General features: G+C 45.2%; 12 protein-coding genes across 31 annotated transcripts; 5 read left to right on the forward strand and 7 right to left on the reverse strand.

Moving 5' to 3' along the window:
• Positions 1-67,239: 67,239 nt before the first annotated feature.
• PTS (6-pyruvoyltetrahydropterin synthase) lies at positions 67,240-71,319 on the reverse strand. Its single transcript, XM_054223259.1, has 6 exons — positions 71,199-71,319; positions 70,303-70,382; positions 69,627-69,649; positions 68,553-68,609; positions 68,162-68,232; positions 67,240-67,652 (listed from the first exon to the last, which is right to left on the reverse strand). Exons 1-6 carry the CDS (start codon positions 71,270-71,272, stop codon positions 67,511-67,513), a joined length of 447 nt encoding a protein of 148 aa, XP_054079234.1. The 5' UTR covers positions 71,273-71,319; the 3' UTR covers positions 67,240-67,510.
• Positions 71,320-74,129: 2,810 nt separating this feature from the next.
• Positions 74,130-127,366, reverse strand: LOC128918682 (succinate dehydrogenase [ubiquinone] cytochrome b small subunit, mitochondrial-like). Of its 3 annotated transcripts, XM_054223207.1 has the most exons (13): positions 127,229-127,366; positions 127,048-127,152; positions 86,860-87,064; positions 85,563-85,774; positions 83,951-84,066; positions 81,932-82,034; positions 80,604-80,732; positions 80,320-80,480; positions 79,604-79,771; positions 77,205-77,342; positions 76,306-76,488; positions 75,175-75,285; positions 74,130-74,826 (listed from the first exon to the last, which is right to left on the reverse strand). In XM_054223207.1, exons 1-13 carry the CDS (start codon positions 127,284-127,286, stop codon positions 74,713-74,715), a joined length of 1,803 nt encoding a protein of 600 aa, XP_054079182.1. In that variant the 5' UTR covers positions 127,287-127,366; the 3' UTR covers positions 74,130-74,712. The 3 variants fall into 3 exon arrangements, with proteins under 3 accessions (XP_054079182.1, XP_054079183.1, XP_054079184.1); XM_054223208.1 differs by lacking the exons at positions 127,048-127,152; positions 127,229-127,366 and adding an exon at positions 96,144-96,272; XM_054223209.1 differs by lacking the exons at positions 74,130-74,826; positions 75,175-75,285; positions 76,306-76,488; ... (6 more) ...; positions 85,563-85,774; positions 86,860-87,064 and adding exons at positions 121,006-121,691; positions 124,665-124,809.
• TEX12 (testis expressed 12) lies at positions 103,431-104,703 on the reverse strand. Its single transcript, XM_054223219.1, has 4 exons — positions 104,644-104,703; positions 103,994-104,105; positions 103,839-103,890; positions 103,431-103,575 (listed from the first exon to the last, which is right to left on the reverse strand). Exons 1-4 carry the CDS (start codon positions 104,701-104,703, stop codon positions 103,431-103,433), a joined length of 369 nt encoding a protein of 122 aa, XP_054079194.1.
• Positions 109,003-114,700, forward strand: LOC128918685 (interleukin-18-like). 2 transcript variants are annotated; one of them, XM_054223217.1, is made up of 6 exons: positions 109,003-109,178; positions 110,277-110,350; positions 111,344-111,352; positions 111,878-112,015; positions 112,824-112,969; positions 113,102-114,700. In XM_054223217.1, exons 1-6 carry the CDS (start codon positions 109,018-109,020, stop codon positions 113,315-113,317), a joined length of 744 nt encoding a protein of 247 aa, XP_054079192.1. In that variant the 5' UTR covers positions 109,003-109,017; the 3' UTR covers positions 113,318-114,700. The 2 variants fall into 2 exon arrangements, with proteins under 2 accessions (XP_054079192.1, XP_054079193.1); XM_054223218.1 differs by having other exon boundaries at positions 109,055-109,311.
• A 694-nt stretch (positions 127,367-128,060) lies between the features above and the next one.
• NKAPD1 (NKAP domain containing 1) lies at positions 128,061-133,771 on the reverse strand. 5 transcript variants are annotated; one of them, XM_054223212.1, is made up of 6 exons: positions 133,362-133,771; positions 132,187-132,287; positions 130,869-131,024; positions 130,252-130,305; positions 128,896-129,447; positions 128,061-128,435 (listed from the first exon to the last, which is right to left on the reverse strand). In XM_054223212.1, the coding sequence occupies exons 1-5, from the start codon at positions 133,428-133,430 to the stop codon at positions 128,925-128,927; spliced, it is 903 nt and encodes a 300-aa protein (XP_054079187.1). In that variant the 5' UTR covers positions 133,431-133,771; the 3' UTR covers positions 128,061-128,435; positions 128,896-128,924. The 5 variants fall into 5 exon arrangements, with proteins under 5 accessions (XP_054079187.1, XP_054079188.1, XP_054079186.1 ...); XM_054223213.1 differs by lacking the exon at positions 128,061-128,435 and adding an exon at positions 132,594-132,661 and having other exon boundaries at positions 128,775-129,447; positions 133,362-133,766; XM_054223211.1 differs by lacking the exon at positions 128,061-128,435 and having other exon boundaries at positions 128,775-129,447; positions 133,362-133,769.
• On the forward strand, positions 133,769-136,150 carry PIH1D2 (PIH1 domain containing 2). Its single transcript, XM_054223210.1, has 5 exons — positions 133,769-133,976; positions 134,065-134,188; positions 134,453-134,698; positions 135,251-135,516; positions 135,633-136,150. Exons 1-5 carry the CDS (start codon positions 133,809-133,811, stop codon positions 135,777-135,779), a joined length of 951 nt encoding a protein of 316 aa, XP_054079185.1. The 5' UTR covers positions 133,769-133,808; the 3' UTR covers positions 135,780-136,150.
• Positions 136,151-137,389: 1,239 nt separating this feature from the next.
• DLAT (dihydrolipoamide S-acetyltransferase) lies at positions 137,390-146,638 on the reverse strand. Its single transcript, XM_054223205.1, has 14 exons — positions 146,310-146,638; positions 145,684-145,785; positions 145,227-145,351; positions 144,952-145,108; positions 143,665-143,791; positions 143,094-143,290; positions 142,400-142,562; positions 142,101-142,168; positions 141,261-141,353; positions 141,060-141,167; positions 140,375-140,490; positions 139,926-140,088; positions 139,636-139,772; positions 137,390-138,842 (listed from the first exon to the last, which is right to left on the reverse strand). Exons 1-14 carry the CDS (start codon positions 146,541-146,543, stop codon positions 138,713-138,715), a joined length of 1,920 nt encoding a protein of 639 aa, XP_054079180.1. The 5' UTR covers positions 146,544-146,638; the 3' UTR covers positions 137,390-138,712.
• An 84-nt stretch (positions 146,639-146,722) lies between these two features.
• On the reverse strand, positions 146,723-197,790 carry DIXDC1 (DIX domain containing 1). 8 transcript variants are annotated; one of them, XM_054223197.1, is made up of 25 exons: positions 197,699-197,743; positions 193,619-193,659; positions 192,782-192,828; positions 187,924-188,044; positions 184,786-184,917; positions 182,813-182,878; positions 172,986-173,115; positions 172,379-172,504; positions 170,366-170,615; positions 169,045-169,152; positions 163,188-163,300; positions 161,481-161,629; positions 158,309-158,398; positions 158,148-158,201; positions 157,466-157,516; positions 156,243-156,347; positions 155,676-155,729; positions 154,990-155,082; positions 154,848-154,919; positions 154,048-154,134; positions 153,717-153,878; positions 153,524-153,590; positions 151,844-151,991; positions 151,196-151,304; positions 146,723-150,292 (listed from the first exon to the last, which is right to left on the reverse strand). In XM_054223197.1, the coding sequence occupies exons 5-25, from the start codon at positions 184,843-184,845 to the stop codon at positions 150,212-150,214; spliced, it is 2,175 nt and encodes a 724-aa protein (XP_054079172.1). In that variant the 5' UTR covers positions 184,846-184,917; positions 187,924-188,044; positions 192,782-192,828; positions 193,619-193,659; positions 197,699-197,743; the 3' UTR covers positions 146,723-150,211. The 8 variants fall into 8 exon arrangements, with proteins under 8 accessions (XP_054079172.1, XP_054079178.1, XP_054079173.1 ...); XM_054223203.1 differs by lacking the exon at positions 182,813-182,878 and having other exon boundaries at positions 151,844-151,952; XM_054223198.1 differs by lacking the exon at positions 182,813-182,878.
• A 4,352-nt stretch (positions 197,791-202,142) lies between these two features.
• On the reverse strand, positions 202,143-203,836 carry HSPB2 (heat shock protein family B (small) member 2). The gene is made up of 2 exons (XM_054223080.1): positions 203,694-203,836; positions 202,143-202,805 (listed from the first exon to the last, which is right to left on the reverse strand). The coding sequence occupies exons 1-2, from the start codon at positions 203,785-203,787 to the stop codon at positions 202,354-202,356; spliced, it is 546 nt and encodes a 181-aa protein (XP_054079055.1). The 5' UTR covers positions 203,788-203,836; the 3' UTR covers positions 202,143-202,353.
• A 1,855-nt stretch (positions 203,837-205,691) lies between these two features.
• Positions 205,692-208,879, forward strand: CRYAB (crystallin alpha B). Its single transcript, XM_054223061.1, has 3 exons — positions 205,692-206,154; positions 207,307-207,429; positions 208,546-208,879. The coding sequence occupies exons 1-3, from the start codon at positions 205,957-205,959 to the stop codon at positions 208,747-208,749; spliced, it is 525 nt and encodes a 174-aa protein (XP_054079036.1). The 5' UTR covers positions 205,692-205,956; the 3' UTR covers positions 208,750-208,879.
• A 2,237-nt stretch (positions 208,880-211,116) lies between these two features.
• Positions 211,117-215,872, forward strand: FDXACB1 (ferredoxin-fold anticodon binding domain containing 1). Its single transcript, XM_054223194.1, has 5 exons — positions 211,117-211,324; positions 212,287-212,443; positions 212,583-212,786; positions 213,427-213,585; positions 214,255-215,872. Exons 1-5 carry the CDS (start codon positions 211,156-211,158, stop codon positions 215,432-215,434), a joined length of 1,869 nt encoding a protein of 622 aa, XP_054079169.1. The 5' UTR covers positions 211,117-211,155; the 3' UTR covers positions 215,435-215,872.
• Positions 215,873-219,368: 3,496 nt separating this feature from the next.
• ALG9 (ALG9 alpha-1,2-mannosyltransferase) lies at positions 219,369-264,800 on the forward strand. Of its 6 annotated transcripts, none has more exons than XR_008469666.1 (17): positions 219,369-221,124; positions 221,303-221,492; positions 222,990-223,128; positions 223,324-223,458; positions 224,802-224,872; positions 225,796-225,884; positions 226,501-226,636; positions 226,998-227,085; positions 227,228-227,333; positions 232,474-232,596; positions 234,505-234,659; positions 236,281-236,410; positions 237,144-237,291; positions 237,614-237,743; positions 245,310-245,440; positions 255,768-256,114; positions 263,573-264,800. XR_008469666.1 is itself a non-coding variant. In XM_054223262.1 (16 exons), exons 1-16 carry the CDS (start codon positions 221,025-221,027, stop codon positions 255,889-255,891), a joined length of 1,995 nt encoding a protein of 664 aa, XP_054079237.1. In that variant the 5' UTR covers positions 219,369-221,024; the 3' UTR covers positions 255,892-256,231. The 6 variants fall into 6 exon arrangements, 4 of the variants coding, with proteins under 4 accessions (XP_054079237.1, XP_054079238.1, XP_054079239.1 ...); XR_008469665.1 differs by lacking the exon at positions 263,573-264,800 and adding an exon at positions 262,525-263,472; XM_054223262.1 differs by lacking the exon at positions 263,573-264,800 and having other exon boundaries at positions 255,768-256,231.
• Positions 264,801-283,283: the final 18,483 nt, after the last annotated feature.

Genomic DNA, 283,283 nt, shown 5'->3' on the forward strand with positions numbered 1-283,283 from the left:
CTGTCATTAGTCATTGTCATTCTGTGCCATTTAAAGCAATATTTATGCTATAAGTTATTTTGCACCTACTTGTTGAGAATTGGTTTTACAGGGATCCTTGCACTTTGGCAATGAGTAGATTTGCTATACTTATTACTTTAATAGTTAGAAAAATGAACTTTATAACAAAGAGTGTGTTGGCACTCCATTCTGACTTGCCATGTGCTTTCACTCACAGTCATTAGAGAGAACTGTGTGTTTAACGGTGGAACCATTTAGCTCCAGAAGCCGTGTTAAGGAACACACTGTGTTCTCTAAATTGCTGGAGTTCACCTGTTGCCAGCTGATGTTTTGTCTATTCATTCCTCAATTCTGTGTTTGTAAAATATGTATTTTTTTTTCTTCTCTCTATCTTGTCTACGTGGGTTTTAAAGTTTGCAGGGCTGGGGCTGTTTCTGCATTTTGCCCATGAAGGAGGGAGATGTCTTTCCCAGAGCTCAGGACTGCTAAGCATAATTGTAATATGTTAATACAATAACAAATAACATTTATTTTGCAGTGATTTCAAGAGCACCTGACTTATAATTTAGGTGTATGGAACGGTAAGGCTGATGTATTCCACTTTTTTTTTCTGATTTAGTGGGGAATTCTCTAAAATTCCATCGTTACAACCCATGAGTGAACTCCTGCCACCTTGTCTGCAGTGGGGTTTCTATGTTGGCATGCTATTAAGAGAAATGGTCTTCCAAGCTTTTTTACTGACTCCTGGTGATCCTTTCTTACAGTCGTCGTTCTCCAGACCTGCCTGCAATTTTGATCTGAAAAATAATGGAATTGCATTGGCTTCAATTAGGGGAAAAAAATCTACCCATCTGGGGCCTTATGTATTTTTCACACCTGAAAATACTTGGTAAATGGCAGTAAGCAAATGCAAGGGACATAGAAGCTAAGAGGAAGCCTCTGTAATTGAGGAGCAGTATAATGGGAAGAGGCTGAATAATAACAGCCATTAATAATGAGACTGTAATTAGAGGTCAGTTGGAGAAAGGCTCAGTGTGTTCCACTGACTGGCTTCAAGGCATGCAGAAAAACAACCCTGGAGGTTTACCACGGAGTAATATGAGTTGTAAATACCTTGTTTATCCAAAACACCATGCTGCTACACTATTAATACCAACGGCACTGCTGGCAGACAGTAGGTTTCAAAAAGTGGCATTGCTAATGCTCCACTGGGATATTGGCCCTGGCAATGGGGCTGATCTAAACAGATCATCTATCAGCAAAGGATATATATGGGTCTCCGTGGTATTGCTGATTTGCCAGAGGTTATATAAAAAGGAGACTTGCTGAGCCCTTTCAGAGCAGGAACTGGACTGTTTTCTGTCCGCGGTTGGAGCAATGGAGCTGCATCCCCGTGCCCACAGTAATGTTGGACACATGTTGAGACACACAGGAGGCTGCACTTACCCAGTTATCCAGAACAACATCCAGAGTGTAATTTGGGTTTGGAATGAGTGCAGCCCCATCCTCTCCGGAGTGATGCATGGATAGGACTTACCTCTCCAGTTATTATTGTGCACTTATTAAGCTACCCTGCTTGCTGTTCTGCCATCAGCTCAGATTTACAAAAGGGAATGGTCCCCTGCCAGATTCCTTGCAGAGAAATAATGGACTAGTAAGAAACAAAGTAAGAAAGTCCAACAATGTCTTTTACATCAGTACCAAAGAAGAATATCCCGGATGAATTTTTGATGAACTGCCCCCTTCTTGCACTGTCACTCCTCCTTAGGAAACAGCTTGTTTTATGCATATATAGATAGTTAACATACAACACTAAAGATTTCAGCCAGCTATTCAAGTAGAGGAGCACACTAATTTATTAATTTAACTGTGGTTCATAATGAAAAATATTGCCTTGTTTCTGCCTGTTTTGGAAGACTGTGAGGTTCTCTGTTACAAGAAACAACTCGGAGATGAGGTGGAACTTTACCCAACACAGAGTATGAACAAGTGTACTGGGGCATATCAAGGTTTTATTGCCATCTATGATGGGGATTTGCAGATTGGAACAGTGAAAATGAGCCAGTTAAATATTGGTGTACCACACTCATACCAGTTCTACTGGAGTGTGCAGAAATAAAGTGTTTAACACCCTTCCTGAGGGCTCTGCTGCATTGTTCCCTTTTTCTCTCATCAATAATAGAAGACTTGGTCACCCTTTCCTGCTGAGCTCAGAATGGGCAGATGATTTTTTTAGTGATAGCTTCTTCAAGGTTTTTTTTTTTTTTTCCAGAGCCATTACAAAACACACAACCAACACCACCAAATCTCATTGCAAGGTGAACTCACCACCCTGAAATCAAATTCTCACGGAAACTAAATGGCTGACCCAAAATCTCCAGAACATTGGATGAGCTTGCATGATAAACAACTTTTAATGGCTCTGCTGGCACCACTGAGCCTGTTAAATGTCACTGCTTTCCTAAATACCTTTGGGAGATGACTGCTTTATCTGTATACTTTGTTTTCCCCTTATTATTAGTGTCTGCAAAGTTGCCATCCTGGAAGCCATTGTGTAGGGACTGCAGATTGCTTCACGCTCATTTTCCTTTCTGTTCACATCAGCTATTCCTCATTATCCCATAGAATTTTTGCTTGGGACAATTGTAAACCAAGCTGCCTGTTGCATGGCAGGCTGAGCTGGCACAGATACCGCATTCCTCCTCTGGAAGGGCAGGGCACATCCTCATGGAGATGCATCTGCTGATCCCTGCTGACAAGCCTGATTAATGTCAACCCTAATCCAGGTTTGTTTTATAGTAAAATCCAAGTCACCAGCATCAACAACCTCTCCCTGCTCCCCTTTTGGGACTACCTCTTGCTTTGTTTTAAGCCAACAGAATATTTGCCCTATCCTCATGCTTTTATTACACAGCTCCATATTTGAGGTGGTGAGAACAACTTGCATTGTTAGTAAGAGCAAATAAAAGTAATGCCAGACTCATTGCTTTGTTAAACCACATGAGTAGCACTAAGCAGATAACCCAGCCCAGCAGTATATTCACTGTGACATAGCAAACCCCACATTGTTCTCTCTAAATATCACTGAAGTCTGTGGAAACAGGTCTAAACATAATTAGGAAGCATTGAAAGTGAAATGATTGGGACGCTTGCATCCAGCTATTAGCCTGAAGCACAGGCTGTTGTGCACAGAACTCAAGGGTTCAAGCATTGACCAAAATAGTAGTAATACAGCGTTTCACTGGGTTTTGCTTTGTGGGTGACTGCTTTCCATAGTTAGAAATTGTGGCTCATTACATTAACTGTACTTTCCTGGATTCTTTCATGGGGTGAACGGATGGCAAGAAATGGCTTGCAGAACAAAAAGCAGCATTGGAGCACATTATGTTTTAACTTTCACTCACGTTAGAAAATACTTGTATTTCCTATGAGTTTCTTTAGTTTAATCATCTAGACCACATTTCCAGGATTTACAAGAAAGCTGGATGCCTGGAATGGGAAATGGTGAAAAGTTAGAAATTCTTGCACATTTGAAAAGGCAATGTGTATCCCTAGATTCTGTTCTCCTAAGCAGTGACCAGATAGCCAATGCCATGAATGTCTCAGTTTTGTCTTTGATTGCATTAGACTTTGACAGGTGCAAAAGGATTTTAATTAGGGTGTAAAAGCAACGTATAAAAGGTAGGAAACTCTGTCAGCGTAGATAAAACAAGTGGCCAGTGGCGACTTATTCCTTTTGGTTCCACAATGCAGTTTTAGCTTCGGCCTCATGCTGCTTTTCTCTGCAAGGAAAATATCACTCTTAAGATACAGGCAGTCAAGAGTACGCCAAGATCCCAAGGAGATTTGGGGTTGCACAGAAAGCTGGTATTGCCAGGGCCCAGAGGCTTCCCATACTCTTCCTCCCTGCAGCAGCCCCCTCCCTGCTCCTCATGAACGCCCAACATCCTTTGCAATCTCTCACAGGAGCTGATTGAACACTTTGCCAGCATTAATTCCTTGCCAGCACCTGCCTTTGCAGGGGTGGACCACGTGCTGTGCGGGCTCCTGTAGCCCCATAGCACACGCGCTGTTCTCTCTTATCAGCAGGTATTGCAGCTTAAATTCCCTCTCTGTGATGCCTTTGTTGTCGCTTTGATGTTGCAAGTTTACATTGTGTCCTTGTCACAGATAATATAGTTTCTTCTGTTTCTTTCTCTGTCACTGTCTCCCCCTCTGGCTCTTTTTTTCCTTCAGTTTTCTTTCTGCTCTCTATTGTGTAGATACAATAGCCCCTCTCAGTTCTCCGCAGACTCATTGTCCTGTAATTGCTCTCCTATCTCTAAGGAAAGGAAAATTCATTCTGATTTGATCACCTTATTTTTCTCCGTATAAATGATAAATGCTTCCATTAATCCATCTGTTTTCAGTGGTGTATCTGGGTGAAGCGTGAACAAAACCTCTTACATAACAGCATGTCAAATTACAAATTTCCCTGTAACCCATTCTCTTGGATACTGTCACTGTTAACACACCTACTTCCTTTATCTACTTAAACTAATGCTGACACTAAGCCTTTGAGACATCTTCCAGAGCAGGTCCCTCGGCTGCTAACAGGAACAGAAAATGTAGAAGCAGCTGCTGAGCAGGCCATTCTCTCCTAGGTGAAAGCCTTCTTCGAAGCCAGGGGGAAAATTTTCCTAATGCTTTCTGAGAACGAGTTTTCAGCACAGGTGAAGACAGTGTGACAGCAGGGGAAGAACCCTATTCCTGAATGCCACAGCATCATCTGTCAGGTGCGGGTCTCTGGTCTGACCGCAATGGGGTGGTCACAAAACTGAGCAGCAGCAGACGGCTCTGTTGTCTCATCCTGCTGCATCACTTTGTGGACTATTATTCAGTGTTTCCCCAGATACAATCCAGTCACAGTAAATTTCATAAAAACAGTATTTTTGCAGTAGAAATTGTACTACAATAGAATCACTGTCATTAGAGCTGTTATTATCCCACGATCACTCCATGATAAAGCTGTGCTCATTACACAAGCAGTAAACTCAGTCTGGGGAGAGCCAGGACTAAATCTGCCCTGTGGGGATTGGAATTTCAGGTTCTTTCTCTCCCACTTGTTTTTCTTCTTTTTATTAACAAGTAGAAAGAAACCACTGTTGCTGCTTGTCACATCTTAGCTGGTATGAAAACCTTGCAGAGCTTCATCAAGCTGTGTAGTCAAGTGGATGAATGTAAGCATATAAACTAGGCCATATCAGTACAAAGCAACAGTCCATGTAGCTGAATGCCTGCCTCTGTAGAAAGGGTCTCAGACTAGGGCAAATACAGAGTGAGACTTTGCCCAGGGCCCAGCATCTCACCTCCTTTACTTCCTGCCTTCCAGGCGATATACTTGTGTTGGACAGGTGAAGGGATTTTTGATGAGTCAGAAAATGATCAGACCTTGATGAGTTTTCCCTCCATTAATTTGTCTAGGCACTCTTCACACCCACATAAGCAGCCCTCAAATACAACAAGTGTTGTTCAGATAAAACAGCACATGCCAAGGGATGGTTTGAGATCCTGGGGAGAGAGGCTGCAGAACAGGCACCTGTGTGCAATGCAGACCCACTGAGCCAGGCCTCCCCTCCACTCTGGTGCCTGCCGACACCACTTCCCATAAAAAGCTAAAAGGGCAGCAAAATTTCAGCATCACAGATAAAACACTCTCGAGTTTTACAAGCAGAGAAAATATTTTATTGGCACAGACTCTTTTTTACTAACCTGGCATAAAAGCTATCAAACTGTATAAATAAACCTGGGGAATGATCTCCTCCCTCAGCCAGGACTCTCACTGGGACCTGAATGGATTCATTTAATGCGAGTTATAAATTTCTGATAAAGGATATTTCAACTCCAAATTGCGTATTTAATGATGCTTTTGCTGCAGTGCTCCTCCACCTCTACAGAGCAAGACTGCATGCTCAACGGGGCTATATCAGTTGGACTCTGACCTGGGCTCTGCCGTGTTAACCACCCTGCACCTCCGCTGTCCCTCTCCGCACCTCAGCACTCTGCTAGAGCTGTACAGGGCTCGCTCACCATTCCTGCCCTGGTGGCAGAAGCACACTGCAGTATGTGTTCCTCACCTGCCCCGTGCTGGGTCTGCCCTGTTGATTTGAACTGCGAGGTGTTTGGGACCAGAACTCACCCAGACTCACTTTTGCAAACTGCTCAGATAGGCTTAAATGCTGATGAATGATGCTGTCCCCCAGGGAACACAGCAGTGACAACTGTGCAGTGTGTGCATCTTGCACCGGAGCAGCGTCTAGGCTGCCTCTGGCCTGTGATCTTAGACAGAATGCATACCAAGGCATGGGCTGCTACTGTGCTGGACACAGTTCCAGTTCCCACCTGTACCTTCCCACTTCATTTAAATGCAAATTCAGAAATGGAACACCATGAGGAGAAAGGAGGGAGAGGGAGGGAAGGAGGGGGAGACAGACAGAAAAGTCCTTGCTGGTGCCTATGCCTAGCAAATGAGAACACAAGGGTACCAAATAAATATAGGTCACTTTGGCAAGAAGGCGTCTAGGGAAGCTTTCAAAGCAAGATAAGTATCGGTGATGTAGGCAGCACAACTGATTGATGCGATTACGCCTCTCTCCAGCTCCGGATCTATCCCTTTTTTCCTTTATGCAAAAGCTCTATTAAATGCTACAGAAAAGTAAAACTGGAACATGGACAGAGGCGACATACAGGAAAGTAACAACATTTGCCTGAATTCTCAGTTCAGCTAAAAGGAAGATGGTGGTAGAGGGAGAAGTAATAAACATGCTGCTGTTCAGAAGAATCGAGCCCTAAGCTGTGTGCTTCTTCTCAGGCAAAATAGGGGCAAGGCAACAGCAGCGCATCCTTTCTACCTTTGGGATGCTCCCAGCAGGAGAAACAGCCTTAAATTCATAGTGGGGAGATTCCCATCATCCTCATGCATCCCCTCAGCCTGGGCAAAGGCAAGATGGCTGAGCTCCCAGCGCACAGGGGCTACTCAGGTCTACACTCAGCCATGGAACAGCAAGGACTGCCTGCCCCCCTGGAGCCAATTAATTTTCCAGTTCTGTGTGTGTCTCTAGCATTCCCAGGCTGTCTTTCACCAAAAGGCATTCAGCTCTCCGAACACATCAAGTGTAACAGACCTGGGAGCACCCAGCCTTTAGAAAATGGTCTTCAAATGCTCCCTTGCTCCCATTCAACAGTCCTTTCCCCAGAGGCCATCCTGGGTCTCCCTTTCTCCTTAGCCACCAAAAGCAGCCCTGCCCTGCCTAGGAAAGCAAAATCAAAAGAGCTGTTCATTTGACAGAGCGCTTGCTTGAAACCAAGCAGGATTTTGCATTTAGGAATTAATGTTTTGGAACACAATATTATGGGATTGATTTTAAATAGATGTTTCCCTTCTCATTCGTAATAAAGTGAACGATGGTAAGAAAGCCAGAGGAAATGATATAAACCCAGCCTGCCTATTGCTTTGGAAATGTCTTTAAATATTTCCCTCCCACAGTCAGTGCTGGATCACGAGTAGCAAATGACAGACAGAATAGAGCAGATGAATATCTATTTATGCAGGAAAATTAAATGTATGAAGAGTTATTTTCAGAACAAATGTATTTTGACAGGTATCTAATTTCATTCTGTTGATAAAATGTACTTTGTCAAGTACTTTCTTGCATTCTGGAGTTGATGGCTGGTTTGGTTTTTTTTGTTTGCAGTCTTTCTCTATGGTTAAAAAAACAAACCTGAAAAATTACATTTGTCAAACATAACAAAGCAATTTAATTTTTTGTCATCACAAACGTGTTTAAAAGAAAAAAAGAAATCAAATACCCAGGCACTATTTATTCAGCACAAAACCCCAAACTAGCAGGGAGTTGTGGTAAGACAAACATATAGGGAAGGACCCAATTGTAACCAGACAATGAACAAGACCCCACAAATCTCTTCACAACTTTGCAGTCAAAACAAAAGGGAGAAGAAATATGGATGTTGAGCGCTACTGCCAACCTCAAATAGCAGTAAAGCTAGAATCAGCATTCAGCTCTGCTGTCAACCTAGTATAGAGACTGGTATATGCCTGCATCACTGTTTTCCCTCCCCTTCTCTGCCTGTTGGGACTGCAGAGTCTTGGATGCACCGACTGCATCTTTTCATGCTAACGTGCATCACTCCGCAGCATGGCATGCTCCACTAATGCAAATGATTCCATAATGCAAATAACAGGGGCAGCTCAACTATTATCATAATTGCTTTTATTATTGTTGTGCTTAAAGTGAGAAAATGGTATTCTCACTGCATAGAATATTTTCTGTGTCTACTTTCCTTTGAGATTTTTCTTTTAAGAATATCATAATCCCACAAACATACCTATATTTGGAGGACATGCACTGTTTCTCATCACTAGCTAATTATAAAGTCCAAGAAACACCAACACCTTTCAGCAAGAGAAGAAAAAGCACAGTTTCTGACCTCACTTTTATTTGTAAACAACAGTGAACAGAACAGTTGAGCAAACACACCGCAGTCTTCTCCCCTGTGGGAAATGAAGATAGGAAGAGGGGACAATTATTCTGTTGTTCAATGCAATGCTGGTGGGCACTCAGATATTCTGCTAATAGGTCTCAAGTAGAGACAACATTCAGCAGATCGGGCCACAAGCAGAGTCCCTGGGTGCTGCCATCCTCTACAGTTAGGCCTGGAGCACTGGTGAAGAGGAGATTATTTTCTGCCATTCTCCTCTCCCTGAGCTTGGAAGAAACTCAGGAATGTTATAGATAGTGGACAAATACCAAAGAAAAAAGAAACCTGCTTCTTTTCTAACTTGTTCTCTGTTAAGACTTAAGCTAGCAGCTGTTCACTGAATGTTGCAAATCTCTTACTATCAATAACTGATTATCTTGATCCTAGCAACACTAATGTCTCAGACTGAATTTCAGTCTGTGTTTAATATGTCTCTTTACTGTGGTTATTTCACTGACGATACATGAGAATTTCATGGCTTTTCAGAAGCAGGGCAAGGTAGCATGGGTGGATTTACTGCCAGTGAAATATTGGCATAAGGAAGTTCAATTTTGTGAGTGAGGCTGTGGACTGCTGGTCTGGAACTTTGTGGAAGAATGATCACCTGGAAAACAGTCTTCCCTCAAAGTTCATAAAAAAATTATTATTGTAATAAAAGTTAATGACTAAATATCATCTGCCATAAAAAATGGCAGAAGTAGTGGTGGAAAACTGTGGTTTGGGGAAGGAAACTCAGAACTCACATCTACCACAACAGCACTTCAAAGGAGAGACAACATTTTGTCCTGTATCAACAGGAGACTGAGCTCTTGAACCTGGGCACCCCAAGCAATTTGTTTTGGTTGGCACTTCTACCCTGAGTCTTCAGATGGAAGAACAAGGCATGGAAAGATAAAGCACCTCATTAGAGGTTGCCTAACAGGTGAAACATAGGGTCTGGCTGGGGGCGAAGGCATCCACATCTGCAAGACCTACCCAGCAGCACAGCTTCTCCTCACATGCAGGACACAGGGCATGAACCTCACCATTTTTCCTGAAGCAAGGAGAGTGGGAGCCTGTCCTCTACGTAGTGGGATAAACATGAGCACTCCCTGTTACAGGTGTTATCTAAGAGTACGATCTTCGGTCAGAATTGATCCATGGCCTATGACTTCAGAGGACTGCCTGAAGAAGCTTAAATTCCTCGACTTCAAGGAAATATTGGGTTAACTGTGAATAGGCCTAATATTCAGAGCCAGTCCTGAGCAAATAAGCTGGCAGAAAAGGAAGTGGGGGGATGCAGAAGAGAATTTGCTTGCAGGCAGGTAGCAGAACCAGCAGTAGCAGCGGTACTCTGACTGTCAGTCCTGCCACATAACCTCACAGCTGTCCTAAGCTGCCTTTTGTCTTGAGCTCCATTCTTGTGACATAAAAGAGGTTGGATTTTTTGCTGAAGTCCATCCTTTGCAACCTGGGGCATTGGGGGCAGAGGATAACACCTCTCCCACGCCCTTCTTCAGGGCTACCTTAGAGCTAACTCCACAAGCGCTCACAACAGCAATGCAACTGACTGGCTTGCTCCTGCTCAGAGGCTGGGAAGCTTTATTCCAGGCCTGTCAGTGCTGGGGCTTTCACTGAGCAGAAAGCCACCAAAGGGAATTAGTGTGTTGCTGCTGACTCAACCCTTCCATGGGACAAAGTGAAGGATGCCATAGGAGGACGATACCTCGGTAATGCTACAGGGCAGTGCATTTGGGGCACACATCTCACTATACCCCCATCCCAGGGGCCCTTCAGAGAGCCTGCTACTCAGCCGGGGCTGCCCTGTAATGCCTGGTGATGAACTGCAAGTGTGCTACTAACAGGTTTTATAGATTAGAAGGCATTTAATGAACTATGAGTGCAGTGCATTGAGAAAGACAAAGGGGACTGCTCTCCAGATGCTGTCTGAATTTGTTCTAGCCTTTGCCCAGGAAAATCAATGGGTGCATTTCCCAGGCTCACCTCTAGCCAACATCTTGCACCCAAGCTCACATTCATAGTGGCTCTCCTGTTGTACCTCAGCAGCTTTTGCTTATTTCCCAGCCCAATGCTGTGCTTGCCTGCTTGGTTCTTAAGCACCTGCAAACTACCCTAGTCAAAGAGCAGTTTCCCTGCTTGGGGTTTCTCAAGGAAACTGAAGCTAACAGGGTTCAACTGGACATACGCAAGCAATAGCCCCTGCCTCGAACCTGCCCCTGCAGATTTTCCTATGTCAACCAGGAGGGAACTTTGCCTGGGGAGAGAGGGAAGGCAGCTCCAGCAGGTGAGAGCATGGGATGGCTGCTGCATGATAATGGCGTTGCTTAGCAACATCTGCACCTGCAGTTCATTTAATTAGGATGTTTCTGAGCATCTGATGAGGCTGAGCTTGAAAGGACTCCTGCCAGCAGGGAGTGACCATGCTGTGGTCCTGGTCAGGCATCTGCTCTACGCCATCAGCTTCAGCCTCCACAGTTTGAGGTGAAGCAACAGGGGACCAGCATACAGCTCCGCTGCCCAAATCTGGGCTCACGCAAAGCGCCATGCCCCTATGGCTAGATAGCAGCCAAGGCTGCTCATCACTGCCTCCTGTTCAGCTCTGCATCTGGAGAACCACTTCAGGCTTTTTCTTTTCCCTGGAGGGTAATTACTGCTCTCCACTACAGAGCTAACTTCCCAATATAATTTTTAAAGCAAAGGAGAATAAAATCCATGAGCTAGTATAAACCTAGCCAGCAAATCTGGCTGGTTAAACTAGCCCTATCAACCACAGTTCTTATCTTTCAACAGGTTTTGGGATCCCCTTAGAGGCTATGGCTGAAGGATACACATCCTTATTTTAGCATGCTATCAGCACATCCGCACTACCAACAGAAACATGCTCACTTCATCCACGTGCCCATGAAACACTCCAGATGGATAGTCAGTCACTCCTACTCCTCAGGAATGATCCAGATTACTCTCCCCTTCTGGGTTTAATGCTTAATCCCAAACATTTATCATATTCTGCTCCAAGCCTCCTACTTCTGTCCATGTTCGTTCTTCCTGAAAACTGCTTTTTCTTTAAAATCTCTTTAATTATCTCTTCTGCAGTAGCGCATCCAGCTGGTACCTTCTGTTATGTTATCCTGTGGATTGTGCATCCCTCCAACTAAAAGCATTAGACCTCTGGAGCAAGAACTCTCCCCTTCCTTGTGCAGTGAGAAAGCATAATTATGACATCTTTTAAAACACAATGTGCCTTGAGCTGCATTCTGGCAGGTACCTCATTTCAGAAAGATGCAAAGGAGACTTCTCTATTCTGAGTATCATGGGAGAGAGCTATCATGTGAAGAGCTGACCTAACTACCCACCTTCCGCCCCAGCCAAGTTTGCAGACTGGAGACCAGGAAAAGGAAGATCTGCAGGGTTTCACGTTTTGTGCTTTTTCAGGAAGACCTTATTTTTAACTCATTCCCATCTCTGATTTTCCACAGGTTTTTTTGTTTTCATTTGGAGTTTGCCTTTGGGGACATTTCCCCCAGGGGAAGCGATAAGAGTCTGATAGTGGTAAGACTAGATGGTATTTATTTCTGACAGTTTCAATTGCTCTGACCCTGCAGGAACAGCTACAGTCTTAGGCAACGGCATGCTTCTCTCTCCTTTACCAGGACTAGTAACATAGATCAAATTTGCTATTCTGCTGACAGGACAACGTAGCTCCATGTAGCTACTGTCCGGTGGGGTTCCCAGCAGTTTTATTGCTGTTCTGTCCAGATCCCCTTAATGCAAATCCTTCCAGTCTAGAAAGCAGTGAAACCCAACCCTTTTGTGAAACAATAACTGCAGAAAATAACCAGTCTTCGGAACACAAGCTGCAAAAGTGAACCCACAGCATACTGGAAGAGATTTGGGCTATTGATCCCATGCTTGCCCGAATGTGGAGAGGCACCCAGCATTTCTATTGCATTTTCTTTCCAGCCTGTATCAGAAGAAAAGGTCTGTACAAGGTGCTTCTCTGGGAGTTGCTATGGTTACAGCACAATGTTGCATAGCAACAAGCTAAGCTGAACATCACCGAGGCATTTTTCCTTTCTAAATTCTTTTCCCTTGTGTATTTGTCCAAATGAGTTAGATTTATCTTCAGCCCCAGCATAAACACACAGCAGGGAACATCTACCTATTGATTTTGTAGTAAGACCATCTCTATGAGTAGTGTGACAGAATCAGGTGCGTGCTCCAGGCACCAGGAAAAGCACCGGGGCTGCCCTGCTGCCTCTGCCTAGGTACAGCACATGAGGGCAGGGCGGGTGGGAGACGCTGGCACAGCCTCAGGGTAATTTCGTGGGGATGGCCACGCTTCTGCAAATACAGATTGGAGATCCTGCATGCCACACTGGGCTGTAACAGCCAGGTCCCAGCTGAAGAACCACATTTACACCTCCAAGTAAATATTTAGGAGCCAGTTCTTGCTGCACTCCGTGAGGCTTGCTCGACTTCAGCAGCCTGCTGACACCAGGGGCCATGGAGGGGGCACCCTGTGCAGAGCCAGGGAAGCAATGCTAATAGCCCCAGCACAAAAAGGCATCCAACACCTCCAAAGCACTTTCTTTCAAACCCAGAAATTTTTCCCTTATGCCTTTCAGGCTTTTCAGCATTACCATTTCTGGCAAAGAAAATATCTGTTCTCCTTCTGGTCTGAGAGGTAACTGGCAAGTGTGGCTGACATTCAGGAATGCAGTTCAGACCTCACTGTGCCAAGGGAGAAATTTGTTTTCTCACTAAGGCTTGTACCCACACTGTTGCTTGCTCTGACATTGATACACGTCCGCACAGTGAGCCACACATGTTCAAGCCCCCCTCCCACCTGTGTACCACCCAGTACCGTGCTTCTTGCTACTTCATGTGCCCTCAAACACTCCCAGTACATCCATCAGTGTAATGGTATGCACATTTGCACTCCTGCAATCAGACGCACAAGTATGTATGTATTCCTGCCTGCATTTATTCATCTGTATACACACCTCTTGTAGCCTTTCACTGCAAGGCTGCTGTCAACTACAACTCCCTGCCATTTCCAGGGTGACATAAACACTTTGGAAGCATGCTACAGAGGCACATCCCAGCTCAGTCGCTTGTTATCTTAGTCAAGAAGCTACTGTGGGAGGAATTTTTATTCCATTCTCCTCTTATTACTACTTCTGTGAGGGGCTGTCTAACCAAATATAACTCGAGAGTAATGGTGAGCCTGGCATTTACAGAGATTATTTCCTTTCCCATCCAAGACCTCACCTCTGTTGACCCCCAGCCCTCTACCCTCAGTCAGTGTTACGCTCCAGTTTCCCCATATTGTCTGTTTACTGTACTGGCTCTTTCCATCTGCTTTCTGTTCTCTGAAAAAAAAGGAGGATAAGGCTTTCTTCTGGAAGCCCTGACAGGGAGAATCGGATGTTTTTCTTCATGTGCTGTTGGTGTGAGGGGCCACGTAAGGGCTGAAGTTCTGGGGTCCGGTTCTTTATTCTTTATGATTCATGTCCAGCTAGAAACCATACCCTTCCAGAGAGGCACATGGCTGCCACTGCACACATCTGTGCAGGCGTACTGGCTGTGCAGGGTACTGAAAGACTGCCAGCACAAATCTGCCTGACTTTACAAGGTCCCTGAACAGTCAGGCATGGGGAAAAAAAACCGAACAAAACAATCACAAACAAACAACAACAACAACAACAAAAAACCACCCCACAGAGTCACAAAAGAAAAGTCCCTTCGCAGATTTACCTTCAGCTGCACAGCAGAAATATTTTTTCCTCTTTCTTTTCTTACCAAACACAGAACTAAGGCACAAAACAGTCTGGCTAGCACTCCCTAAAGGAGCTTGTGAACTTTGGATAACTCACACTCCTCTCTGGGTCTCCAAAGGATGTTCATAGATTAAGACTTGAGTTTTCAGGGCACTCAGCACACTGGGCCAAGACTCCTGGTCTGCGCTGCAAAGACAAACACTAGAAAGGCTGCTGCATAAGACCTTGGGTTCAGCTGATCAAAAATGGCAAGAGAGGCTTTGCAAGAGGGAAAGCATCAAAAAGGAATGAGGTAAAACAGGCTGGAGCTGGAGGGCTGAGGGATCCCACTGAGACTGGGTAAAAGTTAGATGTTTGGGTTTGGTAAGCACTCCTTGCTTTGGAAGTGAAAGATTCAGGTCTTGTGTGAGGTCAGGTCTTTCACTTACCCTGACTTCACAACCAAATGCAGGATAACACACCAAGCACCACCAAAGAGTCAATTGCATTTCAGCAATGGTGAACAATCGCACTGACGCCTTTCTCCATCCACTACTGCAAATCCAGGCAGGCTGCTCACAAGCCAACAAACACCAGTGACAGTCGCTATCATCAGTTTCTCTGGGCCCAGAATTATTCAAATACTCAGATGAGCTGTGTTATTTCTCATTATTCCTCTGCCACTCTGACTACAGTGTGCCTCAGAGATCAGAATCTCTGTGCAAGATGCTGTACAAACCCACAGTCAAACAACAATCCCTGTGGAAGGGATAAGCAGAGTAAGGGCATCCTAGGTGACACTAAAGCAATTACAAACAGCAGAATAAGCTATGACCGCAAGCCTATGTATGTATTTCACCAGCAGTTCTGCAATGGGGGTCAGGCAATTTGGGAAATGCAGCGTGATTTTCTTTGCAAAGCCCAAGGGGATCCTTGGTAGCATAACCTGCTGTCTGAGCAGTGGATACAATTATTACAATATGAGCTGTGCTAATGCAGCAGCCACGACTGTGTTGGACCCAACATTAATTGATTCCAGTGTTATTTTTAATATGTATTCATCATGCTTGCCTTTGTTGTGTGGCAGCTCCTGACAGACCTGGTTTCTGTTGCAGTGACCTAGCAGGCAGGAAAGGAATTGCATCTCGCTGGAAGTAAGGACAGCTTAATGAATACAGTCACCAGGATTTGACTCAGCTAGGTGGTGAGCCAGCGCCAGTCGCAGCATGTGCTCCCCCCTCTGTTTTAGTGCAGTGTCGCTCGCATGTTTGAATGCTTTCCATAGAGAAAAGGAAGATGTCAGGAGAGTTTAATAACGTAGGGCTGCATCAATGTCAGCTATGTCTGCGCAGTGCACTTCCCATGTCTGCAGCTGGCACTCAAGTTGTTCCAGCATCAGAAACTTGGAGATCTTTTTGTTACCATCTGGGGTCTGTTGTAATAGACTTGGCACTTAACTTGCTTCTTGCAAGTAAGGTCAGCTACCTGCTGGCCCCTAGGACTTGAGGAGCCCAATGGCTTTTTTTGTGGCCCTGACGTCTGGCACAAGATCAGGCTCTTGGCCATGAGATGGGCAAAGAAGAATGTCATACCTGTGCCATGTCCTGTGTCATACCATCTCCTTGCATGCTCCTTCCCGTGACTTTCTCCATTGCTGAAGCTGGATGAAGACTCCAGGAAATCCCTTATTATACTAGCTGAGAAGCTGTGACCACTGAGGCTAGAAACTAGTATGTTTCTAATTACTGGAGCTGAGAATTTCTCAGGAACCTCTGTTTTGGTATCACAAATCTGTGTGAGCAAGGACTGGGCTATGTGACTCCCAGCTGCCCCATCCCAACCCTCTCAGTGGAGATGTTACCTGGTTTTGAATGCTGCTATTCATTTTTAAGCAGTGAAAGGACACAGGAACTAATCAAGGGTGGAAGGAAAACACCTGAACATTTAGCGAGCAGTGACCTTGCTTGGAGGTTTATTTAAACAGTAGCAAAGATTTACCAAGTAATAACAATTCTGACATGTTCAAAACAACATGGATAAAAATACTTGGAGCTGACCATCCCCTTGTCAGGTGAGTCTTTGATATCCTAAATTCCCTTCTTACTGAGACAATTCAGTTGCTTGACAGCCCTGGGGCTCTGAGCGAGGATCATCCAAGACACCAGCCTCTTTGCTATGCCAATGACACCTCCATTGCTTCCTCTGACAGATCATTTTCCATATTTAAAAAACAAAACAACAAGACAAACAAATTGCTCCAATCCAACAAACCGGTGGCAAGGAAACAGTTTGCATTAAATACTTATTTGTAACTAAGTAAATCTCCTGGGATTAGGGGCTATTCTTGCCAATATGAGAAGTTTATTTGTAATTTTCCATCCTCACAGGGAGTGAGCTGCATTAAGACTGAACTACAGCTATTGTTTAGTGCTTCCAGTCCCCCATCTTCACATTAAATCACAGCCTCTAGAAATCAGTAGTGCCTATATCTCACAATGACACAGAGTAGCTGAGATTTTGAGCAATGCACAAAGCTCTGTGATATTATTAGAGCCCTCCGATGTACTTGGATTCAGTGGGCTACAACGAAGCTCCAGCCAAGCAGAGTCACTTGGGTGGAGCAAACAAACCACCATGCCATTCAGTTATAGCAGATTGCACAAAGCAGCAGAAAAGGGCAAGCAAAAAAAGAGCAAACACCAAGCTGTCTTTTTCTGAGGGCTGTGGTAAAACTCCAGTCTGAGTAGCCGTGCACAATCATTGCTTAAGTAACAATTAGTGGGACTTTTGGGAGAGTTCAGAGAGTTCATTTCTAAGGGACTGATGTGGATGATTACAGCCAGGGGACCACGTCTCCAGCTTGAAGAGTAAGATACGGCTACTTGCAGAGTGAGCTTTCCCTAGGGAAATGACTCTCAGTTTGGGAGCTGTCACCTTCCTGAAAAGAAGAGGCTGGGAAGGAGGGAAAGGGAGGAGGAAGCAAGAATCATCCTTATCTGCTTCCCTCCTCTTCAGTGAATGTCCAGCAACAACCACTTTCCCTGCAAAAGCTGTCTACCTTCTCTTTTGATAAGATCTACGGTCAGACCAAAGGAAGCAGGCCTGGTGCCAAGAAGTCAAACAAATCCCCTGCAAGCCCCACATACCGGCGTTGACATTTCAAATGAGAATGTGAGGGCAGAAGCATCCAGGAAGAAGATTATTTCCTCAGGTAGTACAGCTCTCTACTTTGATCTCTAATAATAAGCCTGTGCTCTTTAGTGTTTGTCTCCAAAATGGACTAATTCAGGAGCGGTAAATATGTCAACTAAATTACTAAACATGTTAAATATCCATTGTCTTTTTAAGTTCAGGTTTCATAACCAATAGAAAGCGTGATGCATAATCCCAAGAGCTGAGCAGGATTTGTGAGACTGCAGAATGCCACATTAAACTCAAAGCTCCTGGGCCAATGATTGCAAGTCCATTTTGCAGTAATGAATTGTTTGTTATAGAACACATCATAGAGCAGATGTCTTATCAGTCGTTGCACCAGAGACTACAGTACTCTGAGAGGCTCAAAAATCATTCCTAGATTATGGTACAAAATTACGAGGAGTGAGATGCGAGTGTTCAATCTCAATAAGAGCAACGTTTCTGCTCAGTTCCACACATTAATAGACAGTGTTATCGAGAAATCAATTGGCACAGCTTTCACTGCCTTGTGTATCAGACTATAAACACTTTATACAAAGGCTTGGCTAAGTTAGAGCTCAGAGAACCAGCCCCAGGGCTCAGAGAGAGGAGAGAAGGGCATTTGTCTTCAGCAAACAGAGTGCTTGCTGGAGACCATGCTCTCCTGGCCTTGTTTGTATCATCTCTCAGGGCTCCCACTGTGCAACAAGGAGGGACTGATAACAGGTAGCAAGTGACAAAGCATTCACTTAGGAGCTGAGAGTCAAGATGCAATGAAGTAAACAGATGCAAAAGAGCTGCTGACATTTTCTTGCAAATTCACATGCTCCAGCTCCTTAATAATGCACACAGCTGCACACAAAGTATACCTTTAATTTACACACTAGAACAAACTAACAGTAACTGATACATGACAATGAGTCATTAGTAAACCCTCCCTAAACAATTTTCTCATGGATTGGGTGTCTTTTGCTTTATGATTTCCCCACCTCCATGGGGAGTCCTGGAGGACTCCTGTTGTGCAGACCTTCCCAAGAGCGTACTTGGCTGCTCTGAGTTCCCAGTACCACCTCCCCACAGACAAACCCAGACTCTTCGCTTCGCTTCTCCCCCTGCAGACTGAAATTCAGCTCCCTTCCTCTGCCTCTGTTCTTAGAGGAAGGGTGAGTGCAGCTTCACACAAGCGCTCAGACCACAGTAGGTGCAACAATGCTCAAGCGCACACTTATGCCCACCACAAAGAGATCTAATACCTGAGTGGGGAGCACAGCACTGGATTCACTTCCTACCTCTGCCACGGGCCTCCCGCATGACCTAAAGACAGCCATGTACATACTAACACCCCCAGCCCGCTGCCCCTTCCAGCCCTACCCTGTCTGGTGGGCTCAGCCAGCACTTACTCCACTGAGATCATGCATTCATATGCATATTTACACTGCCTCACATAGGGATGACCCACAGGTCAGCCGTGGTTTCTGAGCAATCCTGTCCTGGTTTTAAAAAAAAAAAATTAAAAAGTAAATCAGCTCACAGCAGCCTTCTCCCAGTAGCGGAGCATTGGAGAGCAGTCATCTCTAGGGGCCAGGGGGAGGAAGACATTTGGCCCTCTGTCTGATTTCTGGCGCACATGTGGCTCTGGTATTAAGATATAACCACACCTTACAGCTTCAGGAGCACCAGGGGCTTTGGAGAGGGGGGAAAAAACATGGTCCCCATTTGCCTTGCAGAAGTCCAGCAATGCGGAAAGAAATTAGGTTTTTGGGCCAGCTTAGCTTTTATTGACTGAGTATTGATCTTCCTTACCTCTGTTGCCCTTCCACACCCACCTCTAGAGACCCTCTTGGGGAGCCAGGCCAGATTGGTACTTCTTCCAAGATGCAGCTGCCACAGAAGGGGCACGTTTCTGCTGCACACACTGCAGGAGGTAGGCAGGCAGGCCTGGGCTGCATCCCAGGACTGCTGTGCAAACACCAAGCCATTTTGTTCTATAACAAGTTGGAAACCCTGGAGACTTTCACCAGAAGTGGCACTAATACGACATTCATGCTTTGTATTCTTATTATTTACACAGAGATATCACTCAAGCACATTCTATCATATTTCTGTTTCAAATCCTTTCCTGCTCCTCAGACCCAGGGGAGCTGGGCTTCATTCACGTTTAGCAGGGACAAGATAGAAAACACACCCACTGTGTTTGCTTGATTTGGTCCTGTCTTGTGTTCCCAGCCTCGCATTCCCAAGCCCAACGAGCACCACATTAGACAGAGAGGAGAGCAAAGGAGATGTTTTTCATTCCAGAATTCCCAAAATCCCCACTTGGTGACTGCAGCATCCCAGAGCAGCTCACCATCCCAGGTGCTGTGGATACAGCACCCTACAGTGCTAACTCCCCCATGCAATTAACTCTTCCCTTGCACCACTGCAGAGCTCATCTCCTTGCTCTGCTACAGCTATTTGCTTTCCTTCGGCTAAGTCAGAAGCAGGATAGCAGCATGAGCCCTCCACCCCTTGATCTATTTTGGGTGTTTCTGTCGCATCTAATGCTGTTGCACAACAGCTGCTCTATTGCAAGTATCAACCTGGGCTATTTTTAGCTGTGTTACAGTGAAAGGAAGATTAAAGGAGGCAACTGTTTTCATTACAGTCTCAAGAGCAATTCCCAGACATTAGCCATTGTCTACATCAATTCTTTTATTAATTTGAGTGTAATATTCAGAGCAGGAAATATTTATACATCCACTCTTAGGCTTCATGCTATCCTCAGCTTAGTTAGATCCATTTAATTACCTCCATTAATAAGCAATAAGGCTCTTAAGAGTAACAATTTCCTTCTGCTGATCATTTCTCAGGCTCCAAGACAGAAAATGCTTTTAACTGGTAGGACTGGGGGGGGTAAAAAAGCTTTCCAAAGCTGTGGATCATGGAGGAAATTGCAAGCAACTTTAATGACCAGGATATTTTTAATGCAAATTCTGATACACTTTGCTGGTTTATTTGCACTGGCTACTTACAAGAAATTTACATAATCAAACTCACAGCCTATTACTGTAGGTAAATTGTAATGAAGGCTGACCAACATCACCAGAGCATGTGCATTAACAACAGGAGTCCATCTCAACTATTGACAAAGAAGAAAAGGTACAAAGATGCAGTCTGTGGGACTGACTGTCTCCCCTAAGCACAGGTCAGTCCTGGCATCAGTTTCTTTCTGAGCTGATTTAAAGGACAAGTAGCTCTAAAAAGCCCTGTGAAACGTGTCTCAAACAGCAAGGCAAAAGTAGCTTTACAGAGATGCAGCCAAGTACTTTTTATCTCTTAGATGTGCTCATTTTTGAGCTTTTTGATTCTGTGATTTTATTTTTCTTTGCCTATTTTTCAGATATGCTGATAAAAAGAACTAACCCGTTCAATTTCCTGACTGATGAGTGAAGCCTTGCAGACAGCATAAAAACCCTAAACCATCCACTTACCAGCCATGTCTGTGCTGCATACAAGGGCTGATCCAGGCACTCTTAGATGCAACAGTCAGGTTTCCTAAGCAAAGCCAGGGCAGTGGCTCCCTAGCAATAAATGCAGATGCTGATCACTTCCAGCTGAACCAAGGGTTGCATTTGATGATATTGTGTTTCAGCTGTTTTGAGGTCATTTTAGACACTAATTTAAAAAAAAAGGGGGGGGGGGGAAGAGGAAGAAAAAAAAAAAAAGAAAAACCTTCCCATACTTGTTTCACCAGGAAGAAAAAAAGGAAGGTTTGGGGTTTTTTCAGATCATGCTAAGTGAGCTATCAGGAGGCCAAGCGTATTTTGAAATGCACATGTATTGAGGAGAGAGCTTTGCATGCTGCTGAGCTGGAGAAATGCACATCCAGTGGTGGAGCAGGTGACTTGATAGGGTTGACCTTCCTCCCAGATGCTGAAATGTGTTGTTACTCCTAAGGATCTAAAGTCATATCTGCTGCAGAATCACTGACAGCATTGTAGATTTCCTACTTTTCCCTTTTTGCTACTACTGGTTCCTTCTGTAGACACTTGCCTGACCCCTCTTCTTCCAGACTACTTGAATGAGAGCTTAATGCCTTTGCTATTCTTCTGCCACCTGTTAAAAAGGTCCCACTTCTTCAACTCTTCCAGGCAGAGTGATCAAAGTCTGACTCAAACGTCTGGCACACAAGTCATAATAATACCCCGGGAGATTTTATCCACAGTACTAAAACCAGAAGGACCAAGATAAAAAATGCTACTGAAAATGTTTTGTAAGAGAAATCTGTCAGAAGTAGAATCCCATCCTGCTAGTCCAAACCTGGACAGACAAGCCTTTAGAGGGTTCTTGTCAGAAGCAAGTTACCTAAGACATTTGCTGTTATACAATACCTACTTGTTTTTAAATTATAATGGTACCAGAAATGGTTGATCTACAGCCTGTACATTCTCTGGAAAATGTTTTTAATGTAATGAGACAAGAAATGTTTCAAGATGTTGGTGTAAAATTCATGAATATTTTTGAGGCACAGGCTGAGCAAAAATAAGAGAGCCCAATCGCTTTCAAGTCAATTTAAAAATATACTGCTTTTCATAGCAAGAAAAGAGTTCCTGGCATGGAATCTGCAGCAAAGACTCACTCTCTGTGTTGGAGGCCATTTTAAACAGGACCATAGAAACCCAGAACTGAAAATTCTCATAGAAGAAAAGGGCACAATTCATCCCTCTTCTGAAGCTAAGAAAACACAAAATATTGGACTCAATTAGATTTCTAGGCCATGTTCCTGCCCGTACAAATGCTGCTTAAAAATGTAGTTAGTGCTGTTTCTCTTGTACCTGAATGGTAACCTCCAGCAATCTCAAACTCCTGCCAAGCGCACAGGCACACACCACCAATACAAAATTTTTTTGAAGAAACTGGAATCTCCTCTGTGCTCCTGAAAGAGCATCAGAGCTCTTGGGCGAGTGAGCTTCCCTAGCAGAAAAGCTGCAGAGTCTGCCTTTGCCGATACATTCATGAGGAGTAATGGCAGAGACAATGCCCTGGCGATATTCTGGCTAGCCCTGAAATACCAAAGATGTGGGGGGGGGTAGCTGGGCTCCCAGGCTCACATGTGTGTCAGCAAATTCAGAGTGGCTGTCAGGAGAAGGAAAACCCACCCTGCTTCAGGTAAGATTTTCAGAGACAAAATAATTGCAAGACTTAAGACTTTGTACCTCTTGCAACAAATGTCATGGGAAAAATGCATGTGCTTGCTAGTCATTGGAAAAATTCACGCTCAGCTGCAAAGAGTTCATCAAAAGCCGCTGAAGCAATTGTTCCTTGATTTGTTGCCCTATGTTTTCATTTAGTTTTCCCAACAACAGCAGCACTGAATATCAGAGTCACTGGCCCATGAAGAAATACCAAATAGTAAGGAAGAGGAGAATATATTCCCCCAGCTAGTGGAGCTACTGAATTGAGAAACCCACGCTGTGGAAGGTAAATGCAGGACAGTATAAGAACCAGTACAGTCTAATCACTAACGTGACTCAGCAGCCCCATCGTTGCCTCTTTGTATCCCACATAAGCTGCCCACTTAAAAAGCACTCCTGCTCTGGGCCACAGTTGCTGTTCATGTGGAACCCACAGCCGACTCAGGCAGCACTCCTTAGCACAGTGCCCTCCAAGCAGGCAGGGGCTGTGCCTCTGCCGCACAGGCAGAAAACGGAGGCAGACCAAGGCTAAGGGATTCGACCAAGTTCATGCAGGATATCCGTGTCAGAGCAAGGAACTGAAGTAACGGTCCCAAATTGCCCGTTCCCCATCACACTAGCAAAGCCCTCTTTCTTGACCGCCTATACCTTTCCCCTGGCTGTTCCTTTCCCTAATGGTGAATTGTACGCTGAAAGTTTGTTCAAACATCTGCAGACAACCTGTCGCTTTATTTTCCTTCTTTCCAATTTATTAATCTCAATTCTGTCCCTTTAAGGCTCCTGCCCAAAGCATACGAGAAGAGCAAAAAATAACAGCCTTTCTTCCCTTCATATTAAAGTTTCAAAGCCGGCTGCAGAATTGCTGCAGCAAAGCTGTAAATTATGCATGAGAGACAACCCTTGCAGCCCACCCCCATCAGAGCAGGAGGAGGCGGGGGAGCATGGCTTTGCCGCTGCTGTTCAGTGGTCCTGCCTGCTTGCTGCTGCAAGGTACAGTCGCACAAAAAACCATGCCATGCATCTCTGAGAGCCCCCGCTTTCCAGTCTTCTCCGTGCTACTTGGGACCCACCAAATCCCTCGCTTAGGAGCTACTAGAAACTCCGGCCATTGGATGTGGGTTGTCACAGCCTGGAGGGGGCCGATTTACACAAGCAGTGGGAGGAACACCTCTCTCATCCTCATGAGCTCCACAGCCCTGTAGACAGGGAAGAGGGTGGAAGGGAGAAGGGCTGCCTTCCCCTTGACATCGGTAAGAAAGTGCGACGTAGGTTTTCCTCCGATCAATACCCCAAAATGGAGCGAGAACGGGGCTTGCTTCAGCCGTCACTGAGAGGATGCTCAAACTCCCGGCCCAGCAGCTGGCAAAGCGCGCCGCTCCCTGGGCTGAGCCAGGTGCAAGGCTGAGCAGGGTCCCGATGTGGGCTGCCACGAAGCCGCGCTCGCCCCCCTCCCTTCCCCGCCCCCGGGGACCGCCGGCTCCCTGCCCCTCCGCCCCGGCTCGCGGCCCGGCCGCGCACTGCCTGGTCAAGGATTGCCATCTGCTGGCACGGAGGGGAAAGCCCGCCACCGCCCTCCGCTTGGGCCGCCTGGAGAAGGCAGCTTGCCCTGGAAGCAGAGCTGTGGACAGGGAGAGATCATAGAGTCATCGAATGGTTTGAGTTGGAAGTCACCTTCAAAGATCGCCTGGTCCGACCCCCAAAGATGGAGGCCTCCGCAAAGTGCTGGAGTGGCAGTGGCCCCCAGTTCTGCCAGCTCCACAAGCCCTCAGATGGCGCTCCCAGGCACCCAGCCCACCGCCAGCCTGCCCTCGCATCCCGGCACCTGGCCTATATTTACCTGGTGCTAGCCATTTGCCAGGTCTCCCTAGGGCAATCGGTGCAGGCAGTAATTAACAGCGCACGCTCCAAAGAGAAAAAATCAAAGAGTGTGTGCAGGTGTAATTTAAGCGGAAACAGAGCAGATGATTGCAAGTCAAGGAGCAAATGTGCACTGCAAAGCCTTTCAGCCACAGTCCAGGTTTAGGTTTCTTTGATGCAGCATGCCTAAGAAATGTAAATGCTGTAGCTGTTCATTACTTTCCCCCAGGTCCAGGTGGGATGCTTTTGTCTTCAACTGAAGTCTGTGTAGCTTCATCCCCAGCCTGCACACCCCAGCCCCCCTCTCCTCCCTCAGGGTTCAAGAGAGACCAGGCACACAGCCTTCTCCCTCCTTTGCTTTAGCAACTTCCTCTTGCTTTCTGCCCTCCAGCATCTTTGCTGCACTTTCCTGGCCATGCAATACCAACCAGAAGCCCAAGGCCTCTGTGCATGACAGCCTTTGCCGATATAAGCAAACTCTTAGGACCTGGGATGTCTGTGCTTCCTTTGGTAGGAAAATTGGAGGGCCCTGAGCTCATACAGAATCAATCCCATCCACAGAAGCAGAGGGAGAGAAGTAAACCAATTTTTCTTTCCATCAGTGGATCCCAAAGCATTTGAGATGCCTGAGGGATCTGGGTTCACCTCTATTTTACAAAAGGGGAAACTGAGGCCCGGAGTGAGGCAGGGTGGACCTGGGGGCTGCTCCCAGCTCATACTGGAACACCAAGACTCCCTCATCCCCCACTGCTCTGAGCCCCTCTGGGCTCCTCACCCTGCAAACCATTAGCCAAGAGAGCAGAGAACAGCCTGTCCTGTCTCTGGGCCCAGAGCTGTCTGTGAACCATCAGGCCCAAGGAAATACTGAATGCGCCTGTTCACCCTGGTGAGCAAGTTGCCATGGTGATTCTTCTGCAGCATAGATACAGAGGGGCAGTGAAAACGACTGTAATTAATTTAAGGCATTAAGAACAACTAGCATTTATTAAACAAAGTTTATTGGAAGAAGCACAAAGCAAACAAATCAGATTCTTAACCCATAAAATAATGAAATCTGTTCTTTCTAACGCCGATAATGCTCAGTGGACAAAATAGTCCACAGGAAGGTTAAACTGTATTACCAACCATATACAAACAGCAAATCTCATTCCTCAGCATAACAATTTATCACCTGTTCATCTGAAACGAAAACTATGGCCTATTAATCCATTTTATCCAGAACATGCATTTCTGAAGATTAAGAGGTCGAGAGGAGTAAGTTAGTCGTGGATAAAATGCCTTCGTTCATGGCCACTGTGGTCAGGACTGATAAAGAGCTACCGGAGAGCAGGAAATCTGTCTGTTGTTCTATCAGTCATCAGTAACTATTAAAGGCGATGGTCTAGAGGTGCCCTCCAGCACAGAAGTCCTTAAGACGCTAACAGTCTGGCAGCAGCACTATGTATACTCTAAGCTTTTGCATTCATCTCTAAATATTCACTACCGCCGTTGCCAAAAGCAGGGCGTGGGACCCAGTGCAGTAATTCTAAGCATTGCCTATCCATCCCCCTGTCTTTATGCTGGGTTTAAAAGCATCATTTCCTTGCATAAGCTGTGATAATGAAGTGTGTGTCATGCTCACTTTTAGTGGGTCACCTCAAAGAGATTAACAGCCTCCTCATGCTGCAAGCACTTGGAATGGCTCCTGCTTAAACACGCTATTGATCTGTGCAAAGAGAAGTTCCAGAAGTCAGGCCTGCTCTGCAGGGATCATTACATGACCATCAAACCTAACACAGTGCTTCAACCCAAAACCAGAGCTGGAATGGCTCATCTTCACTGCACTACACAAATGTGGTGGCTCTACAACCCACAGCCCCTGACGAGCCAGAGGGATAGATATTTCACAGGAAAGGGCTGCACTTTACACTGCAGTACAGGATGTGCTCAGCTGAACAGCAGCTCTTCTTTGGAGCACTTTCCAGTGGACGTGTTTTTGCAGCTGTGCCTAGCAAGCAAAGCACCTTGAGTGTACAGCAGGCAGCAAACAACCTTAGCAACACTGTTGAAAAGATTTGTCCTGCTTTATTCCCCAAATCCTCTTCTTAGGGTGTCTCTGGGTTTCACAAATGTCACTGACAAGCGTGGGGAAATTTCCCCATTACTATGATGCCACAAAAGCAGAAATTCAAGTGTCCGGTCCCATCATGGGACGGTGTAAAATGGAATTTAATTAGGTCACTCCTGGGATACATTTAACACAGATGTCCAGATTCAGGAGATTACAGATTTATTGGGCATTGATTAAATGAAAAATCAAATAAGAGCTAGGAGAGTCACAGATGACTGCTGCAGCCGTTTGCCAGCTCTCCCTGAGGGCATCTGAGGCAGGCTATAATTAATATTACACAGTCCTGACAGGCAAAATGAAAGTTCTGGCCAGGCCAGGATGTAATTTAGCATCTATTTATTCTCCGGCATAATTTATTAACTTGAACAAACATAGTGCAGGCAGATTCGTAGCTAATACGTTATGATTTCTCTGTAAAGGGCGTCAGGAGCACGCTACGCATGCCACTGTTCTCTCTCCCCAGACATGGCAGAACGCTCCACCACAAACAAACAGAGACTCCAGCTGAAAATCCAAGTCTGAGGAGAACTTCACAAACAGATCTGCCAACTGTCCTCTGGGGGCAGGGAACACTGGCTCACGCCACCACCATCCCATCAGTCCCTGGGAAGATACACCAGCACCAAGTGCGCTCCTGCAGCAGCAAACCTGGGCCCTGCTGCTAAAATAAATGCTTTAGCAAACCCCTGCATTCATGCCCTTGGATTAGTGCCTGCTTTTAACACTGTTAGCGGCAGGAAATTCTGGCTCCAATTAAACCAATGGCAAAAGTCCCATCGACTCCAGTGAGCCAGAATTTCAGCCTGGTTCCCATAACTTTGTGCTGCAGCATATATAGCTCTGTCCAAAACCAGTTCTGTTGATCTCAGTACAGCCTTTGTGGAGCACCATCCATAATGAATATGGGCTTCAGAGACTGACCTTCCAGAAAGCTGGTATAACTAACTAGAAATACCTAGGCATAGATGTACAGGAAGAAGGCAGCAATTTCTAGTCAGCTTTCAGGTTCCAGCACTCAGCTGTCCTGTACATTTGGGACAGATGCTATTTCTTCTATGATGTTTGATCAGCCTGTAGCATTACAGAGGCATGAACTAGTCTGAGTCCTGCACTATCAAGTACTTTTAAAAAATGAGAAGTTAGTGATGCACCTCCCTTGGAATTCATAGCTGCACGCTTCCTTTTGGTCGATATTTTCTCCTGAAGGAAGATAGGTGAGGCTTTACCAGAGGGCATGGAGTTTTTTCCATTTAAAGCAGGTCTAGTTACTTCTCCTCACTCCAAAGACATTACCAAAAATGGAGAGAGCTGTAAGGAGGAGATGAAAATAGTAAAAAGTGTGAAAAAATGAGGACTGGCATTGCCTGCGCCTGTGATGGCCCCATGCTTTGTCTCCGACAGCCAAGTATTTCAGTAGCAGCATTCACTGTAAAGCAGGGCCATACTAATGTGGTTAAAGGAGATGAAACACCTTGAGACTAGCAAGAGGCCAAGGAGCTACGTTTCTGACTGATTGGAGCCATGAGTCACAGGGCACTGAAAGCCTGTGGTTGGCAGCAGCTGTCTTGTCCCAGATGAAGCAGATTGAAAAATCCTAAATTAGTTCTACCAAAAAAGGGGAGGACAGTTTCTCAAGGGAGCTTGAGGGGTGGAAAATGTCCACTGGAAAGTAGAAAGAAATAACCTGAGATTTGGTTGTTATTTCTGAAAACCAGACTCTCCTCTTTCTTTACAGCAGAAAGGTCAGTCACAAAAATCAAATTCTTCTGGCAAGAGGCATACAGTTAGCTGGCAAAAGAAAACAACCAACCCCAAACAAACAAACAAAAACCCCCACCCACTAACGTCTGCTTTGCTTTTACTTTCTTAAAACAATTCTTTATCCCTTCCTCCAGCTCTACAAAAAATATCCCCTCCTTTCAGAGTCTCGACTGAGGCCCAGATTGCAGGCAGCCCCTACCCTGGGTTTATCAGGTGGCTTGTTCCCATTGTCATTGACAAGGCTGTTTATAATCCTATTAATCAGGCTGTGGGCCATGCCAGGAGACACAGCGACTCTATTTGTTACTGTGTCTGCGGAAAGGTAATACCAGCAACACACAGAATACTGATTCTGAACAGCTTCTAATCTCTGAGTTGAAATGATTGCTTAAAGTTAAGCCTGTCTGTTGAGTGTAGTGACACCAAACTTCAGAGCACTGGGCAGTGCCCTAGCGATGGCTAGTCTGACAGTTTAGCTTCCAGAACTTCTGGATCAGCTACTAAACCTAGAGTCTGAAACTTAACGTGTTTTGTATAAGAGAATGAGCAGCAAGAAAAGGAGAAAATACATGTGGCCACATCCATCCCCCAGTGATCTCTCTCAGTCTGAAATCAGGCATTCTGGAAAGAGTTGGGGAGTCAGGAGGTGGAAGGTTTAATCACATGGAGTTTATGCAAGGCTGCCTGTCTCTTCCAGGTTGAAGGCAGGAGCAGCCATAGAGTCAGAAAACATTGGTCTCTTTTTCCAAGATGAAACCTTGACTCCTGTAGTTTAGGGCTGTCTTGAAAATTTACATCAGACTTGGGCTGACAACCCAACCCAGGTCCTGTCTCCAGGAATGAACACCCAATAAAATTGTCAGGGTGTTTACCATGCAGCTCTGAGGAAACCTAACTTTGTCAAAAGCTTTTTCTGCATTGTATAATTTCCATCAGAAAACAGTTTGAACTAAGAGGAAGGTGCATCAGCGTAGGCGCTGTCAGGAAAAGGCTGCCACTGTGGCAGCCTGCCGACCTGTGACTGGTGCACAAGACAGAGCGGACCCACTCTCATCCATCCATCACAGACAGCAGATATCAGAATTTGTTTCTCCCCTAATATTTAAGACTGCTGCTTAAAAAATTACCCCTCTTTTTTCAAACACCCTGGATTTTGTGTTGGTTATTTCCTTTAACAATAGAAGTTGGCAGCCAGGGAAGAGTAAGGAGTTTTGTCCTGTCTTCCTTCTGGCCGTGAAGCCCAGGAGAGCATGCTGGGAAGAACAAATTGGGATGTTCACAGGGGATACTCAGTGGGTCTGGAGAAGAGATCAGCCCAGGAGACTTCCATCAGCTTGGGACTCTGCACATCCCAGCTTTGCTGGTAGCTCCCCCCCACAGACAATTCCTGATGTCTGTTAGTCTCCACACTGCAATTCCTTCTCCTCCACAGCTTAAAAGAAGTAAAAGAAAACTTCCTTTGGCTAGAAGATTCTGAGGGAAAGTTTCATGTGATGTCATCTCATCTGCCCATATATCAGTTGTATCTCTCCTGTCTCCTCATCATAGCAAACAGGCATTCAGAGGCATTTTGTTCAACAAGAACTGACCCCAAGCTGCAATAGACTTTGCTGCTCCATTATGAGACTATGCAGATGGAAAAGAGAACCACAAAAGAACTTCTTATCATGCTCCATTTAGGAAAGTGATTTCCCCTCCATTATCAAAAATAATTGCTTGCCATCCGAGTCAAACAGTGCGGTTTCAGCTGCATCTTGCACAGAGGGCTTGAAAGGCAAGCTCATATGTGACACTCAGCCATCAATCATTTCTGAAGGACATGCTTTTCTGCACCAAAGGTGCATGCAAACCAGTGCAGATGTATCCTCTCATTTGTGCGGTCTTCTCTTTATATTTCCCCTTCCCCTGTTTCTGCACCAAACATGCTTTCCATGAGGTGGATGTGAAACTGCCCTTAAAGAAACCCTGTCCCGTGTCTTAAAAAAATCTAATTTGTGTATCTCAGTGTCAGTCTCTCGGGTCAATCAGCTGCAGACGAAGACCCCTCTAGCACCCAGGGGACTGCAGCACAGTATCGCCTCATAGAAGTCCTTGGGTTTGCTATTAGACACAGAGCTGTATATCACAGCTGGACAGTTATTGGCTTTGCACTTCCTGCTGTTGTTGTTTATCCAGTTCATTAACCATTTTCCTGAAAATACAATTATCTCTGGCAAAACTTTAATTGCTTTAAGGTTAAAAAAAAAAGCCACAAACCCTTACGGCGGAAAAAGTTCTGGGATTTTTCTTCCTTTGTTTGCTTGATTTCACTAAGTACGTGTCTATTCCCACACCCCAGGAGTTTTGTGATGCCTGAAATCTGGGTCAGTTGCTTGCAGGTTTTTCCTGGTGATGTGTAAAGTCTTTGGAACTGGTTTTATATTTGCATTGAATCCTTCCTCCAGTTTCTCTTTGATCTCATCTGTTGTTTTATCTTCAGTGTTGTCAGCAAGATCATCTGTATCCTTCACCGTCAACTCACTCCAGACTGTAGTTTCTTACTCACTGGGGCTTAATTCCTCCATTGATTGCAGTGAGATAAAACAAAAAGATCTGGAGTAACAGAATCTGTGGCGGTTGCACTGACTCTGCCCACTGGTCACAGGAGAACATTCTTTGTGCCAAAAACTTCCTTAGGAAAGTAACTTTCTATTAAAAAAAAAAATAAAAATAAGGTTCACATAGGTCATCACAAACTTCAGCTATTTTGACTCATTTGTCCTCTTAATGTTCTGCAATTAGCCATTTGTCCTCTTTATATTCTGTAATTACAAAAAAAAAAACCACCATTGACTTTGTAATACTTAACCTACATTAAAATGACATCTTCTTCCCTCTGCTCATTACTCTAGCCTGAAATAATAACCAGTGTGCTAAAATGGGAAAATCCATGTGTGATGAGCAGAGCTCTGAAAGGAGCTAATTAACAGTCTTCAAAAGTGCAGAAATACAACTAAAAACTATGACGACAGCAGAGGAAAACAGAAAAAATTCTTGTGACCTTTGAGTATAGGCCATTAGCAGGGACAGGAGGGAGCTGTTCTCATTTCTGCTAAAGGCTCTCAGGATGACCTTGGTCATGTTACCTAATCCATTTCTCCTACTAACTTTAGACTCCTAACCAAGGCAAGCAGGATAGGCCTGGTCAATATATTTCCATGAGGGTAACTAACTTCACTGAAGATACAAAAAATCATCTCTCTCCATTCTCCATTTATTTAATATGGAGGACAAAACAGTGCTCTTTAGAGAAGTGGAGAAGAGCCTCAGATTCCTCTTTGTAAAATGAGGATAAAAAGATCTCCTTCCCAGGTTTTGATTTAGCATGTTCCTTCAGTACCATCTTTGTTTCCAAGCTGCAACTTCTAAGGCAGCTTGTGACCACAATCATTAGCCTAAGACCATTGCTGGATTTAGGGGTAAACAGAGAAGAGGGAGCCAAGAGACAAATGAACAAGATAAGGAACAAAGGACAGAGATCCTGAAGTAGCCAGTCCTTAAGAGGTTAAACTGAATGACGTATTCACCGTGTTGTACAGAGGAACAATTTTCCTCCAGCTGAATGCATTAAAAGGACAAACCACACAGCAAGGAAGTTGAGCTGCCCCAGGGAAGTATGCAGGAAAAAAAAAAAAAGTACCTTTCTGAGTTGTGAGAAAAATCTGTAAGTGGTCACTGGTGAAGGCAGGTCAGAAATCTCCTAATCCTGGTGGGGCACCCATAAAAGATAAATGGAAGCTGCTGATGTTCACATAACCAACAGACATAGGGAAGAGGAGACCGGTTATGGCACTGCTACTGGTGTCCTCTGCAGTTCATCTGTCCTTTTTCAAGTGCAGAGTCAGCGCTCTGCACTCACAGTCAGGCTTCAGATAGCCTAGTGCCCAGAGCCTCTGTAGAGACAGATGTGCCTATATTTTTTTTAAAGTTGCACAAGGATTTTAGTGCCTAAATAGGACCCCAAACTGTTTGCAAAACTCTTTAACGACTAGAGGAACTCAAAGCCTTTCTCCTGTTCCTTCAGAGTACAACAGCAGCAATGATGCTCTATTCCTTCCATTACTGTACATCACACACGCACACTGTAGGGACAGCAACTAATACAGCATGCCTTTAATCTCAGTAACAGCCTTAGGCAAACAACAAGTGTCCAAGTAAGAGTGTTTAACAATCATGGTGAAGCCAGGTTATATTTTTACTGCTGAAATGTGATAGGCTTCATTATCACACCAGGATTTCGCACATCTCCAATAACTACTTTGTCTGAAACAACTGCTGAATAGCCAAACGTGGGTTATAATAGCCAAGCTATGAGGGGATCTCAACATTATTCCTTTGAAGCACTAAGTTCACCTCTGTTAATTTCACCAGGTGTTTTGTTCTCAGAGCTGCCATCAGCCAGGCAGGAGACAGCCTGTCTTGCATGTTTGCTGTACTTTTTTTTTTTTTTTTCTTCCTTACTGTGCTATTCCCTTACCCAAAGATAAATATCAACTGCCTGAAAATTCCTGTTTGTTCCTGGAAACATCCTTAATCCCAGGAGTTCACACACCATAAGTCACACCAGGAGATTTAAGAAAAAAAAAAACCACACGCACAAACAAACTTGATCAGTTTAAGTTAATTGTATTTGTTTTTTGGTTTCCAGTCCTGAAAGTTGCATTCTCTGCTCTTCTCTATTGTCATAAGGGTTAGAAACCTTTTAAACCCCTGTATTTTCAGCAATGACTTGCAAAGCAAGAGATGCAACGCACAAATATTGCAAGGCTTCAAAGAAATTCACAAGGTGTTGGTAAGCCACCTGCCCGTGTGTGGAATACTGAAACAGCTCTGACAACAGCCAAAATCTATATATACACCTTTTCCACATTTGAAAAAGGAAGGGACATCTCTCCGCCAGAAAGTAACATAAGCCTTTTTCAAATTATTATCTGGGAGTTTACTGAAAATTGCCAAATGATTTTGCATTTCTTTTCTCCTCAGTGAGAGCTGGGGGATCAGACACCACTAAGGCAGGCAAATAACACCTATCCCAGAACATTACCGGCACAGACATGCTGGGGAACAGAAATGGCTCCTGCCTTGCTCAGGGTTCCACGCTGCCCAGAGGAACAACCTGGAAGCTGTACAGTGGCTCATCCCCAGGGCCTGGCTGAAGCGTACCAGCCTCTGCCACTTGCTGGAATGACAACAGCCAGCAAAGCCGGGTTACCCCTTCCTCCCCTGGAAAAGTACCTCTAATAAAGAAGCACCATTTTATTATGTAATTAAATATGTGCAAGTGGATAGAGAGCTGAAAAGACAGTCTGTTATCTGCAGAATTATCTGCTTAGCCACAGACAGTGACAGCCCCTGTTCCAAGGCACTCATGTGCGAATTAGGCAGCCCAGCAATGGGAAATCACCTTCATGGGGTAACAGTCCTTTTGCTGAGCTGGTTTGCGCTCACAGCCACTCACTCCAGAAGCCAGGCGGTCTCCTCCTCCATACCTCTTCCCCATCTTGTCTCTGATACTGCATCCAGCTCTGCAACAAGAGTCAGCTCCACGCAATGCAAATTATGGAGGCAGAAAAACTGCATCCCTTCACACCTGGGCCTCTGACAACAGAATTGGACATTTGCTCACTTGTACTCATTTTGTATTTTCTTTCTCCTTTGCAGAAGGGGCAACGCTGTTAGGTGTACTGTGATTAAATGCAGCCGAGCTGGCTGTTACATGACACGTACCATAATTAGGAATAAGCAAAGCTACGATTGTTAAATCAGGCTGATGCAAAAGCTGGAGAACTCGCCTGGCAACTGGCAGGCAGATCCCATGGCAGGGATTCTCCCACCTGTTTCTGTAGCAGGTCGTCTTCAGCAGCAGAGTGGTCCTTTCTGGCACTAACTCTGTCTATGCGGTCTGAAAAAAGAAATCAGGGGGTGGGCTTAAATACATATTTACCCTGGTAGGAATGCAACCTGCTGTGCTTCATGCCAGACCAAAAATCTTTACCATTCTCTATCACATTTTCAGACCATTTACCTCAAATTCCAGATCTAAGAAGCTTGAAAAGGTTTGGTGAGACAGAATGGAGCTAGCTAAGGTATAAAATGATATAGATGTTAATTTAAGGGCCTTATCGCCTGTAAAGATAGGCTAAATGCTGCAAGAAACCAGATAGCTCCATTATGTGCTACTAAGGAGAGAAATACCCCGATTTAGTCTTCCAGGTCTGAACATGCTCTTGCCTGGTGAGTGAACCTTTACTCTCTCATGTCAAAATCAGACGTAGGTGCAAGCAGGAGCGGAGAGGGCAGAGGGGAAGATATAGCCCTCTGCTGGCATCAGACTGCTTTATGGACCAGTTATGAAGAATAATCTGATTCCATGCAGCAGTTCTTATTAGAATGGGGAAAGGAAAAAGGAGCAAATTTTAAAATAAAGACAGCGCTGATATTTTCTCACTTCCCTCAAAGAAGGGAAGGCTGTTATCATCCTGACTTCAGCTGGAGGAGGCAGGGGGTCTCCCAAGTCATGGCTGTCAAACTGTGAAATTACCTCCTGCTGCCCATTTTGTGCAGATGTTTTTTCTCAAGGCAAGGTGAAAGAGGTTAAAGGCTAGTAATTGCTTAATGGCCTTTCATGCCAAGGCAGGAGGAGTATGATTGGGGTAGGTGGCACCTGTTGCATACACCCGATGTTGCTGATGGAAAAGCATCAATCTGCCTTTGGGCCATGTTGGCACTAAAATAGCAAACCTTTCCTTCACATCACTCCACCTGTCCCCTCCCCAAACTGAATGGCTGCAGGGGGAAACACTTCAGAGCTTGGTTTAATATTTTAAGAACTTGCTGATCGAAATCAATGATTACTTTTCCTAAGTAAAGGCTCAAGGAAAGGAGGCTCATGCCCATCCCTCAGGCTGTGCTCAGAGGTTACCAGCAGCACAGCTCTGAGCAGCCTCTTATATTTATTGGCCTCTTTCAGGGAGAGCTGAAAACTTCCAGGTTTCAGCAGCACGTGGCTCCCCTTTCACATTCCCATGGTGCACCCAGGCTAAGGCTATCTTACCTTTGTACACCTAGCTAGGTTTTGGGAAGGTGGCAGGGACAATCCCCTGTCAGTGAAGAGCAGCATCCCACAACATGCCACCACTCATACCACTGCTGGTCTAGGGTAGAAGACACCGCAATGCATATGCTCGAGAGTAAGCCCAACACAAATGGAGCATGACACAGCCCAGCTCCTGAGCTCGGACGTGTATACACAACCATTTGCTCATTTTCCTTGGGGGACTTGAGAAATCCTCGCGATGGAAGTGATTACAATAGATGTATTTCCAGGAAAATCTTCTAGCATATCAAATTGATCTTTACCAATGAAAAAGCCAATTAGGGCTGAAATATCTCCAAATCCTTCTGGCTCCCCTCTGCTCTTTTTAAGCACAGGTCTTCCTGCCTCCCTGATTTCTCGACGAAGTTACCATATAAAGTTACCACAGAGAAGACTTGGTTGAAGAAGGGGCAGGTTTTTTTGTATTTAGAACAAAAAAAGGTATGTTTGACAGGTGTGATGAAAACATTTATCAGCAACCTACTTACCTGAGAACAAGGTAAATGTGTCCTCATATCATAGTAATATGTGATCACACAGACCGTACCCTGCATTTGGCAGCATTACAAGGCACACAATTAGTCAGCACAGCCAAAGATTGTTCAACATGCCAGTAAGTCTTTTGTGGGCAGATAAGAAAGAAATGCATGCCAAGGAGCAACACAAAAGCTTCTTGAGACAGGACCAAATATGATGTCTCTAATGAAATGGGCTTTTGCCAACTTCCACCCCCTCGGGTTCTCATTCAGATATACACTGCTTCAAGCTGCATCTGGGCAGATGAATCAGGCTGCACAGTTCGATAGGAACAGTGGTTACCAGCAATGTACTCATTTTTAAATGATGTAATTTATTTCAATGACAAATGCCTGATAATTTTCAGCAGCTGAAGCAAATTCTACAATCCCCTACAACAGAAGCAGCCAACCATCCCTGCACTGGGGCAATAGCACTCAACGGGCATGAAGGGAAACTCACCACAGCAGCCCAGGCAAAAAATGCAGTTAGGCTTGTTAATAGATGTATGGACAGCTGACTTAAGATGAATTTTTTTGGACAGTCCAAAAGCGTCCACTGGACTCACACAGGATGTTTGCTCCTGACTTTGTCACTAGGAGGCTATGTTCTTCGTTATCGGATGCGAGTCCTCTTCCACTCATCTTTTCCAGTGAGACTGCAAGGTCTCCAGGGCAAAAAGTTCCTCCTACGATGAGTTTGTGCATGAGTAAAAAAAAAAATCAGTCTGATGCTTTTCTTGACCTGGTACATAAAAGGAGGTATCTCAACTAACAAAAACAAAATTAGTGTTCCTGAAGAAAGAAGGTGGTGCCACACAAGAGCACGAGGTCTGGCCCCAGGTACCAAAGGGACCACAAGCTGAGCTGAACTGATCCTGATTATACCCACTTAGTGGTAGGAGAGTGCTGTGCCTTTGCATTAGTCTGCATCTGGGGAGCTTCGCCACCAATTGTATGTGCTTCATTGCTGCAGACCTGATAACAACAACAATAATAATTATAATTTATAAGGGTCTTCGCATTTTCAGAGCTCTTTGCAACCATTTAGAGCATCTTTAGATGGAGGCTATTCCTCCAGCACACAACTGCCAACATGAGATGTGTCTGCAAGCAGCTCTTTAATTTCATCTATATGAATGTGTTCCCACCTTCTTATTTCGTAAGAGTGAGAAAGAAGAAAGGTGGCAAACAGGTTCCGATACAGCTGAGATGAGACCATACATTGCTTTTTAATGTTTTTCTGTGGGCTCCTCTCTAGTGTTCCGTGCTCACTGACTAACCATTAAGGTTCTTTTAGAGTAAATCAATGCCCTTGCAATGTATTTAGCTGAAGAAATCTCCTGAACGATTCCTCTCGAAGCTGTTGCAAGAAACAGGAGCTAAGCCAGGCTATTTTATGGGAACGGGGGTTGGCTCACATCTCAGTACAAGTGCAGAAAAATGCTGATTTCAGCCCTTTCCTGCATTAGGAAAGAGTCTTGAACCAATCAAAAAATATCTACATTCAAGCAGCATCTTCCTCTGTGCACATGCGCTGCTCTGCACACAAGCTCTCCTCATACTCCTCCTCTTCTACACTTGCCACAGAGGCTATTGACTATTTTATGCTTCCATTATGGCCTCCTGCGTACATGAAAAGCCACACTTCTCTCCTCTGGTACCTCCTGAGAGTACCCGGCTTGGCACTGAATCTGCAGTGGCATCTCATAGCCAGAGCACCTGGCAGGAGCCTGCCTGGATGTGCAGAAATTGAGAAGGAAGGAGTCACAGGATTTGCAAAGGACTTGACAGCAGAAAGCTTGCCACTTTGACTCCATGCCTTGTTTTCCTCCCGGTCAGGCATCACGCCAGCTATTCCCTTCCACAAACATTCTCCCCTTTCTCTGTCCTGCATGATTTATATGGCATTTAAATAATAAATTGCATGGACGTTGTGGAATTTATAGCACTCAAAGTAGGTCATTAAATCAATCACTATGTAATTCATATAAATGAACTTGGATCTTGGTGGTGGGAGGATTTCATTGCAAAAATCAATCCGCAGAGTTTATAAAATTGAAGGATTGGCAGAGATTTGCAATATTTAAGTATTGTGTATATTTAGAGTAAGACTAGGAGAGTGATTTATGTAGGATGACACCTTGGTTACCATTCGTGCAGCTGGTTGTCTCTGACTCTGTCCCCCAGCCTTGCCTCTGAAGGATTCTCATCTGGGGATATCATTGCCCCCTGAGGGAAACAAAACCTTCCTCCCTAAATCCTCCAGCAGGAATCTTACAGTAGCCCTTCTTAGAGCTCTACAGAAACAGCAAGGCACAGTAATTTAGTATTTTGTCAGAGTGCTAAGCCCGGGGCGTGACCCCACTGTGAGCCCATAGGGTGATAAGCTCCACCAGACAGCACTGAAAAGTCTTAATGCAAACAAACCCACTATCCTCAGAAATGGGTCAGTGCAAGTGCCAGGGTAGGCAGTAGAGACAAGATGCCTGTAAGGACAGAGAAAACAAAGTCACAGTATCTTCAGGACAGAAGTTGCACTTAAACAAAACTTCCAAGAAGCAAGCTTGCATCTAGCAGCAGCTTAGTAATGATTACAGAAACATGAAGAAATGGCAAGAGTTAAAACTTAAATAAACATGTCTATGAGAAAGAGCTGATTTACCTGCAAATCCCTGGGCCAAAGCAAACAGAAAAGAAAACCTGGGACAAGGCAAGCTCTTTACTTTCCACTAGGACATGACAGCAAGTCAGACAGATTTGCATCCCAGAGAACTAACAGCATCCAGTACTTGCGCACTGAACAACCAGGCTGTGAGAGGCTTAACTAAAGCCCGTTATGTTATATTAATATAATTCTTGGTATATAATTAACTCTGGTCCCTCTTCACCTTTGATAAATTGAGCACTGGTGCTCACATGTGGTCTCCAAATAGTACTGTTTATTAGTTTGTCATTCCTGGATGCTGCTATTTCAGAGGAGATGCTAAATCTTACCCACAGGCAGAAGGATCAGCCACAGCCAGCTCTGACTGGCCAGAGCTGCTGAACTGGAGCAAATAGACTGATCACAGTGTGCCAGCCAAAAAGCAGGAGAGAGACCAGGTCAAGTCTTTCAGCTAGGGAATCCCACAACCCCCAAAATCAGTGAAAGACAGGAGTCCCTTCTCTAATTATTCACCAGGTTTCAAAGTGGCAAAAGTGTCCTTCTCATGTGAAGTCAGCTCAGGTCCTTCTCTTGTGCAAAATGTGGAGGTATTTTATTTTTTTTAATTGGCTTTAGGCTCTGTGGTGTTCTTCCTGAGCCAGATCTCCTTTTTATTCATGGTTGTTACTGTTGAGGTTAACTGCCAACTGTCTTTGCTGTGCTTAAAGATGCTCAGAGCTTAGCTGAAAGTTGGCTGTGCACTTAAAGTATAGGACTGGCAATTGGGAAACAATTCTTGGCTCTGCTATATACCCCCTTTATGGCCATGGCACATCAATTAATCCATCTACCCCGTGCTTCCACCTCTGCAAAAGAAGGTGAGAATAGAAGTCTTCTCTGCCTTTGTATCTCTTTTACTCAGATGGAAATACTTAAAGGAAAAGACAAGCCTTACTTCTCTCAGGACAGCAACTAACACAATGACTTCAGGAGAAACTTTTCGTGTTTACCATAATAATACAAGTAGGTGATGATAAAGGGCAAACTGAATAACTTCACTTCCTCTGATCGGGACAAGGCAGCTGTGTTCTGTTTATTTCCTCAATTTGTATGCTGGCACTGGCACAACTCCGGGCATCTGCAGAGCTCACAGAGCAGAATACATTGATCTGGTGGGGGTTCTTGAATAAAAACATTTAAGAAAAAGTTTCTCCATGACAGAGTAGACATTCACAGAATCCACAAAGCCTGCTTATCAGAGCACATGCCATTTTCAGGAACACTAAATTTAAGAGTTAAAACTAAACATGTTAGGCTCCTTTGAAGTGCTGCACTCTTGAAGTACAAAACTGCAAAACACCTCATAAGTGATTCGCTGAATCAGGGTCAGTTTCACACGGTGCATTGGTTGCTAATAGAGCCAGGAAATTTTAGGACTTCTGATCTCCATAAAGGCCTAGGATCCTGTCCTCACTGTTATCCAGGTCAACCCAGAAGGAAGTATGCAAACAGATACAATTCTTGTTCCCGATAGGAAGCTGAAATGTGAATCAAGCAAGATGTCCGCTGTGTTCTCCTGTCATGTGGTGAAAAGCAAGCTCTATGCACCCCTCCTTACATCCTCCACTCCAAGTAAATCTCATCACTACAATTTATGTCTGGATTTGCCCAGCCGAGTCTGTTGTGCTGGAGCCCTCCTCCATCAGAGACTTGACAGGCTCCATGCTTCTTAAGAGCCCTGGCTTTCTCTCTGAAGATAGCAAAACTACTGTTCTGTGGATATAAACCTCCTCTCTACCTGCTGTACATGCTGGTTAGATCTAGGGGGCTCCGAGACCAGGGGTTCACCTGCTGTAGCACATCACCGGCCTCTCACTGCTCATTGAGTATCAAGAAAGGCTTTGGGATTAATTCTCAGTTTCCCATGTTACTTCTTTTCAACAGCATGGGACTGTGCTGATGGATGGAGAGAGGGAAAGAAGAGGGAGAAGGAATAAATGAAAGTGAATAAATGAATGCAGAGTAAGGTGTTTGCCAAAGTACCGGCCCAGGCACAGAATACAAGGATTAATACTGACAAGAGGTTTGTACTGTACCAACAGCCAACAAAACTGCTCCTCACCCCCACGGGTGTCCAATTTAAGTAAACACAGCAAGCGAAATAACAGGAGAGGGACAATAAGTGTTTTAGCCTGCCCTTACTGCATTTGTGTAACTTTGAAAGTATCACTGGAACACAGCATCTTTCTCAAATGAGCCTTCAAACATCATTGTTTAAAGCCAGTGAATACAGAGCATCTTACTGCTATTCACAGGGCGGTACAGTATTTTTGTACCTTTTTTTAATGTTAGCACCTATGAAATAGCAGGTAATTTACATGCAATTTATCAACAATGAGCAGAGGTGTTCTCTGGTTGGAAAAGGGAGCACACGTTGTTCTGCTCCAGCAATTTACTCAATCATTGTTGTCAGGCTCTGCAGTGCCCAAGCAGAAAACAGAAGAGACTCACAGAAGACAGGAGAGCTGAGAAATACTGCAGTGATATTGGTCCCCCATGCTGGACTTCCCATTATTGAAGATTGATTTGCTACTCATGGTTAAACTACAATTTAAAGAAATGACTGTGCTTTCATCAGCTGCAATGTGTTTAGCCAAACCATAAAAGAAGACACATCGTTGCAACTCATATTCCATCTTGCACTGCATTCAACCCAGAGACAGGCTATGGGTTTTTGGGAAGGTAAACTAGGTGTTGCTAACACTGCCAGGGATTGGGCTAATCAGGTTACAGCTAACTCTTGTATATCCTGAGGGGTTTATGCTGTTGTATACTATGAAAAAAAAGTACCCAAATTATGAAGATATGGATGGGTTCCCTTTTAATACATTGAGTAACCAGAGTGGTTGTTTTGAGACTCTCTAGCCCTGTACCAGAGCCACCCTAGAAGGCCAAACACGAGCAGAGATGGAGTGGCTAGTCCATGCAGCACTTACCTTTGCTCAGTTGGCTATGTCCTGCCTTTCCTCCCTGGCCCCAAATCTGACCCAGGGCTCCTCTCAATGCTTCACATCCCTCAGAGCTCCTGGTTCTGGCAGCAAAGAGAAGAGGTTTTTCTCTGTGTGGTACCACTGGGGGTATTTTTGTGATGAGCCAGCTGCCCCCAGTGCCAGGACCTCTCCAGGTTGCCCTGCAGCAGATGGGCAGCCGTGGAGGGTTAAGCTTGCCCATGTGCCTACCCCCTGCAGAAATCCAATTATTCATCCTTTCCATGCACCAATAAGAACTTGTCGCATGGTAAGAGGAACATGCTAGCATTCCTCCAAAACACCACCAAGTACTGTAATCTGCACTGTGCATCCTGCTGCCCTAGTAGAAAATTACCCTTTTTTCAATCTGAAGAAGGGATGTGTTTCACATAGTCTGAGATGCTGGGAAATCCTGTGACAGAGGGGGGCAGAAGCAAGCAAGGATATGAATGTGCTACATTTTTTCTGAAGAGAGTAAACACATCTCTCTGAATCAGAGCCCAAAAGATTGCTGGAAGAGCAGCTGTGGGAAGACACACATCCCTGGGGGGAGATGTCTCATATTGCACAGTCTGGTATTGGTCAATAGAGATTTACTGAAGACAAGAGCAGCTCTCTGATTTCCCCCTGCTGAGGGATTTCTTCCCATGGTGTCTCTCCCACCCTAGGCCTGCATCCATCACTGACAGCTCAGCTGATCTGCTCATACTATTAGCCTGTTCCGCAGTCATCCACATCATTCATGCGTGCTCCAGGCACTTGGACTCTGGTGAGGAAGAGCCCGTCCCAGACCTTAGTACAATCAGACTGGCTGAGATGACAAAGGCTGACCAGGCTGCATGCAGTCAACCCACCTCAGCCCTCCCTCTGCTACAGCCATAAGCACAGCACCCTTGGGAAATGCCCTGTGCTACATTTCACTGCAGCTGCTGCAGCCTTCTGAGTTTCTCCATGCTACTGTTGCACAAGGCAGTCATCATCAGACAGGGACCACTCTCCAGTCCTGGCACTCGTGTTTTTCCATCCCCACAGACTAAAAATACTCTTTAAACTCTGCAGGTGGCAGAGTAAATGAGAAGTGTGCGTCCAAACCCGGCACAAGGCAAATAATCTAGTACCCTCTTGATGAAAGAACAGTTCCTTGTTCTCTACTTATTTTTTTTTCTCCCCCCACTCTTCTCCATCCTAACACAGTTTAAACTTCATCTGAATGATACTTAACCACAACTGATGGAAATCCCAGCTCATGTAGGGGCAAGGAACTGAAACAGTAATTGTGCCTTGGAGGCACTGGAGGTATTTGGGTAACACTTCATATTGCACCATGCAAACATAATGCTGCAGCCTTACCTTAGAAGTGTCACTGCCACTGGCTGTTCAAGTCTCATCTGCATGAGACCATTTGTGAATGGACACTTGTTATGAAACAGGCTCTGTTTTCTAAATAATTGGGTCATGTGCAAGGTGTTTATTCAGAACGATTGAAGAGAGCGAGGCATAGTTTCCCACAAAGTCTTTGATCAGCCTCCCGACTAGCCCCAGAGCACTGTCCTTTTCCTATGAGGCTCCCGCTTCCCGCAGATCTGTCCAGTTCGGCCTACACCAATGCCACTGGGGTCCTGCTAGCAAATTGCCTGTAGCCCCTCATTTCGCTGACTTAGCTGTTCCTTGCCTCCCATTGCCTCTGCCAGCATCAGGGACGTTCAAACCACCTGGCACAGAAAGTAGGTAGGGCTGTAAATGCTGATGCCTCCTACTCTGTGAGCGAAACAGTACCCCAGGAAATCTGTTTTGTCTATGGCTTCATCCTTTCTGTTTTCTATTTTTATATCAGTGTGAGCAATTCCTCCTCTGGTTTGACTTTGGGTGTAGTGACATTTTCATTAATACCTGTCACATGTTACTAGACCCAGTCTTGCACAGACTTCGGGTCTTGTCTAAGACTTTTGTATCTATGCATCTATAAATCCTCATCCTGGCATTGTTTCTTCTTACATCTTTTTGAATATAAACACAGGCAAGACTCTAAGTCCAGGCCTGTCTATAAATTGATGAGCCTCAGTCATTTAAAAATCCATCTGGTTACATTGGAATAAATCACCAATACCTATGTGATCATATGGACCAATGAATAATACACACCTCATAGAGATTTCTGCTGTCTCGAGTGCTGGCTGTCTCTCTGCCTCTGCTTCACTAGCTGCAGAAAAGGAAGACTCATGCTCACTGTTTTGTAAAGCACCTCAAACTCTACAGATTAAAAGTATCACTGCAGTGCTGGACAATTTTGTTACACCATTCAAGCAAATTAGATGAGTATTAAGCTTATTTACATGTTCCTAACAAAGACCAGCACTGATGTAAGTGCTGCATCCTTTGCAGCTGAAGCAGCATCCCCACATTTCTGTTCCCTCAGCTTGATTGCCCATGCTGTGGGGTCAGCTGAGACATCCACCTCACTGAGCCCCAGCTCCTCATCATCTTTGAGAGTCTCAAAGTCAGGGCACCTGTGGGACAGGTAACTCCTCAAACAAGGGAGCATCGTTGAGACCCACCAGAGCCCATCCCACTGCACACAGAGAACCAGGCTGCTTGTGGCAGTCTGCACAGACTGCTGCCAATAAGTGTTTTGCCACCCTTGTTAAAATAGTTTGGCAGGGATTGTGCTTCCCGTTACAGCCAGCCCTGACCTTGCTGTTCTCCAGTACCTGGGCAGATGTATGTATGTATGTGTATCAGTACATGCATGTAAACATAATTTGCATCCAAATATGCTCTCCCCCACCTCTGGATCAGTTCTATTGCTGGAGATATACACAAATAGCTCCATGCCCAGGCAGTCTGCAGGACTGTGGGTAGGAGGGCTGTAGGAGAAGGAGTAGCTAAGACTAAATAGTAATCTTTTAAGTGGATTTTTGATGTATATTCTCACGTTGAGCAGCATGGTAAGCCTGGGAGTCCAGGAACCCCAGTGTGCTGCAGAGATCTGGGTGCCTTTATTCCACCCATTTTAGAAAACATTTTATTTGCAATGCCAGCTTGCTTTCATGGCTGTGCTGCCTTCTCTGGGACCGAGGTCCTTGTCACTTTGAAGATCCTAGCTATTTGACTGCTTTGAATTCATTTGTTTAACGAACCTCAGGGGGCCACTGCACTAACGCATTCCCAAACATGTTCAGAGCTTTGCAGTTTCTCCACTAATTAGGGACTCCTTTGGAGCTAAACACAAGAGGCTCTGCTGCTGTGTTTGAAGCTGGCAGTAAGCCAAGACAGTGCTGAATCCCCAAATCAAGTGAAGCATTTTTAATAGTTTTCCTCCTCTATTTTTTCTTCTCCCCAGTCAGTGCAAAGTTGGCAGCCACAAACACAAATGGATCAGGTCAATGTACACTGAGACAGAGGGAAGCATTTTATCAAAGCATGAATAAAAGAGCCAAGTTCTGCGTTGCACTTTTTTGCACGCATGCACTTTTCTCAGTAGACATTACGCAGCCCTCTCTCTTCCACAAGCTCAGTGCCTGTTAACCTACTTACTTTTAAGGGCTCCTAGCAGCTAAAACTGCAGAATAGATTGCTCACTAGTCACTAACCAGGAATACATCAACCTCAGCACTTGCAAGATCAGAGCATGGCCCAGGTGGCCAACCTCATGCAGCCAGGCACAGGCCACACATTGCATTACTTACAGAGGCTTAGGGTGGGGAAACAGGGATAAGATCTCCTCCTGAAGTGCCTCAAGGATGTGGGAGTGTCATGGCCTAGAGATGCAAGACAAAATCCACTTGTAGCAGCTTTTCTTAATGCAAGAGCTTTCTCTTTCCCTTCCTTCCTTTGCAGTGCCTGGCCCTTCACAGCTTGCCTACCAAAAAGTGAAATGCACATGTCCTGTTTTAAAAAATAAGGATTCATACTTGTGGTGAGAGGGAACCAGGAAAGAAATTGGCGTCTTTTGCAATTCATTACAGCAACTTTGTTACCCCTCAGAATTTCCCAAAAGTAAGAAAGGTCTGCTCAGAATCCACTCTGCAGTGCTCAGGGCACCAACAGTCCTGCAGAATTAATTGCCAGGCACATTAATTAATGATTAAATAGGAAATCCCCAAATACCATTAGAAAGTGATGATTAAACATGTACCACTGGTTGGACACATCCTCTCACACTGTAAGTCATCTTCCTGTTGATAAAGTTCAGAAGGACAAATGTATAATAGGATGCAGCAGCCATAAATAAATGTAATCTCACCAGAAAGCTAGAAACCACCCTCCTGGGATAAAGTTGCAGATACCTTATCCAGGACCCCACATACCAGATGGAGTTGATCTGAAGCCAGGAAAATTGCTCATTGCCCACCTTCAATTTTGCAGCTGTATCAGTAGCATCAGGCATTCTTCCAGGTGCTGTCTCTTGTCTCAGATATCAGTTTTTGATATGACCCATCTGCCCTATCAAGCGCTGCCAGCAAAGGTAACAAGGCAGAAAAACCCTACAGGTTTTTAAAATGTCTGTGTCCACAGAGGGCAAATCTGGAGCTGTGAATGAGCTCAGAGTTAAGGCTTGTGTTTGGGAGGACAATTCCTGCCCTGAGAGCTCACAGTTAGAAGGCAAAGCAGAGCACAACCAAGCCAGGGACTTGCGCTTGCTCACACAGCTCTTCCTACAGGCAGATACAAACAGGATCAACAGTTTGTACCCAAGCTATTTAACTTGCTCCTCTCCTAAGCAGAGGATCAGGACTTCAGCACATGTTTTACACCCAAAAGGTTGAGCAATGCTCTCTGCAGCAGAGCTTCCTCAGGCCCAGACGCTGCCCCCAGGCCCCTGCAGTCCTCCCCATCTCCCCAGACTAGCAATCCTGTCACTTCTATAGCCTGCAGCCTGCTGTCCAGCCTGGCAAAGCCTTTGCCAGCTGGCAGCCAAGGAGCACCAGCCTCTGGAGGAAGGCTCACGATCCAGCCACCACCTCCCGGGCTGGAAAGAGCAAGCCTAGGAAGCTGCCAGGGTGGCTTGTAATCCTCACAGCTCTCACAAGAGGTCACTGCTGTCTAGTTAAAGCCATCAGTGCAACCGTGCTACGAAATCCAAGACTCGAAGCAGCCTCCCAGGCAGAGCTGGCAAGTCCTTGGACTAATCTTCGGTCCTGCCAACTCGTGGGACCTATAACATCTCCACAACTGGCCGCTGTGGCCTCAGCTATCTCCAGCACATTCTGGCACTTCTTTACCACCTCCAGAAATAGCCTTTCAACAGAAAAATGCCAGATGAACACAGCTTCCCACACCACCTTGCCTCCCTATGCGTACCCCACTTTGCTCCCTCCACCTAAAGTTTGAGCATCAGGGAAGTTAATAAACTTAGGGATGCACCCCTGGGAGGCAGGAAGGGACCACAGTGACTAGTAAAGGTACTCTCCTCCCCAGCCCTTGAAGGCAAAGCTGGTCATGGCAAGAGCAGAGGAGCAAGACAGCCAAATTCCAGCTCGAGACTACAATGCCCAGACCACTGCAGCCATATCCTCTCATTTAAAGCCCCTCTTGCTTCCTCCCATCATACCATGTTTCCCCCCCACTTTTACCATGACAACACAGGAACCAGTACTTCTAGCTCTCCCACTGCCACAGAGGTAGAAACTACACCGCCCTGCCCCAGCCCCACTTATGCTCTCAGTAGCACTCACACCTGCGAAGTTCAGCCTCAGCCCTCTTAACCCTTTCAGCCCCTAACCCAACCACAGCACCCTTCAAAGCCTGCAATGAATACAAAATAGGAATCCCCCTTCCCAACTCCACCCTGCACCCTACTCAACACCTCAGGGATTTGGTCATTGTTGGAAATGTGGATATGGATGACATGAGGTCTATGGACTGCCCACACGAGGAGAGCACAAGAAGCAGAACTGGCTGAAGAGACATCCTTTCTTTTTCCTTTGCTCCTTCCCGAGGGTTGTTTGTGTGCAGTCATGGCTGGGCTTGTCAGATTCCCTGCCTCCTCCAGCCCGATGCTGCCTGCTCCTGCCACTGCATGACAGGGTGTGTGTAAGATGCAAATCAGGCCACAGGTGAAAATGGCTTTCTGGTGGGGCCAGATCAGAGCCATGGTGCAACCTGGCACCCAGGTTCCCTGCAGCTTGCCCTGCTCCCCACTCTGTGCCAGCACCTCAACTCCCCCTGCCACAGGACAGAGAGGGAGCAGCCAGCATGTGGGGGCAAATGTGCGGGCTGTGTGTTTCTCCACACCTCCTCTCACTGAGCTGCGTCAGAGACTCACTGTTGGGGTTAACATTTAATTTAACAAATTGTGTAGGCTTCCACACAGCCACCAGGAATGGAAGACAGTTTCTAGGGACAGCACCCATCTACAGTGTGGCCACATTCCCAGGTGTGCTGGGCCTAGCTGGAGTGGTTGCCAAGCCCCTCTGCAGTGGGGCAGGCAGAGGGAGGGCAGGTTTTTACCCATCCCTCTTCTTTGCCCTGTGCCAGCACACACCAGAACCAGGACAGCAAACCCAGGCACAGCTGGTGGAAAGCTGCTGCCATCTCCTGGGCAGCCTGTCTCCATCTGGCACCCTTTTCCCATCAGCTGCTTTTCCCAAGGGCTAATGTCCCAAATCCCTACCCTTGGGGCTGCAGACCCCCTGCAACGCGGGAGCCTCTCACAGCTGCCTGTGCCTGTGCCTGCAAAAAGGGGTGTACCCTCTGCATTGCATGATAATGCTTCTATACAAACACACTTCCTTCCGAAGGCAAATAAGCCATGTGACACGGGGGCATGTTGCCAGCTGAGCTCCTGCTGTGCTCTGGATGTGCAGGGCTCGGATCCCACCTAAGCAAACTCTGTTCCCCAAGAAGGTGCCTCAAGTACTTGCACCCCAAACCAGGTCTGTCCTCAGACCAAACCTGGCTAGAGACAGCACTGGAACACCTGCACTGTTCTGGACAGATTTCTCTCCCTTTCCCATGCACAGGTTTGGAGACAGAAGGGACTGCAGTGTAAACCCCAGGGAAGCATCCAAATGCTGAAACAGGAAGGACTGCAGTAGTGGCGTCGGGACAGCCAACAAGGCTTTCCTTCCAGAAAGGCTCAGCAGACATAAACAGAGGACAGGAATTACTATGGTCGGGGTGGGCTGCAGGAGAGAGCAGAGACCTCATCTCCATTTTGGGGAGAGAGGAAGTAGAGGAGGCAAGTAAACCTAGTCACTGTTCTATAGACCTTCAAGTCCCAGAGAGAACAAACTCCTGGATGCTATTTCTCCTATCTCTTGTGATCAAGGATCATTTGGGGAACAAACTTCTTGGGCTGTCCACAGTGCAAAACAAGAGATTTGCAGCGACCCCTCCATACCCGCCAGGAAAGCTCCTGCACCTGGTCTGTCTCACCTTTCTGCCTTAGGCAGGTTTGCATGAGCAAGCAGTGCCCATTTGCATAAGGATGTGTCAAGCCTATTGCTCCAGAATGACCAGGCTCCATTTACCCAAGTGCTACACATACCCTTCAGCAACAGGCCTTGCATGATGAGATGTAACTTCATGCATGTTTTGTCTCATAGGTCAAAACATACTAAGGTCTGCCTACCCTTCCCTGCCTCCCCAGGCAATCCCACCCTGCATTGCCTCCCACCCTCTCAAAGGAAGCATCTTGTGAGTTCAGGGCAGGAGGATAGGGAGCTGCCTGAAGAAGGGGCCAGGCTGCCAGAAGGTCAACAGGATGGGAAGCTCTACCTGTAAAATCCACTGGAGGAGAGAACAGGTGGCTAGAAGTTCACACGAGGAAATACAAAGAAGCAATGGAGGCCAAGCAGGAAAATTCCCTTGTTAAACTGCTCACTTTAGGGAAGTGCCCTTTTGCAAAATGTTTTTGTTTCAAAGCAGATGCCTCCCTTGCAAACTGCTAGAGCAAACCTGCCCTCTCTCTCCCTGCAGCCAGACAGCCCTTTTGATGTAGATAACAAGGAGGCTTTTAGGACCTTATCCCTCAGAGGCAAATGCAGAGAACAATACACCTTTTCTTATTCAAGCCAGGATAAAGCCCCTTCAGGGCTAACAGATTAGGATAAAGTGCCTTAAAACTGAAGGTTCCTTCTGCTGTTTGTCTGTGGGAAGTCCCATGCCAGGGACACCCTGAGAGCCTAGCTGGCAGAGGACCAGGACTGAGGTGTTTCCTTGCAGCAAACCTGGGACACGTGGGGGGACTGGCAGCTTCCCAGCTCCTTCCTGATGCAAAGTGCATTCCTCATCCAACCTGCAACTCCATTGAGCCACAAGGCCCTACCTGCCCTACTCCCTTCCCTCTCTCTTTTTCTCTCCTCTCCTGTATGGAGGCAGGAGGTGGTGTGTGACACAGGGCCCTCCATCTGCTTCCTGGAAGCTGCAGAGAACTGCTCTGACACTGGTGGCTCCAAAGCCCGTGGACAGACCAGAGGTGCAGAGCCTATCCCAGCAGTGGTAAGTCACCCCACACTGGCGTGTGCAGGAGAAGGAATCTTTTAAGTCCAGCTCAGCAGTCTAAGCAGTAAAAAATGTCCTACATTTACGAAACAGTTTGCAAAACAGACCAGTAAATCTCAACTGACTTGAGTCCTTCACCCAGAGCAAATAAACCCATGTAGATGAGCTCAGAGGAAACATACCTGTCCTTGCCCTGACCTGGGGAGATTCCCCTTCTGCCATGCAGGGACAGCAGCCAGGTGGAGAGGATGCCCGAGTCATGGGAGGGAGTGTTGTGCTGGGGCAAAGGCTGCACTGCCCTGTTGTAATTGCAGAGTAATTGCAGCACAGACCAAACTGTCCCATCCACCAGCAGGACAGGGAATATACAGAACTCTCTGTGTTTGCTGCCTCTGCTCCTTTCTTTCCTCAGCACCCTGCCCTGCCCCTTGCTTAGCCTATGCTTGACCCAAACAGTTTTGCTTGCTGCAACCACAGTGTCAGAGAGACAGCCTGATCCAGTTGAGCCATTTACACGCTCTGAACCAGGTGGCTGCATGCAGTTGTTTATTGTCTGCAAGACTGCTGCAGTTTGCCAAAAAGACACCCCCTCACTTGCCGTTTTCTCCTCCTGGGTTGCATGTGGGAGGAAAAGGTTTCACTTTCCTGGCATCTGGTCTCCCCCAGACCGTTAACTCTCAGCCAATACACTGAAGGGTTTCACCTCCATTCCTGAAGCAGAGCCCTGAATTCAAAGTGCTGCTGTTTGCCTGGGGACTCCAGTCCTCCACCCACAAAAAGGAAGATTCATTTAACTCTGGGGAAGACAAAAAGGGAAAGGGAGCCTGGACCAGACACAGTCTGCACCAGTCAGTACAGCTGAGCTGAGCCAGGCTGCCTCCATTCCCATTCCTAGTGATGCTCAGCACCACGAGGCCCCGCTGATAGAATGAGATAGCATCGGTCTTCCAGGAGCTCCTGGTCTGTAGAGATGGAGACTTTTGAGAGGCTCAAAGAGCTGTGTTGACATCTCCCAGGGACGAGCAGACCCAGAAGTCTGGTTGTATACAGCAAGAGAGCTGCTGAGACACCTCCCTCCCAACTCCTAGGTGCCAGATCGTCATCTCAGGCCTTCAGAAACCACTGGAAGACATGAGTCATGGGGGCTGCAGCTTCTAAAGTACTTAATGGGTCACTCCCCCGGGGAATACAGAGAAATACAATGTGGAGTCTGAGTCTTCCGTGCTCATACTTGCTCCCTCAGCACGTGAGTGGTGGTGGTGAGTACTGTAGTCTGAGGTCTCCTTGCTCCTGCCCACCTCCACCCAGCATGGCATCGACAGGAACACACAGTTTAAGTTTTGCCCACAAATACACAACAAGACAGAATAGTGAAGGAACCACACCGCTTGTGCTAGCAAGGAGAAAGACAGACAAGAGAAAAACTTCTGTCTGCTTGCCAAGCGGGAATAAACCCCAAGTCATTCCATACGGCATAACACCTGTAGTGCGGGTGGGAGACAGGGAAACACCCCTAAATGATTTCCAAACCATCCTTGAGTTTACTGATGAACTGCAGATTAGAACTGTGGCTGGGGAGCCCAGTGGTTGCTTGTCACCCAGAGGTTGTATTTCTTTTGGCATTTGAAAATCAGACTTCTCAGCTGCCAGCCTGGAAGGGGCCAGCTCCTGCTTTCCCCACCCTGGCTCTGTTTCTGTTAGAGCCAGAGGGGCCATGAGGTGTGCTAGGCTCCCGCTGGCCCTGGTCAGGGTCCTGCAGCTCCTTGGGAGTGTTTTTCGATGCTACTCTGAGCACAGCTGAGCAGTCTAGGCCCTGCCAGATTCTGCTCCATCTGTCCTACTGCTCTGCCCAAATATTTTGGGTACTTTGGAAGCTCAGATTCCTTATCAGTCCTCTGATTCAAATGCCTCTTTGTAACACACATGTGAGTCTCCCTGAGTAATTTCTACTCCCTGCCCTTGCTCCATTGCACTTCACACCCATTTGAGTTGCTTCATTACGTTGGCTTATCCCTGGCTAAATTAATGACTATGAAGTCACCGTTTGGGCTAAAAATATTTTATTGCTTCAGAGAGATCCCCTCCTGATAGAGCTTTTTGGCTATATCCCCTCCCAAAGGCAGGCCTCAGCTCCTGCTTTCCCATGGCAAGTCCAACCTCTTCAAGAACCAATAAGGAATAAAACTGAAAAATTCCACTGAGTGCACATCACGTAATAAAAATTGTCACTTGCATCATCGTTTACAAAGATCTCTTTTGCGCTGGATAAGTCTTTGTAGCAGAGTCTTCCTTGTTGTGTATGTGAAACAATCCCATCCTGCCTTTTCTTTTCCAAAAGTAATTCTCTCTGAGAGGCAAACATACCTATTTTCAACTCTGTTCCAGTGATGTGATATTGAGTCATCCTCACCAACTGAAAGATGACACGAGCTTTTGCAAGGAGAATTCAGATGAAACTGCCACGGGCAAATAGCATCAGAAGTGAAGCTGTGCTTGCAAAATCCTCTGCTTCCATTTTTATTTGCTTTTTCCCTGTTTCATTTGCTCTCATTTTGCTGACTTACTTTCCGTGTTCCTTAAGGTAGTTGCAGAAAAGGTTGTGCAAGAAGTGGAGGAGAACAGTTCCTATTTCCTGGGGACTTGCAGCCCTGCGGTCCCTTTAGAGCGTTCTCTTCTGCTTCTCTGCATTGGGGGAAACATGCAGAGAATTTCTGAACTCAGCACTGTGTTGCCCACTGATGCTGGGCATCAGTGGAGCCACAGACACTGTCCAGAGAAGCTCACAGTAGGGCAGAAGGCAAGGAAGAAAACCACAAGGAAATGAGGCCCTGCAGGAGTATTTGTTTATGTGAACTTAACAAGCCAGAAAAGCTCAGTTTCTCCACACCCTCTGCTTTAGGGTCAAATTTACCTCCAACCAATGTTACCATCACTAAACACGTATCAGCTCTCTTTCTCTAGCCTCTTTCCTGCTGCTCTCCTTTTACTGTTTGTCCTGAACTCACCTATTCTTTTCTTTGCATTTGCCCTTTTTCTCCCACTTCTGTTCAACTTTTTTATTTGAAACATTTAACACAACAACCTCTTTCTAAACCTGCAGGCCACTGGCAGGGTGGTGAGGCCTGCCTGGGTGAGGTGCTTTGGGGCTGGAAAAAGGGAAGATGAGCACAGGGAGGGAAATCCAGACCTCCCACTCACCCAGCCACACAGGTGACTCAGCAGAGTCTGGGATGAAGCAGAGCAGGTGGGTTTGACAAAAGCATGAGGGCATCAAAAATGCCTCCAGGAGCTTCCTGTGGACTGCCAATGGTATGCCTGCAAGTGTAAAGCAGACAGGGGGAAAGAAAGGCCATACCCTTCTCCTTTTTGAGGATCCAGCTCATCTGGAGTGATCTCTGTTTCAGGGGAACTGATTCAGGATCATCACCATCTCTAATTACTGGGTATCACACACCCTAGGTTTTGCTCTGGACTGTACCCACTGCTCCTTTCCCAACAAGGCAGAAAGCGTGTGGGAGGAACCCTTCCTGCTCACAGAAATGGGGCAGTTCTCCCTTTCTCACGAGCACTGATATAACTCATTCCACATCAGCAGCACCCCAGAGACTCAAAGAGCACTTGCAAAATCAGCTTCTGAAACCCCAGCCAATGGCTTGCAGGGGAGAATAGGGAAATCCAGGCAAGAGGAAGGAGTGAAAAGAGAAACTCAATCTTTTTTTCATATAATATTATTTGAGGGGTACAGCCAAAATGACTTGTCATGATGCCGCTTGAGAAGAATCACATAAATGATCTGCCCCCTAAAAAGAACATGCTGTGTTCATCAGTGAAGTGCTATGAAAGGGAGTTATGGTCCAGGGTCCTTTCACAGGCTCTTGGCCCTTCACTACCCAGCTTTCTCCAAGCGGGAGTGGAGGCTATATTTGAACATCTCTGCAAGGATGAACTCCTGCTGGGTTTTCCCCACTTTGTGGAGTTGCTTTGCCTTTAAGGAAAGCCTGGCCCATGGCGGGAAACAGGACTACAAATGCTCCTCCACATTTCCAGAACGTGGGCTTCTGCAAGACATTACAGGAACTATGAGCATGCAAGGACAGAACATGGTGTTCACCATGCAAAGACAGCTCAAGAAATGTAGGCATGCAGAAACTTGATTTCCAGACCATTGGGTCCTGAGTGACATGCACACTGTCCATTTTAATCCCTCAGCTGGTCACCCCTTTATTTTATTGAGTTCACTCAGAGGCTAAGCAGGTAGAAGGAAGTAATCTCTAAAAGCATGAGTGAAACTTCCCATTGGGGGTGTGTACATGTGAGCTGGATGGGGAGGATGCAATATTTGCATTTACCTCATCAAAAACAGAGTATAAATAGGCTGGAAAGTGTGAGGCTTTCTCAGTTCCCAGGTGTGGGTGCATGAAGCAGAGACATCAAAGTGGATCATGGCAACTTTCCTCTTTTCGGTGCAACTCGTCTTCATTGGGACTCTAATCATCCCAGCATATACACAGACAGACAGATGTAATTTGCTCCACAATGCATCTGCAAGCAATTTTACTGTGATCATAACTCCTGAGGCATACAAGGCAAACACAACGTACCTAGGTAAGCCATCTCTGTCTAGATCTCAGTTTTCACACTGCACAGGCATATGTCTCCTCTGCTCCTAACCCAGCTGGCTCCTCAAGTCTTGTTTTGTTCTCAGCTGTGTTTAAAATGTGTGAGGTCTAACACTTTTTTTTTATTATTATTATTTTTATTTCAAGCAGGAGATAGTTAAATGGCACTACTTGTTACTTCTTTGTTCCTATTTCATGTTCATGTCTACAGGGTTGGTCCCAAATTCTCTTTTCCTTAGGGGCTTTTTTCTCCCCTAATCTTTTTGCCTAAACTTGCATAGAAGGACTTGAATGCTCTTGAAAACAGAATTTGGGGGAAAGTTGTTTTGCGGTTTTGTTCCCTTTCCTTCTTCCTGAGAATTTGCCCTTCTCAGTAGTAATGGCTGTAAAGACAAGGTTACTTTGGTGACAGATCCTCAGCATCAATCATAGACAATGGCTTTTAATACTGCAAAGGACGTAGCCACAGAGTAAATGGCAGCCTGACCCCGCTTCCCAGACCTGACAACTAATCTCCCTTTGCCCTGAGGTTCAACAAAACCTAAATGCTGAGAAAATAGTGGAGGAGAGACATCCTGATCCCTCCCTGCAATGGAGGATGTAGTCTGCTGGTGTAAAATTGGCACAGATTCCTTCAGATCTCACCCAAGGTGCATCCACTGAAGTTGGGTGTTTTTTTAATAGAGGGGTGTTTTGTTCACTGCTGTTATTTCATTGTTTGAGCACATAATTCAAGTTTGTCGCACTCGCATCAGCCTGTAGCTTCTGACAGTCTTGGCAGCTTTTATTTGAAATAGTCCTGACCTGAAGGGTGCTAAGGGCCAAGAGGGCCATGGCAGTACAGCACACACAGCAACCTGGGCTGGCTGGGAGACACAGCCAGGGAGTCGCTTGCTCCTGGCAAGCAGATCCTCTTGCTTCATTTGCTTATTGTCCAACTTCTGCTTGCAACAGAAGTATGATATGCAGCAACACTGTGCAGACTAGTCACAGCTGTGAAACAGCAACCCGGAGCAGAGATGTGGTGAAGAAAGGGTGGGGTCTGGCACACTCAGCTAAGGGAAGATGGGAGGAACTGACTGCCCAAAAGCTTGTCCCCTTTAGCTTCTCCACCTCTGCCATCTGCACGGAATCCAGAAGAGATTAACTCACAAGGACCTCTGGTTTGGCTTACAGATATGGTACCCACCATAGCAGGGGCTGAATCTGCTGACTGAGGAGTTCCTCCTAGTCTATCCCCTAACTAAGGAGGGGGCCGATAAGGGGGTTCTTCTTCCTGTGGTTGGGGGAGGACTATAGTACATCACCTTCTCTTTGCAGGCTTCCAGTGCACTTGTGTCACAGAGAGAGCACTGCGAGCAAATACTTCCTCGGCTGAAAAACTCTGAAGGCATGGAGTCTGGAGAGGGCTGTCTTAAGGAACAGGCAACTTATTTTGTCTAACTTGCTCTGTTTCCAGTTACAATAAGGGACAACAGAAACCACACTGACAGCAAGACTGCGACCAAATATTTACTGCAAGCCTTATCCCCACAAAACGACTCCATTGGAGAATGGAAGGTGGAATACAAGGACAACTGCAATGCTATTGACACAGCAATATTAAATGCCACTCAGAAGGCAACAAACTGGACATCTCCAAACAGTAACGTATCTTCCACGGAAATAAGGTAAGACTATACCACACCTTTAAGTGTTCAGCTGGGACAGTATTTGCCTGTGTAAGCTCTAGGCAGTACCCAGAACCAAGAGCCCACCTCTAAAGCAGGTGTTGAAATAAACCTCTTGAGCCTTCTCCGGATTTTCTCTTGAAAATACCATGGAAACATTTTCTGCAAAGCTATATCTAGAGGTCACCCCAGGGATGGTCTCGTAGTTTAAAGACTTGCTCACATTAGTAGCGATGTACATTAGTTCCATGGAAATGAATGCATTGGTCACCCCTCTTGTTTCCACTAACAGTAATGGAGTTGCATCAGTGGGAAATATTTGTCAAAGGCAACCATAGCCATTAGCCTGATTGGCCTTATCTGCGGGAATGAAGAATGCAATAGATCATGACAATAGTGATTCTAATTATGAGGAGCAGATGGTCACAATATATGGCCAGCCTGTTACAAGGCATTTCTATCCCATCCAGAGAAGGGCAGAAAAGCAGCCAAAGCGTAACTAAGAAGCAGTGTTTCAGATGTTACCAGAAAAAAAATAAATAAAGTGCAATATGGCTGAAGGGCAATATAAGTGAGCTCAGGCTGACTTCATAGTTTCTGTCTCTATCTGCTCTTAATGCCCCCTTTGTATCCTTTCCCTTCCCTCCTTCCACAGGGTGTATATTGTCTTCACTGATAACTCCACCGAGTTCAAGACTGCGACTCTGAACAAAGGTAAATAAGCTTCAGTTGGGCAGTTCAAACAGCAGGGTGAAAACAGACATCAAGCAAGGGCTTCATTTGTGCTCTGGTGTTTTGGGGGAGGGGAAAGATGGACTCGGTGTACCTAAAGCTGAAGAATACCTCATCTCTCCAACAGGCAGGAGACGAGGCGAAGACACTAGAGTGCTAGAGCGAGCTAGAGGTTTTTCAGGTTATAACATTGAACTTAAAACCTTTTCAAGCTTCCTTTTTCCTTTAAGGAACAATAAACAGCTACAAACGAGAGGACAGGCTTATTTATTTCTGCAGGTACTTGCACAGGCTTCATCCCCCTATTCAGTCTGTCATGCAAATACAAAGTGGAAATTGTGGCTTTGCCATCACAGATAATGTTTCTGGTACTCCAGAGAATCCTCTACCACTGAGGAGCCTTGAGCCTATGCTGATGATGCTCCATTGATGTCAGTGGATGTATTCAGACATCCCATTCCCCTACCATGGGTTTGACCCCTCATTTCTGAGAAATCAGAGTTAAATGCAGCCTCTTGGAGTAGGTCTGTAGCTCAGCTGGTCCTCTGGACTTCTAATAAACCCTGGAGGTTTCCTTCCATTTCAGAATTAGAAACAACCACAGCACCACCAACCACCACCCCCAACTCCGTCTCCGTGGTTCAGAGCAGCTCCTTCTTCATTGCTGTCATTCAGTTGCCGCTGCTCCTTGTCACAAGTAAACTGCTCTCCTAGAAGTCAGGAAGAGAAGATGACCCAGCTGTGCTGCACCTCTCCTCCTTCCCTTCAGAATGCATAGAAGGGCAGGCAGCTGATCTACTCAGGAAAACTGTTCACTTCTTCTGTGTATTAGGATGGTAATTGCACTTCTACATTAAATTATAAAGGTCTATTTGATCACAGAGCTGATCCTCCCCTTACTCCCCTCGCCCAGGGCCAGCAATCTCAGCAACATGAAATGTTTCAAAGCAAGTCAGAGATCACTCTGTTCTAGCTTTTCAGCTAGAAAAGCGTAACACGGTGAAGAGCAGATCCCATCTAACAAAGGAATGCTGCGTGAATTAATTCCTTCCTCATCGCCTGGGGTTCTATGAAGCGCAAAAAAAGCATGAAAATGCTGAGAGGGAAAAAGCCCTCCTCTCACCAGGGTACCAGGGTCTGCTGAGAAGCTCAAGGAGAGGTCTGCTTTTGGCTGTGCAGGTTGGGACCTGCACTCACAGCATGCGTTTGTGTGTGTCTGTGTTGCACATATGTGCCTCAGTGACAGGCTGGCACAGTCGCCCACAGTATATTCACCAAAACTGTTGGAAGCAGAACTGAGACCGGGAGGAGAAATTATGGGTTTAGGATTCACACGCCTCAGCCAGTATAAAACCTCCAGTGCAAGCACAGACCAAATAAGTGCACCCACTTAGGTGCAAGGAGACCCCCTCGCCAGGACAAGCTGGAGATCCTACTGGCAGGGTATCCTCCATAAAGGCCCAGGACTTGGGAATTTGTGCTCCATATTGTTATTAGGTCCGGCATCCCCTAAATTTTGTTATTTCGGTGGATGTCTTATAAACTTTCTCTGGTTTTCTTCTGGCTTTCTAGAATGGCGGGGTGGGTATTTTTTATTCTCATTTTTTAATCAACAGCTGATCGTGCTGTAGGGCAAGATTGTGTGGGCCACTGAATGTCTTGATTTTATTATTATTGTTTGTATTTTTATATGCATAGTGTTTACTTGGGAATTTTCAAACTTCTGGAAAGTAATTCTTTTCTTAAACTAATCTAAATAAATTAAGGAATGAAACTTGGCTCTTGCACCTAACATTATTTCCTGGCTTCATTGTGATGTGGCAAAGGGGTTGAAATGATTCTAAATAGTGTGAAATATCTGGCTTTGACCCCACAGATGAGCACATAAAGACACGAATAAAGGTGAGGCTTGTACACTGCAATCCTGTACAGGGTGAAGGGCAGGGTCAGAAAGGCATCTCCCTGCCCCACTAATCCTCTTGCTGTTTACCCTTCAGAAGACTGAGCTCCAGATTGTAACAGTATTTTGATGTTTGTGGATGAGAGAGCTAGCTTTAACCTGGCCTTACTAGCCCAGAGTTTGTGATGTGCCTACAATTAGCCCTTATTTCTGCTGAATGAGTTCTAACTACCAAGTGATGAAAGGTTCACTCCAGAGCATTGAGAGCCTGACAGTAGAGGAGCCTTCATATTCCTGAGAACTAACAGAGGACCTGGGCACAACAGGATGAAATTGTCCCTGACCATCTGTATTTCTCAGGCATTCAGACATCAGGTGTGGTTCAAGGGGGATTTTTTTCTTCCTACACAATTGTCTGAAAAATTAATAGCTAAAACTGGACAGTTGTGAAAATACCTGGCTCTTATTTGTTATAAACGATGCAAATAAGCCTGTCTTGCTTCACAGATCTGCTTTTGTTACCCAGATTTTTCAGCAGATGTTCCATTATCCTCCTCTGCCAGCATCAGACGCGCCCTCCAGGGCCAAAGGGTGAGCGGGTGCAACGTGCCTGTATGCCCTGCTCTGGACTGTGCTTTAGCTGGGCAGCCCTTGACCATAGCAGACAGCAATGAGGGCAAAGGAAGGACAGTGGTGGTCCTGCCAGAGCCTTTCCAGGGCCTCAGCTCCAAGCCAAGGGATTATCTGCCCTTAAACGTTTATGGGAATGACAGCAAGCTTTAAAACAAAAGCTCCTGCTTTATCACCGTGTGCAAACTCTCTGGGCCCAGTTAAGCGTATGTACCCAGCAGGGATGACAGCAACCAACCCAGCATATAAACAAGCCCGCAGGGTTTTCATTCAGAGTCCTCCTCCTCCAAAGAGTATTTGCCCACATAAAATTCAAAGGGAGGAAGGAGAAAGGACTCAAAGCTGTGTTATCTTTCATGCTTATCAAGAGTCATTAGGTTCTTCAGACACTGGAACAGGCTCTGTTTCCCATTGGGTATTGGTGTAAAGCCAACTCAGGACACCCGAGATGCAGCTCCAGTGCTCAGGGTCAGGCTGCCCCAATAGACTCTGGTCCCAGCATCACACGCAGACACGGATACACATAAACACAGATGCTTGCTCTTTCCTCCTGAACCTCTGCACCCTCTCAGCCAGGAAGGAAAATAATAAACTGAGAGGTGCAGTTTATTTGGAAATACTAAATACAACCACTGCATTACCTAATTTCTCCACCTGGTTTGGGCATCTGATCCATTCTTCAGCACTGTCCCATTTTCTCAGCCCTTTGCAGGCAGCTACCGGGACAGGGACTGGCTGCCCGTACTCAGCCCTATGCGGAGGCAGCGGGTACCCTGGTCTGCCCCCTCAGCCTCTCCCAAAAGGTGGGCATGGTATCAGGTACTCCTGTCTTCACCCCACCCACCTTCTCTAGACCATTTTGGTTTCTGCAGCTGTTCAGAGCTGACGCCACCCATCAGCCTGAGTTGGTTGGCACTCACCAGTTTGGCAACTCAGAGGCATGGGTGCAAACCAAGACGGGCACAATTTGCAATAGCTGTGCTCAGCTTTATACCAAGGAGGGAGAAGTATGCAGTGGCAAATTTGCTGACACCTATCCTTGGACCCAACACGAGGTGATTCAACAGTGGTCTGTAACTGCTGACTCCAGAGATCAGTCCCCTTCTCCCCCGAGCCCTTTTTCTCCCTGCTAAGGTTGGTTTTGCTTTAAAGTGGGAGCACCTTACTCAACTCTGTTGCTTGTTCAAATCTAATCTATCTCAAAAAGCCATGGTTCGCATCAAAGAAAAGATATTCCTCCCTCTCATACTGTTAGGCTTCTCAGTGCAAGTGTAAACTTTCACTTCTTTCATACTAATCTCCACTGATTTTCCTGTTTCCTGGTGGGTTGTACAGTGATTGGTTTGTAAAGTCAGAAGTCCCAAGGACAATTTCAGATATAAAATTTTAACCACCTAGTGCCTGGAGTGATGTCCTAAGGGAATGTTTCTACAGAATTTAGTAGAAATGAATTTTTAGGATCCAGCTATTAAAATTGGCATCTGTTTCGCAGACAGGGTAATTAGCAGAGATCTGAATATGTTGTACCTTCTGCTACTGCAGTACACAACACACAATAAAATTCTAATTAGTGCTGTAAACTACTGTTCAATTTTAATCTCACTGCTGATACATCTGTCTCATAAGATTACAGCTCTTTGCCCTGGATAATACGTATGAAATTCCTTTAAATATCCTTGTGGGAACTCCCATTTACAATACTATGCATCAGTGCAGGGCATTCAGAGCAGTGCAGTTCATCTCCAGAGAGGTGAACTCCTGCGGGCTTTGTCCCATTGACAAGCTGCAGCAGCAGCATTCTCATTAACTTTTACACTATTCAGCAGAAAATACTAGCATTTCCTTTTACATCCCTGTCTAATTTCCCTGGTAAAACTTATTTCATAAACATAACCAGGAAAAGGAGTGCAAAGAGTACTGCATCGTAACTGGGAATATGAACCCCAAATATGGAAACTCCCTTGCTTTAGCACGAAGGGAAATAACGGGTGAGGCCTGCAACACCCAAAAGCTCACATCAGTGGGTAAAAGACATTACTGAGACTAAAACACGAGAAACTGCTGGAGATAATAAAAAAAAAAAAAAGCCAAACATAGTAGCTGTCAATAACATTAAAAAAAAGAACTAGCACCCGGAAGTGCAAGCAAAGCAAGACCCTCCTTTGACTCAGAGCTAACTGTCCCAAGAGACAAAAACATGCCATATTATCTGGCCCTGCCACCAGGACACCTGCCCAGGTCTGCCTTTTTTGCCCCAAAGGCAACCACAGAGCCACTCCACCACAGAATCTGGGTCAGGATGTAAAGTATTTTGCTGAACTTGTGAGCTCTGCATCAGAAACATATGGCAGAGAGCAACGAGGTCCTACAGCTGTGTGGATGCATGCAGAGGACAAATGAGTCATCACATAGAAGACAACCCTTTCTCCTAGAAAATGCCCCCTTGGCAGCTCTCTCTCTAGCTCTTCAGCCTGTCTTCACTTCTGAGAAAGCCACAATGCTTTCATGCATGGCCAGATAGGCTGACATGAGGAAGGTCCATGCAAATGAGACAGTTTGTGTCCCCCACCCACTTCCAGCACTTGCCAGAGAGCCGCCCATAAGAGCAGCCAGCATTAAAGTGCACTGCTGTGGTGCAGGAGGTCAAGGCTCACCGTTGCCAGTCAGCCAGGTCCGCTGGATCCAGGGGCTCTGTGGTCTCTCAGTCCTGGACTCCCTTCTGCTAGCTACAACTCACCCAGGACCCAAAATCTTGTGACTTAGTTCAACCTTTGTTCCTGTGACAGTCTCTGGGTCTCACACTGGGTAAATGTTGGGTCATTGTTTGAAAGACTCCATAGCTGGTGGCAAACAGGGACTGACAGTCTGATCCACGGCCTGAAATAGCCTAAGACAAACACACTTCTTTCCTTTGGTCTTGTAAATCACTCAGTTCCTTCTCCAGCACAGCATAGAACCTTGCTCTGCACATTTGGAACAACCTCTGAGAGGGCCTGCCAGGTGGAAGGTGGTATGAAGTCAATGACATGGCATCTGACAGGGACTTCACTGTCTACAGAGAAAAAGTGGCTCTGAGGGTCTATCAGATGAGCCCTGAAGCCGTCCTTCAGGACACATCTATGAAATCTTGAGCTAACCATGAGTAGAAATCTGTTACTAGAAGTATTTAGCTTTAAAACATTGACTAATAATTAACAGAGTGATTACAGCAAGTTGATAAATCTCCATTAAAAATCTTCCCACCCTTCCACTGACTTCCTGTAGTTCCTGATCTTTTAATAGCTGTTGTGCTATCCCAGATGATGCACACTGTCTCAAAAATATCAGCAGAACCACCCCAACTTCTTGGACTACAGATTTCAGTTCTAATAAATATATCTTACCGTAGATAGAGCAGGACAAAGTGTATCACTCATTCTGGGAGTAACACAACAATCATTATTAAGCATTATTTTCTTAATTTACATCACTCCAAAATCTCACTGTGCAGAACAAGATGTAGTTTTTAGCCCTGTGTCTCTTGTTGGCTGCACCTGTCCCTCTCTGGTGGAAATATGGCAATGTTTAATCTTTCAGCAGCCCATTGGGGAGGGATAGGAATAGCAAGGGAGAGTCAGATGATACCTACAAATCTGAAGCAGGACCGTTTGGCTCAGAGGTCCCTTGTCTTGGGACAGCATTGTTTAGTCCTTTGCCACGTCCACAGACATTTCTACATAACTTTTAGACCAGCAGTCAAGTTTTCCAAACCAGTGCTTCATCAGTGTCTGAATAAACGAGTCCTACTCCTGGTACAGTAAAAGCCTGCTTTCCTAATGACCCTATTGTACTTATGGACACCCACACCAATAAAAAGAACATTGGAGTGGGCAAAGCACGCAAACATCTAAAATGGCCCAAACCATGTCTTTGCCATAAAACAGCTCCCCTTGTACGTATGTGGTATGACCATACCCTCTTTCCCCAAGGCCCTGGCGTCACTGAGTACACAGGACAAATAATGCTCATTGCAGGGTGAGCGCCACAAAATGCCCTTTAACTTGTTCTTGCCCCACTTGTTCTTTTCACTAGCACCACTCTCCCTGTGGCCTTATGCTCTACTTTCAATTGGCCTCCCAATCACAAATTACTGCTGGTAATTAGAGCCAGGGATGCAGCAAACATCCTAATGAGCTCTAAAAGTACAGTTTGACACGTTACTGGACAGCCTAAACAATGACTGCCTGCAGGAGGAGGGAATTGTGCTTTGAGGGCCCCGGGGCTTCCTCCCATCCTGGGCCTGTGTCTCTGCAGACACCCACCCCAGGCAGGGCCCCTGGGAAACGAGGAACGTGCAGTGAGCAGCTAGGAAAATGTTAGCCAGCAAGTCAGTCCTCCAGCTCTCGGCTGGGAGCTCTGGGGCAGAGACAGGGATGGGCCATGTTACAGGGGCAAACTTCAATTTGGTAATCATAAGATACTGACGATTGTCTGCTTGGAGGAACGGCTCCTGAGGGGGGCTCCACACATAGTCCCACATCAGAAGCGATGCTTGGATTATTTATGAACTCTATCATTGTTGGGGCTACAATGAACTATATACACGCCTAGGGAGTGGCGTGTAAGACTGAGTGGCAGAACTTGGCTTAGTCCTAGCTGCTGTTTTTCGCTTTGCTGATCTTTTTGTAATGGAGTCCCTTTTGCTCTGCGCCGTTTCATCATTTCAGACATCATGGGAAAATGATCAATTCCCACTCCCCACACCGCAAAAGCTGGGGCTGAACCCACAGTCCTCCTGTGGTCGCTGTGTTTCAAGCGCAGAAAGGAGAAGATGACTTTTTCTCCTTGCACTGAGGCAGAATGGGAAAATGCTCCCTAGAAACAATTAATAAAAAAGAAGAGCTGCTGCTAAACAGCTTTCCTTTGAAACTGAGCAGCCTCAAACTTTGCTTTGCTTCTAGCTGGCAGAACTAAATGGTCGTGTTAGCTGAAGCACAACACGAACATAAACGCAGTGCAAAGAACTGACATGGTCAGCTTCTTGCACAGGCTCCCCATTCACTCAGTCCCTGCCCTGGCACTCCTCCTTTTCTATATAACCTGATGATTTATTTTTACATGTGACAGGTAGGCAGAACTGGGTCCTCCCCCTCACTCCCTACTAAACACAACACAACATGACACTTTTCTGGTCTTGGCATCATTATACTGCTATTTACATTTATGTGCACTAAAGCTGGAAGTCTTGCTCCTACACTAGCTCTCCTTGGGACCAGCTTTGTCCTTTTAATTGCTGTCTTGGACCCTGAACAGTTATCCTTCAAACAATTTCATCACTCGGTAACTAAGTTACAGCACAGAGATGCTTAATGTTTAATTATGTTAGTAAATTCCTTCCTCCCTAACTTGTGAATTTGGAGGCTGATTCCAACAGAGACTTCTCTGCATGGAGTTCATGTGTACCTATGAAGATCAAGACCCCACTAAGCAGGAGAAGGGACAGAATACACTATAATTTCTTGGGATGTAGTCAATTACAATTCCAGCTCTGATACTGACAACCCCCTTCACCCAAGCGACTACCCAGTCAACCAATTTATTTCCATCTCCTCAGATCTGCTGCCATTTAAACCGAAGAGATCAAAATAAAGAATATGGATACATCTCCAACATGCAACACAGCAATATAAATGCCCAAGCTATTGCGGGACTTTGTCTGGGATATGTTGCACTGCACTAAAAGATCAGGAATGTGGGCTATTTTTTTCTAGCCTAGCACCTGACTTCATGCCAACAATAGCAAAGGGCTGTGCTATATAGATGTAACCATTTGTTTGCATGTTTTTGTGTCAACAAAGTCAAGAGATAATTACCCTTCTGATAAAGACACCACATGATCTATTTTAGTCTCCATGACTCACTGAAGACACCAAATGCTTTGTGAATCATCATCATCAGCTACCACCCAGTATGATTTACACCATTTTAGCAAATCGGAATGACATATCACACTAGTGAACTACAGAACAGCAGGAGCCTTCAGAAGAGCTTCAAAACCGCCCTGGCCAGAGCCCACACTGAAAAAAGCTGACTGGTTCCACATCTGGGGGACAAAAGGAGGGAGAAGGGGCAACAGTGCATCCCCTTTATCTGATGCATGGAGCACTCTCTACTTGTGTGACACTGGAATGAACCTTCAGCCAATTATTCACCAAAGCACTATCTCTAAGAGGGAAACAAAACCCCAATGCTGGAGATCCCATGGCAGAGGTTTTGCCTCTGCCAGAGGGAAGGTCGGAATATCCCTCATCTCCATCCTTTTCTTACCATTCGCTTTTAGAAGCTCATCCAGAAAGTTTGAAAAAAGATGGATCAATGCAGGAGACAGCACAGAATTGTCCTCATATAAAACAGTCACGATTTAAAAGAAAGAGTCAAAGTATTTTTTGGAAGAGTAAAAACTACTTTCTAGCAGAACTGGTAGCTACAGAAGGATACTTCACCCTCAGCCTGTAGTAGACTGTGGCCAAGGTTAACTATTAGGCAAGCTTCATTAAACCTTTCTGAATGATGCTGTTTGCTACCATTATTCACATGCATAACTTCCTTGTAAAGCAAGGGAATTATTACCCTGGATATCACTTTTTAATGATATGCATTAAGTTATTCTTCATGGGCATACCTACTTACTCTTCAGGACATTGCTCATGTGATAATCATGCACAGTACTATCACTTGATCTTATGGCTCTTAACCACAGGCATTATACAGCAACTGTTCCCTAACTGGTTTTACATGCACTCCCCTTCCAGCACTTAGCTTTCACAGTATGCCTACAATTTCAGGAATCTTCAGAATAACCTGGTTAGTGTTCATTTAAACTCATCACACAGCCTCATCCTTTTGTAACAACCTATGCCAAACACTGTTGCATCTCCTAATCTGCAAGTGACAGCAGAAACCTGCAGCCCTGATGACTGATGCATACCAAGCGCTTCCTTTCTCTGCAAGGCCTTCCCAATGTGGCATTCTGATGATGAAAATACCAAGTAACTGATGATCATCACAGCACAAACCTGAGCAGACTGCTTTCTCCAGAAAGATGAAAGGACAGAGTTTGATCCTGTTCCTATGGAACTCAAAACTTCCCTAAGAAAACCACACTTGATCTGGCTACTTGTGCCAACAAGCTTTCAGGGGGCTTCAAGTGGATATAGACTCAAGGTACCACAGGTTCTCCCCTATTTCAGCTGTCCACGATCAGATGCAGAATGGAAAGTCTCCTGTAGCAAGAGATATTGCTTAGTATACCATTTCCTTACACGGAGAAATACCAGCTAGCCGCAAAAAGAAATGAGCCTGTAGCACAGGAATAAGAAAAAAAAAGAAAAATGAAAAAAGCGAATTGTGTAGTCCTCATTCTCCAGAATGTTTCTCTATTTGATCAAGAAGCAAAACAACACCAAAGCCCAAGCTATTAAAAATCATAAATGAATCCAACGTCTAATTAGAGAAAAATCAAAGCCTTTTGTGACTGGACAGGATATACACTTTGCCAGGCTGTCTCCTCTCTAGAAAGCTGCTTTATTTAACATGGCAGAATTGTAAATTTCACATCAGCTTGGCAGTTAGGGTTGGCAAAGCAGGAATGTCTTGAGAAAAAGCAAACAAATCAACAAATTCTGAGAACCCAAACTGCTAGATTGCTGCAAGAATTCTTGTCCTTATGTAATAATAACCAATAGCCAGATGTAGGAAATACAGCGAGCAGGGTTGAAGTAATCCACTGATCTGATTACGCAGCAGAGTTTCTGACCAGTTGGGCTGAAGCCCATTTCACTTCTCAGAGATTGTTTCTTCTCCTTTGTAAACGACAATGTTCTGGTCTGTTTCATACACTTTGACTTTATAAAGAGTTCCCACAGGCAGGAGCTTCTTGAGGTTTTCCCAGATGAATACTGCAACGTTCTCGGTGGTGCTAAGAGTGAAACATGAGCAGATTCAGAACTGACAGTAATGATATTTGAGACTGTACCCAGAGCAGGCGAGGGGGGATGCTAAAGGCCACAGGGAGCCACGCGGGCAGCTTTCACATGATGACCCTGAATGTAAGCGGGGCTTGAACTGTTGCCATCAAACATGGATTAAACGAGGTCTAATTAAGAAGTCCTATCTGTCTCCCCAAGCTGCTCGCGTGACAAGTGGCAGTCCACAAAGGGCTCCTCGCGTGTGAGCAAGTGGTGCCTTCCTGTGTATGTGGGATGGCAGGTGCCCCGGCAGACCTGCATCGGCCTGGCACAGCAAGGCAGGCTGCATAGCAGCAGGGCTGGAAGGCAGGCAGGCATCCAGCACCTGACATGCACCACTATGTGTCACGGGTGTGTTACACACAAAGGTATCAAAGCTGCTCTCTCAGAGGTAGCACTAAGCCTTGAAGACTGTTCTTTGACCCTGCAGTCAATGCCCCGAGGAGTCTCCATCACCCACCTCACAACCTCAGCAAAGTATGGCACATCCTTATCCAGGTTTTTGTGGTCAAGCGGTTCCATGATTGCCTCCTGCAGAAAGAAAACAGTGACAATCTTGGGCCAGTTGGTCAGTGGAGTCAGCGTTCAAATTACCATGCAAATGGGACTGGAGCAAGGCAACAGTATGTAAAAAAAGAATAAGAGCCCTACACCCACGTGTTAACTTTCTAGCTGGAGACATGGTACTGCCTCCCATCACAGTGCCAATGCCTTTTAGTCTTAAATCATTCCTTAATTTCTTCTTTATTTCCCACCATCATCAACTCACCGTGTCTCCACCCTCGTACTAGACAAATTGCTAAGCTCTAACCAATTCTCCCAGGAGATGTGTAGGAAAATAGTGCTATTACCTGCATATATTCTTTCAGGTCTGTCAGGTTTATAACCATTCCTGAGACTGGGTCAATCTGCAGGGAAAACAATAGTGAGCTTAGTAGTCTAGCTACACATCCTTATTACCAAGGTTGCCGTGAGCCTGTACAAATCTGACTGAGAGTATCTGTGCGCTCACGACATCTGAGCCATAAGAAGAATATCTTTCCACCTTCACACGCTGAGTTCCAACTCTACTCCTGTTATGTTCCCAAAGGCTAGGTACAGCATACAAACAACTCCAGTGGTTCCACTCTCTCCTAAAAGCTGACACCAGGGACGAAAATCTCACTGAAACACTCAGTCTTCAAGCAACAATCTAGCATGACCATAAGCAGGAAAACAGGCATAAACTGCTGGGCTGAACAACCAGGGACAAAACAGAGACCAGCCTGAGCTCAGGGCATCCTCCCGTCTGGAGAAGGAACAGCTCCAGGAACAAAATCAGGTGGTGTAGCTCACAGCCTATTTGGCGAATGTAGAGAAAGAAGAGGCTTTAAAATTTTAGTTTCAGATCTGAATAGAACCCCCCTTTCCTATGAAATGGAAATCTTCAAAAAGTTGTTCGGAAAACATCAAAACCAAAGTCTGAACAACTCACTCTGCAGAATACACAGACCAATGACAGGATGAAGGGTGAAAAACAACTGCAAAAGCAGAATTTCCTTTTATATTTGCCGCAAAATACCTCGATAAAACAGCAGAGAGAATCAATTACTGGAAGTGCTAAGCCTCCCTTAGCTCAATAGTGATCCAAAGGTGCCCCACAGGTCTGACCAGAGCCTATACATTCTGCAGTGAGACTAAGTTATGTGCCCAGGGGATGATTACAAACCTTGGATTAAATACAGTTACCTGCAAATCCTCATCAGAGGCAAGGTGAATACAACACTGATTACAGAAAACCTTCTTCTCCAGTTATGTGTACAGAGTTTCCACAAACACCCTGGGAAACCTAGCAATTGAGCTAGAACTTCAGTACTGTGGAAAACAGGGACCCATCTATCCTGACACCCTAAGGAATGGAAAAAAAAGAAGTTGATCTAACTTACCTCTCCACGCACAGTGACTATAACTGAAAAAAAGAAAAAGTCAGGTCACAATGACACCATGAACATAGCAATAAAATACACTACTGATTGGGATTCATCGCTAATCCACAAGGACTGGTGCAGGCTTCCCAGCACTTAAAAATGGGACCGTTTTTATAAAACGGATATCCACTCCATAAAGAATAATCACTCGGAGCGCTCGTTGAAGAAGTCATTCTCCAAGGTCTGATGCCCAGAGACACACCACTATCCCTGAAGTGCCCCTTGCAGGCAGAGGTGAGTTCTCAAGTCCCTACTCCCTACGAGAGCTTGTGCCCTGCAACTTAAGATCAAAGTCTCTTGATCAGCAAAGTCTTCTGGACAACGCAGACACCCTATGTGCCCATGATCACCAGACCCCCGAGATCATAAGATGTGAGGTCAGCTTATAAGTCTTCTGACATTACAGAATACCAGAGAAGGAAAGAAAGGGATGAAGTGGCTGCCAACTAGAATTACTGCAAGGTGTCATTTCAACCCAGGATTCCTTCCAATCCTAGAAAAAAACCAAACCAGCCACTAAAAGCTGTAGCAGACTGCTGAGATACATGACTGGCCCCGCTCTCCCATGGCTTATTCCGCATTCAAACCTGAGAGCAGCCTCTGTCTGTGACTACATGTGTAAGCAACTCCTTACCTTTATAGTTGTGTCCATGGCCATTTGGATTGTTGCATTTTCCAAACAGCTTCTGGTTTTCTTCATCACTCAGTGATTTACTGTGAGTAATACAGACATGGCATTTCAGGATCCATTACAGACGTTTATGGCTTCACTTCAACTGTTATTGCTTTCTAGCTTTTCCAACTATTTACTCTCCCAATTTACTCTCCTTTCCTATCCAGAAGGCACAAACAGAACCAGAGAAGTATTGGGCCCATGAAAAGATGCTGACAACAGCTTTGGGGGTTTTTTTCTGTGGTTTTGTATTTATATATGCAGGTTTCATAACAACTGCCTAATACCGCTGCTGTATAAACACTAACAGCTATTCACATATGAATAAGGCAAAATTACTTGGGCTCCTAGGAAGAAGTGCCTGGAGCAAACTGTGCATATTATTATTTATTATTAACTAACAAAGCTTACGGGGCTTCTCCAAGAAGCATAAAGGCCTACTTCCCCCTCTGAAGCTTTTCTTTGAAAAAATTCAAGTGCCTACTCTCAGCAGTATTTCAGGTCAAGGTGCTCTTTAGGAATATGTAAGTTTTGAGGAAAAAGGCAACAGATTAGGGGCACAGTGAGTTGCTTACAAACCACAAGCATAATTCGTCCTGTTTAAAAACAAACCTTCGGTTCTCGGTCAGCCTAGTCAAGCACTGCTGCCTACAGTCAGGACCGGCCGCTGGAGGCTGCAGAAAACGGACCAAACCAAGGAGAACCGGGAAGCGCTCGACAGCAGGCAGGCACCCGGGCCTCCCCGCGGCCGGCTGCGGAAAGGGGACCCGCACCGCACAAATCCCGCGCAGCTCTGCCTTCCCGCCGCGGAGGGCCGCCGTGCCCGCGTCCCGGGGCGGCGAGGCCGGGCCGCTCACCTGTGCAGGCGGTGGCAGGCGCTGAAGGAGACGGTGCGGGAGAGCCGGGCCAGCCGGGCGGCGGGCGGCGCCATGGCCGGGCCGCGGCGGGCGGTGCTTGCGCGCTGGCGCGGCCGGCTCCATCCGGGCCCCGCGGCGGAGCGCGGCTCGGCAGCGCCGCCCGCGGGAGCCGGCGGCCGGGGCCGGGGCCGCAGCGGGGGAGCGGTCCCCGCGGTGCCGGCCCGGGCGGTTGGAATTGCACCGGAACAGGCTGCCCGGGGAAGCGGTGGAGTCGCCATCCCTGGAAGCGTTTGAAAGACGGGGAGGCGTGGTGCTGGCGGACATGGTTTAGTGGTGGGCTCGGCAGCGTTAGGGTGACGGTTGGACTCGATGATCTTAAAGGTCTCTTCCAACCAAACCAATTCTATGATTCTGTAAAATGCCTGCTTTGTCCATTGTCGCAGTTCGGCTGCTCCTCCTTGTCCCCAGCACGCATCCTGGGATCTTGTATGAGCCAGTGGTACAGAGGGAAAATAAAAAAGGCTGTTAAGAACCACTGTGTTAGCCCTACCAAATGCAGAGGTATGACAACAGCTCCAATGGACTATCGGTACCATCTGCTGCAGCAAATGCCTTCCTACACCAGCTGTTTGCTAGCTCACTTTTCGCTAAATCACTGAGTGATGCTGAAAACTGGAAGCTCTCTGAGAACAGCAATCAAAATCATGGGAATCACTGTGATGATAAGAAGCAGCTGTTAAAACATTTCTACATGGGCTTCCAGGGAAGAGAAGGATCAGTTCTGAAGGATGGAATGTGAGACTGAAAAAACATGCATTGCATTTTCCAGTTCAAATTGCTGTTGTTCATCTGTATTCAAGTGGACTTGGTATGATGGTACAGAGAGAAGTCGTGGTGTTGAGTACCGATGAGCTAACTTTTCAGCTTAGTTCAAATTTTGCTTTAGGGAACATACATAGAAACTATCTTGGCCTACGTCAAAGTTCCTCATTTGCATTATCTAGGCTGCTGGGCTGGTGGATGTGAGGCCCGGGAACAGCACGAGTTGAGGTGTGCACCAAAAAAATTGCATCAGTGAAACAACACAAGCTCAAATATCAGAGGAGTTTTCTACAGGGCAGGACTGGGGTTTGTTGCAGAACCAGATCAGAGACCTGAAATTTGTGCAGCCTGCCTTTTGTCTTTTCATTGACTTCCTCTTTCAAAGTGTTTCATCCTCTCATTTAGCCTGTAGAGGTAACATTAGCAATGATTTGGCCTGCGGACCAACAGTTTGACGTGCTTGTGTTTTGTTATGTTATGACAATTGCAATAAGTGTGTTTATAAATGCATCAGTGCACAGGGGTGGGTCTGCAAAGGACAGTTGGCAGGCTCTGAATGCCCTTGTTAGGTGTTTATGCAGCAATCCAAGAGAAGTAGTTCACAAAGCAATCCTCACCTGAAGGGACTGAGGTACCTAAAATAATTGAGCTCTGTTCACTCCACAGTACTGTGGTATCGGAGGAGCTATTGTTAAACTTTGAGAATGCCCCACTCCCTGGTCATGTGCCTAATTTGAGATGATTTAGATAAAGTAAGTGCACACAGCAGTCCTTCCCTGCACCAGTCACAGGAAGAGGCTGCCAGGCCTGTTGATTCCCTTTCTAACCTGGCAAACTAATTTGACCTCTAGGATGATTATGAATCTGACAGATTGGCAGCAGTGCACTCTGGTAATAACATTCATGGAGTTCAAGCAAGGTGCAGTGATTTCCAGAAAGCTTTGGGAGAGGGGGTGGAACCTGGATTTCTCAGTGCTGCAAGGGTTTGAATGGAGGTAACTGCATCGAGCATGTTCCTGGCAATTCTTGGTGCCCCAGGGATAACAGAGTGCACCTGCCAGCTTGTCAGAGAGGGAAAACTCCAAGCCTCAGGGCAGGATCTCTGAGTTCTGTATAACAGGAACAGGAGAAAAAACAGATCTTAAGGTAGTGGAGTATAGCTTCTGTGCACACACAACACAGGCAGGGGCTAGGATTGCATGCTGTTGAAGTACAGCTTTATAAACACTTCTGCACTGCACAGTGTCTTTCTTGCTCTGAATTATTGATTACAGCCCTGCCTTGGGTACTCTGGATGGTTGCAATTAACACTGGGTTGCATGTGAGCCTCAGACACTGCCTTTCTCCTTCTCACCTCACAAGAAAAGAAGTTTAAAGAGCAGCAACGGTGACAGAACTCTACCCGCCGTAATTAAGCACTTCCTTAGAATCATTCAGCTTCCAGTTCTGGGGATGTGACCTCGCTGGGGGTTGTTTCCTCCCCCTGTGGACGACAGGCTACAGGAGGGCAATTTCCCTGACTGAGATGGCAAGGTAGCAACAGGGGGCCGGCTGCGGAGAGGAGGCAGCCGGTTGGCAGGGCTGGAGAACCAGCAACGGGAGTTGTTTGCCATCTAGTGGCTTTGTGAGATCAGCTTTGGCATGAGCCTCTCCATCTGCCTTCACACAGTGCTGCAGCCCTGGTGTACAATCCTTATTTCTCTCTCTTGTCTTTTCCCAAGGCCTATAAGGAAGGTGAAGAAAGGTCAGAGAGTAGATAAAGCTGGGTTGTTAGGATAGAGTGAGACTGCTCCCGTTTGCTTCTGTTCTGTCTGGGCTGGCCTCCAGAACATCAGGGTGTTTTTGAGTTTGATCTGCTCAACTTGGGAGCAAAAGGATATCAAGGCCACAATATTTCGTATTGATTGAATTTGGAGGAAGGGCAGGAAATGTTAGCCATCAGAGCTGTATCCAGCTATGCTGCTTAAGCGGGAGCATGCTAGAGATGTGTCACACGTGTCTACAAGACCATGGAACACAATAAGGTGTGTGCCAGGGTTGCAGCTGTTACCAAGAGTGGCACAGCACAAAGTTGATCATGGGTCTCGTGAGGGCAGGAAAAGGAAGAAAGAAACTTCACAAGCTTTTATTTGACACACCACTAGCGTACAGAGAAAAGCACTACAAGAACAGCTTCTGTAAGTGTTTACATCTACTTTCTGGGGTTCACTGAAAGCAGTCTTTATGCAATGGGGGTGAAACTACATCCCTTCATTGGGCCTACATATTATTAGTTGGTTTTACTCCTCTCTTCTGCTTTACATATTTCAGCCAAAGTCACTGCCCTAAGCACTGATACTCCCTTCCCTTCAGAGTACATTGCTACCAAGGGAAGGTAATGGTCATCATAGTTTCCATTTTCTCCCTTTCAAGCCTTAAGCATGGCAACCTTTATGAACTGCTGCTAACTGGTCTATCAGGATAGTCAGAAAATTAAGATAAAGCAGTGGGCTGTTTGAGCGAAGGGGCTTCTGCCTTCCTCAGACCCTTTGCTGTGTATTGTTAGGAATACAGCAGTAACTCAAAGCTCATGATAGAGAAAAAGCACTTCTTTCATCCAGGGCATAATGCAAAGGTGGGAGGTAAAAGAAAGCAGAGGTTTCTTTCTGAGCTCGACCTGGCCCTCAGTTACAGGAGATGACAAGGTCTTCAGTCAGTGGGAAGTAAAGATGCCGTGGAATCCATAAGGCATTTGCACTGCAACTTCCGCTCGCCCCAATTCTCTGAAAGTCTCTGCGTCCAAGACAAGAAGGAACGCACTTTGGTTCTGCAGGATGAAAAGAAAGCCAAAATGAATGCCCAGGCTGAACTTCATTCCACTGTCCAACCCACTGTAACTGTTGCCCACAGAGGAGTCCAAACGTATAACCAGACCATACAGACTAAACCTGTAAGAAAATGGGCTAGGAGCACTGATAGTTACAGATGCCACCCAAGAAACACTGACATTCCAAGGTGCACTCCTACTTGAAGTTTGCCTGGCTGTGCTTGGCAGTTGCAGAGGCACACACCATGGTGCTAGAACTATCTGACAAAGTGCCTCAAATGCAGTTTTGTGGTTTAGAAAGTATAGCTAATACTATGTGACTTTGACAAACTAGTAGCAGTAAGTTACCTCAGTGGGGGAGACCACAACAGACAAGATGACTCCACTGTCTTCTGCCGTGGCATTAGGCACTGGCACAAACACAGGCTCTGATGGGTAGGATCCATCCTCCTGCCAAATCTAGCAAACACAGTAACATAAGGATGTGTTTCATTCCATTAATACTTTTCTGCTACTGTTAGCAATGTTGCAAGTTGGAGTGCTCCCCACAAAGATACCCAGGCATACTCTGTGCTCCAAGAAACCTATAGTTCAACCTTTTATTTAATTCTTTTGATTCCAGTAGTGTGATGGTGCCAGTGTTGTGACAGCATGCCCATTGTGGCAGGCATCATGCAAACAGGCAGTGAAAAGGGGTTCCTATTACTCATTTCATCCAACCGTTTGCACCAGCACAGGTATAAGCTACAAGCTCAGAAAACACCACCATCCTAGCTGGCACACCACCCTAAAGCAGACCATGTTGTGCCTAGGCACTGTGGAGAGAGAGGTGCCATGCCAGTAGAGAGGATATCTATCACCATCACCACCTGAGAGCATAGCTGCTGCTCTTACTGCAGGCAAAGCGATAGCATCCCAAAGCTGTGCTGAAGGATGGTACTGTTACTGCATCTGGAGCAGAACAATTAAAATGGGTGTCTCTTTCTGAGGATTACTAACTCTTTCTAACCTCCAGTCTCTAAATAAGCATTTAAAACTTTGGAGATCATTACTCCCTGCTTAAGGGAGACACATGAAAAATCCCAGCTTGTGTTTGCAGTTGGAAATATCCTAAACCTTGTTTCTTGCCTGAGTCATAAATACTGTGGCAGTTTATCTCCAACTGCCTGTGCTACTTGGGTATTTTCTGTACTGTCTGGTACGAGATGACTCTTCTTTGGCCTAGAAGAGACATGCACAATTTATCCAACCCTTTCTGTTCCATCGTCTATCTAGGAACCTAGAATCCTATCCTGTTTAGTAAGTGTGCCATGTTCATAAGGTGCTAGGCGAGAGATGAAAGTAGGAATCTCACCTCAGACCCATTTGAACAAAGAAAGACCCCTAAAGAGTAAAGTGCATAGTAAATGACGTATCTTCAAGGTCAATTCAGTGGAATGACTCCCATTGCTGAAAAAAGATAATCTCACTTCACCTCACCTTGAAATTCTTGGTCTCCACATCAACCTTGATCAAGGAATCACCAACCAAATGCCGAAAACCGCATCCATAGAAGTAACGGTACCTCCTACCATTGTACCGAGAGTAGTTGATCTGGGGGAACTCCAAGCCCCCAACCTTTTCAAAGCCCTCAGGGTGCAGATTTTCATGTGTGCACCAGACCTAGAAGTATGCATTACATAAGTGTCAGTTTAGCTTTGACTGGGCAGAAGACCTGACTGTCCCACCAACCCACTGCACAACCATTGTGGAGAAGAAATGTTTAAAGATGAGCTTGACATTGCACTGAGGCAGGTGGAAGTACCAATTCCATCTCCCTTATCTGTTTCACCCAAAGAACTGACTCGTCATCGTAGACCTTGTAAACTTCCCGGATCAGTCTAATGTGAAAAACAGGAGCAAGTCCACATATAACTGCACTCTTAGCTCAGAAAATCACAGGTCCAGTGCTCATCAATCTGATATACACAGTACACACAGAGATGACTCCGCTCATAGTGGACAACTTGTGTTCTATACCACTGAATGCTACTCAGTAGGGCTGTTCAGAGCTGGAAGCAAAGAGCGTTTCTGTACCCAAGTGAAAGCATGGAGAATTTTGAGATTGAAGAAGCTGAAGTTTGGCCAAATATTGTAAAGGCTCATAATCCACTTGAACATCTTTGGTAAATCACAATCTGCCTTTGCCCTCTCATTTAAGGTAATGTGGTAGTCTTTGTACTAAAACACTAAGTCCCATCTTAGTAATGGCCAAACCTTGCTTGCATGCGTGCTTGCTTGGTGGGCAAGATCTGAGAAGATAATAGCACAGGATGGTAACTGTTGCAGGCAATCTCACCACACCCATAAATGCAGTTACATAAGTCTTTAATACATACCTTGCCATCTGCATCTTTCACAGCCCTTGCCAATGTATAAGACAGTGGGTTCAGATTCTTCCCCACAGGTGTGTCTGAATTCACGTTCAGTGGGAGAACAAAGCGACGAGGGAAAGCTCGGGATGTTGAGTCATAAATCTATTGTAGAGACAGAAAGTTATGGTGATGGAGAGACAAGAATGGCACTTCAGGCTAAAGGCGCTTTTGAGGGACAATTCTGAAGTTTTAGAAATTCCTCCCACCCCTGAAATCTTCTTTTTCATTCTATTATGAGTTCTACCAAGTTCTGGTAAGGGCTCTGCTTGTTCCAATACTTTACAGTAGAAAACAAAAAGATAACGAATTAAATGGGTCAGCATTGCTTTCACAGTAATTAATGGTGAGCTGAGCATGCAAATCATTGTTATCCTCCAAACCCAGCCCTGGGACATACGCTGCACTATATTTTATTCAGTTAGAACAGACTTACATCGATCCTTTTTACAGCCTCCCCACATATGCTCCACTGACTGTGTGACTTAAGCCCTTCTTCCCCAACCAAGATCATGAGCTTATAGGGGAATTACAGAAAATGGGACCTCTGTAGCAAGCAGAAGGGGATGACAGAATGATACAGATACTGACCATACCGCTTGCTGTTAATCTCAGACCATAAATGTTGTCTCTCTGTGAAATCAATGGAAGGAGGGGCTTGTCCAGAGGATGACTGGAAATATCTGACTAAATGCTCTACATCAGTCTCTGAAGGAGTCTTCCTCTCCCCTGGGTGATAAGGCAAGCAGGAGGAGACTACTGTGCCTCAGTTCAATGCCTGAAGTTAGCTTATGTGATTTAGCCTGCATGATCTTCCTCTTCCGTTCTCAGGTACACAGGGACTTCATGTTTGGAAAGTCTAGGGTAGTGGTGGATTTACTTGGGGAGCTAAGGGGAGAGCGAACTAGCAGTCCCCAGTGCGGCAGACATTCAGGGGGAGGAATAGTTCCACCACTGCCACTAAAGTTCTGTTCAAGCCAAGGCTAGAACCCATAATACTTCCAAATACTAAGCCTTCTAAATAAAAATCAGTGACAAGGACCCTGTTTTGGTGTTTTTCAGTTACTTCAATCTGTAACTCACCAGTTCAATGTGAAACTTCACCTTAATCATGTGTTAATCTTGAAACCCTCTTTTCAAAGCTTTTACTGTGGCTATGTAAAACAAACTGATTGGTTGAGGAACTCTGCCAGACAAAACATGGTTTGGTCAGCAAGCAAAAGTACTAAGCATGCTTCAGGGAAAACAGACAAATCATGCTCAGGCATGCCTTAGTCTGTCGATGCAGTGTAAATTTAAGATTCTGTTCTGAAATGACTTGCACTCGTGCATGTATACAGTTTAATGACTATGCTACTTGCCAGTTAAAGAATGTGGGTGTTGCAAACACATGCCTAAGGTTGACACAAGGATACCTTCAGACAGATCAAATTATAGTTCTCTTGTGCTCAGAGAAGGCTGAACAAAAGCTGGAATCAGTTTGCAAAGCAAATGGTCCTATTAACACTATGCTGTATTTGAATTAATGTTCAGCACTTCTTTGCAAAAAAACAACAGAGGAAAGCAGAACAAAATGACTCTATGGGGACACAACTATACATTTTTCAGATCCCAACTGACCTACTTCTAGACAGAACATAGACAGAGGAAGTTCGGATTTGTCTGAGCATGCTGTAGAAATGCCTGCCCTTCACCCACAATAGGGTGGGTTTCCAATAAACACACCTGCAGTACAAGAAACTGAAAGCACCCCTACTTTTCCAATGTATCACCAATGCAAAATGATGCCTCTTACATGGCTTTAAATGGTGCTTTTGACAGAGTTGGACATAAGTGATATCTGAATACATGTTGTGACATGAATGTGAGGAACAACATATGGTTTTCTGTAATATTTGTGTTTCTGTGATTTACATAGTAAAGGCTGGTGTTCTGAAGTAAACAGGGTTTCTTTTTCTTCTGCCCTTTAAAAGTCATGCAAAAACTTATTTTGCATACTTTCTTGGGGGAAAAATTTTATTACACAGGGATATGGAAAATGAGTGTCATTAAAAATGAGATTTTAAAACAGAAGTACATTCTCCCAGGCTGATGGAGATCTGTGTCACACACCAGTTTTAAAAGTTTCAACGCTCCATGGAGATTATCTGCTAAAAGATTAAAAAGTAAGAAAAATGCCAACATAACAACAGATCATAATTTTAGTTTTTCCATACAGTTGTGGTTCCTTTCCCCAGTTCAAATCCTCTGCCTTGTAGTCCCCATAGTGTTCTCCATTCTACTAACCTGAACCTTGCTTCAGAAAAGTAACTCAACCACCATGAGGCCCCATCAGATCCTATGCAACACAAATGCAGAGATCTTACCTGATCTAGACCTTCCCCACTCCTCCGCAGATTCTGAAGTTTGTAAATAGCCAAAGTTGTTCCATCATCCTGGCAGCACAGATCAAGGACCACACAGCCATTATCTTCAAAGGCATTGATTTGGTGGAAAGTAGCAAAGGGCTTACTGTACCACTGCCCTGGCAGCACCTAGAGTGACCATAAGAGAGGCTAAATTTCCTCTCTAAAGATCCGAGCCACACCTCAGTTTTCTCTTCTCTCCCCCATTTCACTCCCCACTCATTCCTTTGTCTTGTGCCTTTGTGTTACTACAGAATGGCTGCTGTAAGCCAGTAAGTAGGCAAAAACAGATGAAGAAAAGCCAAAATGTAAAGCAGCCCAGGATAGGCCCCTTGCTGTCATGACTCCACCCCTGTAGCAACATTCCCAGACTATGACTGACCATTTTATATTCTGTACTACTTGGGAACTGCATTTCAGTCCCTGTGCTGCAGTCCCAGCAACCCCAAACTGCTTATTTCTGTCTGTTCTTTTAGGGCTGGCAAATAAATAAATCACTAGAGGAAAATGCACGGAGTAATCTCATTTCTAATAAACCTACACCCATGCTTATAAAGCCTATATTGCAGTAATTTATGGATTGACTCATACAGCTATCTGTGGCTGCTACCCAGCACTCTTCTCTTGGGATCTAAGATTCCAGCTACAGCTGCTGGAAAGGCCAAACATTCACATACCTCCCCTGTGTGCTTATTCACCACATGGAAGCAAGTGTTGTACTGAGGCTCCCAGCTTATCCCTTCAGAAATGGCTTTCCCACGGAGTTTGGAAGTGATAATCTGCAAGAGATTCAGCTTGATGGGTTGCTCAATGAAAATGATGTAGTTTTCACTCATTCCTGAAGAGAAAAGTATTCGGAAAATGAGATCATAAAAAATCTTGGGGGCACAGGGCAGTGAACAGCCCTTTCTGCCTCACAGTAGGCTAAATCCACAGAGTTTGAGATAGAAAGCATTCTTACCAAAGCTGTGATAGTAGGAGGGTCTCATCTTATCCATTGGAGTAAGGGAGCACAGCACTTTCGCTCCCTCTAACGTGTCATTACAGTTTGATTTTTGTGGAGGGACCTGAATGATATTATACCTAGACCCTGGAAAGGAGAAAGGGTGTTCAACACCACTGAGACATGAGACTGTCCACATTCATGAAACCAAAGTCAGGCTCTGTTCCTTTCTGTTTCCCTAGAATATTAGGAACCATGGTCACAGCTAAACTGAGCAGAAAACAAAAAGCCAGTTATGAAGTCAATAAAACAATCAACAGAGGATTAGTTAGGAAAAAAAGAAGCTTGAAAGTAAGTAGAAGGATCTTCTCAGTCTAGTAGACTGCTGTCTAATTTTACTGTCTGCAATGCATTCCTTATGTTAACTTAAGAGTATCCTATAATAACAGGCTCAGGAAGAAAACCAAGTTCATAGCTTGTGTATCAAAGGAAATGAAAACTTTGAGCCTTGGTGTTGACTGCCACTCATTTAATAAATCTGAGCATATGGGCAGGAAAGAATGGCACATTTGAATAATAATTTGTAGTTTGCTCTCTCTAGCTGAAAATGGCATGTGCTGCAGAGCTAGATATTGCTAAAGCCAAAAGGAAATGAAAACAGCAAGAATGAAAAATGATCAAAACTGGGCAACTGTTCAGTGAACCGTAACCAGCCTGAGGTATCATAATAAAGGGCAGTGGCTGTTTTCAAAGGCTCAGGCACCTGAAAAAGAAGGCTTTCATGTAACTAACAATGAATGCTAGCCCCGAGCAGCCATGTCGATGTAACTAGACGTAATGATCGTAGTTTTGGGAAGAAGAAAAATATCCCAGAAAATTCAGCTTCACTGTAAGACAGCCAGATCACTGTAATAAATTCCACCTTCTCTCCTGTATAAATCATTAACGTCCTTATCAAAAGCCAATTATTGTAAGTGGAAAATGTGTGGCTAATTGTCAAAATTCTTTGGATGAGGCTTCAATGCTGGATGGGACTTTAAAAAAAAAAAATCATTCTCCTGTTTTCCATCAAAGCTTGGGAGAGGAAGAGAATATCCTGTTGGATATTCAAAGGCCAGAGTCAGAAACATCTGAAAATAATTGCTGAGAGAAGTCATTTTTACAGGACAGATTGACACCCTGAAATTAGAACTAAGATGGGGGTTTGCCATCATTTTGACACAAAGAGCAATTTCAAAGCAATTTCAAGGTCTCTTTAGACACCGAAGTTTCTTTAACAACTGTTCCTTGAAGAAGCAGTCTGCTCACCCTGCCCACAAGCCAGGTCTGGTCATGCCCAGTCTTACCATGTTTCCCATAGGAATTGCCCATATTGTATGTTGTCCCATCAGACGCATAATGAGGATGAGCAGTGGCCCCATTCACTGCAACAAATTTGCTCCAGTCGACCTGCAAATGCCAAAGATTTTCAGTCAGTATAGAAATTTCCTGTTGTTCTGTAGCAAGCCACAGTCTTTCTAAATGTCATTTTCATGAAAGTCAGAGGAAAAATAGCTTGATGATCACGGCCCTAATGTGGGATCTGGACTTAAGCCTTCATTTTCAGCAATCTTCCTGAAATCCTTGAAAATTAATGTTTCTCTCTGTGTTAGTCCTACTAGTAAAATGGGACTAATAACAGTAATCATTTCTCTGTGAGACATGAACATTACTAATAGCAGGAAGTGCTGACACAGAGGAATGTTGCCCATATGAACATTTTAGCTAGGACCTTGTGTAATAACCACAGACAGATGTGCATGAAGACGCAGTCACTGCTCAAAAAAGTCACCAAGTTTTTTGAAAGCACCCATAGCTAGTTGACAGTCAGCGTTCACTCTCCTCACAGAGAAAACAGCTTAGATCCACTGTCTACAGCTAGAAGGAATAGCTAGGGCAAAGTTACAATTGTGAGTACTATTAACATGTATTCGTAGTTCCTGGGTTAGGATGTGGTTTGTGCTCAGACAATGGAGGGGATGTGTTGGGAAGAAAGTCTGAAGGAAAAAGTTGGAGGAAGATCAATCCATGCATTGAAACATTAAAGCACGGAAGACATGCTTGTTTTCCAAAAGTTTAAAAAAATGGCTTTCACATATCCAACCTGATACAACCTTTGGAAAACCCCACTAGAAAAGAGTGCCACACCACTGGAAGCTTAGAAAACCATGTCCTTTTAAGGCATCTCAAATTGGAAAGTTTCCTCACTTAGCAAAAAAAATAACTGTCTACATCTAAAAAGCAGCTTAAGGGGAATTATTTTTTTTAATGACAAGATGGGTCAGCAGAGGTGAACATTCAAGCTAAAAATACCCATGCATCTTTTCATCACTGCATTATGGTTTAAAAAACAGATAAAATTGCAAATCGTCAAACTCTCCATTTCAATATGCAAGTAGCATCCTATACTTCATAAACAGAGTTTCTTCATGACTCACAACTGATCCTGTAGGGAGGGAGGGACTCCTGGAATACATCCGTCAAGATCTGAGGTTATGCTGAGCCTGGTATTTTGTGGTATTAAATAATTCATGGTAACATACAGGCACAGTACTTAATACTGACTCAGGAATAGCAGAATCCTTCCTCAGTCCTTCTCACAGTTGTCCAGCCCAGAAAATATCCAAATCCCCTCTAAGGGTGCAGGCAGGGGGACATATAGCTTATGCTGTCATTTCACAAGTCATATTCTTCCCTTGAATATAGGCACACTCCTGTGAACAGGAAGAGTTCTACTCTGACTTTTTTTATTCATTTGCTAGCATGGGAGAAAATAAAGCTGCAGCTGAATTTTGATGTGACTTTACATTGACTTCACCATCCATTTGCAATAGAGGCTTTAGTCAAGACTTTGAAGGGCCATTTTGGATTATTTCAAGCTGGGGCTGTAAGAAAGAGATAAAGGGAACAGATAGCAAGAACAAAGAAACAGGCAATAATACAGATCTGAGATCAGTGATGTTAACTTCTTCCTGTTATTAATGCACTTTTATTCTTCACACACTGGTAGGTAGAGACAAGCCCAGACAAGTAGCGAGTGGACTGGAAGAACGCCAGCTGTACCCAAACGGAAATGAGTCTATATGTGTCTCTCCCCTTGCTTGCTAGAGTGGGCAGTGACTGAATCTTCACTCACAAGAGCTGCCTTATTGCTAAGTAGATTTTTCAGGGACTCAAGTGCACCATGAAGAGATGCTTATGGCTGCGGGCCAGAGCTGCACTGATCATTTCTTTTGGACTCTGGGTTTCCCCTTGCTGCTCTTAGAAACAGCGAGGAGTGACTCTCCTGTACCATAAGCTAGCTCCCTTGCCCCATCTGCCCATACCTTTTCCTTCGTTTCAAGCGTTTCTGGGTCCACTTTGTACATGAAGATGTTCTCATTACTGACATAATAGTCTCCTTTATACACAACGTAGTTCACACTGGCATTGTCACTTGGTTCTGAAACGAAATCCCGGAGTTGTACACAGCTCTGTTTAAGCTCACGTCATGTTATAGCAAGTTAGACATGTTTAAACAAATAAACCCATTTGCAATGACACTAATCCCTCTGCGATTGATTAGAAATATCTCGCTAATCTACAAAGGCACTCAGGAAACTGTCTGCACAGGTCAGGATAAAAGGACAAGGACTGGCTTTTGTGGAAATCATGGCAGCAAAGCCAAAATAACCTTCATACTTCCATATGCCCTTTGTTTCTGACCTCTTATTTCTTGATACCCTTCTCCCTTTCCTCCCTAGCCAAAGTCCTCTCCTCTGACAGCCATATGAAGAGTGCCACGTTTGATTTACAGCATTGGAAACAAGAGAGGTAGGACTTGGGCTGGGGGGAGGGCAGGGACGCTATTTGTGTGACAGGTCTCAAGACACGGAATGCTGCTTCTTCCCTTATTCTCTTTCTCTTTAAAAATTAATCAGGCAGATGCCTTTCGAGAGCTACTTGCACAACAGCCAGACCTGTTCTTACTACTCCTAGGGGAGCTGAGGCTCACTAGCCAGGTGGCTGAGAAGAGCTGAGGAAAAACAGATTTCCCAAACTGAACATTTTGTGTGTGGTGGACACAGAGCCTGAGGTTGGTACAGGAAAAGTCCAGAGAACAGACCTTCTTGTAGTGAGGAATAGTCTACATGTGTGTAAAGAAGCAGATAGGCAAAGGCACGCAGGAACAACCTGCTGGAGCTTGGAAAAGATGATGAGGGATGTTGACAGTTCTGAAATTTATTGAGAGCACTGGGGTGAGGCGGGGAGTTGGGGAGCTAGGCAGAACAACAAGGGAAGGTATGAGCACCTTTGAAGAGAACAGATGACACAACAGGGCAGGATCTATCTCCTCAGGGAAGACAAGCAGAAGATGGTCACACACTTGAGTAACAAGTTGCAAACTTTATGGCTGTTCTGGTTTTAGTGGAAAGTACTTTGCTTACATTTAAGCTTACTTCTTTCCTGACATACACAGAACACTATAGGTAATGGTACTTCCATTCCTGTGCAATACCGTCTCTCACCCTACTCATATCATCTCCTGCATCTTAGTACAGGAAGGGAAGGATTAGCCCACTTACCCTACAAGCTTAGCAAGGCAAGGTGTTTTAAGGGCAAAGCTGTGTCTCAGGTAGAATGGCAGATTGTAATACTCATTATCAGGATGGCACAGGATGTTCTTTGGGGAAAGACTTCTGTTGGAAATTTGCAACTCTGAAATTGAGTGAGCTGAAGTGGTACTAAAACATTAAACTGAATGTGCCTCTCCCAGCTAAGTCTGACACCAACTTGCATTATTTTGTTGTTGCTGTTCATCTTCTAAGGTGCCATCTTCTAAAGAAAACATGGGCTCAGAATAGGCCTACCAGGCTTCCTCACATCTCCCTTTAAACCCAACCACAAGTTCCCCAAGAAAACGTCAGAACACTTCTTATTTCTTAGAAACCCTCTTACGTGGCATCTCAAAGCGTGACATGAAGCGCCCAAAGACACTCTTGCATGGGTCTGGCATTGCCAGCGTCCCAAATTCTGAGACCACAATGCGGTTGTGCTGGCTGTTGGTCAGGTAGGAACTGCTCTGCAGAAACTTGCTCCGATATGTCACTGTGCCATTCTCCAACTGGAATTGATGCAACAGGGCCATGCCATCAAACCAATGGTTATATCTTCAAGAAGACATAAATAAGAGAACAAAAGTTGGGCACTATATCACATTCTCCTGTACTGTTCCCTCTTGCCTTTAGGTTTATTATTGTTTGTAAAAAGCTAATTCCCAGACCGCATGAACGCTGAAATATGCGTAGCCTTGTGATAAGTCTAGGAAAACATTTGAATTAAGTGAAACAAATTGAGTGTATTTCTAACTGTGGGACCTGAAGTTAGAGGCTGACTTTCAGTGAGACTTAGGCCCCCTATTTCACTTTTGAAAGTGGGCCTAAAGTACTTCTGAAAATGCTGTGTATAAGCTTTTAGGGGAAGTTATCTATGCTGGTAAACCAATTACTCTTCAGACTTCTGCATAGGGAAAAGAAATTGTGCCTTACTGTACAACAAGAATAGAAATTAATACTGAAAGCCCAACCACACAAGAAGGAGCCTTTAGCTCTCAGCTGTTTGCAGGATGCTATTCTTTATGAAATGAGAAATCTCTGAGACTTTGAGAAAACATTATGGTCTGTCTCTGAAAAGACCATAAGATGATCACCTTTGGCCAGTTGCTGCCATCAGCTTTGTTGGAGGAAGAGCTATGTTTGTCAATTAGCTAGAATGGCAGATTCTAAGCCAAAGGCAGTAGTTGCCTTCTTGAAATATTTTAATGTATTATTTTTAAAGTGAAATGTATTTGCTTCTAAAGCAACTCACACAATTTAGTGCAATCAACTTTATAAATCCTGCCCGAGATCTCAGAGCGTCGTGGGATGGACTGACAAAGTACTAGGAGTGTGGATGTTTTAATCCCTGGCTCTGTTCCCTCATTATATCATTCTGAGTAGGTCACAGCCTCTCTGTGACACAGCTTCTCCAACCTTAATAAGTTAGCCATGCTCCTATTTTCAGAGCCCACTGGGAGTTTCCAGATGAGAGAGCAACTGTTCTTAAAAGAATGGTAACATAAGCATTTCTTCCTTGTCTTACTTAAAAAGAAACTACAAAGTGCTCCAAACTGTGAGACTTTTGGGGGCATCCCCCTTTAGGTTTAGGCAGAGGTCAGGCCAGAATCATTTGACAAACTCACCAAACCTGGACTTACTTCTCCTCGCCAAACTCAAACTTCCCAGGACCATTCCTCAGAAGATTGCCATTAAGCCATTTGGGAATATGTCCTTTGATCTTTGCTGGGATGGGCTGAGGCGTCTCCTCTACGGTCTGGATTAAGGGCGAAATGCATTGCAAACCCTTGGGGCTGTGGAAGGTGATTTGCTCTTTTGGTGGGGTGGGCAGGAAGTTCTTTAAACCTGCAAAGAAAGCAGTGAGAACAAAAAGCAGGTAACTGAGACTTTCACTTGAATAAACAGACAATTGCTAGAGCTTGAGTTTGGATGTCTAGGAGAATAGCATTCAGCATTCTGCAAACAGCCAAACTGTAGTGGATATTGAAACTAAAGCTGTGTTCCCATAATACCACACACATCCACAGGGAGCAGAAAATCCAGTGGATTTAACTCTAGTGTAGCTAATCTGTTAAAGTCACCTGTTCTGCAGTCCAAAGGAGGTAGTAAAATATACGATGATAGGAAAGAAGAGAATTTTTCTTTTAATTAAAGAAGCTTATAGCTGGAATTTATTTCAATAAGTAACTGAGAGCAAGTAACTTATGGATATTTATTATAAGAACTGATGAGGTTGCAAAAAACCCCAAAAAACTTCTGTTCCAAGGTGGGATGATGCACAGAGTAATGTTGAGGCGGAGCCCTAAAAATGATCTCCCAGTGATTTCTGACAAGCAGTCTGCTGATGAAAGTGACAGAAAGAAGCTAATCTGACTGTTGCAGAAGGAAGCCACAAACAGAAACATGTCATCAGGCATCCTGTAAAGCACTGCATGTTGCCTATATACAACAATGTTGCCAAAAGCCAGGCAGAGCTGTACACAGCTCAGATAGAGGGTGGTTTAGAATGCAGTTTTTCTAACTCCACCTTGGTATCACAACCATGGGTGAGTTAGAGAGACAGAGGAGACTGTACGTACTGGGAGATTTTCCCAGGACTTGTAATCTAATCAGCCACCACCCAAGGAGTTTCCAAATACAAAGCAGAGTGCAGAAAAATAACACAGAACACATCAGAAAGATCATAATACTTAAGCAGGATATGCTGTTGACTTTTTTACTTTTGCTGCATTTGAAATCTTGCTAAGGTCTTTCTACTGTTCCATCACTAGTGTTTCGCCTTTAATCTGCATAGTCATATTCATTATTGATTCTTCTGTAGACACAGATTTTCTCCCTGTTTGTTTGCAAAGCAAGAAAAATTTTTTTGTGAAGTCCTTGGCTGCAAAAGCTTTTGCAGTTCAAGCACACACAGGAAAGAAAAATCAATACAGCATAGAGCAAGCTCAACACAGAAGACAGGGACAAGCACTATCCATTGTGTGGAGCATTGCAATTAGAGGTATGGTTCATTTAAACTCTGTGCTATCAGATTGGATGAAAGGATTGCTGTGTATGGCCTCCAGCCCGCACTATGCCGTCACAACCCTTACTGTGCTTATGCTCACTGCTGCTTATGGATGAAGTCGCTAATGCAGCAACATACAATTTAACAAGCAGTATCCAGATTAAATCATGGTCAATGCTGCCTCAGACACCTCTGGCTAGGACTTAATCTGAGCTGGTTTTAGCCAAGGGTTTCTGAAACGGTGTTGAAAAATTGTGCTATAGTGTTGCTCACAGTAAGAAGCACTGTTTTTTGCAGCTAAAGTTAATGCATGGTTTTCCTAATGCTGACCGTTTCACAGTGAAGAAATGTTATGCTACCAGTAGTCCTTCTAATTTGAATAGTCAGCGAAAATTCAGGATCTCCCACCTTGGGAGTTTAAGGAAGGGGATGTATTGTGGCATTAGGTTCCTTCAAAGCAATGTGCTATTTTTAACAAAACTGTACAGCATCCTCTACTGAAAAAAAAAAAAAAAAAAAACAACACCAAAACAAAAAACACCACCAAAACCAACCAACAACAAAACACCAAAAAACTCCACCAACCCAGTTTTTCTGCCCATGGTACAAAGGCTCTCCAAGAAAAAGGTAAAAAAAAAAAGCAACTCACTAAGAAGAACATCCCACAGAACAACCCAGAGCAGTTCCAGGGGACCACCCTAAATCCAGGCAAGCCATAGCTTGTTACACAACAAATGTTACAAACATGATATTAAAGAATGCAAACTCTTGGAATATAGGTTGTTGGATATAGAATCATAGAATTGTTAGAGTTGGAAGGAACCTTAAAGATCATCTAGTTCCAACCCCCCTGCCATGGGCAGGGACACCTCTCACTAGATCAGGTTGCTCAGAGCCCCGTCCAGCCTGGCCTTAAAAAATTCCAGGGACGGGGCATCCACCATCTCTCTGGGCAACCCGTTCCAGTGTCTCACCACCCTCGTGGTGAAGAACTTCTTCCTAACGCCCAGTCTGAATCAATCCATCTCTAGTTTTAATCCATTCCCTCTAGTCCTACCATTGCCCGACATCCTAAAAAGTCCCTCCCCAGCTTTCTTGTAGGCCCCCTTAAGATACTGGTAGGCCACTATAAGGTCTCCTCGGAGCCTTCTTTTCTCCAGAGCGAGCAACCCCAACTCTCTCAGTCTGTCCTCATAGGAGAGGTGCTCCAGCCCTCTGATCATCCTCGTGGCCCTTCTCTGGACACGTTCCAGCACATCCATATCTCTCTTGTAGTAGGGGCTCCAGAATTGGACGCAGTACTCCAGGTGGGGTCTCACGAGAGTGGAGTAGAAGGGGAGAATCACCTCCCTCGACCTGCTGGCCACGCTTCTCCTGATGCAGTCCAGGATACGATTGGCTTTCCGGGCTGCCAGTGCACACTGATGGCTCATGTTGAGCCTCTCGTCCACCAGCACCCCCAAATCCTTTTCTTCAGGGCTGCTTTCAAGCCAGTCACTGCCCAGCCCATATCGGTGCTTGGGATTGCTCCGACCCAGATGGAGGACCTTGCACTTGGTCTTGTTGAACTTCATGATGTTGGCATGGGCCCACCTCTCCAGCCTGTCACGGTCCCTCTGGATGGCATCCCTTCCCTCCAGCTTGTCAGCCGCCCCACACAGCTTGGTGTTGTCGGTAAGCTTGCTGAGGGTGCACTCTATGCCACTGTCCATGTCGCTGATGAAGGTGTTAAACAAGACTGGTCCCGGTACTGATCCTTGAGGGACTCCACTTGTCACTGGCCTCCACTTGGACGTGGACCCATTGACAGACACTCTTTGGGTGCGGCCATCAAGCCAGTTCTTTATCCACTGAGTTGTCAGTCCATCAAACCCATATTTTATCAGCTTGGAGACCAGGATGTTACGCGGGACAGTGTCAAAGGCTTTGCTCAGGTCCAGGTAAATGACGTCAGTTGCTCTCCCCTTGTCTATTGATGTTCTGACCTTGTCATAGGAGGCCACCAGGTTTGTCAGGCATGATTTGCCCTTGGTGAAGCCGTATTGATTGTACCCAATCACCTCTTCGTTATTCTTCTGCCTCAGCAGTGCCTCCAGGAGGATCTGCTCCATAATCTTACCAGGCACAGAGGTGAGACTGACGGGCCTATAGTTCCCTGGTTCATCCTTCTTTCCCTTTTTGAAAATGGGGATTATGTTTCCCCTTTTCCAGTCAGTGGGGACCTCACCAGACTGCCATGACTTTTGGAATGTAATAGAGAGCGGTTTAGCAACCTCATCTGCCAGTTCCTTCAGTAATCCCATCGGGTCCCATGAACTTGTTCACTTTCAGGTTCATCAGATGGTAACGAACCTGATCTTCACTTACAATGGGCAGTTCTGTCCAACCCCTGCCATTGTCTTCTGTGAGTCCGGGAGTGTGGCTGGAGCCCTTGCCAGTGAAGACTGAGGAAAAGAAGTCGCTGAGAACCTCAGCCTTCTCCATATCACTTGTCACCAGTTCTCCTGTTTCCTTTCTGCAGGGGCCCACACCCTCCCTAGTCGTCTTCTTACCATTAATATACCTGTAGAAATTTTTGCTGTTCCCCTTGATCTCCTTGGCTAGATTTAATTCTAACTGAGCTTTAGCTTTTCTCACCAGGTCTCTTGCTGCTCAGACAGCTTCCTTATATGCCACTCATTCCAGCTGTTCTTTCTTCCACTCCTTATAAAGTTTCTTTTTGTGTGACAGTGTGTCCAGGAGCTACCTGTTCATCCAGGCAGGTCTCCTAGCATTCTTTCCTGCCTTCCTCTTTGTCAGTATAGTTTGCTCCTGGACACGGAGAAGGTGATCCTTGAATACTGACCAGCTGTCCTGGGCTCCCCTTCCCTCTAGAGCTTTGTCCCACGGCACTTTGGCCAGAGATCCCTGAAGCGATCAAAGTCTGCATGCCTAAAGTCCAGGGTCGTAAGCTTAGAATACATCCTCCTAGTTGCCCTGAGGATCTTAAATTCTATCACTTCGTGGTCACTGCAGCCAAGGTTATCCCTGAGCCTCATGTTGGTCACCAGCCTTTCCCTGTTGGTGAGAATGAGGTCCAGCATAGCACCTTTTCTTGTTGTTTCCTCTACCATTTGGAGGAGGAAGTTGTCATCAATGCATTCCAGGAACATCCTGGATTGCTGGTGCCTTACTGTGTTGTCCCTCCAGCAGATGTCAGGGTGGTTGAAATCGCCCACGAGGACCAGCGCCTGTGAACGTGAAGCCACTTCTATGGAGGGCCTCATCTGCTTGGCTCTGCTGGTCAGGTGGCCTGTAGCAGACCCCTACTGTAACATCGCCTTCCCTTATCTTCCCTTTAATCTTAACCCATACACTCTCAACCAGCTCTTCATCCTTCCCCATATGGAGCTCCATTGACTCTAGCTGGTCACTGATGTAGAGGGCAACACCTCCTTCCCTCCTAGCCTGCCTGTCCTTCTTAAAGAGCTTGTATCCGTCTATCCCTACATTCCAGTCATGGGAATCATCCCACCAAGTTTCAGTAATAGCCACTATGTCATGGCTTTCCAGCAGCATGGTGGCCCTTAACTCATCCTGTTTATTGCCCAAGCTGCATGCATTCGCGTAGAGGCACTTCAGCTGGGCTGGCTGTGTCACCCTCTTGTGCGAATCCCCCTTGGGGGGGGATTCCCTTGGGGTGTCCCGGTGCATCATCTCTGGCTTGCCTCGGGGCAACAATTTGAGAGCCCTTGCTAGGACTCCATCCCTCTGCCCCTGATGTGCTGCCCCACTGTTTGTCACAGGCAAGCATGAAATTATTGACCCCTTCCCCCTTCAAATCTAGTTTAAAGCCCTATCAACAAGCTCTGCCAACTCCTGCCCCAGAATCTTTTTCCCCCTCTAGGATAAGTGTATCCCATTAGCTGCTCGCAGCTCTGGTGCCTCATATACCAAGACATAGGTTGTCATGATTTCTTTCCCCTGCACACAAAGGACTCTGCTAAGTTGGCATTATGTGAAATGCAGTAGACCAGAAGCTCATAGGCTGTTGAAAGGTGTACAGCTCAGTTCTCAAACTCACCAGTACTATCTGATTTCAGAAGCTCAAAAAGGCCATTGCTGGCACACCCCCAAAAAAAATGGAAGTCAGGAAGAACACCAATGAAACTGAGCTAAAATACATTTACAGGACAGCATAAAACAGATTGAACAGATTTACCTGGTAAGTAAATACACAATAGCAGAAAAGGATCATTTCTGATGGAGACTCTTGTTTGAATGCGATACCCCCCTTATTAAGCATAGTTATAGAACAAAAGCATCAAGAAAGCGTGAATTGATTGGAATGCTGTGTGCTACCAGCACACAGTTATTGGCTCTGGTAGCCTGGCTTGCAAAGTCTCTTCAACACAAGGATTGTTTTAGCAATCCATTTAGCTGCAGAGGTGGATTTACCTAGACAGTACACAGGCTGTTGCCCTCCTTGCCAGTGCTATCACCTCCTCATCTAACACAGGCTTCACATCCACAGGTCAGTGGAGTTGCTTTGCTACACTGCTCCATCCTCACCATAAGACCATTGAGCCCTGAATAAACCAGAACTGATGAAGATTTAGGTGCAAGTGGAACACTGATATAAAAGGACATCGTGGCATACAGAAATCTATTCCTGAACTAGATCTAGTACGGACAAGACTACACAATAAACACAGTCCAGACTGATACTGAACTTCATTCTGATTTTTTGAGGTAGCAATTTATTCTGATTATACTAGTCACTTTCACCACTAGCCTCAGTTTTTTAATCCAAGTGATTAAGTGAAACTGCTGCACAATTTACCTGTGAGGCTCTGAAACCGTGTGTTGACACCTACAAAGAAAATTTCCTATTTTAGGCAGGAGAATATCTGCAAAAGAATTGAGGTGGCAGGCAGCATTTTTCTAAGCTTGTTTCTGTAGAACAGCTACAGAAAGTATTGGTGTTAGGCATGCAGGAAGGTAAATTGCAAGATCCTTTCTATGTAGTTCTCTGGCTTGCCAATCCTCAAATCCTTCTTTAGATCTCTAATATCGTAAGTCAGCTAGATAAAGAATTCGGACTGCAGGGCTAAAGCAATTAACCTCAAACCACCAACATCCTCTCCCTGTTAAAATTCAATTAAGTTCTGATTAAATCCTATATGAAGCACTCAATCTGATCCCAACACTAGTGCTTCAGAGTATTTCCTTAGACATAAGGAAGTAGAAGCTTTTCATATCAACCAATACCTGGCAGATTTAGTGACTGCCATCAGTATTTGCAGAAATGCAGCTTTAGTAGGCCAAGCTAAAGTTTGTAAAGATGTAAAATACGCAGAAAAAATGAGAGCAATGTGTCCCTAGGGAGACATTTTTGCATCCAAGCAGAAACAAAGATGGCACAACCAAGGATGGCACTACACAGAAACTTCCTGGAAAGCAGCGTAATTACATCCAGGTATTTAGAAAGATAAAATTCACAAAAGAGACTGAACAGGACTGGAAGAGACCTTGTGGGTCATCTCCTTCCAATTGCTGTCCCAGAAAGTCATATATGTGACCTCTATCTTAAAAGTTACTATGTTTCCTGGCAATTATCCCCTCTTTGGAAGACTGCTCATTGCCCAGATGCTTAGAAAAATCCTTAGAATTTACAGAAGGACTTCATTCATAGGACAGCTTGTCCCCTTTGTTCTTCTGTCAGCACTGTTATGTGGCTTTGGTAGTTCTCACTCTCTTGTGTTTACCACACATTGTATTTAGAGCAATCACATCACTTCCTGAGCTAAGCAAGCCTCGTTCTTTTCATTTTCCTTCTCCTCTGCCGTTCACATGATCATCTTACTAACCTGAAATCTGATCTAGTTAGAATTCATTTCAAGAGATAGTCAAGAATGTGTAAATTAATACCCTGTCCTATCAGACCAGAGAGAAAGAAACGAGCATAGCAAGATAAAGTAAAGATTGCTCTGATTAGTTTGTTTTGAAGAGATTCAGGACAATAAACAGAAGACAAAAATAAGCAATGACCTCCTCTAAATTCAGCACAACACAAAAAAACGTGTCTTATACTTGCATCATGTAAACTGCCTCAGCACTGCAGATCACTGGTCTGACCTGGATGTGGTCAGGAGTTCCCTTAGGGACCATCATCTACAAAGCAATGCAGCATTTGAGAAATGCAAGGGTGGATGGGTGTGTCAGACAGGTTCTTTATGCAACCTGATTTTTTTTTTTTTTTTTTTTTTTTTTTTTTTTTTTTTTAAGGAATCAGTATCTCTGCAAGGTACTGAGATTTCATCAGTAGCAGCAGCAGCTGCACATGGATCTAAGACCGGAAGTGCAACTCTAGTGCAACTCATCCCCCCACCCCTGTCAGTGTAGGATAGGCTTTCATTCGTTCCAAAAAAATCAAGCTGCTGCAATACATACGCAGGACAGTACAATACAGAATAAACACATCAAAGGAAATAGTTTTGTTGCTATTCTGTGAGTGACTGTAGCTGTGTTTAAAATAAAATAATAAAAAACCACCATAGCTGCACATCCTACACTTCTCTATTAAAAAATTAATAATAAATGTGAATAAAGTCTACCCTCCAAACGTAATCACAGTTTCACACTAAAAACCATTACATTTATCTGCACCTACTCTGAAATGCACTGAGTAAATGGAACACAAACACTTCCTACTTGAATGCACTGTTCATGAGCAACTGTAATAAAGGTGTATCACCTTCAGATAAGAGATCAGTCATAAAGTTTACTTATTGCAACATCTAGCTACCCAAAAAGATACCAATCTCCGCAAAAGACAGAAGACAGACTGGTTTTTAATGTTAAGCAACATGTAAATAAATACCGACTCTGCTCTACCTGTCCTGCTACGCTCCAAGACAGAAAAACTTGAGTAAGCAATAAATCAAAGGCACTACAGTCCCAATGGGGCTTACTGTATTTGCTTGAATATAATACCGAAAATCAGCACAAGATTACAACCTGCCATCTCAAAAATCTCATTTCTGGGCTATAATTTCCATTTTACCTCAAACCTTCAAGAACAGGCTTAAGAGCTAAACTTCTTTGTCACATCAGAGCAGAGGCTGTGCCAAATACAGCATTGTAATTTTTCCCCTAATCTTTTCTAAAATTGTAATCAACTACTACAGAATTATCATAGTCTAGCATTGTTTGTTCATGTACTGTTTCCATTCAAAGAGCAGTGTGCCGTGATTTCTCTGCCTGTCACAAACTGACATCCTAGCATTGATTGTTTATACCCAGAAGCAGTGGAACCAAGAACAAGGATCTTAAAAAAGTTTCTGTACAGAAGAAGCTACCCTATCTGCTTTGGGTAGGATAGCAATAAATCAGACATTAAATTGTACTTAAACAGCAATGGGTGGGACAGAAAATCTTAACAGTAGACAGAGGAAATGGAAGACATTTACTAGCCATGAAATTGAAATCACATTGGATATAGCAAATCCACTCTGATTTTAACCTACATATTCAAATCCAAGGCAGAGGGACCACCAATATTTGTCTCCATATGCAACTGCACAGACTAATTGCTTAACTCAGAAGGACATCCAGGACCAGACTTAAGGGCAGACTTTAGTAAACAGAAGGCTCACAGTTGGTATTCTTCAAGCAGGAAGACTGAAGCAAGAATTCTTTTTTCCCTAAGGATCCTTGCAAATTCAGAATAACCATACAGCCGATTTGGAAATCCTCTGCTACAAGATATGGGCCACATTACAGTCCCTGTAAGTCACAGATTGGAACAACAGGGCAAGCAAACCAGCTTCCCCCACTCCCCCACTGCGAACTGAAGTTGCTGTAGCTATTGATTTCTGCCATCCAGACTCTATCCGTCACCCTCCGCCTTCACCACGGTTGAACCCCTCAGCTCACCTGGGTGTCCCCCACTGACATCTGAACTGAGGTAGTTGCGCTTGCCTTGGGTCTGCTGGGAAGTCCCCGTACTTGTCTCCTTGTTCCATCTAGCTTGTTGATTTCCCATTGTGAGGGGCTCAGACACCCACTTCCTTGCTAACAGGCAGAGAAGCAAAGAACAACAGAAAAGAAGTGACAGAAAACTCAGGGGAAAAAGAAAAGGAGAAAAGGAGTGGAGAAAGGCTTGACAAAAGGGAGGTAAGGGAGAAAAGCAACTGTGAACTGTGCATACTCTTGCATATGAAATATCTGTTGATTTCCCAAAGACACCTTTAGAAATAGATTCTATACTTCAGGGGTGGGTTGGTTTTTTTCTGACATGAACAAAGTGTAATTTCTTTGTTAAATATTGATTTACACAATTGAGTCCTTGGAACACTTATCCTAGAAAGGCACTATGAACAACAAGTAAGCTAGGAAAATTTTGCCTGTGTCACAGGAAACATATCAAATTGAATAAATTTTATTCACACTTTTTTTCCTTTTTGTTATCACTGTTTCATTCAAATGTTTGAGCAAATAATAGAGGGGTTTCTTTTTCGTGTTTCAACATTCTCATCTTTTAGCTAAATTGAGGCAATTCTATATCAGCAAGTTTTTTTTCTCAAGATCACCTTAGTAAAAGTCAGGGAAAATCCAGAATTTTCAAAAAGATACAGAAAATGAGGCAAGAAAATTTGCAGGCTTTTCATGTCACTCAGGTAATCAAGACAAGAAACACAGCTCTTTATGTTCTTATAAAATTCAGCTTCAAAGCATCATGAAATAGGTAGAGTGCAAGAGGAATTAATTTTAGAAGAGAGCCCCAGTTTAAACAAGATTATACAGTTGTTGTAATCTGCTAGCACATCATATGCATATAGGATTTTCTCCCAGCAGGAAAGTACTTTATGACACCCTGACATGCCAATACCATAGGTTGTTTTAGATAACATTCACAATGCTAGACTTAAATATTTGGTCATTTAGTTTGCATTAATTACTCTGCCTCTGAATTTTCTGTCTTTCGTGTCACTGATATACTCAATAACACATGCCTTACATCAACTTAGTAACAGCTGCAGTGAAAAAGAAACCTCTTGGACTGTTCCTAAATTTCTCTCTGTGGATGTGTTCTGGTGGCACAACAAGGCAGGTTTGAGAACGTTTCACATTTTTGGGTAGCCCAGAAGCAATACTTCTGTTCTAGAAGGGAGGAAAACACCACCACCATCAAAAAGCAGAGATTACAGTGAATCACAGTCTTGACTGGTTCCTATTTTGTGATAATAGATCTCACTCTCTTAGACAAAAAAACGATGGCACAAATTGCAAGGTTCAGTTCCGATACAAAATCCCTTGGGGTAGTTTCCCACTTGTACGTTCAGATCAAAGCTTCAGTAATGACGCTGCTCTGAACAATCCTCTCCCTTTCACAGCCCGCTTCCACGTCTCACAGCAGGCTCCCTTGCAGAGAGAACCTGCTGCCTACTGCTTTTCCAGCTCTAAACCATCTGTATCTGCTAGTAATCCCAGGGAATCTGTGCAATACACTTGCGTCTCCTGTTTATCTTTTCAAATATAGAATAAATAACAGAATTTCTGGCTTCTAACAAACACTTCAGATTGATCAGAAATCAGGAACTAAGCAATAGAAATGAAATTGCTCTACAGACCTGTGTCAGCAGCAGCGCTTAACAGCAACAGAAAACCCCTTTCCGAGATGATGGGATAGGAGGATTTGTTTGTTTATGCATTTTACCTGGAATGAATGGCATCAAATAGCAGAGGAAATACCGCAAATTAGCAAGCAGGAGGCTGATGACAGACAAAAGGATTTCAGAAAACATATTCCGCTCGGAAGAAGGCATCAGGTAGGAGAGATGGTCAGGGAAGGTACCGGAGCCAGGATGACGGTGTGCAGCCAGCACTGCTGGATCGGCTGGAGAGGGCTGCCTGACATCATCATTTCAGAATAAGAGCCGGGAAGGTCTGCCCTCGCGGGGCAGGAGGAACGAGCCAGCCTGCCTGCGCTCCGCTGCTGGGGCCGGGCCGGGCACCCACCGGGCAGGGGGGGACCTGCCTGCAGCCCCAGCGGCTCAGCAGCCCTCACAACCTCTCGGCAGCTGGGCCAGGTGTGTTGCCGGAGTACCAAGACAGCTAAAGTGTACGTTACCACTGGTGGAAAAAGTGCTTTATCCCAGTTCGCCAGTTGGAGCTGGAGAAAATGGAAGAAAGGGGAGATGTATCCATGTACTGAGGTAGTCAGGCTTCAAGGCAATTCTTTTAAAAATTCTTGTCATGCTCTTTTTTCTTTTTCACCTGTCAAAAATACTTTTGATTTGTTTTGTTTCAAAATCTGAGTAACCTTTTTGCACCTCAAAGAATCTCAAGGCTTTAGGAATATTGGTTGCCACAGCAGATTAGACCATCAAATCAGATAGGGAAGGGCCACTGACCGTCTGTGCTCTGCTGTTTCAAACTAAGATGGACCTTAGGTGGACCCTTTCCTTCAGGATGCTGAGAGGAAGCTGCTACCACTTTGCAAATGCACTGTGATGGCTATGTTTGTTGCATGTTACTAAGCAGCTCTTAAAAACTGCCCTGTCCCTTGAGAGAGAGCAAGGCAGCATACACAGCACTCCAGGTAGCCCATTACACTGTCCTTAACATGAGACAGATTATTATTCATCCTAAGTCTTCTGCTGCAAATTAAGCTGATTTCTTCTTGTCCTTTCTACAAGACACAGTGAGCACTTAACTACTGTCCTTTCTTTAACTGACCTGTTATCGTGCCTTCCCTTGATTTGTGCTTTCTCTAAACAAGCTCAACTGCTTTAACCTTTCCTCACAGATCATGTTGTCTTCACCCTTTATTATTCCTGTTTCCCACCCTGCCCACTTTTTTTTTTTTTAATAAACAGACCCATCCTCCAGCTAAGAACAAACTAGCGCAGAGAAAAGGAGAACAACTATGTTTTTATGTCTTATCTGCTATCCTACAACTAACACATCTCAGCTGTATTTTTTTTCACCACCCAATAACATCATGACAACTCTAGCTATTGCTCTGGTTTGTAAGTAACATACATGACTACCCTTGCTAAGCATAGTACTTTTCCCTTGTCTTTTTTTGAATTTTATCTTGATGTCAGATCGTCCCTTCATCTTATTGACATTATAGTGAATTTTCAACATATGTTATTGATAGCATTTGTGACCCTTCCCAGCTTGCTGCCATTTGAGAAATGAACTGTATTCTCTAGTGTCCTCCTTCTAAATCATTCAGGATAACATGGAATAAGTGAGGCTTGAAACAGATCGCTATAGGATGCTATCTAGGCTGACCTTTTGGAAAAAAATAGTATTCCTTTCATTGGCTTTTTAACTCATTCATGTAGCCCCTACTTCCTGATTGCTCCTATTTTTATATAGCATCATACAGGACAGTGTCAATTATGTTACATCAGGCTACACCCCATCTACCATTTTTCACAGTAAGTCATTTATTTTGATAAAGGATTTTTTATTTTTTTTATTTATTGTTCCCCAGATGCTTATGAAGTCATTGTTAAGAAATTTACTTCAGACTCTCTACAGGATGGGAGATAGGCTGATTGATCTATGATTCTTTGCCCTCCTTTTTTCGGGCTACTCACCCTGATGACGCAAAACACCCACTCTGCTCTTTTCCCGTGCTGCCTTCATCATTAGGTTTTCAAAGACAATTCAAAGATGAAACATAAAGACGCTACAATTAGCAAAATTGAATTCTGATGACTTCTAGACAGAATGTCATGAGCCTTAAACACATCTATTACCTACTCAATTTGGTCTTTTTCTATTATGAGCCACATTCCTACAGCTATGCTAAAAGGCAGTTTCATTTTAAGTAAACAGTCAGAACTAGCCTTTTCTCAGGGAAGAAGTCTCTTCGCTGAATACCTAAGCTGTCTCTGCATTATCTGTTATTTTCCATTTTTAGCTTTTAGATAATAGAAGAGCAATGAGAGGAACTGAGTATGGGTTTTTCACTGCTTACTTTCCAGACTGTGGAGGTTACCCACAGTGAACTCAGAAATGCAGAAGATTCACTGTCAAAAATCCCCTTGACTTCAAGAGGGTTGGAGCTTTGTCTAACATGTTTCCACATTTTTAAAAAAATCCATTTATATTCTGTTACTGATCTGTCACCTTAGACGTTCTTGTTAATTTACTAAGGCACTGCAGCTTAAACAACAGGAGGAGAAGCTTAAAGAAAACATAGTTACCAGCTGAGCTTTGCTGATCAGATTTGTCAGCTTTAAAGCCAATTAATTTTCTGTTCAAACCTCCTTTAGTAAAACTGGCAAGCAGATAGTGATGGGATAAGTGCCATTTAGCTTTCATGTGTAGCTCATTCCTCAGAGACTGAATGAATGAGCTTTTTGTTTCACATCAGAAGAGGAGAGTAAAAGATTTGGTTTGTTTCTCCCCAATAATACTGAAATACACGATAGAGGCAAGCAGTGCAGAAACACTAGCAGGATAGACAAATGGGAAACCAGTAAAATTTTATTTTCTAATGGTTTAGAAGAAAAACAGTGTATAATGGGTAGTCCCATATATATATAGATATTAAGTGGAACACTTAAGGGGCAGCCAACAGAAAAATGCTCAGTATTTTTAAACTATGGAAGGCTCCCTTTTAAACAGGAAGAGATTTATGGATGAAAGCAACCAGTGAGTAGGTATTTCCATTGCTTAAGTATTTTTTAACTTCAAAATAGAAGTGACTAGTTTATTTTCAATCAATATTTTAAAGTTTCTGAACTTACCATTTCAAGCTGCAACTTTATAAAACTACGTATTTTATTCCTTTTACTTGGTCAGTGGCTTGTTTTTTTTATATATCCTCACAAATTCGTGCAGCAAAAACAGAAGCTTTGTTGCTCTTAGTAGTTTAAAAACTATTTTTAAAATGCCTATTTCAAAATCTTACAAAGCTTTGAATGTCTTCCCTTTAATAAGCATAACTACACTGTTCATAATCTCAGCTAGGTTACTATGGTCATACTTACTGACTTTACTTTCAATGTCTTTTCAAATTCTAAAATCCCCTTACTACCACAGAGATCTCACTCTAAATTATAACATGTAATGACAACCAGCTGCATAAGAAATCACTGTAGAAAAAGAGATTCATTTAGAGAGGTATGTATGTCTTGATTTTAACTGTATTTGAAAGCCAGAGTAAGCAGTTCTTCAGCCTTGTAAGTATAGTTTTACTAATTTTTATTGCATTTTATGAAGTTTTTGAATGGAGCAAGCTGCTGCAATGGTAACACTGTGGGTCTGTGCCCTCTTGATCCCCTCAGGGAAGAAACTTACATTATGTGATCCAATAGTTTTCTAAGTTCTGCTTCTTAGTAATGCTTAATACTAGAGCCAAAGGTTTGCAACTTGGCTATGTTAGCCACATAAACTAGATCCAGATGATCTAAAAAGGATGCATAATTTTCCTAAGCACAAACAGATAAAATGCAGCAAGCTTCTGACTCCAATAACAGGCAGGTATTTAACAGTAATGAAAGCTGTGTAATTTTTCTTTAAGGGCTTACATAAATAGGTAAATTTCTAAATTCAGACACTTCATAGATGATAATTTAAAACTGATTTTTGTCATCATTATAGATGACCATAGATTTTTGAAACACTTAGCACAATATTCTAGAAAATTTAACTTCCAAAATCATCTTCTCTTTTTCTCCCACTTTCTTCTGTTTAAACAGCATTACCAAGACTGATTACCAAACGAGATACGATTATTAGGAAAGAGGGACAGACTGCTAAAATACGATGTAAACTAGTGGCAAGATTTTTTAAAGTCTTTAGATGCTAAAGATGCAGATAGGCACCTTATGGGATTTTCAAAAATTCCTAAGCATGTAAGGCGCTTACATGCTTAGGCACTTTCAAAATCCTACTAAGTACATATCTGCATCTTTAGGTATCTAAATACCTTGGGAAATCTCACCCTAGATGTCCAGTTTCTCTCATTATTTGTTTTAATTAGTACCAGTTTGACAGGTAGCACATTTGCTATGACCTTTATCTAATAAAAGGGTGAAACGAGGATTGATTAAGTCTGAAAGGATTTAAAGAGAAAATTGATATACAGTACTGGGGTAAAGATATATCTTATGCTAGCAACAGGACTATCTAGCACTTTTCTTTATTACATTAGCCTCACAATTTGCACAAATGATGCTTTGTACATTTTATGTTTCAATTTTTTTAACAGAGTCAAATGACAAGAAAGAAAAAGTGCTCAAAAACTCCATAAGGATCCTCAAATAAACAGCAAACAATATTGATGTATCTAAATAACAGAATAAGAGAGGAGTGTAATTCTAGATTATGTTAACATTATCTAGTTTTTTATTGACATTACCAGCAAAGTTTTGATGATGTGCTTTTAAGTTTATATCAAAATGGCCTTGGTTTAATTTGAAAAGCTGTAGAAGTATTAAAATATATTTTCTAATTAAGACTTTATACCTCTTTATACATTCTCCAAAGTAGTAATCTTAATAGAACTCTCCTATTTCTAAACTGATCTTTTTAGTCTATTTAAATTCTGAGACAAAATGGAAATAAGATAGCAAGTACATTCTACTAAGATTTTAGCACCAAAACATTTTCTAAAGTAGAAAGAAAAAAATCAGAAAATTATTAATATGAAATAATCTGATGTCCTTTTCCACTTACACTGCAAAATTCTCTGTTTCACAGAAATGTCTCTATACTGTATTCTAGAGTGAAAGATTGGTTGTGACAATAAAAGAAAAAAACATCCTGAGCAGTGACATTAGCAATACCGTGGCTGCTTCTGAATTCAGTTGTACTGAACATCCATAGCCTTAAAGCCATGCAATGCAAGATTCATCCTACTTTCTTTTTCAAATGCTTCCAATATTTTCTAGGGATGGAAGCATAGGGACAGCCTAAGTGATGGGTCAACAACTAAAAAAAGATGTTTCAATGTGTAGAATCCCTTGGAGTCAAAGGATTTAAAACTGATATTTAGTATTGTTTTTACTAACTACTACTACCCTATTTATTTAAAAAATAAATTGCTGCTTAAGTTGTTGAAAGTTTCCTGAACTGCTAGAAATATTTACATAAGACATTTATGAAACAGTCATCATAGAACTCATAGTTTATATTTTAACACATAAGATATACAAGTTTTGCTCTGCATTTCTGCCATCTAACAAACTCCATTTAGCTTTGCAGAGTATTTGCGATCACAGTGAATCTCTGTTTCAGACTTTCCCTTTTCTGTTTTAAGTGGTTTTCTATGGTCCTCGCTTCTTTTAAGATTCCATCAAGTTCTTGGACATAAGAAGCATCCATCGCAGCTCTCTCACTTAATTGAAAAAATCTGTAGTTAAAATCAATACTGACACCATGAAATTTCTCACTGCTTTAATGCTTTTCTTAAAAATGTGTTGTCTATCAATACTCGATTTCCGACCTAATTAGTTTTCTGCTGTAACAGAAAACAGCAGTTATTTCAAGATCTGTGTTCGATAGTTTTCAGCACTAATTTCTATAAACTGCAGGCACAGTAATTCATCTTTTCTAGAGAGGTTAGAAAAGTGCTGTACAAATAGAACAAAGTTAACTTGCCTTAAAATGTGAGCATATTTTGATAACAAATTCATAATTTCTTTGTTCATCTCTGTTAAAAGAAAAAAGTAATTATTTAAACATTTGAATGAACTTTCATCTCAACATCAAATTAGGTAATTATATAATTACTTTCAGTATATTTAATACATCACCGTTTAAAGCTTTTTCCAGTGGTTCAGGTTTGTAAGGGGACTGCGAGCCCTCAGAAAAAGCCAAATCTGTTTTGTCAAGGGAGGACAACTGAGGATTTTCTGAAGCTTCATTCTAATAACAGAGCACATAAAATAAATACAGGTTCTAGGACTTAAAACAAGCTTAGCACAGACACAGTTTAACTGGAGAAAAAAAAAAGTTTAAAAAAAGATCTTTAAAAAGAAAGACTATTTTCAGAAAAAGTGCAAGTGTTGTTGGTTTCACAGCATCACCATTCATTGTGAACACGCACAGCATCTCAGTACTAGGGGAGTGGGTGGGAAGTACCAGTTGAGATCTTTGTTTATATCACTAAAAGCTTGTGTACTTCAGAAGCTCACTCTCGAGAAGTCCTACATAACCATGTTGCAGCACATACACAATTTTGCTGGGCTTCAAACACTAACAGAAATTTTACAGTCCCCTTATAAAAGAAAGTCATATGTGTTTCCCCTAACCTACATGAACAGACATGGAGCGCTCTGCCCTCTCTCTGTGACAGGAACCCATAGCAATGCCAGAGAAGGACATGGGGGTGGGGAGTTGCATTGCTCCCATGGGTCCAGAAGGGTCCGGGTTCTCCCTCTCTTCCTCATACAGTACTGCTCACCTCCACCTCTTTTTTACGTTTACTTCTATTTTCATCAGCTTTTTGTGTGTTGCTTGTCATCATTGCCTGATAAAAAGTACAATGCCATATTTGGTAAGTGGTTATCTCGTGCGACTGGAAAATATATCTATACAAAAATGTGTAAAACCTGTAGCCTGTACCTCTGTATGCTCCTCTGCAAAGGAGCTGCCCTCCTCACTGGAGAGGGGCAGAGCCCCAAAGCACGGTGAGAGCACCGATCGGGGCTGGAGAGAGAGGGTCTAAGGCCTGGGGTGGCCCGGGGCCACCCTGGGCAGTGCTGAGGCTCACAGCCCAGGCGCTCTCAGAGGTGCCAAAGGCGTGTAAGGTCGGCCTCGGGCTGCTGAGGCCGATTCCGCCTCGTCCAAAAGGGATCTGTGCCCCCCCAGCTCTACCTATGCTGCCACAGGACCTCCCACCCTTACGGGCACCGGGGCACCCCTCTGCCCTGGAGGTTTCCCCGCCCCCCGGACCTCCCTCCTCAGGCAGCGCCGGCCCCGGACGGTTAACGGTCCTGGCGGCCGTTAACGGCCGGCGCGCGAGAGCGCCACAGCCGCTCCTCAGAGGCCCGGCACCGCCGCCGCGGCCCGCGGCCAGGGCAGGCCGGAGCCGCCCTGGAGCCGTGCCCCGAAGCGGCTGGCGGAGGGCCGGCTGCCGGGCCCAGCTCTAGAAGGATGGCTGAGGAGAAGGTCCGCAAAGCTCGTCGCTGAAACGACTCCCGGTCCAGCGATCCCAGGGAGAAGCGTTTCATCCCAATTACACGTCTGAGTTAAAGCGCGATGAGGCTGCCTGTAGCTACTTAAAGTGTTGCGCTGCCCGCTCAAACGATTCCGGTCATATTTTGTCTTCTAAGCATCTGTGATGGTTTCAGTCACGGTTTGAATCACTGGAACGTTTTGGGATGACAGTGAAATGCCAGACGAGGCTAGATGGATCCATTTCAAAAGACAAGCCATGAATGAGTAAAACCTGACAGATTACTGCCACTAAAAATGAATAACGCCATTAGACAACTAAAAAGACCAACTTTTTTTCTAATCAATGGAAAACAAGATTGCATTTTCCTGATGATGTGCTTCACTTCTGTAGGTAAGCTATATTTGGTTTCATCAAGAAATGACTGAGTCAGGTTACGTGATGAGATGGCTTGCTTACAACAGGAAGGAACTAGACACAATGATTCAGCAGAGCTCTTTCAGTATTATACTTCACGTTGTTAGCCAAAAATCATAAACGCTGTATCGAGTCACTACTTTCCTAAATCCTGGCTTCATTAGCTACAGTGATGAAAATCATTACTCCAACATAACTTCAAACCTTGCAAAGGCAATTGTTCCTCTGGGGGTTTTTTTTCCCATCTTTAATTTATGTTTTTAAGAGAAGAAAGGATCTTAACCTTACATATGTTAACCAAATAGGCTCTCAAAGTCAAAACTCAGGAGAAGAAATGAAACCACTGAAAGGACAAGAACTAAATACTTCCCCAAAGTAGAAACAATAACCAATATACAGCCATGGCCCACTTCATTAAATTCTCAAAAATTAATAGTTTTTGATGTTATTAGCAATACTATTGAAACATTAAGAAACAGATATGAAGAATAAGCTAGGAAAACATCCTTAAAGTGTTTACCTAATTGAGCTACTGTTACCATGTTAAGATATTTTTATTATCACCAGCCAGAATTAAAATAAACGAAACATCTGAATTGTTTTACCACTTCCACTACCTTATGGATACAATAGTCTATGGAGAAAGTTCAGACTAAAGAAAAATAAAATTATCTAAGTCATTACTCTAAAATTAGTTCCAGTTCCTTTAAAATTGGAAATATTACAATGCCAGGAGAAACAAAACCTTAAAACTTACAATAGAAGCTATTGTTATGAGTTAGACTCTGATCCTTATAGATGCAAATATGTACAGATGAAGAGAAGAAAACTCCTTGTATTAAATGTGTTAAACGACCTAATTGAATTTTATTATCTCAAAGGTCAGCAGGAAAGACCAAGTCCTCCTTCTTGATAGTTTCATATAGAATGTCAAATAGGCAAAAAATATTCGTGCCAGCAGTTAATACAAAATAAATAATGTTGGCTGACTAGTATTGTTTTGGTGCTTTCACACAAATTTTGGTACCAAGTACAATATTACTTAATGTTTCACAAGTGATCTGAATGTAAATTTAATCTTAATAAGAAAAAATGGCTAAAGGATAAATCAGTATTACAACATCAATTTTAATTTTTTTTTTTTGATGGTATGAAAATTTAGGTGTCTGGGAACAAGAAATGCAAGCAGTATCACCCAAATGGGGAACTCTCCTGAATAAAGCTCTGGTGCCCAAATTTTCAAAAAAACGTTAAAAGTAAATTGGAGTGAAGAAGAGAGACATGAATATTACTTTGAAGCTGAAGAAATTTATTCAGAGGTAGAAACTTAAAGGGCTGAAGCTGTTTATTTTAGTTGAAAAAGACCAAGAGGCAATTTGATCGTACTACACAGGAAGGAACTACTGTTACGAAAGGGCTATCGGGAAATTGTACAGAAACGGGTGACCAGAACCAGAAGCCAGTTAAATTTAGAAAGATTTTTTTTCTTCTGCAAGAACCAACCATTCAAATAAAGTACCAAGAGGAACAACAGAATCACAGTTGTTGTATATAGAAATCAGCTACATCTAGGTTTTTAAATTTGGATCTCTCTCTAGTATACAGGTTTAGATAAACACAACTCCACACATGTACCGAATGCCATGTAACAAAACAGGAATTTGAAAGGGGATGATATAATATTGCTGTCTGGTTGCAATACAGACAGTGTAAGTGTATACCTGTAAACAGGGATATATGCTTCTTATTTGAAAGCAGTAATTGCAAAAAGGCACTTTTCTTTGACTGTCAGACACAGGAGGGTTTACTATGTTGCTGAATTCTGCTCTTTTAAATTCTTCTGAATCAGTTTCATAAGTTTCTTTCAACAACTTTAAAGAAAGAAGATACATTTTTGTAGCACATGTACTTGTTGTTTGTTTTAATGTGTCAGTGAAATACACTGCTCCCTGTGGGTAGAACAGTCAAAATCCACGGTTATTAGTAAAATGAACAATATTTTTAGGATTATTATTTCAGACGAGGTTGAAAGATGCACCTTTGACCTCAAAATTAAAGCATTCCCCACAAACATGTATTGTGCTCTTTTTTTGTTAAGTTTTGTTTTCCTCCCAAAGCAGTAACAGGTATGCAGACAGGTAAGAGAACATCTTAGGGTCTTAGCCTTAGTTATGGTTGGGGATTTGGGGTTCTTTTTGTGGTTTTGGTGTGGGGTTCCCCCCCCCCCGTCCAGTGCTAAGACTTGAACCTCTTCAATTTACCCACTGAGCTACGCAGCTGAATGCCCTAATGAAGGCATTCAACGTTATACTATTACTAGTCAGCATTATATTATTACTAGTCAGCATTATAAACAGAAAATCAAGGCAGGAAGATACCAGTTAACACTGCCAAGTTCTACAAACTATACAAAATATTGGTTAATTATTCATTCCCAAGTTCACTTTTCTGTTTTGGTTTTTTTTTTTTTTTTATTGCCTTAGCTGCTTAGTTGTCCTATCACTACACAATGTTTGCCATTGCAGTTACAGCAACCTTTGTTACATTAAGCACTCCACAGCCACCAAAAGCAGCACTTACCTTCTGAAAAAACATCACACTTTGGGGCTGCAGCAGTTAGTTACAAGTAATGGCCATCACCGTTTTATTTATTTGCAATTAATACGTGCCTGGGAAACGATTTACAGCTGCTAAATTAGGAACTGTCTATTAATCTGGCTTCGAGTACTAAGCCAGTTTCTGCCTGGCTGTTTCCCTGAGAGATGCCTAAATTCCTCCCCTGAAGCTACTTACATACAAAGGGAGGGAAGACAATTTGAAGATTTCCCCCCAGACACCAGCGATATGTTTCTTGGTATTGTTGTTATAAAGAACCAGATGCACACAATGCCTTTTCAATCCTAAACTGGCTTCCCCGAAGGCGGACACAATGTTTACCGGCAACTTGCAAGTGTGCGAAGGGGAAGTCTACATGCTGATGGCTACTACCTGTTTCAAAACTGCTGCTTGAGACTTTATGGACTAAGCAAACTAACCGAAACGCGCTGGTGTTAGAAACAAGACCTGTCCTCTGTCGGCATCTGTGTGAGACAAAGGGAGTCGCAAAAGGCTTCCTTCGTAACCTCAGCTTTGCATGATCGGCTTTCTCTACCGAGGAGGGGAAGTGCCGCAAAATAAATGCAGACGTAGACAGATATCTTGGGAAAGAGTCCTAGTTTCCTCTGCAGTTTGTTCAGGCGGTGTATGCGGTCGTACAGCAATGCAAGCCGCTATAAAGCCCCCTCCCTAGATAAGAGACGGCTCTCCTCCCGGTCCGCAGGAGCGCATGAAGGTGACACGGCGGTGACTCCCCCCTCGGGACAGCCCCCGCGCTCCGACCAGCCGGCACTCCGCCGCCGCCCGAGGTACGCCTGCCCGTGGGGAGCGGGACGGGTCGGCTCCGGCAGCGGGTGTCGGCCGTCCCGTGCCGCCCGCCTCCGGGGGCAGCGCTCGCCCTTCCGTCTCGCATCGCTCCGCTGCAGCCCGCCGAAGAGCGAGGTAGGGTCGCCGCCGCCTCTCCGCCCTGGGGCCGCAGCGCAGGGCGGCCCGGTGGGGTCCGGCCCCTCGGCTGGAAGGTGCGGGAGCAGCCCGGCGGGGAGCGGGCGGGTGGAGCGCGTTGGGCGCAGGGCGCCGAGCGGGGCGCGGCCGGGCTCTTCTGCCCTCCATCCCCGAGTCTCCACGACCTCGCACCGTCAGCTAAAACCTCTTAGCTTCTGCCGTGCCTTTCAAACGTGCTTGGGAAAAGATCGAACCGTCTTTTGCTATGCATCGTTCTATCTGTTTTACCCATTAAATGAAGGGGCACGTTTTCCTTTAATCCTCTACCAGTAAGTCCTGCCTATGCCTTCCCCTCTGCTTTAGAGTAGTCCTTGCCTTCTGGGTTTACTTCACTACACGAGGCATGCACTGTTTGGTGGTGTAGTATTTCATTTCAAAGGTTTGGGTATGCATGTTTGGAAACAAAAATGCAGTCCTCTGCTATGAACCTGGATGCCTCTTCTGCACAGAGCAGCTAGAACTATAGACCATATAATAAATGCGCTAGTGCAAGGGGAAAGAATGCCTTGAGAGAGGAGTTGGTAGGTTTGAATGAAGCACTTCATATTCTAGACTACTTACAAAAAGTCACTTCAGTGTTTTTACGATCACTGTTGTTGGCTTTGTTTATAGAGAAAATTCTAATAGAGTTATTATTTATTTCCACGTAGCATCATGTAAGTCAATGAAAAGTTTTGTAAAATAACAGAACTTGAAGGATGCTCTATGTTATTCTAAATAATGATAAAAGACAATAGAGGAGGAGACCAATTATTTTAAAAAGCAATTTTTCAACAGGTAGTTAAATATGCCAACCCTATTACAGTATTGTGCACTAGCAGAGAACTAGCCCCAAGAACTCCCTTGCCTCATAGAGTAAGAAGCATTGTTCTGAACTCTGAATCCTCTCCGTGTGTTTTTGGCAGAGTAAAGATGAGTTGTGAAGAGATTCTTGTGTGTCCGGTACAACTTGGAGAAAATTTCTGCCTCTATTTTGCAGGTAATTACTACCCACTGCTGAAAGAGACACACTGTGTCTTCTTTCTGCATAGACGATCAAAAGCTGATATACAATTCGGTCTTTTGCTGGTGCTGGCATCCCTGGTTCTGTAGAATCCTGGGTTTTTTCCCCTCCATGTTACCTGAACAATCCTCAAAGCAGTTACAATCCCCACCTGCTTAGAAGAATGATAGTTCTTAGATTACAGAGCCAGGCTCTTCACTGCAAAAAGAATGCGAGTTTGACAGCTGTCCCAGTGTGTTATCAGGTCAGCACCATGTTATTGCTGAACACCTTAAGCATTTAATAACTTTTTCTGTTTGAATACTGATTAAAAACAATTCCTTTCTCAGTCTGATTCCATCTAGTTCTTCCATAAGCTTAAGTCTGAAGTATCGTTAACCAAGTATCTGATTCAGCAGAATATTTGTTGCTTCATGCAATACATTCCCGTAAAGGATACTCAGAAGGATTTTAATACTGGGGGGTGGAGTTGGAATAAGTGGATAACTTCCAGTATTACAGGATGAAGTTAGTTAGAAAACTCTCTTCTTTACAAGCAGCCTGACTTTGGAAGCAAATCACCGTTTCTCATCCTTTTGCTTACTTAGAATAAGGGTGCTCATGAAAGAAAAAATGTGCATGCCATTTATCCCTTGGTTATAGGCTTAAACTGATCAGAGCTGCTCACCCTTAAGTAACCCTAAAACATTTTGCATGCCTCTTGGTTTGGTGGTAACTCTAGTTCTCAAATGAGTGGTGGTTTCATCATTCTCTTGAGTTTGTTATGCTCACAAAACACACCCTGTAGTTCGAACAGCCCAGCTGGGTGAGATAGTGATACTGGCAAGTACAACTGGAAACGCGTAGGTGGCTGGCTGGCTGGCTTCCAATCTTGCAGAACAAAACTGGGTAGAAAGTGGTGTCTTTTGTGAGGGCAGAGCTTAATGTTGTTTTCTCTTTCCTTTTTTTCACTGCTCACTTGGAATCAAGACGACGATGGTAAGCTGAAAGCTCATAATTTATTAACTTCATTACCAATTTTACCTGAACTAGCCTGCTCACGCTTACTAACCCACAAATGCTTTGTGTGCCTTAAAGACCAAGTTTTCAAAGCGATAATAGCTACTATAAAAAGAAAGCTACAGCTTGCCTTCTCCTTCTGAAGCCGATGGTGCTTTATTTCCTCCTAAGGTACAGGGTAGTGGCTTTCGTAACAGAAAGACCTTTTAATGCAATTCTAATTGTTGGGCATGAGAGAGAACTGTCGCTTCTGAAGTCTCATTAACAGATACAGTAGTTTATCTTGCTTATATGTACAGAATGCTGTATTCTGGGAAAACCTTCTGTCTTGCCTGGATTGCTACAAGCCAGAGGTAGAAAGAATGACGTGGCCTCCATTTTGTTTGAAATTGCCATTCTAAGAACTTAATTCCTTAATGACAAGATTAAGCCTGTAGCAAACTGTTAAGATCTGAGGCAATTATAGATAAAATATTAGACCCTCTTTGCTTAATATTTCTACAGGGCTCGAATGCGATGCCTTTTGTAAGGAAAAAATTCTCCACCGAGTCCTTCGAAATGTAGATAGCCAGTTGCTTGTGGTTCGACCAGATTTAAACATGGCAGCTTTTGAGGATGTGACAGATCAGGAGATGAAATCTGGTACAGCATTTTCTAAATACATACTATAACCATTGTACTGTTTCATTATTCTAGATGCGCTTTTGTTCTTTGTAATCCCTGACTCTAAATGATGAGACTGAGAGTAAAGACTTCAAACTTAATTTGTAAGAATAAAGCTGAGAGAGCTGAAATTTTGTGTCTTAGTAATAGATTAGATTAGGTTAGACTGAGGCCTGCAGGATGTCCCACGCAGAAAAGGTCTGCTAGATTTAGTTAGCTTTGATCACAAACTAAATTCTTAATCTGTTTGTTTGGTTGGTTGGTTTTTTTTTGTGTTGGATTACAAAAAAAAATTGGTTTAGGCTTAAACAGACAATGTATTTAGCACTAAAAGCTCTTGCTTTCTTCTAGCAGCAGTAGTAGTTAACAATATACTTATGGTTTTGGCTTTAATTTTTTGGGGGCCCTCAGCAATTCATTCAGAACTATATTCGTTGAATATATTTATCTACAATCCCATATATACAGATATAATATGATTTGCAGATGACTGTTCACAAATCCAGTTGTCACTTTATGCATGCATGTGAAATGATTTCAACATCCTACCCACAATAACTGGTAACTTCACATGCTTTCTTGCAAATCCAAAATCTTGGTTATTGAATGATTGCAGAAAGTCAAATATGTGCTACCAGCAGTCATAAAAATTCATGTCCTGGCTCTCCTGTCAGAACAAGTATCCTGGGAAGACAGCAGTTGCCAATGGAATAGTAAGACATAATACAGCTAAGTCATTGCAGCCCTCTCCTGAGCAGACCATTAATTATAAACAATTTATATTTAGGCAACGGAATGCACTTCAACATTCACTACTACAAAACTACCACACCATCAGCAGGGATGCCTGTTGCATTCAGTATCCAGGTAGAAGATAGAAGTTATTACATGTGTTGTGAGAAAGAATGTGGAAAAGTGATAGTTCGATTTAGGGTAAGTATCTGCTTTCTATACCTTATGTATATATAAGTAGTAGGCAAAATTAAGAATTCAAACCTGTGTGAGCTGAAACAAACCTGCTCAGCTCTTGTGCTGGGACTAACCCATTCCCTTTTTCTTCCTCAGGAAGGAGAAGTTCCCAAAGAAATTCCTGGTGAAAGTAACATAATCTTTTTCAAAAAGACATTTACATCTTGTAGCTCCAGAGCATTTAAGTTTGAATACTCACTGGAACGAGGAATGTTTTTGGCCTTTGAGGAAGAAGGCTCCTTAAGAAAATTAATTCTAAAGAAACTGTCAAGAGAAGATGAAGTGGATGAAACCATGAAGATAAGTTTCTAACTTAAGTCAGAATGAAAGTCACAACAACCTATGACGTACTTCAACAGTCTTAAAATAGATTTTGGGCTTTTATGAAAGAAATCTCATTCCGAGGCAAGCCAGTTTTATATTTTTAGCTACCATAGGTCAGTACAAAAATTAGCATCTTATAAAGGAAAATAAATGCAAATTCTTGCCAAAAAGCATCACAGGCCTGTTTTCCAGTCAGATGAAAGAGAATTACACAATGAAGAAACAAGAATATGCATGCATACATAGTCTTGTATAGTCTTGTATAGTTTGATCTCTAAAATCTTTACTGCCTCTTGAATTTGAATACTTCTAAATTGGATGTCTCAGATGAAGTTGACCGATTTTTGGGGAGGGTGAGAAAACAGCTTAAAATAACAGACTTCATAAGCAGACCATCCACCTGGCCAATGAAGACTTTGAGATTACTTTTTTGCATCAAGATTATTTCCTGAGCATCTTTCATCAGTGATACTCTTACCTTCAACTGAAGTAGAAACAACAGACGATTTTTAACTTACTGGAAGTCTTTGAGAAAACCGCTAACTTACCTGAACAATCAAAGTTCTAATAAAGCTGTTTGTCCTCAGAGGGCCCAAGAAAAAAAAAAAATTATGCTTTTATGTAAAGGTTTTTTAAGAGTTAAACAGTAAATTGTAGGTTAGCAATGAAATGAAACGATGTTTGTCCTTCTAACAATTTGAAACAAACGTAGACGTCGCTGGCTCTCATAAGGGCCCCTTCTTATTCTGTGTAGGTGACTGGCGTGGTTTGGCCTCAGACGGCAACAAAGAACCACGTGCCACTTGCACAGCCCTCCCAGTACGGGAAGAATTGGAAGAAAAAGGCAAAACTCTTGGGTTGAGACAAAGGCAGTTTAACAGAACAACAAAGGGAACAAGAAAACAACAACAACAATAACACGGACAGAGGACTATACAAACACAATTACGGCCCCACTGCTCCCCACCCGGACCCAGGATGCCCCAACGCAGGATGCCCCAGCCGGCTCCAAGCTGCGACTTCCTGCCCCCTTCCCCAGCAGCTCAGGGTGGTCATGGCTCACGTTGCATGTGGTCAGGCTCAGGGTGGTCATGGCTCACGTTGCTCACGTCCCTGTGTCCTGGGGAGAATTAACTCTGTCCCCGCGGGAACCAGGACATTATCCACCCTTTTTTCCATACCATCTATGCCATGCCCAGATCTTACAGGTTCCAATGAATTGCCACCACTTTCCCCTGTCATGTATATATATATATACACACACATATATATTCATGCAGATATAATGCCCTTAGTTTATGGGCCATCCCTCTAACTCGAAAGTGTCCATTGAGTTCATTTAATCCATGGCTCTGGGCTCCATCTGTTAGAGCAGTCTCTCAGGGCAGGTGAGATGCTGGGTGGTGCTGGTCTGTTGCATGCTGTATTTTCAGAGCTTGTGACTGGTGCACCCGGTGTGGCCCATGCCCACAGTCCGTGGGCTGAAGATGTAGATCTTGAGGAAGTTGCTGGGCGCCAGCTGCTGAGGTCAGTTCTGATCCCATCACCCCTGTGCCTTACTCGTAGTACAACTGATAGCAATTATAGTAATGAGGACATACAGTGACAGTGTTACTTAGCAATTAACATCACACAATTTGATTCATTGGCTATTCTCACCCAAAATCAGATCCCCGTGACGTACACATCAGACTTCCCCATCCTTCCGCATCACCCACCAAGTGCACCCAGGTCCTTGGGCAAAAGCAATCCCACGAATGGGTTTGCCTTTGCCTGGGGCAGGACTGACCCAGACTGTCTTCCCTGGCATATTCTTCATGTGCACTACGGGGACTTCATCCCCTTCTACGGTACGTGGGAGTTTTGATTGGGCAGGGCCAGCCCGATTGGTAGATCCCCTGGTGTTAACTAGCCAGGTAGCCTTTGCTAAATGTGCATCCCAATGTTTTAAAGTCCCACCACCCATTGCTCTCAGTGTAGTTTTTAACAGTCCATTGTATCGTTCTATCTTCCCAGAGGCTGGTGCGTGACAGGGGATGTGATAACACCCACTCGATACCATGCTCTGTGGCCCAGGTGTCTATGAGGCTGTTTCGGAAATGAGTCCCGTTGTCCGACTCAATTCTCTCTGGGATACCACGTCGCCACAGGACTTGTTTTTCAAGGCCCAGGAGAGCGTTACGGGCAGTGGCATGGGGCACAGGGTATGTTTCCAGCCATCCAGTGGTTGCTTCCACCATTGTGAGCACATAGCGCTTGCCTTGACGGGTTTGTGGCAGCGTGATATAATCAATCTGCCAGGCCTCCCCATATTTGTATTTCAGCCAAATATGTGCTTCACCCTGCACATGTGCTTCACCCTGTTCCAGTGCAGTCTGGACCAGTCCATGGCAAACGGTGGGGCTGTGTTTCCACCCCTGGGGCAGTCGATTCCAGGTGTACTGGACGCCCCTCCAAGTGAAAGCAAACTGTGGCCTGCACTCTGCTGCCAAAGGGATTGAGAAGAATGCATTCGCTATATCAATCGTGGCATACCACTTGGCTGCCTTGGACTCCAGTTCGTACTGGAGTTCTAGCATGTCCAGCATGGCAGCGCTCAGCGGTGGCGTGACTTCTTTCAGGCCACGATAGTCCACAGTTAGCCTCCACTCTCCATTAGATTTTCGCACCGGCCATATGGGACTGTTAAAGGGTGAGCGAGTCTTGCTGATCACTCCTTGACCCTCTAGTTGACGGATCAGCTTATGGATGGGAATCAGAGAGTCTCGGTTAGTGCGATACTGCCGCCGATGCACCATTGTGGTAGCAATTGGCACCTGTTGTTCTTCGACCCTCAACAACCCCACAACAGAAGAATCCTCCGAGAGACCAGGCAAGGTAGACAACTGTTTAACTTCCTCCATCTCCAAGGCAGCTATGCCAAAGGCCCAACGGTACCCTTTTGGGTCCTTAAAATACCCTCTCCTGAGGTAATCTATACCAAGGATGCATGGAGCCTCTGGGACAGTCACAATGGGATGCTTTCGCCACTCATTCCCAGTTAGGCTCACTTCTGCCTCCAGTACAGTCAACTCTTGGGATCCCCCTGTCACCCCAGAAATACAAATGGGTTCTGCCCCTCTATAGCTTGATGGTATTAAAGTACACTGTGCACCTGTGTCCACTAGAGCCTTATACTCCTGTGGGTCTGATGTGCCAGGCCATCGAATCCACACCATCCGATAAACCCAGTTGTCCCTTTCCTCCACCTGGCCGGAGGCAGGGCCCCTCTAATACTGGTCATAGTATCCGTTACTCACTTCTTGCAGAAATGACTTGGGAAGTTCCTCCAAGAGGATCAGAAGCAAGATCAGGCCTTCTGCTCTGTGTGGGGAACTGCCCGCTGGAAACTGGAGCAGCACTTTTCCTGGAGGGATCCCCTTTTGTGGTTGTCCTTCCTTGCAAATCCTGCACCCGTGTTCACAGGATCGAAGTAGGTTGTCCATCCCACTTCCTCATGTTCTCTCCGTGGTCACACAGGTAGAACCACAGGGTGCCTCGTGGTGTGTACCCTCTGTACTCTCTGAGTGGGGAAACGCCTGCTCCTAATAGCTGAGATGCTGGCCCATACAGATGGGGAGTAGAATATATTCTCTTCAAGTTGCTGGACCTTCCACAACAGTTTCTCCACAGCTGAGACAAGGTGGGAAGAGAGACTTTCTTCATATTGCTGGAGCCAGCCAGCTACCTCATCCACCATTGGTCCCTCTTCACCTTTCCATTCCGTTACTGGCAGTGAGTTGGCATATGATGATGGTGCGCTCCGTACAAACTTCCGCCACATGGGCCTTGTGCATCACACCTCATCAGGGTCTGTGGGTAAGTCTGCATTGACCAAGTCATAATAAATCATCTCCCGCACGGCTAATTCTCTCAGGTACTGGATACCTCTTTCCATGGTAGACCACTCGATTGGGTGACATACAACATCCTCACTGAAGGGGTATCTCTCCCTCACGCCTAACAGGAGTCGTTTACAGAGGCTGAGGGCTTGGGTCTTCTTCCCAATTGCCTTCTCAATGCTGCCTTCCCTCGACAGGGATCCCAGCTGCCTGGCTTCCCTACCCTCTAATTCCAGGCTACTGGCCCCGTTATCCCAGCACCGGAGCAGCCAGGTGACAATGTGCTCACCTGAAAGTCGGCTAAAATCTTTTCGCATATCCCGCAGCTCACTCAAGGATATGGATCGGGTAATTATCTCTGGTTCTGCCTCTTCCTCCTGCTCTTGTGATGACCCTGGTTCATCATCATCTCTTACTAAGCGAACTGATTTCTTCGTGTACTTCTTCTGTACCGGGGGCAACTGATACTGGCACGGGTTGGCTCTCTGGTTCAGTGGCAGTGGCTGCCGCAGGGGTTGGAGTAGTCGCAATGGCTGCCGCCAGTGGTTGGAGTAGCTGCAGTGGCTGCCGCAGGGGTTGGAGTAGTCGCAATGGCTGCCGCCAGTGGTTGGAGTAGCTGCAGTGGCTGCCGCAGGGGTTGCAGTAGCCGCAGTGGCTGCTGGGCTGGTTTCCATCTCTTCCCCCTAAGGGTGCTTCATAATACTGAGCAGTGCCTGGTAGATACTGGCCAGGGCCCAGCACAGCGCGGTGAGTTGTGCCTCTCTAGAATAGCCACAGCATTTTCCCTTCAAATATTCTACCACTTTATCAGGGTCCTGTAATTGTTCAGGGGTGAAGTCCCAGACCATTGGAGGCAAGAAGTTCTCTAGGTACCTGCCCACGTTCTCCCACATGCCATGCCACCCCTGACTGTCCAGCCTCAGAGCAGATCTCTGGGTGGTAGTCTTAAATAGCTGTTTAATCCTGAACAGGACCTGGAACACATTCAGCAGACGTAACAATAGGACCAGGCTGGTTTGAGTATCCCAAGGATATTCAAAATTCTCAAAAGCTGTCATACCTGACCAGAAGGAGAAAAGGGAGGCAAAAGAGCTGGGGAAAGTGTCCCCCCCTGTTTCCCCCACAGACTGGGTGTAATTATTAATAAATTCTGAGAGACGGTGCCCAATGTACGGGCAGGACAGCAATACCACATAAACGCCCCAAAGTAGCTGTCTAACAAGTGATGTTATCATATCATAAGCCGATATTGCACAGGACAGCAAAATGATAATCCTCATCCCTCTCCCAGAAGTAACAAAAATCATCGCAGGGAGTACATAAGCCATATAGGAATTCACATAACACAGCCATGAGAACAAACCAAGCAACATGATGACCAGTGACTATTTATCTAATACAATAAATGCATACAATAAATTCGTTTTTACAAGCTCTAGTTGGATTCTGTCGTTATCTCAACCCTCCAAGCCCCACGTTGGGTGCCAAAAAGGACTGTCGTGGTTTAACCTCAGACGGCAACAAAGAACCACCTGCCGTTCGCTCCGGCTTTCCCAATACAGGAAGAATCGGAAGAAAAAGACAAAACTCTTGGGTTGAGACAAAGGCAGTTTAACAGAACAACAAAGGGAACAAGAAAACAACAACAACAATAACACGGACAGAGGACTATACAAACACAATTACGGCCCCACTGCTCCCCACCCGGACCCAGGATGCCCAAGCCGGCTCCAAGCTGCGACTTCCTGCCCCCTTCCCCAGCAGCTCAGGGTGGTCATGGCTCACATTGCATGGAACACCTGTGTCCTGTGGAGAATTAACCCTATCCCCGCCGGCACCAGGACAGTGACAATGCAGCATACATTGGGGGCAAGCTGTGAACTCCATTTCACTTTCAGAGCTGAGCAAGCACTGGATTTCACCAAAACCAAAATTAATGTAATACATTCTGAACACGTAATCTTGAAGAAATTGATGTGGCATATAAGTGTCAATCTTCCTCTTCTGTTCCAACTCCAGGTAGTTATAACCTGGACATTGTTTGCAGCTGGGGTCCTGGGTCTTCAACTTGCCATGTTGGACAGCTGGTACAGTTGTCATACCCCATACAGGCACAAGTAATCAGAGAAAACAGGAAGGCTTCTCGCTGATGTGAAAGTCTCAAGACTTGTTTTGGTAAAAATCAAAACAAAAGTGTAATTTCAGCAACTTTAAAAAAAAGCACAGATACATGAAACTGCTGTGATAGCCCTGAGTGTCTCAGCTTTTCATGTCATGTTACCCCTGCCATTCCTCCTGTCAGCTGCTACAGGAGCACCTAGAGGCAGTAAGAAACCAATTATTTAGAATCAGGTACAGCCACCACTGAGCACACTATCCTTAGGAAGAATTTACTGGAGGGGCTTACCCTCAAGAATTTATTTAACACATCCAGATACCCTGTAGGACTGAGTCTCAGTTTTATATGTCTGATGAATGTTCAAAAATGGGATTAGACCAAATGGTTACAGCCATCACAATAATTAAGAACAAAAGTTAATGGTAATCACAGGGAACTGATTCAATTTCAACAGGTATTGTGTGACTGAGGAACACATGCGATTCATAGAGAAAGCTGTGGTCATTACCTTTAATTCTTGCCTCAGAACCACAGTGAATTGGTCTCAGAGTTGCTAGCCCCTAATATTGTAGGTCTGGGCTACTATATTCCCAGAGCTCTCATATAACTCATTTCTCACACAAGGTATCTTAAACAAGTACCACATAGAGATGCATCTTGTGTTTTGTCTCAAAAGAGGAAAAGTCAAATGCTTTCTATGATACATGCTCAGATTGCGCGGAGGTACTTAGCAATGACTCATACACATGCATCTTCCTCACTATGACAAAATAACAAATGTTACATTGATAATCTGAATCAGACCACATCAGACAGAAGCAACCATCTCAATTCTGGCCACAAGATTAGCAAAACAGAAGCGGCTAGGTACGTGGTTACATGAATAAGTAAGTAAATAAATAAAAATTCCATTCCAGATTTTTAAAAAAATGAAATCAAATCAGGAAGTCTTCTAGAATTCAAACAGCAACTCAGCAACTTATTCATTCTGTTTATTGCATAATCAGACTGATGGTAACACACAATTCTCTTCCTCCTCCTATTAATGGTACCACAGAATTACCATTAGAACATGGAAACAGTTAACCACTCCTTACTACTATGAAAGGCAGAAAAGATAAAGCAGAGAAGAAAGTTAAAAACCAGAATCTCGTTTCTCCTGTAAAATGCCCTAAAATCTAAAGACATAGGAGAGAATGCTGCCTCAGTCTCATGTCAAGCTGTGACAGACAGGGTATGTTTGTTGTATTTTCAGTCACACAGGAAAATGTGTACCAGTGTTTATTTAGAAAACAACCCCCGCCCCCAAGAATGCTGCAGATGAACATACAGGTTCCAGGGAAAATATGAAAGCCGTATGCTATTTACAGCTCCTAAAATTAATCTGCAAAAGTATTTTTCCTGTTAAGTCAATTATTGCTGTATTTTCTAACGGACATTACTCTTGTATTAAGTCAAGTGTAAGCCACCTCTCTTTATGTATTGTCTTTAATACTTATTCATAAAATATTTTTTAACATCTAAATGAAGCAATGCAGAGTAACAGTATGACCAGTAACATAACAGTATTTGAACTTGATTCTAGAAAAAAAAACAAACCCAAACCAAAATCTGCAGAGAAAACGTTTTAAGTAACCCAAAAGTAGTAAAAATCGTTCAGAGGCGCACACACACAATTTCTGTAAATTCTTTATTGTATGGATTAAGAAAAAAGTATTCTCTTTTCTACATCAACTCTCAGGGCCCAAAGAGTTACAGAGCGTGCTTTACATACAGTTCAGCTGTTGTGATGTCAGAAATAACAGTTCAATTTTCTACAATTCAAGTTTGTTTTACAAAATAGGAAACTAAACAACAGTTATTTTAGAAAAACACTCATTAAAGCTGCCATTACAAGGAACATTGCCTTCAGCTATATAAGTGTGTCATTGATGTAATTAATTCCTCCCAATTTACAGTGCACCTTAAATCAACTCAGTCACCTGGACATTATCCACTTAAATCTACTTTTTGTTTTCTAACATTTTTACTGTTGTTGGATATTTATTTCTAAAAGAAGACCTCTGAACTTGCTGCAGCATGTACCTACTATAGACCCTTGGTTATTAATTTGTTTTGCATTAAACATGTTGGTAAAAATATGATGAAGCAGAGGCAGCAGTGAACAATCATGTTTGTCAGAGACTTGGTTGCATCTTAGAGGCTCCACAGCATGGCAACAGCCTTGCAGATACCAACATCATAATAGTTAAAGTAGCAGAGGCCAGCGAAGGTAACGGCCGACAGTACATACAGACCTGTATTGGCCAGCTTAATGGGTATATCTCCATGGACGTAGTCAGTTATAACCTGTCCAAGCCCCCTACAGAATAAGAGGGGAAAAAAAAAAGCTGAAATCAGGAAAGAGCATCCCTCACTAAAATACACCCAGTTTACATAAGCATTCTACTAAGATGCCTCAAACACATTATTTTTTTCACCTGCTATCATCAACCTTTCCCAAAGAATGCCCAGTTCCCACTCAAAAAGATGATGTATCCATTTAAAACAAAACAAAACAACTATCCACATACTCTATTCTACACATATTGGCTCAGATTTTTCTTGATGGTAGTGAGGAAACAAGGTCTGGAGCACAGCTCTTTCAACAATAGATCTGTAGAATCTGCCTCCAAGAAACAGTGGGCAGCTTATCTGACTTCCAGGGACTCAAGAAAGGAAACCAAAGGACATATCTTTCTTGCCTGGACAGCAAGGTGTGGCTCTGGGACCAGCCGTTGTCACAAATGCACAGAAGACTCCAAGATGTGGCTTTAGATTAGAAAATAGTGGCAACCAAAAAATTAGCATACTATGTTTTTTTCTATCTCTCTCAGACTGGAAGTGAACTCTTGTCCAGATTTAAACTATCCATCAACAGGAAGACAGAGGATGATATTAAACTACTGTGGTAGTACAATTATATTTGCTTTCTGCAATGACAGATGTCAACTTGGTAAAAAAGAGAACCGCATTTAATGCAACAGTTTTCTTCCTAGGATTTTTGCCTTGGTCTAGCCTGAAGCTGAAGGACCTGTCTCCTACAAATTAAGACACCCTAGTGACCCAGCAAGGTTCAAAGTCCTGCAGCAGATGCCACTGCAAGTGAATACTGAGCTCAGTTTCACTTAGATGGGGTTCTAATACCATGAAGATGTCAAAAGTGAGAAAAGGGGTGCAAGGAACCCCTGGATACACAGAAGAGAAGGAGAAAGTGGAAGCAAAGGCAACTACTCTCAAACTACTACAGCTATTTTTTTTACAATTGAACAGTGGAATAAGGTCAGATGCGCAAGCAGCATTTACCCACACTTCTAGCCTTCCAAGGGCAGATAAATAAGGCGTACTCAACTTGGGACTCACAGGCCACCCTTCAACAGTAGTGTTGATAAGGGATTGTCATAAGATCTTTTCTTTGCATGGCACAGTAAGACTGAGCCATCCTAAGACTTCCCCGAAAAACTGGTGTGTGACTTTACAGCACGCTAATTAATTCACTCAAAGACCTCATGGGAAAGGACCAGTGGCCCTGAGAACAAGGAAGAGAATTATGAGAAATAGCTGATGTGTGGTAGCCACACAATCTAGCTCACAACACGGCAACTTCATTGGGCAGAGAAATCTTTATTACATGCCAGCAAAAATGGTACAAGATAAACATGGCTTCAGGTATCTTGAGTCTGTCTATTGATAGGTTAGTGTTTGGACTGACGATCACTTAACTACCTGAAGCTCTACTTCCAACATATTTTAGGACAAGATTTCCCGAGGAAAAACATAGCAAAAGGTGAATGAAAACCCCTCAAAAATATATGCAATACTCCTCTGCAGTTTCTGATCAGCTACTAAAGGGATTATTTGATCTGTTATGACAATCAGATTAACATTTATGGCAAGCAAACAATCTTTTTTCTTTTAAAGATATTCTAGCACTGAACACCTATGAAAGTACAAGAGCAGCATTTTCCTACATAGGAACACCTTTAAGTTTTTAAGACAATGTTTTGCAAGACAAGAGTTTAACACTGGAGAAAAGTTCCAGTTTAAAAAGAGAACAAAAAACCCACAGAAGCCGGGGAGGAACTCACTCTGATGAAAGTTACTAGCAGTGCTGTACACCAGCAGCAAGTCATTTTCTCACAGGGGAAGTCCCCACACTGTTTATGGAGAAGAGATTTCTAGTATGACCAATCCTGACACTTTTGTCAGCAAGAGACATTCACTAAAGAATCAAATGCACGTGCATTCACACAATGAGAACCCATTTCAACACATCAACCTGCAATAACCTGCTCCCTTACCTGGAATTTCCCCACATGGTCACATCTCGTATGGCACCAACATGCACACACCAAACAAGTGAAGAAATGCTCCACAGGCAGGGAAGTTTAAGGTTTATGTATTTTATATTTGAAAGACTTCTGCCAAATATATTCAAGGATAGCCACACTTCAGATTGATTCTGTACTAGATTTGAGGGCTTTGGAAAAAAGCTCCCAGTCAGTGAGGAAAGTTCAAGAATCCCTGGTACCACTTCATAAGGCTAAACTGAGATTCAAGAAAACCTGGCACCCTAAAGTACTGTGAAGTACTTATCTGTTTTATCCCTGTGACAAGGAACTGCAGACTACTATCACCTGAAGAAGGTAAATGCTGCCAGTTAGGCCAACTATGCACTCCTAACTAGACTTGTCTAGCCTACTCTCGTTAAAGATCACAACAGAACTACACTTAAGAAGAACACGAGCAAGTATCCATTTCCCAGGAATCAAAGTCTTGGCTTCTTCAGTGGAATATTTGCTACGGACTCTTTATTATGCAGAATCTCATCACCATTAAGATGTACAAAGCCAGCCTACAACACAGAACCTTACAAGAACCATTTGTTTTATATAGATCTGTCCTGTTTCCTTTGTTCATATAACATTGATTCTTCTACAAGATAAAAACATCCAAGATTCTACACAACCAGTGGCAAGGAAATCCTCCTAAGGTAAGATACTATGTAGAAGAACATTAGAGAATGTTTATGGATTCCTTACTAGTAACACGTATCCTGCCTTCTGACTGAGAGTGTGACAAAGGAAGACCAAGAAACAACCAGTCTTGTCAAAGATCACAACTATCACAGAACTTGGAGAGTAAGGACTTCGCTTGCACCTCTTTCCAGGTATTTTATACTAGATCAGGAAATAAGTCAGAAACTCACTGAGATATACAGAATTAAGACCTAAGGCTTGGAGTTTTCCTGACTATCAGACTTCACTCTTAATTCTGAGGGACCTATCGCGCTTACCAGTGGCCATGGAGAGTGAGGGCTGCAGCCAGTGAATAGTCCACGGCTGGTCCAGGATACAGGTAGGCTGCAGGAAGGAGACCCAGCAAGAGGACACTGACAGCTCGCTCACCTGTCCAGTGCAAAGATGCAGCCTTGGAACTGCCTGTAAGAAGAAGATTTTTCAGTGCAAAGTTCCTATTCAAAGTGCTGTAACCTTAAAAACAGATACCTCATCCTGATCAGTACCACACAATTATGTGTTTTCTCTGACCTGATTACTAAGCTTTCATCCAAGCAAAACCTAGATGCCTTTGATTTACTGCTATAGAATATACATATATATCTCTTACAATGTCTAAAAGGTTTATTTTAAACAGTCCTCTCTTTGCTGCTGCTAAAGAGAAGCTTCTTTTACTACAGAAGAATAGAAGCTCAACAGGTAAAGTCAAAGCAAACACCAGTCCTACTTTCACAACCTGCAGTTCAGGACTAAGGTCCAAGTCAACCCTCACAGAAAGAACTGTCTCCGAAGGCAAAGCCTTTTTGTCTAGTGAATTTCCTGACTGTTACGTACTATTCACTACTCCCACCTCTTGAGAAATGGCTTTGAGATCCAAAGGCACACAACTACAAGTTCCAGTGAACGGCACACCATGATAACTCTGTGCGCATTTCTGCCAAGGAACCGATATTGTTATTTTTAACTGCAAATAGCACATTAAACTTCTGGGACCATCACAGTGATATAGGGCCTAGAAGTAGCCTGAAGGCCAAAGGATTTCAGTCCTCCATTGATACTCAGCTGGGTACAATCTGAACCACTTAACAGATGACTCTAGTAATAGAAATACCAGTTAGGGAGCTCTGTCACCAACTCTTACTTTTTAGAAGCATTCGAATACTATTAGGAAGGAAAAAGAAGCACACCCAAACCATCTAGAAAGTTCTGGAGCGAACCAAAACTCAAACACCATAAGCAATACCCTGGACCAGAATGTCAGCATCAGTCCAGGATAAAAACATCAAGAACTGACTCTCTGAAATTACCTTTATAATACAATATCCCCAAAGCACTTACCCAACACATAAAAATTATCCATCCATCTAAACCCAAATACATGGGTTTTTCTTTGTTTTTGCAAGGAGAAAGAAACTTAGAAAAGTGACATGATAAGGAAAGCAAAGGACCTGAAGTAAAACGTAAAAGGGACCTAGGCTAGGGTCTAATAAGGTGTCCCTGTAGAACTCCGCAGTCAAGAACACTTCACAGCACATGCATGAAAGTCTGTTGTTAATATGAACTTCAGAATAGAAAAGAAGGAAACAGCTTAGCTGTGTTTAAGCCAATTTCTTTTACAAGTGTTTCTTCATCCTTTCCACTTCTAAGTTGCATTGCAATGGCTACAAAACATCCTTAACCTCTGGTCACAACATTTCTCATATTTAACTGTGCAACTGACAGACCAGAACTTGGTCTTGTCGTGGTTATCCTTCATCACCTCTGTGTAGTCTTACCACATGAAGAGAGCAAAAAACAATCTAAGAAATACTCTTGGCATGCAAATCAGACTTCTCAGATTAACGTCACTGAACCAGAAGCTCTACTGTTCAAGGAAGAAGTCACAATTGCAGTGCCTTCATATTGTTACTGCTCCTGAACCATAAGAAATGTTAAGCCTTCTTTCCGATTTCTTTTAAAAATCTTTCAATCTTTTTTCCACACTCTAAAAAAACCCCACCTTTATTAATAAGCAAAGATTTACTTTTTTAATATTCAGCTGATATCTCCCACTTAAAGACTTGCAGCATTCACAGCCTTAATAGCGGCATTACAAGCGTCAGTTTCAAATACAAGCAGTGTAGAGCCACATACACCTTGTTTTAAATCAGACCCGGGCAGAGTGCTAATCAACAGCCGTGCTATCGACTGAAAATAGTACAGTTGCAGGTGATGGTAACACATTCTGGCAATACCAATAACCCTACCTCACCCACGAAGAGCCAAAGAAAAACTACTGTGCCTTGCATCCATTTTTCCCACCCCTGCACGCTCACACCTGCCATTTAAAATCTCCTACGCGGGCCAAAAAAATCGTCAGCTCTGACTAGACGTGGGTGTAATGGGCACTCGAAGATCACGCTGTTTGGCTAGAGAAATCGTTTGGAGGACGGGGGCACAACGGCTCAGCGCCGGCTAACAAACCTGGCGCCCAGTGCCAGCCTCGGGGAAGAGGAGACACCCCCCCTCCGCGCGCGCACACACACAGACACGCACACAGACACACAGAGACACGCACACAGACACACACAGACACGCACACAGACACACACAGACACGCACACAGACACACACAGACACGCACACAGACACACAGCCCCGCACACGGCAGGCGGGACGTACCGTGGCCCTGCTGCGGGGGACTGTGGCTCTGCCGGGCCGGAACGCTCCGATCGGCGACGGCCGCCAGGGCAGCGGGGCGGCGGAGAAGGGTCCTCCCGAGGAGAGCTGCGGAGAGAAAGGGGACGAGATGTCAGGGCCGGGCCGGGCCGGGCGGCGGGGTGCAGGGCCGGCGGGCACTCACCCATCTGGGCGCCGCAGGGGCGCATCAGCCCCGCCCGCAGCAGCACCAGCGCCGCCATCGTCCCCAGCCGGCCCAAGGGCACCGCGCACCGGAACCGGAAGTCGCTAGCGCTGCAACCCTTCCGTTTCCGGGGTGGCCGCGGGATGAAGGCACGGAGGTCCTTCCCGGAGCCGCTGATGGCGGGAGGCCGAGACGGGCCGCCCCCAAGCCAGCAGCGGCTGCGCTGCTTCGGAGGGGCTTGGTTGTATCTTAAAATCCACAGCAATGAGCACAGCGGATACAGGCGCGCCTCACCTGCACTTTTGCTAATGAAAAATCTTTGTACGAGGGATGCTATACAAAATAAACACCTTCTTGAGCAGTTCCTGTGATGTACGTAAAGCGGTTGTATTGTTATCGCATGACTATCCAGCAGAATAGTGGCCGCAATAAAAGAGCAAGCAGCCAAAGGCAAGCTGAAAGTAGTGCTTTCTCCGAGTCTTTGGCATTAGCCAGCAGACAAGGGCATGCAGAGAATGGCTTTTCACTTGAAGTGAAAAGAGGGACAGTAAGCGGGACTTCAGGTGAGGACCTAGGCGCATTGGCGCTTCTATACTTGTTCAGGCGTAGCCTAAAGCTGGAGCCGCACTTGGTCACTGACACCCAACAATCGCATCAGCACAGTACACTTCCCCAATGGCTGCTTTCCACCCCAGCCTCCCTCACTTCCTCTCCTCTAAGTCCTCCACAGCCACCTGGTCTGACCAGGCAGAAACATGGCACAGGGAGAACACAAGGACCACCTAGACTTCTCAGGCCTGTGCTCTGTCACCGGGCTTTACTCCAAAACAACGACAAAAGCATCGACTCTGTCTGGATTTATTTATTTTGTTGAAAGACTTGGCTGTTCAGCTGCAGGGAGAACAGCCCAGTACCAATTTCTCCAGTAATACATTGGGCAGACCAGAGACAGAACACAACACCCACCAAGGCTTCTCTGTTGGCACAAATGGTTTCAGCATCCTCCTAGACAGAACGAAGGAAAGGTAGTCACAATGGCCAGCCCATGCCAGGATTTGGAGAGAAGTCTAAAATAAGCAAATGCACTGGTGTCTTTTCTTCATCATTATGGAAGGAGTCACTGCACCTTCAGCTGGAATGAGAGTATTCACTCATGCTCCTTTCTGTGTCCAGCTGACCATGCGCATGCCACCACACAGGTCTGCTTCTGTTGGAGGATGAGAAGACAAAGCTACTGTAGGGTTAAATCCAGTGACATTTCCTCTGTTATCAGACTTTTTTTTGTCTCTCCCTTCTCCTATTGCAGGTCTTGGTCATTGATTTGGTAATCAAAAAACCAATCTGTTAAAACTTAATTTAAAAAAAAAAAAAAACAAACTGGTGCAAACATGCCTGTTTTCCCCCTGCAGATAGCCTGTAACGTTTTTGTGCATCAGAGGTCAACCTGGTCACAGAAAAAGAATCTGAAGGTGGCAGGACTAGCCAACCTGTGAGACAGGCAACTGCTCCCCTGGTTTTCTGAATGTCAAGTCAATGAAAAGCAAGGGGGCACCTACTGCAGGCTGCTTCTCCCCTGTGGGCTGGCAGGATGTGTATAAACCACAGTGTTGGAACAAGTTGTACCACGGGGCAGTGCTGCAAGATAAAAGCCTGCCACTGTCCTGTACCTTATTGTTTGAGCTGCAGCCTGGACTCATCAGTCCTCATCTGAGCTATCCTCAGATTTTTCATCAGCAGCCACTTTCCAGTTCTTTCTCTTGCTCTTCTTCTCTGGTACTTCACCGTGCCTCTCTGACACAGAATTGTGGCATTTCTTTCTCTTTTTTGGGGGCCGTTTCTCTTTTTTCTCCTCAGATTCACTGTCCTCAGAGCTGCTGGTGGTTGAACTGCTTGCACGAGAAAAGTCACTCTCCTGCCCAGAAGAAGAGGTAGGTTCCCTGGCAGGCACTTTCCTGGTCTTTTTCTTACGCTTGTGTTTCCCTTTCCGGGTGCTTGAAGTCTCCTCTTCTGAGCACTCACTCTCCTGGGAAGAATCTGATGATGTTCTCCCCTGCTCCTTTTTCTTTTTCTTTCGCTTTTTGTGTGATCGCTTTTTTTGCTTCTTCTTGTGTGATTTCTTTGTTTTTTTCCGTTTGTGCGACTCATGGGCAGTTTGCTTTCCCAGATGAGATTTCTTCTTCCCGTTGATAGCATTTTGTTCATCTCCTTCTTGCTGGTCACTGTACAAAAAAGAAAGGATGAACAAAAGGAAGCAGATAGGCAGGCACACAGCAGTTGAGCCTTTTCTGTCTCACAGTTTTAAGCAAGCCCATCAATTCATTTGGCTAGAGCAGGGAAGGAAATGCTTTGACAAACATGGTAGCTGCATTTTTGTTTCAAGCACTTATTAACAACTTGGGTCCACCCTTACTAATATTCCTGTTTAAAGTATTTGAGCCAGAACCAAGGATAAAAGCCACAGAGTGATGAAAATTCATTTGCAGCAAGTTACTTCAAATCTGTAAGCCTGACAAATATCATACTTGATGACTCTGTTAGATGTAGTTTAAAAATAATAATTCTGTCCAAGATCTTATTTTTACAGTCAAGTCTCTACTCTCCAGGATACTGCAAGAATTTATATTCTCCAAATAAGGAGAAAGACAGAAAATACAGGTACACTATAATGGAAAGGAGAACCTGGAGCTGATATTTGAGAGGGTGTTTATTGAGCTGATTTGGATTCAGCCTACTACTCTGGCTCTCTGTCGGCCCACACAGACCTTCCAGATTCATAGCATTTTAATAACTCAAGCTAAAGCTGAATGTCTAATTACTATAAAAGATGCAATCCCCGAAGTCTCATACAAGGGAGAACCACGTTAATGAACTAGATTTTTTTCAGTGGGTGTCTGTAACTAAACAGTGCTGCTTTACATTCAAGGCTGATCTATATTCAGAACTTAAAACTCATTTTGTGAAATTCTCTGCATAACCTGACAGAAGTAAACTTCTGGATATATTAGTAAGCCTGCTTGCCTTACCTATCTGTATCAAATTCTTCAGGGTACAACTCTTTATAGCCACTGTGACCCCATCTGTAAGAAAGCAGAACCATCCATTAGAAACAGACAAACTGTTTAAGAAAAAAACATAATTCTGAAAAGACAGAGCCGCAGAATGAACATGAGTTTGTTTAGACAGCAAAGAAGGGCTACCGGAACCTTCCCAAAAAAGAAGGAACTATGGTTGGGACTATTTAAATATATCTTACGTTCTCAGTCTCTTTTTCATTTCTAATTAGGGAAAACTACAACTCAAACTTCTTTAAAATAACGCTGGAGAGCACTACCTTGCATTTCTCAAGGGTTTTTTTTAAGTTCCCCAGGCAAAGTAATAAATAATAAGCTTAGTTGCTAAGCTCAGGGCTGAGCTTTTGCTGCTTACTGTGACTTAAGAACTCTATAGATGGACTCAAAGTAGGTATTCTGTGACACTGCAAAAGTTCGCGCATGTTAATTATTCAGTCTCAAAATGAGATCACGTATTATTTTGTAGGAGTATGTATTGAAAAGAAAAATGTACTAACTTTTTGGTACAGGACTCCAGAAAGGTGTTTTAATTACAGTTATAACCCCGGAACATTAATTCTCCCACAGACCTGTCTGGCATGTTGGCTTCACATTCATACAGCTTTTTATTCCAGGACCGGGCTCTAAGGAGATCATCTTCGACGAGGTCAAGAAATTGTGAGTTCTTTGTTTTCCAGTCAGCCCTGTGGCCCTCCTCATCAAAGCCATCACTGCGCATCCGACTGCTGCAGAAAGAGAACAGTTGTCCTTCAGCTGTCAGCTCTGATGGAGAAACTTTCTGAGCAAGGGGTTAGTCCAGTGAGAGGAGCAAAAATCCAGCAAGTCTCGGATGTCCATCTATGCAAGAAGACCAGCTATCATTTTAACAGACAGTCACCATTAACAGCTCTCACAAAACCAGTTCAATAGCTAACACTGGTTTTCAAAACTTACTACAGCCCTCTGTGACAGCAAAATTCTTGTCAGAGATGCTCACAATGCAAAATTAGAGGAAGCGGGTTATCTTGCCTACCACAACAAACGCAGTTCTTTTCCTCTAGAATACTCTGCAGGAGCAGACTAACAACATGCAGGGAGACATAGGTTAGTAAAAGCAGCAAAGGGGAAACTGAAGAAGTAGAACTGACTTACTAGAATTGTAATTTGAACAGGTACCAGGACTGTGACCCCAAATCCACAGAAAGCACCAACAGTTTTGAGTGATCTCACATGTTTGTGGCTCCAGTTATGTTTCTCACTTGAAATGCTGCACTTCCTGAACCAAGCAGCAGCCATGGACTTAGCATAAGTCTGAAAAGTGCTCTCCCTGAGACATTAAAACCACTTCCTGCAACATTCACATTTCTGAAAAGTCTTCATGGTAGTAAGCTTCCCCCACCCACGCCAAACCCCAACCCTCCCCTCAAACCCAGCTTGTTTTCATGTAGCTTGTGAGATCCTCAGGCATGTCAGAATGGTTTAACAGATACCACACAAGCAGCAGTCAATACCGGTGTGTTACAATAGTGCAGGACTCCACACCACAAAAGTTTTGTTTACTGTTAACCTAAATGGCAATACATTAGATTTTCCTCACAATATTCTGACATATTAGTTAAGCACTTCCTACCCACCGTTGGTTCAGAGAGCCCAGCCTACTTAATGCTGTACTTCGAAGACTATGCATCTAGATGAAGAGATAAAAGGTCAGACTGAAGCACAGGTCTGACCTCTTTCCAGGACTCATTAAGGAGAAAATAAATGTATCTGTAGTCTATGTAGTCTGCATGTATGTCTTCATATATTGCAAATGCATAGTCATCACAGAACGCTCATAAAGTATTATAACATAAAAGGGTTCAGCAACTAAGTCAAGATAATTATCTCCTCCACACAACTAAAACCCACCTGGACGTGTCTGACAGCATTCTGCTTTGCCTTTTCCAGTAAGTCTCTTCTGTCTGCTTCTCCCACTCCCTTATTTTCCACATTTCTGTCTCTTCCTGTATCTGAAAGTCACAGAAGGGAAATACGTAGAACATTTGGGAAATTTTACAGACACGTTGCCTGTAACATTGGCTTCTAGCTCAACACTCCTGCTAACAAAATTCACAGCAAACTTTCCTACCATACTGAAACAGATTGTTATTTCTAGCTATGACCAAGGTAACCAAAAGGGAAACCTCTTGATGGTAATACCCTAACAAAGCACATAAGGATAACGGCATCAGAAATGGCGGGTTTGCCTGATTTTGCTGTCTCATCTGTTCTGGCTACCCTGCCTTCTCATTCATTACCATCCCAAACATACATACCGTTAGAGAATTCAGTATATAAGTATCATCAGGAAGGACCAAGCCAAAATGAAAAGTTCCATTACAGGCTGAAAAAACACAGCATGCAAATACTGAGTGGTTTGACACAGATTTATGCTTATGGAGACTGACTCTAAATGAGTGATTTTATAAATACAAGACAAGAGTTGCTCAATTATGTCATAAATTAATTAAATAGTTTGCTAAAGTTAATGTAGTTTCTTAATCTTGCACTAAAATACTACCTGTGCACATTAACACAAAGTTCAAATCCTTTGATGCAATTAAAAGTACATACACAGTAGGAAAAAAAATCCAAACAAAAAAAAGGTTTGTTTTAAAAAGGCAAACTATACGTTTTCATGAAAGCCCTGCCAGAATAGGTTTTCCATGGGGCAAATTTTATAGGTAAATATACATACACGCTTCCTCACCAGGATGAAAACCCAAGAAAAACTGGGTTAAACTGAAAGCCAGAGTACCGACGTTTGCGTGGCTGATTTGAACAAGTCCCCTCCCCTCCGGAACGCGGACCCGCTCTCCCCCCCAGGCCCGGTGACACCCCGGGCACTCAGCCCGCCCCTGCTCCCCGCTCCGCCGGGAGGCACCGGCACCCCCGGGCCCCGCAGACGCCGCCCGAGTGATGCCCAGGCCTCTCCACTCGGACACAAGCCGCCTGCAGAAGCGGGCACCGGGCAGGGCTAGGCGGAGGAGACACCACAGAGAGGGGACAAGGGGCCCAGCAGCTGCCGCCGGCTCCGCCCGTACCTTGTTGTGCGCGCCCGTGTGCCGGATGACGTTCCGCAGCAGCACCTTCCCCACCGGCACCCGGGACATCCTCTCGCCCTACGCAGCTCCGCGGACGCCAGCCCCACCGGCACGCCCGGGCCCCTCACGGCCGAGGCCCGCTGGCAGGAAGGACCGGGAGAGGCCGGGCCTGCCCTCGGCGGCCGGCCGGAAGCGGTCCCCCGCCAGGTGCCTCCTCCCGGCAACAGACGCCGGGGCGCCGGAGCCGCCGCGGGATGACCGCGGGATGTAACGGCCCGTCAGCGGCTCCGAGGGCGGGCGACAGCGTCTGGCTCCGCCGCGGGGCCGGCGGGCTCGGGCGGTGGCGGGGCCGGAACGCGCGGAAGCGGGAGGAGGAGGAAGGGGAAGGCAGACGGACCCGCGTAGCCCGGCACTTCCGGTTGCCGTTGCTAGGCGACAGCGGCGGCCATGGCAGACGCGGCGCTGGCGCGGGCCGCGCAGCTCTGGTCACTGCTGGACGAGATGGCGGAGAACGAGCCCCAGGCCTACCTCCGGCTCCTGCGGCAGCAGCGCGCCGAGGCCGAGCGGCTCTGCGCCCCGCCGGAACCTCACCTCTGCCTGAGGGCCCGTCCCGCGGTTGGTGCGCGGGGCTCGGCGTCCCGTCCGGGTGCTGGGAGGGGGACGGCGCCGGCGGGGCGCTCAGTCGCGGCTCGGTCTCTTGCAGGGCGTTGTCGGGAGACCGCTGTTCATCAACGTCTGCAGCTGGAAAAGGGTCCCGGCGCCCAAGGCCCCCACTGACCCCACGCCTGTCAGTGCGGGGCTGCTACAAGAAGTATCTGGTGAAGGAGGTAGGTGCCCAAGGAGCTGCGCCTGGCCCCGGCTGCATTTCTTCCTGCAGCAGTGCACCGCATGGCAATCACACGTTGATTCTCGCTGCAAGAGGGTGGTGCTGTGTCCAGCTCTTGGCTCGGGGTGGGGGCGGCAAGGCAGGGATGCAACAGGGACTCTAAATGAGTCCTTCCTTTTTGAAAAAAAAAACAAAAAACCAAACCTGAAGAAATACAAAGATTGATTCCAGAGCAATAATTCTGACAATTAACTTATTTTTATAGACCTTTACAGCATTATAGATATTGCATATAACCCAGATGTTCTTCAGAGGGGAGAAGAAAATCCAGAAAAAATGGAGCACTTGATATATTTGACACTTAAATTCATTGAGAAACGATGCAACCTTACTCTTTCTTATTTGTACACCATTGAATCATTCAAATTGAAAGGAAGCCTGGAAACGATGCAGCAACGTCTGAAAGGCAGGCAGATACCAACTCCAGATCTCAGTCAGAACACAAAGAAGGGTATGTAGAGATCTGCTGTCACTTTTCTTTGAGGACCTATCAGATTCTCCAAAAAATTTACTCAAGCCTCATCTCCTAACCCCAATTCTTGCCATAAAGCATAAACCAAATGCTTCTCTCTAAGAATTCAGAATAAGGCTAGTATTCATACCAGACATTAGATTCACCCTAGTGGCTTATCTGTATTCATCTCTGGTGTTTTACAATTGAGAAACTGTAGTGACACTGGAACAACAAACTCCCTTTTTCCTATATCCACTAGACATAGGAACTCTGTTGGGTTTGATCCTTTGAGGTGCTAAGTCTTTTTTCTCTAACCTGAGTTAAAGGGGGTGCTGCTGTAACTAGGATTCTGAAAACAACTTTTAACCTGTTGGCAATAAAACCAAATCATGGGCCAAGGAGAAACTGCCAGTAACGGTCTTCAGCTGACAAAATTCCTAATTAGAATTCATTATAGTTAAAACGTTTGTGATATATTTGTCAAATGGCAGAACATTACAGTTCTTAGTAACTCAGTGATATGTGTGAAAAACTTATTTTTCTTGAAAGAACTGACACTTGATCAGCTGCTACACAGCATGGAAGCTGAGGACTGCAGCAATGCTCCTGTGCTGCTGAAGGAAGAAAATGTGACACAGTCTAAAGTGCATCTGATAGAGGAAATTACCAGTACCGAAATTCCAGAGAACCTAAGTACCCCTGTCTATCAAATGATCACTGTGAAGGATGCAAACGAGAAACCACTCAAAATTGAACTCAAAATGAAATTGCCTAAGGTTAGCTCTGTTTCTGAGTGTGATCTGAGAACTTCAAAGGTAAGACAGCAGAAAGAATAACCTTGTGTTTTCTGTCTAGTATCCAATTTCTAGAAACGCTCACTGCTAATTTGTTGTCAAATATTTAATCAAGTATTTTAATTTTCTTGGTTTAGGATGACATAATCATTGAAGTCCCTGAAAAATACAAATTACAACTAGATCTGCCAGAATTGGTGGACGAAGAAACAACTACAGCAGTATTTAACAAAGGAAAACGTGTATTATTTATCACACTGCCAGTTGCCAAGCCAGATCCTTAAGGACTGCATTCTGTCCAGTTCATGTTCACAGATGACAGAAATCCTAACTTTTAGATGGTGATGATGGGGTTTCTTTTGTTTGGGTTTGTTTATTTTTATTGACCTCTAATCTTCCAGGGTGAATACCTCAAATACCTTTAGAAGATGCATGTAGAAAAGGAAATCTGGAGGAATACTAGCACCACCGAAATTAGGAACAAAATAAGTAAAGATTGTAAATATTCAAAGAATATTTGAGTATGTTAACAGCTGTAGTAAAGAACCATAAATGCATACATGCTTTACTACATCATTCATTTGCCTTAAGGTACGTCAATAACAGTTGTGAAGTCTTTTTGCTAAATAAATTGATTACTGGAGTCACATGGTTAGAGCGGCTCTCGCATGTATTTAATGCTGGAACAGCCAGCAGAGGCATGTCATATGTTCTACAAGTTGCTCTGCATGCTGTTGCTGTTCTCTTTAGGACCATCCCTGCTGATCTTATCTGAAATAGACTTTGTAGTCTTTTCAGTCACTGAATATGCTTGACCTCACTTCTTACCGGTTTGGTAATCTCTGAATGAGACCATGAAACAACAGACCTATTCTGTACTATTCAAAACAGCATAAAGAGATTCAAAGCTCAGGAATGCTTAGTGTGAAGCTAGCAACGAAAACCAATCTTGGCGCACTTCAACTAGGAAAACTATCTGCATTATTTTACACTAATACACAAAATACAAAGTAATACAAAGCAACACAAAACAACTTCAAGGATTACTAAGCATTACTAGAATTAATTGGAAAGGGACAAACGAAAGTGCCATTCTTACAGCTTCTTGACACATTTGCACTACAACCATGTGTCTGTACTGATATTCATCAGATCAGAAATGAAAACAGACCCATTTGGTTTTGGGACGCAACTTTAAAATCCAGGCCCACAAAAGAGAAGTAACTCCTAGCTTTCTCCCTTCTTTGTTTCAAAGCAACTTAGAAGGCTGCACTGAACCACTGTTCAGTGGTTATAGTTTCAAGTTCAAGCTGAAATTCTATCACTGCATGAGCTGAGCTGGCCTGTTGCAGGATGCAAGCAGTACCAGAAGTCACTATCAGCACTCCAAGCACAGGCACTGGATAGGATTTTTTGAGTTGCAAGTGCTGCAGAGTCATTCAGAGAACATTTCCATAGGATAAAATATTTAGCGTTCTTACTGCAGGAAGAAAGTGAAAGGTCTCTGTAGCCAGAATTTTAGGTTCTGGTGAACACTGCAGCAAGGAAGCCAGGAAGATTAAAGTTCACTGCTGCAGGACAGTAATAAAGCATGTATTATTCTGGAACATTTGTGATTACAATTTAAGGTTAATAGGGTGAGTTTCACTGTCAGACTGAAAGGCTAAACAGCTAATTGTGCTATAGCAGTACAGTAAGCCACACATGACTGAATAGAAAAGCACTGGAACATGTTTTAGTAGTTGTCAATTCCAAACATTTAATAGAACATAGGTTCACTAGAGCAAGTCTGGAACCAAGATATTTTAGATCATTAAAGAAAAACCAAAACCAATGCACTTTTTTTGGTTAAGCCAGGCATGAAAACCAGGTATCACAGCAACCAGACATTAAATAGTTCCCACAAAAATATTTAATTTCCACAGTATTTTCTTTCAATATCTTTAGTGATTTTTGTAGAACTTTACAGGAGACAGTACTTAATGCAATATACAGAATAACAGATCAACTTTAACTTTTTCTTTCTTTTTTTTAAACTTCTCACCCGCTATTCAATTCTCCTGGTCACTTTGTAATTACTACACAGTTGTCCTTTTTACATTAACATTTCCATGTGGAAAGTGGAATTCAAGAATGTTCAGTACTGCACCCCTTTCAGGATACAATAACTGGGGTAACTGGACACAAGTCCAACAAACTACTGAGGCATTTTACATACAATATATACATGGATAGCACATTCTGCAGCTTACTGAGGCTGGGACAACATAGACAATTTAGGAAAGAACCGCAGTACCAGCGACTAGCTCGGAGCTTCCTATGTTAGAATGCCTGAAAAAAAAATAATTCCAAACATTCAAGTCATCACATGATTAATATCCGCTGATGGGATTATTAGCATGTGTGATTTGCCTATATTGGATTCCAGCACACAGATTCTCTTGAACATTCTGCAAAACAGTTACTTCCATGGCATCATAACTTAGCAACAAGAATAGCAATTAAAGAGTTTTCATATGAAAAGCACATGTAAGTGAAAGTCCAGGAGAAGACAGCACATTCCCTGTGGTATCTGAGAGCTATGACCCCACAGATATCAGTGCTCTTTCACCTTACTTTAAAGTGCTCAGAAGGGATCACATAGCTGAGAAGGTCCAGACCAGTGCCAAATTCCAAGAGAGATTTGGAATGCTAGCACTTGGCCATAGAGAAACTACTCCCAGGCACTTCAGTCCCTTAGTGCATCTGCCATACTCACCCACCCCAGCAGGAGAACAGGATGAGGAAATTCACTTACTAACTTGTACATTTCAGTTACCATCTCATCTGAACTTCTGTGAAGAGATGTTTATAATTCAAATTTCTGAGAACACTGACCTCATGAAATTGTTTGGTATGCACCCCCCTGTTCATAGTTTAGAACCAGACGGCAGTATGCATACTGCTGTGATCATTTTTCAATTTGGGATGTGTAACTCTGTTTTGGAAGAGTTTGCAAGTTAACTAACTGTATGAAAATACAGTATAGCTGTAATATTGCTCTGAAAAGCACTTTTGCAAACTTTTTCTGTACAGACTGGTAATAACATTACCAGATAATATAATACATTTTTAAAATAAAAAAGGAACTTTTTTACTAGGTCTGAACACTAAAGTCTAAATAGCTTGTTTAAAACAAAACAGCGTGACCCAGGAAAATTTTGCTTGCATGGTTAAATTACAGCAGCATGGTTACTGGCTTTTCAAGGAAATTCTTGAATTCAGCGAGCCACTGTGCTCCAACTGCTCCGTCCACAACACGATGGTCACAGCTAAGTGTAACGGACATCATACTGGCCACATCAAATCTGAAAGAAAAAAAAAAAAAAAGGTTAACACAATCCTCTGCAAGTCAGTGCCGCTAACAAAGCAAAAAAGCTTTTATCAGAAAACCAGCAATAGCAGTTGGTGCTTGGTAACAAATGTTTCTCCCTGTGGACTTCTAAAAAAAATTACATTGGAGACCAGATCATACAAATTCCTTTTCTACAATTAAGAAATATATCTGTATGTTCCCTTTGGGACAGGAAACTCATCTTTCTTTGTATCACAGGAACAGACCCACGTGATAAAGAGCCATTTTATCCCGTAACCTCCAATTTCCCCACGCGTCAGTGACAGATACCTAGGACTGTTAACAAGTTTAGATAATCCTAGATGTTCTCCTGGGTCTATGCTAGTTCAAGCTCCAAGCTAGACGATATTATATACAGGCCACTTGAATTATAATTCATCCCTTAGGTTTTCCTTAAGTGCAAATTTAAGCAAGTTGTTGAAACAGGTGCCTAAACTGTTGTGGATCTCAGACTTTTCCACAGCTTAACCTTACCACTCAAAGAAAGAAACAGCCTTTCCTTAACTTGCAAAAAATTGGCGAGATGTACGGCATGTATTTCTCATGTCACCGCATTTCTCTTTAACATCTGTGTGACCCTTTTATAGAAGATCTCACTTTACTTCTTCAGAAGGTACTAAAAGCAGTATGTCAACAATTAATTTTATCTTTTACACGATAATCTAATGGAAGTGTTAGCAAACTAGCCATTATTTCAAAGTTTGAATTCAGAAGGTCAGTATATGCAGAATCAGATGAATACTTACCCCTTCTCATTATCAGCTGGCACTAGCCTTTTCTCTGAGGAACCAACTGCAAGGATGCAGGCTTGAGGTGGATTGATTATGGCAGAGAAATTCTTAATCCCATACATTCCTAAATTGGAAATTGTGAAAGTACCACCCTACAAGAAAAACACATTCATAGTCAAAGTCACAAAAACTGTTCCATGTGGAACACGGCTGAAACATCACAAAATAGGCTTTGCTAATGCTGAACAGGGCTTCTAAACAGAAGTCAAGGGCAGCAATGTTTAACAGCAATCCGAGTTTCTCACCTGGAATTCATGAGGCTGAAGTTTACCTTCTCGGGCTTTAGTTGCCAAAGAAACCACATCCTTACTAATGGAAGCCAGGCCCTTTATATGTGCATTAAACACAATAGGGGTTATAAGCCCTGCAGGAGTACTAACTGCAACGCTAACATCCACTACATGATGTCTGCAAGACACAAAGGAGATGCCAGTTACTCTAGCAAGATAAGAAAGAAAAAAATTTTCAGAACTGTTCAGACAATTCTAACTTAATATTAATTTTGCAACAATTATTTCACCTTGCACACTAGCCTTAGACACAACGTTCTTAGCACTTCAACAAAAGCCCCTCAACCTTTGCATTATATCTGTTTCCCTCCCTTCTCAATATCGCAGCAGAAGGTCTGCTATTTTGCCATGAACTCTCTACTGAACAAAGAAATTTTCTGGCTTCGACCGTACCATAAACTTACTGCCTAATAACTGTGTCCATCCATGAAGAATTTGCCTCGGGCACCTTCAAGCATGCCAGAGCAGAAGCTTTAATTATGAAGTCATTGACAGAAAGCTTAATGTTATCCGAGACCTCCTGTAAATAAAGATAATTGAGGTGTCAGTTTGTCTCTTACACATTAACTCAATTAACTTGGATAGTCACTGTCATGCAGCCTTGTTTAGACAAAGTCTTAAAAAACAATCACACTACTTGTAAGCATATTTGAAGTGCCAAGATAATTTTGGAGGTGAATACATAATTTAAGAAGGTACAATCTCTTTTAATGTCTGTTTTTTTTTCCCGAACTTGGCTCAGAATTATTATTTTACTTAAATGTTCTACACTTTTTACTCTTAAAAACCTCATTACCCTTTTGCCCTTCTATCCATCTGAAAGAACTGAACAGCACCAAAGTACAAATCTGTACCAATAGTACAAAGAGGCGCTCTTAGAGAATTCAGAAATCGGTGCACAGTCCCTGGGTAAAAAGTCTCATTCTGTCACAGACAGTCCAGAACTGATCCACAACAGGTAGAAGGGGCACTGAAAAGACTATTTTTTCCAAGACAAAATGGCATATCACCAAAAAGTAGGGTGAGCAAACCTGTGAGAGAATGCAGCTTTCCCCACGCACACACTCTCACCATGCCTAAATGCTTTACCTGATTGAGTTCTTTCCTTAGCACCAGTACTTCTCCCATGTTTACATCAATAGAAAGGTAATAGTGAGGTATTGTTTGTTTAGACTGCATCAACCGCTGAGCAATGACCTGTGGGTATACAACAGAAACAATGAAAATAAATCCATTTGGAAAATTCATGACTGCAAATAATGATCTCAGAAAGGAATAAAATATTCTTACCCTCCGAATGTTGCTGATAGGGATATCTGTGAAGGTCCCCACTTGTGCCGCTGCAACTGCAGCGGCTGCGGGAACTGCCTCTAGTGCTGGAGCCTGCAGAGAAAGACAACATAATTCACAGTACTATGCAATAGCAATTGTACAGAATAATTCGGTATGTGGGACAAGTGCCAAGGCTAAGTTGCCTCTTGCTTAAGAGCAGCAGATATTTCTACTCTCTAGCTTCACCTCTCCAGTACCCATGAGGTTCTTTATAAGTCCTAGATTTGATTATCAAATGTAGTACTTGAGTGACTTAGAAATGCGACACTGATATACACTGCTATGAAGCTCCCAGAATGGTAAGTCCTGCTAGATGGTTGTTTTATGTACAGCAGAGAGGTATGCTAGAGGGCACTCTCAAACTGCACTCAGCCACATCCTTTCCAGCAGTACACAAAGCAACACTTCCATCATCTCATATAAACCAAGCAATAGTATAAGAACAGGATTGTGGCAATAATGACAGCAGGCTATTGGTTCATAAGTCTGGCTTCCATTCTAAGTGCCTCTCTTCAGCAATGTTAGATCAGTTGTGACTGCACTTACCTCAATCCATAACAATGTAGCAACCAAATGAAAGGTTGAGAGCGCACAATTTTTATGTCAGTGAAATACCAAAGGAACAAATACAGGAAGAAAACTTTTGTCTGTGTTTCTGACAGGTTAAGCTTTACAACTTAACAGTGTCATAACCCAACCAATCCAGCAATAATAGTTCCATATTGTAATTGAGTTCCTACAGAGCATTTCCATCACTATAATAAAATATCCATTCTTATAGATCTCAAATCTACTCACTGGAGCAACCTTTGGTGGCACAAATGACTCCACATCTTTTTTTGTGATTCTACCATCTGGTCCAGTACCTAAAAGGGTCAAAGAAAAACGTAAGAAGATTTCAATTATTTGCAACAGGGCATTGCTTCTAAAGGTACCATTTTTATTCAACAGAAAGAAGTCACTTAACACAACCTCTGGTGAGGAAAGCTGCATAGTCAGGCTCTTCCTGACAGGGAGGAAAGAAAAGAATAGGCAAGTATGTACCTGGAGAGACAGACACTTGATAGTGAGAGCAAGGAAGTGTAAGGGCAGCCTACCTTTCACTTGGGCAAGGTCAATTCCTTTTTCTGCTGCCAGTTTCTTTGCCAGGGGACTAACCACGATCCTTCCTTTCCGGGGAGGTGGCCCAGCTGTGGGGACTGCTGGAGTGGAAGGAACAGCAGGCTGGGGAGGAGGAACAGCAGCAGGAGTTGCCACCACCTTAACAGAAGAATCAAAGCCATTAGCTTCAGGATCATTCAGCAAAAGCTTTGAGGGTACCGTGAAAGAACAGGATCATCTACTTACCAGTCAAGAGAACAGCAAAAATAGTCACTAATCTGAAAGAATTTTCAGATTCAGAGAAGCTTCCCAGTGCCAGAAATTAAATCAGAAACCTCCTGGGAAGGAGACCAACTAAGCTGCTCAATTATACACCAAAAAAGGGTGAAATAAATAACTTATGCTCCCAGTTTTCAAGGATGAGGCATTGGAACTGGCACAAGCAACAGGCTGAAGAAATCATAACGAATGACTATCCGCTCCAATTTCTGGAGGGCAAACCAGTAATCACTTCTTAGGTCACCTATCACCAACACATGTGTTAGCCTTGCATTCACAGAATCATAAACATTATTGTTGCGGCCAGGGCTTCACACAGTCAAACCAGCAGAACAGTTCACATCAAACCTCTTAATGGTCCCGTAACTTCTCTCACAGTAACTTCTCTCACATGCTAAGAATGGTCCTTACTGGAGGAGGAGGAGGAGGAGGAGGAGGAGGAGCTTGTGCCTTCATGTCAGTTACTGCAGTGGCTTGGTAGTCAGCAAAGGCTGGAATATCAGACTCTTTCTCCACAATGATGCAGAGAGCTGTCCCTAATGGCACATCTCTTGTTCCTTCAGGCACCAAGATTTTTGCCAAGTAGCCTTCCTCTTGCACTTCAAAGCCTGTAAGGGAAAGAAACAAAAGTGGTTTGGTACCTGATGCAGCTGAAGAGTTCCTCTAAATGCTGCTTCCAAAGACTTGGGTAGCTAAAGCCCTGTCCTATATTTAGTAGGCAAAAGAATCCTTTTCAGTTCAACTGGTAGGGAAACATCGCCATGCACTGTACATTACTAAGAAGAATCGATGAAGAAATAGAAGTGGTTTTAGGAGTGTCAATGTTTAACTTCTCATTCCATTGGAGAGCTAACAAAACTTGTTTTAGTTACCCCACAGCTTCACGTGGGATAGCTGAGCAGCTAGGAGAACAGTTGGCACAGATCTAGATCCTCCCCTTTTAAGGGCACCTCTTCCATTCTTGGCTTTGGAGTTGACTCACCTATTGTGGCTTTATCTGTCTCAATCTCTGCCAGTAAGTCTCCCTCACTCAGTTTCTCCCCCACCTTCTTCTCCCATCTCTGCACTGTGCCCATTGTCATGGTAGGTGACAGGGCAGGGAGAGTGACCTGTAAAGCCACAGAATACAAAAGAAATCAGATTCTGGTAATCTAAAAGGAACAGGAATGTAGTTTTAACTCCTGAATAAATGAAGCCAGCCTAAAGAAGTAGCCAGCCTTTAATGCACTCCTAGATACAGCTCCATTACAGCAAAGCACAGCACTTTGTTATATTGCTAGTTTGGCTTCTTTTGTCAAGGCCTAAGCAAGAAAGCAAGCAAAAGCAAAAATCAAGAAATCTATACATCAAAATAATTATTATCACCATCACATCGGTAGAGTCTTGCAGCTGCTGTCTGCAAGGCTAAAAGGAAGACTGATGCAAGTCACTTTGCCTGTGACGAACTGGTTTGGTCCCTTTAAAAGCTATACTGACTTGTCTTCCAACAAGCACTCAAAGATGCTGTAGGTTTGCACATGCATATTGCTGTCCAACAAACACAGCACGTACAAGTACAATTTCAGAGCAGAACAGGACAGATAAGGCAAGCAGTGGGAAATAAGCAAGTTTAGTAGCTAAAACGCAAGTCAGATTAAGAAGCCTTTAATTAATTCTTCAATCAATTGCTAACTTTGCCTAACATCTCAGATAAATCAGTTCCCACATCTATCATCTCTGGAATGAGGCTTTATTTTTCAAAGGACTGGCACAGAAATACCCCATTACAAAGCGCTCAAATACAAAACCAGTGGATGTACACTTCAATATCTAAGCAAGGTAGAAAGATTATTCACAAATACAACTCATTATTAGTCACTCACAAACACATGTGGTGTGTTCATCAGAGTATCACAGATGAGTTCTGCTCTGAGACGTAAGCAGGGCCCTTGGAGCTTTTTAACACTTAGCACAAGGTCTTTTTATACTAGAAATGTCCAAATAATGCAAATGTAGCAGGTTTTTCCAGCCTGCATAACAATCCTGGAGAGATAAGTCTCTCCTCTACGAGCAGCTAGGATGCTAAAACGACTTTCTGAAAAAAGCTTTCTGTGACCTCCCCCAACACCTGCTTTAAGCATGCAACAATTCGAGTGGCATACACTCCTGCAATTATAGCTAATAACTTCCCACTCCAGAGAGTACTTATGACAAAATGCCCTGGAGCTAACAATGACAAAGACAGAAAAAGAGTGCAACAAGCCTTAAATCATCAGCAATGCTCTCTTACCTGCATATGAGGAGGGTAAGAGCTGCCAGGAGCCTGAGGAGAAGGCTGAGTTGGTGGTGAGGGAGCTGAAGCTTGAGGGGGAGGCACTGAGGCTGCAGGGGGGGCAGATGCTGCAGAATCCAGAGTATAATTTTTAAAGGCATCAACATATTCAGGCCTAGAAGAAAACCCGGAACCACAAAATCAGTCACATGACTGTCTCTTAGCCTTTCACGCCAGGCACCCAAGAATCCCCAAGAGTGAAAATTCAACTCAAGGGTTAGCAAAATACATACTTTTCTACTGTGATACATATTATTGCCCCAATAGGAACATCTCTTGTTCCTTCTGGCACCAGGATCTTGGCCAAGTAACATTCCTCCAGGCTCTCAAAGCCAACTGTTGCTTTGTCTGTCTCCACCTTTGAGAGAGAAAGGATGTCATTATGGCTATCGAAAAGAATAGTGAGCTCAGAGCCTATCAGTCTGATAGCTTAGGGTCACAACACACGCAGTTCTGGAAAAATCACCCTAGGGCACCAGTTCTAGGAAAGTATGCTCTCAAACAGGTTAAGTGCTGCTCCTGCTCATAAAGAGGAAAAGCAGCAACCAGGTTTGAAAGGCCATTAGCCACTTGTTCTCAACAGCATCTGTTAGGATCTGTGATCTCGCACACAAGACCTATGTTCAAGTGAGGGCAATCAGGGACAGAACGAAGGATGCACACGCAGCCCATCCTGTGTTCCCAGGATACCTCTGCTATGAGCTCCCCTTCACCGATCTTGTCACCCTCCTTCTTTTCCCAGCGTGCAATGGTGCCCATCTGCATTGTGGGGGACAGAGCTGGCAAGGCCACCTGTGAGGAATAGGGCAGTGTTACAACCCAGACAGCCCCAACAGTAGGGAAAACGCACACAGCGCAAAGAGGGGTCCTCAGCACAAGCGAGGACAGGGGAGGCACAAAGAAGAGCCTGTCTGCAAATCCCCAACAGGTCGGGACTACCTCCAACCTACTGGTAAAACTGCAGGGCAAACCAGTACTGGGGTGCTGCGACGGGGCAGACCAAGAAAAGGAGAGGCTATACCAGGGGACCAAGAGAGATACAGGCAAAAAGAACGAGTGGTGAAAGAGATGGTAGCCCATAGTGGTACCGGGACTTGGGGTAGGGTGGCAGCAAGGGTATGAGAAGTGCGGGAGTGAGGACTGAAGAGCTGCAGTTCCCTAGGCGAGGGGAAGCAAGACCCGAAAACAGAAAGTGAAGGCGCTGCCCCTGAGGCAGGGGACACGGGTCTGTCCTCCGGGGGACCCCAGTGGCTACCGGGTGCTCGGGGCAGCGGTGGGGGGGGGTGTCTACCTAGGATAGGGAGGGAGCCTCTCACCTTTTGGTGTGCCGGGAGACTGCAGCTGCGGCACGGGACGAGCCGGGGCCAGGCGGGAGGCAGCAGGAGCCCGCCAGGCCGGTGCGTGGGGCCGCCCAACGGCCGCGGCCCAGCCCCGACCCCCACCGCCGCGCCGCGGCCGGCCCCAGCAGCACTGAGCGCTCGGCGGCTCCGCACCACAGCAGGAGGCCCCGCCGCGCCCCGGGCTACGCGTCGCGCCAACACCCGCCACATGCTGGAGCCGGAGCCACGGCCCCTCCGCCGCCGCTCGGTGACCTCCTCCGTCCGGGCACGGCGCCGCACAGCTCCGCGCAACACTGCCGCGCTGCCGTAAAGCGCGGCGGACGTACGGCGGGGCGGGCTCGCCGCATGCTGGCGGCGCAGGGGGTGCTGGGTCGCACTGCGCAGAGGCGGGATGGCCCTGGCCGACCAGCCCGGGAGGGGAGGCTGCTCGGGGCTTGGCCCCGACCGTCCCCGCCGAGGGCGCAGGGGCCGGCGGCGTGCTGAATGACTTAGGAGCGGCTGCTCCCGAGCGCGTGGGATGCGCTTTGGCTGAGCTCAGCCGGTTGCGCCTTGGGGGTGGAGGCAGTGAAATTTGCTATCACCAAGGCAGCCGAGCAGAGCTCAGGTTTCAATGTTGTATTGGTCATGCCCCTTTTAAGAGCCTGCTCTTCAGGACGCAAGTCTCAGAAAATACATGTTTTCACATAACATTGTGGAAAAGCAATAGAAAAGGTTTCCTCCAGGACCAACGAATAAGGGGCTAACCTTATGCACTGTATCCCTCCCTGTCTGTGCCTTCTCATGTCACAGCCATCTTCCCTTTCACGAGCACTTAACAAACTCAGTTTGCAAACCCCCATTTATTGCAATAACTGCTTGGTCCACTAATGCACAGGTGATGGGGTCAGGTATGTCTGGTTTAGATGCATCAATAAAGCTTTACTTTCCTAGAGAATGAGCTTTAGAACAACTGCCTTAAGCCATGAATGCAAACATCAGAGTTTCTATCAAAATATAATTTTACCCATAGCATGTATGTTACATAAGCAAGTTACAAGTATAGGAACAGGAAAGTAACTTTGAAGAAAGTTGGACAGAAATAAACAGATTCAAAACAATGAAAAAATACAAGTCCTGGGTGTGATATTAAGAGTGCAGCCCCAGAATAAATCCACTTAAGTCAGTGTTATAGCAATGCCAAACTGATTTAAAAACAACAGCCGGCCAACAGCTTTTGGACCTGGTACCTCTTAATCCCATGTGTAATATTACTTACCTCCTCCAGACCCCTTTCTGTCAATCATGAAAAGATAAAAAGTCTAAAGAAGGGTGCTGTGCCAATACAGAAATAAAGCTGAACCCAGACTGTGCCTGGGATACAGCTTATCACAGCAGCAGTCCTTCAGCTTCAGTGACAGCTATTCCAGCAACTCTAGCTCATGATGTTAGCATGGATGAAAGGTACACAAGTACCAGGCCCAAAAAGCAAGCCTTTTGTCCAGTCTTGCTCCTTCTTAAACATAGCCCATTGTTTCTCTGGAGAGCATGTGTTTCCAAATAGGGTTCAGTCCATGGCTCTCTGGTGGCAGTAAGCTTATTAAATGGGACCATGGTTAGTTATCTGAACTGATCTAAGAACAAGAACAGGTGGTCTCCTATATCAGCTAACAACTGTTTTCTTCATGGGAAAACTGGATAGCTATGGGCAAGGCTGGACTAAAGCCTTATCCATGAGAAGCTCTGACCATATTAAGAGCCTCCTGTGTCTTCGCTGCTCCAAAACCAAACTGCTCATCTTTGAGTAGCAGTGAGGGACATGGAACTGGCCACTACAGACCTTGGAAATTGTCTTAATTTTCTCCATAAAATTCTTGCCTTGGTGCGTGGCTCTTGCTGAAATAAAATTGATAAGTAAAACCTGAAGAAAGAAACACTTGAGGAAAAAATTGCAATTAATATACAACTCCATGCTCTCTTTACCACTAGAGATCATGCAACAGAGAAGCTGTTTCCAGGGAGTAAGAAAAATTCTTTGTTTCTTTTCCAAAAAGAGATGTATTCCACCTCTGCAGCCCAGTGATGAAGTTGTTCATTGATGAACTTTCCTACTGCTGTCTGTAAGGAGAAAGTCACCATAACCAATTGTCCAGAACAGGAGGCATGTTGTGTGGTACCAATGTGGCACAAAGCCACGTAAGAGCATTCAGCTACTTCCTGGACAGTGAAGCAGTGAGAAAATAAATAGTATTGTTGCTGCTTATTAAAGCTGGCAAAAATATAAAACCCAGTAGGAACTAGTTGGATTTCCATCGTAAAATAGAGTTATGAGCCCAGTGTTGTGTTAACAGGAGACAATACAAAACATCTCAGCATCCACTAGAAAATGAGTAAACCACAGCATAATGCATGCAGAAATATACAGAAAGCACTTGCACTAGTATAAAAATATCCACAGTCCTCAGACAAATGTAAACTCGTACAAAATAATTCCAAGAACAGGAATGTGTTTACAAAAGGACACGTTAATATAAAACAGTAAAACACGGTTCACCCTCCCCCAGCCTCATGCACAGCACAGACACACAGGTAGTCCATGGAAGGGCCACGTGTTCTGAAAATGAGCAGAGTCTTCACTTGCCATTTGACCTTCTAAGTTAACAGTGTCTGCTGCGCATTGCGGCCAACGCTCTGGAAATACAGCTGTCTGGCAGCAGAAGGACAGAGACAGGCAATGCAGAAACAAACAAGCAAGAAAGCCCACAAAACCAAAAAGAAAGACCCACCCTCAGGGATTTATAGGGGTCGTTCTTTCCCAGGCAGTCATTCATTTCCTGATCCTCCAGACACCCCAGGAGCAGACACACCAGGGAACTGGTGGTGTAATTGATAGGGTTTATCTTACTGGTGTGGGTAAGTGTTTGGTGACCCTGGCAGTGAGTAGACAGCAGCATGCAGTGATGCCTGTGCACAGGAGGTGACAAACTGTCTGCCTTGCTGAAAGAGGACAGGGCAGGAGCACAGGGAAAGAGAGTCAACAAGGGGGATGGGTTTGCGGGGGTGGGTGGGGGTGTGTGCATATGCATGTGTGTTTATATGCGTGTGTGCATGTTTTAAGTACCTCAGGGAAGCAGCTGATTCCAGCTCCCCTGCAAATGAAATCCTTCAGCAAATAAGCAACCACCAAGATCCTATGGCAACAAAGCAAACCCAAGTGAGCACAGCTTTGGAAAGCAAGTGGGAAAAGCAAGGCTAGGAAATGGACGCCTGAGTTTCTGAGAAAGGGAGCTTTGCCAAGCTGGTGATCTTTGCTTTAGACATGCGTAAAACCTTCAGAAGACTGTCTTCCCTCCCCAGGTCAGAATTCTATACTGTCAGTCTGGGATGTTCAGAAAGTTCACTCTGCTCCTGCAGCATGTGAAAGTCCAGGACCAAAGCTGGTCAAACCTCCAGCTCACATAATCTAGCAGCTTCTTCTGACTCATGAAGTCAAAGCTTCTCATTTTTGCCATCAGTGCAGAATTATGTAATGCTGTGTACAAGAAACCAGATTTGAAATGCCCAGATCACAGTCTGCAGCACATATTGCAGGAATGGAGAAGCAGGGGAAGGGAGCAATGCATCATTAAGGCCTTCAGTGTTTAGTTGACAGGACAAAGCAAGGTGTTTCTTTCCCACAGACCTGTCATTTCAGTCTCAGAACACTGTGGAAAGTCACCATGGCCGTGGAAAGTCAGATGCCAGGTGTCCATGCACACAACCTGCATTACCCGTTGTTTGCAGAGAAGCCCTCTTTTTTGGCAGCTTGAATTGGACTCTGTCCAGCACACATGCTTTTTGGTCATTCTTTGAGCTCAGCAGACAGTTACAGGTTTCCATGGCAACAAGAATTAAAAGCTTGATTAATTCTCCCCGTGGTCTTCTTCCACCCAGGCCACAATTTTCCCCTCCCAACCAGGAATGATATCATCATCGTGGAATATCTACAAAAAAAAGGGAGTCCAATCATGTCTGGCATCTGGACACCACTCTTCAACAGCGTGAGTAGCACAAGAGGCAGGCATCAAGTCAGAGATCCTAGCTCGGATTTCACCACACAACCCAGAATGTACCTCATCCATCATTCACATATCTGAGTAACTTTTTTCAATATTTTAGGAAAAAAGCAGATAGGTCCCTTCTTTAACCAGTAACCATCAAGATTATTACTGGCATGTTTTTGACAGGAAAAGTAAAATAAATACAGGGAACATGCCTTTTTTAATCCAGACTACAGTCTCCTGCTGCTTCTGCTGAATGGCTACCTAGTCAGCTGACTGTTCCCAGACAGGGTAACCATTTGCACTTGTGAATCAATTTGTGAGACAGGAGCTATTCCAATAACCTTTAACAAATCTAATCCACACCAACACCAGTCTGAGCATAAACAGGGCTGTAATGCAGTATGCAAAAGAAAAGATGCCGTAAACACAGCTATCTGAGAAACCTTTAAGAGAAAGTGGGAGAATGTTTTTGAATTGGCCTGAACTGTCTCTCGTTGCAACAGGTCTTATAAAGCCGCTTGAAGGGCTAGAAGCGTAGTTCACTGGGTTTTGCCCAGTGCCCCTCAAGCAATGCCATGTCATAGACTGTGCCAATAGCCAGCTTTTTGCCTAAGAGGCTCTGCAACTCCCAGGCAATTGCAATCACATTGATATAATTGCTCTGGCTGGGGATAAAAACATCCCATTTTAGCACCTTACAAGAGAAGCTTAATCTACAGTTGTGAAAATACAGTTTGTTCAGGGGCAAAGATTTCATTAGTTTGGAAATAAGGTGACCTCAGTCTCTGGGGTTGTGTGGTAACACTGAACCCAAAGCGGCTGATAGCTAAATTCCACACTTACCTCCTCCTTGACTGTGCCAAACTCTGGATCCAGGGCTTTGAAGTGGTACCGGTGGGTTCCTTCACGATCAATAGCTACCTTAAAATCCTTCAGAGTCACTTCCCCTAACCTGCAAGGGAAGAGTTTGGCACTATCCCATGGTACATGGTTACCAGATTTAGCTCAAGTGTAACTACATGGGAGGCGGAGGCACAGCACAAGTCTAGCTAGGCCTGTGGCACCCTGGCCACAAGGATGTGAAAAGTGTGCCCCTCCAGAAACATACCTGTCAACCCCAAGGTCCTCTTCAGCAGAAGAATTGCCTCCTGATCTACTAAGAATGACCTCAAAACAGCCTTTTTCACTTTCCCTTTTGCATTGACAACCATAGTTGTTTTGACAGGAGCATCCTGCACTACATGCCACAATAGAACCACTTGTCTGCTTTCTCTTGCTCTTGGAAGTTAATAACCTCTTAGGACTCTAAAACAAACACATCAGCTAGTGGACTGCTTTAGGCCATTTTCCCCAAACAGTGGTATGAAATCCAATGTCCCAGTTAATGCCCAGCAAACTGGAGGTAGTGGTAACCATACCCAGAAGAATCAGACTAATAAGGGAAACAAGCATCTCCCACATCAGTGTTAGCAAGGCAAAGTCAGACCTCACCTCTTTGGTATGTTGACCATGAAAGGTGTGAGGGAGCGGTCAGTGAAGTACAACACTTTGGTGCAGGCACTGGTGCTCATCACGGGTGTGCTGTGAGAATGAGGCAGTTCTGCAAAGAGAGCGCAATCACTGGGCAACAGCACGTCTCCTGCCACAACAGGAGACAAAAGAGGTGGTCTCAGCAAATTTGCCGTCACAGCAGAGAACCCGATGATGGGAAGAGATTCTTAGGAGGGTGGCTAATCATCCCTGTTCAGAAGGGCCAGGTATTCCCCTGCTTACTGGAAAACTTTACATTTTAAGGTAGGGTCACCATCCAACTGTATTGTTAGCATGGAAGATTTGCCTAGCACTGTCCTCACTGATTATTGTCCCATCCACAGAGGGGCTTTCTACCACCATCTACTCCACAGACACTCTACTCACTACCTCAGCATAGAAAGGAGAACCTTTCTGGAAGGGCAAATGACTGAACAGTACACCATCCAGTACTGATACCTTGTCAGTTGCCTTCACTTGCAGATGGATAATGCAGGATGAAGTGACTGATCATCACCAAGGCAAATGGTTGTCTGTCTCCCACCGCATCTTCCCATTCTAATTGGCCAGGATGAGTGTTTGTGCATGCAGTTTTCTTTGCCCATTTGTGTTTCTCTCTCTCTGGCTACTGCCTTGTTCCCTGCAATGTGCTGTGCCAAAGGCTGAAGCCGAGGAAGGTTCACACTGAGTGACTCTACAGTTTTAAGACTTCCAGCATGCAGAAAACACTATGGACACCCATTCAAAGGCTTTCTAATTTAACAAGTCTTCAGAGCCACCGCTTATAGCTTTTTACACCCAAGGCATTCTACATTTGTGGCTGCACAAAATTTTCCTGCTGAAGTGGAGGGAGATGGAGTCTGCTGAAGGGAGAGGTAGTTTGCACGCAGAGAACACTCACTGGCTGCTCTAAAAACTGCAGTTTATGGGAGAGGAAGGAGAACCCAGCAAATCCTCCCCACAACTCCAGTCTTCTGAGTTCCTCTCCTACCTTCCTCAACATATTGTACCTCCAGACTACCCTGCTGCTGGGACACTACTATGCAGCTGAAAGGTGGGGCCCTCTGTCTTTCCCCAGTACCTACAGTCCCCTACAACCTCATAGACTTTCTAGGTGACGTTTATAACCAACACTGGAAAAAACTGTCTTCATTATGAAAAGCAAAACGTGGAGCTGCTGCAGCTGGAGCCAGGAAACATGGTGTCAGAAAGGGATGTGCTGTTATGGATATATGAAAGGAAGTAGACACTGAGGGAGGAACAGGGAAAGAGGCAACTGTACAGTTACCTGTGTCCACTAGATGGTGCAAAGCAGCAGGAAAGCTGAAATAACATCACATTTCACAGCAGTAATTGTTTGTCATAGTTATTTATACTGCAGTAGTACCAAAGTGGCCCAGAGAGACCCCCACTGTGATGGTGCTTTACAAACAAGCAGCCATAGATAGTCCCTGCTCCCTCTCTCCTTTGCCATGAAGTCTAATCTGTACAGCAAATGACTAAATGGAGGAAACTGAGCTCTGGTAAAGGGAATAAGCAGCTGGAGGAGGCAGACTCCCAAGGGGCTGTACCCTGGACTCCATCCAGGAAACCTGAGCAATTAATTTGGCAGGGGGAGGGCAGGAACTGAAAGGCACTTACTGGATTTGGGAGGCCAGGAGTCTCTACACTCATTTGTTGCTCTGCTTGCTGGTGATTTCCCCCGGATCTAGGGTGCAAAGCCAAAAGAGTGAGAATGAAGTATCACTTCCCAGTTGGAGCTCTCATTGCTGCCTAGCTTTGGGTTTTGTGTGAGGGGCAGAGTTAAGAGCCAAGTGCTCTAGGAAGCCTTTACCCTTCTCTCTTGCCTCTTCTGTGTTTCCATGTGGTACAGCCGTTCCATTAGGCTGGAGATGCCCTGCTCCAGGCTGTCAATGGTGTGGTGCTGTGGATCGTGGCCACTGAAACTGTTCCTGAGGCTGCGAAGGGCATCACGAACCAGCTGCAAGTCATTTGTCTGCCCAAGAGACCACAAGTCAGTCAGAGTAACTCCAGGCTGCTTTCTTCTCATCTAAAGCCACAGGTCTTAGAAAGGGGAAATACCTCTTAACAAGATAATAGCTTCCAGGGTACCTGGAGCCCTCATCTGCATCTGGCTGGGAAAATACCCCTTTAGATGCACTCACCCCTCGGTGGGTTGTGGGAGCAGCTCCTTTTCCTGCTGTCTGGAGGAAGCCATTGCTCTGAGCACTATGACCACTGTAAGCCATCACCTGTTCAGGGGAAGATGTGTGTGCCACTAGGAACGTAAGGTTTAGAACCTGCCCAAAGACCCCAATTTGTGAACTTCAAAACGATGAGGGCATGAAGACTTTCCACATCAGTGATATAACTGCCATCTTCTACAAGGTAGATACACTCACTAAGGGGTGTGCAGGCAGACCTATAGGTCAGAGCACAAACGTGATTCCTCACATACAGATGGAGAAAAAGGCAGAGACAGGAAGGGGCTTGCTGCTATGTCACAGAGGGCTCTCTCCAAGCTCTAGTGAGTACAGTCAGTGTTCCAAGTGGCACTGTGCAGGGACAGATATTGGGGCTGGCACTCTTTCCACCAAGATAGCTCCAGGTGGCTCAATACCAGGGTCAATAGGAAAAGGAGGTAATAAGAAGCTAAGCCCTGGTCTAACCATTAACCAGCATCAGAGCTGAAGCTAGAAGCCAAGTGTCTCTGGCTTCCACTCACCCCTGTTTCATCCCTTAGGATTTTGACACAAGAGGCTAAGCCAGAGTGCTCGCTGCTGGGAGCTTTGATAAGTTGGATGCTTTGTGGGGTCTGGCTGCCTTGGTTAGGGCACTGACATCGAGATTGCAGAGCCAGGCTTTTCTGGGACGAAGTGGATGATTTCTGGAGATAGGTAGCTGGAGTGTGCTGGACAGAAACATCACTCCAACAGTTTGATGTTTAGATCAAGGCTTCCCATACCTCTTCAGCTTCTCTCTTCATGCAGTGAGCTAACAGGGCCTCTTTGTGCTCCAGCTCCCGTTCCAAATCCACCTGTGAGGGGAGTAGAAGAGTCAGCCCAAGGTAAATGCCAGGGCATCAGTGCCGCCCACCTGCTCCATACCTGTTGGTAGCTGGCCTCAGAAAGCTGCCTAAGCATTTCATCCAGCTTGGTCTGATGCTGCTGTAAATGCCGATGCTTCTGGCCCAGTTCTTTCTGCAACACAGTAATTAAGAGAATCAACAGGACACTAAGGCTCACAGATCATCTCCCCATGGCAGGGAAAGTTATGTTGTCTGCCAGGATCAGTTTCCTCTACAGGCTGAATTACACAATGTGCATACTTCTAGCTAGATGTTAGAACTGAGCATCAAAGCTTTTTTTTTTTTAATAAAAAAGGATTAGTCAGGTTGTTTTTGCCTGGAGTCCCCTTGCCCAGCAAAGATCCAATACTGAGGCCAGACAACTGTCTCAGAGAAAACGGATTCCTGAGGGATCAGTAGACAATCAGGTGACCCAGCCTAACCTGATGGGCTGCTGCACAAGTGTTAGATACTCAGAAAGCCATCACTGAAAAGCCATGACAATAACAGATCTACTATAAAAAGCTGTGGGCAGAACACAAAGAACATCTCATCCCTACATCTCCTTACAAACATCCATGGCTATTGCAACTATTGCAAATTCCACAGTGCCATTCCCAGAGGTGACTGACTGAGTGTCAGGGAGACAGCAGTCACATTCACAAAACTGAAGAACCACCAGATGCTGCCCCCGGCAAAGCCTCCAGTGAAGAGAGGTTCCATTACTTTGTATTCTGCCAGTAGCCGGTTTCTCTCTTCAACCTTCCTCTGAAGGTCAACCTGCCGAAACAACACACAGGTGTCAGGTAGGTATTCCTGGAGAGTTAGTGTCAACCCCTTGTGCTAGTGGGTGACCTGAGACCAAATATCTGCAGAGTTCAGGGAGCTGGTGTCTAAGGATGGCAGGACAGTTCTTTCCTTGCCCTTCTCTCTCCAGGGAGATACTGTACACAGCAGCTCTACCCGTCAAAAGGCCACTTACTAACCCAGGGAGCACAATGAGGAAGGAAGAATGCAACTATACTGAAAACATCATGGGAAGCCCCTCCCTGTTTCAGCTGAAGGTCTTGGGAGGACAGAAACTGGGAGGGAAGAACAAGAAACTCCAGTGAGTCTCACAGGTGGCTAGTAGACTGTGTGCAGTTTTTACTGTGCAGAGACCTTTGACTGGTCATTCACTATGACCCCAAGAACTATGCTGCAACCACCAACTCCGCCCTGTGGCTGCTGGAGCCCTCAGGGCTACCAACCTCCTTCTAAAATAATCTAACCCTCAGCAGCACAGTAACTCACGTTCTGGTTGTGCAATTCCTCCTTGTCCATGTTTGCTCTCAGAAGTTCCTGCTTTAGCTGAAGAACTGAAGCATCCTGTTGAATCAGCCTTTGCTGTAAAGCATCCTAGGAAAAGATGTTATCTGTAGGAAGGTGCAAGACAGAGGCGGAGACCCTTCCCTAGGAAGTGAGTGACCTAGACCAGGGGCCATAACACAGTGGGGCCACTCACAGGGCTGAAGTGTTCCCAAGGGCCTAAGGCAGCAGAAGGTATATAGACGTCTGCCCAGTGGGCTCTCAGTCCTTCTGTCCTTCTCTTACCCAAAAGTGATTTCCCTGCCAACATTCTAGCCATCTGGGACAGAGGGATTTCTGTGAACTTCCTGCTCCAGAAGTGGCCTGACAATTTGCTCTTATGGAAGAGAATAGCACTGTCTTTGGAGGGTCTTTTCAGGGGCCTATGGCTAGTGTCTCCAGTCATGCATCTGCAGCATCCAGAGGGCAGAAAGAGGCCAACATCAGCCAAGGACCCAAGGAAACTTAGCTCTCAGTGTGACCTAGTTGTGCAATGAAATTCTCTTTGAAGAGGCCAAAGTCGGAACTAATTCTGCACCTTTCACTCAGTGTTACCCAGAAGCCGAAAGCGCTACTGTGGACAGCTACTGCTGTTTGCTTCCTTCACAGGAGCCTGACAGGCAGCTCTAAAAATACCTCTGCTCAGGAGCAAATTATTAGTGTTCAGAACTCCAGAGGAAGAAATTGAGCATACAGGAGTCAAAATTGTGAAAAATGCTACAGCTGAATAGGACAAAGATACCTCTGTGCTCTTCTTCCTCCCTCTCAAGAATGAGTTCACTGGGCGTGCCCCTGCTGTGCATACCCCAAGACAGAAGTCGGGGCGGGGGGGAAGGGGGCGGTTGGGAAAAGAGCCATGGGACCCAAGCAGGCATCCTATGCCTTGTAATTTGTTTAGGGGAAACAGACAAAAGAGGGGCCATTTGACCACAATCCTACAGACAGAAACAGAACCCAGGAGACCTAACTCCTTGTGCTTGCCTTAACTGCAGTCTCTCCCCAGAGCCAGAAACAGACCATAGAATCTCCCACCTACAAGTCCCCTAGAACAACTCCCTGCACAATCTGAGATTCCTCAGAGGTATATGGTTGCTGTTGACTATACTCAGGGGCTGCAGCAGATTCTAAAGCTTTACTGTTTATATTTGATGAAGTGCCTCTTTCCTCACCTTTATTCCCTGTAGGTTTCGAGCTTCTTGTTTGTATTTCAATAGCTCCTTCTGTAAATGCAACACAATTTGATTAAATGGTATCTTGTTACCCCTTCAGAATCAACCAAAGTCAGTGTTCTCGGTCCGCCAGACACCTGCTTCACAGACGCCTGTGAAAGCACATCCCACCTTACCCACAGATCAAAGAGCATGTCAGGCTCTGAGCTATTTTAATGAGTTACAAACATGACAAAACAGTTAAGCAGCTCCCTAAGGCTCTGCTATTAAAGCCATGAGAGAAAAAGATTGCCTAGTCCCCCAAATCTGTCCTTCCAGGCAATGTCAAATACTTCTCTCCCAGCGTCAGAACTGGTTCTGGAGACAGCATCATTAGAAAGCTGAACTAAGGCAGGCTTGACAGGGCGGTTCTTCTTAGCTGCATTTGTTTCCTACTTGAAAGACTGTTTATATTCAGACATCACTAGAAACTTAACAGCTGTCCTGGATAAGGTTTTGAGAAGCTAGTACAACCTGGATCTCTCCAGCTTCAAGAGCATGCAGGGGAAAAAAAAAAAAAAATGTATTTCAGGGCTCATTTAAATTCCAGTAACATTCCCACTCCCCCAGTCAAGTAGGACAGAGGTCTGCAAAGATCTCTTGACCCAAAATCTCTTTCCCCTTCATCTGTCCCTCCACTAACCTTTAGGTCTTGATTTTCTTCCACACTCTGGTCCAGGCGACTTCGGATTATGATCTGAATGTTAAATACCATGGTTATTATTGTGCAAGACACCTGCCTGTGGCAAAATAGTGCCAAAGTGCAGCTTTATCAGAGAAATGAAGGTACAGCAATGTGCTCACCAGCTGCTCTTCGGGGCAGGCTCCATGTTCACAAAGTTCAAAGGACCCTTCCTGCTCATCCTCAGGTAAAGATCCATTGAGCAACAAAGCCTGGGAAGATGAAGGGAAAAAAAAAAATCTCCTCTTCAGGGCTTTCAAAGGAAAACAGTCTAGATGCAGCTCTGGCTAACAGTCATTCATATCAACAGTCTCTAAACAGTTTCATTTTCCGTTTCTGCTGACTTATTCCCCTCAAAAATAAGTAGAATTTTTCAGGAATGAACAAGAAGATTTGTCTCCTGAAAAAGCTCTCCCAGAGATATCTGTCAGCCAATACTCTTCCCCACAGAAAGGCACCAAACAAGGACAACAACTCAGATTTTCAGGGAGTGAAGTCTGTCACAGGTTTCAGTCCAAGGGTAGTCTTCACTAAATAACAAATTTGATGTCTGAAGCGGAGACTGAACCACGTTTACATTGTAAGGCTTCTCTTCTGGAATGAGACTAAAGCATCGCTTGCTGAAAGAGGTCATTCTCCTAACCACACATCTACAAAAGACTTTAGAAATAGTATGTTCAGGGAAGCCTAATTCTGTTCTACACTGCACAAGATCAAGACACATTCAGAACTGTTGTCCAAGTGAGTGCTTACCCACACAGAGAGTGAAAATCTTAAGCTATGTCTGTGCTTGAGGAAGGCTATTAGAAGCACAGTATTAACTCTTTCAGCAGCTCCAAGGTAGCCTAGATGTCTGCAGGAAGATGCCAGAATTCCCACAGTAGATTGAATCCAGCCTGAAGGAAGTGTGCACTGTAGGAAATGTGGCTAGCAGGACCAGGCCAGGTGTATACCATGCTGGTTTTCTCTAGCTGGTGTTTTTTTACATTGACCTTTCTGTGTCTATTTCCAGGACTCAGGCCACTTGGTATGTGCCAGGATGTTGTATACAACTGGATGCATTGGAAAGAGTCATGCCTCTTTCTTTCAGTTAGCTATTTCATTTCTATTTAAACTCCATGGCTAAAAACAAAATATCCCATTTGCAGCAATACTTCAATTCAGCCGCAAAAGATTTCAAGGCTGACAGGTCAGGTTCTGCCTGCTGAAAGAATCTTCCAGCAAAGAGCAGCAACTGCTGCCAAATAGCAATCTGTATTCAGTTAATGCAAAAGCTCTTTGGAAAACTGTTTTCTGAGTACATCCCAAAGTCCTCCCAGCAGGACACTCAAGCAGGAATCACACTGGAACATAAAAAACTGCCATGGTTTTAGCCCCTTATGGGGTATACATACATCAGGTCCCTGATATTTCAATCAAACTCTCATGAACTGGAAGCTCTTAAGTATTGAGCAAGAGGGGGAAAATCAATTAATCAAATCCAATTTCTTGGCTAGCAACATCAGCTGCCTCTTCCTACTTCCAGGGAAAGAGGGGGCAGCAATGCCAGCTGCTCACCCTCGCTCCTGAAACACAGGGCCCAGGGTTGGAGGAACAGAAGATGCCAGTTCCTCCAGTGCTGTCTCTCCCTGCTCCTACTGGGCACATAATGAAACTGGATTTTACCAGTGAACCAAGAATTTTTTTTTTTTTTTTGAGTCTTTTGTTTCCTGTCCATTGTCCAAAGGGTAAGTGCCTGCCCCCGCCCACACTCCACCCTCTGCTCTGGCTGTCTATGCTTCTCACACAATCTCCGCTTTGTTTACCGACACATAAATATTTACAATTCAAAGCCAGCATGGTTCCCAGCACAAACAGAAAGGAATATTCCTGAGAGAGTTCAGAGCCTTTACCATATGGATCAGGGGCTCTACTCCCCATGCAGAGTCAAACACATTGGGCTGAGGGTCATTTGGTCAGAGAGGGACTGAAACAGGCAGCAAGGAAAAGGTCCTGCAAATAAATAGTTGTGTAGAGAATGTTCAGCCTAGCTCACTGAAATTCAGACTGATGCAAGTCTATGTGACCCTGGATCAGCTCTGTGAATCTTGACTGATTTCCTGATGTTCCTTGTCTCTCTGCCTTACTTCCCATCACAAATCACAGAAAGACTGCCCTATTCTCTCAGGCTGCTAACAAAACCCGCAGGCTGCTAAATGCCCTGGTGAAGAAGGGGAGTCTCAGCCCCAACACGTGGGAAAACACTGCTGCATCTTTACCATTTTGCATAGTAACATATGTGCTTTGCACAGTGACAGCACATACAGGAGTTAGCATAGCATCACAGGACAGGGGACCAAGCCAGTGAACCCAGCTAGGATCTGGACTCCAACCAAAAGACAACACAGGCATAATCACCTTCTAAACACAGGCTTTGCCTTATATTCTCTACAGTGGTTCTGTTCTTACCTGCATTCAGCATGCCTTTTGCCCTCTCACAGTCCACTTAAATTACTATTAGCGAATATCACTGATCTTCAGTCGTGACAGCAATAGAATCTTCCTCTCTCTCTCCACACCCTTCTCTCTCCCTCCCTACTGAATAAGAGCCTCAAATCCTGTCAACACCAAGTTTTTGGAGAAGCCTGAGCTAAGAAAAAGAAAAGACTGTGTCCAAATTGCACAGACTGATGTTAAAATCCTTTCTCTGAAACCCTAGTAAATATACTGGGGCTTTCCTCCTTTCCCAGGCTCTCTTAGTTAAGCATGCTACACAATGATGGGGGACAGGCATACCCTGCCCCAAGCAAGACTGTGGCTGAATCCAGCTGTCTTCTAAATTGCATCTGGGACATTGGAAAGGACAGTTTTGGCATTTTCCATTCTGCAAAAGGTGACCAGCACCAGATCACAATTGCAGGAGCCAAGAGAGCCTAAACACTGCAAGAAAGAAAGATGTCAGAGTGCTTAGTCAGTAGCATTCAGTTGCTGGATAAGGTCTCTGCTGGCTGCAGCCAATATACCCTAATACACACTATCCACACTATCAGAAATAACTGCTCATTCATGAGGAACTCATCCCACAGGGTGACACACAGGGAAGAGCCACTGTCCCTATTTAACCAAGGTGACCCAAGAGACCAACTGACTTCTTGCACAATCACCCCAAGAGGCCTCATTGGACCAGGACTCTTATTCAAATCTCCGAGTTCCAGGCCAGTGTCTCAGCTGCAAGATAACCTGTTTTCCAGCTACAGTTAATAGGAAAAGAAATGCATGTGGAAGGGAATGCTGGCTGAGAAGAAAATCTATTACCTGCAGACCTGAAATCATCTTCTTCGCTTCCTCCATTTCCTTTTCTAAATGGTCTTGTTGTTCCAAAAGCTGCTCTTCCCATGAATTCTCCAAATATGACACAGGGTTCCCTGCTTGCCACTCAGGCTGGAAATGAGATTCTGTCTCTTCTGGAAAAGAGAGCAGCTGAATGTGGTCATGCCAGAGAGAGGAGCCCAGAAAAGACTTGCACCACACAACAATTGCCTGCTGTTCGCACTAGCTATCACTAACAAACCAGTATGTCTTCTAGCCAGTATCAAGAAAGTTGCTACAGGTGTAACATCTTGTCTAATCTCAAGGATTTATGCCTCATTCTTTATGCAAAGGAAACTTTCCTGCACACACATATATAAAAGATAGGCATCCTTCTCTTTCGTTAACTTTGCTGCATCTGATTCCTCAGTACTGGAGATTTCAGAGCACATCATAGGCAACAATGTGCTGCATCATGCGTGGTAGAAAATACCTAAGGGGAGAAAAGCAACTCTGGGATTTGAAGAGCATGTCTTAGTGTTAGAGGGTGCACCAAGGTCCCACTGAAGGCAACATTAAACAGTATTTCTACTTGTCAAATAACATGGCTTTCTCAAGGTGGAGAGCATACCTAATTCTGAAAAAGACTGTTCTCTTAATAGCAAGTTTAATAGACTTGCATGCCTTTTCTGCTCCCCACAGCATAATCTGTATCTCTGGTTAACTATCATCCGCTGGCTGGACCAGGAATGTAGATTTTTTTTTTTTTCTTCCCTAAGAAGGTATGAGGTTTGATGAGGAGAGGAATAGCAGTGCTTGTTAGCTAGTTGACCAAAACTGAAATTTATCAATGTAAGCTTCTGTGCATCTGTAGACCTGCAGCTGCAATATCCTACTGTATGGGCAGCAAGCAGACACAGTACCACTAAGAATTTAAGGTACTGGTCACAGCCAGTCAGCTACTTCAGCCACTGAGATAGTCTGTCTCCTTTTGAAGGAGCACTGAAGCAGGACCCCTCTGTCTAAGGCAGCAAAGCATTTCCTAGGAGAGCTTCTGTCCTTTGCTCTTGGGATGGATGCTAACTAGAGAATTATTATTAGGCTGCATTCCTGAAGAGGAAAAGAAAAACCCACACTTTAGGAGCTTCTTTGAAAATCTTTCCTTCAATCTGCATGAAAATTTTAAGTGTATACTGACTACATCGTGGGGCATTTGTGGCAATACAGCAAGGACTTCTCAATGCAAACACCACAACAATATTACAACTGTTCAGTTCCTTGCAAAGAGACACTCAACCTATGTATGGATATGACGTAAACACAGACCCTTACACAAAATCAAGTTATGCACCATGGGCTTGGCAAGCCCACATGCACTCTTTCTTTAAGGGAATTTCAAATGGTTTTTGTTATTTTTCAACATGGCCTAATGAGACTGTGATGAAAGCATTCACTCTACAGTGAAAATTATATATGACCCTTAATCCTTCTCCAGAGCTTTTCATTTCCCGAGCATTATTTTTCAAGCCTCACAGATATTGCCATATTATGGCATTATTGTAGTGTTAAAAGTTTGGGGATTTACTTTTATGTGAACAGATACTCAGCATCACATTCTCTACATTCATTTCAGTCACTGGGGAACTTTTCAGCAAGTTGATACAAACAAATCCCAATGAAAGTGTGAGCTGTAAAGCATTATCTGCAAGGTACCTGTTTTAGTTTCTGTTTCCTCAGTGTGGATGATCACAAGTCTTTCCTTCTCCTCTGATGGGGCTACAGTGGATTCACTCTTTGCACTATGGATAGGACTGGGCGATGTAAGACTGCAGAGGAAAGGAGAACAGTTACTTCTAGTGCTGATCAACATCATCCTCATCTAAGATAAAAGTGAATATGCAGTCAGGCTTGTTGAAACTAAGAATTATCTGCATACTAGAGAAGCCATTAACAAACCAAACTGTGAATGTAACTTTTCCATTACTACATCAGTGTCATAGCAGGCTAAGTGATAAGTAGCACAATGTGTCTCTCCATTTTCCTTAACAGAATGCAAGTTTGAGACTGCCACCACAGAATTCACACACACTCACACAGGGGTAAGACCACGCTCTACTGAAGGTCTACTCAGAAACAATTACTTATTGCAAACCTTATGTTCATACTGCAAGCTGAACAAAAAGCTACCCTGGTTTGCCTCATCTCTTGCTTTCAGAAGCACCTCTTCATTAACTTGAAATTCCCAAGTGCAAAATACTTTTCAAAGTCAGATACCACTCATGTTCTTAGGTTAAAACTTCTTGAAAATACACACGTATTTTCACTGGAACTATCTCAGCTGTGAGATTCAAGCAATCTTTTTACAGAAATTCTTCCTAAATGTATCACCCAGACAACAGGAAAAGGTGGCTGAAGCTCACTGACCCATTCAATGTACCTCTAAAGTCACAGGAACTAATCCATGCAAATGTGAGCAGGAGTTAATTTTTCATTCTCCCCAACACAGAAACAAAGGACAGAGAACAAAAAGAAAACAGTGTGGAAATAATATAATAGGTTTAGAAAAATAAAAGGCTTTGACAGCTCATCTTCCGCATCTTCCCAGCACTGCTGCTACATATTCCACAGCTCTCTCAGTATCAGAAAAGCCTTGCAATAGAGATGGAAATTACTTGCTAGCAGCTCCTGTCCGATCCCACAGCCAGTGCTGGCCTACTTCTCATTTGCATTACAGACCTTCAAGCAGTCTAGTTTTAATGGTCCAGACTCAATGGACTTTCACCATGTTAAAGGAAAAGACGAATGCAACTTAATAAGTGAAAGAATAACCATGTTCTAATGGCAATCTAACAGCTACAGTACCTGTTCTTTCTTGCCCAGACAGGGTGCCCATGATTGATAAAGGGGTCCAGGCCACCTGGCTTTGCTCAGGGATTCACCTTCAGGAAGGCTAACTCCATTACAGCAGTCCCTGATTAGGCACATTTTGTACTCAACATTTGAAACCAGCCCCCTCCTGCTTGTTGCTGAATGAGTGCAAAGCATAAAAATTAAAATAAGTGGGAGCCTAGAAAGTACTATTGGGTTTGCATTATATAATAAGGGTCAGAGAAAAGCATGAAACTTTCAAACAACACAGGTACAAACAGGAAACCCAGCTGAGCTAACATGTCCAGTAACTCAGAGGGATTTTACTTCCTTCTAGGAACAGAACTCGATATACCCCCTGCATATTCTCAGCTGATACTCTGAATACGCTGTCAGCCTGATAAGGCCACTGAGAAGTGCACTGCTGGTTCTCATCCATGCAAAAGATGAAAAGAATGAGAGCTGTCCTAGAAAAACAATATTAGCAACTGTTGGGTGAGAAGGTGGTGAAACTGAGGCATAGGCAAGAGCAGGGAACTGGAAAGCAGAATGAGCAGGACAAAAAACCAAGGGGATACAAAGCCTGGAAATAACATTCCTCTGTTCGAAAGTCTGCTCCTCTCAGCACTGGATTCACAGCCCAAAACAAATACCAAACGATCCCAGCTGGGGCAGGGGGTGGGGTAAAGTAGTCGATACAGGTCTCCACAACATAGACAGTTTTGCAGATAATTTCTTAGGCATTCCTATGTCCACAATCCCCTTTCCAGGCAGTTTCCCTATTTTAAAAGGCCAGTGGGTTCACATAGCATCAGTGACCACCTCTCAAACCATGCCAAACAGTGAGAGTGCCACTGAGATGCACTCAAACGATGCAGTAGCACAGGTCACGTTGCCTTATACATTAATGCCATCAAGTTAATGCTGGAAACATTTTTACATTTTTTGTATCAGTCACCAAATCCATCTGAGTAGGAAATATCCACCAATGCAATTTGTTCTTTAAAGTACATAACAATTTGTGATTAAAGCATGCAGAAATAAATGCTGGAAAATTAAAGCTATTTAAGACAGATTTATGATGCAAACTGTTCCACTTTATTGCCTTTACGAGCTGATTTCTTAACCCATATCCTTTCTCCACTGAGTCTCAGAGTTGCCAGTGCCTGCACAGTCAAGGCTTTAGGGCAACAGCCCCAGTGTAAGTCTGAATTCTCATAATTTTAATAAACCCCCCATCCCTGCTGTTTCAAATGACAATGGCAACCGTCGCTCACCATTTGACCTGCTTCCCTCCCATGATCCCACTTTAACCTTTCGCCTCACGGAATCCGTTTCCCGGGGAGCCTCACGATTCTGGCTACAGACATGCCTTGTCCCTTCACATGCTCAAAATTCAGTGCAGAAGACGCCAGCTCCTGTCAAACTACTGGAGAAATATTTGCAAGCCAGACCGCTTCACATTAGCTGAAAGATTCACAGCAGGAAAAAAAAAAAAAAACAACACTCAGGGTCTTTGCAAGAAACCGTCAGATGGCAGATCAGCAGCCCCCACACACTTATTTGATTCCAGAGCCAGGGAATTCTGCAGCCTGGGTTTTGCTTTTGCTGGTTTTTCTCTCAGGTTATTTGTCTCTTGCTGCTGCATTTTGGTCAGCTGCACACCCAGTTGTTTTCATCACAAGGACTGCAATCTGGATTGCCAGCAGCGTTTTTCAGCCCATTCTGCCCTTAGACTCCAAGCACCTGCTGCAGAAGCCAACAGCCAAGAGAAGGTACTCCTGCAAGCAGTAGGTTCCCTGCTTTTCCAGGCGTGGATGCGGTCTCAGAAGAACGCATGCAGCACTTCCCAGCCCTATGCGCGGCTTCCTCTTCCTTGCTATCTCCAGCTCCCTCTCCCTCCTGCTGTCACACAGCCTGTGCAAGGCAGAGCCTTTTCTCTGAGATGCCTGGCTCAGAGTGGGGGAGGGAAGGCTGATGGAAGGGGAGGGGAAAGGGAGATGGATGGGTGAGGGGCTCAGTGGCCTGGGAATCCATCTGATTTTGGCAAATTTTCCATGAATCATTTCAATTGCCTTTGCTTATTAGAGCTTTTGTCTCTGGGAATTCTGTTATTCAGGCTGCGAGCTCTCTTACTGAACAGTTAATGCAGAGATGAGCTGATGCTAGGCAGGGGATACTGCCCTGGGACAGACACAACAGCAGCACAATTAGATGGAGGGGGGTGGCTGCAGTTAATAACCACATATCTCACTAATAAAAAAAGGGTCTCGTTTCTCCCAGGCAGCTCTCATAACTAAGGTAGCACGTTTCTCTCTGGAAGGAAAAAGAAACAAGCATCTTGTTTTCATCATGAAGCCTGGTGTCAGCAGAAGACAGACCCAGGAGCTGGAGGTCAGATCGCTCCCAATTTCTTTGGGTCAATCGCTGATCACTTATGTAAAGATTCTCACCACATTGTGTCCCATCAGCAATGATATCACGATTACCACAGGGTAAGAGAGTTCATGACATTATGCAGAAAAACAAAATACAACACAAAGTTATCTAGGATGTGCAGAGAAATTTTCACTCACCACCAAAATACAGCCACACATGAGCAAACAGCAGTTACCTGACAATCTGTTATAGGGTAGAAGAGTACATATAAAATACTACAGCTACCTTAAACTGAAGAATGAGTGGAGGGAGCAGTGTATTTCACACTCTGTCCTACTGAGATCACGGTTCAAGAATCAACACCAAGTCATTATCCATGAAATCCTGTTGCCAAGACCAGAATTTTTACGCCTCTCCTAGAATGACAGCTTCAAAAGTACACTCTCTACTGACATCACGTGGAGGCAGTGGTCCAATACTGGCTCACATGGAGTTCCCACACCTTTCCAAATGTGTATGTCTGTATTTATAAACACGACCTCACAACGATACATAGCAAACTTTAGGGATAAGTACAAACTATTGTATTTTTTTTTCCTCTGTTGGGCCAAGCAACCTTAATTCTCAGGTACAGGGAGGCCTCTTTGTACAATGGAGCATCAAAAGTGGCCTGGGAAATCCTGTGGAGTCATCCTGCCTGCTGAGAAACTGTCAGTGGCAATCTGTCCTAGGAAAATAAACCTCATCACTCCTGAACAAATCAGGGATGGAGGGGGCAGCTAGCTGAGGCACTCTCAGGGAGCAGCTCAGGCAGGACAAAGAGACAACAAAGCAGACTTGGGGTAACACTGAGGACTGGAAACTGTGAATCAAAGAGCTGCAACTATGCCCATGCAGCTCTGCTCTCTTAGTCTGTTACAAAAGAAATTAAATAGAGCAAAGCATCGTATCCAGAGGGAGATCTAATATGTTCATTTACACGGTTCTTTGTCTTAAAGCTAGTTTCTTGTTCTCTGGGGAAAAAAGGAAAGGCTGTCCTTTACTATGAAGGTATCCACATGGCATCAGGTCCCCTTCATTTTTCTTCAAAAGCCCCTTCAGCTACATTGTCTCTCCTATATCCATGAAAACAAACAACACAGCCATGTGTCTTTCCTCTCCCATCTACTGCTCAAGTAAGTCGGGGCAAGAGTTTTGACTTCTGCCCCAAAGCAAAGGGTAGTAAGAAGAGCTTGTAAGGCACCAGTGTAATGTGTTGTAACTGGCACACACTGCTCAGGTTCATAGCTGCAAGTTGTGGCACCTCCTATTGGAAATGCATTATATGCTGTTATTCTAACCAATCCTGTCTTCTACAGGTTTCATTTCCTTAGAAAGCCTTCACTTGCACCAGCTTGACCTTGCTTAACTAGTGCAGTCAAAGACCCCAGTCAAGGCTACAGGCTGTTCATAATACAGAGCACGTACTTCTCAGGATCCAAGTCCTGCTTCAAAGGGGAAAGTCACCTCCAATGGAAACCATACTGAACTCTGACTTTCAGGCTTCACAGCAGTATGCAGGAGATTTTGCATTAAAATAATTAATGTTGCACTTTAAATTGAAGGTGAAAGTCTGGGGGATGGAAGGGTAAATTAGATAACTGTAAATCTACAGACAGTTAAAGGTAATGTATGAGGCCACAATGGCAATCAAGACAAAGCTGCAGTGTTCCCCCAGGACCATATATCTGGATTAAGGACTGGTGTGTTCCTGTCACTGCTGTTCAAATCCACATGCTGCCCCATTGGCAACTCTCTGCAGGGCGTGAGGTTTGTTGGTTTAAGTTCCTTTCCTCCACATCTTTTCCATCAGCTCTGAAATATTCGTCTTTTGCACCCTAGCTACTCTGCCCCTTTCTTCCTGTGAAGCAGGCCACAAACTCCATTTTGCCATCCCTCATGTCAGCATTCCCTCAAAAGGCTCTACCTATACATTCAGGTTCCCAGTAAAATCTTTAGCTGTGTCTTTCACAATTCTATTTCCCTGGTCTCACTGAGGGACACCCTAGAGCTTTAGACAACTGTAATTCAGAAGTTCCTAGCTCTTTTCTATGCAATCACATCATTATGAATGAGATCAGTTTTATCTGTGGGAGAAATGGCAGTAAACCACTGCTTCCTGTTGGTTCCTGAGGCTTCATTCTACAGATCAGGCAGAAGACCATATGCTGGGAAATGTCTTTTCTATCAGAGCTAACAAGATCACAGTGATAAGAAAGGGCACTCTAGGAAACGCCAGACAAAAGACCACGAAGGGATACATCTTGGCAATCAAGTTCCTTACCTGGAAGAGTGGGACTCCAAAGGCAGGTTCTGTTGCCCTTCATACTGCTGCACCAGTGCCCGGACACTCCAGTAGGGGTTTTCAATCTCCTCATCCATGCTGCCATTTCTGGAGATAATAATCATAGAATGAGGGAAGCATCACTTGATAGGAGCAGAAATTCTTGTCTCCAAGAAGGAGAGTAGGAAAGCCAATGAAAGGAAGGCAAGAAGGAAGGGACAGCTAGAAAATTGCCAATTAAGAAAATTCTCCTATTTGGGAGCTCCGTCCCATCTTCTTGGTGTGAGGGAAACACAGGCAAACAGGTCTTCCCCTTTTAAACTCATCCCCAATTCTGTGACTAGAAAATTACAAAAGCTCTGAGAAGGCAAGGAAAAGAACAGAATTTGCAAATAGCACAAGGATTGGCTTTTCTGAAGAACTCCTGGGCCAAGGTCTTTACAAGAGAAACCTTTAACATTTAATTTTTAAACAAAATATACCATTTCAACCTCATTTCCAAACTTCCTCATGGGTACTCCCTTGAGCCAATATAATATGGGCAAGTGACCTTCAGTTGTATAAATTAAACCCTCAACAGACCACCATCTGGCTTGCATTTAAATGTCATTACTAATATTATTATAATCCACATAGCACCTTTTGCAAGTGTTAAATCTGCTTTTCTGAGTTATACATTCCTCCTGTACATGGATCATTTTCCTTCATTATCACCAGAACTCCTCCACTTACATGCTAGGCCGCATCAGCTTATTAACAGCACACAACACTGCATCTGTAAGCGTAACATTGGGGTGAACAGCAATATAGAAAACAGAATGGACTTGTACAACAGGTTCAATGCCTCAATTCTGGAACTGCTCCTAGATCTGTAACCAGTACCTGTGAATTAAGACCTTACTTTTGCTTCACTTGAAATGAAAATGTCTCCAAGTAGACAGCATCAAGAAAGGACACTGTGCTCAGCATGAAACAGGGAAAGTGAGGCAACAGAGTTCCCTCTGGCTTGGCCATAAAGAACTGTTGTTTTCCAGTGAGATAACAAAGATCTAGCAGTTACTTTGCTGTTAAACCTGAATAGAACCTGGAATACCTGCAGTCTTCATAATGAGGCAGCCATGCTAGGACAGTACTCCCCTTTGTTAGGCCGCTATCTATTTATGTTTCAGTAAGACAGCAGTAGTTTGTCTCTATTTGTTTGCACAATAGGAGAACTACCTTACACCAGACGTTGTCAGGATAAAGAGGCATCTATTTTACAAGAAACTCTGTCCATCCGCTAACATGGCCTGACCTCATATGACCAGGGAAAACTTATTACCTCTGTCTGTGCCGGAAAACATCCCGTCCGGATTGCAAGACATCTTGACGAACATCTGCCAGAGCAGCCACTGCCCCTTGGGCCACTGCAGCAGCTGAGCGAGGCCTGTGACTGGCAGACATTGCTGACAAGCTCTTCCCCACCATGCCAGCTGGGCTATGATTCATTGCTCTCCCGGAGCCTGGTTTGAAATGAGCAGCTAAGGCCAGGATCAACCTCATGATAGATTTCAAATTCCCATCAACAATATCTGAAAAATGCAAATAAAGCCACGAACAATGCCATTAACACGAAGTCCCACCACAGCTGTATGTGACCAACATGCATGAATATAATCAAACCCAGTGGGACCATGCCAGTAAATAAGGACTATGCAAAAGACTGCATTACAGCACCGATGTTTTACAGCTCTGCTTGTTTTGTACAGAGCAAACTAACTGCCACCTACAGGTGACAAGTTTAAATGCTTTGAACAGACCTGAGCTTTCCCTCGATGGTCATTTCCCGCTAACAATCCAGTAGCTTACGTGACAGCACGTGATTAATTACTGAATGCTCACTAGAAAAGTACAGCAGATACTGAAGACTGACACTGTATTAGCAGTTACTTCAACTGGCACATGGAATTTGCCTTTTTTTTTTAAATACTAAATACCAGAGAGCAGCAATACAGTTCTTTAGCAATAGTGTCCTGTACCATAAAGTCTTTGTAGCACCTTGCAAATATTAACTAGTCAGATTTAATAATACCATACTAGGCATTTCCCCCAGCATAAAAACTAGCTCAAACACATTGATCTCAAGTTCACTGGAAAGATCAGCCATTCTTTCATACTAGGATTTCTCAAAACAATTTAGTCAACTGAGATACTCAAAGTCCATTAAAATAATAGGAATAGAGTTTCCAAATATCAGAGGCAGCCTTAAAAAAAATAAAATCATAAGTGTTGGAAGCGTGAATACTGGTTATTACTTGCTTTAGTATCTGAAAAATCAGAAATAGCCCAAATAAGTCAGTGACTGTTACCTCCACATCATTCATGGAGAACATGAAGCCAAGTTTGTGAATCATTTGAAGTCCTAGAATGAGTCAATGTCAGAACTATGACCAGAACTCTGGAGCTTGTGTCCCAGAGTCTCATGCCTATATTCTATCCTATGGTCACATGACATCATTTCATTGCATATCCAATTTGATACCTTTGCTTATATAAGATTTTTATCAATGTTGCTATCATTTCTATAGTCATGAGCTCATAACACAACTTGCAACATTACTGAAAGAAACAGTACAGCCATCAACCTGCCAGTAGCAGCACTGTGGGAACAGTACTCATTACTCTGTATTTAAGTTCTAAGCTTCTCACCAAGGCCTATAAACCAAGAGCTTGTACTCTTCTGCTAACAACAAGGATCAGGCACCGCACATAGTCCATCTCAGCATTTTCCCCTCTTTCTCAGCTGAAGGCCCACAGACAATCAGAACTGTATCCCCTCCCAGAACAGTCAGCAAACAGTAAGGATCAGGGCATGTCTTCTACCCCATAGATCTATGCACATGCACGCACACACACCAGCCATCCTTGTGATACATGACGAAACCATGCCAGACACATGTTTTCACATATTGGTTCTCCTCCTTATTTACAGGCCATGAGAAACAGTATCACAGGCTTCCAGTGGACCAGAAATATTTTCCTATGTCTTGTTTCACAGTAGCAGGTTTATATGGCCTTTTAGTGAAAGATTCTGAGTTTGTATTCCTCATCATACCATTATTTGATCTTCTGACTGCACAGTAGCAGGAGAAAAGACACTTTGGTCTCTGTGCACTGTGCTGCTACCAAAAGCAGTCAAAAATGCAGGATCATTCAACCAAAAACCTGTTACTAAACCACAGGTGAAAAAAACCAAAACTCTCCCACAAACCAATACACTATCTGTTTGATATGAAACAAAGAGACAGGGCTTCAACAGATAAAATAATCTGTGGTGACCACATGGGGCACATACCTTTTGCTGATGTCTGATGCATGCGGATCTTTTTTGATGCCACAAACTGTAATACTTTCTCCACATTTTCCCTCATGTCCTGCTGGCTGGTGGGGTTGACCTGAATGCCATTCAACTTCTCACCAGCTAAAGGAGTTAAAAAACTTCATTAAAGAAGAACTGAATTGTTTGGTGCTGTCACAGGAATTGCTATAGGGGTAGGGCCCGATCTTATCTCTTGTCTGGGTACTGCAAGAGGTATGCATGGCTTCTTGTCCTGCTTACAAGGCATCCAGTACCGGGAACAACTAGGTTGGAGACTGTATTGGGTTTACATGGCAAGGTTTTGGTAGCAGGGGGGCTACAGAGAGGGCTTCTGTGAGAAGATGTATGGTCCCTGACAGGTTTTAACACATTTGTTGTAACCATCTGCTAAAACTTAAGGACTTTAATAGAATTGCTTTATGATTATTTTATTTTAAAGTCACTCATTCCCCCCTGCAAGCTCTGAAACTTATTAACATCTGCCAGTATGCCTGACAGATGTCAGAGCTAACACCAGCCTCTTCCACACAAGATCTAAAACTGCAAGATAAAAAAAAAAATAGTGCCATATGGCATTACTGACCTACAATCTCAATGAGCAAAGCAAGAATGACTCCATCTCGGAGATCTTGTCTCAGGTCTTGGACTGGTTTTATTGTTGGCTGCTTCTTCAGCTGGGAATTCACCCAGGCCACATATGCCTGTAGCTGTTGCTGAAAATAGAAAACAACACATTTGCACATTATTGCCATTTCAGGGAGATGTTGCGTAGCTTTCTCACTTTTCTCTTTCTTCTTTATAACCTCATCATCTTTTGCCCTTGAAAACGAACACCACTGGTCTCATCCCAAGGCCTGCTGAGCACTAACTGACATCACTGCACACTGTGGTGCAGCTCACTCCATGCCAGAACAGAAAGAGCAAGCAGGCAGCAGGACAGCACTCATGACCTAAGCACAGCTGAGAAGAGAGCTTTACGTTACATTTGATCTAGATTGGTAACAAACCAATGCTGTCATCCCCTCATTTTTGGTGCCAGAATTGGTTCACTCATAGCATTTAGTGTCCCATCCACACTATTTTCTTCCACATATCAAGAAAGTAGAAAACCCACAATGCAGAAGCAAGAAACCTTGTGTTATTTCCCATTAAACTATGCCATCTAGCAAAAGAAACAACCAGGACAAGATTTCCTGGAAGTGATGACAGCCTCCCTCCTTAACACTTAACCCCCAAAACATGGCTCATTTGCAACAGTTCAGCCCCCTTCCTCCATTTCCTTGGAGCTGTATCAGCATTTCTAATGGCCCAATTTCTACTTCTGTACATATGGAAGCCACCTTGCCACAGCACTTAATGCCTGCAAGACCTGAGAGCAAGGAGCACTGCTTTTCTAGCAGGTTATACTGGATACTGCTCTTATTGCCATGCATGTTGCCACAAGGAGAAGACCAAGGAAACAAACTCCTGCTGTTGGTCAGTGTGAGGACCCATCCGGCATAAGAGACTGAAAGGCAAAGAGCAGATTCACATGACTTCCCTTTCCATTCACCTCTCAGTAGCAATTCCATGGCTAGTAGGAGTGCTAGTAACACTGAAATCCCTTTGGGCAGGACTGGTGTGGTACCTGGAGGGTAAATAAACTTATCCATTATGGGATTACCTCCCTTTTCATTAAGCTTCCCATTATTGTGCCCATGCGGCGGGTTTTAAGTCTCCATTCTATATTACCTCAGCAATGACAGAGTTTATGCTTTTACAGCCCAAAGTCACAATTTGATCACAGCTTCACTCTTAATTACCCTGACATAGGAAATCCAACTTTAATCACACCATGGTTCGGTCTGCTGGTTCAGAAAGGTGACTGGACTTGTATTCAATCAGTTCTGCTCACTCAGCAGAGAGCTGGAGAGCAGAACAGATACGAGCTTGGGGGACTGCCTGATGCCTTTTAAAAAAAAAAAAAAAGAAGCAGAAGTGGCAGATCTGATGCATATTTGCTGGAGCAGACTTGGCCTATCACATGGATTGGATCTGCATGCTCTTCTTTGGCTGCAGCAGCAATGATGCATGTCAGTTTTGCCTGGCCAATTTCAGAGGTCTTTATTTTCTACTTAATGCGACTGGGCACAACAGAGAATCAACAAGCCCTGACTTTCTCTCTCTCTCTTGCACAAGTTGATGATCCTGTGTTGATTTTCAGCAGCGGTAACTGTTACCAGCTGCAAAAAGCACCCCCATCTCTTGCAATTTTATTTTAACTGATCATGGGGGTACTGAGGTTCAGTCTCACAACAGTCTAATCCCAGAGCCAGAGAGACCACAAGCCTTCTGTTACACAGATTCAATAAAATTTTAATTTATTCAAGCAAGTACCAGAGAAAAGAGGTAGATTTGTTTATAGTAACACAGCATCATTACAGAAATATCTAGATTCATAAGTAAAAAAGTACCAATAAGGTTGCAGCATGAAAACTGCATCTGAAGTCTATGTAATTTAGAGAAATAATCTTATCACAGTTGTGTTTACTAACTTGTCATTTTTCAAGTCATTTTACAAAGTTCTAAACTGTTATATTACACTAATTCCACAAGCACGCAGCCCCTTCCAGCCTACAGAAAATTTGCAAATTTTAGAGGAGTTTATATGGTTCTTCCATTCAGACACATCTGTTTTCACTCAAAATAAAAATAGACCCTTTCACTAAGCAGTTTGCTTTCTATTTCTTTCCACTGAATATTCTTCATGCATTCACAAGAAAGCATTTCTGGCAAACTTTTAGTCTCTATCTCTCAAAAGCATGAGAAGGTTGACGTTGTTATTATTAGAAAAAAAGTCACTCCTAAATCCCAGTGTATTTACATTTTAAATGATGATTATTAAAAGGAGAATTTTGAGGCAATGGAATAAAGATGTTACCATTACAAAGTAATTTCATACCAGTAGCTGCTGTAATACTGCAGATTTACATTTCATTGGCACACCTACTTTGTTGTTTGTTTGATTGTTTTTGCCCCCCCACAAAGCATAAGATTTTCATGCAGAAGTTCAGATAGTTGGACTGATCAACATTTCCTGATTTTGCATCCAAAACCTAAAAGAACTAACGAATTCAGCAAGAGGCTTGGATTGCTGCAAAGCCAAAATCCCAGGGAGTAAGCTGTCACTTCTGGCAGCTAAAGTGAGCGGTGACTGAACTTACTAAGAAAATAACAGATATAAAAGTTTAGTGACCTAAAAATAGCAAAGTGATGTTAAATGCATGAAGGGACAAAACCCCCAAGCTGCTCAGCAGAAATCCCAATAGCAATTTTTAAGCTAGTGAGTAAAAAATGCGTTGCTTCACCACTTTCTGTGGCTTCCCAACCAGCTGGCATGGACTAGACAATAACAAGGACATTGTGAGCCATACCTTAAAGCCCAACACCTCCAACACAAGCACACGGCCTCGATCCACAGCCACAGATTCAGTTTAATGAATGAGACCCATAAAAAAAGTAAAACACTTGTTATACTCCCTCAGAATTCCATTTGTTTCAAAACCCAAGACAGCTATCTCAACTCACAACAGAACAGCCCTGAGTACTACCACAGCAACATAATCTGCTACTTGGATGGACGTAATTCATGGCATCTGTTCTGGAAAGCAGTTCAGGTATCATCTTCCAGCACAGTGAAAACGAAGACTTGCTAGGATGTATTCTGCCATGACAATCGCAGCTTTATGTAGCCTACTCCACAAAAATACTCCCTAGCCTGCGCTTGTCATTTGTCCACAGAAATACACCAAAAACACATGCTCCATCACCATTTGTGGTTGCAGGCTCAAATGATATGTACGCCCTATCTAGTCTCACACAGTTCTCAGCTCTCTAGTCAACAAGACTCCAAGGAGGAGAGAGAGGTGATTGGGAACAAACAAGGAGGTGGCTGACACATCTCTAAAGTACTCTTCCTTTCCTTCTCCAAGGCTGTCCCCCCTGTGCTTTCACACTTTCCTGACTACAGAGTAGGACATTACATTTTGTGCCTTCTAAGTAGTTAGCAAAAGGAGGCACTAATCCCAGAGGCAGAGCAAACAGAACACAACCCAGACTGAGCTAAGGATGCATAGTGAGCATTTGTGCCCAGGAGGCTGGGCCTAGTAGTCCCCCAGACCTGCAGAGGTTCCCTGCTCTGACAGCTGCTCAAATTCTTACATTCCTGTTTAGTTTCTGTCTTTCTTGTTGAGGGGAAAGATCCAGTGGGACCTACTACACCAATTCCTATGATGCTGTAACTATGCTACTACAGCTTCCTACAGAAGCTCCAAACTTCACAAGATTAAACAAATCCCTGGAGCTCCCCCTTGTTGGTTTATAACCTAGTATGGCTGACAGCTATATCCAAAAGCAATGAGAGAGGGAACAGCTATTGTTCTATCTAGCTCATCCTCTTCCTTCATAGTAACTGAATAATTCTTCCTTCAACCACTGACCACTCAGGAGTTCTCTGCTTTTCCCTGTATTTTGGTTTGAGCTTCTGTTCAGCCAAAACTTAGACTCAATGAGGCTCACACTGCTCTACTCCCGCATCAGTATTTCTTTCAAAACCAGGATTTTCAGAAGAAAAACATATCAGCCTAGGCTAAGATTCACTGTGCAGAGCACATGTTACTAGGATTATGGTGGAGTTAAGCTTAATCCTATTCAAGTTAACACAGCTTTGTGTTCCAAAAAAAGGCCAGGTTTACCTGTACCTTGTAACGGGAAGAATAGCTCCCTTACCTGAAGGAAACTGGAGCCCAGATTGCTTCAGCTCCTAGGCAGATCATTGTAGGGTGCTTATATCCAAGTCACTCTGGAAGACTTAAAAGACTTTACAGGCCAGGAGAAAATTTTTAAAGCAAGGTACTAGGGGCCACCTGCAGTTTCAAGGAATTTCCCAATTTGCAGGCACTTCTGCTGGCAAATTACAGGTTAGCACTTCAGTAAGCACAACGCATCTCAGAGCAGGATTTTACTTTGGATAACTTACTTGGCACATACCCTGAAGAAGTGCCTCAGACTGGCTATAGGAAAACAGCTGTGGAGGTCAGGAGCATATATCTTTGTGCTTTCAATTGACAATGATATGCAGGAGGAAAACGTCCTTCCAGGGTCAGCACGTTGTTTTTTTTCTCAGCAGCCATAATCCCTTACTGATAATTACAATTAAGTGTCATTATCCAGTATTTTCCACAGGTGGAGGAAAAGCAGCAGCTTTATTGCAAATCTGCCAGTTGTAGGTGTCCTTGCTATTCTCATTTAACCAGTGCAATTCACCACCTGCTGCTTAGGGCTCATGTTTCACCCCTCTCAACCATCAATCAGCCCAGTCTGCCTGACAATAAATATAGGTAGATCACAATGCCTTGATATGCTACTGTCCTTTATCATCAGTGCCATTTAAATTACACTGTATAAGGTTAATTTTCACCTCCTCTGAGATTAGGATATTGCACATTTTGAACTTGGCCAAATCTTCATTCTTGGACAAAATCATCCTTTAGCAGGCAGATGCCGCTGGCAGACCCGACAATCGTGTTACTGTAAACTCCCATGACACTCTCTGCTTCTAGAAAAAGACTACTTTTCTGCATTCATTTGATGAATTTGAACCTATCCTTACTGTTAGATTTAGGGAATCAGCTTGGAAGAATAATGTTTCTCATAATCTTTACTCTGCTCTTCCTTTATAGCCTATGGACACTGCCCAAGCACCAGGTCTAACAAGGTCAACAATAATAGCCTTCATGCTATGAGGCTGGTCCTGGTATGAAAGACATTTAGTGTCTTGTCTGTTAAGAGCAGTGAAACAAATATCTGCAACAGCAAAGCTCAAAGGCTAGCCTCATTGCACCAGGATGTAATGTTTAAGGCCCTGTATAATTTCTAAGCTTTCTGATATTACCTTAATTAGATGGGAACTGTAATTTTCCATCCAGTGTTCCAGCGGTTAGATTTTTTTTGGTTTTGTTTGAGAAAGAAAGAAGCAGAAAATAAAAACTCACAAGCAAAGAAAATGTTCCTCTGCTCTCAAAGCCAGCAGATTTTTTCTTCTCAGAATTCCTCCTTAAATGTGATTCAGAGAGAGAAGAGCAGCAGATTTTGCTCAAATCCTGGCTGTACTGCTGGGTTGAAATGACAACTGCCCGTGGCATCCTGGCTAAACTACCACTTGTTACTAGGAGGGGAACACGTGTGTGGTCTACTAAGAGAGCAGCTGACTGGCAGACTTTCAGATGCCAGCTAAAGTGGTGGAGAGTCTGTGAAGAATGAAGTTTAGAGCTGAAGGTGTTGTTCACATGTTGCCTGAATGCAAACAACAGCAAGAATTTCCAGGGCCCCAGCTATCCAGGGCTGGGCCTGGATATTTTGTAATTTTTGACTGCAAAGCTTTCCGCATCTTTCACAGTCCTCTACCCATTAATGGGAAGAGCTTAAGTGTTAAACAGCAAAGCCCAATTCCATTCAGAAACCCTAAATTCTTTCCACCATTTTCATTTTTACTTCTTATTGCACAGCCAATAGCTGTCATACTCCATTCCAGAGACATACAACTTTCAGTACAGGATGAATAATTCTTACCTGTGCCTATATATACTGGTATTTTATTCATTTAGTGTTGCATTTTAGAATCCTTTTGGAAGAGCTTAGTAGATGCAAATGTAAGATCTCTTTAAACAGCTCACGGAGCCAGCAGCAGAACTCACATCTGAAAGACAGTTATGTTCTGTATTTTATTGCAACCTAGCAATAACTAACCTTGTGTCTCCTCCCAAGAAATTGGGCCTAGGTGGGCAAATGGCAAGAAATGCATGTCTGACAGCTTTTTATCTCTCTAGAACCAGAGAGTTATTTAATTTTATTTAATTTATAAATTTTTAGTTTAATAAATTAAATAAATAGTTATTTAATTAATAAAAAGCCTGACGATTCCATTTTCCCTTTTAATATACGAAACATTTTCCTTCTATTTATCTTTTGCGAAGACACATCCTTGCTGTCAGACAGTGATCTCACTTGGGCCTCCCATCTGCCAGATCAGGGTATTTTTGTGAGAGGCATCTAAGTGTGCTTTCTTCAAACAGTAATTTTGCCTGTCACTTCCCTAATACCACAGGCGAGCATTATCCCTGCAATTAATCTGTTTTCTACCTATATATCCTTTAACTCCAATCTCCTGTTTGTAAAAGTCCTGCGATTACTCGCTATACCTTCCACACCCACAGTGGCAGTTCTGTGCACCCTTTTTATGTTCAGAAATCTGAAGATGGTACCCGTTCCTTAAACAAATTCACTATCATTGCAAGCAGCAACTAGTCCAGAAGTCTACCAGATAGAAAGTCATGTAAAATGAATCTTGCTAGGATGTAGTCCTTTGATTCAACAGTCAGACATCCACACCCCAAAAAGTTACTGCCATTCAAACCAGGTTGCTTCTTTAGGGATAATTTCTGGCACTTTTGCAAGATGTTTTAGTGCCTCTGCATTTTCCCCAGGCTGGTATTTTGAGGCCCTTTTCTCTCACAGGCAGAATTCCTATGCAAGCATATAAGCAAAAAGCTGAGCCACAAGAGATCTTTTACTGTAAACTGCCAGTACTTTGGAGTGCATGATTCACCCTGAATTATCAAATGGTTCCACTACACCCAAACAAAGTCTAAGGTCTGTCAAAACAAGTTGCACTGAGGCATTCCCTGATGCCTCAGGGAAGAAAAGAAGCGTTGTTCCTTATTTAGCAGAATGCAGTCACTAGCCCTTTACAGACAGGGAGAAGAAGGTTTGTAAAGAGACTGAGCACACAGTATGACTCAACAGTGCTTTTTGCAAGACTCTTCCCTATGAAGAAAAGGGGAAGGGACATCAGTGAGCTTGCCTGGTCCAGGATGAAGGGGACTAAAGGCACGTTTAGGACACAGACTGTTCCTCACTCTGCCAATGACTCGCTGTGAGTTTGACAGCCCACTTTACCTCTGTGTGCCTCAGTTTCTAGCTATAAAGCAGCTGTACTAATTTTTATGTTCCTTGTAAAATGCTTTGATAACAATGACTGTTACTGTGGAAATGCACAGTACTACATCCTGCCAAAGGGCAGACACTGCTGTGCAAACCAAGTAATAGCCTGGCTTAGACATACAGTGAACCTCAGGCAGGGATTGAATCCTAACTGCTCAACCCCTAATCCTATATAACAGCAAATACATCCTTCCCTTGCTGATAGTCCTATTGCTCTCCAGGCATGAGGGCTTTGGGAAAAATTGATAAGCATTCCTGCTAGAGGAAGCAATTGTCTGCTAAACTACATCTTCATGTAAATCCAGGTGTGGGAAGCCCCAGCGGTTTTCTGCTGTCTGTACTTGAGGCTTAGCAGAATTAAAATGCAGCGGTTGCCCAGTCTCTTGCAGACCAGACAGGCAACCTGGCAAGGTTCAGGTGGTTTTTCAGATCCCAGCCTTTCTCACCCTGGCCAAGCCTTAAACAAGCGTGCCTCACCATCCTGTGGCTTTAACAGTGTAGAGCAGATGTTAAATACTAGCGGACTCATACCAAAACAAAGCTGATGTGAAACAAGACTTGGCCCCACTATGTGGAAAACCGCAGTATTTCTAAAGAGATGCTTCTTTTATTTAATGCGACCCAGGCTCCCAGGGTTTCCATACTACAGGGAGCATTTAGTTATGGGCTGGTTCTAATGGTCTGAACTGGACGAGGGAGACAGGAGCCAAAACAGCTCTCTTCAGAGTGAATCCTATTAGCTATAAATAGCACTCATTGCAAGAAGAGGGTGAGTGCAAGTTTCTTCTGCAAAGATCACAGTAGCAGAGACATTCTTATCACAGATCATGCATATTAGACCAAGGGGAAGAGAGCAGATGCCAGAACAAGACAGTAGCAAGTCTATACTGCCAGAAAATTACTTCAACCAGAAAAGCAAACCAAAATTAAACCCAGGTCACTTCCCACAGTAAGGATTCAGATCTCACAGATAGGATGCCATCTAATCCTCTCAAGTTCATCAACACAGCAAACCTTGAAGAGTGAGGGAGAGAGACTGTATGTGTGGGAAATCGTGAAATACCTACTGCAGATGCCACTCAGCTAAGAACCCACTACTCGAGGGAAAATATTACATGAAGCACTTGGTGAGAGGGCAGGCAATGAGCAGCCTACTAGGGAGAGAACACAGAGCCCTACCTGCACTGCACAACTGCCTGTGTGCTTACCGCTGTGGAGCAGCAGTTCTCACATAGCAAAATGTGTAGGTATTTCCCCATGTAGACAAAGCCTTATGTGGTAGCCTTGCTACTGTTGGGAGACCCTTATTTCAAAAAAACCTGTGCTTGCACTCCCGAAAATTCACTACCATTTCACTCTCTGGAGAAGAGCCAATCCCAGGCCTGTTTTTCAATGTAATCTCAGAGGGAAAAAAAAGCTATTTCAAATGACTCGTTGCACACGCACAACTGCATAATTAAGATTGTCAGAGGAAATTATCTTCTAACTTGAAAAAGAGGAGGTACATTACTGTTAAGATACAGACACATTAATGTCTTGGAGATGCCAAGCCCATTTCTGACACATTTCTGTGTGCCCCATCTGTTTAAAAGAACTGATAGAAGTGTGAGCACGATCTCAAACTGCATTTCCTTGCGAAGAGACAACAAGCTGAGGCCACATGGACAGGGTCACCGAAGAGGAAACCCTGCCCTCTGTGGTTTCCTTGCATTATAAACTACTGCTTTTAGCAGCCATACATTCCCATGGCACCATCCAGCTGTGGGACTGAATTATTTAGCTGCCTCAGAGCAGGATAAGTCTCAATAAACAGCAGGGAAACACCTTCAAAGCAGGGTAGTCCATTAATGAGAAAGAGAAAGGAGCTGCATGATGCCCACAGGGGAGTTCGCTGCATTTCAACATTAAACAAAAGTCATTGTGGTTTAGATGTCTGCAGTTGACGGTGTCCACAACATATTTTGGCCAGGGACTCTGAAAGGGAAATACACTGGCCTGCACTTGCAATTTACAGGGCCCCTTTAGCAATCTGTGATTATGTTCATCATGGAGAAAGCATCAATCTAACAGATGGTCTGTGAAGCAGAACAGGCATTACCTGCAGAAAGGACAACTATGCTGCATTCTCCATCCCCACTCAGGATGGACAGAGAGGGAAAAGTACGCAAAGGAACAAAAGAAATTTGCTTGTAGCATCTTGGCTTTGTTGGGTAACTTTCCAGGCATGGATTATTGACCAAAGGTACAAGGTAGAGACACACAATCTTCCAGAGAAACTGGAACTAAACCTGGCCTCTAGGTCCCAAGTGTATGTAGGGTTGCACCTCAGCTCTGCACAAGCACCTAGGAGATTGCTAGCAACTTACTTACTTGTAATGCACAGATTTGGAAATTACATCCTTGTATTTCAAGGTATCTAGTCACCAAAAGAGCCACCTGTCCAGAAAAGATGCTCTATCAATAGAACAGACACTGAATCAGCGAGGCAATTCCTGCAATACTCTAGTTCACTGTTTGTGTTAAATTCAGTCTGACTTTTTATCTTGAATCTGCTTTTATACCCAAACATTAGGTTTAGTAACCTGCCACTCTGAGCCTTCTAACATCACAGTGCTGTGTTGGGATCAAATGCCTTGGGACATTCTTTCACATTCAGGGACTTCTAAAAATAAGCACCTAAGGTACACAGAGATAGGGGAGGAAGTACAGTTGGTGGATCAAAACAGAAGCCATGTAATTACAGGGTTTCTCTCTCATTTCCAACTGTGTCTGTGATGTGATGCATGTCCTTGTCAAGTCGCTTATCCTCTCCGTACTGTAGGTTCTGCACTTACAAAATTGATTTTAATTTACTTCTGTTCTAATGTGAAGTGTGTGATGTGGCAGAGAGATCCCAAGTGGGAGACATGAGAGTGAATCTGTTTTTATGGTTGGAGAGGGACCTTTTTCCATGTCTGCACAGTCTGTGGATAAAACCAGACAGTCGGGGTGGGACTAGCACTGAATGTAAAACTGTTCTTTGCTCCCATTATTAATTATACTATATTATTAATTATATTATTAATATATTTAGGTTACTATTAGCTTATGCCAGAGAAGGATCTCCTGCCCTTGAGCACAGAAGTATAAGCTTGAGCTAAAGCAGTACCTTTGCTAGCTACAAATGAGACTGCAATATGCTGTGGAGGAGAGGATGGAGTATTTACACAGAGCAATCAAAGGAGACCTGTGGCTGGCATGAAGCTGTGAGGCTCAAGTTTCATACCCAGTTTGTTTTCCCTGTTATGACTGGTGCTGTTAAGACCCCGAGGGATGTTCACTTTCTATGAAGAATGGAGTATGGGGGCAGAACAGTCAGGTGGGGGCTGAGCTTTGCAAGGATGAAGAGCCACTAAACACAAACAAGAAGAAGCTATACACTCTAAGAAAGAATAAAACACACCAAGAGACTATCCCTGCCACCAGATGAGAAAGCAAATAGCAAGCTACTGTTTGGTTTCAGCATAAGCCCCCACAATTTTCTTTCCTTTTCAGCTTACAGACAGGAAATCATGCTCCAGCATGGTCTGCACGATGCACAGCCAGGCAGTGGCTGCCCAGGCATTTTGTACTGAGTCCATAGAGAGTCCAGTGGAATTAATTTTTTGTGCACATGAAAGAGGGAAGCTGACAGCAATCTGCACTCCCCATGCAGTTACAGGATTCCCATCTCTGGAATTTCCCGGTACTTCTCACTCCTTGTTTTATGATTTATTAGTCTCCCTGACAGCAGAATAAACACATAAAAAAAGAACACTTTTAAAATTATATTTTCCTGACCAAGATGAAACTCAGTCTCCTAGGGATTCAACCTACAGAACGAGATGGGGAAAAAAACAGCCAGTCTGCTCTTTGTCAGCCTCTCCCAAGAAATGTGTGTCCACAAAGCACATTTCCAGGCTTTCCAATAGCCTTCCGACATAGAAACTTCATATAATCTGAAGAGGAGTCAATTCTATAAAATAAACTGTGCTCCATAACCTTGCTGCAGTTTATATTATTTAATGGTACAACGCTAAAGCGCTGTGAAGACAATAAAAACTCCGAGCTAAAAACACCACCTGTAAAACAGCCACAAACTCTTAAAAAAATTATGCTGATTTGCAGAGCCCTGGCTGAGCTGCCCAGTATGCCCTTTTGTTAGTAAACAGCTCTCCCACCCTGAAATCTCACTCATTTTTCTCCTTCTCTGTTCCTCAAAGCACATAAAGCACTGGAGACAGAACAATTCCTAAGAGATGCTGCACAAAAGCATGCTGCCTTGCCCTGGAATGGTCTGTGCAAGACTTGGGACATGCATTTACCTCTGTGAAGCCCTCCTGAAGAATATCCAGTAAATTCCCCCTGGCCAAACAAGCCAGCATTCTCCACAAGCCCACCGATGTGTGAGGGTCTCACGGGACACAGGGCAGATCCTCTGGCTCTGGGCACGACCTCTTCTCCTCCCAAAGACAAAGAGTTGGAGCTCATCAGGAACCGCATTCATAGTCCCATATGTGCAGCCCGTTACTGCACACAGATAGTTGAGCCAAAGTCAAGGCTTACACTGGGCATGCTCGAGAGGGAGCTGATGGGGGAGTAGCAGGAGAGATGTCATACGTTCCTATAGAAACGCTTCAGCTTACAAGATGCAGGCCCAGGACTGAGTTGGGGAAACATCTGAAACCCATTTCCAGCAGTCGTACTCACACAAAACCTACTGTGTCAAAGAGATTTTCAAACCCACCAAACAGAGCAAGCCCTGTATGGCGTGGGGGCAGGGAGAGTCAAAGAATGGCAAATAGCAGACGCCTTGCTTAGCTAAAAAAGCAAAAGGAAAGATTGTAAGAGCTGCCAGCTTTAACTCTCAGCAATCGTTCTGCAACCCCGAAGAAACAGCAGCGTTGTCAGCAACCTGATAGAGACAGGAAGCTGCAAACCAGACCACAACACAGCTAGTAACATTTGCACAGTATTTGGCCCTGCTCTAGCTGCCCTGGCAACGAAGTCGAAAGAAGAAAAAAGACAGAAAACTTTCAAATTAGAATTCAGTACAATCCCCAGAAAATTTTCTAAATCTATAACTGCATTTATTCCAGAAACAAGTATCAAATATCTCCAGGCAATCTCTCAAACTTCATCTCACCTTACAGGAAATGTCTAGGAAAAAAAAAGGAAAATTCTCTTCGAATGGATGAAGACACCTTCTGCCAGGGGCTCTGGCTGCCAGTCCACAGAGCAACACTGCCAGTACTGCCCAGTGATATTAGACTGTGTCTTCAGATTTTAAAATATCTGGCCAAGCATTTCTAAGTGAGAAACATATTTAAAAACAAGCATGTTTTTCTGCGTACGTGTTGAAGCATCTGGAGGAAAAAGCAATTGCATAATTTTACTATTTTACCCTGTCACATACAAGATGCAGCTAAAATAAAGACAGACAAGCAACAGGTATTTTTCCCTCTGTAACCAACCCAAGTCATTCAAAAAGGAGTCAGCCCCCACGCCTCCAATTATTTATTCATGATTGCCTTCCCTACTTTTCCTAATTCAGTGGGAATTGAGATTTTTATGTTTTCATTGTTTGTAATATCATATCTGTTAAACAAAACAACAGATCACTGTGAGGCTTTGCATAAAGTCTTGTAAGCTGGCATTGCTGTTGGTTAATGCCTTGATCCAGTTTACTCTTGACACTCAAAATGCCATTAAATAGACAGCAATAAATATTTATCCCCATTTTTGGTGACGCAATTAAGTAGCTTATGCCCTTGCAATTTCAATAAAATTTCATAGAAAAACTGAAAAGTGTTTTCCCCATCAAACAGAAAGTAACCTATTTTAAAAAAAAAACAAAACAAACCAAACAAAAACCAACAGCCACAAAACACACTCTAAGACTTTCTGTGGACTGTATTATGCTATTCTTGGCACCATCCCCACTTACAGCTTAGTGATCATGAGAGTTACATAATACATCCTTCAATCACAGTATGCTCCCCATGCTATTGCATAGCAGGATGCGTTACGCAGCGTGATGGTGAAGGGGCTGTCAGCCACATTGATCGAGCAGCTGGCTTTGCATATAAACTACAAAAGAGTCCTGGACTTCCTTTCAGAAACATAGTGATGGATCTATAGACATATAACAGATAAAATAGTCAAATGTGGTCCAGAGAAGGGCAACTTCTCCTACGCCAACCAAATACAGCAAATGACAAAAAAACCCCATGTAGTTATTAGTACTCCCTGTACCCCTATTTCCTGGCACAAATTAGAGGACCTAAAGCCAGATGTGTCACCCATAGTACAGTAGTGCCATCCCTGAGGAATGCAGAATCTCAGATGAACATGTTGGGGGAACTGTGAAGAAGTTGGTTTGGATTGGAGAGAATGTTCTAGCCAGATGCTCTACCCTGCCTGCCTTTTTGGATCAACCAAGAAAAGCTGGGACTGAAGTCAGAAATTCAGGTGGTCACTTGCAGTCTCATATCCCTGTTACAGAGTGTCTATCTTCTAGAACACCAACACAGCAAAAGGCGAAGTGTTCTCATTATACGTACCTGTTTCAGGTACAGGCCTGCTCGCAGTATGTTTTCCATCAGAGATTTTGTCATCAAAGATTTGCTTCTACATGGGGTTTTTCATCTCTGAAACAGAGCTGCCTCGCTTTGACAATATGTCAGAGAATAGAAACTAGGCCATTTCTGATGGCTAGACTGAGAGGCAGAGCATGCTGACCCATTCTTATGTTTATTGTGGTAACAAAAATGCATCTTGGGTGTACGTATGTGCTGAAAATACCTTCTAAAAATTACATGCTTGTTCTCCCATCTTTGTGTTTCACTCTTAAATTTCAATCTTCTTGTAGCAGGAATCATATTTTTCTTTCAGTTTTATAACATCATAATAGATGCCTTTGAATGTTATCTTTGCAAGAAGCAAAAAAACCCAGCCTCTCACTAAAACTAATGCTTCATAATTCTCCCTGAAGAGGATACCAAAATGAAGGGCAGGAGGCAATGATATCAAAAGGATGGACACATCAACTGTTCCTGCGTGACTGACCTTCAAAACAAACATGTAGGATGGCAGTTTGGTTGGTGGCATTGCCCTCTCCTGGCCAGTTTCAGCATAACCCTAACCCTTGTACTTGCCCCTGTTGAATTCTGGGCAAGGTGCATGACAAAGCCCTGTTGTGCATGACAAAGCTCCATTTCCTGTTGTTGTAATGAGACTGTCGTCGTGTCACAGCAGCACCACCAGTATCAACACATAAGCCTCCCTTCAAGGCTTCCATACAAGGATTTTAAGGCACTTTATCAACATTCTCTGATTGTTTCTCTTATCAGCTTGAGAAAGAGAGATAGATCAATGTCCACAGTTCAGCTCTTGCTAATAAAATTTTGGTTGGGGAAATAAAAGGGAAATGTCAGACACAAAAAGGACTCCTGGAAACTCACAGAGGATGCAGCAGGCTGCGATGTGTGTTGGGGCACCATGTCCATCAGAGTTCCCATTCTGGATGCCACAGCTCAGTTCATTGCCAAGGGGAATGCATCAGCACTCCTTCCCCCTTGATGCCTGAGGGGGAGAAGGAAATGTAGTAAATACAAAGGAAAGAATTTTCTTCGAGGGAGAACAGACTTACCGTCGAAATGTCTGAAAATAACTAAAACAAAGGAGGAAAGTTGCCACCTCCTTTCATTGCCTGCAGAAAGTATATCTAAGGGCTACAGTCTTAGGGAAACTTACACATTTTTGTATTTTCTTCCACATGTAAAGTATGTATGGTGAACAGAATTCCCTGAAACACATGTAAAAAAGATTCCTGATTACATTAGCTTATACTGCACATAGGATCTAATTGTGTCTTCCCATTTGTGGAGGGGGAATCCAAATTCGACAGAAGTCAAACACATCAGCCAAAGCTGTGCTGGTCCCCCGCATCAAATGTTCAGAGTATTACTTGATTCAGTGCGTTCAGCCCAGACAGCAAAGATTCATGAATAATTTTAGGAAACTTTCACATACTGACATTTATATTTAGGAATTTTATAATCTATATTTTCTTTGCTTGGTTGTCCTTTAGCAGTCTAGAATGAAGTCTGGTGAAGGGAAAGGTGGGGGAGTTTGGAAGAGGTAACAGGATGGATAATGGTAAGATTCCTTGAGAAAGACTGAACAACAGTAGGAATCACTGTTTTTAATAATCACGTAAAGGTGGGCAGGAGTGTAACCCTTAGGCAGATGGTCACTATTATCTTGGTTGTTTCATCCTGGTACATCTCTAGGGACCAAACGTCGGGGTAGGCCAGGATGGGTAACAGAGGCAGAGCCAAAGTGGGTTGCTGAATCTGCCTGGGGTGGAAGTATTTTGGGGCCTATTCTGCAAAGCAGGGCTGAGAGCGAGTGAGCAGGGAGACCACAAGGTGTGGGGCCTTGGAGGGGCTGTGTAGCCCCAGGTGTCTCTGGAAGTGGGGTCGGCCCGTGGGGGATTGCAGCATGGGGATCCCCAGAAGCAGGGAGGTCCCGGGAACGGGGAATGGTGGGCCCGGGGCGGGGGACTGGGGTCCTGGGAATGGGCCGCCATCCCCAGGAGCACGGGGATCCCGGGGGCTGAGGAGCCCCTGGGGAGGGGTTGGCAGAGGGAAAACCAGGGTCCCCGTGGGGTGGGGTGGGGCCCCGCGCCCTGCCGCCCTACCTGCCCCCGGCGCGGCCGGGAGGGTGTAGGCCCGGCCCGGGCCCGGCCGCGGCGCGTCGCCGCTCGCCATGGGGACGGAGGCGGGACGGGGCAGGCCACGCGCAGGCCCCGCCCGGCCGCAGCGGGCCCGCCCGCAGTCGGGCGGGAGAGCCGGGCCTCAGGGCCCGGCAGCGGGCGGGGGGAGTCGGCGGCCGGAGCCCGCCGCGCCGCTCTTCGGGCGGGAGGGGAGCGAGGAGACCCCCGGCTGGGCCGGCCCCGGAGCCCCGGTGCAGCCAGCGGGCCGCCGCGTCCCCAGAAAGTGCGAATTTATCAGTTAAAACTAAAAGTTGCATCTTTAATGTTCAAGGAACATATGATACATTAACACAGCTAAACATAACAACCTCGTGAGCCAGGAGACACGCTGTTGGAAGCTTTTAATATTCAGTGCAAAACAAATCCTTTAGAAAAATGTTTATTGCAGAACATGTGACTTTCACATTTTCTCTATTCAAGGCCTGGTAAACTGGCAAAATTACGGTACTACTCCTGTTCCTATGCAGACCATTTGATTATCTCTAAGATACGCTGTATTTACAGAAACAACACCAAGTACTAGCTATGTATGGAAGCTGGAGCTCCTTAGGGAATAGGAGATAAACTACCTTTCCAGGTTTGAGGCATTCATTAAAAGATAGTTTTTACTGTAGCTCCCATTTGTTCAGAATACAAAAGGGCTGATCCACAGACCAACAGGACTAAGTGACGTGACTAAGTGAAAGCAAGTTCCTCTGAGCCAAACCCAGTCCTACCTATGTCCACGGCAAAACTGGTTTAACTTGATGATGTGCAAATTTACACCCCTCTGCACACAGGAGCTTGACCTTAATGTCTGTGCAGCTCCCTGTCCCCAGCCCCAGCTCTCCTGCTGGGTGAGGAAAAATTTCAGTACCACATGCTGTGCATGCCACTGCAATAATGGGCTGTTTCACTTAAATTGTTTTTAAAGATGACCTATTGGAGTCTGCACCTTCTAGAAAACCTCTCATCTCCCAAACTATAGTCCATGTTTAATAATGTTTCTAAAAAATCTAATTTCTTGCTACGATGTGGAGGGCTTGACTAGAACTGAAGCCACTGTACCTTTCTAGTTCTTGTACCAGCGATTCAGTGCAAGGAGGTATATAACTGCTGCCCAGCACGAACCAGATCTGGCAGCCCGTCTGACAGCTGGGCTAGCAGAACTGAGTGCTACAGTATCCCATGACTCCCTGACGCACTCTTCTAAGTAAATCCTGTGCCCATTCAATCCTCCTCAGTCCAAAAGACAGGTTTTCATGCTGGACATGGAGTACAGCAAGGAACTTGGAGGAGCAGATAGAGGAATCCTTGACACTCAAAAGAACCAGCCTTTCCAATAACATAATCTCGTACCTATTATAAATGAAGGGCCCTCCACTGCAGACCTTACAATAGCCCCACTGAGGTCAGCTGAATAGCATGGGCAAAAAAACCCCTTTTCAGGTAGAAAAATATACTGTATCCATTATAAAAAGGGGCCTTCTCCTGCAAATAGTACTCTAGCCATACAATAGCCCTGCTGAGGTCTACTGGATAGCACGGGCAAAAAGGTAGAAAAATTGTAGGATTGGTCCCCAAAACACTTGCATCTTTGCAAACACTGCCCACACCAGCTTTATTTTTTGTAATGAGCAGGTACTCCTTCATGCTTTTTACATTTAGCTGAGCCATAATATGCAGAATTATGTATGTTTATAAAATGTACCAGCATGTCCATTTTTAAATGCTGGCAATAAACAGGTTGTCCCACAACCTGCAGTTAGCTATGCAGACACAATGTGCCAAGCATTGATTTAGTGCCTGAAGATACTGCCTGGGAGCCCTGTTCAACTGCCAGTGCTGCAACTGCCAAATTCAGTCCAGTGGCAGAAGCCTTTTGAGTGATTGCTATACTGCATTACTTACACTATTTTAAATCCATAAACAAATTCTTAAAGATGTATCTGGGAGGGTTAGCTGAAAACACCACATGGTGTGTGCTCTATATTACTGGGTTTTATAATTAAGGCTGACAGTATGAAGTAAGAAAAAATGGAGGAAAAGTCCAGAGCCCTCTCTAAAATTGACCAGGATTCATTCCCAGTATCTCAGGCATGCAGACAGCTGCTGTACTCTTAAGGACTGGATAACTGCCCTAAATATTGGCAGTGGCTTTTAAATGGCTGCCTCGCAGTTAAATTGCGAATTTTCCTTGGGTCATTTTCAGTCAGAGCCAAGAGCTCACTACTCACTTCTGTGCGTGTTGGGGTAAGGATGCATTTCAGTGAAAGAAATTGTTCGGTACCTCTCAGTTAAGTCTGCAATTCTGGCCTTGGTTTTAGTGTGCTGTGCATGGTTATAAAACACTGCTTTTTGAGAAAAGGGGATGCACATAGTGCATGACTGCAGTTACAGTGGCAGATGTTGGAGGAAGACATTGCAGTAGATACTGTTAAAGGTTTCATGCCATTTCTTCACAGGATCATCCACACGTCATTCTGCACATTGCAGAATTTTCTTAACTTTAACATAAAATCCTGTGGCAACATCTCCCTTGTCGCAGTATTGAATCCTGCATGCCATGTTCCCAAATCCATCTGCAGAGCAGCACTCAGCTGGTCCTGTGCCACAGCAGAAACTTTTCTCACTGCAGCTCTGAGCTGTGGTTTTAGCCTTCATCAGCCAAGGAGTGGCTCTGTCTCCTCACAGTGCTGAGAAGAGATGGGTTGTCAGCTTCAGAGGCAACTCTTCCAAGGGGAAGAGGTGTTTTTTGTCAGCAGAATCAGATAGGAAACTACTCATCACGTGAGAATAAATATGTCTGTATCCTCTGAAGAAAAATACAGGTGGAAGATACAGCCTCTCTGCACTTTCTTAGGGAAACTTGATGTGTCCATGAGGTTAGCTTGCATCTACAGCATCTCTAAGTCTATGAAATCCTTTTGCTCCTGAAGGAGGAGGGGGCCATCAAGCCTTTTACACCAGAGTCCCATTCTTACTGTCATATTTCAGCCTGGGCCGGGTGAAGTTGAGGGTGGCATACTCTGTGGCATTCTGCATTTGTAAGTTCTTCACCTCTGCTGCAGACCGCTCCCGGACCTTGGTGAACACTTGGATGTCTGCATAATGAATGCTGTCATCCTGCTTCACACTCTTGGGTTTACTCACGGTGGAGTAGACAGGAAACTCCGGGACATCTTCATATGTTGGAGCCTTTGGGGAGAAAGAGCTCTGGAAGGTCAGCTCCCTGGGCTGCTGCTATACATGCCTTCCCCAGACCAGGCAGAGATACCCTTACCACTGCCCCAAGTGCCATCCAGCCCTCTCACACCTCAGGCTCAGGGAGACATTTCATCTTACTGCTTCCACTGCACTTTAGGGGGAAAAAATAGGCCCACATCACTGTACAGCAATGCACATTGTTCCCCCAACCATTAAAGCCTCTACAGGGTGAGATGACTCATGGCTCTGAATAAGCTGCCCCATGCCCTCCCAACACATTTAGCCTAGGAAGTGGTGGTCAGTCAGCTCTGTCTTTTCAATATACGGTTAGGAAAACAACTCTGGAAAGTTTTTACCTTCCTGCCAGGCTGATGCTGTTGGCTCTCATGTCTCACATTAGTTCCTGAAAAAGAAACACCAGCGGATCAGGTTAACACAACTGTTCGTTGTTCCTCCTTTGAATGCAGAAATGCAGTGTCTGGCCCACGGGTTCTCCCCACTGGACACAAATCAAATTTCCACCACATCTGACACCCTCAATCCTAATGCTGTCTCTGAAGCCTGCCTCCAAGAAGAAGTCTGGGCTTGTTTCTTTGGAAAAAATAAGGTTTCCGAGGATGACAACAAGCTGTGGACCGCAATGTTCTTGGCAGAATCTAGGAGGACAGACACAGCACAGAGAGCTTCCTTGTCAGGCCCTTGGAGAAGTCAGATCCAGTTTTAACTTTGTTACTTCCTTTGCTGCCTAGCAAACATAATTTGCCCAGCATGATCCAAAGGCCACAGGACACAACTGGGCTACTTAGGAAATGCACTTTGTTCTGGGGGACCGATGTCAGACGGATATTTGCAGCACTTACAGAAGTTTAATGCGGCGTCTGCTATTCTGCCACTTTAGAGTACTCATACGTGTTTTGATGTGAGTCTCTGGTATTTTAAAGATATTGCTGAAGTCCCTTCCCTCCCCCTTGTCAAGTCTCATGGCTCGTCACACCCCTTGCTTTAAGGTTTAAAGAAATCTTGCCTCTTGCTTCTAACAAACTTCTCTTGAGGACAATTAGGTACAAAAGAGTATGGGAGGGGACCTCAGCCTCAGGGATCCAATTCACAGTCAGCAGTGACTAATGTCAGCTAACCAGGGGCTCAGTCGCTCCCCTCTTCTTGTCTTCTAAAGCATTTTCACAAATCCTTACCTTGCTTTTCTTTCTTTCTTTTAAAAGGCGAAGGACAATTCCTGAAATCAGAGAGAGATGTCAGCCCTGAAAAGCCCCAGCCTCTGCTCTCATAACATGCAAACCCAAATACAACAACCCAGGGTAACACATCTGTGGGAAATGAGAAAGGCTCAAGCGGTGCCTCAGAGAAGAGCTTCTCTTAACCCTTCTCTTAGGGCCAGATGCTCTGATAGCCCCATACCCTGTGCTTTGGCCTCCTAATCTCAGCTGTACCTGTGTAACCAGAAAGAGACATGCCAAATACAGCTATGTTCCAGCCATGGAATGAACAGGAGCAAAACTCATTCCAGCTGTAAGAACAGAGGCAGGAGCTGAGCTCCTGTAGGCTGGTGCTGGCAGGGGAGAGCAGGCAGAGCAGAGACGTGTCACATTCTGGGCCAGATGCGCAAAGGAAATGTTATCATTGCATCATGCTCGGAGGGATGAAGGAGAGCAGATGCCAGCCCTTGTACGGCTCCTTCTCCATACGCATGTCCATCTGGTGGTGGCTGTGAACCAACACAGTGTGCAGCTGAGGGTCTCACACGAGTCTGTGTTTCTGCTGCAACACAGGCAGCAGCTGAAAGTGGGCAGCTAGCGCTTTTAATGGGGCTATGGAGTTACCAGATGATTCCCAAAAAACATTATATATCCCACAGAATGTGCATTTGCCAGAGAGTCTTGCCGCAGGCGGGAACAATGCAGTGCCTGAGGCAGAGCTCTGCCTTTGCTGGCTTTTAAAGGCAGTTTCAGTAGGGGGGTGAGCAGGACAGTGTGTGTAGTAATGCCTTTGGCACTCTAATGGCAAAATAAAAAAAGCATGAATGCGGGCAAAGAACTTGGAGACCTTCAAAATAATCAGTAATGATTAACCAGACTTGCTAGACCTGGGAAGTCAAGGGCAGCTTTGGGGAAGGCAGGATGGCCGTGTGCCTGTGAAAAAGGACCCAACACTGCTTCACACGTCTCTGCTGTGTCCTGCCCCACAGAGGCAATGGCCCTCCAGTCCTTGATGGACAAAATCTGGGGGGCTGCCCCCAGGAGTCAGGGAAATAGCTGAAGGCAGCATTGCTTTGTCTTGTGGTGGTTCACACTTGGCTCTTGCGGCTCCCTCCTCCACTGTCTGTATGAGCTTGCAGGGTCTCCAGGGCCCTCCTTGCCAAGGCTTGTGTGCTAGGGTACTTTGCTTTTTTACAGCATTCAGGCACATTGTGCAATGTAATTAAAATAGCACCACTTGAAGCAAAATCAGCAGGGTCTCTATACTCTTTCCTGGTAGGTAGGTTGCAGTATCAGTTTTCCAAGCTGCTCTTGCTTGTTTTCATTGCCTTCCTTTGTAGAGAGAGCATTAGCAGCCAGTGTGTAGGCTGGAGGTATTCTGAGGCTGTCTGCAGGCTAATGACAGCCACGCAGGAGACAGCATTTCCCAGCCTCAGATCTGCAGTAATTAGGACGGATGTGGCAAGGAAAACAGGAGCAGTGCAAACCTCTCCCCTCTTCTCAAAACCAGGTCAAGCATGTTGTAACTAACTCACAGCCTGCCAGAAGCACATTGTATTCTACATGACAGCACACATGTCCCTGCTCCTATATTGCTTCTTCCCTTTTCCCCATGTCAATGCCAGCGTGATTTCTGCCCTATACAACCCTCCTTCACAGTGGGTCCTGAATTTTGGCATTTTTTGCTGTCCATGCACACTGGAGGCCCCAAGTACTAAAGCAACTGGTGAGAATACCTGGGGCCTGCCCTCCACAGGGCCATACTTTCAGAGGTACCCAGACCTGAGGGCACACTTTCCTTCATCAGTAACTTTCTTCTGTGAATAAATTTGCTGTAACGGCTTTTCTTTAAAGCCTTCAGGAACCTCCTCAGTCTCGTGCTCTTTGCTCTGTCTCCTTTAGGGACCATGCTTCAGTAGCAAACATGTCAAGGATCTCCTGTCCAGGAGAAGGTGGGTGCCTACCTCCTCTGAGCCCTTTTGTAAGTCTCAGCTTTATTTAGGAAGCCCAGCTCTTTGCTGACACAGCTGTGGTGCTGAGAAAATATACAGAAATAAAAGCACTATAGGTGCCTTGAAATACCTGAACTAATATTAAATACCTTTTTTTTTTCCTCTGTCACCAAGGCAAACCTATAAATCATGCAAACTTCTGCAGCGGGGCTTCAGTGCACCAGTCTGCTCTTGATTGGGCCCTCTGTAGTTGTCTCTCAAGCCCATGTTACCAACAGCGCATTCCCATTTGCCTTCCTCTCTCCTTGTTCAAGCCTGTTTGAATAGCCCATGCAGCACAGGGACAGCCTGGGAGCCTGAGGCCCTTCTTCACCCATGTGTTTCCATGTGCAGGACAGGGAATTACACTCCAGGGGAGAGAGCTCTGCTTTCTCACTGCACAGTCTATAAGGCAGATGTTAGCACTTGAGTCCCACAAGGGTGGTTGGGATCAAAAGCTTTGGCCAGAGCTTTGCCCTCTGCTGCAGGAATCTGCCAGAAGGTAGTAGTGACAGCACAGCAGAAATATCATCCCAGCTTCTTACTTTCCATGCAGACTCTGGGAAAAAATCAAGTGGGACACAGAAGTCCTGGTCCAGTAGCCTTGGGGGAGCAGAATTTGATGTTGCTCCAGAGGAGCCAGCCTGACACCATGTTGCTCCCCAAGGAGAGCAGAAAGCTGGTCTCCTGCCTGGCCCTACATAGATGAGTGACCTTCAGATTCTGGTTTATACTTCCTTTTGGAGGCAGAAGTGTTTGTGCATGGCCTGGCACTGTCTGGACATGAAAGTGCCACCAGAGTATATGCTGTAATGGTAGTGTTTGTACTCCGGAGTCTCTGGCTTTGCCAGTCCATGCTGTGGCAAAGCTTTCCCCATCACACAGCATCAGTAGTGTGCCTGGCAACCACAGCCCTGCTCAAGGAAACCAGCCTGTGCCTCAGGCATTCCCTGATCAGGCCTTTGTCTGCTGCAGTAATGAAGCTGATGTCCTGGGTACCTCATTTACCCTCAGCCACAGGGCAGAGAAAGTGGAAAATGGGACTTTTGGTGAGCGACATGTCAAGAGTCAGCCTTCCACCTCCCACCTACAGCTCCTGTTCCTAAATCCCAAACTCCTCTGTCCTCCAACTCAGGGCTCAGGTTGGAAGGACCTCGGTGTCCTGAACGTCCTCCCCTGTTTCAGCCACTAGGTGATGCTGTGCCTCTTGTAATTATTAAAACATACTGATTAATTCCTCATACTTTTAACAAATGCAATGTTGGAGAGAGTGTCCTCGGAGCTTCATCTGATATTCATGACTCTCCCCCTTGTACCACGCTCAGAGTTGAAAATATTTCCATTTGGCACCAAGTGATGCTCCACTGTGCCCTTTTCTGTATAAGCAGCGGGTCCAGGGCACAACGTAAACCAGGAGGGATTAAATTGTCATCCTCCCTCCCAGGGAGAAAGAGCAACATCATCTCAAAAACGTGTCCAAGGTTTCCCAAGCGCAAATAAAGCCCAGACGGACGCAGGCAGGGAGAGGGGCCGGAGGAGCTCAGCGCAGGATGGGGTAGCTGACCCACAAGCCCTTAGTGCCAGCACTGCCCCAGGGACCTCTGCCTGCATATGCCAAAGGGGCACATCAGGGTGTCTACCTGGCCAGAGACCACTGGGGCAAGGACAGGGATTTTAACTAGATCCTTCCTAGAACTGAGCTATTCTCAGCTGCTGGCATGGCTGCGGGAACCCAAGCTGCCGGTCCCGGGAGGTGCCACAGCCCGTCTGGACTGAGAGATGTGAGCAACAAAGCTCCTTCACCTCCCTTGATCCTGCCTTCGTCAATCAGGGGCTGCCCCAGCCTCCCGTCCCTGTCCCTGTCCCTGTCCCTGTCCCGGCACAGCAGTGACCCCACGCCCCTGCTCTCTGTTCCTGTGTGCTGTGGCAAGGTGCAGGGCTGAGAACCAGCCGGGAGCCCTGGCAAACCCAGCACAAGGGAGCAAAGCTTGCCACGTCCACCCAAACTTCCACTTGGGCTGCCTGCAGCTTTGTCCGCCATCCCCATACCTGGTGATGCCATACTCACCGTGGTCGCCCGCAGCTGCAGAGATTGCCCATGTCGCTCCCTCCTCCATGAAGCAGAAGTGTTTTCTGGACAGGGAGAGCTTGTATTTCCTGGTTCCTGCTCGGCCCCTGGCTATTCCAAGGGAGTGTCTGGCAGTGTCAGATTTCTCTCCATCGCTGCAGCGACGCTGTGCTAGGCCCGTGTGTGCCATCTACCGGAGGGCTTGCCCTGGGATCTCCGCACCCCCGGGGCCTGCCCTCACCTCTTGCTACCCAGGGAGGAGAGGGCAAGGTGGCAGCATGCCTCCAGGCCTCAGCCCTGGGGCTAAAATTCTGTTTTGAACAGTGGATGTCCCTCCACCATTCCTCTCTCCCACCAGCGCCATCCTGCTGATACAAGCAGTGATGCAAAAGAGGATGGAGGAGGGACTTCAAATGTTCCTGAACAAAAGGAGAAAGCCCAGAGTGGGAGCTCTCAGTGCTGTTCCTGCTGTTCATCACTGCATCTCAAGCAGTATGTCAGACAAATGTGTGGCATGGGCGGGTATCATCTGGAAAAGAACATATCTTCTTGGGAGGGAGGTGATGCCCCAACGAAAGTGAGAGCAGGCTTGCAGATCTACTCCCAGCTGAGCTCTAGTGCTGCTGCTTCTGCTGCAGGCAGAAAGGTGTATGCAACCTCAGGGACATTACTGGGAATACATTTTTTTTAAAGCTACCTAGTTTGTGCTTTTGAGAAAGACACAGAAACCCATGAGGGATCTTGCATCATTAAGGACCTGCAATACAGCTCTTAGGCTTATCCCTCAGCATGTCAAATAGGAACATTAATGTGCAGTTTACCTCTCTGCTCCTGTTGAGAGCCCTTCAGACTGTGGCTGGTCATTTCTGGACTGAACGACAGGTAGCTGGTCTCTGGCAGCTCTAAGAGAGCTGATACCCAATACTGAAAGATACCATGTTAATGTAGTCCTCAAGCAGAAACTGTGCTCCACAGCTTTGATTTGGCAGTCAGCTCCAGTTCTGTGCAGGCCTGAATGACTCCTGGGATGTACTGACAAGTGGGTAAGTATTAATTCACCCTTCTGGTGGGCTATCTCAAGAACCAGCCCTAATCCCCTACTCCAGCTGTACCCACGCTCTCAGCCAGGCTTGCAGCATCATTTGCAGCATCTGCCCGAGTGCAGAGCAAAGCTTGTAGCTGTCCAGAAGTGGCAGGAGTAGAAGAGTTCTCCTTTGGAAGGACCACGGGGCACAGCTGCTCTCTTAGCTGAATCCTGGATGAGCTGCACTGTGACCTGCAGAGCCTGAGTCTTGCTCTGAAACTGCTCCTCAGCATGTGACTGGAGAAATTGCATAGCTCAGCCTGCACCACAGCACTCTGGGGAGAATTTAGGATTGGATTTATGCAGGCAGATAGGATTTAGTCCTGGTCCCAACAGGACAACGTACTCAGGGTCCTGCAAACACCGGGTGGTCTCAGGAGTCTGGCCCTGCTTGGGAAGTTGCAGACTGTGTGTCTCTGGGTTTGCCACAGACACTGTTGATTTAGTGAGCCAGTGTCTGTTTTGATTTCTGGGATAACTTGGGATTTGCTGCTTTGTGAACAAGGGAAAAAAAAAAGGCAGGGAGCCTGTTCCTATTAGCCCCTTTCACAAATACTGGAGCTGCTGGTTTGAGCTCCACCAGAGAAACAGAAAGGCATCAAAAACATTGGCAGAGCTGGAGAGCATTTGGCTGCCACTCTGCATTCCCTCCTTGGTCTGTGTCTGCAGGGATGAAAAAGAGCACGGCTTCCAGTGCTCCTGCTCAGCAAACCGATCAGGCTATTTTGTGCAAAGTCTGCTGGGGTGCAGAGGAAGAGCCCAGTGTCTGACACCAGGCAGTGGCAGCCCTTCTCACTGCATCACTGATCAGGGCAGCTGTCTTCATGCACTCAGGGACATCATCTGGGTAACAGGCTGTGCAACTTGCACAGGAAGAACCTGCAAGTGCCCAGCAATAGAGAATGAACTCGTTGGAGAGCAAAAACAGGGCTAATAAAAGCCAGAGGGAGAACAGAACTGTGTAATGACTACTAACGCTGTGTATTTCTATTGCAATAGTGTCAAGGTACCTCAGACACCAAGGGATTGGGACCACACTGTGATAGATGTGGTACGGGCACACAACAAGTTGGCATTGGGTATAAAAAATGAAGGAGAGAGAGCTCTGAAGTGTTTTGGGCTCTTTTGTCTTAGAATCCACTCCTGGTGCAGCCCCAGCTCTGGCCACATGCTGTTTTCAGCCCTCAGTGGTTCAGCAACCCACAACCCTTGTGTTGTAGAGTCAGAGCAGGGCCAGATGGCGTTTCATGCGCTAGCGTGTGCCATGTCTGCATTGTGTGTGTACGTGCACTCCTTCAGCCAGGCATCCTTTCCCCAGCTTGCAGGTCATATGTTGGCCATCCTCCCTATTGCCAGTCCAGTTAAGATGTTTATCCTAGTGATGGGAGGCCTGCAGTGAGCAAGGGGACCATCAATCCTTCTTACCAGCACGGAAGATGCCAGATCAGAAACAAAGAAAAGCATTTTATAGATGCTGCTCTGAAATGGCTGTGAGTTTGAGGAATCCTTTAATGGCAGGGCACTAAGGAAATTAAGGCCACGCCTGACCCCACACACAGATAGAGGTCTCTGCCCTCATCACAGGGATATGGGCTCAAGAACTCAGTCCTCCTGGAACTCGGGTGGGTGCTGCTGTAAATGGGACGTGGTACGTACCTGGTGCAGTGCACGAGGCTGATGCAGTGTGCACTGAGGAGCAGAAAGAGGCTTGTACACAGAGGAGCAGCTAAGGACTGGGCTGTTCCTGCCTTTACAAGCAGCTGCTTCAGATGATTGAAAGTCACTAGTCCAGGATTATCTTTGGAATTATTATTAATAACTTAGACGAAGCCTGTTGTAAAGGTGATTTTTATTTTGTCAGTGTCTGAAATACTTACTGGCAGCAGCTTACCTGGTCCTACTTCATGAGTAAGGGCATCCCTCAGCAATACAGACTGTGAGTGTGGGTATCTGATCTGCACCAGGGGAGATGGAGGCTTAGTCATCCTCCTGTTTGCGCTCATGAGGCTGGCAAGCAGGGCTGCTCTTAATTTGACTCTGATACTCATTGCTGGCAGGGACCCTGAGAAGTAGAAAATAGCTGCACAGTGATTCACTCTGGTCTGGATACCACGTTGCCTGGCAAGGGTGAAAGAGCAGCCTTATACCGGTGTTTCAGCAACCAAGGAGGTATGCTGCATGGGACAGAGTCCTGAGCAGGGCATTTCTGGCCCTATGTATTCATGGAGGCAGAGTGCAGAAGCCTCTGCCTCCCAGCAGGGAGAGGGAGAAACTCTGTCCACAGGGACCTTGGAACCTCCTCTCTCCTCTGTGGGAGGGCTGCACTGAGGCATGCCAGGGACCCCCATATTTGGCCAGTGACACAGCATTTTGGCTGCTTTAATTGGCTCCAACAAGACAAGGATTGCAACTGGCACCTGCTGAGCCCTAGGGGCCATCCGAGGCAGCAGCTGCCACCAGCAGCAGCACACACGCCCCCTAGCCCAACATCACAAGACTATGGAGACATTTCTCATGTAGTTGGTAGCATCATGGTGTCTGCAAAAGGGGCCAAATTCTTCCCTTCTGTGACTCTACAGAGAGTGCTGGGATGCCAGCAAGGCACTTGGGATCTGAGCAGAGCCTTTCCCTTCAGCATTTCACTCCCCTCACAACGGCTGAAAAATTCTGTGTGTGAATAAGCCTTAAGTCCCATAAACTAGAGGGCTGAAGTAAGCAGAGACCATTTTTAACTTGAGCTAACTCCAGCTGCAGGTCTGGAAATGCACAGTGAGCTTCCAAGAGCCCGTCACTCTACATCTTTTCTCCTTGAGGCTACTGCCCACTGAGGACTCCCTACAACAGCAAGCAACTCCAGCTGCACCTGAGCCAGTAGGGTCAATCACAGAGGTCCCCCTGGCTGCCCCATGGACAGAGTCCCTCCAAGTCCCCACTGATGCCATTTCCACAGATAAGCGTAGTGTGAACTCTTTGCTGCTCTGCTCCCCACATCTGGAGCAGCTAAGGCACCGTCCATCCTTCCTGCTGCAGAGTAGCTTGGCCAGAAGCAACATGAATCCAAGGCAAACAAGAGCAGATCAGAGGCAGATTTATTCCTCTCTCCTCCTGAGAGCTGCAGGCACTTTTACAGACCAACAAGCACCTTCCATCTCCACAGAGGTCAGCTACCAGCTCAGAAGCAAGGCACTGGGATCATCTCTTCCCTCTTCCCGGTACCCTTCTGGGCTAGAGCACAGCAGCTGTTTAACAGTCCACTGCGACACAGCCTCACAGTTTAGGGTAAGAGTGACCCTTGCCATTTGGGGTGAGAAAAGAGCACCCTGCTCAATGAGCACTTGACCTAGGAGAAAACTTGCATCACAGTCCCTCACACTGACACTTTAGTCCCCCTCTTTTTTCAGTTCCAAGTCCCTTTTTCCAGCCATCGGTCTTAAGAAGCAGAAGTATGGCATATATATGGCTGCCTGTTTAGCCCTGCTAAACACTGATGGTGAGAAATAAGGGTCTGGCACCATGGATTCCCCATCCCTTTCCCCCCCGCCTGCCCTGTGCAAGCCCAGATCTAGGGCCTTTAGGACTCTTCCTTCCTTTTTCCTTCCTCAGACTGTTCTTCCTTCCCCACTGGCTGCTCCTGTTGGGTTATCTTCACCTCGCTGACTCTGGCCTTCACCTCCTTTCCCGTCCGGGGAGCCACAATGCTTAAGATGCCATCATGGGACAATGTAGCTCTCACCAGCAAGGGGTCGACATCCAGAGGGAGAATGTAGGTCCTGGTGAACTCTCGGGAGATGAAGCCATGGCGGTCAGCCTTCTGTGGGTGCTGCCCCACCACCTCCAGCAGGTTGTCTACAGTGCGGACAGTGAGCTCATCTGGCAGGAAGTGACAGACATCCAGGAAGACTTGGAATTTGTGCTCATTGAGGCTGATCTCAGAGGTGCCTCTATCCAGCTGCTTATTGATCCGAGGCCTGATGTAGTAGCCATGGTACAGGGCAGGGGCTAAAATCTCACACGGGGACACACCTGAAAATGAGACTCAGTAAGGAGCGTGGGGTTTCCAGGGGAAGGAGTTGGAGAAGGATGGTTGGCAGCACACAGGGGAGGGAGACAGGAGGAGGCTGGGACCTGGCAAACACCTTGGTTTTACTACCACATCAGCACAATATGGATGGAATTTTTTGAAGTTCCTACCTTTCTGTCTCTAAAACACACAGAGAACCAGACGGCTGCCAGCCACTGCCTCCCACCATGCAGCTGGCAGCTGCCAGCAGGCTAAGGGGCTGGCATCCAGCTTGTCTGCTGGGTGGACAGGGAGGGACCGGTAGGTGCATTGGGTGCTCTGCAGTGCAAAGCCCACAGCCAGGGATGGGCATGGAAAATGCTGATGATGAAGAAACTGCCCTGAAGAACTAAAGGCCTTTTGTGTGCCATTGTCCAGGGGGCTTTCCTTGGAGCTTTTTTCCTTTTCACGCTGTTGTGCTGGTGCTGAATGGTTCTGCTGCTGCCCACATTCCTTCCCCTCTGCCAGCCACTGCCAGGCTTTGTGCTGAACACCCCAGCTCAGCTTTTCTCCACAGCCCCCGGCTGCAAAAACTCCATCCCCCCAACCCCCTGGAGCATTTTGCTCCATGTTTGCACAGCATACGCATGAATGCCAGACCACTGGGGGCATGAGAGAGGGACAGGAGAGACAGCAGTAGGCATGGATGAAGGAAGTGGACCTGAAAAGAGAGACCCTGGCTATTCCCCTGATATTCCCCCCTGATTTGGCCTGGGTTCTCACGCTCAAAATTCCTTGGCTCCAGCTTCCCTGTCCTGCTCTGGAGCTCACTCTCCCCCGGGGGGGACTCCACCCGTGCTCCTGCACCAGAGGAGAGAAAGGTGCCGGGGGGATCCCATCTCCTTTCTTACCTTCTCCAAAGTTCTGGTCATAGATCTTGCTAGGGTTGGCAAACTCGTACTCCGAACTCATGGGGTAGGCGTGGGGCACAGTCCGTGCAGCCATGGCGTGTCTGAGAAGGGGACCTTCCAAGCACTCACTGCCTCTGAGAGTGAAGGCTGCAGATTGCAAGGTTTTAATTGGGCGAGTTCCACAGGGAGGAGTGTGTGACAAAAAGATGGACCAAAATAGCCACGCACACAGGCCCCAGGATGCCTCGCCAGGGTGACGAGGGAAGCTTCTTGCTGCATTCCAGCAGGGAGTGCAGGCACTGCCTGCAGTCAGGGATGCCTCAGGAAAATCCCGCACCTTCTCCCAGCCTCTGAGATCCCCACCTTGAGCAGGGGGTGCAGGAGGCAAACAGGCAGCCAAGTACAGCAGGGAGGCACAGAGGTGAGCTGAGGGAGGCTGCAGGAGGAGAAAGCAGGACAGACCCCAGGCTCTTGCTGCCTGGGATGTCCCCAAAGGCAAGGGCTAGCAAGAAGGCTCACTGTTTAAGGAGTCCCTGACACTGGTCCTGTGGGCCCTAAAGCACCCCATGGGGACGGAGCAGTAGCTAATGCTCGCTGGTGTTTGATCAGGTTGTGCAAAGTCACATGAAGTCACTATCACACCCATCACCCCACTGTGAGCTTAGGGCCCAAATCAGCCCCTCCTGTACCCTACACAAAGGAGCTTGATTTTCCCAGAAGCTGAGCGGACAGCTCAAGCCTTTTGTTCCTATGAGTAGTGAAATACTGGAGGTAGTTAAGCAGGGCTAGACGGGATCCAGATCCCACTACTGACACCTCCATATCCTGAACCATGCTGCTGTAAGCTGGCTGTCCAGACCCTTCCTGGCCAGGGCTTTAGCACAATGTAATGAGACCTGGAGAAACACCTGTGCCAGTGATCACAAGTTAAGCAGGCATCTGAATCCAGCATAGATCCAGTTTTATTGAACTGGGGGGGGAGGGAACTGGGGAGGAGTAGTGCCCAGTTAAGCTCCTTGTACCCTGAAACCAGAGATTTGAGTCCATGTCCCTGCAGTATGAGAGAGCAGGTGCACTGCTGTTGATGTAATGGGGAATTGGAGAAGTTATTTATGGCCTGAGCTGTTGCACAGAGCAAATTCTTCTCCCTATTCTTGCAGGCAAGCTGAGAGGAAGAGGGTCAGACCCTTTTGCAAAGGACTGGTGGTCCTAGCAGTAAGAATGAAGTGCCTCTGAGCCAGTAATGGTATTTAAGTTGCAAGCTCTGAGGGGCAGAGACTAGCTCTTGCCCTTTAAGGACAGTTGCTAGGCTGAACCCATTCCCATGATGTAGACTCACAGGCAATGCAGGAATTAAAATAAATGAGTGAATTAAGACATATTAGGAGCATAATTATAGGAAGTCAGCTTACTGCAGGGCCACAGGCAGACAGAGGTAGCTTATATCCCTGAGAAGGCATGTCTCAGTGCAGTATCATGGAGGCTGTTGGCATGCACGGTTTATCTCTGCTCACATCCCTCTGGACTACTGAGAGAGTTGGGCTCTTCTGCTCTCTCCAGCAAAGTGGTTTCTGTAGTAGGCAAAAAACAAGAGGTGTTGGGCTGAAGCTCTGTGGAGAAAGCCATTCTTCATTTGCACAAACACCAAAGGGCTTGCACTAAAGCAGCGGGGCTTACTGGGCTGCAGAGAGCCACACTGCCAGGGGTATCTCAGCAAAGACCTCCTGGGATCTTTCCTGTCCTCTGAATAAAGTAGACCTGTGGCTTCCTTTGCCTTGTGGAAAAGCAGAGTTCTTCTGAGACTGGTGGGTGATGTGGGGAGCTGAAGTCTCAGTGCTGGCAGTGGGAACAACGGCCCCTTGTAATTTTCCCTGTGAGCCAAAGATAGGAGCTGCATTGATCCTGCTGGCATCCAAAGCAGCTAGGAACATCCGCCAAGCCTGCCTGGGACTCAGCAGATAAACAGCACGTGGGGAGCGGGGCGGGTGGCTGGGCAGTTTGGCTTCTTGCTGCCCCATTAGGCTCCTTTTCTTCTTCTCCCCTTCCCCCTCCTCCTCAGCAGTGTGTTCAAATCCCCCAGACAGCTACTGGGCACTGCTGAAGGGACCAGCCCAGGAGTGGGACAATAAAATCCCTGACACCACTGTTCAAGAGGCCTCGGGGGGGGGGAAGGCCAGGCCAGCTGCACGGGTATAAAGCTGTTCCACACTCCCAGCACAGCATTGCAGCACAGTTGTTTGCCGGGCTCCTCCAGCACACTCCAATGGATATCACCATTCATAACCCCCTGATCCGCAGACCTCTGTTATCTTGGTTGGCACCAAGTCGTATCTTTGACCAGATTTTTGGAGAGCACCTGCAGGAGTCAGAGCTTTTCCCTGCTTCCCCCAGCTTCAGCCCCTTCATGATGAGATCCCCCATTCTTCGGATGCCGGGTTGGCTGGAGACGGGACTCTCTGAGGTAATCTTCCCTTCTTAATGCTCTTTGTTATTGCTATGTGCACATCCTGATGGGTCTGGAGCTGGAGACCCATGAGAGCTGAGAGCTTGGAAGCTGCTTGTAGGTGGTTGTTAGGAAAAGGCTGGGGAAAAGGGTGCTGTGTTTGTGCCTCTGCTCCTCTGCATTAGGCAAGAACCTCTGCATGATCTGCTAATCATTTGTGACTGAGACCAAGTATTACCATAGTGTTGGGAATAAAGGCAAACTGAGCTGAGTGTGCAGCAAATGACTGTAAGAACTGATGGAAGAAAGTAGGAAGCCTAATTTTCCTGTCTGCTGTGCAAAACATTCAATCCCACTCTCTCCTGAGAAGTAAACAGCACAGAGATAGTGGGCAGGGGTAGTAGGATCCTCATGTCAGGCAGTGTGGGAGCTCATGGTTGCTGAGGAAAAAGGGACCTGTTTTAAAGAATCACTGCTGAGAACAGCAGCATTTGAAGTAAGATACAGGACCCAAAGGATCCTGAAGCAGCCATCTGCTTGCTTCAGGGGCTGAGCCAAGAGGCATGCAGTTCAAACAACCTTGCCTGTTCTGTGAGTCAACTGTCTTATTTACAAGTAAATTATAGAGCTATTCTAAGCCAAAGGAGAGAGAGCGAAGTATTTTTTTAATCTTTGCCTAATGTTTCCTTTGATTTAGTGACCTGGGTCTCGCTATCCACTGAAGCAGCCATAATAAGCACCACAGATAAAAACATCTGTCTATCTCAGTGGAGAAATCTTCACAAATATTCTAGAAGGAGGAGGATGCACTTAGACTCCCAGGTTGAACTGTGGAAACCAGTAAGCCTAGAGCTGGCACAGAGGCTGCCTCCACATCCCAGAGCAGAGCTCCAGGATTCAGATTAAGAGAATCTCTTCCTCACTCCCAAGGAAAACATTTATCCCATATGATCAAGAGAAAGCATTCACATTTTAGATACTGGAGTGATGGGCATTAATGTAACAGGCTAGCAAGGGATGAAGCCACCCAGATCAGAATCACAGGATTGAATGAAGGTCAGACAGTGCATGTGTAGATACCAGCTTGAGCCTTGAACTGCTTTATTCTGAGAGCCTTTTTAAGCTGAAACCCTCACATGCTCTTTTCTGAAGCACCTCCTTGTTTTGCAGATGCGACTGGAGAAGGACAAATTTTCTGTAAATCTTGATGTGAAGCATTTCTCCCCTGAGGAGCTAAAAGTGAAGGTGCTTGGGGACATGATAGAAATTCATGGGAAACACGAAGAGCGCCAGGTACTTCTACTCCTACTTACCTGTGCAACTGATAAAGTCAGTGTGAACTTCCTCATCTATGGTTAAACAAGGAGACTGCAAAACAGTCCTCTCCTGTGCTCATCTCAAATACTTCTAATGTTTTTTATCAACCAATCCTAATGGAAGATGCTCTGTGCAAACCCTCCAGCTGAACCCAGACTGGGCAGCAACAGGGTGGAGATTTATTGCTGATGTTACATGAACTGTGAACTGACCTGGAAAATCATCTTTGAAATGGGCATTTCTGGGCCTCCCTCTTTCTGGGAAGAGGCTGGGAATGCAGGGACGCATTCAATAAGCTAACAACGAACTGTAATAATTAAACCACATAATGAATCAGTGCATTGCCCTGTTCCATTACCATAAGGCTACCCCTTCCTGAAAAAGGCCCATCTATTAGTTTGTAATCCTTAAAGGTTGTGTGCTACTGTCAGTCATCCCACTGCTTGTTGTCTCTGGAGACCTGTGTGGCAACTGGACAGGCAGAAGTCAAAAGCCCTGCCCAAAGCTGTATGTAACAGGGTTTGTCAGTCCCCATCTTCCCCTCTCCCCACCCCTGCCTCACCTCCTTGCCAGAAGGAAACGAATAGGCACGATAAAGTAGCTATGTCACTGGAATTGTCAGCTCTAAGAGCTTGTGGAAGCCTGTAATCCTGACATAACTTCTGCAAATTATTTTCGCTAAGAAAATAACCAAGCACTATGGCAGATCTCAGCTCACTAGAAAGCAGTGTATTACCAGAGCTCTGGACAACATGTAGGCCTAGCTGCTGCATCTTAGGAATGACAGCATACCACTGTGCAATGAAGCCAGTCTCTGCCTGGCACAAGAGCTGGAACATAAAGCCTCCTCCTGTAAATAGTGTACCTCCTGTACCAGGGACCTGCAGCCTAAGCAGGGCAGTGTCTCACTTTGGCCAGTCTTGGCTCTTTAAAAAGGGCATCTCATAATAAAAACTCTTTTAACTTCCTGAAAAGTTCTCCTTTGAGAGCTGGAGCTTCCTGATCTCTGACTTTATGCAAAGGACCCATGGTTTAGGTAGAGCTGAATGAACATTTCTAATCAGGGCTGTTCCTTCTCTTCTCCTTTTGAAGGATGAGCATGGCTTTATTGCCAGGGAGTTCAACAGGAAATACAGGATTCCAGATGATGTGGACCCTCTGACCATAACCTCATCACTCTCTCTGGATGGTGTCCTGACTGTGACTGCACCAAGGAAACAAAGCGACGTCCCTGAGCGCACTATCCCTATCACCCGTGAAGAGAAGCCTGCCATTGCAGGAGCCCAAAGGAAGTAGGCTGCTATTTAAAGTCACCACGGGGGGCTATTCAAGAGCACTTTTCATCAGATGCCAACTATACTGAATGGCTACTCTTATTATTTATGCTGAGTAAGTTTACTAACAAATAAAACATGAATTAGCAGTTTGTATTTCTTTTGTTTTGAGCACTGAGCACAAGGGAGTGTTGGGTAAAGAAAGCTGGGTAAGGTTGCTGTGCAGGGAAACATACCCGGCATCATTCTTGCTTACAGCTTGAGTGACAGGTATGTCCAGGAGAGCCTGGTGTTCAGAAACACTTTGCTAGTTTCACTTTGTGTACTCTAATGTATTGCAAACATCTAATTGCATGAGCCTTTTCCCTCGGTGTTGCCACAGGATTTAAGAGTGTTTCACAAGCAACAGAAAAGTTTATCCAGTGGAGATTAGACTGGTAAAACAACTTCACGACAATCGAAACCCATTCAAAGTGTGGGTATTAGATAACAACTGAATGGAAGACAACTGTCTCTTAAATATCTCTAGAATGACTCATGTTATGGAAAAGCATCCAAGTGCTGCAACCAGTTCAGAGCAGTTGCAGACGAAAACCGAGTAGCTGCAGCAAACACAGATATATCCAGAGAGGAGAAAAGCACCTGCTCTCACGGTGCAAATCACATCACTTTGAAACTATGTTGTCAGTGCCCTTCAAACAATGAACATGATCTGACATCTACAGTATTAATCTGATTTATGCTAACATTGTTGAGTGGTGCAAAACACTACTAAGACCTTCTCAAGTGTCATCATCTGCTTAACACCTCTCTTGAAAGGGATATGAGCATAAAAGAAAGTCTGTATTACTGGAATTGAATTTCTAAAATTCATCGCCAAAAAAGACAGACTGCCATAGATCTGTCACACAGATCATCAGACTCAATTAGGACCTGACCAGTTTTCTATGTTTCTTATATCTGCTAAGAAAAAAGTTATATTAGAAGGGATCAACTTAAATCTCAAATGAACTGAGAGGACACCCTTCTTCTTCCATGGCTTTAAGTGAGAAAGATAAAATGCGCACTCAGTGATGTGGGGACATCATCAAATACCCCAAATCCCACCTAATTGCCAAGATCTAGTGTTTCCTATTAGCTGGTTCTAATAAGGTCTTCCAGTTAAGTTGTTAGTTGGGCTAGGCTGACAGGGCGCAGGGTGACTGATGACTTGCAGTCACCTCTGCACAGAAAACAAATGACAGAAACACACACAGGCTACAAACAGCTTGGAAAGCAGGAAGGACGTTTTTCACATGATGCTACGTTTGGCTTTAATGTGTGACAGGTCCTTTTGCTTGAAGGATATCCTTATAGCATTGCTAGCAGAGGCCTCCCGTTTTTCTGAAGGCATAGTCTGCAGACTGTCTTCAGTTCTCTTGCTTTTCCTGCATCCTTCTTGTTCTTTCTCTGTATGTTGGACACAAACAAAGAAAATGCTTCTGTATGGAGACCTGTAGTCTATTGTGCAGCAGGACTGAGCAGTTGGGGTGAATGAAGGATGTTCCAACTCAGGGTGGTGGCCCTTGAAACTGATGATGTTCTCGTTCAAATCCTAAAAGGATAAACAAAAAAAAACTTGAGGAAGTGCAAAATAGTAAGAATATATTCAGAAAGTGCAGGTGAGGGAAATCTTTTCTGTAGTGCAGAGTTTTGTTAGGCTCAAACTCAGGAGCAAGAAAGGAGAATTTTGAGTGAAAGCTCATTGGGGATAAACATGATGAGGTTAGGTAGACGAGAACACTTGAAATGCAAATACCACTCCCTGAATGACTCGAAATACCTGTTCTGTGGTGGCACAGCAGCACAACTCAACAATGAGAAAATGACAGTAAACAATTCTCTCATGCCAAAGCACAAATGTCATTCAGAAGCTCCTCTTTAGCTACCCTACAGACGAGACTATGTTTCAGTTCTGTGCACATACTTTTTATTCTCTGATGTTGTTTCAAATCAGCAAGCATACTGAAAAGAAAAATTCACATTTCACATGGCTAAATATAAGTTAAAAAATTTAATATTTTATATCTTACAGGAAGACCAAAGTATCTCCTGTTGCACTACTACTTTCAAATCAGTCTAACCTAAGATCCCAGAGCTTTGGTGATGGCTTTTGATTCACCATCTGAACAGCAAAGGAGAGAGAGCTGGACCGGGGCCACTGTTACAAGGCCTCACTCAGTAAGACTGAGTTTAAACAGAAAAGTATTCCTCACATCTTTACTCCCGTAGCGGCACTGTTGCACGGCATTCATCACTGAAAACGGTCCTGACGGGGCGGGGCGGAGGCCGGGGGCGGGGCGGCATGACGTCACCAAGGCGCGATGACCTCACCAGCGGCCGTCAGCAACGTCATGAGGGAGCGTCGGCCTGCGTGCTGGCTGGGAAGATGGAGGCGGTGCGCCGCGTCCTGCTGCTCGGCGAGGGCAACTTCTCCTTCGCGGCCTCCCTGTGCGGGGCGGCGGGGACCCACGTCGTGGCCACTTGCTACGAGAGCGAAGAGGAGGTGTGCGGGCGGGGGCGGGCCGCGGAGAGCATCCGGCGGCTGCGGGAGCGAGGTGGGTCCGCGCCGGCGGGGCTCGGCCGGGCGGTGGGGAGGAAGGGAGGGAAGGGTGGTAGGGGGGGTCCTCGGGCGAAGCGACGTGGGAGGCCGGGACGGGGAGGGACACGGAGTGGGTAGTGCTCGGCCCTTGGGGGTACCCGCTCGTCTCGCAACGCTCGGGGCAAAGCTGCGGGGCGGCACGCCTGCCTTAAACCGGGGACCTGGCGCTGCCGTGCCGCCGCGGGAGCTGTCCAGGCACCTTAGAGATCTCCACCACTCCAGGCGTCTCAGGAGGACGCTTGCCGCGGGGAACTGGAGTTGTCCAAGAGGCTAAGTCAAATGCCCTAAAATCTAATCAGCCTGGAATCGACAGGCTGAGAGTGTTGGGGTTGTTCTGCCTGGAGAAGAGAAGGCTCCAGAGAGACCTTGCAGCCCCTTCCAGTATCTGAAAGGGGCCTGGAGAGGGACTTTTTATAAGGGCACGTAGGGATAGGACGAGGGGTAATGGCTTAAAACTGGAAGAGGGTAGATTTCGATTAGATATCGGGAATAAATTTTTCACTATGAGGATGGTGAGGCACTGGAACAGGTTGCCCAGAGAAGCTGTGGATTCCCCATCCCTGGAGGTGTTCAAGGGCAGGTTGGACGGGGCTTTGAGCAACCTGGTCTAGTGGAATGTGCCCCTGCCCAGGGCAGGGGGGTTGGAATGAGATGATCTTTAAGGTTCCTTCCAACCTAAACCATTCTATGATTCTATTAAATAGTTCTGAAACAAGCAGCCAGATAGCGGAAGTCTCTGCAAGAGAGCAAAGGGAGCCTAGACTTTCTGGTTTTCCTAATGCATATAAGTAGGAAGATGCCTGTCAGCTGCTGCTCTGATATGCTTAAAAATGAACTAGAGGACTTTAATTGCTACCGTTCTTTAAAAATTGCGGTAATGATAAACATCAGAGCCTTGTTTTTTGTTTACTTTTGAAGGAGCTGAAGTTGTGTTTTCTGTGGACTGCACCAAGCTGAAGGATTATTTTTTACCAGAAGAAAGAGAATTTGATTGTATTTATTTCAACTTCCCTCACTGTGGGAGAAAGGCTGGAGTGCTGAAGAACAGAGAACTGCTTGCCCGCTTTTTCCATAGGTGAGTAAACCAGAAGTATTTCTGTGCTAATTGACTGCTGTGATACAGATTTCTAGCTGTGTTATGGGTGTTTTTCTGGCACTATACATTTTCTGTGTGCGCTAGCAGCATTTTTCTTGTTGCCTGGCTTTTCTTACAGCTCCGCAGAAGTACTGACAGAGGAGGGAGAGGTCCATGTGGCTCTTTGCAATGGACAGGGTGGGACACCTGCTGATCAACCAAGGAGAGAATGGCACAACAGCTGGCAAATAGTGGCTGTGGCAGCAGGAGCTGGATTTATCTTGAGTAACGTTCATCCATTTAAAGCAGAGACTATCCATGGATATAAGTGTACAGGTTACAGGTAACCGTTGCGTGGCAAAACTGAAAAGTTGATATTCTTGCTCTTATAATGCCTAGCACTAGTATGATCTTTTAATCTTGTTTCTCGGAGAGAGGAACTCCCTTTAATTTTCCTTAAAATAGCTACAGTTCTTTTTTGCCTCTAAGTAGAATAGCCAAGATTAAAATGGAAAATTCTTGCCAATGTAGCCTCTAAAAAATAAGATTATTTTAGGATTTTAAAGATCAAAACGGTCCATTTCAGAACAAATGTCAATCTTGGTCTAAAGACAGCAGGAGGACTGCGTTATGTGTATCTGCTTAGCAGATAATCACAGAATCACAGCATGGTTGATGTTGGCAAGGACCTCTGGCAATCATCTAACCCTACCCCACAGCTCAAAGCAGAGCCAGCTAGAGCAAGTCGCTCAGAGACACATTCAGTCCCCAGGGATGGAGACTGCATGACCTTTCAGTGCAGCTTGTTCCAATGGACCATCTGCCCAGTACAAGTATGGTAGTGTTGCGTTTTTGTCACCTTGTAACAAGACCTGGTATTCAACAAGAGGTGTGTTAAAGAGAGTTGTCTGTGTAATGCTACTTGTGACATATTAAATATAGGAAACCATCGGTGACTTTGCTCTGCTTTTGTTTATTGTCAGGAGTCAAGATAAATCTTTCTGTATAGAGGGTGCTTTAAACCACATTTTCACACGAAGCACCCCACTTCCATATTTCAAACCTATGATCTGCGAGATAGAACTGGAAAGCCGAAAAGTTTCTTTCCAAGTACCACAGATACTTGCGGATAAAATTAATAGGTAAGTTTTATAACTAGCTTCTATTTGGCAATAACACACACTCCTGCTCTCAGTGGGAATGACGACCATAGGTGTCAGATAAAATGGAATTTCCTCATTTTCCCTCCTTCCCCCTTTTTTATGTTCCATTTCTTCTTCAGGTCTGCTTCATGTTGGCTTGTGGTTATGGCCTACTTAAAAATAAGTCTACAGAACAAAAAGGAACTTTATAGTTGAGACCAAGTTGCTGTAGACCTGAATGCACAAATAAAGATTAAAACTTTAATCTGTTTTACTGTACCAGGGAAAAAAATCAAGAATTGACTTGGTGTCTGCTAATACCACAATACTAAGGCTAGCTAGGGTAAAAAATGCTAATTTGATTCATTTCTGTAGTTTGGTAATGCTTGTACTGAGTGGAAATGGTGATGCTGACTGTTAAGTCCCATTCCTTTTTTACCAGTGAAAGTGCAGTTAATTCTTGATTGCAGACTGGGAACAAACTGCAGTGTCCTGAAAACATGTTAGCCATTGCAACACCTTTGATGAAAGACTTGGCTTGTTTAGGTAGTTACTACTGACTTAATATCTGAGATTTGTGTAGATTGCTGCACTCGAATTATGATCACAGAAGGGCATTTCAAGGAAGTATGTTTAGTCATGTCTAATTTGTGCTTTTATTTTTCACAGGGGTTTCCTAGAACTAAATTCAAATCATCCAGTACAGACAGTAAAGGAGAAGCTCACTGCAGAGCTCAACAAAGCTTTTCCGTTACAAAACATTGATTGCTGCCTTTCTCTGCTCCACCAAGGTCACCTCAATGGTGTTTGTCACTCAAATATCTTTTGGATCATTCTGAGTCCAGAGGAGTCTCCAAGCACTGAAGAAATGTCTAATGGAGTGGCAAATGCAGTTTTATTTTCCCATGTTGATTTTTGCAAGGACACAGATAAGAATGGCTGGATGAATGTACAAGAGGGATGCCACATTTCAAAACAGTATTATCTTAGACCTTCCCTTCTACCTTATGCTCAGGCAATAATACAAAGAGCAGCCTTTCTCCCGGGGACAATTCATGTTCTTTCTGGCCCAGTTTTCAGGAAGTGTCTTATCAGTCCTTACTCCATGCCTGTTTTTCATGAGGTGGTGTTTGTATGTGCAGTTAACAGGGGTACAGAGAACAGCTGTATCCAGATGTTGGTGAATAGCATCAAAACCAGCATACATGCTCTTCATCAGACTGTTTCTGGCTCTAAACTGAATATCAATCTGCAGGAAGCAACAAGCTTTGAAACAACTGAACTGAATGACTTTGCTGCTTTTGAATCTCAGCTTAGTGAAATTCAGTACTTCATCTGTATGGAGATAGATACTTCAGGCTCCTGTGAGAAGGGCTCCTGTGTGGGAATTATAAGGACTGAACTTACAGGCAGTGAGTTAGTGGTTGTCTTTGCTTCATTGAATCTTGACCTCCTAGCCATGTTGATCTGTGGAATATCTGACTGGCGAATGCTCTGGACATCAGACACACGATTCCTCCATCAATTTCCTAGAGGAAGGTTAAGGCTTTTCAAGAGTTTTTCTCTCTATCCACCTTCCTATGTGCATGATGTCAGCTTTTGGGTTCCTGATGGGGAACAATTTGATGAGGTTGCCTTTCACACCATTGCTAGGCAGGTGTCAGGTGAAATGGTCGTATCCATCCAGTTAATCGACAGTTTCCAGCAGTCAGAGACGGGTCGGAAGAGCCTCTGCTACAGGCTGACCTTTCAGTCCTGTGACAAGGCACTGAGCCGCCAGGAGGTGGCAGAGATGCAGCTGCTCTTTCGTAAAGAAATAAAACAGCACTTGCGGGTCGCTCTTCGGTAGAGCCTCGTAGAGTTCTTCTCAGGTGCTCGAGCAGCGTCTGCGCTTGTTGCTGATCTGGGAAACGCGGCCTATGTCTTGTTAAGACCTAAGACCCTTACGAAGGCGGTGGAAATCCCTGTTAATGAAGATCAAGCACCTTCCTGTTCTGCGCGTGTGTCATGAAACCTCACTTCAGAAAGCGGAGCCTCTCTCTGCTGGGGTCCTGCGAGACTGGACGTGATCTCCTTGCTGGTGCCGGTTCGCTTTTCCTGCCCTGGCTAGTGTTTGCCCAGAGCCCTGTTGTGGCGATCGCATCAAGTCCCCGGGAGGAGGGTGGGCCTTCCCCTTTCCCGGGGCACTTTGAGCGCTGCGGTCTCTCCGCGCCGCCGCTGCTCGGAGCCCCCCGCGGGCGGGCGCGAGGCTGCGGCAGGCGCGGGACGCGTGCCCCCTCGCGCGGGCGGCTCGCGGGGCAGGGGCACGCGCAGCGGGCGCCAACGGTCGCCAACGGTCTCGCTCCCGCCTCTATGAGGGGGCTCGCGCCTCTGTGAGGGGGCGCGCGGGCACCTGAGGGGAAGGGGAGCGGGACCCGCCGGCGCGGGCGGGCGGAGGTCGGCGCCGTCTGGGGAGGGTCCGCCGCCGTTTCGGGGCGGGCGGGCGGGCGGGGGTCGGCGCCGTCTGGGGAGGGTCCGCCGTCGCTTCGGGGAGGGCGGGCGGGCGGAGGTCGGCGCCGTCTGGGGAGGGTCCGCCGTCGCTTCGGGGAGGGCGGGCGGGCGGGCGGGGGTCGGCGCCGTCTGAGGAGGGTCCGCCGTCGCTTCGGGGAGGGCGGGCGGGCGGAGGTCGGCGCCGTCTGGGGAGGGTCCGCCGTCGCTTCGGGGAGGGCGGGCGGGCGGGGGTCGGCGCCGTTGGTGGAGGGTCCGCCGTCGCTTCGGGGCGGCCGAGAGGGCAGGAGTCGGCCACTGCCTTCGTGGGGAGGGTCCGCGATCGTCTCGGGGCGGGCGGGTGCCGGCGCCGTCGGGGAAAGGTCCGCGATCGTCTCGGGGCGGGCGAGCGGGGGTCGACCATCGCCTTCGGGGGTCTGCGAGCGCCGTGGGGAGGGCTGGGGCTCAGGTGCCGTCCCGGGGAGGTGCGGTCGCCCATCGTCACAGGGTGTACGGAGGGTCCAGACCCCGCCGGGAGCGGCCAGAGCAGCGGAAGGCACTTCGCACTCGTCCCTGCAGGGAGCAGCGGAGCAGCAATTCGGTGAGAAAAGCCGATCTCCGAGTTTTTTCCGGGGCAGGGGTTATGGGGTAGGGGCGGGAAGACAGTCGGGGGTCGGGCGGTGCTGAGGTGAGCTCCCTCCGGGGACCGGGTGTGCTGAGAGGAGCCCCCTCCGGGGGTCGGGCAGTGCTGAGGGGAGACTCTGCGGGGGACGGCGTCACTCTCGGACGTGAAGAAGAACGACCAGGCGGTTCTGTCAGACTCTTCCACCGGTAAGTAATTCTAAATCTGGAAATTTTTCTTCTGAATTCTAACGATGGAGCTCCGCAGCCTCTGTGGGAAAGAAACTCCTCCCGGGGTAGGGGCCGGGGGGAACGGCCCGGGGCCGGGAGGTGCTGAGGAGAGCTCCCTCCAGGGGCCGAGGGGTGCTGAGGAGAGCTCCCTCCAGGGGCCGAGGGGTGCTGAGGAGAGCTCCTTACGGGGCCCGGCGTCCCTCCGTTCTGACCTAGTGCTCCTGCCTCGGCAGCAGCTGGTGGAGCAGACAGAGGAGGCATCCATCGTGTGGCACTGCGAGGCAAGAGCGAGCGAGAAGAGGGCCGGAGGAAGCCCAGGAGACTGACGTGGAGGAAAGGGAAAGGCGCTCTGGGCAGAGGGACTGTGGTCGGTCAAGGGTGTTGCCAGCACCTTTGTGCCCTGGCTGGCTTTGAGCTGGGCAACCTCCCTGTAACCAGGGCTCAGGTCTTTGGCCGTTTGCCATGTTGCCCCATGGTTAGGCAGCCCGGAGAGAGGGGCAACCCTGTAAGGAGGGTGAGAGCCACCATCTCCACACCTGGGGGGGAAGTGGAGCTCCTGAAGAGGGGAAGAGCCAGGCTGGCGGGCCCGTAACTTGGGCGCAGGTCAGAGCCTTGGGCTCCGTGGGGCTCGTTGGGAGTGCTGAGCTGAGGGGGACCACCCTGTAAGTAGGGCTGTGCCTGTCTCCTGTGTTCAGCAGCACCCCCTCTAATCAGGCGGGTGCCCCTGGCCCCGGCTTTTCAGAGGCGTGGGGCTGGGATGTGTGGGGCTGGGCGTGCCCTGCCCTAGGCCTCTTTGTCTTTGTTCTTGGCCCCAGGAGCAGTTTGGGAGAAGAACCACCGGGGAACGCGGGAGGAAGGGGCCTTTTCCAGGCATTGGGTTGTGCTTGCAAGCGGGGCCTGGGTCCTGCCCTGGAAGCCCTGTTTCTGGGTGGCCATTTTATTGCCTTGAGCTGGGCCATCGCCCCGGAAGCGGGGCTGTGGCCTCTGTTTTTTTGCCTCCCTCTGGGCCACTGGGTACTATGGCGGTGGCAAAAATAGGTCTAAGGTGGCTGAGCCTGGGGGGGTAAAGGGTAGGAGGGGGGAAGGATGGCTGGGGAGTGCTGTGGGGACCTCCCTCCGGGGGCTGGCATTCCTCTCTCCTCCGGGCGGAGGAGTTGGTGCTTGAGTGTGCCCTCCTTCTTTGGAAGCAGCTCCTGGAGAAGAAACACAAGGCATGGTGAGGAAGTGCGAGGCAAGAGCGGGTGAGAGGAGGAGTGGGAGGTTGGAGAGGGGGAAGGACAAAGGTGCTCTGGGCAAAAGGACCTTTTTGTTAGTGGGTCTGTGGTCACGCAAGACCATTGCCAGCACCTTTGTGCCCCGGCTGGCTTTGCGCTGGGCGACCTCCCTGTAACCAGGGCTCAGGTCTTTGGCCTTTTGCCATGTTGCCCTATGGTTTGGCTGCCCGGAGTGAGTGGCAACCCTGTAAGGAGGGCAAGGGCCACCGTCTCCGCACCCGAGGGGGAAATGGAGTTCGCTGGACCCCAAGCCCACCCTGTAAGCAGGGGAGGGCCATTTCCCCAGCTTCCTCCTCCGGCCCTGGCAGCGTTCTGTCTGCTGGTGGCCTGGCGTGCGTGCCCCCCGGGAGTCAGGCGCGTGATGCTGTTTGCCCCTTGGCCACCCGTGAAGCCCCTTGGTGTGTTGAGGCCTCTCACGCCTCCATGCAGCCCCGGGGGGGTGGGTCTGAGGCTCTTCCCTCCCGCTCGCTAGTAGGGATGGCTCCCCAGACAGGGGCTGCGCAGAGCTCGCTCTCCCTTCTCGGAAGTTCTGTTTGTCCTTGATTGTGTCTGTGTCTGTGGGAGTGAGAGAGAAAATGAATTTCTTGTTTAGGCCCCTGTTAAAATTACTGCAGCGTACTTAGCTTAAACTTCCCAGGAGGGAGAGAGGGCTCTGTGCAGCAAAAAGGGTGTCCCCTCTGAGGCCGCGAGCGGAGGGAGGGTCCGGGCTTGCCCCTCCTTTCTAAGGACAGAGTGAAGCCGCTTAGTCGTAGAGTGCGGGCAAGGCGACCTGCCCGTAGTCAGGGGCCGGGTCTCTGCCTGCGCGGCTGCCTGTCCTGCTGGCGACCTGCCAGCGTGACAGCCCCGTACTCGGGGCATGTGTCACGAGTCCGTGGAGCCCTGTGTCCCCAGGAGCAGCCCGTCCTCCCTGTAAGCAGGGCTGGGGAGGCTGCTTTAGCCAGCCAACAGGAACGAGCCCTCCCTGGCTCTTTTGAGGGTGCAGGTTGAGGAAGCGCTGTGCTGGAGGGCGCAGGCCCGCCTTTGGCGCTGCTTTTGGCTAGGGTGACCTCCCCGTGGTTGGGGTTGAGGTTGCGCGCTGGGCTCCCGAAGAGATGGTGTTGTGCTGCAGCCAGGCTGGCCGGCCCGTAAGTGGGGCGCAGGTTGGAGCCTCGGGCTCTGTGGAGCTTGTTGGGAGTGCCAAGCCACGGGGGACCGCCCTGTAAGTAGGGCTGTGGCTGTCCCCTGGGCTTGGAGGGACCCCCTGTAATCAGGCGGGTATCTCTTTCAGAGGCATGGGGGCCTTTGGCTGTGAAGCTCCACTGCCTGGCTGTTGAGTCTCGTTCCTGTTGCTGTGGGGGAAGGCCGAGCTCTCTGGCTCCCTGGGTGTCGACCTGCCTGTAATCAGGGTCCAGGTCTGGAAGCCTTTGTGCTCCACTGGCAGCCTGTGTGGGGTGACCGCCCCATTAGCGGGTAAAGGTCAGGGTGCCCCTGAATCAGAGAGGAGCCTCTGAGGGCCTTTGGGACCAGGGCTGCCCTGTAAGTCAGCCCTGGGCGTGCCCTGGGAGTGCCGAGCCGAGGGTGACCACCCTGTAAATAGGGCTGTGCGTGTCCCCTGCAGTTGGCAGGATGTGCTGGGAGGGACCCCCTGTAGTCAGGTGGGTGTCCCTGGTCCTGGCCCTTCAAGGGCAAAAATTTGGAAGTTGTATCTTCTTAACACAGAATTGGAATGGCTTCTAAAAACCCAGGGAACGGCATTGAGCCAAGTACCTCCCCCAAAGTCATAAAAACCTTCCCAAAAGTGCCAAGGATGCTCTTGTTTGACTGCATCCCTGGTGACAGGGAGCTCCCTTTGCTTAGAGTGCCTCACTTTGCTTTTCTCTTTCCCTTTCTTCAGCCTGCCACTCCTCCTCCTATTCGCTCTTGCCTCGTGGTTCCACACACACGTTTGATGCCTGTTCTTTCTTTCTTTCTTTCTTGTCTAGGAGTTGTTGCTGGGGGGGACGGTGCAGTCTTTTCACAGGAGCGCAAGCGCTTCCGCCCAGAGAACAGGGGGAAGCCGGCCCTCGGAGAGACCTCCCCACGGCGGTCCCCGGTCCCTGGTTTCTGGCCGTCCTTCTCCCCTTCGCCCCCTACCCCCCTTGGCTTAGACATCTTGGGCGCCGCGTGGTGCCCAGCATCCTGGGGGCTTTACAGAGGAGAGGCCCTGGCCCTGTTTCTGGGGGGGCGGCCCAGTTCAATGCCATTAAGCCCAGTGCCATGGCTTCCTGGGCAGGACCCGGGCCCTGCTTGCAGGCCCGTGGAAAGGGCCCCTTCCCCCCCAGCTTTTGCCTTCCCCGGGGGTTCTCTTTCTCCCCAGCTGAGAGCAGAGGCAAAGGGGACCAGGGCACGATAGGGTAGGGCAGGGCAGGGCAGGGCAGGGCAGCGCAGCAGGTTTAGGGTGGCAAGCGTCACTTGCAGGCCCCAAACACCAGCCACTTCCCAAACAGCTGCTCTGCATTGAAGCAGCAGCTTCTCCCAAGTGGCAAGGAACCCACCTCAGAACGTTCTTCTGCCCAAGCCCCTAAAACCTCCCAGGAAAAGCCCTTGCTAGTTACCAGCCACTGCTGCCGGGTCTCCTGCCTTCAGGGCAGAAAGTACACTCTTAATAGTGCTCTGCTGGCAGCCTGTGTGGGGTGACCGCCTCGTTAGTGGGTGCGGGTCAGGGTGTCCCTGAATCGGAGAGAAGGAGCCTCTGAGGGCCTGTGGGACCAGGGCTGCCCTGTAAGTCAGGGCCAGACCAGTGCCCTGCGGTCCCGGGCGCCTTGCAGTCCAGGCAGCGGCTCGAGCCCCCTGTAAGCAGGGGTGCAGCCTCTTTGGCCGCCACTGTGCATGCCCAGCTCTATTTGCCCAGGGCGTCCACCTCCGAGCCCAGCTCTGGCACCAGCTGGAACTCCACAGGCGGCAGCGCTGGGACTGGAACACCAATGTGGTGAGAAAAGCCGATCTGCGAGGTTTCTTGCAGGGGGGTGGGGGTGTGTGGTGGGAGGACGGCCGGGGTCGGACGGTGCTCTGGAGAGCTCCCTGCGGGGACCAGCCCGGCGTCCCTCTGTCCTCCAGGCAGGAAGCGGGGGCTTCTCGGTCCTGAGCGCGTCCTCCTGCCTTTGCAGCAGCTGCTGGTGGAGCCGTCGTTTGTGGAAGGAACCGCCAGGCAAGAGCGAGGGAGAAGAGGAGCGGCAGCAGACTGAAGAAAGGGCACGAGAAAGGCACTCTTGGGCAGGGGATCTCCCTGTCTTCGGAGCTGCGGTCGCCTAAAGCATCCCTGGCCCTTTGGGGATGTTTTCTGTGCCTCTGGAGCAGGTACTTGGCTCATGGCAGTTCCCGAGATTTTTAGGAGTGCTCCGATTCTGTGTTAAGATGATGTGACTTCCCAAAGTTGTCTCAAAACTACTTTTTGTAGCTTGATACTGCTGCACCAGATGTGGGGAGTGGAGGGGCTGCACAGACACCCAGAGTGTCCTTTGAGGCTGTGTGCACCCCGGGGAACGAGTACTCGGGAGCAGGGATTTTAAGGTGGTTTCCCCTGTTCTGAATGCTTCTCTTTCAGCACTTGCACGGGCGAGGAAGCCGCTGGACCTCAGCCTCTGGAAGAAGATGTTCCTTCTCCCTGTCCTGAAACAGCTTCTGTTGTCTCCCTTTTCGCAGCTATTCAGTGCTGGGGGCACCCAATAAAACGCTTTGTTCAACGATGTGTCCTCCATTTAGCTACTTTCCTGCCCTGCCCAACTCTGCGCGGGCAGAGGGCACGGAAGGGGGCGCGGGGGGACACGAGTCTCTGCCGCCGCGGGGCTGCTGCGGGGAGAGCGGCCCGCTGGCGAGAAGCGCTGCCGTGGCGGGTGGCCTTGATCTGGTCCCGCTGTTCCGTGCAGCGATGTCACCGCTCCGCGCCGGACCGCCGCTATCGGCCCTCCGCGGCAACGGCGCGCTTACGGCCGCGCGGAGGCGCGCGCCCGTGCCCACACCCGGCATGGCGGCCGGCGGCTTCGGCTCTGCTCTCGATTCGTCCGCCGGCGACAGGGAGCGGGCGCACGGCTTCCCGTACTCGCCATGGCCGCCAAGGGGGCCCGGCAGCGGCCGCGGGCTGGAGGTGGCGGGGAGCCCGCCCGGCCGCGGTCGGAGGCCGCGATCGCGGAGGAGGCCCGCGGGGAGTAGGTGTCGGAGCGCGCGGCGGAGCGGCGGGGCGCCGGGGCCGGGCTGCAGCGGGCGCCGGGCGCGTGACCCCCTCCCCGGGCGGCGCGCGGCCGTCTCGCGTGGGCGGGTTCTGCAACCGTCAGTCGGGCGCGATCGGGGCCGTCCTTCGGGGCTTGGCAGCCGCAACGCCGGCCAGGCGGTGTTGGTGGCGAGGGCCCGCCCGGTATTTCCTCGCTGCCGGGTTTTTCCGTCTCCAACGTACCCACAGCCCCGCGTGGCCGTGGTGGGTGCCCGGCCGGGTTAGCGTGTGGGGTGGAAATAGGGTGCCCGGCCTCCCTTCGGCGGAGCTCCTCCCGGGCCTGCGGCAGTAGTGCGTGGCCTTGCTCTCTTTTGTCGGGGAGAGGAGGGGGAGGTCCAAGGGGGCTGTCTGGCAGCGGTGGGTTAAGCTCTCAGGGCCCTTGCTTCGGTGTGGTGAAGGGGGATCCTTGGGTGCTTCCTTGGGAGGGCATTGGCATCCCCCAAAGCAAGCAGTGAATAACTCATCTGTACCTATACAGTGCTTAAATGCAAATATGCTTGTCAGTTCTTTGCCTCGTGTCACCTTGCTACTCTTGATCTTGTTACTGAGTCTTCTTGGTGCATATTTGTATTTTTTCTTTGGAGTAGGTCATCTGGGAGCAAAGCAGGACAAGTCTGGGCCCCTGAAGGATCAACAGCTTTCAAGTGTCTCATCTCAGCCAGGTTCTGTGCAGCTCTCTTAAGCAACATCTCTGATTGTGATGAGACGTTTAACTATTGGGAACCGGTAAGTGGCTTTCTCTCCTTGGAGGTCCTTGGGAGTTCGTGGTTGGCCTATGCAAATGCAGATTTATCTAGAACCTTGTGCTAATCTCTGTGTTTCAAAGAGAAATTTTCCTACTCAAGAATTCAGAGATGGAAAATGCAAAACTGTCTACTCTGTGTGATGCATATTTACATATTTATTTAATCTCCATTGTAGACACACTACCTCATTTATGGAAAGGGGTTTCAGACATGGGAATACTCTCCGGCATATGCCATCCGCTCCTATGCTTACCTGTGGCTTCATGCCTTACCAGCCTTGTTCCATGCTAGAGTTCTACAAACTAACAAGGTAACTCAGATGTGTGAAAGCTTCTTTTGTGGTGAATAAATATGCATTTAGTCTGTGTTAACCAGCTGCTTTGTTTGTTGTCAGAGGTAAGAGAATTAGTGTTTACAAAAATACAAATTTGTTTACAAACGCTAACCTCCCTGTGAGGATTTGCAAGGGTTTGTGAGCTGACTAAGGATCCAAGGAAACGTGATTGCGAAGTTGCAGGGAAATGCTGTCTGGCTCCAGTTTGCTTGAGAAGCTGTCCCAGAGGGGCTGGTAGCTTGTTGGCCTTTTGAGTGTTTGCCAGCTATCAATGACTGTTTTTTTTTTCAATACGCTATAAAAAATAAGTTAGCATTTTACAAGGGATATTGCAAACCGAACTCAAAGAAACGTAAAAGAAAAAGTACTGAATGTGCATTCTGCTTGGGGATCCATTGCCATACTCGGCATGTTTCTGCACAACAGAAAACAGAAGAAGGGTAGTTCTGGTAAGTTCAGTGGACTGTGTTCACTTTCTGTGTTGTAAGAAACTTCAGTGTTAGAGGGATAGGCCTTGATCTGCCATGATCTTCAGCATCCCTTGGCGCAAGATCTAGGTCTACAAGAATAGGCTCGTCCACCACTGCCAAGCTTGCTCCGTCCATGCACAGGTCCCAACTTTCGTCCTTGGGACCAGCTTGTTAGTAACAGGTGCATAAGTTTCATTGTTGTCCTGGTTAGGGGTGCAGCAGGCCCAGCTTTGCGTTCAGTGACAGGCCCGTGCTCACGCTCGTTGCCGCGGCAACCAGGGTCAGCTGACTCGGGTGCTCAGCCCGTGGAGGGGTCGCACCTGTGGGGAGCAGCAGACAGGTCAGGTGACCCAAACTGACCAATAGGGCGTTCCGTCCCATCTGCCGTGCTCATTCAAAAAACTGAGGGACCAATGGGGTCAGGTTGGCGCTTCTTCTTTGGCTCTTCTCCAATGGCTCTTCTTCAATGGACTGCTTCAGTGGCTCTCTTTCTTCAATGACTGGCATCTGAGGAGGACCCTGTCAGCTCATCTGTGTTTTGATCCTGGTCAGTGTGTTCCAGTTCCCATTTGTCACTGAGTCCGGTCTGGGACTTCCCCAGGGCCTGCCAGTGACATCTCCCTGGGAGCTTGATATGGTTTTGTGTATATTTGTATATATTGCATCTATTTTATTATTAATATTTCATTAAAGTAGTTTAGTTTTTTCTAAATTCATAAATCTCTTTATCTCTTATTACTCTCTTTGGAGTGAGAGTTGGGTGAGAGCATTTGTCGTCTTGTCATCGGCCAACCTGGCCCAAACCTTGACAATTGTAAGCCTTGTTCAGATTCTGAGTATGTCTCCTAGGTTCTTATCTTCTATTTCCTCCGATGCTTCCTGGCCTTCCTGAGCTGCATTTGTGAACTCTACTTTTACAAGTGAGTATTAGAAGCTGCCTACAGTGAATGTTTTGGAGCAACGTGAGTAATATTCTCAGTTATTGCCACAGGAAATACACTCTGAAACTCATGTGTAGATGTGTCTGGTAAACTGGGCTACTTCACAGTGAACCTTGAAAGTATGTGTTCTCATGATAACCTAATGAAATATTGGTTAAAAATTCCACTGTTAGGATAAAATTGTGTTTTCAGATTTGCCATCCACATCTCCACTCCAGTATTTTGTTGATTACACTTGTTTTCTCACTGATACCAGCAAGCAGGGTGGAGTGTTGTAAACTGAGCTCTGCTGGAGGAGAGGCTGATGCTGTGTTTGCTTATCATAGTGAATTTTAGTGGAATACATTGATTGTTGCTGTCTGTAATGTATCTGCCAGTGGTGTTTACATCCACTAAAAGCAGTAGCCAGAATGTACAATTATCTTGTCTAAGATGGATTTTTATTTTTACCTGCTGCCTCTTCATTTGTGGCTTTCAAACTATTACCTTGCATTACTTTTCTGTTGGCAGTAGTCTGGCTTTAAGAACATAAGCTGTGGCTTTTTGCATGATGGGGTTTTGTGAGGAGTGAAAATCTTAAGATAGATTGATGTTGCTACAGCAGCGCAGACACCCTAAGTTCCTGAGATTTGCGTGAGCACAAATGAGTGCAACTAACGCTGGTAGAAGGCAAGTCTCTTCTAGAGTTTTGCACTAGTATAACTTACATGGATCTGAAATCCCAGGCCAGAGGCAGCCATACTGCTCTTCAGATGGCCTTCAGCATCTGAGTAATGAGAATCACCCACCTTTAACCTCTCAGGGTTCTTCATGGATTATTTGTGGTTCTGCATGCATTGGGTACTGTTCTTTTGTGTACTGAGGATATTTTTGTGGTGTCTAATTCTCTCTTGCTTCCTTAGGGCTGTGTGCAAGAAGTTTGGGCTACATGTGAGCCGGCTGATGTTAGCCTTCTTGGTACTCAGCACTGGGATGTTTTGCTCATCTGCAGGTAAGTTTGCTTAGCAGTGACACTAACAATTACTTTATCTATAGAAACCAAAAACCAAGAGAGAAACCAAAGGTCCAGAGAGAAGAAAATCCACAGCACTAAAATACTTCTCTAGCAATCGTTTGTTGTATTTTGTTGCAGGTATTTCTCATGGCAGGTATGATGGCAGAATAAGTGTTGATTCGAATGATGTTCCCTGCATCACTCTTTTGTAATCTTTCCATTTCCAGGGCATGTTTATTTCTATTGCTGCCTCCAGTCTCTCTGCAATGGGCCATGCCTTTTAAACAGGATCTTGACATACCTTCCTTGAATATATTTTAATCCAGGGAAGGAGGGTCATATTTTGGCATTGTCATTTGCCTTTGTGTCCTGTTCCTTCTGGCTGGTTGTACCCATTTGCCTAGCCAACCACTGAAAGACTTGTAAAACGCCTGCTGTAGCTCAAAGAGAGACTTTGAGCAAATTTTTTTTTGCTTTCATTGAAATGAGAGTGTCCAGTATAGCATTGCAGCTCCAATGGAATGAATAAGAGATGATTAGCCTTATCTTGGCCTCGTGCAGTTCTCCTGCTGTGGGAAAGCTGTGCTAACGTCTTTCTTTCCCTGTGTTGCAGCTTTCCTCCCAAGCAGTTTCTGCATGTACACCACGGTGGTTGCCATGACTGGTTGGTATATGGACAAGACCTCTGTAGCAGTGCTGGGGGTGGCTGCTGGAGCCCTTCTGGGCTGGCCCTTCAGCGCGGCTCTTGGGTAAGGAGAGGAGGGCTCAGGAGTTTTGCACTTTGTCAAATGTTTCTTGCCTGGTTGGGGAGAATGTAGGTGCTGGAGAGCTGGAGGAAGAACCTAGCAGGAACTGAGCTGCCAGCCTAGTCCAGGATCATTGCTACAGGCTCCCATAGCCTGATTTCTTTGCTTTTGAAGAACTTAGATTGAGAAGAATTCTGGATCCTAATAACACTGAGAGAGTAAGGCTTGAGCTGGATGACTAGAATATGGAGCCCAGTGAAAGGATGGTTCTGTTCCAGCTACTGCCCCATTTGCTTTGAGGGGGCAGGAAAACCTGCAGTGGGGAAAGACAAAGTCTCCAGTTGATACCTGGTCTCTCTTTCAGGCTTCCTATTGCCTTTGACTTGTTGATACTGAAGCAGAGGTGGAAAAGTTTCCTAAACTGGTGCGTGATGTCATTGATCCTGTTTTTGGTAAGTGCCTGTAACAACGCAACGAGGGAACGGATTGGGATTGCAAAAGAAGGGGTGGGTTCCATTAAGAAAATCAAATGCAGTTTTTGAGCAGTCCAGTCTAAAGTTTCTGGCACTTTAAATAATAGATGCTTTCTTTCAGGTCCCCTTGGTAGTTGTGGACAGCTATTACTATGGGAAGCTGGTAGTTGCGCCTCTCAACATTGTTTTATACAATGTCTTCACCTCTCACGGACCTGATCTCTATGGTGAGTTTAAGATAACAAAACAGGAAGGGGGTCGGGAGTTTTCTTGCTACTGTCTTGCTACCATCACCCACCAGGTCTTGATTGCCAATCCTTTTTTTGATGTACTTAAAAGCAAAAGCAGACTGCGACCTCCAAAGGGCTGCAGGTCCAGCTTTTTACCACATGATGTCTCTCTCGAGCTGGGAATCCGCAGGCCATTGGCGGATTTCTCCACGCTGTGAGTTAAGCTGCTTTTGTTGTTCGCTTTCAAGTTCTGTAAACCATTGTGAGACCTCTCAGCGTCACAGGAGAGGACTGTCACTAGCAAACGTATCTGGATGCTACGCGAGTGCAGTGGGCACAACTGATACATGTGTGCGTTTGTCAGCTTCAGTCGAGTTCTTGGCAATTGTTCTTCACGGTCAGGGTGCAGAACCTTGGGAAACTGCGTAACAGTGCAGAATGCATAGTTCTTTCAGTTCACAGACTTCCTGAGTCTCTGCTGTACCCTGGGAGTCTCCTTGCTTATTGGCAGTGTATGGCCTGGACTTTGCTAGAAGCAGAATCTGAGGTTACCATAAAGGCATCTAGTCTGCAGGCAAATTATCTGCCTATGAGGGGTTCCCTGGTACTGGCCATTTAGAATACTGTGTGACCCAAATCTCAGGTCTGAACCTTGATGTCAGTGCTGTGTTATTTGCTTGGGAGCTACTACTGCACTAAGTTGTTCGTATCACGTACTTCTAGAGCTGGAAAGTACAAAAGTATTATATTTCTAGCAGAGTTTCAGAGGGGCTGGCAGAGACTTCAAGGAGCTTAGGGTGCAGGGTCCCTGCGTCATCTCTGTCTCTGTTTAAGCCCTGTTGAGATATTCTAGGAGGGATTCAGCAGTGGTTAGCAGCAAGGCTTTCTCTGGCAGTGCCCTGCAGGGCATATTTGTTGGTTCATTTGAAGGGCTGTTTTGGGTGGTGCTGAGTGGCGATTTGTTACTTGTGCTGTGGCACAGCAGGCCGACAGCTGCTTTGACATGGTTCCTTATCTCTGCAGGAAGGCTCTGAAGCCTGTTGCTGTGAATTTTCTGTAAGGAAACTCCAGGCCCTGTCTCTGATAGGTTTTGGCATGGGCTTGTGCCTGACCTTTTCCACACTGTGCATGAGTTGTTTCCAGAAGCCTCCAGGGACCAATCTATTCTGAAGTGTTTTATTCGTAGTGACATTCATGTAACATCCTCAGGCTAGTAAAAGAGCCTGCTTGAAATTGCTCTTTAATGCAATGTGGCCAGGACAACGCTGTGTGTTTAGAGAGCTTCAAAACACTTGGGAAAAATAACACTACCAGGGGAGATGAAAGGCTGGCCAGTCCCTTCTGGCTTTCGGGCTGGGATTTCCCGACTTTCACATGATGGGAGCAGGAACTGCTGGAGGTTGCAGAGTCATCAACCCATATCATTCTCAGTGTGAGCACCATGTTATTTTTCCTTTTGCCTGCAGACTGGAGTTCTGGAGACAAGGTTCATTTGGTTTGGGTTTTTTTTGTCTTTAGCAATACACTTCTGGATATATACAGTCTGTGCAATGAATATTTCCCTGGGGTGAATACGTTTCTACAGTAGCTTCTAAGTGTGTATCCTGAAGCTTGATTCTGAGGCTTTGGGATGTTTTTGAGTACATATGTTCTAAGTATGCACAATTTGTGACAAAAGTTTTGTCCCACCTCCTGTGATCAGAGCCTTGGCTGTGACTTGCAGTGTGATGGCACTTTGGGAGGCTTTGTTCAACTTGGGTGGAATGTGCTGGAACTGTTTACATGACACCTTGCTCTGTTGAGTCCTGGTTCTTAAATAGAGTGAAAATAAGTGAAATGCAGAAAGCAGACTGTTTATTATACGAGCACTGAATCAGACTTGCTTACAATGAGGGCTGTGACTCATGATCAAATTATTGCAGCTTAGTTACTGCTTAACAGCTGAGCTACAGTTCCTGCCTGCATGCAGGCTTTTAGCCTGTGACAAACACAGGGTGGGGCACCTTAGCTTAAGCCTATTTTACAACTCCTTTGCTTTGTCCTGAGCTGCCCTCACCGTTGCTGTTGTCAAGCTGCAGCATGGTAGCTTCTTAATTTCTATTAACTTGTCTGTGAGTTTGGTTTCTAGAAGTGCTCCTGGAGCCTGTCACAGAGCACAAAGTTTGAAGCGGTTTCTGGCTCAGTGTCTGACAGTGCTTCCAGTTGGTTATCCCCATGGAACCATAGCGTCATGAACACATGGGCCACAGCGTTCTTCCCACTGCTTTCATTAGTCTCTCTCCTACAGCCCACATCTGCTCAGCTCTAGCATGTGGGATACTTGCAGAAAGTTAAATCTTCTGTCGTGGTCTGAAGGCGATGCTGTGGAAGCATGTTCCCATCAATGCTGTGCATGGAGAGTACTTTAGCGTTCCGCTCTGCTTGAAAGACATTGTTCTGGGCCAGGACTTCTTGTATGCAATGGGGTTGTTCTTTTTTTATGTTGCAGTTCTTTCTCAGATCACCTTGAGTCGTTATGGATAACAAGAATAAAAGCATTTTGCCCTGGGAGGCATTGAGACTGAATGCCTCTGAATGGGTGAGTCATCACAGTGACCAAGCCTATTGCTTTTTGCCTGGCATCTGTGAATTATTTAACTTGCCCGTATAATGCACTGTTCTCCTCTCTTTTTTTTTCTTTTTTTTTTCCTCCTCACTCAGAGAAGAAAATCCCTCATTGGAGAAGGAGGGGAGGTTCCAGTGCTTCGTTCTTAAGGGCAATTCAGTCACACTGCAAAAAAATCTGAGAAAGTATCTCTTTTGTTAAAGCTGTGCTTCAGATCAGCTGACCTCTTTATTAGCAGAGTCCCTCAGGTCACCTCTGGGCCTTTAAGGCTGTATCTGGATTGTGGAGGAGGTGTGCTTCATGAAGTGTCATTCATTCCTGAATCCCAGGCAACCAAATCAGAGACCAGAATAGAAAGAGCCATAGTTAATTTCCTTTACTTTCCATAGCAGCCAGGGCAGGTAGAAGGGAGACAGTATGGTCCTTGGTACTATCCTTTAAAGATTTGGGGCTTGGCTGTGCTGTGCAGCTTAATTGTAGCTTAATACACTGGAGGGTAACAGCTTACATCAGTTTCAGAGGCTTTCTATCTTATCCTGGCATCTTTTATGATAAAGTGGATGTTATTTATAGCAGTGGGAGTTTGGGAGCAGGCTACGGAACGCAGTTCCAGTCCTTTTATTTGTAAGGAGGGGCCTTGGTACTCCACAGAAGTTACTAGAGTGGCCTAACCAGTGATAACCCTGCTGTAAGTCTTTAGAAACCTGTAGTATTGCCTCAGAAGGGAATCTGGAAGAGGCAGGGCTGGGAAGAAACCAAAGCCCCCTTTACACACACTTTTTCTAATGTCCACTGGAAGATTTACAGTGTGATACCCCAGACTGCCTCAGGTTTTTCCTTACAGACACATCCCACTTGGCAGCTCTGATTTCTAGGAAGGGTAGTATGCTTCAGTCCTAAAATGATCTTCTTTCTGCACGTGTTCAAGATCTGTCACAGTGATTATTTAGATTATTGCTGTCTTTAAATATGGAGAGTCACCAACAGAGTCTAGAGAGGGAGGAAGGGAGTTGGCACTATTGCCATGTTGTCACACAGATAACACTGTCATGTCCATCACTTGATGTGATCTTTCAATCTACCGTATCCCATATTCAGCCTTTCACAGACTGAGGATTGTGCTTCTGTGGGAATTGCAAGAATTATGAAGCAGGTATAGGGAGAGAGGTGGTGAATTTCTAATAATTCACTCTCTTAAGGCACGTTACTCCCCAAAATCCAAATTGCTATTTGCTTTTAGTGCTAATAGCTAAAGGTTTCCTAAATGAACCTGAGTTGCTTGCATTTGGCCTTAGTAACTCCAGTGACATGTTTCTGATATTACTAGTGCAGCTTGTAATCGTATTTAGCTGTAGGAGCTGCTGAGGTTTCGGGTTTTCCTTGCTGCTTTTCAGTTGTCTGATTAATTTCAACATGGACCCTATTTAAGTGTCTCTGATTGCAGGAAATTGCTGCGGCATGTGACACATGTCACAACAGTGTAGTGATTAAAGCCCCCGCGTGTCATTTACTGACTGATTGAGCTAATCACACTGAGAGAGTGGCAAATGTGTGGAGAGGAACTGGCATTCCTTATTGTTCAGGATTTTAAGCATCCTGAATTAAGAGTCCAAATAAATGACAGTTGGACTGGAATTTCTTTCAGTTTACATCCTTCGAAGCTTGCAACCAATACCCAAGTATGTCATGTTAGGAGGCAGAGTTGGCTTGCTCCTGCTTGAAGCTACACTGTAAGAACAAATTGAAGTAGGGACATTTTAAATAGTGTTGATTCTAAGGAGGTACCAAAACTAGCCTCTGGATGAACTTTAGTGGCAAAGTCTTATTGGGGCAAAGTGTGAACGTGAACCCTCTTTCTTGTTTCTTTTTAGTACATTTTCTATTTCTGCCAACATGGAGTATACATCATCACTCCAGAATTATAATTATCTCTTATTAACATTGTGTGGTTTTGTGTTATTCTTCTGTTACATCTCTGCAATTAGAAAGAATGAATTTGGAGTCAAATTTCCTAGTCTTGCTGTGTAGGCTTTCTTAATGCAAGGGTGAATTCTGTGTCACAGAACTCTGCTGGGCAAGGCTGACTGTTGGAGTGGCCTGTGATTCATGAGCAGCGGATGTGATATTGACTATGACCCAGAGAAAAAGGAAGGAGAAAAATAATTTCTGAAAGGGAAGACAATGAATTATCCTCGGCAGACATAATTGTGGGATGCTCTGGTGCCTTTGTATGGCTATTGATTAACTCATGCCATGGTTATGTTAGTTTTACGGGTGAGGGGCAGAACCATGAGACTGCTTTGAGATGGCTCAGGCTTATTCCATGGGGCTGCATCCTCTGTCCAGCTGCAAGATTTTCTGTCCACACCCTTTCCATTCTTTGGTTCAAATACGCTTGCGATGGGGTGAATTCATGTCTGCTGCTGATTATCTCAGTCTGTGTCAAGCAGATAAGGAATGAAGCTGCTGTTACATATGGATCTCATACATGCTTGTACTTAAAAACTCTTGTTTCCTTTTCTCATCCTTCAGGTACAGAACCCTGGTCCTTCTATTTCATCAATGGCTTTCTGAATTTTAACGTGGTATTTATTTTGGCGCTGCTTGTGCTGCCACTGACTTGTCTCATGGAGTGTCTGCTTCAGAAGTTTCATGGTGAGTGCAAGACAGCTGTGAGAGCCAAGCACAGACAGCCTGGATTTCAACCTTGTTGCTAAAGGGAGAGCTTGCCTGCCAAAAAGCACCTTTCCTTTATTGGAAGTGAAACTAGGTTCAGGGAAAGTCTTTGGAATAATAGGAAGGTTCCTAGAGCTCATTACTCAGTTCAGTATTGACCCCACAATGGAGTTGCTGTGTAGAAAGAACATGCAGTGAGATGCATCTAGTTGCGTGCTGCCTGTAAAACGACAGAAACATTTTTTTCTCTTTAAGGATGATTACTGTGTTTCCTGCCTCCACCTCAAGAAGAACAATGTGTTCTCAAGGCTGAACTATCCATACTCGGAGTAAGCTTAACAAGTTGTATGGTACATAACCTTCAGCCAGACATGCAAATGCATTAGAAATAGCCTGGTCAGAAATCTTGAGGGGGAAAGAAACTGTGTACCCATTGTTGTTTCCATCTTATTTGCAGCTGGACATGGTAGCCTTTAGAGTTATTTGGGGAACCTTTTGCTGGCTCTTCCGTTGTTACTTTTTTATACCACTGCCAGAAATGTTTTCTGTGGCAGCTTGAGAGAACAGAATTATTCTTTCCTTTTTGATTGTTGAGTCTGAGCCTACAAATAGGCATCCTCTGGTCTCTGCTGCTGCTGCCTGCATTGGGATTGAAGTTGGGCTCTTCTGTCCAGTGCGAAAGGCACTCTTCAACTCACAGGACTGAGCCTTGGCAGGACAGTCTTGCTACCCCACACTTTGGGAAGCGTCCACATAGATGTGCATATACTGAGATTAGAGAAAGGAGGAACCAGAATATTCCCTCCTTCGTGTTGGGTTTCTCTTAAATAGAATGACATCAGTTTAAACACGTGACATTTGGCAAATAACTCGAGAGAGGAAAAAGGTGTTCAGGAAGTGTGAATACCTCTCTGCCATTTTCCTAAGGAAGATTCATTAAGCATCAGCGGCAGCCTTCAGATTCATCAGTCCAGTTAGTGCTTCATTTTCTGATTTTTTACTGAATACAAGAAACAATAACATCATAATCCTTGCTGAAAATGTATGTTAACGGGTATTTGCTGATATCTGTTTCTTGTATATGAATGACATACCGTCAGAAACCAGTAAAAGCTCAGTAGGAGATCCTGTAAATGCAAGATTTCCTATTGTTCGCTTGATGTTCTTGTACTTAACAGCAGGAGCAATTCTGCAGAGTGCTTTGTTCTTATTGTCTGTGAAATGCCGTTAGCTTAATTGCTTAAGTCTGCTGTTGGGAGTAGCAAGGGGGCAGAAAAGGGACTGAAAATTGTCAGGCACTGTAGTACCCTCCTCAGTGTGACTAAAATTCAGGGTAATTGTTGTTATTTTTGAATCAGTTATTTCCTCTGTTCAGCAGAAAGTGCCTGAGAGACCTCTCATGCTGTTATTTTTGTAATTAAGCAATGAAGGTTGTGGAAACATCAGTCACTAAATAACCATTTGTAAGTGGAAGGGTAGGACCAGAGGAGATCTTTCTGATCTTCCTATGGATAGCATAATGCGCAGCAGGAAATCTAGTACTTCTGACTACCCGTTTAGACATGTCACTTCTTGATGTCTCTTGCTTGGATTCAGTAACTCAGTTGCTTATTTTCTTCTTTTGGTCTTCTGAAGTCTGTTGAAATTGTTAGTATTGTAGGAATCTACAAAAATTCTCTGATCAAAATTCTATACTGACTGTTCGGACATGTTACCTGGATTTTAACAACATGGCTGCTTAGAACATGGTGTGTTTGTATCTGAAGGCAATGGTTCGGGTCTGAAGAATGGGCTTTTGAACGTGAAATATAATTGTATAAGAGGGGGGGAATAGGATAAATCTCTCATTCTTACATTAATACTTTACTGAGTGTTTGTTTCTTTCAGTTCAGAATTTGGGCCGTCCCTACTGGCTGACACTAGCTCCTATGTACATTTGGATAGTGATTTTCTTCAGTCAGCCCCACAAAGAAGAGAGGTTTCTCTTTCCCATCTATCCCCTCATCTGTCTCTGCGGTGCTGTGGCTCTGTCTGCTCTTCAGGTAAGTTTTAGTGGAACACATCTTTTTTAATGAGCTCATACCTTTCGTAGGCATAACTGCTAGCTGACGTCTTTAACATTGCTTCCCAAAGCTTGGGAACATTTGCAGAATATCTGTGTCTGTGACACAATCTACAGTGATTACACAATCCGGGACTGTGCTATGCATAACTTGATAATCACTTTTAATCTGTTAGCTGGTACAGTTTTCATTTTTGAACCATGTTTCATGGATACGTGTTTTGACTCTGGAAGCAAAATGCACAGCCATTCTAATAGTGAAGTGTGTGCGTTGTTGATTTTACAAATTAAACTATAATCTTCCTGTACACGTTGATTGAGAGTATGTGGAAAACTATTAGCCCTCTGTAAGATGTGATGTAAAACCAAAAATATTTGGGATTTCCCTCCTGAGTGTCATACAGAATGAGCTCATCTAATAATCTTGGACTTCAGTGCAGACTGCTTCACAGCCCAGCAAAAAAAGATTAAATTTCATGGCTTTATAAGGTGATCACATTAGGACCTTGTCCATGATTGCATGAAGTGATAAATGGTTGAGAATATTTCCTCACCACTAATCATTTCATGATGACTTTAAGTTGTTCTCCCGTCCCAAGTGGGAATTTCTGGTGAGGAGCAGTTGTGAGGTTGTAGTGCCAATACAACACAACATCCAAGAGGTGTCATGAGGATTAGTAACTTGCTTATAGCATTGTGCCTCTTTTGTCTGCTGTTACGCAAGCTTTAAGGGGCAGGAATGTGTCTGTGGGGGAAATGCATTTTGTTGTATCCTAGTAGGAATCCCTCACTGAATTGAAAAAGGAAAAGTGGTCTTGTTTAGGCATTGGGAAATTACATTGGACATTTGGAAGAGCCAAAAATTGGATGTTTAGTAAATACCACTTGAAATGCTTCACAGAGTGAAGCACTAATACACGTTGCTATACACCTTCCCAAAGTTCTAAACTATTCATCTTTCCTCGGTTAAAGAGGCAGAGGAATGCAGTGACTAGTCCCTGTTAGAGTATTGGATGTAGTTCCTCCTGGGTATTCCCAGAAAGGCTTTTAAATTAGAAAAACCTAAAGGGCATTTCTTTTAACAGTTTCAGAGTGGCTTGTGTTTAAAGGTGGATGCAGAATGTGCTGTGTGTTCTTTTATCCACTTCAAAGCTGTAGCTTGTACAGACAGGGTAAACAACCATAGGTCACTCAGTAAATTTGGGTCATAGAACTGAGAGGAAGTCAGTGCAGCACTGAAAATGAGGTCTGCCTCTGTAGGGACGTTCTACAGAAGTCTCTGAAAGGGACACTTGCTGCTGGTTCACCTGGGAACAACCAAGGTGGAGCCCTGGTAGAGAGCACTTTACATCTTGACTAGAGGCCTTCCTAAGGAAAAGACCTGAAAACGTTTTTAAATATCCTAGATTATCAGTTAAGAAACGTGGCTGAACTATGTGAGTTTCTGTGCATTTAATATGTGTCTGAATGAAAAAATGAAGACCAAAGATCTAATGGGAGATGCAGGCACTGCTGTAAGGCCCTTATGAAAAACAGAATTTTGCTAAACATACAGGAGATTGAGTAATTTTATATTGTCTTTTTTAAAAATCTTTCCTCAGAAATGTTACCACTTCATATTCCAGCGCTACCGCCTGGAACACTACACAGTCTCCTCCAACTGGCTGGCTCTGGGGACTGTCTTCCTCTTTGGCCTTTTGTCATTGTCACGCTCTGTTGCCTTATTCAGAGGTTGGTATTTTAGACTTGCTCTGTGCTTTCCTGGGTATTGGCCTTGGCAAGTCTTAAGGCCTGCCAAAGTTGTGCTGCTTTGACTATAGCAGCACAGTAGAAATAAGGAACCTCAAAAGTTTGGATGTCAGCGTTGCAGGGAAAGGAATAAGTTCTAATGGTCATCATTAATGAATGATTGTGTGTGTGTGTATGTGCATTCATACATGTATGTATGAACATATGTATGTATTCATGTATGTATGAAGTTATCACTAGAATTATATCGGTTAAAAATCTGCTGCCTTTCACCTTCAGCCAGTACAACTATACTGATATAAAACCCGTACCTGTGCTAGTATTAAAGCAGATACTTTAACTTTCAAAGCATTTTCCCATTTAAAACTTGTAATTAGGTGGATGTGTCCTTAATGGAGATGGATTAGATATTGTCCTTAAGTACTTTCTTGAATCAGAGCCATGCAGTCAACCTTTCCACCTCATCAATATTTTTTTGATTGATGGTAGCCATTGACAGGACAGGAGAATGTGAATAAAGGTGGTAGGCTACAAGCACTTTTAAAAGGAGGGGGAGCTTTGGAATCCAGCCATATTTTGCATAGGCCAATTCATTTATTCAAGAAGTTATCAGTTAAAAAGTTATGTATGTACAATTTTTTGTAGTCTTTCAAAAGCAGTCATGTAAATATCACCTATTTCTGTAGCCTTATTTACAACTTACTGCCTTCTATAGGCTACCACGGGCCCCTGGACCTGTACCCAGAATTTCACAGGATTGCTACTGACCCAAGTATTCACACTGTGCCGGAGGGGAGACCAGTTAATGTCTGTGTAGGAAAAGAGTGGCACAGATTTCCAAGCAGTTTTCTCCTGCCAGATAAGTAAGTTGTTCAATGTAAAAGGTACAATTTTGTGAGATCCATAAGGAGGGGCACTTCTCATAAGAAGTATTTATGGGAGTAACCTTCAAGACCCTGTATCTCTGTTGACATGAGCATATCCAAAGCAAAGCATTCTGAAGTTTATTGTCAGCAGATTATGTTGGCCACAAGCTATTGAAAATTTGTAGTGTGACTACTCCTCTAACAGGGCTGGCCACCCTCAGGAATGAAATGTCCTTGGTTATGCTTTTGGTTTTCTCCACACAAAATATTACTAGGTCCTGCATTTTCCTGCTGGGCTTTCTGACACTCTTCTCTGCAGTTGGCAGCTCCAGTTCATCCTGTCAGAATTCAGGGGCCAGTTACCAAAACCATTTGCCAAGGGACCAATGGCCACACGGATCATTCCCACTGACATGAATGACCAAAACAAGGAAGAGCCATCTCGATATGTAAGAATTATATTCCTGTTTTCTTTTCTTTACCTTATAATTTCTATTAATATAATGCCTATGATTGGGTCTTCCCATTTGTTTTCATGGGGACCATACAAGTTACAGAACAGAAATGGGCTCTCTGCAGCACTTGCAAATTTCCCTATTTGTGTTAGTGGTTTCTGTTTGCATTTCATCTGCCTAGTTTTCACTTAAAGACGTAATAATAATAAAAAAAGAAGCAGAAGAAGTAATAATTCCTAGTCATTGCAATTTTGGGTTTAGTATAATGTGTTACTGTGATCACAGGAAAGTGAACTGAATGTGTAGTTTGAAATCCCCCACAGAAAATGTTATTGAGCAGGGACTGAATTTTTCCTTTGTACTTTACTTTCTTTTTAAGTATAAAATGTATTCATCATATTTACAACTGAGAAGGAGGAACTTAATTCGGAACTTCACTGAAACAATTGCTCAGTGATTTCAGTGTGAATCTGTTAAGATAACGTATACTGGTATTATTAATTTGTTACTTTTCCTGGTTATATTGTGTTACCTAAACAAAAACAGTGCACACATATGAATATTTTAAAATTATTGTCAGCTAACTTCTTTAAAATTGTTTAGCAGGTTAAATCTTAGCAGTGCACTAAAAATTCTTTGCAGTGCAGTAGATATTTAGTCATCTTTGCTTTTTTGTCCTAAGCATTGAATGAGAGGAACTGCCAAGAAATGCACAGTCCTTTCTTTATTCTGTTTTAGCACCTTGGAGGATACTTTGATATGCCCATCAGTATATAGGAAGCACTCGCATGTAATGGGCCAGCTCTCTGGTTTACATGAGTGGGTCTATCCTGGCTGAAGACGACAGTAGGCATATGCTTGTTTTTGTGGCTCATGACTTTGGGCTGTTAGACACTGTGCAAGCGCTTGTAATCTGCTCACAGAAGTGGATGGAAGGCAAGTACTATAACACAGGAGCAAACTGTGTGGTTAAAAGCAGGGATCAATCTTCTGGGTTAAAGCTCTCTTATTTTGAGCCTCATTATGTAGTTACTGGAAATGGGAAGGAGGCGTGTTCCCACCTGAGAGAAGCTGTCTGCTGCAGTGCATTTAATTTACAAAATCTAACTGTGGCATATTTTTAGCACAGACAGCTGGCTGGTGCGCAGCCTGTGACTAATGGAGCAAAACACACTTCTGCTTCACGTTTATTTCTTAATGTCACCCTACAATTTTGTTATTTCTCATGCAAGAAAAAGGGCCTAGGACATTGGAACTTAGCTACTAAATGTGAATTTTAAATGGGATTTTAAAACTTTTACTTCTGACCTGCTAATGACACCAAGAGAACAAGATCTTTTCTCAAATTTAGTCAGCTTATGAGTGCAAGCATACCCAGATTTTTTTTAAAAAAAGTTAGCAAGCACTGGAAAGGACCATCATAGCAGATAAATCTAAATAGCATGAGCCTGTTGGTCATTTAAAAGGGAGAAAACAAATGGTTCAAAAGGATTATCTGAGCTGTGGACAGCTTAAAACAAATTAATGGCTACAGAAATGGACTGATCTCTCTGTTTCAAGTGTAAGTAGTAAGTATATATTACTGCCCTGCTTCAAAATTGAAGAGTAAATCTCAGTGTTTCTGTTGCTATGAGACACTGGGGAAGAGTGATTTGATCTTCTTGTTTTGCAATTCTTCCTTCCTTAATCATGTTGAACAGCACTTAACTTGTACTTGTCCTACTGTGGAGATGCACTTGTCTCTGAAATTGCTAAGAAAGAGATAAGGAGTATTATCTCTTGCAAAGATGTATCCAAGCAGGAACAGTAGATTAGGCCTAAAAGCTGAAACTGTTAAAAACTCCTGACTTCAGAGGATGTTTTTTGTGACCACTTTATGTTCACTTCTTTTCCTATTCCCTGTAGCTCTGTTTTGAACTGTAGGAACCACCTGAAGCTTGGTTTCATTTTTGAAATAAGTGTTTGAATGATCAGTAAAACATCTCTGGTTTTGCTCAAAACAGTTGAACTTTATCTGTGGTTAACCAGACAAGATCCTGTTGTGCTCTGTATGGCCAGGCTAACCTCCATCCAGACACCAGTGAGAAACATGTGGCTGCAGCAGTACAGCAGCAGGCTGTGCCCTTAGCTCCATCTTTCTACTATACCATGCTGACTCCTGTTATTCAGGATGTGATCAAATGTAGTTCTCCACCACTTAGCATAGCGGTTGCATCAAATAGAAAAAGAGGAGGAGGAAAAGGAAAGAACAGAAGAGAATAGTATGTAATTTGGAAAATCTTTGGAGCTCTGTTCACTAAGACCGACTTCTTTCTATAAAGAAACATTTCTAGGTCTGTACACCACCAAAATCTTGTGTAAATCCTCAAATAAGTGCATAGGTGCCATGTTGGCCCTCTGACCGGGATGAATGTTATCCTTAGCTTCAGTGTAACTTGTAAGAGTGCATTGTGCTCTACTTGGACTGGTAGAAGGGAAATCTGTCTTTCACCTGACGGATAATTCATATGCATTGGAAGTGCTAGCCCTTTTAGGGGGAGCATTTGGAATGAGAGAAGTGAGATCAGTCTTAGAGCTTGAGGCAGTAACTTGTCTTTCTCTGAATGATTCTACATCACTTACAGAAAAACTTGGTTAGTGGTTTGGGAGTCTTTTTGCTAATGAGCCAGAACCTCTCTCAGGGCCTGGAATATTCTTCTTATACAGTGCAAGAAATGGATTCAACATTCTCCTCAGCTGAGTTTCCCATGATGTAATTTCATTTGCCACTCAGTTGTGATGCCACGGAGCCATCTGGTATCTGCCTAATTAAATTGTTTTCAGCCTAAATTGTTACAATAATCTCAAAGGTGCTTCAGAAAAGTGAATTCAAGCATGTCCAAGGAAGTTTGCAATAAAATTTTGTGGGAGAGCAAAATGAAATGTGGTATACCTGAAGGAAGAGTTTGAGGGAGCAATACAGAGTAAGGTGTAGTCATCCTGGAGAATCTCAGCCATCTGCATTTAAGATAACTGATGGGTAGAGGCCTTTGCAAACTTGGTGTAAGGGGCCTTAGTTTTTCATTTGACTAATGCAGCTATAGCTGCCCTGCCTTTTTCTTCACCTTTTCAACGTGGCAAGCTTATGCAGTGACTCTAAGGAAATTTGTTTCCTTGTTGAAACACTTGGTCATCACACATTACCTTTTTTCCTGACTTGATGAGATGTACACACATCAACAAGGTGTTGTGCAATCAACAAGACACTACTGTGTATGTTGTGTTCTGCCATTGTTAATTAAAAGGAAAACTGCTACTTGGGAGAGCTGGCTTCCTAAGGAGGGCATAAAGATCTCTCATGAAGGTCATGGGCCTTCCGTGTAAAAGTCAATGAAACCAAATGGACCAGGACTTGTTGCTCCCCAAACTTGATCATGTTCCTTCCACCAGGCTCATAACTTATTAATGTGAGTCCTGATAGGGTCCTTAGTCTTTCAGCCCTTGGTGCCCTGACTGTCATTTTACAAAGGTCAGTGATCTGACCTTGCAAGAACTCGCCTGTAGCTTGTGCATTGAAAAGCTCCTGCATGAAAAATGCAAGATTGCAATCTACGTTCTGTTCAGAGGCCCTGAGGGATGAACAAAGACAAGAGTTTGTGTCACCAGCTGAGAGACAATTTTTTTGTGTGCGCACTGTTGACAGGATCTGATAATGATGCTGTGTCATGCTGGGGCCATGGAGCCTGTTTCCAGACAATAATTCAGCACAGTGACTTGGTTTTATTACTGTCTTCGGAAAAAACTTGTAACCATTTACACCAAGATGCATGATGGAGTTCTTAGCCTAGCACAAAAATTTACTTACAGGTCACTTAGCCTCCTCATGAATTTCTTTCCTGAAAGTGCAGCGGATTGCTCAGTGGAAGTTGTCCTTGATTTTATACCTGGGAGTGGGAAGGAAACATGCACCTGTCCTCCTGTTCATGCAGTTGGGAGTTCAAACACAGACTTGGCAGCCGCAGGGTGTTTGGGAGGAGCTGGCTGGACCTTTCATTTGCTTGCCAGTTTCCTTGCTGCTTGCTGATCTAATAGGGCTGGGATTAGATGGCACAAAGTGGCCTGACACTCTGATAACCCTGTCCTGCTGGATGCAGGGAGTCGTGGCAGCTGGAAACTGAGATATCACAGTTGAAAACTTGTTATTTTTCCTAAACTCCCATGTTAAGTCTCTTTCCTTTCTCCCTTGTATTCCACCTGGGTGAAATATCTGCACAACTAATGAGACTCTCATTAAAATTTGCAAATATTTATTGATCAGAAGTTATGGTCTGTTTCCTGTTCCACTTAACCTGAGGAAAGACTCTGGTGATGTATTTTTTTAATATCTAAATCCATGTATTCTAGTTCCCTGATGTCTCCCAAATAAAAATAGACTATTGAAGGAAACCACCAATAATTACTAGGATGCACTGTACTTCACTGGTGTGTTTTCTCAGAAATTTCAAAATACTGTACTACATTTTAATGTGCAAATAACATATCAGAGGCAGAAGTGGCAATTGTTAGTCCCCTTTGGCAGTGGTGAATACTGGAGTGCCACAAGGACAGCTTACAGACCAACAGAGCCAGAAAAAGCACCCAAGAATTCTGTGCATTCTGGGTTTGTGGAAAGAAATACTAGAGGTATAACTTTCAGATTCATCTGATTGGAAGTGGCACAAGAGCGTAAGATAGTTGCAGACATCAATCCTGTTGACTTCTAGTGCCTCTCAGGTCACTACTGCAAGCTTTTGCCAGAAAACTCAGCCAGTGCCAGATGTGAGAAAGTAGGACCCTTGGCTGACAAAACCTAGTGCCAGCAAAATACCCAAGTACAGGGCAATAACTGGTAGAACTTGCTCTCCTCCAGTGGCTGAAAGTAATTATGCCAGGAAAAGCTTAGCTTTGCTGCTGTGCACTGCATCTGTGAGAGGCTCATTTTTCTGGTGTATTGTAATGATACAGCTACCCTGGTACAATTTAAGCATGGCTTTAGGCTTGGGGTATTTGACTTTTGAAAATGTGACTTAGAGCACTTAAAGACAATTAGATCTTCGACAGGAGGACATCAGCCCTTATTTGTAACCTCTCCTCTCCTCTATGCAGAGGTTTTTATGCAATATAGCCTCTTGTTGGGCTGCCTTGGATGAAACTTATCTCACATCTGATGGTTACTATTAAAAATAATTAAAAAAGAAATTTGTCCTGATAGGAACTCAAGTCTTCTTTGTAGCTGACAGTTCACATTTGTCTTGGCAGAGTTTTTATTCCTCAGCAGCTCAAGGGCACATCTGTAGGCATACCTGTGAAGAGTGGGGAGAAGAGGGCAGAAGGTGGGGGCTGTTGGCCAGAAAGGACACAGGATATTCATATAAATGAATAGTACAGCCTGCTCATATCCAAGAGCACTCTCCGCAGCAGGAAGGAGAAGGTTGCATAATGCGAGTCTCCTGAGGACATGGCCCACAGCTTGTTTAACGAGGAGGTCACACACATAATTCATTTCTGTGATGTTGCTTCCTCGAATGCATTTCCATGATTTGGCAGGGTGTCACCAAACATTTTGGTCAGGGCAGAGCAGTTACTTGCGTCATAGGCAGCTGATAAAGGCATGACTGTGCTGATACCAAATTCACGTGGTCTGAGAGGTGCAATGTGATGTCCATCTGCTGCAAGTGAGCCAGTGAGAGTCATCAGTGCTACAGGACAGGTTATTCATGCACGAACCCCAGCATAATTTGTGCCAGACAACAAGCTTACTCTACCGGAATGACTTAATGTTTTCCATGATGCTGCTTAAGCCCTGCCATGAGATGACAAGATGGGTACCACGAAGCTTGCAGAGTGAGCAGGTTGTGGAGCGTGTGTGATCCTTGTGGGTAACCTGTATTGGTCTGTATGTGTTCCGAGCCAAATGTGCTGCAATTGCATGCAACTGATTGCAAAAGCACTTCCAAAGAAGGCATGAAAAATTAGATGCGTGAGGGTGTTTCTTTTGCAGAAAGTTGGCAGATACACTGTTTCTTATAGGAGGATAAACAGGGGAGCCTCAGGCCCTGGCTCCCCTCAGCCTGATCTATCCTGTATTTTGTTGTCTTTCTTGGGCAGTGGGTCAAGCCTTTACTGTGTGAACTTACCTGTACATTCTTTAGGGCCAGGACAGTACCTATACAAGGTGTTAATTGGCAGTGTCTTTGGATGTTTATACATTACAAACAGCTCATGATCATGACAAAGGAGTGCTGAGTTGGTACACTTCCCAGCATCCATGTATAGTATTCCTCTGGTCTACAGAAATATTCCTCTGGATGTGCCTTGACATAAGGTGCTCTTCTCACTATTGTGCATGTACTTTGGAGCAGAATTCATGAATTGCTGTTACAGTAGTGATAGGCATAGTTATCCATAGATCACTCAAAATGAGAGGATGTACTGGAAACTGCAAAGGTTTGTCACTTTCAGAGTTTTTATTTGCAGGGGGGAAGGAGGAATAAGCAACAGGCTTATTAAATAACAAATAATGTGGGAGGAAGTACATAATTAGAATTCAAAGTGATTTTGACAGATTGGAGAAAGAATCTGAAAATAAAAAGGATGAAATTTAGTATGGACAGTGCACTAAACAGAAATAATTAGGTGAATACATGTGGGTTGAAGACCAGCCAGTTGGGCACAAGTCCTTCAGGAAAGGATCCAGGGGTGCAACAAATCATTGGATGAATACAGCTTAGTAATGCCATGCTGCTGTATAAAGAGATGAGCCACATAGAGGGTTATATGCACAGGAGCATGTTGTGCAACTGTTGCTTTGCTGCTCCGCATTAAAAAGTCCTTCATTGTACTTCATGCATTGGGAAATGCATTCAGGATAGACATGGCTAATTGAAGACCTGCAAGAATGATCACAGGAGTGGAAAACATGACTACAGAGTAAAATAGGGTTGTGGAGAAGACAAGAGCCATCATCAGATAACAGAACCCTAGTATAACTATCTAGTATAACTATCACAAAGAAAATGATGTTTTCCTTGTTTGTGATGTAAAACAAGTAGGAACAAGCATGAACTGAGACAGAAAAAGATTCATTGTGGACATCAGGAAACCTTTCTAACAATAGAGATAGTGAAGCCTTTTGCCAGGGGAGCTTGTGGAGTTGGTGTTGTAAGAAGTTTTAAATAGCTAGTTAGACAACCACCAGGAAAAACAGAATTGGTTCTGCCGCCTCAAATTCCCCTCTGTGACTTGACAGTTCCTAACTAAGCGAGCTGGCAGTGGTACTTCCTCAGAGAGGGACCCTAGGACTCTCTTCCTATGACCAGAGCAGTAGTGGTACCTTGTATTCCCCCATAAAGGTTTTACTTGTTCCCTGTTCCCCCCTGTTTACTTATTCAAAATAGTTTACCATGTATCCTGCATGGAGCTTTTAACTTGTTGCTCGAAATTTAACCCCCTTCTCATTGATAAATAACAGCCTGTATAAAGGAACACATACAACCAGAAGCCGGCAGGAAATAAACCACAAGGATGTCTGTCTTTCTGCAGATTGACATTTCGAAATGCCACTATCTGGTGGACTTGGATACAGCAGCTGAAACACCAAGGGAGCCAAGGTATTCCTCCAACAAAGAAGAGTGGGTAACCATTGCCTACAAGCCATTCCTAGATGCTTCCAGGTATGCTTTGCACATTTAAGAGGGAGGGGGAAAGGCTGGCAGGTCTATGAATTAATTCTGTTCAATTACCCACTTGCAAAAGTAGCTGTATACAGGAAGGAAAGAGACATTGGCAAATGCCAGCTTGAAATACAGTTCCCAGTAAAGGCAGCTTGCTGGCTAAAGTGGAACCTTTGTCAAACCTTTGCAATATTTATGACCTAGGTTGCTTTAGAGGGTGAAGCTAGCTGAGAAGGGTGGTGAGAAGGATTATTTTTAAAAGAATCCTCTCTGTGCACTTCTCGCTGAAGTAATGTTTTTTGGTTTGCTTTCTAAAGGCAAACCAAACTGACTTTTGTATCTGCTGTCTTGTTTCAGCCAAGTTCAGGACAGGTGTAAGTCAGTCTCAAAGAGCACGGGCAAATTTTATGAAAGCTGGCAGGCAGAGAGAGGAGGCAATCTCATCGAGTGAAAAGTCAGCATGGTCACACCTTATTAGGCATCAGAGAATCCATGGAGGAGACCTCTGTTAGAATCCGTTCTTCATTAGTTCTACTGCTCACTGAAAAACTTACTTGCATGTCTGAACAGGAATTTCTGTGAGAAGCAGAAATTGAAATTGCTCTCCTCCAGGCTAACAGGATGGAGTTAGGGTTGTCAAACTGGGAATGTTATTAATACATTCCTGCAAATAGAGAAATCCTCAGCTGTAAGGGGATGGTTATTTAGTCATTTAAAGCTCTGGTCATGTAGCTGTCATAACAGGACAGAGAGGCTGACTGGAAAAATCTCTGTGAAAAACTAACAGAGTTCAGTACCCTCCTTTTTTCTATGTGGGACCTTATTACTTCCTAGTAATACGACCCTCCAGGGAGGGGACTGGTAAAAGTGGTTGAACATGGAGAGAGTGATAATGTTAGAGCAACTCCCAGGAGTGTTCTAATGTTCCCAGCCTGCTGACACAAACAAGTTTTCTTGGCAAGGTTTTTCATGAACTATGTTTTCCGAGAGACCTGCTGTTACATTTGGGCAGGACTTTAGGAAGGGAGAATGAGATGGCCAATGAGTCTTATTAATGAGGCAATAGAAGCATCTGCATAAGAGTTTTGCAAAGGACTCCTTGTGCGGAGCACATACCCCTGGAGTGTGCATTTCTGCTTTGAGGACAAATTCATGTGTTTTTAAAGCTGGTTTATCTTGCTATCCTCTGCTGAACAGCCAAGCTTTTATTGTTTGGACCTAATCTAAAGTCTTTGAACTCAATCAGAGGCACTGAATCAGGTCCAAATGAGCCTTTAAGACACCTTGGGTTAACCATGGGTATGTAATTTGCTAGGGGTGCTTTCAGAGGTAGCGGCTGTCGGCCGCAAAGATGCCAGACTGCCTAATGAAAGCAAAGTGAATTATTCTGGTATGGATGTACATCTCACAGACTACTTCAGAATGTCCTGGATTCTCCATGGCTTCTTTGCATGCTTGCTCATTTTTCTTGTACTTATCTGTTGTTTGGTAGAGGAGGAGTTGGTCTGTCTCATCAGGCCTTTTGGATTATTGCACTTTGAGCCCCACACACAGCCTCTGAGCTTTTGATTAAAGCTCATGAGAGACATACCACTGCTCTCTCTTCTGAACCTATTTCATATCCCCTTAGAGGCTCTGCCCTGCTGAATACAAACCAGCATATGTCTGGAAGCAAAAGCACAGTGTAGCAGCTCCTTTTGTGGGGAGAGAATTGAGCCTGCAATGGTAGGCCTTACCACAGGATGGACACAAGTGTTTTGAATCCTCCACTTTCACCCAGGATTTTTTTTTCGTTCCTAACTTAGGTGGGGCTTTTTCTTGTAAGGTGCATGTACATCTGATACCATCTCAATCCCGACCCTACTGCAGCTGCAGTGATGACGAATCAGTGCAAGGAGTTAAGATAGAGCCAAACTCAGTACCGAGCTCAGTCCTTGTCACTCTCTTCATTGCTTAAATGCTGCGTCTGCATGAGTCACTTTATGACATTTTTCTTTCTTCTTTTTTCCCCTCCTTCTTATTAGGGGAAATTGGTAGGATTAAGGAATTTCCCTATTTACAACTAAACCCCTGTGTCCTGCTGAGCATAAATATCTGGCTGGCTTCTCAGGAATTTGACTGAATACATAGGTAGATGTGGTGTTGCAGCTCTGTGCTTCTAGGGGAAATGCTGTCAAAGTACTTCCTGCCAGACTGAAGCTAGTAACTTATTCCCAAGCTTGGCAGTGAAAACCTGTGCAATCATTTTGATTTGATATATGGTACTTTGTGTTGCATTTAGATCATCTAAACTCCAGCTAGATTCCCAAGCTGTATGTTTCCTGTTGGCTAAGTATCTCTGCAAGCCTGCAGCCAAACTCCAATAACCCACTCAGTATGCAGATGTCAGTTTCTGTGTGTGGTCCTTCATGTCTGGCTTGTGAAGGGAGAGTGTGTGTGGCTGTTACCACTGGAAGTAATAGCTTGGCTTGTCGTAGCAAAGATAGCATCTCACCATGGAGCAGCAGCTTGTTGTGGGAAGCTGGGAGTCGCAGGGAGGTCCTGAAACTTCAGAGCATACTGACTCTGGCAACTATGAGGTGTAAAGGCAGAATACTGGGGTTGGGGAAAGGGGAGCATACTCCCTGGCTAAGCTTTCACCAAGACCTTAGAACAGATTATCTAAAGGTGGTGGGGAGGGAAGGGGATCTTTCTGGCTACTGTGTCCTCCTTAACAAAAGATGCTGTTGCATTAGTGGGAGACTGGAATAGAAGAGCATTTGCAGAGCCTATCCCAAGAGGAGATCAGGCAGTCAGATCCTTAGCCCTGCTAGTGTCGCCTGCCAGCCTCCTCCACTCCCGTTCTTGTGCTGCATGGAAATTCTCCATGCTGCTCCTTATCAACGCCTCACAGCTGGAGCAGAGGGGAGGTGTGGTGCTTTCACTAGTGGAGGAGGGCAGGTTGCCATAGCAGCAGGTCTGATTTCCATCCCTGCTGTTAGTACCTCCAGAGCTCCTGCAGTTGGAGCGCTGGGCTCTGTCCCTTCAGCACACCTTCAGCAGTCAGCAGGTGGGGCAGCTCGAGCGCAGAGTGCTGGTGAAGGACTAGAAGGGCATGGATCTGGCACGTACCTGGGGGTATCACTGATGCGGAGGGATGAAAGAACCAGCAGTGTCTCCCTATCTTGTCACCCTGCCTGTCTGACAGATTCTCTGTTCTCCCTGAAGAAGAAAAGTAAGCCAGAAACCATGGCCTGCCTAGCAGGGCAAATGCGTAGCAGTGGGCGCAGCTTCCTTCCCTAGACAGCTCGTGGTACAGTGAAGAGCAGAAAGAAAAAACCATGCAAGGTCTGATCTGCCCTGTTTTTAGATAGTGTGTCATTTAAAGGAATCACATTTAAAATTCGATACTACAGACAAGGTCAAGGCCCCTTTTGCCAGCCCATCCACAACAGCATGAGCAAGACAAATTTCAGAACAGCTCTTTTTGGATTTCTGCTTCATAATTTTTGTCATATATTTTTCATTTCTTTCTGTAATTTGGCCCTTGGAGGGGAGGTAGGGTGTATGAGTGAGTAAGGAACTCAGCTGTAACTTGCAGCTCCCATGACTCTGTCCAGGTCTCTTAAACCCTCCCTGTGTTGCAGATTCTCACTTGGACCAAAAGTTTGTTAACTTCCCACTTATCACTAGGAGTTTGTTGGCAATGAATGAAAGAGTAAGGAGCTGTAACTTCGTAATAGGAGTGGCAGGTTTTGCATTGTTTTGTATCCAAGTATTGGAATTTTGCTGCAACATCCATATAAAGGTCTCCCGTGGCAAATGTTCATAATCGGTCTGTTGAGCTCGTTGCTCTGAATGCGTCATAGCATTTCTAAAATAAGACAGTGTTGTTTGCTTTGGTTTTTGTCCCTGAGTGTGATTGAGTTGCAACTTGCATAAAGTAACGGGCCTCAAGCAATTCTCAAAAGGGGAAATGACACAAGTTTTGCAGTCGATTGTCAGCTGACAGATGAGTTATCTAGTGGCAATTGCAGATCTGCCTGGCAACTGAATGAGATGTGAGGGTCTGTCTCACCCTGCAGACCCAGGCATTAGCTATTGTCCTTTTGTTGACATCGGAAAACCTAATTTGCAAAGCAAGTACTACTGGTACATCTTTCTGTCTGTGGCTGCAGCAGTCTCCCTTGCTGCTAGTTAGCCCTTGCTTTGCTTGCTTCTGTCCTTATCCCAGTCTGCAGAGTACCAAGCCGGCTAGAGTGGACACTGCAGACCCTCAGGAGGACACTGAGAGTTGCCACTCCATCCAGCTGGGAGGTTCTCTGAGGGCATCAGTCATGCCCTGAGACGGCTTCAGGGATGCAACAAGTACTTCTATAGTCCAGAAAATTGTTGGCAGGCCTGATAGCAGAGAAGGTATGGAAATCCCAGCAAAAACAGTTATGTGGTTTTGTTTCATTTTAATTTGAGACAGCAAATCTAGGCAGTGCTGTCTCTCTTAGAGTTGAGAAACTGATCATTCTGTGGAGTTCAGCTGCAGGAGAGCAGCAGTAACACAGTTGTAATAGCATGGTAGGTGCTAGAAATTGGTAAGCTGAAAGGATCCCAGACCTAGTAGATCTGTGGGGAAAGTTCCTCCCAGGGTCAGACACACAGGTCTGTGGCTAGAGTCAGTGAAGATGCATCAAGAACTCCTATAATGATCCAGGCTGCTCGCATTTCTGAGCATGTACCTTCCCCCCGCTCCCCACTTCAGCAGAATGACGCATATCTCAAACCCAACACCTGCTTCCACACAATGATTTAGAAATGTCCTCTGCTACCTATGAAATAAGTGTAAAAACACTATGGAAATGCAGCTTTTTTTATAAAAGGGAAGGAGGAACAGAAGAAGTGTCACTTTGAACTGAGCTGTGAGGGAAGCTGACAGTGTAGATTTGAGGTCTGCAGCTCAGTGGCTGCACAGCAAGGAGCATTTGGGAAAAAAAAACAAACCATCAAACACCTCCCCACCCAAAAGCAACCTCCAGCTCTTGTTCTTTGAAAATAAATGACCCCAGCAGTTCAGCTCACTCCTGCTGAACTGGAGGCTTCTGGGACTCACTGTGAGTCTCAAATTGACGTCAGCAAGTGCAAATGTAAATCTCAGCTGGCTCTGATAAATGGTGCTGCTAATTGAATTAGAGAGCACTCCAAGCCACCAGCTAATTATGCTCCTCAGGAAGCTGCTTTGTCCAGGTCCGTTTAATTCTATATTGGCTGAGCACTCTGAATCTGGCACAGAAAAGGGGAAATATATTACAGCTCCCCACTGAGGAGCACATATTTTTCAGCTCTTCTGGCTGAGCTGCCTGCTTGCTCCAAACATTTGGGTTTTCCGTAAAAAAAATATTCTTAGTGCAAAATTAATGATTCGGTCACCTTGTTCTAGCATATCATTACCCCCGTTTGATAAGAGACTGTCTCATTCCCTTTAATGGTGCTTTCCTCCATGTTACATGAAATGTTTTCCCTACTTTTATTTTACAAGTAGATAAATTACTTCTTAGGTGCATGGTTGGTACAAAATTTAACACCTAGAGGAAGCGCAAACGTTAATGGGTTTTCAGAAAGCTTTGATCATGAGCTTCCTGTGTATGCCGGTAGCTAGAAGGTACTAGGTCCTGCCCGTGTGGCAGAGGTTCAACTTCCTCCTGTCTCTTCTCTCTGCCATTCCCTTGTCTTCTTCCTTCTCATGCTTCTTTCTGAATTCTGCTGTCACTGGAGTAAGAAGTTCAGGTTACAAGATGCAGTTAGGAAGAAACTCCCACCACTAAGTTTAACTGCTTTCATTCCATGTCAATCTTGGGAGGGGGGACTTAAACATCCTCACTTAGCAGCTATTGCTTCCAGTCCAGAATAGTGTCCATTGGCATTAGTAGAACAAGACTGTTGAGTTGCTTTCTCCTGAAGTCCAGTAGATAATATACAGAAATACACTTAGCACCAAACAGCACTGTGGTTCCAGGTCTACTGGGCCTCCTGGTAACTGTGACCTCTATCCTAACTGGGAGCTGCTCTGGGCACTGCAGCAGTCGCTCCCCTAGAAACCATAAAACTGGTAAAGAATTCAGACGCCCCCTGGAATGTGGGATATCTCCCATGTCTGGAGCACAGCAAGAGATGGGCAGAATTTGCCTGTTGCCTGGCTCTGGCCTGGAGCTCACCACTGAAAGAGCCTTGCCACATCAGTGTTCCAGTAGCATTGCACTAGACCCTCGGCTACCCAGCTTGGAGTGATTGTGGCTTTGATTTTGCTACCAATGTGCTGCTTGGGAGCTCTATGCTGATTAAGGCTACACACACTCACAGTCTTTGGGGGACAATTTTAGAAGCAAATGCAAATAGAACATTATATATATATTCACTGTCATGTGTTATCCCAACCCCTTCCATGTGCCATCTGTTGTCTGAGGTTGCTGAGCCTGACGAAGCGAGGTGGCAGGAGGTAAAGGTTCATTGTCTGAATTTAAAGCTCTGTCATGACTTCCTGAGCTATAGGTGCGTCATGAGCCATGGTTCTCTCATGGCTGCCGATGAGAGCAGGCACCCCGGGTTTTGCTGCTGTATAGTTACTGGCAGCAGAGAGAGCAACCTTGTGCTTGTGCCCAGTCTGAGTTTTTTTTCAGTCAGAAAGTTGCTGCTGAACTAATACAAAGGTTGACCTTATAGCTGTGTTGGTGCTACCATTTACCATGCCATATTCAGGGTTTCATGTTTTTGTATCTGAGATGTGATTCTCTGAGCACATAAACGTTATTACTTTTAAGATGCCTCGTTTATTTTCTGTTGCCTTTTTTTAACCTGTGTCCTTAGACTGGGTAATTGAAACCAATGTAAACTGTTCCCTTTTCACCTTTATAAGTCTTGTTAGTGAAGAGTCATTTTGCTATTGCACAAGCAGCCTGACTAGCTAACACCTGATGGAAACCAAGGACTCCTTGGGGACTTGACAGTTTGAGTAATACATCATTTCACCTTGAAGAGCAGGGTGAACCTCATTATTGGGGTCTCCTCTGGCCTTTATACACTAATTCACTGTATTGTTATTTGTCATGAGTGCCTTGGCATTATGTATGACATCCACTGGTGGGAAGAGCAGCTCCGCGTTTCTCATCATTTTCCACCCTCAGTGTTTTTTTCCGTCAGTCATTCCTGCCTCTCCTTTTTTGATCTTCTTTTTACCAAAAGTATTTTCACCTCTTGTTTCACTGCTGATATAAACTGTGAAACAGTGAACACTCACATTTAAACTGCTGCTAATAAGGGCTGAGTTGCAAGCAAAGTTAAGAGCATGTGGAGGACTTTCATTGCTCAGGCTGAGTTTCAGGCTGTCTGCAAACTCAGGATGGTTACACTGAGCTGGCTTATTTGGGAGAAGATTTTTGCTACTACCAGCTCCTGGAATATCCTTTTGTTCTAGAAAGCAAAGCTGAATCCTGCACATTCTGAACGTATGCCATAAAGACCGTGTGAGAACAACCATGTGAGCTGCATTGGGCCTGTATTTCAGAATACCAACAAGTAAAAGGTATAGGGAGTGTTTCTCACAAAAGGTATAAAGAAGAGGAAGTATGGACAGGACAGTAGTGTTTCTGCAGAGCTGTAAGAGGCACCAGCACTGAGGCACTTAGTTCCGTTGCTCAGCAATCAGATCCACCATCACTGGGTGCCCACTGTGTTGTACAGCGCTGGCCTGGGCAGGCTGTCGCTATGTAGACGCATCCAGGTCAATGGGAGGATGTGAAATGGGTGCTGTTCTGACTGCTGTCAGCTCTACATCTGGACTGAGGGACTGAAAGCATTTTCAGTGCTACAGGCTGTATACTTGGGACCTTAGCCATCAGCCGAAGGTGCTGCCTTCCTCTCTGTCCCTGAGCTAAACCACACAAGGCTAGTCCAATGAATTACTTCATTTTAAACCAACCACACACCCTGAGCTCTGGGGAATTGTGCTAGTTTCAGTCCCTTTCTTATAATGTAGAAGCAAGCTGGTAGTCTACCTTATTTTTCATTTTCCTTGTTTTCAGCAGCATCCCAGGCAGCTTGAACACAGTTGCTTTTTCTTGGTTTTGTTTCTTTTCTTTTTCTTTGCAAAAGGGAATTGAAGTGAAACCACACCATTCACAGAGAGCAGCCATAGTAGCTATGGTGGGTTGTCAGGCTCATAAGAGGAGATGCCAGAATAAGTTCAGCAATGACATGATGTTTATTAGCACAAGAAATGGAGGAGGAAAATCAAGCATTTGTTTTCAAAGGGATGCCTTTGCTTCTAGAGGCTGAAGGGAGGGCTGACCTCCAATTTCCAGGCACAAGGAAATGACAGCTGCAAAAAATGTTCCTTGTTCAGAATACACCAAAATTACCATCTTCTGCCTAGTTATTTGCTACTAAGAGAGTCTGCTTTGAACATGTTCCAGTGATTCCAGCACCTCAGGAATTCACAAAGAGCAACCATTTCCAGTGATTCTTTTATTTAGGAACTTTGCTGGGTGTTTTACAATTTGTAAAGGGCCTAAGTAATATCACTGAGCTTTTCGTTCTTCAAAGTGAAGCAATCAGCATTTTTATATCCTAAAGCACAAGCTGAGCATTTGCAAAAAGCAGGCTTACAAGACGCTGGATGTTGAAGGGACGCAGACTCTCACAGTTAGAACTGGGACTTGTACTTTTAGGAATTTAGACTTGCTCAGTCTCTCTGAGGGTACTTTCTGCCTCAGTTTCCCCTCTCCAGTGAGGAAAGAATACTGCTTTGTCTGTCACTTTGTCTGTCTAAAGAGGGAATGTTTCAACTGAAAAACACCTTGTTTTGTGGTTGTATGGCATCTTATGTAACTGGACCCTGCTGCTGAGTGGTGCTATGCCAATGCAAGTACATATCACCAGTCTTTTCCTGGATGGTCTTTTACTCCAAGCTGCAGGAGATCAGGAGCTGCTTGTTCTCAGATGGATTACAGTAAGGCTCTCTAAGAACCCTGGGAGCCTCCAGGGAGATGTAGTTCACAGTGGCAGTTCCTGCCATTGTTTTTTAGACTGCATTTTTGAAAGATATCCAGTGCTGGCTTACAATAAGCAAACAAAACACAATTCATCTTTCATCTGAAAAAGTGACTTGAATTGGATGTCCGGCACCTTGGCTGTGTTACCAGCAAAGCTGCGTGAATTGCGGTGACCAGCAGGTACATGCTGGATCTGTGTACCATTTCTGACCACTTGGCAAGCTGCAAATCAAATTCAAGTGCTGTTGCTGCTTTTCCAAGCTTTATGTGGATGGCGTTAGACATGTCTGTCCAGGGTTGATAGTTTACCAACAAGCTGATCTTAAAGAGATAAAGAGATAAGCTTCAATGCTGAGGAAGCAAGACTGCCTCAGCCCTGATTTCAGTAAATTGCTCAAGTTTTTGAAGCTTCTAGCAAGGTTCAGTGCTGCTGCTGCAGGACCTTGTATTTGTCTGCTTCACATTGAAACCGGGATTTTACTATTAGTTTGCTCAGTAGGAGAATACATGCATTTAAAATGTACTCAGTTAGCACAGCTCCAGCAATTAGCAACCAAACAAAAGGTACTAATTTGATGCAGCCATTAAACCCACCATGCTTGAGTACTCTATTGGTCCAATTGTTGCAAAGTGCTGTGAAATGCCAGCTCCCAGCACTAGCAGGGCATGGAATGAATGCTGGCAGCCTGCAGCAAACTGCATTGTAGGCTTTAGAGCAGTTCGTCCCTCTTTAATTCAATACTCTCAACAGAAGACCAGCACAAGAACAAAACTTCAAAATGCCAGTGCCCATCAAAGCTCCTGTCTGCCCTTCAGACATGTGTGAAGGAATAGGTGGCCAGAAAGATTGGATTGAAAAGAGGACAAGCCAGGAGCTAAATGCAGCCTTGCTATCTTTCACCTTCATAGCGTGCTGCTGTGAGGAACAGGAGGCCTGCCTGTCTGTATGTACGGAAGGCCCACAGGGCTGTACTGTCTGCTTTTTGGACAGTGATATCCAGGATCTAAGTTTCCTTTGATAATTACAACATCTTCCTGCCCTCTCTCCCCCATAATCCTACTGGAATGGATAGTGGGCGTGCTGAAAAACTGGGCAGACTGCTGCTCTTAAACTGGTGATGCTGGCACAAACCAGCTTTTCTCACCGACAAGGAGAAAATGGGACTGGTCTTCGTACGCCTGAACAATTAGCATTCTTCATATCACTGACTCACCAGCGCAGATCTTTTGCAAAGCCTCATTTGTATCATTTTGAACATACTGGCTAATAAACGCTTTAAGGATGATTTGTTTTTCCTTTCTGGTTTCAGGTCCTCAAAGCTGCTGCGTGCATTCTACGTCCCTCTCCTCTCAGAACAGTACACATGGTATGCAAACTATACTATTCTGAAATCCCGAAGGTTGAAGCAAACCAGGAAAAAAATGGGAGGCTAGCAACACACCTGGGCAACAAAACCAAAAGCATCTGCTGACACTCTTGGACAGCTGCCTAAGCCATCTTCAGTTCCCTTTTTGAAAGATTGAGCTTGTAAGATTCACTAATAAAGATTTCCCATGAAGTGATTTTGCTCTGCAACCTTCCAGCTGTAAAAAAGGTGCATCATCTGCGTTCAGTTCTCAGTGTCAAGTCTCTGCTCTGCCTACACAGAACATATTGGTAAGAAACCATTTGAAAATCCAGCAGCCACCTACGAATGTATTATCCCTGCTGCTCCGTGTTATTATCTATTATACCAGAGAAGAGAAAAATGGAAAATAAAAAGGAATGACAGTATGAGGTTTTACTCCAGGTTGCTATCTGGGAAAATCCAGCTCAGCCTCTCTTTTTCTCTCTCCTGCCCCCTTCCACTGTTCTCATCTGCTCAAGTATTGCTCACCTTCTCCTAGGGAATTTTTTCAGGTAACAACATTTAGGATTTATTTTTTTTAAAGATAAAGGAAGGGGAAAAGAGGAAAACCTTGAGAGACAATTAACTGAGATGCTCTGAATCTCAAGGAATGAAGTAGCATGCATCACAGAGAAACACCTAAAGTTGCTCTGTCCAGGAGACACTTTCAAGGATTAACCTCTGCTTCTGGGAGAAGAGACCCCAAACTTAGGAGTTGAGCCAGTTATCTATTTTAATAGGATCAGTGTGTTTTTGTTATTTGTGAAACCAAGGGTTTGTTTGCTATTTATAATAATTTTTAAAAGATACCTACAATGTCCTTTGAATTCTAGACTACAGCATCTTAAAATTTCTGGAAACATCCAGAGAGGAGAGGGATTAATTTTTTTTTTTTTGCTGTTCTGTTTCCCAGAATAGACAGTATGTGTTACATTGGTCCAACATGCCCCAGAGCAATGCTGTATTTATTACATCTCCATTTTTAAAACATACGGTATCACAAGCTAGATGAAGGGAATTGTTTTCACTCACATCCTTGGAACTCTGTGGGGATGGGATGGCATGAGATGGAGCAGCAAGGAAGTTCCTTTTGCAAAAAGGCTGCAGAAGCTCCATGCCCCACTGTGATTGTGATTAGATTGGTCTGTGTGTGCAGTGACAGAGCACCAGAGCAGGTGGACCAGGAAGCAGATTTTTATGTTTGGAAGCTGTTGGGATCCAAACGGAAGAGTGCATGCCTCTGAGGATACATGTGTTGGTCCAGGTGCAGAATGCAGTGCTAAGTAGGTCTCTCGGCCAGTCTGCAGGTTAACAGCTGAGCAGGATGGGAAAGGCAAGCTGTACCAATGGGGCTTTGATCTAACATAACACTGCTGGGACAAAGCAGGAGGAACTGGATGAGGAGCAAGGCATGGGCTGAATCGGAAGAGCAACTTTAGAAACATAGGAAGAGGTGTTGTGAATCCTCTGCATTTTGTTAAGGAGGAGTTTTTTTAGTGGCATTGTGCTCTATTGGAAACACAGCTTATAAAGTGCAAAACATGATAAGAGCAAACAGAGCGCTGCTTCATTGTCTGGATGATTACAGGATGGAGAATGCCGTTCTCTTCCATTGCAGCCCCATTGTATGGACGAGCAGTTTGAAGCTGAGACTCTAAATTCAAACTTTGAAGGCTTAGGGAACCATCTGTGGTGTCTAAGTCTTGGCTCTCTTCAGAGAGGTGGATTTCGCCCTGTGCAAATATCACACTTTATAAGAGTCAAGTGTGGAGCTTCAAGGTTTTCAGCCAAGTAACTGGTGTCTTGGCTGAGTTGGTCTGAAAGGTCAGTCACATTGCAGATCAATGTTGTACTGTCTGTGTTCATAGTATTCCCCCACCTCTCTCCAGCTGGCTCTACCCCTCATAAAAGTTTACATGCGTTGAACAGGGCTCTACAGTGCCAGTAAATCAAAACCAAAACTCTTGCCCTGCATGTTACCTCTCCCCTTGCTAATCCCCGACCTTAAATCAAATAGAGAAAAAAACACAGTTAAAGAACCAATTGCACCTCTTTCTGGTGCTGTTTGTGTGACTGTTCCATGTTGTCATAGCCTGTAACCTCGTGTTTAATGTGAAAACAGTACAGTAAATATCTGTTTTAAATGACTCTGGCTGCTCCACCTTCCTCTCCAGTTTCATTCCTATTTTGGGGGGGTGGTGGGAGACTGATAACTTGACAATAATTAGGAGTTATCAATGTTTTCCAGAAGAATGCGGCAAATGTTTGGTTCCTGGTAGTAAATGCAGGTGCGGCTACAGGTAGTGGACAGCTGGACAGCTTTGCATTTCACAGTTTCAAATCAAGGCAGGGACTCCATTTTGCTGCTTACCATGCAAACCGGTGGAGTCAGTCCTGCCACCTGGAGAACTGGCAGGCTAAAGATAAGAGGCAGAGAAAGGGAAGGTTGTTACTTTCATTGATTACGAGAGCAGATCACATTTTAATGCTGATTTCAGGGAGAAGTTGGGAGTCTCAGTACTGCAAAGATCTTGACCCAACAACTCATTTAAGGTCACCCATGGAGTCTGCCTACAAGTTGTTTCTCATCTAGTGTCTTTGGCACAGAACCAGCCCTCCTGGCAGCTGGTAAAGGAGCCGGGGCCTCTCTTCCTTTAGTCCCTGCTAGTGTATAATTGTCACGGGTAGTGCTGCTGGGCAGCCAGAATATAGCACAGAGGCAACCTGTTGATCCCAGCTGAGAGCACTGGGAATGAGGAGGTGAAGTTGCTACCAATGGTCTTTCTGTCATAAAGAATGAGCCATAGGTGAGATTTCTGATACGAAATGCTAAAGCTCCCCTTATCTTTTAATAATTCACAAGTCAGGGCTGTTGCACTCTTTGCAGTGTTGAGATTAAGCAAAAAGCCATCAATAATGAGAGGATTACTAGTAAATAAACAGACTTGATGGAGTGAGCAATACAAGTCCAAGGAGTATGTGTATCAGGGCCTGAGGAAGAGACTGCAAGAATTGACTACCTGGCTCAGGTATAGCTGGATAAAGGATCTTGCTTTTTGAATGCAGATGTGGATGCAAAGACAGTTGTGTCAAAAGGTGGAGCTGCATAGAAAACAGAACATTTTTAATGGCATTTTGTAGTTGGCGTTTCTGGTTTTGTTAGCAAGCTTGAGGGAGGGGCTTCAGATTATTTTTCTTTTTATTTTCTTATGGCTTTGACCCTAATTAAAGCAAATGTATGATCTCATTGTGAGGAGGCAGGTTTGGTACAGCTAATTTATGATGTCTATTAACAAATAAATAAAGTCGTGTGGTTTGTGAGCTTGTGGGTAAAGGGTCAAACCACAAATTGCTGATCTGACTCAGCTGGATTCCCTGCCTAGAGTTGCCTCCGGCAGAGAGGGGTGTTGTGGCCAAACCTGTTGGGTAGCACATCAGGATTGTGTAGATTCTGTCTTTGGAGAAAGGGCTCTTCGTGTTATTCTGGCTGGTTCTGGAAAAGAGCCCAGATGGCTTTCTACGGTGCTGCTAGTGTCTGACCTGACACACTGACAGAAGCTGGTTTCCTCACAGAACCATAGATGGGCACAACCTTGTGGTCATGACTGTGGCTAGATGAGGTGTCTCGCATGAAACTGAGAGGTGCTGCAAGACATTTGCAGTGGTCAGAGAATGTACAGGGGTTACAGTATTCCTAGCCTCTTTGCTGGCATTACTTTTCCACCTTTAAGCTGAGGCTGAGAGCACCGCAGGTTGGACAAGTGCTGCTGTGAAATACTGGCACCCTGTAAATTTCATCTTGTCTGAGCTCATCCAGCCTTTGCAAAAAAGAGCACTGAGGTGGAGAGTCCCCGAGGAAGCGCCAGCAAGGAGTCAGATAGACACTCTCAGAAATAGGCTGAGGGAAGTCACGATTTCCACAAAACTATTTTTTGCTGCTTGTCTGCTGCAGCAGGATTTAAGTTCCGTTTCAGTTCTGCTCCTGCTTTTTCTACCTGTTCCTGGGGTTCAGCTACAACCTGCTTCAAAGGCAGGCGTATGTGTAAGCTGGTCATCTCCACCTAGAGCTCTGCCTGGGCTTGGGGGCATGTCAGAAGAGGGCACTCCTGACATGTTTCCAAGGCTGTTCAATGCAAATTTGCTGTTTTTGAAAGGAAAACGAAAGGGACACTGCATCTCCACAGAGCTGATACTTCAGCTTTCCTTGACTCAGGGTTTTTCTCCTGTTCAAAGTTTTTTGTCTTCTTTCTGTAGGAAAATTATTTGAAATAATGTACTCTCTTAGAAGCCAGGAGCTGAGAGTGTGTGTGAAGAAGCAGAGTCAAAGGAGTTGAGGTGTGTAGAGCAGATACCTTGGACATGAATAAGAGTGAATAAGATGTTGAGGGCTGTATGTAGGATGGGAAGGCTTCAGGCTGGCTTAGCTGGGAATGCCACAGGCCAGCTTTCAGGTGTGACTAGCAGATCTGCACTGGAGCTGGTTGTTCTAGGACAGATTTATGGCATGTTGGCAGCTGGGCTGTCATATCAGAGCACAGCTGCTGTTTGACAACTCTTCTCTCCATAGGAATGGGGAAGCACTTTCACTTGCTGTGCTGAATTGCCAACATACAGGAGATTTCTGTAAAGCATGGTGGGGGGACGTTATTTCCAATGCAGACTGTGCATCCTCTGGGTCATAGTGAAGGGATTGGACCAAAGTTTGGTACCTGGGACAGTGATGGTCAGTGTCAAATAACAGCTGCTGTTTCTCTCCTCTATTCCCCTGCTTTTTCTCTAGTGAGCCTAATGCTTAGACAGTGCTTGGTTTTGGCCTTACTGGTAACAGATGTTTCCTTGCTACTTGTACTAACCTCAGAAGCAGGGACTGTCTTAGTATTTGAGTCCACCTCACATCCAAAAAAAGGTATCGAGTTAGAGAGTTGTGTGTTTATTTTGTTGCTGTAAGAAGGGCTCAAAGTAGCAGTGGAGACAGGCCCTGGTAATGAAATTCTGTGGTTTTGAGTTCCTAGCTCTCCAGGCACTGGTGGAGGAAAGAGCTGTGAATTTCTTTCTCCTCCAGCATCTGTCAGAACCTGAGCATCATCGCAGCCCTGCTGAGATTCAGCACATGTCCCCATGAATAACTGCACATGCCTCTGTCTGCTTGCATGGAGAGGTACTAATGAGACCCCATCTGTCCAGCTGTGTCTGCTAAGCAGCAAAAAAAGGTCAGGGTGGATATTCAGGGTGAGAGAGCATCATAGCCTAGCAGGACTCTTGATCAATGCAGTCCTCTTCTGCCTTCCTGCCCAGTTCTTCATCCAGAGGGTAACCACCATGTGAGACTGGAGAACTGCAACCAGGACTGGACAGAGGTGCATTTTCTTTTGGGATCAGTGAAGAGGCAGGGTTTGAGACTGGATGAAGAGGCGGAAACTCCCTGGTCTCCTCCAAACAAGTGCATGTGGCTAGGTGCCTGACTAGAGACTATAGAGAGCCAGGAGCCTGGGTTCTCAGGTGATCCTGTCACTCGCTTGTCCTGTAACTCCGTGAATCCTGCTTGGGAGGTGAATTACTGGATAAGTGTTTAAACATCGTTGACTAAACAGGCTTCAAACAAAAAGTGCAAGCTCCTCTGTGTTCCACCCAGCACAGAGGAGGCTGCTCTGGTCTTCTCTGGTTTCTAATAACCACTTGACATTGTTTTAGAACTTGTCATGCCTGGAGTGAGCGAAGAAACATTCTCTGTGAAGTTTCTTCTGTCCTGTGTTGAAACAGGCCAGTTGGAAAGACTGTCAGTCTGGTGAAGAGCAGGGTGGAGAACTGATCACTGCAATTATTCTGCCTCAGAACATGCTGTCCAGGTGCTGCCCTGTGCTGCAGAGCCCAGCCCTGTTTTCTGCCTCATACAAAGAGGAGGCTGTTTTGACCTTTCCTGTTTTTAATCCTCCCCTCCTGCTTGGCTGGGGAACCTGCACTTTCACCACATTGTATCTGAGTCAGCAAGAAACAACAGGGCCACTGGATGTGGTTTTTGTGGTGAACTCATAAGCAGTTGCCCATACTACCCTCTCTGGTTTGAGACCAGCCCAGTGGTCCAGGCATAGTAGCGGCAATCTACAGACGGGTTTTGCCTTGATTTTGAGGACAGGTAGCTTTCCACATCCCTGACATTCTTTCCACTGTTGCAAAATCTTTGAGGCAGGTGCAGTCCTTGCCTGCATTGCACAGTGCATTGCACCAGGGCTTCCTGGACTCTGCTCAGTGCTGCTGCAGCTGTGAGAAACCAAAGGGTCAAAGCAAGAGGTGCAATTATCAGGCTCCTTGGCTTCTTACCTTGCTGTTTCAAGACAGGGAGCGGGTGGGTGGCTTTCCCTGGGAGGAGGCTCTTATATTTCTGCACAGCCTGGTTTGCTCCAGCATCTCTGCTGGCTCTGACTGCACCTCTGAAGAGACAGAACCTGCTGATACCCTGGTGGCTTGAACCCACTGCAGCTGGAGTCAGGCCCTCCTCTAACTCACAATGTCTTGGGAATGCGCTCTGGGGACAGGCAGGAGCTTTCCAGCAGCTTTATGCAATGCTGTCTGAATCACGCAATAAACAAGTCCAAACCCTATTATTAGACTTTGGAAACTGCTGCCTTAGAGACAGGTTTGCTTATAAATATCCATTATTTTCTCTCTGGCTCTTCACTAGGGAAGCTGGCAAGGAAAAGGGATCTCTGCTTCTCCAGAATCCGCCTGCTTCTGCTGTTGTTGTTGCTTCTTCCCACCTGAGCTCATCCTCCTTGGTCTTCCAGCCTCCCAAGTTGTAGCTGTGCTAATGAGATGTCTCATCTGCTCCAATGTCAGCAGGATGGCAAATACCAGCTATTTTGGAGAGGGATGGGAAAACAGAAGTAATAAGCAACTGGGCAGAGCACTTGCCACGGTCACCGCAGTGTGTAGGTATGCAGTCCAGCTGCTTTGGTGGCTAAAGCAGAAGTACTGGGTCCAGTTCCCTACTCAGCTCCAACAACACCCTGCATAACTGAGAAAGCTCCTTTGCATCATGAAACAGGGATGACAGCACTTCCGTTCTCTGCCATTTTTGAGGAGGGACAGATCTAAGGCTCGCCAAAAGTCAGTGGAAATGCCGACTTCAACAAGCTTTGCAGCCGGTCGCTGGACTGCGCAGGCTGTCTTGTAACGTGAATATATCTGGCCTAACAGGACTGCTGTCTCATTCAAGACTGTTAGCTTTCCCATCCAAATGAAACAGTGGTCTTCTCCCCATGCCAAATCTATCAAGCACAGATTCCCTCAGCCCTCCTGCCTGCCTGTGCTGTTGCTCTCTCTGCCCCTTTCAGTTGTTTGGCATGAGTACTTTTAGCTGTAGGGTGCTTTATCTTCTCTTGAAAAGCAGGTTTTATATTTTGTGCACTCAGTATTTGCTCCAGAGAATTGAGTTCAGCTTTCTGTGAGAACCCAAGGCTCCTCTTCTTACCTTCACTTGTTTGGTAATGCTCTGCTGTACATAAAAGCCCCAAAGCTGCTCAGACTGCACCCTGTATCATTATCTGTATAAAGTGGAGCCAGCACAGAATAGCCAGGACATGCTGTAGGCTTGGAGAAAGGATAAAGGAGGTATTTTTAAAATTATTAAAGAATGGCCAGCTCCTCTCCAGTGGATGTTGCTGTTAAGGGTGTGGGGAGGGTTGGTGTGGGAGCTAAAATCTCAAGAACATTTCTCATTCTTTCTCTAGGTGACTGCCTTGCAGCCCTGCTTTACCTCTGTTTCTTCCGGCTAAGCCTGGCAAAACAGGTCCATCTACCAGTTCAGGCAATGGACTGCAGTGAAAACACAGCGCTTGTCATGTTGCCACGCTCCCCACACCCTGTGGCTTGCTTTGCAAACAGCTGGAGCCGGTGTCTGATGCCGCATCCCTAGTGCAGTGAGGAGGTGAGAGGGAGGAGACAATATTTCGTGTCTCCAGTTGGCCACCTGTGCATCTGTTTGCTGGAGCCCCCTTTCCACATACCTTCTTTGCCTGCAGATACCTCTTCATCAGGGGAGTGTTCAGAGGACTCGCAGGCTTCTCTTCTCTTTGATGCAGGGACAGATGCAGAGGGCAATGGGTAGTGTCTTTAAGGAAACAGGATGCTTGGGTCACTCATCAAGTGATACCAGGGAGATTTAGAGAGAAATGTGTACAGCTCTCTGGTCTAAGCCAGTTATGCTGGGTACCAAGCAGAAACTAACAGCTTCTATGAAGGAGGAGAGTGATGCAGGGCTATAAATCTCTGCCTCAGGCTTGGTGGTGAATTCTAGAGACTGGGAGAGCAGAGGGTGGCAGAGGTGAAAAAGCAAAGGGAGAAGCGTGTAGCATGTAGAATTAGGAAGAGGTTTGTACTTTTTCAGCCAGGTATATACAGTGAGGATGGCGTAAGGCATAGAAGAGACTGTAGGGGAGACTTGAGAGGACAGGAGGTGGAACCATGTGGAAGCAGAGGTGTGCTTGTGTGAAGAAATTAGGTTGGGTGAGGCATCCTCTGATTTGGAGGACCTGCCCCACAGAAAACATGTTAATTTCCTCTCAGCTTGCAAGCAGTTTTGTGATCATTCAGCTTTTCTTGCTTTCTATACAACATCCTCTGCAGGTTGGGGGTCAGTGGTGGCAGCTCTAGGAGATGGGGACAGCAGTTTTCAAATAGCTTTATTCTTCTTCAGTTCTGTTAAGCTGGTCTGCCTTTGGAGGCCATGGCCGACAGAAACTCATACATGGACGTGGGATCACAGCTAACAGCTGGGAATCTCTGTTTGAGCCCCCATTCCTCCCTTCCAGCCTCAAGGCACTGGGTCCGTGGTGGGAACCTTGCTGAGGTTCACCCCACTCCGGCTGGGAAACTCTTCCCCAGCCGCTTCCTCGGGCTCCCAGGAGAGGGCATCATGCTCCACTAGAAGCGAGGAGAGACGCGGGCTTCAGGGCTGACAAGTGGGCTGAAAGTCTTGGGGATGGGGTGGGGAATTGGGGGTTTTGCTACAGGTAAGACCTTGAGTTTCAGGACTGCAACCTTGCACTCGTGTGGCAAGGCTGACTTTGCTGGGATTGCACTGGAGAGGGAGTGGAGGTCAGCGGCTGATGCCTGGGTGTTTTCTCTCCAGAGGGTCAAATTAGAATAGAGCTCTGCCCCTGTGCTCTGATGGCCTGCTCTTGGCCGCCAGTGCCTTTGTGCTCTGGCTGGAGGAGACATCACAGGAGGGTGCAAGATGCTCCTGGAGGGGCTCATCCAGCAGCTGGACCCTGTTGCTGTGTGGAGACAGGGTCTGGAGTGCTCTTCCTACACAGGTGAGCAGCAGGCTGTGCCCAGCAAGCTGGGCAGGCAGGTCATGGCACCCTCCTCTCTGTTTCAGTGGGGATGTGAAGGAGGAGGTAATGCTGACTGTTGCCTTTCCTCACTACAAGCACAGTTATGTATCCCTTGTTATGATTGCAGTGGAGTTTTCATTTAGCTGGTTCAGGTGGCTTTGTGGCAGCCAGACCTGAGAGAAGAGGATGCACCAGCCCCTCCACCGGGGTGCAGAAGTGCTCATGGCTGGAGAGGGGGAACATCCCTTTCTTTATATTCCTGGGTTAGTCTCCTGCACTGTGGTCAGTGCTTGATCTTTCCAGAACACGCTGTTCCTCCTCATCGTTTCAGTAGCTTCTGTAAAGTCCTTTCCCTCTGATGGTCCTGTCTGTGAGGCACTCAGGTTGTAATACAGCTAGCTCGTGCTATGTGTGTGTCTGAGCATTCCACCAAACAGTCAGTCAGGTTTCCTGGTTCATCACAGCTACGCATCTCTCAAGGTAAGCACTGTGCTGCCTGTTGCCTGGGGTAGTCTGAACCCAGCCTGCAGCTGGCATGCATGAGGCTAGAGGCTGCAGACTTCTCACCTTCAAATCCTGGGTGCTGGACTGAGTGAGAGCAGAATGCCCTGCCTGAAGTCCTGCAGTCAGTGGAAAAGTTTTGAGTGTACGTGTGTGCGCGTGTTGAATTCCTGTGCAAGTTGGACTGCTGCCCGCCATGGGGAGAGCCTCCTGCAGTGCCTGTGAAGTGTGTGGTGTGTTTTCCAGATTTCTACAGACATTTAAAGCTGCACACTATTGGTAGTACAATCAGGCAGGTTGGGAGATGGAGGTGCTGAACAGGCAGGGAGTGAGGAAACGATGCCACCCCGCCATGCTGTTTCCCTTCTCCCTTGCTCAGGGATTGCTGATGGTCCCTTTGCACAAGAAATTAGAAGCTGAACCTGGGCCTTCTGGCAAAGCAAGTCCCCTCCCATTCTTAAAGCAACCCAGAAAACTTTCCTGCCTAATTGGAATTATTTCTGGATCTCATTTTCTCTAGAGACTTGGCACTTATTGACAGTTAACCCATGTCTGTAAGGAAAACTAACGATTAATTGCTTCCTTTCAGTTAGACTCCCTGTCCTCTATCTTACCTAATTTGCTAACAAATATATTATCTTTCTGGCGGTCCAAAATAAATAGTTGTTCTCAAGCAGGAGCTGGTGCAGAATCCAAGGCTGTACTTGTCTTTCCCAGCAATAGCAGGCCTGGAGATGGGAGTTGTCATGAAGGAATAGATGCAATTCTCATCCACTTTTTTGGCCACAGACAGGTGAGAGGGAATAGTAGTAATTTAGGCAGGGAAGAAATCGGCTCTCTGATTTCTACATTTTGTGAGAATGTGGAGAACAGGGCAGAACTGCTAACTGCAGGAGCTTTTCTCTTTTTTTGACATCATGAAAACTCCCTGGAATTTTGGCCACAGCATATATTCCATGGTATTCAGGCAGGGAGGTATTTTCTCCTAAACAGAGTGAAAGAAAAGATTACAGAGTGCTCACTAACAGACTCAAGGTTAACAGGACTGCCTCTTAAATGTCAGTTACGGTCTAACATGCCTGCTGCATTAATGATTTGCAGGAATAGCAGGGGGTGTGTGTGTCCGAGCTTTCATAGTGAGAGTGGCTGTGATGTCTGTGAGAGAGTCAGATGACTCTAGAGCTGTGTTACAACCCCCAAAAGCCTTCTTTTTACCTCGTCTGTCTGGCAGTCACCATGTAGGGCACTCCAGTTACACTAGTAAAGGACTGTGCATGAGACGGACTGTGAATTTTAGCATTTTTTACTGGTGAGTTCACAGATGCATTTCTGTGGACTTTGTGCCTAACAGTGGGATGATGAAAATTATTGATGTGGTTTTGTGCTTGGTCTTCATGCCATAAATAGGTTTGACCAGTTCTCCATTAGCTGACTGAAATGGCGATGGTGCTTGGACAGCAAATACTGCTGAGGAAAGCTGGTGCAGGCGAAAGCTGAGTCACTCAATCTTTTGAAAGGAGTTTTTGACAAAAGAGGGCAGACCATTGTCCAACATCTCCCCAAGAGGAGCTGGGTTTAGTTTCCTGCTCTGCTGGAGCACGTGCTGTTTCTGGCAATCTGTTTGAACTCCATAGCCATCCTCCTCGGCTGGGACAGGGAGGTGTGCGGAGAACCCAACCCTGCTTACCGTTAGTGTCATGTGAATTTCTTGCCTGTTTTTAGCTTACTCTCTAGAGGCTGCAGACAGGCTCTGGGATTCCTTTGTTCATGAACAGAGCCATTGTGCAGATCAGCCATTCAGTACCACCTTCCAGAAATATTTGCTAAGAAACTTCCTTGTACTGTTTTGTAAGCCCAGTGTGCTTGCTAACTAGTGAGTGCTCCTCCTGTCGGAACTGCCCTCACCAAAAAGGAGGATGAGCTGGCTTTTTCCAGTTAACCAGTCAATATTTACTCTTCCAGGCAAGCTGTTAAAATGCTGTTGCTCTCTTCTTTTGGTATTTGTTTCTCCTGTCTTGCTGGAATATTGCCCCAAAGTCTCCCACACTGGCAGATCTTGTTTGTGTAGCAATGACATGTGGGCGTTCATAAAAGACAAGGTTGTGGGAGCCTTCCAATGATTGCCAGGTCATGTTTTCATTTTCTGTTCTGAGTGTGGAGTGTGTTTCAGCCCATCTGCTTCAAGAAAGGCTGGAGTTTGGGAAGAGATTATTTATTCAATCCCAAGGTAAAATCTTACTTCCACTAAAATCCGTGAGAAAAGGCCTGTCGACTTCAGTGGAGTTTATTTGCATCCTCTGTTATCAGGACAAACGCATCCCAAGTCTGGTTTTGGCAATTCCCACCTCCCCAGTTTCCTGTCTGCCTTTTTGTGCTGTATCACTGCCTCCTGGGGCTGCAGCCCTCGTGCTCCCCTGCACCTCCCATGCAGCACCCTGAAACAATGACTGGACACATAATAAAAAGTGAGACACTATCAATCTGGTGAGAATGAGGGGTCAGCCTGTGTCAGGGGCATCAGGAAAGCCCTGTCTCCTCTGTCCTTCAGTACAGTGATGCTGGAGTGCAGGTGGCTTTTCCCTCTGGCTTTTTGCTGAGTTCAGTTCAGACAAGGCAAGAGTTATGAAGATAGTTCCACCTTAAACTGTTAGAAATTAAGATGGCATTTTTCTTCCATCTCCCCCTCACCCTAAGAATAAGAACATGGTTTTGATCTGTAGTCTTAGTATGATTTTGTATTTGCTAGATGAAAGGACACATGACATTGAAGGATGTAGCGCTTACTTATGGTGATAAATCTCAACCTAAAGCCACAGATCCATAATTTTCCCACACTGACCTGTTTTTGGCAGGATACTGGGGCATTCCTCTTCAAAACCCCAGGGCACACATGTTTTTAAATGACATTTATTAAAGCTGTTTGTGTGTTAATGCACTCCTACAGAAGGGGAAGGAGTGAGTCTTCAGACTTTCAGATAACCACGAGTCTTCCTAGTATAGAAAGGGAGCAGAGATGCCCTAAATTAAGAAAAACTTCTTTGGACCTGTCTGAACAGATCAGCGCAGACAGATTTCCACTCTGATACCATGTTTCTGGCAGTTGGCATGTAAGCCAGCTCCCATGCAGAAAACATGTATCAAGTTAGCAAAGTGTTGCACCTGTAGTTTTCTGAGATAGAGTAGTTATGATAGTTCTGGAATAGCCAGCTCAGTGCATGCACTGGAGGGGTTAGTTCTGGCTGCATTTTTCTATGCCGTCAAGTCCTTTGCATGTGTACTGTAACCATGCTAAATTGGGCTCTGGTGATGACAGTCCATACTTGCATTACTTACTTGCAGTGTAACAGTAACAAGGATGTTCTCTAGCAATAGCTTTTTTGGGAGTCGTTTTAGACAATCTTGGCCAAAGCCCTGTTGTAATCGATTTTTTGTGTGTGCACCACCTGGGTATAGCTTGTGCATAACATTAGCTGGAGCCTTGTCACTGCAAGTCCTTGGTCTAGGAGTTCTCTCTCTTTATTTTCAATTATTATGACACTTAATTTCCTTATTACTGCAATTTCCTATAATCCCCAATCATTTTCTTAAGAGAGGAATTAGATTTGCTGCCCTACCTTTCAGTGCGCTTGCTGTTGCCTTTCTGGTTCACTAACAAGAAGCTTGAAGATCTTCACTGTGCAAATTATTTAGTTCGTCAAAGTGATTTGGCTCCATTAAGAAACCTTTCTCCTCCACTAGCAGGGGAAGGCAGCATGTTCCTTAATTGCATTCTACAACTTAGCCAAGTGAAATCTATCTTTATGCCCTCGGAGCTGAAGCCAAAAAAAATACCCCCCACTGGTCCCTCATGCTTTGCAACTCCTCACTGGGTGAGCCTGTTTCCAAGTACTTGTCTTTCCTGAGATTTATAGCTACTGGGGTAGTTAGCTTTATGGAGAAGATTTAAAGCTCTTGTGTGCAAGAGAGCTCCACATTGGTTTGAAGGGTGATTTGCACTAGTTTATCTTTGTTTAAAAGTCCAGGTAGAAAAGACTGGAAAGAGTTTTAGTGAGAGAGGAAGAACCTGCCCTGGACAGGTCTCTTGTGTTGGTGGCTAGATACAAGCCTCTGGCTTGTGATTAAAGGCACTAAACTCACTCAGGTCTAGAGTTTAAGATACAACTTGCCTCCTATGATACTGGTCATAAGTGTAAGTCCCAACCATATACTGTACATCTGTCTGGATGTACAGTAGCAACGGCATTCTTCCTTGTGATTGAGTATGAAAGCCTGACCTGAGATGTTTGTGCCTCCCTGATCATTGCAGCTCCAGTGGACTCACCAGAAAGTCCTCTAGAAAGTCACTTCAGTGCATCAGTCACCTCCCATCGTGTCCTCCAGAGTCCACTGTGCTGTAAGGTCAAAAAACCTGTCCAGTATTGTTGTGCTAAACTAGCAGGGCTCCTTGTCCTTTGGCCAGTCTCGTTGTCTGTCCCCAGTTGCAGTCTCTGGCCTCAGAGAGTGAGCTCAGGACAACTGTGTCTGCGTGGGGCTAACAGTTCTGCAATGGCCCTGCCTCAGAACTGTGGAAGTAGAAATAATTTGTAATAGAGGCATTCACTTGCTGGCACCTTTTGGTACCATCTGGATTCATCTCTCTTGTTGGCAATTATTTGCTCATTTCATACCAATTTTAATTTGGTTGGCTTCTGTTCTTCCCTTTTCTCCTTTGCACTTCTAACTATTTTGAGAAGTTTATTCAAAATCACAGTTTCATAAATTCTTACGCCTCATTGATGGAGTCAAAAGTACAAGCCACACAGTTCAGAGAGTGGGGAGAATAAATACTAGGAAGCCTTGAAGACAGTCCTAGAAACTGAGGAAATTCATGGAACATTTTCAGGTACTATTTACACCCTAGCAAGGAAGGAAGGGGATTAAAACTCACCCAGCCCCAAAGACAGGTTGTTGTGGTTTTGTCTTTCAGTAGTGCAACTGGGAATATGTTTCCCTAAACCTATCAGAGTTTTAAATCCCCAATTAGACTGAATTTTAAGTACACGATGAGGACAGTTTGCAGCAGCAGCTGTGGGGCAAAGTGAAAAAGGCATTGTTCATGCAGCTGTGGAGTACACAGTTCTCCTCTTGCACAACTTCGGTTGCTTTGACCGCTTTATTCCAGAGAGCTTGTGTACCACAGCACTGGGAGCAGTTTCACAAGCTAGAAAATCAGCCTCCCATGCCTGCTTCCTTCCAGCTTCCCTGGCAGCATGGAGCAGATTGGTTTGGTTAGAGGGAAATGGATTCTCCAGCTCTACATGTGTATAGTGTTAGGGAATAACTTAAGAAATGCTGTGGCACGTTTTTCTTGAAGGCAGACTTTTGGATGGTTACATTCCTTTGACCGATGGTAATTTACAAAGTTAAGTGGAATTTTTCAGGTGATTCTAGGTTGACTTGGTGTGTGATTAATGGGCAATTATGAGTAGATATAAATAATAGTGGATTTAAGTGTGTATAGATGCTATAATTAAAAACTCTATTGTAATATTTATTAGTATTTAATTATAGATGACAAAGGTTGCTATATAATTCTGTAGGACTTGACTGATGTTCTTGGAGAGGGAGCAGCTCCTCTGTTTAATTACAGCAGTGTCTAGAGAATAAAACCCTGCCCAGACCACCACTGGTCTCAATGTGTGATCTCAGTGGCTGGAGTCTAGTTAGCTTGCTGGGAAGTGCCTGGCTTTTGTGATGGTTTCTTTCTGTAAGGGGTCTTCCCAAACAGAAGGACAGGATGACCCCATAACAGGGCAGTGTGGACACAAAAGGTTGTCTTAGAGCCTTTTTGCTCGTGTGTGTGTCTAGGACATACTCATGGAAGTAGGTGCTATGTGCTCTGAGTAACATGTCAGACCTGGTCCTAAATGAAACAAAAGTGTCTTCAAAAAGTGAAATAAGACAGTAAAGTTGGAGTGATGGGTAGATGGGAATGCCTTTTCCTCAGAATCTGGTTAAAGTCAGATTTTTTTCCCAGTTATATTTTTAAAACCACCTCAAAACTTGATGTTTTGGATATTTTCTTTTGCTATAAAGTAGGGAGTGTTACTTTCTGTTTAAAAAAATATTTCTTTTTACTTTACAGAGAATTTTTATCTTTTGAGGCTGCAGACTTGGTAGTACCGTCTCCAAAATCCCCTCTGAGAGAACAAATTCCTCCCGGAAAACCTTTTAGCCTCACCTGGCTTGTGACTGAGACCTACTTCAAAAACAGGGAGAAGGGCACTACTGAAAACAGAATGCAGCAGCTGATCCTGGCTCCAGACACCCTGGGTGCTTGAACTGCCTGTTGGCAGCAGGAGATCAGATGCTACTAGCCTCTTAAGAAATGTTTTGGCCATTTTTCTTTCAGTTTAGATACAGCCTGAATTGATGTGCTAGCCCATTAACCCCTCACGTACTGTCTTCAGTCCAGAAAAAGCCGCTCTATTTCTAGAGCGCTATTGTGTGAAACCCAGCATAACCCAGATCCCGGGGTTCTTGCTGGTTATAGGAAGGCCTTTGCATGGGAACAGTGTGTGTGAGGGCAACATCCTGACTTTTTTCTCAACCAAACCCTAGGTGCCAGCATCACACTCTGAGGGATACTCTCCACAGACGAGGGCATTTGGTACTAAGAAAGAGCCTTTTAGGTGGGTTACATTGTCTCTTCTTCGAGAGCTCCTTTGCGCTTGCTACATACAACTGATTTTTGGATGATGTCAGCCCCACCCCAGTGGCGTTTGCACCAAGAACACCAGAAAATTGTTGCAGGTGTGCAGCAGCCAGGCCAAATGGTGGCACTCTGGGCAGGTGGGCAGCACAGCCCTCAGCCTTCTGTGCTTCTGGAGCACCTGTGCCTGCCTGCCTGCCTGGCTGCTGCTAATGAGCCCCCTGATTGCCACCACCTGGGTGGCACTGATTGCTCTCAAGAAGTTTCTCTATGGTTGAGTTGGATTCAGGTAGAGCATGCGGTGACTGTGTGGATTTGCTGGTAACCGGAGGTGTAGAGGTAAGACTGGAAAAGTGAGGGGAATTTGACTGTGAGATGGAGGTATGTTGGGAAAAGGAAGCTCTCTGGGTGGGAAGGGTAGCTGAAGCGTGGCGGAGGGCTTCAAAGGCACAGGCAGGTGCTCTTCTGAGTGAAACAGGTCACTGGCTGGTGTGGTGGCAGGACAGTGAGAGCTGCACCTCTGGTTGCTGGGAGCCTTGTTTGTTCTGTGTAGAGTATGTGCTGTGTGAGATGTGGCTGGCCTTGGCAAGACGGACAGTGGCTCCACAGCACCAGAGGCTCCCTGTCACCACAACCTGTGGTGCTGTATTTCTGTATCTTGTATCTGTATTTTGTAATGTGCCTTTGTTGGGCACTGTACAGACTGTAGAGTCCCTGCCCTGAGTGGCTTCTAGCCTTTCCTAGGAGATGCTTCCTGAAAACCTGCAGTCAGATACTGATAGCCACCACCCTCTGTTCAGGGAAAATAGGATACCCTTGTTTGTGTAGATGACTCGATTTCAGATGTGAGGGTTGCTGTGGAAAAGTAGCCACCAAGTATAGGTCCTGTTTGTTACCAGGTGAAATGTGTAGCTGTTTCCCTTTGTTGCTTTATGACTCAGTGTCTCTGAGCTGCTTAGCGACTTTACAGGAGGTCTGTTGGCCTGTAAAGTAGGGTTCCCTCATCCCCCAGTGATCCAGCTAGGAACAACGGAGGCCAAGCGGTACGGAGAGTGCTGTAATAAAGCTGCCAGAAGCTGATGTTGCTTTCCCCTCTGAGTTTTTACAGGTTTATTTTTAGGCCGTTTACAATTAATTCTCTTGTAGGAAAAAAAAAAAAAATTGCCATTGTGGCTTCTAAGAACTGTTGATATAAAAATCAGCCCTTTTAAAGACTGGTATTCTGGGACGAATACCCCAGGGGAAAACAAAAATCTGGATATGTCATGCCAGGGCTCTAGGCAACATGTTCAAAATAAAGCAAAAATGCATGGGTATTTCTTGCACTTTGTACTTTTTACTCAGCTTCCAGTTCTGAGTTAAGGGTAATACATATGTGAGCTGCTTATGAACCCTTGTTTTTTTTGCAGTTGCTGCGTTTATCTTGATCAAATCATGTCATCTGAGTGGGTCAGAAGGGAGCTGGCAGAGCTTCTTGGAGCTCAAGAACTGGTTGCTCAGGGAGCAGATTGTCTTTGTAGGCTCTTTGAAGCAGGTTGTGTGAGCTTTCCTGATGGTGATTTTTGGAAAGCCTTCCCCAAAATTCCTGTTGTCATTGTAACTGCTTCTGCTGAAGTGAAGTGAATGGCACTCTCTAAGTGTTTGCTTTCCAAGTTCATCTTGCTCTATGGAGTATTAAATGCATCAGTTACTTGTCATTCATCAATATTTAGGCTAAATAATTCTGGGGAACTGAGAAACAGCTAATCTTTTTAGACTGGCTGTACTGAATCAGAGCTCTGGCCTCTCTTCGAACATGTGATTACTTTAAATAAACATTAATAAAACAAGGTGAAGTGCTTGGGGTCATAAGAGTGTCTTTGCAGACAGAGGTTTAAGGGCCTGAGTTAAACTAGAAAGACTAAAAGTTAAAGCCATGTGGTTCTACGGGGTGGCCAGGGTCTTGGTTATTTAACTGGAGTTTGACATCAGAGTGATATGTAGTAACCTGAGGTATTAAGAGGAAAGATAGCCTTCTGGCTTCGTGATACCTTGGTTGGGTTTTGCTTGCTGTTGCTCTTGTTAGAGGTTTTCTGGGGAAACAGTAAGTGTGTTTTGACTTTTCACAGACAATGCGGTAAACGTACAGGCTTAACTTCTCCTGTCCAGTTCAGCTTGGTAGGAGCCTCAATGCTTCAGTGCCAGGTATAGCTGCTCCTTCAGGGTACTGCAATCTGTCAAACAGGTTCGGGGAGGAGCAGCGTCCCATGTGCATGTGTGCTTGGTTCAGGAGTGCACAGCAGAGTTTGGTTTGACTTGGCCTGACCCAGTCCTTGAGCCAGGCTTCTCTGGAGACATGCAGGTCACTGGAGGTTGCTGGGCTTGGGTCAGTCACAGCATCATCTTGCAGCTGAGGGGTGCTCATGGAGACCCTCAGTGATCTGCTGCTATCTGTTGGAAAAGTGTGATTTACCTTGTGACTAGAAATGGGGAATGCTGAGTTGATATGCCTTGTAGCAATAAGCCTTACTGTGGTGTGAGGCCCGTGTGCAGGCATGCTGGCTGTGGGCATATTTTTCAGAGGTTTAGAGCAGGGTGTGCAGAGTGTGCCTGCCTCTCTGTGAGCCTGCCGCTTATGCCGAGAGGGAACCATTTGCTGCTGGACACAAGGATATCTGGTTTGTGCCTCAGTGACTCAGGCTCTAAGCAATTGCTGCCAGATCAGGACTCCTAGTATAGAGCTGTTGGTTTTTTGGGGTTTTGTGTGTGGGTGTTTTTTTGTTGTTGTTGTTTGGTTTGTGGTGTTTTTTGAATTTTTTTGCTTGGTGCGTGGTTTTGGTTTGGTGTTGTTTTTTTTTTTTTATTTGGGTTTTTTTTTTTCACCTTACTGCATCCAGAGGAGCTGGGATCCCTTGGCAGGGGAAATTTGGCATCTATTTCTATTTCCGTCAGCTGCTCTGCAGATTTTCTCTGGCTTGCCTCTGCTCCAGCCATCTTCCTGGGGAATAGCTTGCTCGGTGCATGAAAAGGGTTAAAGCACTTCAGAACCTTCCTTGGCTTTCTGCACTAAATTACCTTAAACTTTTGACAAGTAGGAAGGCCTAGACAGATGTGTTGACATGGCAACCGCTCCAAGGAAACGGCTTGTCAAGAAAGGGGAGCAGCTGGCCTCCCGTCATGACAAGGTACTGCAAGCAGGAATCTGCAGCCTCTGCCCTGGCTGTGCCCCCAGATCTTGCTGTCAGCACCCTGATTAGTGTGCATAATTTATACGTCTCTCTAACAGCCTTTAATGCAGCTGCAGTGACGTGAGCAGTGCTAACAGGACTCAACTGCTAATTTGCTGCATTAATAATAATGTCCTGCCGCTTTTGCTCAGAGCAAGTATATCCAGGGAAGGAGGTTAAAGCCAGGTTTTCTGCTTGGTGGTTCCAGTTGTTGTTCCCCTCTTCACCCCAGACAGACTGATACACTCTCAACTTCCACTCTGCAAAGCTAGGAACCTGGGGTGGGAGTGCATGCGTGAACTCTGACAAGCATGACCACTGGTTTTATCTCCTTTTCTGCATGCTCTGAAGGCAGCAGACCCAGCTTGCTGGAGAAACAGTGTGGCCTAGTGGCTAGGGTGCTGGGCTTGGGTCTGGGAGATGCTGTCCACTCACTTTCCAGCTTTGGCACTCTCTTTCTGAGTGCAGGTGGGGGGATTCTCCCTTTACAGGTTACTTGCCTGCAGTATCTGCTGTTATTGTACCTACCATTTTCTGGGTGCTGACCCTGACAGTATTTGCTGGCCAGCACTGCTGTGCGGTTCACTTTGGTTGCTGTGAGTCCGTCACGCAGACCAGGCTCAGTGGACTGGCTCGTCAAAGGAGAGGACCCCAGGTCTTGCAGAGCCATAAAAGGAAGCTCTGCTGCCTTTGTGGGCGTGTAAGCTCCTGATTCCCCAGATCAGCAGCAAAATGGCCTCTCCAAGTGACTAAGCTGTTAATTGCAAACAGAACAGCCTGTCCTGCAATGGGGAAAGGTTGCCTTTGGTCTCTTCTGAGAGTTTTTGCTATTTGGCATCTGTTTATCACAGTACTTGGCTCTTAGTACACAAACTGAGCAATGGTGCTATATACTGTGCTTTCAAAGAAAGAAATAACCCTGATAAACTCGATGTATTTATTTTTTGTTGGGGGGTGGTGGTCCTGGAGAACATTTACTTCATCTGATGTAGCATTTTCCATGCAAGTAGGCACCTGGGCTTCCCAGACTGCTTTGCTGCACAGTGTGCTCAGCAGGCTCTGTGAAAGGGTAATGCATACCTAGGTGATTTCAGTACATGGTATTATTTACCCTATTGACGTCAGCAGCTGCACGCTCTCAGCTTCTCTCCACTATAGCAGCCTGCAGGAGACAAGCTGCAGAGAGCTTCTGAACTCTCTAAATGTGCCTAACCTTTCCAGAACTCAGCATATAATTCTCAGCTAAGAAAATGTCCATTTGTGAGTATTTTGGGAACAAACCTCCTATTAGCTTTCTGTGGGCAACTCATTTTGCTCCTATTCTGCAAACCAACACCACATGGATTCTTATCAAAACACTGTAGCCTTTATTTGCTGATAAGTCAGTTCAGCAGGGACTGTTACATAAAACCATATTATGGCGTTTTCCTTGCAGAAGATTACAACATTTAAGTACCTTCTGGAGCCAAGAGATCCCTTCCCAAACCACCATATTTAAATTCTTTCCTAACACTGAGTGACAGCTCTATGGAAAATGGAGCCTTCCCATTAGGGATATTGTATAGAATCTTTGCTGGAAAGCCCTGGAAAAACATACAGATAGAACTTTTGAAATAAACTGGAACGATAAGATCTGCTGTATGAGTCTCCTTTCCCTGAATAGCCTGTTATTGATATCAGTCCTTGTAGAGAAACAAAGAGAAATCAGTGTGTCTCAAGTATAATTCCATTTTCTTTTTAGCAGCAGGTTGGGCTTGGCAGCGTGTTTTGTTCATCCTGGTACTGTCATGCAGTGCTATTGTTGTGTGCTTCAGTCTCACCTTTGATTAAAAACTATGGCTCCAGCAGTTTGGGTTAGAAAAAGCTGCTTTGATGGGAGCTGAGTGTAACTGTAGCAGAGCAGAGCTGTCTGCCTGGGTTTGTAGCCAGTTTTTGAAAGGAGCCGCTGTGGGCCGTGTACTGAACTGCCCCTCTCATCTCTGTAGCTTTGTGTCACTTCCCCCTGGCCTCAAAGGTTCCTGTTGCATGCTCCTGCAGTCTTTGGCTGGTGGGAGAGGGAAGATCCCACACACAGTCTGTTAATTAGAAACAGTTGCAGATAATAATGTTGTGGCGATATAGCAGGCCACAGAGTGAGCCTTTATAGGGGGGGAAGGTGATTTTATTTTTAAACAAGCCTGACTTGAATTGCTTACACCCTTGTACCCACATGCTCATGAGCATGTTGCCATGATGTGTATATATTCATGTGGTTGGTTTGGGATTCCCTGCAAAGATGTTGAGGACAGGAATGGTGCCTTAGGGCATCCTGCTTGCTTCTCTGTGGTTATTCTCAGATTGGTGGTGATGTGCAAGTTTTGGATATGCCTTTTGACCCCTTTAGGAGCAGACAAGGTTCAGTTTCTCAATGTTTACGCCCTTCCCGGCCCCTACTGTTTACTCTGTGAACTCCCAGGATTAACTTCTCATCCTTTGTAATATTTGTTGGTTTTCTAACATAATACGCAGTTTTACTGTTTTGATGTCAGCTTGTAGATAATAGATTATTGGCACTGAATAGTTATCTCTGTTCCTGAAAGTGTAGGCTTGATTTTTCGTTAAGGAACTTTTCTCTTCAATTAGAGGATACTGTGAGCTAGACATGTCTCTTCCCTGGTTTCAGTTTCTACTCTGTTTTGGGATTTTACACTCGGATTAAGCTAAATTTTCTAAGTCTGTCTGGATGTCCATGGTTTGTTATAACTGATCTTTGTTCTGCTAATTTTCAACCACTGAGAATCAGAATAACCTGTCCAAATCAGGTTAATATACTCTGTGTGGACTAAACATGATATTCCTTTCTTTATACTTGGAAACCTTAGTCAGTGGCACAATGTTATTCTCTGTATGTTGAGGTATAGTACACAGATGCTTTGTAATCATCTCCTATAATCCTTAAAGCAGTGGAGGCAGAAACACTCATTATTTTGCAATTGCCATTAACAGTAAGAGGCTGTCATCCCCACCGAGAGAGTGAGCTTCCCCTGATTGGTGAAGCTTTCAAATTGGATCTTTCTTTTTTTCCTCCCCCTCCCTACATGTTTTTACCTCCTTGTTGATCTTCCTGCGCCATTTTTTTTCTTGTGTCTTCCTTCACGTGTGGCATTTGTTTATAAGGAGGTTTATTTGTATTAAATGCTGGAGACTCATCCTTTTATATTTACAAAAGGGCCTTCCCATTTAGCCTGTAGATAGTGGGGGTTTGGGGTGTCAATTTCAAACATGCAACAGAGTCTCTTACTTCTCAAATGAATACTGGAAGGCTCTGTAATCCCTCTGAAAAAGGAATTGCTACCAGACAATATTCATTGCCGTGGGCTGTCTTTGTCCACTTAGGTATAAAATGTACTCGTAAGCGTGCACACCGTCTGACAGCCTGCTGGGGCAGCATGGGGAGGTGACTTGTCTTTGTCTTGCCTCTTCTTCTGCACATTTCAATTTTTGAATTCAATCTCTTGGCACCTGTTTCTATTGATGGTGTTCCACACTGCTACTTAACTTGTTTTTTTCCAGTTATCATGTAAAATATTGTAACATCAGTTCATCAATTTCTCCTTTTCCTGTCTGCCTTCGTCCTGTTGTTTCTATTGTGCCAAAATAACAACCATTACTAGTTGTTCCATGTGACCCAGGCTGGCTACTGCTTTAGCAGCTACATCTGCCTCCTTTCTCCATTCATTTTCCTGATTCTTATTCCTTTGAGGTTTTGTGTACGTAAATCACAGTTGATTCCCTGTGAGATTCACCCAATTAGAATTTTCTTCTCATCATATTTAAAATGAGCTTTCTGCTGTCTGACCTCCAAACGTGCAATATAATATTCCCATCAGAAAATAATCCAAATCAGCAAAAATCACAGTGCTTTTGTTGTCTTAACTTGCAATTCTCTATACTCAGTTGACCTGCTTGGCAATGTTCCTTGTGTTTTTCCCCATCACGGTCAGGGCTACAGAATTTATGCACCATTTTCCAGTTTGGCACTTTGAATGTCCAGTAGTGGAGGGGGAAAGGGAGGAGAAGGGCATTAATTTCTGCTATAATTTTATATTCAGCCTTAAATCTTCTTCAGTTTCATATGTAGGGTGTTCTTATAAACGATTAAAGTCACACTTTACTCCCTCGTTAGAAAATACACAAATTAAGAGATTAAGTTCTACCCCCTGCTTGTCATATAGCATTGCATTCAGTCACATCCTCTGTAGCAGCAGCTGAATATACTTCCAAGTCACATCTTACATTTCATTCCCTGCTTCAGTATTTGTGAATTCTGATTATCATTAGTCTGTTGCTGTTGTGCCTTTTTGTTTTAATTCTCAGCTTCTGAGAATATTCTCCTCTGTGTCGTGACCCTTTTAGGAGAGCATGCCCTTAAAGACACAAAGAGGATGCCCGTTCTCCCCATTTACTTTTATATAAAGAATTTACACTTACTTACATGTCTGCATAAGACAGTATTTACTAGAATATGCCTCATTGTTAGACACGTTTGCATGTCTGAAACTGCTTTCACAGTCCAATGACCAAGTCCTTTTCTTGGATCAGCTCCTTCAGAAACATCTTATAAATACTTAAAGGGTGGGTGTTGGGAGGATGGGACCAGGCTCTTTTCAGTGGTGCCCGGTGACAGGACAAGGGGTAACAGGCACAAACTTGACCATAGGAAGTTCCATCTCAACGTGAGGAGGAACTTCTTTGCTGTGAGGGTGACAGAGCACTGGAAGAGGCTGCCCAGAGAGGTGGTGGAGTCTCCGTCTCTGGAGACATTCAGAACCCGCCTGGACGCGTTCCTGTGCCACCTGCTCTGGGTGACCCTGCTCTGGCAGGGGGTGGGACTGTGATTATTTGCAGAGGTCCCTTCCAACCCTGACCGTTCTGCGAACCTTCAAAGGGGTCACCCACTCTGTCCATCTTGATCTTGGGGCTAAATTATCCCAGTTCTTGCTTTTTTTTTTTTTTGTTTTTTTTTTGTTTTTTGGTGTGTGTGTGTGAACATAAAATTAGTTAAGCCTTTTCAGATCTACTAGATAATTTCCAAAATGCAGCCCTCTGCCTCTTAGGATGTGCACATCTGACTTGACTGCCAACTCTTTATTTAAGCAGTTCCAATTTAAGTAGATCCAGCTGCTATTTGATGAGGTGATTAATTGCAAAATGCATACACAATGTTTTTTTTTATTATTATAAGTAATGCAGCCCTCTGCCCAACAGCTCCATTCTTATTTGGAAATAACAGCCATTGAGGTAAAACTGGTTGGTTTGTTTTTCTTAAATCTCCTAAAACAGCATTGGCATAAAGCCTAGCATATGCGTTTCCCTTTTGTGTTGTCCAGCAATTAAGTCTATACACATCCTGCCTGCACCTTGTGTTCTTCTTCAGTTAACATGGAAAATAGTGTGAAAATGTGAGGTCTTAAAAGAGGGGAAAATGTGTTTTCACTTTAAAATAAACTTGATCTCCCTTGCACCCTCATGCCCACGTGCTTACAGGCACCAAAATGTGTGTATCCACATGATCTGGTCAGGATTCCTTTCAATGATGGAGGTGGAAGACAGAGGTGATGCCTATGGCATCCTCTTACATCTCCTGGGTTCTTCTTAGATCGGTGGTGAGATGCTGTGTTTGGATGTACCTTTTGACCCCTTCAGGAGCTAACAGGAATCAGTCTTCTCAATCTGCTTCACTCCTCTACCCCCCACTTATTCTGTGAGCTGTCAGGATTAACACACCATGTGCTGGGATCTGAATGTCCTGTTAATCTAGATGCCACCTACACCTGCTATTCTTAAAGCCCTTCTCCCACACTTTGTTCCTTTCGGTGCTTTCACACCTGGATGTTCCCATTCATTCTCCATTCACATCAGCCTTTGTGTTTATGTCACGCTTCTCTAGACAGTGGGCAGCAGGAGGGGAATAGTCCCATCATCTCCTGGAGGCCGAGTTGAGAAGGGGTAAAGGAGAACTGAATCTAGAAATCATGTGGTCCCAATGAAAAAGGGATAGGTCAATCAGGAGATAAAACCTCCAAAGTCTCTCTTGTGGCCTTAGACAGTGGCTTGCACTGGCTTAGCCTGGCTTGCATACTGCTCTTCAACTTCAAGCTCTGCTCTGTTGATTGCATTTGCCACTGCACAAGGGCTAGATGAAGGTATGCTCAGCAGTAGGTATGAAATAAATGTGTTTGGGCTGCAGGGTATTGGTCCTGTCAAGAACAGGAGCTGGTGAAGCATTTATTATTTCAGAGCTTGCTTTTATGGGCCTGATGTTTTGCTGTGGGAGAAAGTCTGCCTCTTGGGAGGAGCTACCTTGTATTTGGAAAGGAACTGTCTTGTATTTGCATGCAAACAGTCCTGTGCTGGCTGTTGCTGTAAAAGAGATGAATCCTGTCAGTGCTATAATGTTTGGCTCCAAGTGTCACAATTCCCTAACATGTAAGCGAAGTGCAAACCAGCATGGGTGTTGTGTGCAGTCTTTGTATGTAGGTGGTGGAGGGCTCGACACAAGCTGGGAAGAAGCATGGCTGTGATGCGGAGTATTCCTCTGGGCAGCAAAGGACTGGGCAATGCTGTTTGAGCACGATGCAGAGCTCTGCAGCTTGGCTATGGTGTTTCAGATAATCCTGAGGTAGCATCTCAGCAGGGAGAGCTGGGGAGGGAGGGGGAGACTTTTTCTTCATCAGGCAAACCTGCTCTTGTATCAGGAAATTGGCCAACTCTGTTTTGCAGCTGTGTAGGTGCGTCCTTCCAGTGCCCAAGCCAGTATAGCTCCTGGTAAAAGCATGTAGCCTTGTTGCTGTTTACCTATCCAAATATGCAAATCTGCCTGTACTAGCGGGAACAGTGTCTAGGTTAGTTGAAGCCTTGCAAGACTACAGCTGTTGGCTGTACCACTGTTGGAGCTTTTCTGGCAGTATGTCTGCATTCTGGCCTGCAGAAGTCCTTCCTGCTCTGTATGTGCAAAGGTATCAGGTTTTTGCAGTGTGGGTCGGGGTTTGTGTCTTTTTGAGCTGTCATTGAGAGTATTTGCTGTCTGGGGCTATCTAGTCCTGCAGCCCTCTACTAGATGCTTGCCTTTTCCCTCTTTCTAATGCACCAGTTCTTTTACGGGCTTTCTCTCCACTCTTCCTTCAGCTAATCTTCCCCCCTCACCTTCCCTTTGGTTTGCTCTATACCAAAAGGACTTGGGGATGAAGCTTTTTAAGGCTTATCCTGAATGTGTTTAGGACTCTGGTGCAAGGTGAACAGAGGCTGAAGCTCACGTCCATAGAGATGTTATGCACTGAATGCAGACAGTTTTACAGCTACAGTCAGACTGTAAAAGCCTAATCATCAGAGGAGATGTCTCTGCGTTCTGCTTTCACCCCATGCATAAACTGTGCTGATAGTCGGCTTCTACCTCATGTGTATTGTGTTCCAGTGACAACCTTGCTGCTGATCCATCTGCCAGGGACTTAAACGAGCACTGTCAGCCAGTTAACACTGAAAAGGAAAGCTCTGCTGGCCTGAGGCCCAGCAGAGAAATGCTGTGCTCTGCAACTCTGCAAGGGATTTAAAGGCTCTGACCTAGTCTGTAAGTCAGAATTTATCCCAGTGAGGGGGAGGGCTTTCTCTTGTCTCCACTGGGATAAGGAGGGCTTAGCCTTTGCCTCTCGGGGTGGGGGAGTGGGAGGGG

Source organism: Rissa tridactyla, chromosome 17 (genome assembly GCF_028500815.1).
Source record: "Rissa tridactyla isolate bRisTri1 chromosome 17, bRisTri1.patW.cur.20221130, whole genome shotgun sequence".
Classification (NCBI taxonomy): Eukaryota; Metazoa; Chordata; class Aves; order Charadriiformes; family Laridae; genus Rissa; species Rissa tridactyla.

Bases quoted from the DNA above. Each gene is read 5' to 3' on its own strand.
- PTS (XM_054223259.1), bottom strand. From the start codon at position 71,272: ATGGCGCCGCCCGCCGCCCGGCTGGCCCGGCTCTCCCGCACCGTCTCC. The intron at 70,383-71,198 runs GTGAGCGGCCCG...TATTACTCACAG, and splicing joins GCCTGCCACCGCCTGCACAG to TAAATCACTGAGTGATGAAG. The intron at 68,610-69,626 runs GTAAGTTAGATC...TTTTCCCTGCAG, and splicing joins TAGTCACTGTGCGTGGAGAG to ATTGACCCAGTCTCAGGAAT.
- TEX12 (XM_054223219.1), bottom strand. From the start codon at position 104,703: ATGACAAGCAACACACAAAAAGCTGATGAAAATAGAAGTAAACGTAAA. The intron at 104,106-104,643 runs GTGAGCAGTACT...CTCTGTTATTAG, and splicing joins AACGTAAAAAAGAGGTGGAG to AATGAAGCTTCAGAAAATCC. The intron at 103,891-103,993 runs GTGATGTATTAA...TTCTTTTAACAG, and splicing joins ACTGGAAAAAGCTTTAAACG to AGATGAACAAAGAAATTATG.
- LOC128918685 (XM_054223217.1), top strand. From the start codon at position 109,018: ATGCGGTCGTACAGCAATGCAAGCCGCTATAAAGCCCCCTCCCTAGAT. The intron at 112,016-112,823 runs GTACAGCATTTT...ATTTATATTTAG, and splicing joins AGATCAGGAGATGAAATCTG to GCAACGGAATGCACTTCAAC. The intron at 112,970-113,101 runs GTAAGTATCTGC...TTTCTTCCTCAG, and splicing joins AAGTGATAGTTCGATTTAGG to GAAGGAGAAGTTCCCAAAGA.
- LOC128918682 (XM_054223207.1), bottom strand. From the start codon at position 127,286: ATGGCGGCGCTGGTGCTGCTGCGGGCGGGGCTGATGCGCCCCTGCGGC. The intron at 77,343-79,603 runs GTAAGATCTCTG...TCTCTACAATAG, and splicing joins GTGGGGAAGGTCTAGATCAG to ATTTATGACTCAACATCCCG. The intron at 75,286-76,305 runs GTGAGGTGAAGT...TGTGTTTGCTAG, and splicing joins TGGAGACCAAGAATTTCAAG to ATTTGGCAGGAGGATGGATC.
- NKAPD1 (XM_054223212.1), bottom strand. From the start codon at position 133,430: ATGTCCCGGGTGCCGGTGGGGAAGGTGCTGCTGCGGAACGTCATCCGG. The intron at 132,288-133,361 runs GTACGGGCGGAG...TGTGACTTTCAG, and splicing joins ACACGGGCGCGCACAACAAG to ATACAGGAAGAGACAGAAAT. The intron at 129,448-130,251 runs GTAAGGCAAGCA...TTTTTTGTACAG, and splicing joins GAAGAATTTGATACAGATAG to TGACCAGCAAGAAGGAGATG.
- PIH1D2 (XM_054223210.1), top strand. From the start codon at position 133,809: ATGGCAGACGCGGCGCTGGCGCGGGCCGCGCAGCTCTGGTCACTGCTG. The intron at 134,189-134,452 runs GTAGGTGCCCAA...TTATTTTTATAG, and splicing joins AGAAGTATCTGGTGAAGGAG to ACCTTTACAGCATTATAGAT. The intron at 135,517-135,632 runs GTAAGACAGCAG...TTCTTGGTTTAG, and splicing joins GTGATCTGAGAACTTCAAAG to GATGACATAATCATTGAAGT.
- DLAT (XM_054223205.1), bottom strand. From the start codon at position 146,543: ATGTGGCGGGTGTTGGCGCGACGCGTAGCCCGGGGCGCGGCGGGGCCT. The intron at 143,792-144,951 runs GTAAGAGAGCAT...GTGGCTTTACAG, and splicing joins CTTACCCTCCTCATATGCAG to GTCACTCTCCCTGCCCTGTC. The intron at 140,089-140,374 runs GTAAGTTTATGG...TGTGTCTTGCAG, and splicing joins ATGGACACAGTTATTAGGCA to ACATCATGTAGTGGATGTTA.
- DIXDC1 (XM_054223197.1), bottom strand. From the start codon at position 184,845: ATGCTGGCTTGTTTGGCCAGGGGGAATTTACTGGATATTCTTCAGGAG. The intron at 170,616-172,378 runs GTATGTGCCCCA...TGCATTTTTCAG, and splicing joins GCATCAGACATCAGCAAAAG to ATATTGTTGATGGGAATTTG. The intron at 154,920-154,989 runs GTATGGAGCAGG...CTCCCCTCACAG, and splicing joins CTGAGGCCAGCTACCAACAG to GTGGATTTGGAACGGGAGCT.
- HSPB2 (XM_054223080.1), bottom strand. From the start codon at position 203,787: ATGGCTGCACGGACTGTGCCCCACGCCTACCCCATGAGTTCGGAGTAC. The intron at 202,806-203,693 runs GTAAGAAAGGAG...TCTCATTTTCAG, and splicing joins TGACCAGAACTTTGGAGAAG to GTGTGTCCCCGTGTGAGATT.
- CRYAB (XM_054223061.1), top strand. From the start codon at position 205,957: ATGGATATCACCATTCATAACCCCCTGATCCGCAGACCTCTGTTATCT. The intron at 206,155-207,306 runs GTAATCTTCCCT...CTTGTTTTGCAG, and splicing joins TGGAGACGGGACTCTCTGAG to ATGCGACTGGAGAAGGACAA. The intron at 207,430-208,545 runs GTACTTCTACTC...CTCCTTTTGAAG, and splicing joins GGAAACACGAAGAGCGCCAG to GATGAGCATGGCTTTATTGC.
- FDXACB1 (XM_054223194.1), top strand. From the start codon at position 211,156: ATGGAGGCGGTGCGCCGCGTCCTGCTGCTCGGCGAGGGCAACTTCTCC. The intron at 211,325-212,286 runs GTGGGTCCGCGC...TTACTTTTGAAG, and splicing joins CCGGCGGCTGCGGGAGCGAG to GAGCTGAAGTTGTGTTTTCT. The intron at 212,787-213,426 runs GTAACCGTTGCG...GTTTATTGTCAG, and splicing joins TATAAGTGTACAGGTTACAG to GAGTCAAGATAAATCTTTCT.
- ALG9 (XM_054223262.1), top strand. From the start codon at position 221,025: ATGCCCAGCTCTATTTGCCCAGGGCGTCCACCTCCGAGCCCAGCTCTG. The intron at 223,459-224,801 runs GTAACTCAGATG...TATGTCTCCTAG, and splicing joins GAGTTCTACAAACTAACAAG to GTTCTTATCTTCTATTTCCT. The intron at 232,597-234,504 runs GTGAGTGCAAGA...TGTTTCTTTCAG, and splicing joins TCTGCTTCAGAAGTTTCATG to TTCAGAATTTGGGCCGTCCC.